This window comes from Xenopus laevis, chromosome 8S (assembly GCF_017654675.1).
Source record: "Xenopus laevis strain J_2021 chromosome 8S, Xenopus_laevis_v10.1, whole genome shotgun sequence".
NCBI classification, from domain to species: domain Eukaryota; kingdom Metazoa; phylum Chordata; class Amphibia; order Anura; family Pipidae; genus Xenopus; species Xenopus laevis.
In genome coordinates this window covers 35,700,551-35,982,659 of record NC_054386.1, presented here as the reverse complement: position 1 = coordinate 35,982,659, position 282,109 = coordinate 35,700,551, and the positions used below count along the sequence as shown (strand labels likewise).

Below are 282,109 nucleotides of genomic sequence, written 5' to 3'. Positions count from 1 at the left end.
AACTTAAACACAAATAATAAAAAATGAAAACCAATTGCAAATTGTCTTGTAATATCACTCGGAATCAGTGGCGTAACTAGATATTACTGGGCCCCACAGCAAATTATTTTTCAGGCCCCCAAAATGTTTAGAGGTTGACTTGTTTCTCCAATATTTATTGAAATTGTATATGAATTAGGGCCTCGTGGGGCCCCTATACCTCCTGGGCCCCCCTGCAGCCGCAGGGTCTGCTTCCTCTATATTTACGCCCCTGCTCGGAATATCACATCATACTAAAAGTTAACTTAAAGGAGACCAACCCCTTTAATCAATTCAGTGCATATACTGAAATAATAATGAGCTTTTTTCTGGTTCAAGCTCTTATCTTAAATTGGTTACATAACCAGCTGGAAAGGTCAGAGGTTCAAATTCTTGGAATGCATCAGTATAGCCTATAGACTTGGCATTTGCACATTTTCAATTACACTTCCATAAAGATTTCTTACATTTTAGAGTGCAGAATCAACCTCCTTATTTACATTGTGAAACCCTATTAATACCAGGGATTAACTAAAATACAGTCAGACTGTCTGGATGAAGTTGCAATGAATTGAAAGTTGTGCATGATGAGACCTAAAACAATGTATCCTCATTACACTTGTTAAGTATGTTTGGCACCCTCTTTGAGAGTTACTTATGAAGTAAGACAGCAGATGGAGCCACAGCATTATCTTCTCTACAACACAAAAGCTTGAACTTGTGATCTCATGAAAAGCCCAACAGGCAAATACACAGTGCACATAAAGCATGTGAGCTGTAACATTGGTAGGGAAAAATGGTTTAGCACTGCAGACCAGTGCTGGGCCAAGTTGGCCAGGCAGCGGGGCAGCCCAGCAGCCCTTCTGTAAGCCAAGCTGTCTGGGTCAAAACTGGCATCCCACTTGTACCCTCATCTTCTCGCTCTGTACTCTGTTCTCTTTAGGAGAAGAGAACTTTATGTCTCCAGTCTGACCTGCACACAACCCGCCTAGCTGGCACTAAACCCACAGGTCCCCATGGGTTTTTATGTCAACCCGCACATCACTAACAAGGTCAGGATCATATTTTTTTTTTCATTTAGGTCCGCTGGCAAGGCCCACTACTCAGAGGGACAACAAAAGTTGTGAGTCCCTCCAAAAATCAGTCAAGGGTAGTAAAAAATACAAAAAGTTTATTAGGACATAGTAAAACAACGGCCTAACGCGTTTCATGCCTATTGGGGCACTTACTCATAGGCTGTGATGAGCTTATGAGTAAATGCCCCAATAGGCATGAAACGCGTTAGGCCGTTGTTTTACTATGTTATAATAAATTTTTTTGTATTTTTTTCTACCCTTGACTGATTTTTGGAGGGACTAACAACTTTTCTTGTTTTTCTATGGATATACACCTGTGGACTTGGGTGAACTGTGATTACATCCTCCCCTTCTACTAAAGTTTTGATCTATTTTATAATCCTATTTACTTAGGTAGTGCCTATATTGGTTTTTGGCACCTGCTGTTTTTTTGTTTTTGTAAGGGCTCTTACACATGAGCGTTTTTACCTGCGCTCCCCTGCGTTCCGTTTTTCGGCGTTCAGCCGCAGGGGAGCGCAGGAATAGACGCATTTAATTATTTCAAATGGGGCTGTACTCACACAGGCGCATGTAGGCGCCGAACGCAGGTTGAGACTCAACATGCTGCATTTTTCCTGCGTTCGGCGCCTACATGCGCCTGTGTGAGTACAGCCCCATTTGAAATAATGAAATGCGTCTATTCCTGCGCTCCCCTGCGGCTGAACGCCGAAAAACGGAACGCAGGGGAGCGCAGGTAAAAACGCTCATGTGTAAGAGCCCTTACTTGCCACTACTCAGAGGGCCCAGGTGACCAGAACCATAAAAGAACCATAAAAGCAGTGTCAGACTGAACCACAGGGATACCAGGAAAACCCGGTGGGCCAAGGTGTCAGTGGGTCCTCCTGCTTCTAAACATTTGGCCTATTTCATGGCCATTCCCTATTTCTATTACAATAAAGAGGCTAAATAGATGGAATAATAGATTATAGTATGTAAAGAAAAGAGAATAGGAGAATAGAGGTTGAGTGAGGAGAGGAAGAAAATAATATTTTGAGTGGGCCCCTGGTTTAAAGGTTTTTGGTTGGGCCCCTGGTCTAAGGGTTTTTGGTGGGCCCCTGGTGTCCCAGTCTGACACTGCATAAAAGGGGTCCGAACTAACCGAGAGGCGAATTAATTTATTTCTGGGAACGGTCTGATTAGTGGCCTCATTTTACAACATGGGATGAAACAAGATGTGACAGGGCAGTGTGGCAAATAACATGTATGGCTGCCAAAAAAATAGTTTAATGTGGTCTTCTTCAATTTTGCTTGTGTATAAAGGGACGATCATAAATTATAACCGACTGTAGGTTTGTTATTCAATCACATCTGTAATGAAACAGTGTGGCTGAAAGAAGATCAGAAAACCTGTTTGTCATTTGTAAATAAAGTTAATCCATATCCAGCGAAGGCTTGTCCCCGCCTCCTCTCCTGTCCTATTGGTCTTGGTCTGGATGGGCGTGCCCTGCCACCGGCACAAGGCTACCCCGTTACAAGATGTGAGTGACGGTGACAGCGGCTTATAGAGTTCCTACAGGGAAGTGACAGCCGAAGCCCCCGGATACAGGACTTTTAAAGGGATATTGCGGGGCGGCAGGGGACGGGCAAGACAGGGTTCTAGCCGTTCCAGAATGGAAGCAACCTGTGTAGTCGTTTAACTCTACAGGTGCCTGTTGATTCTATCCCATCCCATTGCTCCCCCGGAAGTGTGACAGAGCTTCCTATACACGTGCTATAGGCATCAGTGTTGTATATAAATACATATATGTGCAGACTAGTGGTTATGGTGTATTTCATTCTCAAAGTATCTGAATCAAGGGCAAGTTAAGTCATTTCTCTGTAACTCCCCACTAGGCTACAGAGTATTAACAGCAAACAGGGCAGTTATACAGGATGTGTATTGTTATATATAAAGCTAATTGTCTAGTGTGATTCTGGTATTTGGGATAGGACAGGTTATTGTATAGATATAAATACACTTTGGTGACCAGACATATAGTGCCCAATCATGATTCAGGTTTGCCCGTCCCCTGTCACCCGCTCGGCTGTGTTAAAACGAGTGGCGGCGCTGGCCTTGGTGGCCTACGGGGCCCGGAGAATTTGCCCAGCACTGAGACGCCTTTGCCTTCAGCTACAAAACGACCCCAAGGCTAACGGGCTACCCAGAAGTGCTGAGGAATCGTTGTCATCTTCTCCGAATTCATACGAGAGAACTGGGGTAAACAGAGTCTTTTTCCGCAGGTTGGCCCGTCTCTTGCGTCTGCTGTTCCCTAAGCTGGCGAGTAAAGAGTTTGGGCTGTTATTGTTGCATTCAGCTGCCCTCATCTCTAGGACGTTTCTTTCAGTGTATGTGGCCCAACTAGACGGGCGGTTGACCAGGGCTATAGTTAATAAACGGCCAGCCAGTTTTGTGTGGCAGCTCCTCAAGTGGCTCCTTATTGCGCTTCCAGCAACCTTTGTCAACAGCGCCATCCGCTACCTTGAGGGCCAGCTGAGCTTGGCTTTCCGAACCCGATTGGTTGCCCATGCCTATCGATTATATTTTGGCCATCAAACCTATTACAGAGTCAGTAACATGGATGGACGACTGCGCAACCCTGACCAGTCACTGACTGAGGACGTAGTGGCCTTTGCCAACTCGGTGGCTCATTTGTACTCTAACTTGACCAAGCCTGTCCTGGATGTTGTGGTGACCACATACACGTTGATCAGTACGGCCAAGTCAAAGGGGGCTAACACAGCCTGGCCATCTACTATAGCTGGACTTGTGGTGGTCCTCACAGCGAAGGTGCTCAAAAGCTGTTCCCCGAAGTTCGGCAAACTGGTAGCTGAGGAGGCCCGTCGGAAAGGAGAGCTTCGATACATGCATTCAAGGGTTGTCGCCAATTCAGAAGAGATCGCTTTTTATGGGGGTCACAAGGTAAGAGGGACAACACCTAAATAATCAAACATGTCCACTAACCCTATGTCTTTAGGTTGATAGTGATCCAGTCAAGGTTCCTCATCACTTAATGTTAACATGAAATCATTATAGCCCTAATGGCCTGCTTAGTTGGCATCTAATTGGACTTGTATCGCAGACCGCAGCCTGGAGGGCCCATTGAGTGCCTAGGATTCCAAATGGAAAGCCTTTCTCTGGGTTATAAAAAATATCTGCCACCTTTATTAAGTAAAAGATCTCTGTTTACTTTGGTACACTTTCCATTTACAGCGATTATAGAAATGTCAGGCAGCAAGATCATATTCAGAAGTTGCTGGACTGGCAGGTATGCATCCAATTAGAGGCTATTGCCACTTGAAACATTGAATTAAAATGGTACTGGGTAGCTATAAAGAGTTTGTTAGGGTTCTACTAGTGTAGTCAGAGAGGACTATACTTCATTTAAAGGGAGGTACTGAGCAATGATGCACAGATAACATGACAATCATGCTGTTGGTTCTACATTAAAGGAGAAGGAAGGGCACTCTTTACTTTGGGGTGCTAAAAGTTAGGCACCCCTAATGATTGTGTATACTTACCTAACATCCCTGCACGGTGCTCCCATCAGCAGAAAACTGCACCGGCCCGGGAGTTCTGCCAGTGAGCACATGGAGCACACAGTGAGCACATGGAGTAATTGGCTTCTGGCTACTCTCTTCGGGGAAGGGGGGTGCGCATGCGCAGTTGTGCGAAAAGTCAAACTTTAAGAAGTCGCCTATTTTGTTCTACTGCTCATGTGTCTGCCCCGGGAAATTTGAAGAAAGAAGAAGGAAGCCGTTCGATCTATGGTTCTCGCTGGAATAACCCCATGTCCATATTAGAAACAAACAAATATTAGCCTCATATGGTCACTTTAATTCTCACAAATTTCCATTTACAACTAGATGCTGTTGAGTATAATATAAAGCAGCTACCCCAAGGTTATAAACTGCATTATCAATATCAGATTACAAAAGGAACGAGTTTATTATTCATTTGAGTTAGCAATTCTTTGTGTGCACTATTCTTTTGTCTAAGGTCATTTCTCAAATTCCGTTTACTGATGTGATATTGCTGTACGACTTTTGTTTCATTGTGCCTCCTTCCCTACTCATTTTTGGCACATTTTCCCCGTGTATTAATGCATCGCTGGCACCAATGGCGTAGAGCAATAATGTAGAATACATAGAGGGGCAATAGCAAAATAGGTAGGGTTTAGGAGGAGGTGGTGAACTGGACATCAGAGAGGGCCAGAAGAAATGGAGCAACATGAACAGGGAAATGTGAGAGAAAAGCAGAATAAACTGGGCATCTTGTGGCAGTGATAGACATCCACAGAGAGCATGGAGTGCCTTTGGCTACCAAAAAGGATAGTGTGGGTGCTGGGCATGCACAGAACTACCCACAGTAGTGCCAGAACAGCTGTGCTGAACTTGACCAAGTTGGTAGACCTTCCGTACTCCGCACTATAGAAATTCCACACTGATGCTGGTTGAAAGTCTAGACAGCTGAAAGGATGTGCCTGATTTTGTGTTGTGCACCGTAAAACACTTGATTACACCAGTGATCACAACAGCGCACAGTGCTGCTGAACTTGTTGCCTGTTATGAATTTGCCGCATAATTGCCCGCTCTCCATAACAATCCAGTTCTGCTTTTCCACGTATTTATTCATCGGCACACCAGGTTAAAACAACTTCACTCCACCAAGGGCAAATTCCACATTTCAAATACTTTGTTTTTTCTATCCTACTTGTTTATGAAAACAGCCGACATTCAATGCTTTGGATCTCCTTTTAGCTCCCTGGCATTTATGGTATTATGGGTGTAGGTTTGGGGAGACGGCTTCAGGATAAGCTAGAACTCTGAAATGGTCTCATATTTTGGAAGGGTTTCTGAGCGTGGAGAATTAGTGTAATGCTTGCAATCCAAACAGGGCATTAAATAGCACTTTTCATCACCCCCAGTTTGACATAGACATAACATACTGGGCATCTATGCCTGTGATGGTATTCCTCTGTATAAAGCACAGTTCTACAACAAAAACTGATGCTATAGTAGATACTGTCATGGGAAAAAATTTTTTTTTTCAAAATGCATCCGTTAATAGTGCTGCTCCAGCAGAATTCTGCACTGAAATCCATTTCTCAAAAGAGCAAACAGATTTTTTTATATTTGAAATCTGACATAGGGCTAGACATATTGTCAGTTTCCCAGCTTCCACCAGTCATGTGATTTATGCTCTGATAAACTTCAGTCACTCTTTACTGCTGTACTGCAAGTTGGAGTGATATAACCCCTCCCTTTCCCCCCCAGCAGGCTAACGGAGCAATGGGAAGGTAACCAGATAGCAGCTCCCTAACACATAACAGCTGCCTGGTAGATCTAAGAACAGCACCCAATAGTAAAACTATTACAGTTACATTGAGTAGGAGATTGTGGTATGTGAGGGGAGCAGCAGCTGGTCGATAATAGGAATCATAGGCCATGAGAGGGGGTTGAACAAGGGGGGGGGTTCCTCACTGGAACAACCTGTGCCTGCTCTCTTCCAGTTACACTTTTTTTTTTTTTTAACTTGTTTTTATTAAGATTTCTTAAGCATGTCTTACAAATATTGGATCATAAGCATCCAGTAGGTGATTATCATTGTGAATGAAAATGCATGCTATTTAATACAGTAAAGTTAAAGAGAAGGAAAAATAAACATAAATATAAACAAAGCTAGCATAACATTACAGTTCCGTTATTTTGCAACATATGACTATCAAGTTTCTGAGAATGAGCAGAAATATCCAGATCCAGTTACACCTTTAGTGGGTGAGTAGTAAACAAATGACTGAGGGTGGGTAATTGTGGTCCTCCTTTCCAACCATACTAATACAGGAGTATTTCAATAAACAACCCCCTTGTTACTAAAGTGAACCCCCAAAGGCACAGTAGCCATAGAGATCCAACAGGCATGATTTGGAAGGGGGGTAAAGATCTTGAGATGTTGTTACTGCTGTACCTGGTTGCTTATACAGCAGTTACATAATAATATACTGCCTTTTAAAAATGTGACTCGAGCTTGTCCTTAAGGGCTCTTACACATGAGCGTTCCGACCTGCGCCCCCCTGCGTTCCGTTTTTTGGCGTTCAGCCGCAGGGGAGCGCAGGAATAGACGCAAGTCATTATTTGAAATGGGGCTGTACTCACTCAGGCGCGTGTAGGCGCCGAACGCAGGTTCAGACGCAACATGCTGCATTTTTCCTGCGTTCGGCGCCTACACGCGCCTGAGTGAGTACAGCCCCATTTCAAATAATGACTTGCGTCTATTCCTGCGCTCCCCTGCGGCTGAACGCCAAAAAACGGAACGCAGGGGAGCGCAGGTCGGAACGCTCATGTGTAAGAGCCCTTAAAATGGTAACTCTGCCATCAGCAAGTGCCTTGGAAACCGAAGTGCTTGGGCTGTATCCAGAGGAGGTCTCGGTAACACAGCATTAATAACAAAATCTCTCTGTTGTCCGATGTATTTGATTCACAAACAGAGCAATGAGCAGCTTTGTTCTGTATTTTTAAGAAACTTAAAGGGAAATTTTATTTTACACAAGCTCACTAAATTGGGTTAGGTAGAAAAGGTGCATAAACACTACCTGAACTTGCAGAAATAATAATATCCTTTGTATAGATAGATATGCTTTTATATTTATTCCACAGATTAAAAGGAAGCCATGCTATATAAATAAATTATGATGATGATAGTAGCCTGTGTGCTCTCGCTAGGACCAGTTCCCCACCCCCTTAGGCTCACAGTGTCATCCAACCCTCCCCTCACTGTGTTCCATTGTTAATTAAGGATTCTGGTGCTTCAGAATTCCAGAAAATCTGCGCTACCCACAATGAAAAGCAGGGATTTCATGTCCCAGAATATATATATATATATATATATATTTTTCCATATATATATATATATATATATATATATATATATATATATATATATATATATATATATATATATATATATATATATATATATACAAATACGAGAGTCCTCTGCACTCAACCCATTATCAATATATCTAAGTCAGAGACATTTTGTGCATACTGCTACTAAAAAATGCCTTACCCTTTAAACAAAACAGGGATTGTTTGTCCATATATTGCAATATATTTAAGCTGGCCAACTACTTCAAAGTCATCCCATATCTGGCCAGTCCTATGCTTAATTTTCATCTGATTCATTAAGAATTTTATTACTTCATTATACATTTTACAAAGGGACTAGGTTTTACCTGCAACTTACTAGCTGCTTTCAAAGTAAAACTCCCAAACTTGGCTGCCCTTTTATTAGACACCAGTGGGATCACCTGGCAGCCAAGTATGGGAGTTTTACTTTGAAAGCAGCTAGTAAGTTGCAGGTTAAACCTAGTCCCATTGTAAAATGTATAATGAAGTAATAGAATCCTTAATAGATATATATATTTTTTTTATATAGACCCGCTGAGGGTCGAAACGTTGATACCAATAAAGCTTTTTTATTGCAAAAGTCCCTAGAGTGCAACAGAATTTCTTGGAATATATATATATATATATATATATATATATATATATATATATATATATATATATATATATATATATATATATGTATGTATGTATGTACACTATGAGGCTGATTTAGCAAAGGTCGAACGTTAGAGTTTTTTTTTACCTTGAATGACCTTGAAACTCAAATAGCATCTTATTTAAGAAAAAACTGGAACGTCAAAAAATCGATAGAATTTTACAGACGCGAAAACTTGAATCAAATTCGAATCGAATTAGACTAAAAACATGTCAGGAAGGCTATTAACATCTTCAAATGGGTCACTCAACCTCTGCCATTGACTTCTACATGAACTCGGCAGGTTTTAGGTGGTGAATAGTCGAATTTGAGTTGTTCCCAGGGTAAAAGTATGATTTATCTCAAATTCGAGTTTGGATTGTTCCCAACTTGAATTTGTAAGTTTTGGCCAAAAATCCAACTCGAAAATACGAACCTTTATAAATCTGCCCCTATGTGAGTGATTGTTGTGAGGACTAAATGGACGTGGGGCATCCATGCTCTGGCCACCTTTGTTCTGCAAGATGAGGCTGTGGCTTCTCTTCACTAAGGGGCACATTTACTTAGCTCGAGTGAAGGAATAGAAGAAAAAATGCTTCGAATTTCGAATGTTTTTTTGGCTACTTCGACTTCGAATCAAACGATTCGAACTAAAAATCGTTCGACTATTCGACCATTCGATAGTTGAAGTACTGTCTCTTTAAAAAAAACTTTTACCAAGTACTTCGCCACCTAAAACCTACCGAACATCAATGTTAGCCTATGGGGAAGGTCCCCATTGGTTTCCTAATAATTTTCTGATCGAAGGAAAATCTTTCGATCGATGGATTAAAATCGTTCGATCAGAGTAATTGCGGTAAATCCTTCGACTTCGATATTGAAGTCGAAGGATTTTACTTCGCCGGTCGAATATCGAGGGTTAATTAACCTAAGTTAATGTGCCCCTAAATGTACAACAGGAAAATCGGGGCTATCCGGCATTTAGAGGAATCCACAGGTCCAAAAAATCAGGTTAAAAACAAGTTTTTATTGATCAAAGTTAAAAATGTACATACATCTCCTAGGGCCTTATTTTTTTCGTACCTCTAGGGTACTTAATCATGGGCTTCACTTCCTCACTTACTAATAGGCCTAATCCCCATGCACATACCAAAAATCATATGAAATTTAACTTTATTATTACGTTTCTGGCCATCTGTACAATATAGCAAATGTCATTAGCAGGATGGCAGTTACTGCAGGCGCTGATCCAAGGCAAGCTTTGCCACTGCAGTTCTGCCAGATTTAAACACATTGAAAGGGTTGGGTAACACTTACATTGCCCCTTGTGGATTTATCAAGACCTGCTTCTATTGTACTCCAGAACACATTACAGATCCATTCATAGAGCTGTTGGGATATTAGTGTTAGGTTACTCTAAAATGTTGCGTGTCCAGAAGAACCAGTTCCAAAGCCCGATCATGCACATGATGTCGCCGTTTGCTCCCCATTGCAACTTAAAGTGGGTTATTCGTTTAGGAGAAAGCACAAACTATAGAGGACATTGACCCTGCAACTTCTTGGGGGTCAGGAAGTATAGTGCAAGTATGGGAACTATTATCTAGAAAACTCCAAATTAGGGGCCATCTCCCACAGACTCCATGTTAATCTAATAATTAAAACTGAAAATTATTACCTTTTTCTCTGTAATAATACAACAGTAGCTTGTACTAAGATATAAATAAACCATATTGGAGGGAGCTCCCGGTGCAAGCGGCCATGTAAGTCAGAGCACCATGAGTCATGAGCACTTGCTCATTATGCACATGCGTGTACCCCAACATGGCTCCCTCGCGGTGCAGGTGGACCAGCACTGGCAGGGGGCATAATATTTTTGCCCAACAGGTGCCCTTTTTCACAGCGTTACGATATGCAGATCCAAATTACAGTTACAATTTAACTTTTAAACCACTGGCATTTGCCAATGGCTGTATATTAGCAAGGGACTTAAGGTGGCCATACACAATAAAATCTGCTCTTTTGTTGAGGTCGAAAAACGAGCAGATCTTTTCCCGCAGGGTTAATCCGAATGTTCGGCCCTAGAGACTGTGCGCAGACGGAATGAGTACCGCATCAACTATTCAATGTGGTCCTCGATCACCAGAAAAATCAAACCTTGTGTTTTGATTACAGTTCAGCTTTATGAGTAAGTTTGGGAAAACGGTATGATGATCGCCCGGTTTCCCGTCTCTTCTATAGGTGGTGCTGTGGGGATGAAGTGAGACACTGGCTAAATATACAATAATTTGGTTAATAGTGAAGCTAAAAATAGCCTATCGTGTAGCAGTGCACATTGCAGTGTGAAAGCATCATTACTATATGAAGAACTGGCAGAAGACTGTGCCCTGGCATGTTTCCACCGGAGAATGTAGCATATTGCGTTGGGTGCCAAATGGTAGCGCACACCTTAGGGGAGCATTTGAAAGATATAAATGCAACAAATAGGCTTCAGCTCATCTCGGCCCCTGGTTTTGTATACATCTACTAAGTTTAATGATACAGGTATGGGATCCGTTATCCAGAAAGACCTGGATTAGGGGAAGGCCATCTCCCATTGACTTCATTATAAGAAAATAATTCAGTTTTTCCCTGTAATAATAAAACAGTACTTTCAACTTATATCCTTAAAGGGATACTGTCATGGGAAAAAAAATTTTTTCAAAATGAATCAGTTAATATACTGCAAATTGGAGTGATATCACCCCCCTCCCTTTTCCCCCCCCAGCAGCCAAACAAAAGAACAATGGGAAGGTAACAAGATAACAGCTGCCTGGTAGATCTAAGAACAGCACTCAATAGTAAAAACCCATGTCTCACTGAGACACATTCAGTTACATTGAGAAGGAAAAACAGCAGCCTGCCAGAAAGCATTTCTCTCCTAGAGTGCAGGCACAAGTCACATGACCAGGGGCAGCTGGGAAATTGACAAAATGTCTAGCCCCATGTCAGATTTCAAAATTGAATATAAAAAAATCTGTTTGCTGTTTTGAGAAATAAATTTCAGTGCAGAAGTCTGCTAGAGTAGCACTATTAACTAATGCGTTTTGAAAAAAACATGTTTTCCTTGCCTGTTTTGTCTCAAGACATGAATAACATTGTAGCTCAAACAGAGTGGTTTAACCCATGGTACTTATTGTTTCCCATTCCCCCAGTTAGCTCTACATGAGATGGTGAGACTTTAGAGTTAAAGGGGTTGTTCAACTTTAAATTAACTTTTAGTATGATGTAGAGAGGGATATTCTGAGTGTATTTGCAAGTGGTTTTCATTTTTTACTATTTGTGTTTTTTGTTATTTTGCTTTTATTCAGCAGCTCTACAGTTTGCAATTCCAGAAATCTAGTTGCTAGGGTCCACATTTCCTTGGCAACCATGAATTTATTTGTATAAGAGACTGGACTATGACTATGAGAAGCCTGTCCTGAATAGAAAGGCGTGTAATAAAAAGTAGCAAAAAAGTAGGACTATTGGAAGCTGTATGACCTGAATAATATTCTCTAACACAGTTATGGGACCTATTATCCAGAATGCTCGGGACCTGGGGCTTTCCAGATAACAGATCTTTCTGTAATTTGGATTTTCATATGTTAAATCTAATAGAAAATCATGAAAACATTAAATAAACTCAATAGGCTGGTTTTGTTTCCAATAAGGATTAATTATATCTTAGATGGGATCAAGTTTAAGCTAATGTTTAATTATTACAGAGAAAAAGGGAATCCTTTTAAAAAAATTTGGATTATTTGGATAAAATAGAGTCTATGGGAGACGTCCTTTCCGTAATTTGAAGCTATCTGGATAATGGATCCCATACCTGTATCAGTATTCTTTAAATGTATAATAGTGTGTACACGATTCCCTGTGAAATGCCCTGTATGTATCCTTATAAATGGTGCTTAGCTATGGACTAATCTAATGGACACTTGTGTATTATACGATTTAATGTACCAGCCCTTTGCAACACATAGGAATACATGTATGGGATCCCTTATCCAGAAACCCCTTAATCCAGAAACTTTGAATTATGGAAAGGACGTCTCCCATAGACTCCATTTTGTCCAAATAATCCAAATTTTTAAAAATGATTTCCTTTTTCCCTGTAATAATCTCTGTAATTCTCTGTAATAACAGTAGCTTGTACTTGATCCAAACTAAGATATAATTACTCCTTATTGGAAGCAAAACCTGCCTATTGAGTTTATTTAATGTTTACAGGATTTTCTAGTACACTTAAGGTACGAAGATCCAAATTACAGAAAGATCTGTTATCCGGAAAACCCCAGGTCCAGAGCATTCTGGATAACAGGTCCTATACCTGTACAAAAAGCTCACCTCATTGTGCCATGACCTGAATAAAAGCACTTTGCTTGTGGCGTCTCCCCTGGACTGTTAAACCCTAAAAAACATATTTTAAAAATAAGACCAACTGCAAATTGTATTAGACTGTCTGTCATACTTAAAAAAATACATTTTTAATGTAAGCTTTTTGTATGGTTTTATTAGAGGCAGATTTCTGATTCCCAGCTTTGCGGAGATTTTGTGAACTACAACTCCCAGCATTTACATCAAAACCATCAATATTTCCCTGCAGTGGAAGGCTGTCATTCCCCGTGGGAAAATGTTCATATTTTATTTTTTGCTTTCCACTGCTGTTAGTTTGTACGATTTCCCATGAGCCTCTGTGGACTCTCATGGCTCCCTTGTGCTATATGCTGGTTACATAAGGGGCTTAGATGTGTTGTATAAGGCAGCTGAATGCCAGGGAGTGTTGTGGCGCCTATGGGCCGAGGTTACTGCAGGGCATTGCTCTCTGCCGCTTCTGTTTCTCAGCACTTCTGCTTTGGTTACCAGGATGCTGCAAGCACATGCATGAGCGGACACATTTAACCCCTTTGGCCTCTGGCCAGATGCAGAAAAATACGCATGCACAGCACTCCAGTCCCAGATATTCTTTTCCTCCTGCTATGGATAAAGTGCAGCCATGGATTTTCTGGGGATTGGGGTTCAATCCCACACTGAGACATTTATTGTAATCTCCAAGACTGAGTTTCCTCATATCTCATATAGTGTCCCGATATTCTCTGTTAATTTTTTTTATTAAAGCTTGAGTCTGCTTCATCACCCATGTGCCCGTGTCACACAAAAGTGCACTCACAAGTGCAAGGCACTTAGTCTTAAAAAGACTAAGTCCCCATAAAAACTCTGAGTTCAGGCCAAAAGGCACAAAGAAAAGGAGTTTCTATGGAACCATCGTCGCCCGAAGGCTAAGGTGTAACCCTTTATCCCCGACCCCCCCCCCGGCCAAAAGGCACGGACTGAGGGGCAAGGGTCTTCTGGTACCATTTGACTTCGAAGAGGTCCCACATCTTTGCGCCCACTCGGGCTGGGTTTAGTGTGAGAAGGATATACAAAGTAATATGATATTGCTCAGCTCCAATGTATCAATTATAGATTACAAATTGTATAAAGCGCTAAAAATGTTCACTTAATAATTTTGGGTGGGCGGCAAAAGAGCTCTCTTCTTGAGAAGTATATACATTTTTTCATATATATATATATATATATATATATATATATATATATATATATATATATACAAATGCAAAGATGGACAGCACTCACAAATATTATGCAAAAGCTTGTATTAAAGTGAAAAAAGCATATACATCACCATGTACACATTATGTAGCGACGTTTCGAGCCAATATAGGCTCTTTCTCAAGCCATGTGAACAATGGTTTAAAATCCACCAAATCTATACAGGTTTTTAAAGTCCATCAGAGGAAGTGACATAACGATTCTTCCATTTGCCTTGTACAGGGCTGTCACCACACCTGCTGTATAGAATAATTAGATAGACGTTTGTAACATGTATAAAGTAACACATTGTATATTTCCCTAGTTACATAGTATACCGTCTATCTCTCATAAAAACAGATACAAGTTATAATCTTTATTCAATCCCTTAGGATGTAACGAATTTAATTTTTTTATCCACCATACTTCTCTTTGCTTAAGTTTCAGTTCACGATCACCCCCTCTTCTCAGTGGGGGCACTGTCTCTAATATTGTGAACCTAAGCTGTTCAGCTGTATGCCCTTTCTCCCTAAAATGCTTAGAAAGTGGTAATGCCATATTGCCTGTATTGATGGTAGATCTATGTTGAGAGATACGTGACTTCACTTTCTGTATCGTCTCTCCAACATAGATCTTCCCACAGGGGCATACTATAGCGTATATCGCATATTGCGAGTTACATGTGTAGTATCCCCTCATGTGATATACCTCCCCCGTTTCTGGGTGTTCAAATGACTTCCCCTTTATCACATAACGGCATTGCTTACAATTAAGGCATGGGTACATGCCACAATTTCTCACTCCGAGGCCCGTGCTCTTCAATCCTATTCCCTTAGGTACTTTTGTACTAGTTACTTGTGATCCAATGGTTCTACCTCTCCTGTAAGATGTAAGGAGGGGCAGCACAAACTCTTCCACCATGGGATATGCCCTGCGAAGCAGATACCAATGCTTCACTAGTATCTCATTTACTTTTCTACTAGAGTCACCATACTGGGTAACAAAAGTGATCCTCGAAACGTCGCTACATAATGTGTACATGGTGATGTATATGCTTTTTTCACTTTAATACAAGCTTTTGCATAATATTTGTGAGTGCTGTCCATCTTTGCATTTGTATATAACGAGGGAAGACCAGAAAACCTCAATGGGACGTGCACCACAGACAGTTAAAGAAGAGAATATAGTGTGATATATATATATATATATATATATATATATATATATATATATATATATATATATATATATATATATATATATATAGTGATGTGAAAAACTATTTGCCCCCTTCCTGATTTCTTATTCTTTTGCATGTTTGTCACACAAAATGTTTCTGATCATCAAACACATTTAACTATTAGTCAAAGATAACACAAGTAAACACAAAATGCAGTTTTTAAATGAGGGTTTTTATTATTTAGGGAGAAAAGAAATCCAAACCTGTGTGAAAAAGTAATTGCCCCCTGAACCTAATAACTGGTTGGGCCACCCTTAGCAGCAATAACTGCAATCAAGCGTTTGCGATAACTTGCAACGAGTCTTTTACAGCGCTCTGGAGGAATTTTGGCCCACTCCTCTTTGCAGAATTGTTGTAATTCAGCTTTATTTGAGGGTTTTCTAGCACGAACTGCCTTTTTAAGGTCATGCCACAACATCTCAATAGGATTCAGGTCAGGACTTTGACTAGGCCACTCCAAAGTCTTCATTTTGTTTTTCTTCAGCCATTCAGAGGTGGATTTGCTGGTGTGTTTTGGGTCATTGTCCTGCTGCAGCACCCAAGATCGGTTCAGCTTGAGTTGACGACCAGATGGCCGGACATTCTCCTTCAGGATTTTTTGGTAGACAGTAGAATTCATGGTTCCATCTATCACAGCAAGTCTTCCAGGTCCTGAAGCAGCAAAACAACCCAGACCATCACACTACCACCACCATATTTTACTGTTGGTATGATGTTCTTTTTCTGAAATGCTGTGTTACTTTTATGCCAGATGTAACGGGACGCGCACCTTCCAAAAAGCTCAACTTTTGTCTCGTCGGTCCACAAGGTATTTTCCCAAAAGTCTTGGCAATCATTGAGATGTTTTTTAGCAAAATTGAGACAAGCCTTAATGTTCTTTTTGCTTAAAAGTGGTTTGCGCCTTGGAAATCTGCCATGCAGGCCGTTTTTGCCCAGTCTCTTTCTTATGGTGGAGTCGTGAACACTGACCTTAATTGAGGCAAGTGAGGCCTGCAGTTCTTTAGATGTTGTCCTGGGGTCTTTTGTGGCCTCTCGGATGAGTTGTCTCTGCGCTCTTGGGGTAATTTTGGTCGGCCGGCCACTCCTGGGAAGGTTCACCACTGTTCCATGTTTTTGCCATTTGTGGATAATGGCTCTCACTGTGGTTCGCTGGAGTCCCAAAGCTTTAGAAATGGCTTTATAACCTTTGAAATTGAACTCAGGTGTGATAAACCACAGTTAAGTTATTTTTTTAACAAGGGGGGCAATCACTTTTTCACACAGGCCCATGTAGATTTGGAGTTTTTTTTCTCCCTTAATAACGTAAACCTTCATTTAAAAACTGCATTTTGTGTTCAATTATGTTATCTTTGACTAATAGTTAACGGTTTTTGATGAGCAGAAACATTTAAGTGTGACAAACATGCAAAAGAATAAGAAATCAGGAAGGGGGCAAATAGTTTTTCACACCACTGTATATACATATTATACACGCTCACCCTGTTTTTATGGTGAACTGGGTGTATATACCCCAGGTCTTGCGCCTCTGGCTAACCAAATGTTAACAATCACAGATCATATAAGGGAGATGCCGCAACGAGTGGTCCGGTTGCATCGGCCCGAACCCGTAGCTTAGGGGAAGACCTTGTAGTACAAAAAAAATCAGCAAGCACTCCGGACACTGCTTGTAAGGATAAAATGTTGAAGTTTATTTCAATATGTTAAAATCATCAGCATCCTGACGCGTTTCGTAGACAGATTATTAGTAATAAACCCAACATTTATCCATTATTTTAATTAAAAGAACTAATCAATGTAAAATCTCTGTACAATCCACGGGTTTATTAATATTCTAACTTCAACAGTATATGTGACATATGTATCGAGTAATCACTGTTACCATTTGTAGGCTGCATCTTCAATCTACAGACTATGTCACTAATACAGAAAAAGGAATGAAAAAAGAAGAAAAAGGAATGAAAAATGAGTAACAAAGTAACGCGTGGCAATTTGGTCTGTAGATACAAGATGAAAAAAGGCTATATGGCACAGGTTAAATAGTGGATAACAGATAACATTGTGTTCATTCATAACATTGTGTTCTACAGAGCTTATCTTCTATCTGCTGTGTAACCTGAGCCTTTTCTCCTTTAAATTTTAGCAGTATATATATATATATATATATATATATATATATATATATACTGTATATATATATATATATATACTGTATATATATAAACTATAGTTTCTGAAGCAAGCACAGCAGTTTTACCAATGCAGGGCAACACTGTATTATATTTTTATGACTTTAAAACACTTACATTTTTTGATGTTACTGTTCCTTTAAGCCAGAGGATCAAGTGCCTCTCCAGTGAAGGGCAACTTAGCTAGGACACCTCCCCCCACTGATAAGAACGGATACTACACTTGATCTTAGCCAAAAGGCAAAGGAGCATGGAGATTAAACTACAAACACAAAAAAACAGCACCACAGTGCAATGCCATGCTGCACTCACTGTGCCATTGCTGGGCCCCCAGCAGCCAAGTCCATGGGACATACAGGCTAATGGCATTCACAGACACACTGCCAGTCTATTGTTGTTTGTGCTTTATGCTAATACCTTGGAGAAGGAGAGAGAGAATAGAGTGATTTGCAGGTGCTGTTTATTGTCACAATGTGTTATCCCCATGTGAGCGACTATGTCATGGTTCTCTCATCTGTATTTGCAGATCTGACTCATAGCTCTGCTCCTTTGTATGGATACATTGTAGGGTATGGGAACCTTGCTGAATCCTTTGGATGGGATGTTCTCTTTCTCAGTGTTACTCAGTGTTCTCCTTCCTAGTGTAAAAAAAAAAGAATTTTGAAGCCATCAAAGAGTTTTGTGACCTGCAAAGGGCACTGTATATTTAATTTATCCCTTGCCTTTCCTTTGTGCTCTATTTACAGGTGGAGATGTCCCTCCTAAGAAAGTGCTATGAAGATCTATCCTCGCAGATTAACATTATCCTCCTGGAGAGGCTTTGGTATGTGATGTTGGAGCAGTTCCTAATGAAGTACGTGTGGAGCGCATCGGGTTTGGTTATGGTCGCTGTGCCCATAATTACGGCTACAGGCTATGCTGAAACTGGTAAGCGCATGAATGCTAGCGAGGAGCTGTTCTAAACCAAAGATGTATAACTCCAGTTGGAAAAAGTCAGTGCCAGGGTTGTTGTGAGCTACATCTCCTAGCAAGAGGCTGGAAATTGCAGTTCATCACAGCTGGCCATGAATTCTAAAGGAACAGTAACACTAAAAAATGAAAGTGTTTAATGAAAATATCATGTAATTACCCTGCCCTGGTGAAACTGATCTGTTTGCCTCAGAAACACTATATTAAACAAGCTGCTTGTGTAGCAATGGTGAAAATTGAAAAAAGGCTATATGGCACAGTTTAAATAGTGGATAACGGATAACACCATGATGTTCTACAGAGCTTATCTGCTGTGTAACCTGAGCATTTTCTCCTTTGAATGGCTGCCCCTATGGTTACACAGCAGCTTATTTATATAAACAAAAGTAGTGTTTCTGAAGCAAACACAGCAGTTTTACTAGTGCATTATATTTTTATTACTTTAAAACACTCAAATTTTGTTACTGTTCCTTTAACTTGTCTGTCTGCAGTTGCTGTATAGTGTTCTCCTGTTGGTAAAACCAGCACGACACTGTTACCTTTGCTTTAAGGGTCAGCAGCAAACCCACTTAGGACTGGCAATAATGCACAGAGGCTTTAAGTTTTTTTCTCTGAAATAGATTATTTCTCTTTTCAATTAAATGACCAGACTTCCATTATCACTCTCATTATACTTTTGTATACAGAACATAGAAAAAAGCTCGTTGGTGTCGGTGCCAAAGGCAGAAGTGCATCCAATACTGATGGACATTATCAGCAATTGGCACTTACCCTGGCTAAAGTCCAACATAAACAGTTCTCGTTGCACAGTTCATCCAGGGCTAGAAGATCGGAGACTTCAAATAATAAGGCACCCATTTGTTTTAGAACATGATATGTGAATAATATGCCAAGTGGGCTGAGCATTTCCAGGAATGGTCCCATGTTGGCTGTGACCACATATAATAACAATTTGGCAGTTAGCCTGGGCTACATGCAGTTTAAGTAGTAACCCTTTTTTCCAGAAAATATTAGAGCAATTTTACAAAAGTGTTGTCATGTTTTTGGCAGAGTAGTTACACAATTGTGGAGCTGCCATGTGTTTTTCTCTGTTAAGGCTCCAGTATGTTGTGGCCTGTATGTTCTATTTTGTTCCACAGATTCAGAGGAAGTGAAAAAAGCTGCAATGGAGATGAAAGAAGAGGAGCTGGTGAGCGAGAGAGCCGAAGCCTTTACCACAGCTAGAAACCTGCTGACGGCATCTGCTGATGCCATAGAGAGAGTCATGTCATCCTACAAAGAGGTAGGTTATGCAGTATCCTCCTGCCTGTTGATATATGGATTTAAGGTGGCCTTACATTATAAAGTCTACTCGGTTCACAAGGTCGTCAAACGATCGTCTGTTATGCCCACCAAAGGTGGGTGATATTGGACTAATTCGACCATTTAGCCCTAGGACCACGCAATTTTATTCAGACTGTCTGTCAGGCCAAGGACCTTATGAATGAGCCAATAAAGTCCTTGACTTAAAACTTTTTTGGTTTCGTAGGAGGGCCATATACACGTGCAGATTAAGATGCCAACTCGGTCTAAAGGAATCAAATCGGCAGCCTAAATATGTCCTTGTATGGCCACCTTTTAATTTCCTTAATAGCAGCATTCTTATCTGGACATATGTGTGGCTTGCGACAGGTGACGGAGCTGGCTGGCTACACGGCGAGGGTTCATGACATGTTTGAGGTATTTGAAGATGTGCAGAAAGGCATCTACAAACGGCCTGGAGAGCTGGAAGAAGCTGAGTCCAAGAACAGGGGCATTATTCAACATGGAATTCGTATGGAAGGGCCACTTGAGATAAAAGGTACCCCAGGAATGACATACACATCGCTCAGAACCCATCGAAAATAACTGATGGTTGTATGTAGGAGTCGGTTGAGTAACTTATCAAATAATAAAATCACAATGAATGATGGGTTTTGTCGGGCATGCCTACTCCAAATGAACCTAATTTTGACTCCTGTGCACTAGGTCAAATCAGGCTGATCCAGTTGTCTGGCCCCAGGCTGACATTCAAATCAACCTGTAAGGAGATCCATTGGGATGGACAAAGTCAAAGCACCAATGTGGTCCATATCCTACGGGATTTTCTAATCTGCCCAATAGTTATCTGGTAATTCTTGTCCAGGAATCAGTCAGGCAGACTGCTAGAAGGGCTCCATACCTGGGCCAATAAACTTGGCAGCTTTTATGAGCCCATGTATGGCTGTCTTAAGTCGACTGGGCCTGGTTAGCTAAAACTTATCAAGCAATCCCAACGTAAAAAATTTTATTCACATGTTCCTTTGTTATAGAACATTCATATATATGTTAGTACACTGCATTTGACTTCTTGTACTTCTACACTTCGAGTAAAGAATCACGTGAGAATTACATTGTTTCCCACTGCTGGAGCACTTGAAAGTCAATTCATATTTGTATTTGCTTAAGGGCTCTCCAAAGTATTTCTGTTTAAATTCTCTGCAATATTTATCTTTATCTGGAGGCAGTACAGGTGTGGCAATATTCAGGGCTTAGAATGGCTGAGCAGTGATCACATTTTCATCCAACGTTCTCTTTCTGAGGCACAGTGGCTGTTACACAAATAATAGAGTTCACATGGTATCTTACACTACATACCTTAAAATATCTGGGCACCCAACATCTCATTCCCAAGCCAATGGGAATAATATGAAGTTGCTTCTATATAAGAGCCTCTACTCTTCTGGGAAGGTTTTTCATAGTGAACATTGTTTGCTTACATTCAGCTATAAGCATTGATCTTGGGGATCAGGCCAGTCATGCGGCCCCTGTTCCAATTCGTCTCACAGGGGTGAGATCAGGGCTCTGAGCACCCCAGTCAAGTTCTCCCATCCCAGCAAAAAGCCCATTCTATACAGACCTCTCTCTGTGCACAGGCATTATTGTGCTTGAACAGGAAAGGGCCTTCCTCAAACTGTTGTTACAAAGTAAAAAACATTGAATTGCCAATAATGTTCTTGTAATGCTGTAGCCTTAAAGGAACAGCAACACCAAAAAAAGTGTTTTTAAAGGAAAGTGTGTTGCACTGGTATAACTGTTTGCTTCAGAAACATGTCTATAGTTTATATATACAAGCTGCTGTGTAGCCATGGGAGCAGCCATTCAAGCACAGGATACACAGTAGATAACCGATAAATTCTGAAGAATCAAATTGGGATGTAAAATTGAGGTCTCACTGTTTGTGTGCAATGGGATCCTTTATAAGGGGTTCAGTGGTTACCATAGGGTTAGGTTCAAGTCAAGTCAAAGTAAACTTTATTGTCATCTCAGCAGTATACGGATACACAGTGAGACGAGACGAGGTGGCTCCAGCTAGTACATATCAGAAAAAGGCACATAGTTTACACAATAAATATTTAAACATTTGAAATGTGCAATATATTGGCAGAAATTGGATATATACATGTGTAAACCTTTAGAATTATGCAAATAAATTAACAGTTCACAAAGTTAAGTTCACAGTTTAAGTGTGTGGAATGTAGCGGGAGGGCAGTTCATTAATGATTTATACAGCCCAGTGTATCCATTTGCACTTATAAAATAACTGCCAATCACAGGAGGGTGCATGATACCCAGTGTGGATGATAGCAAGTCCTCTAGTAGTGGGAAGAGTATAAATTGGGTTGGTGTGTGTGTGTGTCAAATGTGTTGCCAGAAGGACAAAGGCATTGCATAGCTGGACATGCAGGATGATGTATGGGTATACTGGCAGTGTAATGTAGCCCATACAGGCCAGTTTACAAGGAATACAAACATTCTGAATTATGAGTCTGCTGATTATTGTTGTTTGTGTTGTTCAACATGCAAAGTCAGCTGTGGCAATATAGTGCAAGTAGGAGTATGCATTGATGCACAGTCTGCACCATTGTTTAATAAAGAAGCATGTGAAAAGGCATGGTAAGGTGCAGGTATTGATAACTCTCTCCTCCAGGGAAAGTAGTGGACGTGGAGAATGGGATTGTATGTGAGAATATCCCAATTGTCACTCCTACAGGAGATGTGGTTGTGGAGCGCCTAAATATTCGGGTGAGTGGCTTAAAACACAACTGTTTCTATGCTGCTCCGTAAACCTGTCACGATTAATAAGGTATTGTACTGAGGAATCATACCTGCAAGGACCAAGTGAGCAGCTTAAAAGGGCAGTGGCGACTTGGAGGTCTGTCGCTAAGGGTGGTGACACACGGGGAGATTAGTCGCCCAGATTAGTCCTCGTGCGGCAACTTCGGCCAATTTAGGAAATCAGAAGCGATTCATATGCCACCCCCCTGGTGATTAGATTTGTCGCTGGGCGAATAATCTCCCCGTCTGCCACCCCCCTTAGTCACCCTATAATAGCCTCTGGAGGAAACTTTGGGCGATTTAGCACCAGTAATTATTTCAAACGCAGAGGCATTTTCAGTAGATTTGTCGCCTGCAATCGCTCATAAATAGTTGGGGGTGACAGATCTCCCCGTCTACCACTGCCCTAAGAACGACGCATGGGCAGCTTCAGTGAATCCTGTTATGTTTATATGCTCCTCAGTATATTTTCAACTGATAATTTTTCTTATCGCTTATGATCTGATAATCTTACCTTTCTCTTTGCACTGCAATCTTGATATGGATGCCAATCTGAATATTTGTCACAAGCGGGTCAAGGAGAGACTTTGTATTGTCAGAACATCCTGATAATTACCAGCCATGGTTATCAACAATTAAGCCTTGCTAATGAGGAGGCAAAGTCAAATGTCCAAGGCCTTGAGCATGCTGGAAGAGAATAGCTGTTCTACAGTGTATATCTCTCCTTATCGTTGCCCTGATACAAGTCATGACCTGAGGCAATGGAGTTACACTAGCTACCTCCTCCGCAATGTAAAAAGTAGAGATCATGTGTTATATCTTCTGAGCTGCCAGTGTACAGTTCAGAGCTGATGGTGCTGCATTAACCAGTAAAAGAAAGATCTAGATTGGCACGGTTTAGAACAATATATTTGCTTAACAGTTGGTGCAAACTTCTCAACCAAGCCTCCTTGTTAACGTGATCCCTAATATCACATGACCAGGTTGCACCCTGGTTACCAAATGTAGCACCCACCACCTGTAGAATTAGAAATGGGCAGGGCTTATTTTATGTTAAAGTGGGCCCGCAAGTCCCTCTCTATTGCAAACGGTACAGCCACTGCCCCTTGTGAGATGTCTCTAGTGTCGCCTACACAAGGCCATACATAGAGGCACAAGGCAAAGCAGTCCTCTACACTGGCTATGGAAGTACTAACTAACTCTAAATCAAAGGCGATCATACACTGATAAAAATTTTCCAAGCCAACAAATTCTAGGCCTGGGCCCTTCAAATGGCCTTCTTGACTGATATCTGGCATAATGGCCAGATACCTATGGGCCATGTTATAAAACCTGTCAGACAAGAATCCAATCAGCATATTGATGCAGTCCTCTCCTATGGCTCCATTTTGAAGCAATTGTTGGCTTGGTGGCCAAATGACCATATCCAAATTTGGGCCAATGGTGGGAACGTTTGGCTAGGTTAAGAGTTTGCTGTAGAGAAATGTGTTATAAATAATGCCCAACTCTTCCATGCGTATAGCTGTTTATTTCAGTAAAATGACTTATAATGTTGTATGTAATTCACCCCTGGCAGGTAGAGGAAGGAATGCATCTTCTGATCACTGGACCCAACGGCTGTGGGAAAAGCTCTCTGTTTAGGATTCTTGGTGGTCTCTGGCCTGCGTACAAAGGTGTCTTGTATAAACCCCCTCCACAACATATGTTCTACATCCCACAAAGGTAATAGGCATACTAGAAGCATTAACAGCTTTTCCTATGGCCTTGCACCTTCACTTAAAAGGCCCATAAACTGTATTTATGAAATCTTGCATTTGTGTAAGCTGAGAACCTGGGGAGACGGAAGTGTTTTAGCGCCATCTGCTGGTATAATTTTTGTACAACCATTTCAGCTTTTTCGCAAACCTACGATTACTTTGGCAAATTACTGATTTAAGGACTGTAATGCCTAATCTCCTCCAACCTGCCATACAGTTGCAGCGAGCAATATTGCTAGAGTGCAGCGCTTATTCATTACAAAGGATAAAAAAATTAATACCAGTTAATGTAGAATACTGGTCCAACATTCTGCAAGTCTGATACCAGAAGCTGGCTGTGGTTGGCTGATTCCTTAGAAACATGAATCCATCAGATCCTGGAGTACAACAGGTTGGCCAGTAGTGTCAGATTTTCCCTCTATTATAATTACACAGCTTTTGGGCTTTGTTCTTTAAACCTTTGTATCTAATGCTTATATCTTTGACCTTCCTAAAAAACATGGTTGTAATTATCTAAATGGGGCTTTCCCCTTATGGTTGACAGAGATAAGTCTAATAAAAAAATTTTTGATCGATGCCACTGGCTCTATCTGAACACATTGCTTGCTATACCCTTTATTCTACTGAATATAGTAAAACAATATGGCAGCTTTCTTCCCTATGTGCAGATAAAGAAAGAATGTTCTGTTGCGTTGTATTTCAGGCCGTATATGTCAGTGGGAACATTGCGGGATCAGGTTATTTACCCAGACACAGCCGAGGACATGAGGCAGAAAGGCTTCACTGACAAGACCCTGGAGGCCATTCTTAACATAGTGAATCTGATTTATTTGGTGCAAAGAGAAGGAGGTCAGTATTCCTCAGAATTCGCTTGAGCCCTGGAATAAAGCATACCAATACAAGGTTAAATACTAGTCTGCCTGAATGTCTGATCAGTGCTCGTACAAAGACCAGAGACTAGACTTGTTCATACAAAAAAAAAGACCTTGTTTAGCCAGGACACTAATCAGACAAATCTTTTAGCACCCAAGTTTGACTGACAAAATTGCATGACATATAGGGATAACACAAAATCACTGTCCCTCGCTATGGACATTTTTATGGTACAATATGGTCATTGGCCAACAATTTATTCTGGCCAGTTCAATCGTGGTCTGTACCATTCTCAGTCCAGTATCAGGAACAACAGTCTGCTCAGCATGTCGGCCAATCTGGTGGAGACTGTTCCTGGGCAGCCTGTGTATGGCCAGCTTTAGGCAAGGTTTTTCAGCCAGGGGCGTTTTGAATTACAGCAGTCAGCACTGTGCACTTTGCATAATTGTCCAGAACAAAAAGAAGATGACCGTACCACTTGTGGCCCCTTGTATGTTCTTGATCCATTCAGCCCATAGGCTTATCAGTTGGAGAGTGTACCTGGTTAACCAGTTTATGGCCACCTTTAGGACAGGTTTTCCATCCTGGGGCCTTTTGGTTTACAGTTCCCTGCAAATAATGAAAATCGTAGTTCAAGAACCACAGCAAGTCATTGGTTGGACATCTCTTCTCTAGGTGCTCTGAAGAAGACTTGCTTACCTGTGGTCATCAGTTTGTTGATGTGTGCATGTATCTGTTAGGGATGCACTGAATCCAGGATTCGTTCAGGATTTGGCCTTTTTCAGCAGGATTTGCCTGAATCCTTATACCTGGCAGAACCAAATCCTAATTTGCATATGTAAATTAAGGTCGGGATAGAAATCACGTGACTTTTTGTCACTAGACAAGTAAGTAAAAAACACTTTTTCCACGTTTTCCTTTCCTGAAGGATTTGCATATGCAAATTTGGTTCGGTATTTGGCTGAATCTTTCACTATGATTAGGTGCATCCCTAGAATCTGCATAAGTCTGATAATCTCGGTTGGTGTGTGTGTGAGTATTATTTTAGTGAAAAAATAGGTGTTTCCTATAAAGTGAACTTACTTGCTTATTTCAGAAATAACACGAGTCTCAAGTTTAATACAGTGATCAATGCCAGTACATGGCTTCATTGCTCCATGCTCTTCTACAGGTCTTTAAATCAGCTGGGGAAGGTCAGGGAGGGACAGAAGCCTAACAGAAGAGTAGGGGCTTATATTCTGAGACTAAAGATGGAAGGCAGAAAGAGAAGTGTCCCTGATTAGAGGCAATTTACCTGCAGTCACATAATAGGTACACGGGTGCACATTGCAGAAAGGAATGGTGACATATGGGATTACAAACTTTTCCAAGTGAAACGGTACTAATCCCAGGCCCCAGGCATCAGTTGCTTCTAATGTGTCACACTTGTTTATGCACGCTCCATTGAACACTCGCTTAGAAATGGATATTACTAATAACAATGCCTGTACCTGGCTTGATTGCTCTCTGTGTTCCTTCCCAGGCTGGGACTCCGTGAGCGACTGGAAGGATGTGCTCTCCGGCGGGGAGAAGCAGAGAGTCGGCATGGCTCGGATGTTTTACCACAAGTAAGATGTGCCTTCCTCCTTCTGAAGCCATTTTCTGTTTTACCACAGTCAGAGGAAGTTTGACTGTTAACCTTCAAACCAATTGCAGAAAAATTATTAGTTTGCCCTTTTTCTTGTAAATTTTATTTATTCAACCCATGCTTCAATACACATGACAAATAAAAAATTAAACTATTAACGCTGATTAAAGCTAGAGGGGTGCCATTTTGGAAGTTGTTTAAAGTTTGGTTGGCTAAACATTAGAGCTATTGGCCCTGCTATTTTGCAGCATGTGGAAATTGCACTCTGGATGTATTCTGACCATAAAATCAGCCTTACAAGTCCTACTCTTCATTTTTTTTTTTTTTAACAATTCAAATTTATTAAGTATATCAGAATAACAGCAGTGTGACACAGGTAGGTAATGCAAAGTCACATTACAAGGGAATACAGTACAAACAGTGTTAGCAGGCATAACATACAATTGGTAAGTACCAACTATTCTACCACCTTGCAGTGTCTACCCTGTGTATTAGGCAAGTGGGTATCAAGATGGATAAGGAGTTTGTATAAGCAACGGGTTGCCCGCCCCATTTGCCTCAAGGACTCATACTTAAATCTTAACTAAATTAACAGGGAGGGAGTTTGACACCTGCTTAATCCGGTTGAAGAACATGCGGGAATCAGTGACACTTTGTGTGGTTCCTTGCATCGCTGTACCATCTGAGGTGACCATGTAGTAAATCTCAGGGGAGAATGTCCAAGATTAGGAATAGCTATATCCCCATATACTCTGCACGTGATCTCACAACTAACCTTATACTGTGGGAGTTGGTTGAGCCTCTAGCCATTTGTCCCATGTCTTTGTAAACTTTTCAGGGCACCCTCTTCTAATATATATCAGCTTGTATAGAGGGATTGCTGAATTAACTTGCTTCTGCCACATGACAAGTGAGGGAGGGTCTTGGGCCTTCCACTTCATAGCTATACACTTTTTGGCCGTAGTATATAAAATTGCTAAGAGAGTTCTAATTGCCCTTGTTGGGGCCAAATCTTCCACGTGGTTAAGCAACATAATCAACGGGTCAAGTTGAATTGGGATGTCTATAACCTCGGATGTGTAATCCGTAACCGAGGTCCAGAATTGGTGTATTTTGCTACATGACCAAAACATATGCATAAAATTTGCCGGGGTCTGGTGGCATTTGGGGCATTCTTCCGAGTATTGCATTGAGATTTTATGTAGTCTGGAGGGAGTGAGATAGGTTCTGTGCAGAACCTTAAATTGCAGTAATTTGTCTCTAGCCGCAACCAAATACTCTTGGTGTGAGTCTAGAACCTCTAGCCAAATATCCTCAGTTATACACGGAATGTCTTGTGACCAGTGGCGAAGAGGAGTAAGGTCTGAAATTGAGTAAGACAAAAGTAGTTGGGCATAAAACATAGACAGTGGTTTAGTTAGCTGAGGGTTGTGTACCCCGTCTTCTATGCTTCTCGAGGATGTGTCAACGGAGTAGCCCGAGACTTGGGCGGATAAGGCATGCCTCAACTGGAAAAATCTAAATAACATATAGTTCGGAATATGGAACTTGTCTTTCAAATACTGGAAATCACAGATAACACCATTTACACAAACATCCTTAACATACTTAATATTGAAACTGGCCCACAGCTGAGGGTCTGGCACTGTTTGTACCTGTGTTAGGTTCGGGTTGCACCAAAGGGGGGCGTAGGGTGACATATGGTTGGGAGGTCTCGGGAATAACTGAAGAGCTGTACGCCAGGCCTGCACCACAGCTTTCATTGGTATTGTAATGTTGCGTGAATGAGTAATGCCTCTATATAACAAGTTTTTAAGTCCTTCATATGAACCTATCACCCGTGCCTCCAAAGTAGTAGACGGGTTGTCTTTTGTCGGAGAGGCCCACCACCATGCAGTCGTTAACCTAGCTGCTAGATAATAAAAGAACATGTTGGGTGCTGCCAGTCCTCCTTTGTCTGCGGGGAGTTGCAGTTTTGTTGCCTTTACCCTAGGTTGGGTAGCCCCCCAATATAGATGCGTCAGGAGCGACTTAAGTTTCTGGAAGAAGATTGAGGGAACACTGACAGGGGTTTGTCGGAAGATATATAAAAATTTTGGTAGCATAACCATTTTAAATAGATTAATGCGTCCCACTAAAGACAGAGGCAGCTTATCCCAGGCTTTGATTTTATTTTCCAGGGTAAGCAACAAAGGTTGGAGATTAAGATCCACAAATAGTTTAAAATCTTTATGGATAGTAATCCCAAGATATTTAAAGGACGGAGCCAGCTGTAGCCCTTTCAGATCAAACGATGTTGGAGAGTTAGGGGCATCGATAAAGAACAAATTCGATTTTGCCCAATTGATTTTTAAGCCGGAATAATTTGTGTGTTTGTTGATAATAGACAGGGCCGCCTCTAAGTCGGAGGTAGGATTTGCCAGGTATAGAAGTGCATCATCCGCAAACAAGGACAATTTTTCCGTTTGCGGGCCCAATTTAAGTCCAACAATTTCAGGGGACCCCCTGATTAGGCAAGCCAATGGTTCCATTGCAATGGCAAAAAGCAAGGGGGACAGCGGACAGCCCTGCCTCGTGCCCCGAGTGAGGGCAAATTTGGAGGAGACAATGTGATTAGTTTTGACACATGCTGTAGGGGCATGATATAAGGCTTTCGTCCATTTCAGGAAGTTAACAGGGAATCTGAGATATGACATGATAGACCATAGGTACGCCCACTCAACCGAGTCGAAAGCTTTCTCATTGTCTAATGAGGCAATGACTCTTTCGCCCGAGTTGTCGTGTTTGATTGCCAGATTAGTATAGAGCCTCCTGAGGTTGATATCCGCTGATCTACCCGGGATGAATCCGGACTGATCGGGGTGAATGATGGCAGGAAGGATAGGAGACAATCTCCGGGCCAGCACTTTAGCCAATATTTTTGCATCACTATTTATAAGCGATATAGGCCGATAAGATGCACATTGCGTGGGGTCTTTACCCGGTTTTAATATCAGGATAATCAAGGAACTGTTGGTAGAAATCGGGAGGGCACCATTATCACAAATGGCATTGAAAATTTTTGCTAGGCATGGCGCTAAAAGCGGACTGAACCTTCTATACCATTCCATGGGTAAGCCATCTAAACCGGGGGTTTTCCCAGGTGTAAAGGAGTTGATGGCCTCAGTTACTTCTTGGTCAGTTATGGGCGTATTCAAGATATTGCCGTCGGTGTGTGACAGGGGAGACATATCAATGTCATGGATATACGCTTGGATAACTGATTCCTGCATCGTTAATTTAGTCTTGTATAGGGATTGGTAATAGCTAAAGAAGGCCGCATTTATTTCCCCTGGGTGTGTGTGAACGATCCCCTGCTCATCTCTTGTGCCCGGTATTGTGATAGTATGAGTTGGGTCCCTCGCTAGTTGGGCTAATAATTTCCCCGACTTATCCCCATTTTCCAACAAATTTGCACTGTGGTATATATGCGACTTTTTGAACTCTTCCGTTTGAGCAATTAACAGCTTAGTTTGGGAGAGTTGCCAAGCTGTTCTGGTATTCTCATTGGGGGTTTGAATATAGGCCTTCTCCAGATCCACCACCGTTTGTATGAGATTGGTCAACTCTAGCCTATGTTGTATATTGAGGCGCTTGATGTGTACAATATATTCCCCCCTAATGAATGCTTTGAGAGCATCCCATACTACCGGGTATTCAGCTGTATTCTCATTTATGCGTAAAAATTCTACAATACTAGATCCAATGTGACCACATAGATCTGTATGAGTAACCCAGTATTGACTCAGTCTCCAGATACTATTGCTTGCCTCCCTCCCCATGTGTACGCTCACTAGGATGGGGGAGTGATCCGATATCCCTCTTGTGAGATGTTGAGTGTCCAACACCAACTGATTGACTTCAGGTGAGCCCAGGGCCATATCAATGCGTGATAGGGTAAAATGTGCTTGGTTATAACATGTGAATTGAGCAATCCCTGGGTTCCTATATCTCCACAAATCTTTAAGCCCAAATGCATCGAACCATCTATGAAAGGCATTATCTGTGCGGGAGGGTATAGGTAATCTGTCAATTTGTTCATCTAGTACTGCGTTAAAGTCTCCCATTAACAAAAGCGGGGCATCAGGTAGGTTAGCTATCTTAGACATAATAGTATATAGTATCGCATCCGAGAACGGTGGAGGGACATAGACATTGACCAGGGTAATTAAGGATCCCGTAATGCGGGCTTGAACTATCAGGAATCTGCCCTCTGGGTCAGATATTAGATGCAGCAGGGTAAAGGGACATGTTCTGTTCACCAGGATTGTAACTCCTCTCGAATAGGTTGAGTACGTGGCATGGTATGCTGCTGACACCCAACGTTTTTTAAGTGTCATAAGCTTACTGCCATCTAAGTGAGTTTCCTGGAGGAACACTATATGAGGGTTGTGTTTTTTAACAAATTGAAACACCAAGCTACGCTTTATAGCACTACCAAGACCCCTGACATTCCAAGACATAACATTCAATCTAGCCATGGTATACTGTAGAAGAAATAGAGGCCTAGTAAAGGCCACCAAAGCACAGTCTTACATAACGCAGTTTGTAAATACAAGTATCGATCCTACTCTTCATTTTTATTAGCCTAAACCACTCTTGTACATATTCCCCAAAAGAGAATTCCTTTATGTTGATAGATAAAGGGTCATTTGCAGATGACACGGACGGAAGTTCTAGAGCAGGCCTCTTGGGGCCCATGTGCTTCCGTTCGGGTCATTACTGAACTTTGCACTTGCATCTGATTAAAGTCTGGCACAAGGGGCAGAGAGCAACTCAGGCAGGTGGGATCCTTTGCACTGAGTGCCCACCAGAGCTTTCTAATTTGTTCATCTATATGACATGCAAGTTGGGGGGCTGGGGAGAGGATACCTACTGGCTTTCTTCTACTGAACCCAGGGCAGTTCTGTATTCATGGGAAAAGCACAGATCCTAGACTGTCTGCAATTTGTAAATGATCACTGATAGTGCCAAAAGTGCTTCCTTTAGTACCCAGCGCAGAACTGTGAACCCCCTGACCCTGGTACCATGTCAGTACAGTACTAATGCAGCAGGGCACTGAGGGTGTCACATAATCGCTCTGGGATAAGGGACCAGTGAAAGAGGGATGAAGCATTATGACTTGCAGTTGCTTACATAAGGAATCTTACTTAATATTACTCAGTATGACTAATGGGGGGCCCACAATGTTACCCTTCTATGTCACAGTGGCTTTTTGATGGTAGCCATGATCAGGGGAACACTTTTTTGCCTATGTACTGTACGTTTTTATTTCCTTCCTCTACTCTCACTTCAAATGGAACTGTCACAGATAAACTTTCTCCCAGACACTAGTGGGTGTTTAATAAGTGTCTATATATACACTTTATTTTATTTAGATTTGACCCCCCCTTAGTTTAACATCTTTTTACACCTAAGAGCTAAAGGTGCAGATCATCTGCTTCTCTCCACCTGCGTTTTTTATGCAGGCAGAAAGAACTGGATCTACTTCCATCTGCTCCTTACTGTAAATACACAATGACTGGCATAGTGTTGGATTTTGTGCAGCTATATGGAGCAGATATTGGTAAGAAAATGTACAGTTAGGCCCATAAATCTTTGGACAGAGACAACTTTTTTTTCTAATTTTGAGGGGGGATGCTTGTATGTGGAAGATTTTGCTGTGAATAGACAACATGCAGTTAAAGGAGCTCTCCATGCAGGTGAAATAAGCCATCCTTAAACTGCAAAAACAGAAAAAACCCATCCGAGAAATTGCTACAATATTAGGAGTGGCAAAATCGACAGTTCTTTCTGAGAAAGAAAGCACTGGTGAACTCAGCAACGCAAAAAGACCTGGACATCCATGGAAGACAACAGTGGTGGATGATTGTAAAATTATTCCCATGGTGAAGAGAAAACCCTTCACAACAGCCAAGCAAGTAAACAACACTCTCCAGGAGGTAGGTGTATCGATATCCAAGTCTAACATAAAGAGAAGACTGCATGAAAGTAAATACAGAGGGTGCACTGCAAGGTGCAAGCCACTCATAAGCATCAAGAATAGAAAGGCTAGATTGGACTTTGCTAAAAAAAAAATCTAAAAAATCCAGCACAGTTCTGGAAAATCATTATTTGGACAGATGAAACCAAGATCAAACTCCACCTGGCAAGACAAGTATGGAGAAGGTGTGGAACAGCTCACGATCCAAAGCATACCACATCATCTGTAAAACATGGCAGAGGCAGTGTGATGGCTTGGGTGTGCATGAATGCCAGTGGCACTGGGACACTAGTGATGATGTGACACAGGACAGAAGCAGCGAAATTAATTCTGAGGTGTTCAGTGACACTGTCTGCTCAAATCCAGCTAAATGCAGTCAAAATGATTGGGAGGAGGTTTCATAATGACCCAAAACATACAGCCAAAGCAACCCAAGAGTTTATTAAAGCAAAGAAGTGGAATATTCATGAATGGCCAAATCAGTCACCTGATCTGAGCAGCATTTCACTTCTTGAAGACTAAACTTCGGACAGAAAGGCCCACAAACAGCAACTGAAAGCCGCTGCAGTAAAGGCCTGGCAGAGCATCAAAAAGGAGATGTCCATGAGTTCAAGACTTCAGGCTGTCATTGCCAGCGAAGGGGTTTCAACCAAGTATTAGAAATTAACATTTTATTTTCAGTTTTTTGAATTTGTCAAATTACTTTGAGTTGTTTCATTTAAAATTCATTGTGGTAATATACAGAACCAAAATTAGAAAAAGTTGTCTCTGTCAAAAGATTTATGGGCCTAATTGTATACTTTGGTTTTTTCCTTACTGATATCTGCACACAACCCGACACATGCTGCACACTGTCTGCCCATAGGCTACTGCCACACCAGGCAGATTCTCGGCCGGCGTTTATTCACAGCCCCTATGCCCTGTCCCTATATTTCACTCCTATGTATGCTTCTGGTGTGGCAGTAGCCTCAACCAAAAACTCAATCAGGCAATTGGCCTTTCCAGACCGGGACTTGGCAGAGATTCCTCAGCTCCTGATATGCTTGTAAATCTATGTACATCTACCTGTGTATTGCCCGCAGGCCCAAATATGCCCTCCTGGATGAGTGCACAAGTGCGGTGAGCATAGACGTAGAAGGCAAGATCTTCCAGGCTGCAAAGGATGCTGGAATAGCTCTGCTGTCAATCACTCACAGGCCTTCCCTTTGGTAAGTACCCAAATTCTGTTTATATTTTTACACACACAAACATCAACCCATTATCAATATATTTGAGACATTTTGTGCATACAAAAAATGCCTTACCCTTTAAACAAAACAGGGATTGTTTGTCCATATATTGAAATATATTTAAGCTGGCCAACTACGTCAAAGTCATCCCATATCTGGCCAGTCCCACCCTTCCCAGCTATAGTCAGGGGATCCCACTGGTGGCTAATAAAAGGGCAAGTAAGCTGCAGGTAAAATGTATAATGAAGCAATATAATTCTTAATGAATCAAATGCAATTTGAGTGTAGGACTGGCCCGATATGGGATGACTTTGACATATATTGCAATATATGGACAAACAATCCCTGTTTTGTGTAAAGGATAAGGCATTTTTTAGTAGCTGTGTGCACAAAATGTCTCAATGTCTTAAATATATTAGTAATGGGTGTAATGGGCCCGAAGGCGCAGCAGTAATAGTAGTGGACCAAAGAGGAGACACAACCGGGTTCGAGGTACAAAAAGGGTTTATCCAGAAGAGTAGTCAAGGTACAGGCAAAAGATCAATTCAGGCGGCAGACAATGGAGATACGAAAAACAGGCAAAGGTCAATACACGAATAATCAGAATAGAAGTCACACCCAGGAACACTAGTCAAAGGAACCTATAATTGGGCAATGAAGACAGGGGAAATGGGGTTTAAATAGTCCAAGTCTTGGCGCCAAAATATTGACGCGCTGGCGTCAGACGCTGACGCGGTGGCGTCAGGCGCTGACGCCAGCGTCCCCACGCTGACGTCCTGACGCCGGCGCCCGATTCTGACGCCGGCGTCCGTTCCGTCGCCGGCGACCAATCCTAGATGGAGAAGGCGCTGATGTCACAGGAAAGCGCCCGGCAGGAGCCATGCGGTGGAGCAGACGGTTGCCATCTTGGACGCCATCTTGGGTGAGAGTTGAAGTTTCCATTACAGTACCCCCTTCCCTAGGGGGGGCCTCAGGACCACCGGGACCAGGACGAGAAGGAAACTGTTTGTGGAACCTGCGGACAAGGATGGGAGCATGAACGTCAGAGTTCTTTACCCAGGAGCACTCCTCAGGACCGAAACCCTTCCATTCAATGAGATATTGGAGAGTACCCCTGGAAATGCGGGAATCCAAGATTCGATTGACTTCGAACTCCAAAGAATCATTGACGACAACAGGAGCTGTGGAAGAAGAAGAGGGAGAGGAGACTGCAGGTTTAAGAAGAGACACATGAAACACTTTAGGGATCCTCATTTCGGGTGGAAGAAGAAGACGGACAGCCACAGGATTGATGACCTCGATGATGGGAAAGGGACCGATGAACTTGGGACCAAGTTTAGGAGAGGGAATCTTGAGACGAATATTACGAGTAGACAACAAAACCTTGTCACCAAGAGAGTATGTTGGAGAAGCAATCCTCTTTTTGTCGGCAAATTTCTTCTGGGAAGAAGCACTCTTTTCCAAATTAGCGGCAGTAGCCTGCCAGATGGCCATCATATGAGCTGCTTGATCATTGGCGGCAGGCACGTTGGTGAGTAGGAGGTCCTGAGGAAATGCCAAAGGGTTTAAACCAAAAACACAGAAAAAAGGAGACTTCTGGGAAGAAGAATGCAGGGAATTGTTGTGGGCAAATTCCGCCCATGGAAGAAGGTCTGACCAGTCATCCTGACACAGGGACACGTGACAACGTAGGAACTGTTCCAATGCTTGGTTGACACGTTCGGCGGCCCCATTGGATTGAGGATGGTAAGCGGAAGAAAATTGAAGAGAAATGTTCAAAGCTTTACACAGAGATCTCCAGAATTTAGACACAAACTGAGGACCACGATCAGACACAATTTCAGCAGGAAAACCATGGAGACGAAAAATATGTTTAATGAAGAGTTCAGAAAGTTCCGGGGCAGATGGCAGTTTGCGGAGGGGAGTGAAATGAGCCATCTTACTAAATCTGTCAATCACCACCCAGATGACAGTGTGGCCGGAAGAATTTGGAAGATCGACAATAAAGTCCATGGAAATATGAGTCCAAGGTCTAGAAGGAATGGGTAGAGGCAACAAAAAACCCTTAGGGGGGGAATGTCCAGACTTAGAAACGGCACAGGTGGAACATGATGAAACAAAGTCTTTAATGTCTTTCCTTAAAGATGGCCACCAGACCAAACGAGACAAAAGTTCGGTAGTCTTTTTAATCCCAGGATGACCAGCCTGTTTAGAATTGTGGGAGTGGGACAAGATGGCAGGACGAAACTCTGGAGGAACAAAAGCTAAACCCAGGGGAGTCTCTTCAGGAGCAGAAGCTTGAGCGGAGAGTAACTGAGAAGCGCAGGAAGGAAACAAAGCTGCGATGATCTTGGAGGAAGGAACAACAGGTTCAGGATCTTTGGAGCAAGAGTCTTCAGGAATAAAGCTTCTGGATAATGCGTCGGCCTTCCTGTTCCTGGACCCAGGGCGAAAAGTAATAACAAAATTAAAACGAGAAAAGAAAAGTGCCCACCTGGCTTGCCGGGGATTGAGGCGTTTGAGAGACTGGATAAATTCGAGATTTTTGTGGTCAGTAAAGATCGTTACCGGGACCGAAGAGCCCTCTAATAAGTGTCTCCACTCTTCCAGGGCCAGCTTAACAGCAAGAAGCTCCCGGTTGCCAACGTCATAGTTCTGTTCGGGGGAAGAAAATTTTTTGGAAAAGAAGGCACATGGATGAAGTTTACCGTCAGAAGAAGATCTCTGGGATAACACTGCACCAGCACCGACGTCCGAGGCATCCACTTCGATGAAAAAGGGTTGAAGAGGTTCGGGGTGTCTAAGGACTGGAGCGGAGGAGAATGCTTCTTTGAGAGATTTGAAGGCTTCCAAAGCTTGAGGGGGCCAGTGCTGAGGTTTGTTTCCACCACGGATCAGGGCAAGAATTGGAGAAAGTCTGGAAGAGAAGTTTTTAATGAACTGTCTATAGTAATTGGCAAAGCCAACAAACCTTTGAACAGCTTTAACACTGGTAGGAAGAGGCCAGTCCAGGATTGCAGAGACCTTGGCCGGATCCATCTTGAAGCCTAGGGAAGAAATAATGTACCCAAGAAAAGGAATAGAAGAGACTTCAAAGGTGCACTTTTCCAACTTGGCGTAAAGGTTGTTTTTCCTCAGTCTGGATAGTACTTCACGTACTTGGCTGCGATGTTCCTGGAGGTTTTTAGAAAAAATAAGAATATCATCCAAATAGACGACCACACACTGCCCCAATAAATCTCGAAAAATGTCATTAACGAATTCCTGGAAGACCGCAGGGGCATTGCAGAGACCAAAAGGCATGACTAGGTACTCATAATGACCATCACGAGTATTAAAAGCGGTCTTCCATTCGTCCCCCTCACGAATCCGAATGAGGTTATAGGCCCCACGAAGATCCAATTTAGTGAAGAGACTGGCACCCCTAAGTTGATCGAACAGTTCAGAAATGAGAGGAAGAGGGTACCTGTTTTTAATGGTGATCTTGTTAAGTCCTCTGTAATCAATGCAGGGCCGCAAACTACCATCTTTCTTTTCAACAAAGAAGAACCCCGCTCCTGCAGGGGAGATGGAAGGACGAATAAATCCTTTCTGCAGATTCTCCTGGATATAGGATTTCATTGCAGAAGTCTCCGAGGGAGAAAGTGGATAGGTGCGGCCGCGAGGAGGCATGGAGCCGGATAAAAGTTCAATTGGACAGTCGTATGGACGATGAGGTGGAAGGTTTTCGGCAGAATTTTTATTAAAGACATCGGCAAATGCTTGATATACGGAGGGAAGAGAAGAATTTGAAGACACAGAAGAAATTTTGACGACAGGAGCAGCAGGTAAACAGTTCCGTACACAAAATGGACTCCACCTGGAAACTTGAGTAGAGGACCAATCGATAACAGGATTGTGGAGACATAACCAAGGTAGACCTAAAACAACCGGAGTGGAGGGGCAATCAATAAGAAGAAAAGACAGTCTTTCCAGATGCAAAGAGCCCACCTTGAAAGAGAGTTCTTGAGTGGACTGTGAGATGGTCGCAGAAGATAAGGGCCGATCATCGATTGCCAGGACTCGAAGCGGAATCGCCAAGGATTGGAGAGGAATGGAGTGGGTTGCAGCGAACACACGGTCCATAAAATTTCCTGCGGCACCGGAATCAAGAAAGGCCTGAGAAGAGATCTCTTTGGAACCAAACTGGATCTGCACTGGGAGGAGGAAACGTTGAGCAGAAGAATGGGGAGAGCGACAAATCCCACCCAGGTAAGTCTCCCCAAACTTACCTAGGCTTTGGCGTTTCCCGGCTTCACTGGGCATTCCAGAGCAAAGTGAGCTTTGCCCCCGCAATAGAGACATAACCCCGCCGCCCTTCTCCGATTCTTCTCCTGTTCGGAAAGACGGGCCCGTCCGATCTGCATCGGTTCCTCTGCTGGTAATGAAGAGGAAGAAGCAGACGTCGCGGGGGTTGGAGAGGACGAGGTGTAAGCAGGGTCGTAGAGTAACGGTCTCTGGAAGCGGGGAGCCAGGATAGGCTGAAATCGGGAACTTCTTTTAGAGCGTTCACGGTCTAATTCGACCTGGAATTCTCGCTGGCGAGTATCCACTTTCACTGCCAAAGCGACCAGGTCCTCCCATCTGGGGGGAATTTCACGGGACACCAGATCATTCTTAATCCGCATGGCTAGACCATTGTAAAAGGCAGCATGGTAACCGTCGTTGTTCCAAGAAGTCTCCGCCACCAGGGTGCGAAATTCAATGGCATACTCGGAGACAGAGCGAACACCTTGCTGCAGTTGAAAAAGTCTAGCGGAGGATGCAGTGGCACGACCTGGAGCATCAAACACGGTGCGAAGCTCTTGGACAAACGCCCTGGCGTTGTCAATCAGCGGATCCTCCTTTTCCCAAAAGGGTGATGCCCACTCCAAAGCTTTTCCCTGCAGACGAGTGATTATATAACCCACCTTTGCACGTTCAGAAACGAACTGACCAGGAAGCAGGGCAAACTGAATCTCGCATTGGTTAATAAAGCCTCTGCACGCTTCAGGATCACCACTGAAGAGAGGTGGAGCAGGAATACGAGGCTCAGAAACCTGGAGCGGAATAGGTATGGCCGGAGCAGGCACAACCGGCGGAACCACGGGAGACAGAGCAGTCAACTTCTCCAGAATCGCCTCGAGGGCCTGGCCAAAATGGGATTGTTGAGCTTCATAAGTCTTCATACGAGAAGCCAACCCACGAATAGCCCCTCCGACATCAAGAGGTGCTTGGGCCTCCTCCGAAGGGTCCATGGCCCAATTATACTGTAATGGGCCCGAAGGCGCAGCAGTAATAGTAGTGGACCAAAGAGGAGACACAACCGGGTTCGAGGTACAAAAAGGGTTTATCCAGAAGAGTAGTCAAGGTACAGGCAAAAGATCAATTCAGGCGGCAGACAATGGAGATACGAAAAACAGGCAAAGGTCAATACACGAATAATCAGAATAGAAGTCACACCCAGGAACACTAGTCAAAGGAACCTATAATTGGGCAATGAAGACAGGGGAAATGGGGTTTAAATAGTCCAAGTCTTGGCGCCAAAATATTGACGCGGTGGCGTCAGACGCTGACGCCAGCGTCCCCACGCTGACGTCCTGACGCCGGCGCCCGATTCTGACGCCGGCGTCCGTTCCGTCGCCGGCGACCAATCCTAGATGGAGAAGGCGCTGATGTCACAGGAAAGCGCCCGGCAGGAGCCATGCGGTGGAGCAGACGGTTGCCATCTTGGACGCCATCTTGGGTGAGAGTTGAAGTTTCCATTACAATGGGTCAGTCAACTTGGAATAAACGATTCTTGGAGCAGTACTTCCCTTTGTGATATACAGTCATATGAAAAAGTTTGGGAACCCCTCTTAATTCTTTGGAGTTTTATTTATCATTGGCTGAGCTTTCAAAGTAGCAACTTCCTTTTAATATATAACATGCCTTATGGAAACAGTAGTATTTCAGCAGTGACATAAAAATTATTGGATTAACAGAAAATATGCAATATGCATCATAACAAAATTAGACAGGTGCATAAATGTGGGCACCCCAACAGAGATATTACATCAATACTTAGTTGAGTCTCCTTTTGCAAATGTAACAGCCTCTAGATGCCTCCTATAGCCTTTGATGAATGTCTGGATTTTAGATGGCGGTATTTTTGACCATTTGTCCGTACAAAATCTCTCTAGTTCAGTTAAATTTGATGGCTGCCGAGCATGGACAGCCTGCTTCAAATCATCCCATAGATTTTTGATGATATTCAAGCCGGGGGACTGTGACGGCCATTCCAGAATATTGTACTTCTCCCTCTGCACAAATGCCTTTGTGGATTTCCAAGTGGGTTTAGGGTCATTGTCTTGTTGGAATATCCAACCCCTGCTTAACTTTAACTTTGTGAATGGTGCTTGAACATCATCCTGAAGAATTATTTGATTTTGGGTTGAGTTCACCTGACCCTCGACTTTAACAAGGGCCCCCGGTCCCTGAACTAGCCACACAGCCCCAGTCTTGGCTGGAGGAAAGATGGCTGCTGCTGTGTTGTTGTACTGCAGAAGGGGTAGCAAATACATCTTTTAATAGCAATTCTATTTATAAATAATTTTCTGACCATTTCTTTAAGCAAAAAAAATAATTTGGGTTCCCCTTTAATGTAAAGAATGTATCAACAGAAGTAAGCAATAAGTAAGCAATAAGGTAGCTTCCACTCGCATGTATAAATAATCAGTGGACTGTTCTATGCACATGTCCTCGTAGTTTGCTGTTATTCAGGGAACTGTAAAAGGTGGAGAGGTGCTACGTTTAATGTTGTTTGTCCATGAAGGGGGTGATATCAGGGCTGACATGCCCTACTTACTTTTAAAAGCCCAGGAAATGTCCATTCACTTAAGCCTGCAATTACTACAGAATCCAGTTCTTGTTTACATTATTCTGACTACATTAAAGAGACCAAAGCTGTTAGCTGATTGGTTGGAGTTAATGCATTGCAGCTCATTTAAACCATGCCACTCCTGATACTGCCACCCTAGACAACAGCCCTCGAGTTCCTATATAGAAAATACGGGCCAGCAAGTAAGTTCTACTTACACCAGTTACTGTCATTAACATTTGGTGAGAAGTGTCTTACGAGGAAGTGGTTCCCAGGGTACGAAGATGAATGCGGCAGTGCCTGTTGCTAGGAGAGCCCCCCCCCATTGAGAATTCACTGTGAATTTAAGGCATTTGCGGGAGCCCCTCGCCATTGTCCCTGCTTTTGAAAGAGTTTGCGTGTCGCCTTTCATACATGGGTTTATGCCACGCCTGAGGCTCATCCTTAATGAAGTCAGTGTTCCAAGGCCTCATATTGTCCTTTATTTATTAGGTAGAAGGAAATGTCATTTTGTTAACCTGACCAGACCTGCCCTATAGATTCTTCTGACAGCAACAGGGTCAAGTGAGACAATTCCCTTAAACAAGAGAAAGGCTGCCAGCCTCAACTATGTGACCTCCGGCTAGCTTTTCTGCCCTGGACCCTGATCCCCCTTTCCTTGTCACAGATGGGGGAATTGGAAGGTTTCCAGTCCTAGGCCCCACGATGAGGCTTTGCACACAAAGGGCCCTTGTACTTCCCTCCTCTGCAGTCTGGCCACTGACATTCAGCACGCACACAAGGCCACAATAAGAAAGCGAGAGATAAGGAAATTTCAGCAGCGCCTTCTTCTTCAATCTTGTTCAGCCAGTAACTGCCATGCATTGTCCTAATTACCCTATTTGGGGCAGCTTTGACATCACTGTGTAAAAAGGGAGTTCAATTTGCAATTTAAAGGGAACTATATCCAAAAGAACATTTTGGATAGATTTATCCATTGCACTGTGCCAATGTCTAGTCTTTGCAGTGGGTTTTACAAGCTTATACTTGTCACCAGTGGCATAACTAGAAGTTATTGGGCCTCACAGCACAATCCTTTTAAAGCCCCCCAAGTTTTGTCAGTAACACAATTTTCAAAAATGTACATGAAACCTGCTTGTCATCTAGGAATTCAACGGGTCCCCCTATACCTCCTGGGGCCCCCAGCAGTTCTCCTTAGTTATTTCTCTGCCCTTCTCCTGCAGGAAGTACCACACTCATCTGCTGCAGTTCGACGGGGAAGGAGGCTGGAAGTTCGAGAAGCTGGACACGGCAGCCCGTCTTTCGCTCACAGAGGAGAAGCAGCGGCTGGAACAGCAGCTGGCGGGAGTTCCCAAAATGCAGCATCGACTGAGTGAACTCTGCCACCTTCTGGGGGAGGATTCTGAAGTAGCCGACAAAGAAGAGAATGTCGATTCCGAACAGGATGAGTAAGGACACTGCTCACTTACACAGTTAGTGGGTTACACCAACAATGCTTACGGTTGACCCATCTATTCAGTGGGTACATCCGATAAACCCATTACTGTAGTGAGGTCATACCTGCAAGAAGGAGCTCAGTGTATATTGCTGACTCCATAATAGTGCCACTGTGTTGCGGGCTCCTATAGAAGTAAATTCATGCACTTTTTGCCCAGTGTGACTTCTGGTGACTGAATATGTTTTCTGTTGCTGGGTCGGCTCTACGTAGGCAGCCGTTTCCCTGTGATTGTGGCGTGCCTTAGGTATTAACCCAGCTAATGTCAAAGGACAGCTCTTGCTATTCCCACAGGTCCCATACAGCCCCTTTACTGCAGGAAAAGGATATCAACCCTCTCACTATCAAGGCCAGCTTCCCTTCCATGAAGCTCTTTTTGTTTTGTTACCTGGCTATATCCATCTACGGCCACTGATTGAGCTTAGTTCAAATGATTTAATTTTTTATTCCCAAAGTCTACATGCATTTCAGGATCATGCAAGTATAGTGTAAGCTTCAGTTAAAGGAGAAGGAAAGGCTGTATTTACTTGGGGGTGCCAAAAGTTAGGCACCCTCAAATGATTGTATATACTTACCTCACATCTCAGGTCGGTGCTCCCATCAGAAAAAAAATGCGCCGGCCCGGGGTTCTTCAGTGAGTACAACGGAGCGACTGGTTTCTTCTTTCTTCATGCGGCTGCTCATGAGCAGTAGAGTGTAAAGCCAAACTTTAACAAAAAAAGCCATCTATTTTGCTCTACTGCGCATGCATCTGCCCTGGGAAATTTGAAGAAAGAAGCAGCAAGAAGAGGATTCTACAAGCTGCAGTTCAACAACAACTGGGAAGGCTGTAGGATGGGCATTTCTGATGTATTTATTGAACAACATTCGGCTTAGACTAAAGTCTCATGTAGGGATTTGGGGATATTCTCTCTCTGTGGGTATTTCCCAGCATTAAGTCATTAGCAATCAGCTCTGATCAGGAGCACAAAGTCTACTGAGAGCAACTCATATAAATGGGTATGCTTTGATGGTTTGAGTCTTTCCTAATACCAGAAAGATTCCCTGTATATGAAAGGTAGTGCTTCCTCGTCATCTTCACCATTTTACTGGCTGTGTGTTTACAGAATATGCTTTAATTGCTTTTTATATGAAAGAATTCATTCCCAGTCCAATTTGGCCCATCATGTCAGTAGCTAAAGTGCACAGAAATCTTACGGAATCCATTACCCCGAATGCTTAAAGGGGTAGTTCACCTTTACGTTAACTTTTAGTATGTTATAGAATGGACAAATCTAAGCAACTTTTCAATTGGTCTTCATTATTTATTTCTTACAGTTCTTGAATTGTATGCCTTCTTCTTCTGACTCTTTCCGGCTTTCAAATGGGGGTCACTGACCCCATCTAAAAAAACAAATGCTCTGTACAAATTTATTGTTATTGCTGCTTTTTTTTACTCATTTTTCTATTCAGGGCCTCTCCTTTTCACATTCTGCTCTCTTATTCAAATCAGTACATGGTTGCTAGGGTAATTTGGACCCTAGCAACCAGATTGCCAAAACTGCAAACAGGAGAGCTGCTGAATAAATAGCTAAATAACTCAAAAACCACAAATAATAACAAATGAAAACCAATTGCAAATTGTCTCAGACTATCCCTCTATACATTATACTAAACATTAACTCAAAGGTGAACAGCCCATTTAAGGCCTGGGATTCTCAGGTAAAGGGTCTGTCCATATTTTCAAAATGGAAGAAGGCAATACCCAGTATCTGGGCTTTACAGATAATGGGTCTCAGGATAAAAGATCCCATACCTGTATGAGCTCTCACTAAAAATAGAAAATACAATGGCATGACTTATTATCTGCAATGGATCTTCCTACCCTGCATGTTTGTATGGTGAAGTGGCAGCTTACATGCAAAGAGTATACTCTAGGACAGCGATCCCCAACCAGTAGCTCGTGAGCAACATGTTGCTCACCAACCCCTTGGATGTTGCTCCCAGTGGCCTCAAAGCAGGAGCTTATTTTTGAATTCCAGGCTTGGAAGCAAGTTTTGGTTGCATAAAAACCAGGTGTACTGCTAAACAGAGCCTCAATGTAGGTTGACAATCCACATAGGGGCTACTAAATGGCCAATCACAGCACTTATTTGGCACCTTAGGAACATTTTCATGCTAGTGTTGCTCCCCAACTCCTTTTACTTCTGAATGTTGCTCACGGGTTCACAAGGTTGGGGATCCCTGCTCTAGGAGTACTGTTGGAAGCAGCAATAGTATCTTTCCCTGGCTGAATGCTACCCCCCCCATAGTACAGTGAATTATTTACAGTTCTGCACATTCCTCTGGCTTTGTGAGGAAGGAGACTCCTTGTTTCCTTATATTAACCCCATAAAGCTTTTAACAATCCAGTTCCAGGTGCAACTCATAGTATAGCACCATTAACAAAATTAAGACAGCTTTTATTATCTTAAATTGATCTTATTCTTCCCTGGAGGTCTGTACCCACAGAATGGAGACCAATGGTTCTTTTGGGACATACCTGTAGCTGACAACTTGGCAGCAGGCAAAGGACTGTGTTGGCCACGGTATGATATGTAGCTGACAGCATGTCCGTGGTAGAGCATTAAACCTGATATGTTCCTTTTGTATCATTCCCAGAATCGGGTGTAGAATTATTTACCTTCGAGTCAACCTTTTGTGCTTGCAGGCTAATAAATAGGAAATTATTAAAAAAAAAAAAAAAAATAGGAAATTATTCCTGGCAGCTGGATTGGGGTTAAAGTGAAAGTACAGTAGTATTTCCTTGCCCTGAGGTAGCAGAACTGCATACTACACTGTGTGACAGCCAGGAAACTAGCAAGGTAGACACTGACAAGGCCCCCCCCCCCAGTGCTACTGCTTCCATGGCACCAGGATTGAACCCATTACAAAATAGACCCTGGCATTTCAGGTACACAGCAGCCAAAACAACCTTCCCACAGGCCCAATAAATACTTGCAGCAGCCCCTACAGATTCTATAAATCTGCCAGTTCAGCCTACCTATGGCACCCTTCCACTGCAGTATTTGGAAGCATTTATTTGTTTGGGCCACTAGTGTTCTGTATTGTGTGTGCCAGTTCCTCAGAGGGCAATTTTGTTACCTGGCTATATCCATTTTGGTGCCACAGATTCAGCTTATTCCCAATTATTAATTTATTTTTCCCAAAGTCTACATGCATTTAAGGAATTCTAAATAACACCCCCACCCCAGATGCTGTCAACACCAACTCCTAGAATTCTCAGCCAGCCTAAAATGTGCATAGACCTACCTAGACAATAGTCTGCAATTTAAACTATAATCACGTGTCCCTTACAGCTAACCTTTGCAATTCTCTCTGTGCACCAGTACCTTAAAAGATGAATATGAATGCAAGTACTTTAACTCTACAGCCATCTTTTTATATACCCCTCTAACCCATATAACATATAGAATTATATTTATGGCTAAATATTAGAAGATCCCCAGCCAGCCACTCATTTCTCAGGAAATCGCCCTGAGCTTTAGAAGGCAAGCAGGAACCTGTTTCCGTATGTAGAACGTTGTAAGTCTTGTCGTTGCAGGCAGAGAATTAATAAGTTCTTGTATAAATCATTTCTCTGCCAAAAAATGGGGGCAGTTTGCTTTACTTCCTACCATTAAAGGAACACAAAGGCTTTTCTGTACTGAATAACCAGCAGGATGGTGCCCAAATTTATTTTGGAAAATAATTTATTGTCATCAAAATAAAACATCTAAAATAGGAAATATTGGGGAAAACGACGCAAGGCAGCAGGTCAACAGCAAGCCCTTGTAATGTCTTTACTGATACCGCTTTAATTATATCAGGTAGTCAGTGATACCATTCAGTGGGGGGGGGGGCACTGGAGGCACTAAATGTGCAAAATGATCCTGTTAATAAAGTAGAATATGAGATACAAAGGGCTGAAGCAGAAAGTGTTATTAACATAAATCTAAAGTGTTCTAAAGGGTATTTCTAGTGTAAACGGAGCACTTACCAGTGTGTAGCGGTAATATCTTGTAATATCAGCACAGAATCTGGAATGAAAAGTAGATCATTGATTGGCATGGAAAGAATCAATTCTGTGTTAGGGCCAGTAACACACACACATCAAAATACTCTTTACACGTCTATAGAGCCATGCTGCCCAGGGCCGCTCCTGGCATGAAGGTGAGAACCTTGCCTCAGGCAGCAGTGAGCGGCCAGTTACGAGGAGCGGCAAAAAGTCGCCTTTTGTAACTTTAAAGCAATACGACACATTCCTATAATAATCATAGGAACGTGTCCATATCAAGCAGGTGTTGAACGTCAAATAGTTTACATTGAAAGCCGCCCCCCAGCCCTGCAAACCTTTGTGAAGCCGACCCTCTGACAATGCTAGCGGATCTTCTGTGTTACTTCACTGAAGCTGAGTGGGGGGTGGAACGATCCTTCCATAGGCTGAGTACCGTTTTCATTTGTAATTAGCCTATGGAAGGATCATGATGCCCCCAGCATCACTGAAACAACTGCACAAGATCATTTAACAGTGTCGGAGAAACAAAGGTTCTGGGGGGGGGCATTTAGAGGAAACTAGTCGGGTGCAGCACCTTCTTGATATGGACATGTTCCTATGATCTTTATTGGAACATGTTGGTATTGCTTTAAGAGCCAAATTTCCAGGTTCTTACCTGGAAATTTGTCTCTGCGAGTGCAGAGACCGCTATTGCACTTTGACCTCCGATTTTTAAGTGCGAACCTGGAGAGAGGGGGCGGCTGGCATCTCAGACGGCAGCAGCCCCAGAATTGCCCCACATGCATCTGCACATGTGTCGGGTCAGGGGACTGTTTTAAGCAGTCTCTGTATGTCCCGGACAAATGATGATGGGACATGTCTGACATGGTCTTCACAAGAGAACTTCGGGGAGACTTGTCACCTATGGTAGCACAGATTTAAAACAGGTGACGTCGGCCCGTGTGCCAGGATCTTTATTCAGTCCGCCAGAACAATCAGAAGGTGGTATAGATCCATTCAGCACACAGGCTGATTGGTCGATAGCAAAAACATCAGATAGTCACACTTTCCCACCGAATGTCAAAACGCCAAAACTAGCTGTGTGTCACCAACATTATGCTGCTAGAAAAAGATCTTGAAACTAAGTGACTAAGCATTGCACACTGGTTTCAGTTGGATATGACGATGATGATGATATTGTCCCCTGCAGTAGTCACAGGTATTCCAGTGCTATTAGACACTCAGAGGCTTAGATAAGGGACAGGTGACTGTGAGCAGGTTACAGAGGCAGGGAGTTGTTAGAATAGCTACAGATGGATTAACCTTAGGGTTAATTCCTTTGGCCAGCCATCCTTGCCTTATTAGGGCACAGTTTCACTGCTGACACCCAGGTAACACACACCACTCATTGTGTACGTTTCTCAGATTGCACCTAAAGGCCCCGTTCAGGTGTGGCTGAGGGCAGTAAGCTTATGTGTTTGTGTTAAAACATTCATAGATAACCAGAAACCATTCCTGCTTGGAATTCTAGAACACTTGTGTGTTTCCTACACTGATGTGCAGCACCATTAAACCATGGCACATGCTGAGACACTGCCCAGCATGCAATTTCTAGAGTAAGAACCAGCAATGCACAAGTGCATCTTTTATTTGTGGTTGTACTTCCATGTAACTTTAAAGGAAACCTTAACTTAGCTTACCCGACATTCTCATGTTTAGACTTGGGATACACTGTAGACTGAAATAGGAAAAGATAACTATACTGTGCATTCTTAAAGAGGTGGTTCACCTTTAACTATGTACTAGAATGGCTAATTCTAAGCAACATTTCAATTGGCGTTAATTGTTTCTAGTTTTTGAATTATTTGTCTTCTTCTTACTCTTTCCAGCTTCCAAACTGGGGTCACTGACCCCCCCAACAATGGTTGCTAGGGGAATTTGGACCCTAGCAACCTGAAATTGCAAACTGGAGAGCCGCTGAATAAAAAGCTACAAAAACCAAAAAATGATAAAAAACTAAAACCAATTGCAAATAGCAAAAAAAGTCTCAGAATATAACTATCTACATCATACTATAAGTTAATTTAAAGGTGAACAACCCTTTATGTGTAAGCCTATGGAGGGATGCCTAATATATTGGAACCCCCCCCCCCCCAGAGAATGAAGGTTTCATTGTCCTTTAAACCCATTATAAAAGTTTAATACCGGAAAGTTGCTCAGAATAAAAAGGTGTAAAAAAGAAATCATTTTGGGGTGGAAATCCTGTTTAAACTGTGAAAGTGGATCTGTAGGAATCTATGTCCAGCCAAAGTGAATAGCCATGCCGGTATATTGAGTGGGGATGATTGTGTTCTGGTGTCGGAATATGCTTTTCTTAACCCTGCCTTGTCTTCTTCATACATCCTTCTTACCCTGCAGGATCAACACCAGCTGACTCCATGCCAGTAACATTTTCCTGCTAAGACTCCATTGCATAATATCCTTTGTGTGCTGAAGCTTTACAGTTTGAAAGTGCTAATTAGTAGCTTAACAGCTGCCATTGAGCTATTTCCTAGTTGCTTTTATAGTAACCCCCGGATTGCATGATCGCCAAATCATCAGCGCATACAAGGAAAGATGCCAATCTGTTTAGTTGCCATTAGTTGGTAGTTCGGGTTAACCAGCTGAATAGTTAAAATGAAGTAAGCATTATCAGAAAGGTCTATATAAATACACCAGTAAACCCTCAAAGTAATGTTGCTCTGAGTCCTCTGTCTAAAGAAACACATCTTTTCTTGGACTTGGACACACATGGACTTCTGTATCCGACTTCCTGTTTTCAGCTTAAACCTCCAGGGCAAGGCCTTGAGCATGCTAAGTTTGCTCCTCTCCCCCTCCCCTCACTGCTGTAATCTGAGCCCAGAGCTATGAGCAAGCAGGAGGAGACTCAGGCAGGAAGTGATGTCACACCAACCCAATATGGCAGTTGCTATCCTAAACAAATAGAGAACACTTCAAGAGCTGTTTACTCAAGTATGGTAAAGCATTCTGCAGAATAAATATAGTGTTATAGCTTGCACTATTGTGGCTAATCTATTGCCAATAAACTGCTTCAGTAGCTTTCCTTCTCCTTTAATGCAGTACGTTATGCACTAGAGCACAACTCCAGACCTATCTATAAAGTTGGTCAGGCTCAGTTTAAAGGGTGCACAGTAATCAATGTCAGATTATGGCAGGTTGAAATTGCACTTGCATAGTTATGAAATGATTATCAGTAGGGCTTTGCCTTGCCACCTCCTTGTTATAACCACCCACAGAGTTCTGATCTCTTTATGATTACTTGCACCGTGTTCTGCTTGGATTAGAACTAAGGCTGAATAGATTGTGCTAAACTACTCCTTTCGTCCGCCAGTGTACAGAAGGGATTCTATGAGGGAGGGCCTGTAATGGTTGACCCCAAAAGCATGCCATTGTTGTCAGGCCAAAAAATGTATGGTACAAGTTCTAGGAACAAATTCAGTATATGTCTGGGTGGGTGGGAATTTCTGTGCCTTTCTCTGCAATAAAACGCAGGCTTTTGGGAAAGGGTTAAGACCAACAATTGATCACTTAGAAGCTTAACTCCTAAACAAAGGGCTTTTTTATCACTCAACTTGCATCCCACCCCAAATCAGATGGGCTACAGCTGTTTCATGCTTCTGTGGGACAAGAAAGGCATATATATATATAAAGAGAGATGGGATGTTCCATATTACGATGAGAGAGTTATGCCCATATCTGATACTGTCCATGAAACTGTAATTTAGCCACTGGATTTAGCCAATGACCTACGGCTAGATCTCCAGTGTTTCTTGCTTTGTTATAACCAACTATGCAATGTATTTGTTGTCTGTCCTGTAGCCAATCTTAAAATGTGCCTTAATTGTGGTATCAAAGACCAAATGTCTAATAGTTGAATCCAAATAAATATTTACATTTCAATAATGATTTGACTTTTGTTTCATTGGTCGTCTTCTGCTATGGGGGGGGGGGTGACAAACAGGGTATCTACAGCCATAAGAGGAAGCCACTTGTTCTCTGTCTGACACTGGTTTCTTTCCTGTTCTGTACCCCCAAATCAACACAGAGAAATACTGCATTTCTCTTGCCCTTATTTACTGTTTTTTTCCTGGAACAGCAGAATTCTGGGGAGGCTTCTTATAAATCTCAATGTTATGTGGTTACTTGTTTTGCAAGGTCATGTGGGCCACTATTAGATCTCATGGGTGTAAGCACCCCCATGGCCTTAATATCGTTAAAGGGACAGTAACACCCAAAAGTGTTTTGAAGTAATGATATTATAATGTGCTGTTATGCTGCACTTATTCAACTGGTGTGTTTGCTTCAGAAACCCTACTATAGTTTATAAATACAAGCTGCTCTGTAGCCATGGGGGCAGCCATTCAAAGCTGAAAAGGCACAGGATACACAGCAGATAACAGATAAAATCTAGTAATACAATGGGATTCTTCAGAATGTACCTGTTATCTAATGTGTATCCAGTGCCTGAATGGTTGCCCCATGGCTACACAGCAGCTTGTTTATATAAACTATAGTAGTACTTATCTGTTATCTAATGTGTATCCTGTGCTTGAATGGCTGCCCCATGGCTACATAGCAGCGCGTTTATATAAACTATAGTAGTAGTTATTTGTTATCTACTGTGTATCCTGTGCTTGAATGGCTGCCCCATGGCTACACAGCAGCGCGTTTATATAAACTATAGTAGTACATATCTGTTATCTACTGTGTATCCTGTGCTTGAATGGCTGACCCATGGCTACACAGCAGCGCGTTTATATAAACTATAGATTTGTTTATGAAGCAAACACACCAGTTTTAGCAGTTCAGGGTAACACTACATTACATTGTTGTTCCTTTAAAACACAATTTTTTTGGTGTTACTGTACCTTTAAGGCTGCTTGACAAATAGTGGAATTTCCACCTAGAAATACTGGGGCAAATTCACTAAGGCGCGAAGCGCCGAACGCTAGCGTTAATTCGCTAGCGTTTGGCATTTTCGCTACTGCGCAAATTCACTAACGAACGCTGGCGTAGTTTCGCCAGTGTTACTTCGCAACCTTACACCAGGCGAATCTTCGCTAGCGACGAAACTACGCAAATTCACTAACTTGCGCAGTGTACTGAACGCTACCTTTTACGCTAGACTTCCTTCGCCACCTGAGACCTGGCGAAGCGCAATAGAGTAGATAGGGATTGTTTCAAAAAAAGTCAATTTTTTTTCTAAGTCCCAAAAAACGCTGGCGTGTTTTCTACATGATGGCTGATAGGCTGAAAAAGATCAAAATTTTTTTGGGGCTCCCCTTCCTCCCCCCTACATTTCCTGACTCATGGCAACTTACCTAGACAGTGGGCACATGTGTAGGGCAAAATAAAATTTTTATTTGCAGATTTGAAGGTTTTCTAGGCATTTGTAGTGCAGATACGTGTTCCTCCATTGAAATTTGAATTTCGCGCCGTATGCAAATTAGCCTTCGCTAGCGCAACTTCGCTTTATATAGCGAATCAACGCTAGCGCAACTCCGCAACCTTACGCTACCCCTGTGCGCAACTTCGGATTTTAGTGAATTTGCGAAGCGCTGGCGAAACTACGCCTGGCGAAGTGCGGGGAAGTGCTGCGAAGTTGCGCCTGGCGCAACTTCGCATCTTAGTGAATTTGCCCCACTGTGTTTGTCCCTGCTCATTTATTTGTTCTTAGGCTGAAGGTTGAACACCTTATGTGTAAACCTGAGACACCAGTCATCCAAAGGGATTTTCCTGGGATATTGAGCACAGAGGCCAATATTTTACCTGGTGGGAGGAGGGAGGGGGTCCACGTTGGGTGGGGGGTACGGGTTTTTTTTCTACAAGGTTTCCTTCTCCTTTAAAGACGTAGTGAATCCAGCTAATGGCAATATAGTTAAATGGTCCGATTTCAAGAGTATGAACAACTTAAATCCGGGAGATTACTCTATATATTTGTATAGCAAGAGTGGTTAAATAGGAGTCCCAGATAAAGTCATTTGCTCTCCAGAAACACTGTTTAGCTGATGCAAGTCTTGAATTCATTGAAAATCCTAATCTACTGACAATAGATCATATTTTTTAAAAACTATGATCCCCAGGCTATAATCAAAACCACCCCCTTCAAAAAGTGGCGGATAAGTGGTCCAGATACTTGCAAACAGAAATCACTTCCACCTAACTTTCACGCTCCATTAGTAATTATAATGTGATTTTTATGTCAGAAAATTGGAGAGTTCAACATTTTAAACTGGTCCATTTAGGCTATGGGAAAATGCCAAAAGTTTATATGGTTCAATGGGGCAAATTTACTACAGGGCGAAATGACTAACGCTGGCAAAAATTCGCCAGTGTGCGTCATTTCGGTACTTTGCCAACTGACTAACTGACGCAATCGTAACTTTGCTAGCGAAAGAGACTGACGCTGCGCTCATTCGCACTCAATCGACAAGCGCAGTTGCGCTCAGGCGAAGGGACATAACTGCGCAAATTCACTAAGATGCGAATTTTACTGAACGTTACCTCTTGTTCCAGACTTGCCTTCGCCACCTCAGACCAGGCGAAGTGCAATAGAGTAGATAGGACTTACTAAAAATTTAGTCCCAAAAAACACTGGCGTATTTTCCTTTTTTAAAGGTGATAGGCTGCAAAAGAGTGTACATTTTTTTGGGGGTAAGCAGCTTCCCCCCTACATTTCCTAACATATGGAACATAAACTATACACTGGGATCATGTGTAGGGCATTATAACAAACTATATTTTATTTTATTAAGGTTCCCTGGGTTGTGTAATGTAATGTATTTGCTGCAATATAAATGTCCATTCAACTTTAACTTCCCTCCGTATGCAAATTAGCCAACGCTAGTGCAACTTCGCTCTGCTTGCCGAATTAACACTAGCGCAACTTCGCCATCATTCGACGCCCCAAACGCAACTTTGCATGCAAGTGAATTAACGTTGTCTGAGCGAATTTTTGCCTGGCGAACTGTTGCACTGCATGCGAAGGCATCGCTGGCAAATTTTCGCTGCTTAGTAAATTTGCCCCAATGTCTTTTTGTCCTAAATGTTTCCAATTAAACACTGACCTGTTTCATTACATATGGAGTTGCCCTGAAGTTCGTCTGGCTTGACTTGGAAAATGTCCTAAATCGTAAGCTGAAATATCAATTACTGTTCAGGCCCAGTGGCTGCTGTAAGCTTCACCACACCACTACTAACTGAGCACACTGTGAAGGGAGATAAAAGTGAAGGGGGTTAGCAGGTTTGGACTGAGAGTTAAAATAGCCCTTGGGATTCCAAGTACACAGAGGCCCAAATAGTCCCCCAACAGTCCACTAAATAGTGCCTATCTATGGCATCTCTGCACCTCTGCCTTTTGCCAAAACCTAAAGATTGTCATTTCTTCTGCCCTTGGCCATAAGCCATCCTAATAGTAACCCCCAGGCCTAGGGTTGCCATCTGGTCGGTACAAATGATGGTTGATTCCAATGTTATTAATAGGGAAAAAGTTAAATATATAGGAAGTATTTTTTCCAGAAAAGGTGGCAACCCTACCCAGGCCCCAACTGGCAATCTGTGGGTTCTGGTTAATAGTAACCCTTCCCTCTTATTTCCCTTGAGGTTTTTCTAGTTTCTTTTTCACATTCATGGCTTGTGAATTTTACAAAACTAGAAGCTGCAGACTCTATTACCAACTGCCTGACACCCTAGAAGCACTGCAGCAGCACACTTTGAACTATATAGTCCAGATCTCAAGCCCAGATCTACGTATTGAAGCAACACCAAGGAATAAAGGGACACATAATGAAAATACAGGGAATAGAAAAAAAAATTGGTAGCTGGGGTGCGTTTCTGATAGTTACCATTAGGGGGCAGTAGAGAGACAAGCAAAGATAATAGCCTTCTGCACACTAGTTGGTGGGCTGGACCTACAGGTTTCCCATGCTGAGGCGCAGCCTGTTGTTCTCAGACTTGAAGGGAAGTTGCTCTTTTTCCCATCGGTGGGACAGACGCTGATCTATGTATAGAGGGGCCACTGGAGCAGGTAAGACAAAAAGAAGGGAGCCTTGGAAACTATTTTACCGTAACCCACCTTATCACTTTTCTATACGTGCTCTCCTTGCCTCTAACTCACTACCTGTGTTCAGCCTCCCTCCCCCTCTTGCATTGTGGCTCTGTGTTACTACCCCTCCTATCTACCTTTTATTTCTGCAGAAATAGGTGGCCGATCAGATTGCATGGCTATTCAATCTTCTGATCATCCCCACCCCTACACCTATATCCCTGTGGGAATTCAGGCAAGTTAGGGATCTGCTTGTAGAAGTGTAAAAACACACGGCGATGCATTCTATGCAAGTGCAGAGTATGTCATTTGTCAGATCCAGCAACTTGATATATTACATATATGGATACTGCAACTGGGACAAAGCTTCTGGACATACAATTCAATCTGGGCGCAAAATACTCACCATTAATATAGATTGCTACCCCTCCTACTCCCTGCACTGCTCACCTGAGCCCATGCTAATCTTCTTAGGGCTGGGAGACACAAAGCACTACCTGGCCTTGTTTGTAGTGGAAGGGGTTTAGTGTCAGAGGTTAAACTACAGCTTCCAGGACTCTCTGTAAAGGGCTATTTGTGCCTAAGCACCTTCATTACAAATGTTTAGCTCGTTTAAAGTAATTAGTAAATGAATTTGCGATTAAAAACAGCATTTATCCCTTTCAGATGGCTGATTTGATTCAGTGTAGCAGGGATCAGCTCTCCTAATCAGTTGGCTTTTGCTGGATGGTTTTAGCAGTCAGAACCAGCAGTGCAGAGAATATAAACAGCTAGACAAATATGGCTTGCAACTACAATGATAAATAATTATACAACAATTGGATGCAGGGCCAATCATCCAGCAGAATTCAGCCTCTGGGCATACATTCACTAAGTTAGCCAGCCGCAAGATACTCTTCATTAATATAGATTGCTGCCTCTCCTCGCTGCAATGCTCACCTGAGTCTTTGCTAATCCCCTTGGGGCCGGGAGACACAAAGCACTACCCAGCCTCTTGTTTGTATTGGAAGGGTGTCAGAGGTAAAACTACAGCTCCCTGTACTCTCGGTAAATGGCTATTTGTGGCTAAGCGCCTTTATTACAAATTTTCAGTGAGTTTAAAGTTATTAGTAAATGAATTTGCGATTGAAAACATTGTTTATCCCTTTCAGATGACTAATTTGATACAGTGTAGCAGAGATCAACTCTCCTAATCAGTTGGCTTTTGCTGCATGGTTTTAGCAGTCAGAACCAGCAGTGCAGAGGATATTGACAGCTAGACAAATATTTGTGCCTAAGAACCTTCGTTACAAATGTTTAGCGCGTTTAAAGTAGTTAGTAAATTAATTTGCGATTGGAAACAGCGTTTATCCCTATAAGGTGGCTGATTTGATGCAGTGTAGCAGAAATCAGCTCTCCTAATCAGCTAGCTTCTGCTATATGGTTTTAGCAGAGAATATAAACAGCTAGACAAATACAGCTTGCAACTACAATGACAAATAATTATAAAAAAAATTGGATGCAGGGGAAATGCATCCAGCAGAGCTCAGCCTCTGGGCATACATTCACTAAGTTAGCCAGGCTCAAGATACTCTTCATTAATATAGATTGCTACCCCTCCTACTCCATGTACTGCTCACCTGAGCCCTTACTAATCCCCTTAGGGCTGGGAGACACAATGAACAATCTGGCCTCATGTTTGTATTGGAAGGAGGTTGAACTACAGCTCCCAGGACTCTCTGTAAAGGGTTATTTTTGCCTAAGCAATGTCCCATTATATACCTGGTTTGTTTTCCTGTATTCAGGTTCATATTGTGTGTGCAGAGAATCCCTTGTACAGGTATGGGACCTGTTATCAGAATGCTCAGGACGTGGGGTCTTCCATATAACTGATCTTTCCGTAATTTAGATCTTCATACCTTGTCTACTAGAAAATCATTAAAAAATTAAATTAGGCCGATGGGCTGGTTTTGCTTCCGATAAGGATTAATTATATCTCAGAGTTGGGATCAAGTACAGGCTACCAGTGCCGGGCCAAGTCAGTCGGGCGCCCAAGGCAACCCGACGGACTACATTGCCCCCTTCTGAAGTGCGCGCACGCACAGGCGCTCGCACGGGCAATCAAGCGCACAAGCCGATCGTGCGCACGAGCAGGCACAGAAGAGTGCGCGTCTAGGAAGGGTGCGCGTCTGTGCGCGCCTAGGAAGACATTGATTGCTGTTACAGGTGGGGAAAGAAGCGGCCGAACTAGGGGCAAGGCGCAGAAGAGGTACGGTGCCTGGCGGCCCTCCACGTTTGTGCCCTAGGCATGTGCCTCTTCTGCCTACCCCTAGTTCCGGCCCTGCAGGCTACTCTTTTATTACTGAGAAAAAAGGAATTTTTTTTTTAAAAATCTGGATTATTTGCTTATAATGGAGTCTATGGGAGAAGGCCTTTGCATAATTCTGGATAACGGATTTTTAGATGACTAATCCCATACCTGTATAAGTGTTATCACTGTTATGTATATATTGCACATGCTTTTGTGCACATACATTGGCAAATATTGGTTGTTTTTTCAAAATAATTTTTGGATGAGGACTCTATGGCCTCTTTTTCCATTTGTAACTGCCCACACTACACAGGACCCATTCCCGGACGATCCAAATATTTGCCCCACAAGTGAACATTTAATTATTTAGTCTTGTAAGGCAAGGTGTACACATGGCAGTGGGTTCCTCAGCCAACAACAGTTGCCAGAACACATGGGCACCAAAGCTAATCTGCTTGGTTTTTCTGTTTGGCAAAATTAGCTGACTTTTTTTATTTTAGGATCTTAACCGTTGGGCTTAGACCCAAAAATTGGCTTCTCCTGTTGTCTAGGATGGGTCTTCAGGTCTCCATTAATTAAGTGGAATGTCCTGTTACAATACAAGACTTTGACTTTGGGTCCCCTGGTTACTATGTTTGTCCTGCTTTTTGTCCAGCAGAATTTTAGGGGGAGGCATGCTGCCCAACCACACCCACACTGGTTCAGAAACACTGGGGATATGCAGGCGATACAATTGTTTTTAAAGTTTCCTGTGTGCCAATCCCTATTGCTCCGGTCCTGATGATGAATAATTGTGCGACTAAAGGGGAGGGGGTGGGGGCAAAAAACAGCAGCGGGCCTAGGGGCGCCCGCTATGTAAATCCGGCCCTGAATAAAACAGTATATTGTACTTGATCCCAATTAAGATATAATGAATCCTTATTGGAAGCAGAACCAGCCTATTGGGTTTATTTAATATTTACATGATTTTCTAGTAGACTAAGGGCAGAGACACATGCTCAGATTCATGGAGATTTAGTCACCTGGCAATAAACAGCCTTTTCTTCGTAGCGACTAATATCCCCAAACTGCCTCTGCCAGCTAGAATCTTAATTGCTCGGAGCTCTTCGTCTTCCGAAGTCGCCCGAAGTTTCCTCGTGAGGCAACTTTGGGAAAAGGAGCACACGATTGCCATCCCGACAGCGATTTACATTCTAGCTGGGGGGAGGCAGTTCGGGGAGATTAGTCGCCCCTGAAGAAGAGGAGATTTGTCGCTGGGTAATTGATCTTCCCGAGTCTGAGTGCATCTGCCGTAAAGGAATGAAGATTTGTTATCTGGAAACCTCCAGGTACTGAGCACTGTGGATAAAAGGTCCCATACCTGTATCTACTGTATGTTATCTCTACAAGAACTGAATTGCATTAGTGATTTTGGATTGTCACAGACAATCAGTCATTAGTTCTGTATTATACAAACTGCACAACGATCAGTTCATGGTTTTTGGATGTATTGAATTTGTTTGGGATTGACTCTAGAGCTGTAGGTGTATTTAATTGAAATGCCATTTTGATGTCTCATGACAAAGTGCTGAGTGCTGTATGTTGTTGATAGTTGATAGTGTCCGAAAAGCATTGGCCTTTGGCTGTGGTCGGTAATGTTTGTATGATTCACCCTGAGCAGTATTTATCTGTAATTCTGATGGAAATGGCTTTGTGGAAGGGAGTGTGGGGACAGAATAGATTTGAGATATTCCATGAAAATATCACTTTCGATGTAAGAAATTTAGCATTGCTAATGTATACACTCACATAACTGCAGATGTGCAAAATAAGTCATGCTGTTGTGGGTATTCCTTTTGGAGGAATAAGAGGAGTAATTATTATAGGGAATATACCCATGCTGGCAGATGATTGAATAATAACTGAGATGGATAGACAGCAACACAGCTACTGTAGGATTGATCTGATCATTTGTTGGTCTGGACTAGGGGATGAAACAGAAGTGACCGGAAAATCTACCTCCTAAGGGTTGTGTACAAGTGCGATATCAGGCTGATATTGACCCGTCCGGCTGAGTGTATTGGTGCATATAGCCAGCTGTGTGTAGTTTTGTTTCCCCTCTCCGCTGTCATCCTGTTGAGGAAATGTTCACTGTATGTGTTGTACTCATTGACAAAGGCTAAGGCAGGGGAGGGTGCAAGCACAGCAGGAATGAAAAGATACCCACTATCTGAAGGAAGGATTCAAGGCTGGCAGGAAAAGGGGAAATGGGACATGAAGGTTATGTAGCGGAATTGTTGCTTATCATTGTCACAGAGTTGTTGATGTCAGACATTTGTAACCATGTCTCTTCTTTGCTGGAGTTTGTTTCCAGGGAGTTCAATGGGAGGATAATTTGGTGAACTGCAGTCACGTGTTTGAGCAGTAGTTGCATGGTTACACTGAGTAGCAGCACAAAGGGTTCATTAAGCCTTAAGGTGGCCATTAACACACCAATAATATTGTACAAAACAATATTCGTTGCATGTATGGTGGGAGACAAGCCGTTGATCGGGCGGACAGGAAAATTTTGATCGGGCTCCTTTGAAGGCATCTAAACATCAGCCATTGTTAGTGCTGAATCGTCATTTACAGGTAGAATTTGATTGTTTCTACCTGTATATCTGACAATTCAGCTTTACGTGTGTATTGAAACAAACAATCTTTTCCAGAAATGGAAAATTGTAATGTCTATGGTCACCTTTAGTGGAAGAAACAGGCTAGGTTTTTTGGTGCCATACAGTAGGAGCAGTTATAGGTTAGGTGATAAGTTGCATTAATGAAGAGTTGTAGGAGCAGAGTTGTGATAGGGAGGGTTAGAAGGAACAGTAATGAACTGTAGGCGCATAAGTTGGATTCCGTTATGGATAGAGACGCTAAGTGAAAAAACTGCAAAATCTTCTTTTATTAAATCTTCATTCAAAGCACCAAAATCTGGATGAACAGAGCAGGGGAGTGCATGGCTCAAGGAACAGTAGCGAGACATAAAGAAGGGCCAACACTAGGAAATATTGGGTAGATTAAATGGGGCAATAATTAGGAGGAATTATAATTAACAGTTGTAGGGGAGCATATGAAGCAAAAAGGTTACTAATGGTGAAAGGTTATAGGGAAGGTTATATGAAGCAATAGGTGTAGTTCTAGACAGTGTAGGAAGAATTATAAGGAGGATTTATAATGAATTGTAGTAGTTATGGGGTCCTTTATTTTAGGAAATATATAATTGGGTTATCTGTAGATATAGGAATGCGGTTATAGGTAGGAGAGAGATGTTTGTAACAATATTCAGCCATACCTCCCAACTATCCCGTTTTCAGTGGGACAGTCCCACTTTTGACAGCTCAATCCGCAGTCCCGTGTTTGTACTGAAAAGTCCTGACTTTCTCTGCACTGAACAGCCAGAAAAAGAAACAGTTTCTAACTTAATTGGCTTTTGGCAAAGAGCCCAGGACAGCCACCAGGTGAAACTAATATACTTTGTAACAATTTTGAGATTAGTAAATAAGTAATTGTAACAATTTAGATAAGGAGGTCCCTTGGGAAAAGTTAGACTCCCCTTAAAGGACAATTCACCTTCATTAGCAAAACTGTATGAACTGAAAAAAGCCACAAAAATGTTGCATCAATAGAGGAAATGATATGAGTAGGAAAGTTTTTTAATAAAGAGCTGAGCAGTGCCCTTTAGGATGGTGACAACTGAAACCCAGTTATCGCATCTCCCTCTTTTATCCTGACACTGTTTATTTTCCCCCTGCGTTCACACACACGCACTGTGCCACCTGTCACATTCACCCTGGCTGTCACATCCAGCCTGTCACTTATCAAAATGAAGCTTGTCATATCCCAGACACATCCAGCATGTGAGGTCCTTTCATGTTAAGCCTGGCCGGGTCACAGCAAATCCTCTCTGCAGACTAGAGATTTGTGCCTCGCTGGCTGTGTGTTGGGGCTCTAGGCCTTGCTACTCCCTGCTTTGATCATCCTGCCCAATATATTTCTTCTGCTGAGTGGCCATCCCAAAATCTCTGCTCCCAGTTTCATGTCCATCTATACACATAACAGCATCTTAAAGGGACACTGCCACCACATAACTTCATGTTCTTCAATGCTTCATATTGATCAATTTTTTCAGGCTGCACCAGATTTCATATCTTTTTAAAGTTAATTGGTATTTTTGCACTGCCTCAGCTGTGATAGACAAACAAATGATAGACAAATTCTAGGATATGCTCTCTTTAAGGAGGCTGTTGGGATTTCTTTGCTATCCCTCCACCTCCCCCACACCTGCAGAACACGTCAGTTTGGGATTGGGAGGCTCTCATCTGTCTAATAGACATCTCCTGCTTTCTGCCACACTCCCTTTGGAACAGCCGCTGTGTGGTCTCGGTGGAATTCTAGAGAAGCAAGGCAATATTACATGGTGTCTCTGTAGACGCTGCACAACCAGGTTTAGATACATCTGATTATCCAACATGTTTGGGAAATGGGTAGGTGGATAGTCACATTGTTTGGGAAGATCAGAGGTGAGTAGTTAGGCCATGTGACTGACAGGTAGGTACAGGAATACAGAGCTGTGCAGGAGTACTGCTTACCTATTGCAGTCAATGGGAAGTGATGCAGCTTATTAGCCAATTTATGGCTCTTTCTTCATGACAGCATGGCTGGCTGGGTAGATTAGAAAATAGCTTTGCCCAAAGACCACCTCATTGCCTTGATGCATTCCCAACAGGTCTCCTTAAGCCCCATTATGATCTGATTATTGACCCAGAGGCCGTACTATCAGATCATCCCAGTCTGGGTAAAGATCTACTTGTTCGACGAACAAACCATATGAGTTGATCTTACTCAATTTAAGGCTGTGTGAAAGTCCCAAACTTGTCTGGAAATACTAGCAGCTCAAGCTAACCATGGGCTAGAGCAGTGATCCCCAAACCACTGGCTTACAAGCAACATGTTGCTAACCAACCCCTTGGATGTTGCCCCCAGTGGCCTCAAAGCAGGTGCTTATGTTTTAATTCCTGTCTTGGAGTCAAGTTTAGTTGCAGAAAAAACAGGTTTATTGCCAAGCAGAGCCTCCTGTAGGCTACCAGTCCACAAAGGGCTACAAAATAGCCAATCACAGCCCACAGACCCTTAGACACCTTTTTCATGTTTGTGTTGCTCCCCAACTCTTTTTACTTTTAATTGTGGCTCATGGGTCAAAAAAAAGGTTGTGGATCCCTGGGCTAGAGTCTACAGGCTGGCATCTCTTTTTTGTGTAAATGTCTCCATATTTTCATTTTAATTTCACATATACTAGGGTGCATTGCTAAAAAAAGTTCTTTGCAGTAGGTGGGTGGGCAGACTGGACAGTATTGGTCTGTCCATTATATATGTGTGGCTGATCAGCCTATTTGTGGTCAAATTAACATATTAAGATGCTGCTGGATTCCAGTGCTAGTTACTGGAGGCCAATGAGTATGATTTGTTAACAAAACGTGTAGGATGGGTTTTACAGCAATAATCCCTCTTTCCCCATATATAATGGCAATGTGGCAGTCTCTCTTCAAATGCACTTTATATGGACAGTAGAATTAAAACTGTCTTAGTCAAGTAAAGTGTATATATGTATAACTGTAAGGCACTGTTAAGCCCCAGCACCGTACAATGCATTAAATTACAATATAAATACAAGTACAATATATATAAGTACACACGGGGAGGTCAAGTCACACAATAAATATACAGAGAGCTCATATAAGGACACAGAGCTTAAGTAGTAAGAAACACAGTGCGTCCCTGCCCCATAGAGCTTACAGTCTAAGTGGGTGGGTGGCACAAATCGGAGGGGAAAAATGCACCGGGTGAAGTCATTGTCCAATAGGAACCAGAACCAGACTAATGTTCTAGTGCTCCAAAAGGTAGACTTGAAGAGGCTTACAGAGCACTCCTTATGGAGGAATTCAGGGATGGAATTCCATAGGTAAGGAGCAGCAAGATAGAAAGGTAAGAGACAAGAAGTCTACCTTCATTAATCTACAGTTTGGTCACTGGTTGACTCAGTGGCGTCACTAGATATTACTGGGCCCCACAGCAAATTCAATTTGGTGTATTAAATGGTGTACTGCTTACTTATTAGATATCCCTTAAGGCAATATAACCTACTTGCTGGGCTGACATTGGGATAAACACAAGTTGTGTTCTGAAGTCTGCCAGATTCCCAGAGAATGAAGAGGAAGCGCCTGCTTTCCGATAGGGTGTGTTATGCTCCTTTATAAAGGCATGTGTTGACTGATTAACATTTTATTGCACCAGGAGCACAAACTCTAAAAGTCATATTGTTGTTTAATTAAGGCACATATTGGGTGTGGACATTCTGGTGTCATTTTTAAAAAACTTGAGTTTAGAAAAGGATAGTTTTCCTTTGATTGCTGCTGATAAGGACCCTTCAGATGAAGTTGGAAGTTAATGACAATGTCTGGAACCTTGAGAAGCTTGCCCAACCAACATCTGGCCAGATATCTATCGGGCAGGTTTGAGAATCCAGTTGGATCAGTGGTTACTACAAGACTGCAGAGCTAAAGTTTCCCTTTAAAAGATGTACGGTTGGGAAACCAGTAGCTGAAGAGTAGGACAGAGATATGTTTTTCTGGGAAGCCATGTAAAAATAATCAGCATTGGCAGGATTAGCCTTCCCCTTGATTTCAGTCCCGTTTAAAATGTGTTTATAAGGATTAGCCAGCAAAAAAATTGTTTGTTTTACAGCATTATTTAGAATAGATTGTAATTCCTCACCCGGGGCAGATTCCTCCAGTGTGCTCCCTTCACCTTCCCTGTAAATATTGCAACCCCCACCTCTATCCAAGAGAGACTGCATTTTATAGATTTAGAAATCTAAATTATCAGGAAAATTAACACCATTTGTATGTATGTATATTTCCATTTTTTTGTTGTTGTTGTGAGTTTTAGGGCTCAGTTTGACAGAACTGTAAGGATTCAGCTACATTTTGTAAATAGAAAGAGGGACACTTTTTTGACCACGCCCATTTGTGTGGCCACAACCCCTAATTACCATGTTCATTTTACAAAATTTGGCAGGTTATGAAAGTTTAACAAATTTGTGTTTTTTACGTGTTATTACAGTTTTGCTAATGAAGGTGAATTGCCCTTTAAGCTGCAAGTCACAGTTTCCCCAAGAGACCTGCTTACAAAAGTATCTAAGTGCAGCTGCCATGTATTCTGGGCTCTTTGTCAAAAGCCAATTACGCTTTAGAAACTTTGTATCTTTTTCTGGCTGTTCAGTGCAGGAGATCAAAGAGAAAGTCAGACCATTTCAGTAACACTCTGGGACTGCTGGTTGAGCTGTCAAAATCTGAATTTCCCGCGAAAAATGGGAGGTATGCATTTGTATTTGTAAAGTGCTAGGATTCGGCTGAATCTCAAATTGGATTTTGAATTTGTTGTGAAAAGTCAGCAATAGTTTTCTGCACAATCCAGGAAATATATCACAATGCAAAGTCCTGTGACTCTGCAAAATTTAAGTTTTTTTTTTTTACTCAGGAAAGAATGATAAACACGGGGAAATGTCTGACCTTCAGGGGTGATCCTGGCCCCTCCGCCGCCTGAGGAAAATTACTGTAGCTGCCGCCCCTCCCTCATGTGCTAATTTTTTTTTTGTGCCAGAACGGGGTCGAGGGGGGTCCACGAAGAAGGTAGAAGGGTCCAAGGGTGCTAGGACGCTAGTGCAGAGTGACAAATTATGCTCTCTGTGCTAGCATCCTGGCACCATTGGACCCTCTACTTCTAGTAGACACAAATTTTGGCTCTTAAAGTTACTAGGAGCTGCATTTTTGCCATCCCTGGTAACTAGTGGGGCACTCAACCCGTCTCATTGGTGCAGTACCAGTGCTGACCCTGCAATTTGTTTCTGACCTTAGGACAAAATGCTGTGGTGCAGTCAGAAATATGGCATATATGCCTGGCGACTAATCGCATCTTCTTTCCCCTTCCTTGCTCCGGCTAAAATGAAAATCGCCTGGGGGCAGGCACTCGGAGCGCTTTGTTTCCAAAGTCGCCCGTAATTGCCTTTCTATAACATACTAAGCATTCTATAACATACTATAGAATTCACCATTCTATAACATACTAAGAGTTTACAGGTGAAGTACCCCAGGGGAATGCTTTTATGTGTGTATTTTATGTATGTTACGAGTGCCTCCTAAATGATTGCAAGCAGCAGTTTATCTGACTTTGTATCTGTTCCGGTTCCTCCAGGCATCTACTTAATACTGTGCATCCCTATATAAAGGAGTCTCTTTCCCTTATGCAAAAATCTGCATGAAAAGGAAATGTATCAGAACTAGTGGAATATGAAGAGAAACAGGGAAATTATAAAATTAGGAAGATCGGGGAAGGGTTGAGAGTAATGGTGTGTGAATGATGTTGGGATGAATGGGGAGGCCCCGGTGACTCACTCACTCGACATCTTTATTTTCATGCACAGAGGAAAGTGTCCTTTTTTTTGTTCCTTTTGAGAATTTATTGGAGCCCCTGGGACAAAGAGGGTCTTTCAGAGCTTGTACTGGCACTAAGGCATGATGGTGGGAGGGGGAGGTCAGGGTTTGTGCCAGGCATGATAATTCAACTCATTCAACGCACCCCACTCCAAATCGTTCTGCTGACCGTGAGTACATTACATCAGGGCCCCATCTTGTTTTACCTGAGGAATGTCAATATGAGATGCCATTTATTTCCCCTAAAACATTCTAGTTCTTTTATGCTAATAAATCCCCAGGCTGCAGGCCTTGCCTTTCTCGTGTGTTCGTTTTTGTCTCTCAAGGTCTTGGCACACTGCTCACCACTAGTGGCTGTGGGAAAGGTTTCTCTGTGACACAGTAAAGGTCACCTTGGCAAAGCAGAGGGTGCAGTGTTTACAGGAGCTGCCAGTCTCTGCCTCCTACCATTGTGAAAAGCTGGCATGGATGGGGTATGTCCAGTTAGGAGAGTCGCTGGAAGTTTAGGGCGGTTTTGCTCGGAAACTTCAGTGGCTGAATTCACAACTTTAGTTAAAAGTCCAGAAGGGAAGGGGATGAAGAAGTACTTTAGGGGTCAAAAATGCTCAAGTTAAGCAAGCCAGGAGGCATACTGTTCAGTAGAGGAAAAAGAACCAGGCTTACCGCTCAATAGGTATGGTATGGGTGCTTGCCACTCAGTAGGGTGAGTTAGGTAGGCTTGACAGGAGAATAAGGCAAGCTTGTCAGTTCTTAGGTGGCATGTTGCTTACCAGTCAGAATCCCTATATATAATGGTCAATGGGTATGCATGTGTCTAGTAATGGAACTATGATCTCCGGGGGCCTGGGTGCCGTCTAGGTGGTGCGATTGCCCCTGTATGTGTCCATGAACACACACATTTTTATTCCAGTGCACACAACAAATTGTGGTGCTCACCAAGAAATTCATTATAAATTGTTTTGTATTTATTCCAGCTCTCCCACTTAAATGCACACAATTTTAATAAACGTTATTTGCACATAAGCCCCAATAAATTAAAAGGAACACTGCTCGTGGGCCGTCCAGCAGTTCCATGGTCTACTACCTCTATCATTATGCCCCTGTTAGGGCTAGTCCACACGGGGAGATAGCCCTGCGTTTGCGGTCGCGGCGACAAAGCGCCGCGCCAGTCGCCGCGACCGGCGCAGGCGACAGTTTTGTATGGGCGCCTATGTAAAAACGCCTGTGCTAACCACACGAGGCGATGCGCTTTTCAACAGTCGCCTGAAAAAGCCTGGCGAGGCATTTTCAGGCGACTGTTGAAAAGCGCATCGCCTCGTGTGGTTAGCACAGGCGTTTTTACATAGGCGCCCATACAAAACTGTCGCCTGCGCCGGTCGCGGCGACTGGCGCGGCGCTTTGTCGCCGCGACCGCAAACGCAAGGCTATCTCCCCGTGTGGAATAGCCCTTAGGTGGGGTGGAGGGCATTCCACTTAGTATGGGAAGTGAGTTGGGCTTGGCACAGTTGACGGACTTTTTTTAATAAGAGCTTGATGCTCATTATAGGGAATGGGGTAGGTGTAAAATTATTGGGAACTGCTACTCGATAAGGGGAGTGTTCTTGCCATTTAGCAGGGTCCCCCCATGATCCCCTTTAGCTAATATGAAGTTTCCTACAATACAAAATCAAGGTGCATAATTTGGTCTGCACTGAGTGGGGTCTAAATTGCCAAATTAGGTTGGATCCCCTTAGAACAGTGATCCCCAACCAGTGGTTTGTGAGCAACATGTTGCTGTTGCTCTCAGTGGCCTCAAAGCAGGTGCTTATTTTTGAATCCCAGGTTTGATGGCACGTTTAAAAGGCTTCCAGTCCACATAGGGGTTACCAAATAGCCAATCACAGCCCTTATTTGTCATCCCCAGGAACATTTTTGCTCACCAACTCTTTTTACTTATGAATGTGACTCATAGGTAAAAAGGTTGGGGATCCCTGCCTTAGTATAATCTTACAAAACGGAGGTTTAGAGCTTTATTGGTACAGGAGAATTGTTGGATTAATAGTGCTAGCAGCTAAGCTAAGTATAGATATGGCTTTTGTTTGGGGACAGACAGAGAGCCATTGGCCAGTATGTTAGAGCTGCTCAGATGTCATACACAAGCGTGGCACTGTTTGTACATGAATATGTGCGTCTGAGCCATTGTCTGTGCTTGTTTGGGACAGTAGGGGCGTTGTTATGATATGGAATCGCAGTGTGTGTGGGGTTGACAGTGGAGTCATTTATAATAATATGTCATCATCTGGCACTCTCAAGCTGGCTCTTGTTTCTCTTTGCCCCACCCTCTTAATTCAGCACAGGGCTTCCCCTTAGGAAAGTTAGTGTCTATGGAAGGCGACAGTGGCAGAAGAGTTTTGCGCTGATGCCTATGGCAGATAATGGGTTAAGCATTTAGGCTTGGGTCTGTACGAGGGGATGTCACCATGCTCCCCATGTAGCAGATGCACTTGCAGTAGGGAGGTCAGAGCACACAAAGAGATGCCCAATCCTGAAGCTATTTGCTGTTTCCGCTCCATCCATTCATGTGCCAGATCCCCTTGGGGAAACCAAGGTCCCCACCACATAGGCACATCTGTCTATTGTTTCTCTGCTTAAGGGCTTCTCCCGGTGTTTGTTTCTCATCCACTAGAAGTGCCTGCTTGTGTGAGTACCTTTGCCTTTGTGTATGCCTTGTGTCTTGTGTAACACTGTAACCTGCTAAGTATGGAATTATATATACATATGTATCATTTTATAGGTCCTTTAAAAAAAATTTTTAAGTTGAAGAAGTGTTTGGTTATAATAACTTGTAACTCATAGTAGCTGTTTAATTGAACAAGGTTAACCCAGTGTTATAGAGGCTGTGCGTTTGTGGTTTCATAGAATCCTACATTACTCCCCGTTGTTAAACAGAGCGCTCCAGCTGTTAAAAGATACAATTCCTATAATGATAGAGGTGGATGGAAGTTTATAACAGCTGAGATTTATGTCAAGCTAATTTTAAAGCTATTTGTAGCCATGACAGCGACTCAACAATTTATACGTTATTGTAGCCAGTAGCTTCCCATTGTGGACAGCAGGTATCGGAAGGAGAACAGCACACATCCCAGCAGGTGCACTGTAGTTGTACGTTTCCAGTTATCCCTAATGTGAAGCGACTGTAGAAAATTAGCAGTTTGTCACTTTTCAATCAACAGCCTTTGACAGACTGAGGTTAAACTTAGGATCAGGATATCAGAAAATACAAGAAAGTGTTTTTAAAATGGAATTCCAACCACTGCTTATTCCTATTCTGAAATGTTGCTTCCCTATAAAGACTGGATTACTTTATCTATACAGGTATGAGACCTGTTATCCAGAATTCTTTGGACCTGAGGTTTTCAGGATAATGTATCTTTCTGTAATTTGGATCTTCATACCTTACGTCTACTAGAAAATCATGTAAACATTAAATAAACCCAAGGTTTTGCTTCCAATAAGGATTAATTATATCTTAGTTGGGATCTAGTACAAGCTACTGTTTTATTATTACAGAGAAAAAGTAAACGGTTTTAAAAAAAAAAATTGGATTATTTTATTATAATGGAGTCTATGGGAGAAGGTCTTTCTGTAATTTGGAGCTTTCTGGATAATGGGTTTCCAGTTAAAGGGTCTCATACCTGTAATAGAAATTTAAATATATAAAATGAAGAGCGTCCAGACAGCCACCGATTTCCCATTCGAAAAGAAGAAAGGTTTGTGTTCGTTCGTGACAGCGCATTGTATGGAGGTCTGTGGTTCCCTTTTGTAGACCTCCCTGGAAGCACTTAGTGTGATTACTGAAGGGGGGTGTCCACAAGGGACACTAATCGTTTTTATTTCATCAGTGTTTGGTGTGGCATTGCCAACATGAAAGGGACAGATGCATTATGAGGATGAGCAGTGCACGGGTTTATAAGGTGTGGGTTTTTATTGGTTACACTGGTCCTAGCTGGTTCTCACCACATACTGAAACAAACGTCAACTTAGCAAAGTATTGAATTCTAAATTTAAAACAAACATTTAGTACGATATAAGCTAAGCCACTCATAGCAGCTTTTCTATTGCTCTTCATTTTGTATTACTTCTATCCCCCCATCTGAATGTGTTGCAGCAACATTGCTTTTATAATGTTATTTGCTATTTTTATAGGTAGATTTTTTTTGCAAGCTAAGGTTACAACTTTTAAGTGTAAGAGCAAAATTGCACCCTGTATGGGGCATTACTTCAGGGGTTCCCAGTGCCAGGTTAATCCGAAGCAGCGCCCAAGGCAAATCCCCTGCTGGTGATCTGGGGGTGATGAGTGGGCAAGTGGGAATGGTGATGCTCAACGGTGAGTTTACATCGCAACCGTGCCTCACAGGCACAATTAGCCAAAGCCAAGGCTAAGCACATGCCCCTTCTGCTTACCCATAATTCTAGCACTGGGGGTCCCCTTGCATAAAAACTCAGGAGAAAGGCAGCCGTCCCCATGGCACTGCATCTGAATGATGGTCATACTTGCGGCATCCATGGCGAAGCCCACAGGACACCCTCGCTGACCTTTCATGAAAGCAAAAAAACCTGCAACACAGCGTGTGGAGCAGGATGCAAAGTGCACCAAACATTGTGATTTGTGTTCGCTTTTTGCCTCGTACTTGGTAAACGAGGCCCAATATGATTATATGCTTTCCTGCTTATTAACTGACCAACATTTTTATAAAAGACACCTTTAATACCACTGTATCACTACTAGAACATCATTCAGAGCATGAGTGGTTTTGTTATCTTTTTGTTATTCTCGCCTACATATAAATATGTATTCAGGGATGCAGCTAGTTGTTCTAAGCTTCCTATTAATATAACCTTGTGACAATCACATGTATCAGTTAGGCGTAGACTCATTCTTGAGGTTTCCACTTAACTTGCTTATTTATTTTTTTGTGACCGTCCTGAAGTCTGGCTTGTGTGTAAATGTATTATTGTGACAGAACCCACAAAATCCTTATGGTGTCAGATGGGCTTATTTCCAAGATCGACTGAGCTGTTATACTGCTGGCTCCTTCCTATATGAAATACAAATATTGTTGTAGCCCTGATGCCACAAATAAAGATTTTTTTTTTTTTCATTTTATCTGCCTAATTCACATAAAATATATTGAAGCTGATACAGAAGCAAAATCTATTTTGCAATCAAGTCATTGTGGGACATGGCACCCTGTGGTGCAATTCGCTGAAGTTAGTGTGCGGAAAGGGTTGGCTTCCTACTAGGGATGCACCAAATCCACTATTTTGGATTCAGCCGAATCCCTGAATTCTTGGTGAAAGATTCGGCCGAATACCGAACCGAATCCTAATTTGCATATGCAAATTTGGGGCAGGAAAGGAAAAAGTGGTAAAAAAGCTTCTTTTGTGACGGAAAGTCAAGTGATTCCGCAAATTTACATATGCAAATTAGGATTCAGATTTGGTTCGGCCTGGCACAAGGATCCGACCGAATCCGAATTCTGCTGAAAAAGGCCGAATCCCGGACCGAATCCTGGATTCGGTGCATCCCTACAGCGTTAGTAATTTGAAGGATTGGCAGGAGAAGGGCATAGCTGCACACACAAGTAATATTTGTAGATGGATTATGGCTAGGGTTCCGGAAGCCCCTTGACATATAGAGACAAGGGGGCAGCGCCAGTAGTGGCTAGGCTGGCAGGTGGCACAAAAATTTGTGTGATATTAAACATTTTGCTGTATGAAAGCTGTCATACTACTTACTCTTTTGCTGTATGAAAGCTGTCATACTTCTTACTCTGGCACATTCCACATAGGCAATAATACCCAAAACTGTGTTATATGGCTATCAGTGTAATGCGGCTAATAAAGGGGAGTGTATTGTATTTTAAGCAGGAGTTGATCACAGGCAAATATCTTCTGCCATACTGACAGGTCCCGAGCATTCTGAATAACAGGTCCCATACCTGTATAACCTTTTTTTTTACTTTTATAATCATTTGATTGGAAGACTTTTTCTTGGGGTTTCCATATTTTTGGTTTGCAACCGTGAATGCATGGCCATGATCACACCCCAGATCCTCCCCAGTCATGGCCATAATCCCCAAACCCTGCCTTTTCACAACAAAAGCCTGCCTACTTTGTAGCCCACAAACTGAACCTTTTTTTTTGTACAACCCACTGAGAAACAAATGTCAAAACACTGTTAGAGGGGATCTGTTGCAATTATAGATAATCCTCTAAACTGTGCTGAATACTTAATAACGCTTTTTCTTAAATGGCTAATTTATATTTTTGACTTTTTTATATTTATATATTTTTTAAAATTCTCATTGTTTGTTAGTGTGTTAATGGTCCACAGAAAATTTGAAATCCTATGCCAGATGCCGACTATGTAATAAGGAGATCTGTTCCCAAAACTCCAACCTGTTTTTGTGTTTTTAATATCAAACTGTGAATTCACGCAACTGGGATGTTGTCTTTACATGGGAAATTGCAGTTTCCTCCTACAGTCTTATCTGATTAAATCTAAAAAGATTAATTCCTGAGAAGGTTTGTTTGGGGGAGCCAAAAGCTCAGGTTAACTAAAGAAATTGCAAACATCTAACTCTGTAGAATGAAATGTAATTCTAAAGAACTTTCCAATATATAGTATGTAAAGATTTTATAGTTGTTTGTAAATGTAATTGCTATTGAAAGCAGTATTTTGTTTTTGGCTTCCTACTGTTTTCACTTCTTGTCATGAAATGGAAGGAAGGTGATTAAAGGGAAACTTCAAATAACAAACCTTTCAGAGAGAATAAAGAGAAAAAACATGTAATTTATAGGGCTGTCCAGGGCTGCTCCTGCCATGAGGCAAGGTAAGAACCTTGACTAAGGCGGCAGCAAATGGCCAGTTACAATGGACGTCAAAAAGCCGACTCTTGTAAGAGCCAAATTTCAGTGTTTTAAGTGGAAAATTCGGCTCTGCTAGTCTAGAGAGCGATGTTGCGCTCATTGCACTAGCGACATGGCCCACCTTGAACCCAATCCGACGCTGATGGTTTAAGCGGGAGAGGGGGGTCAGGATCACCCCTGGGGCTGTCCCTAGCTTGGAGATAGCACCAAGATATGCCAGTTAGATTTAGGTGGGTGTGCATAAATTTTATATATATATATATATATATATATATATATATATATATATATATATATATATATATATATATATATATATATATATTATTGTATATATACTGTTTATATCTTTATTTTTTTTCTCCCTGGCAGCTCATCGTTATGCTGGGCCTGGCTCCTCTTTTGCTTTCATTCCTCTGCAGCTGTCTTCTGGTTTTTTCTGCCCCCTCTTTCCTCAGGCCCAATGTCACTTTCAACCATATGGCACGTGATCCCACGTCAGGCTTCATCTACATTGGGGCAGTCAACTGGATTTTCCAGCTTTCCCCGGATCTACAACTTCTCTTTGAGGACTCCACGGGCCCAAGAGAAGACAGCCCAGAGTGCCTTCCATTTAAAGAACTTAAGGATTGTCCTCAAGCCTCTCTGACCCCCAACACTAATAAGCTGCTGACTGTTAATGATAATGGTAGCGAACTTATAACCTGTGGTCAAGTCTTTCAGGGCATCTGCGAGAAAAGGAGGTTAAGTAACATCACTGATATTATATTTCAGACAATCGATCCTGGGGACAATCAGTTTGTAGCTGCCAATGACCCCAAAGTCACAACCGTGGGAATAGTAGAAGGGTCATTGGACAACAATCCACTTCTGTTTGTCGGAAGGGGCCTGACAGCTAGATTGTCAAGTGGCATACCCCCAATAACAATAAGGCAACTAGGGAAGGCTCCTGTATTCTCCAACGATGGTCTTGGAAAACTGGTAGTGGGAGACTTTTCGGATTACAACAACACATTTGTGGGTATTTTCTCCAATAAAAATCATGTCTACTTTTTGTTTTTCCGACGAGGTTCAAAGTCCCAAATGGATTACAATACCTATCTAGGCAGTGTTTGCACTGGGGATATCCACCTTTACTCTTACGTTGAGGTGCCTCTCATCTGCCAAGGAGGCTATAACCTGGCACAAGCTGCCTATCTGGAGAAAAGGAATAGAGATCTCTTTGTAGTCTTTGCAACCAGTCATGGTCCAACTCCAAATCCCAGCAGTCAGACAGCTCTTTGCTCCTACAAAATGGTGGACATAGAGGAGAGGATAGAGAAGGCTCGAGAGCTGTGCTACACAAATGCCGGCATGGGAGACAATGACAAGGAAGAAGCTGTAATAGAGTATGGAGTCAATTCTAAGTGTGGAAAGCTTTCCAAGGTATGTGATTGATTCATGTGGGTAGCAGCATTTTCCCAAATTGGGTACATGCTGGAGAGGAGAGTGATGCATGAGTACATGGTGGAATACAATGCAGTGTGTGACTGCTTTGCAAACATCCTAATGCATTGAGATTGATTGGGATATCAACAGTGGTATAGTTTTCCTGGTGTTTTCTCCCTATCATCTACAGCCCATACCTACATCAGGCAGCATTAGAGATTTATATAGTTTCTTTCTGAATAAAATATTTTTACTAAAAGCTTCTTTAACTCTTGTATTGGTTATTGGTTGATTTTGTATGTTTTGTAGACACTTATTTATTGTACAGCGCTGCCGAATATTTTGGCGTTTTATAAACATATGTTAATAATAATCTGGCCAACAGCTAATAAGGTAACTCTGGGTCTCAAAAGTTTCTTGTATGACCTAAGCCAAAGTGGACCATGGCTGACGATAAAGGCAGCAAGCATAGTGGCTAATAGGGGGACCCAGAACTACAGAAAAGGGGGTCCCATGTTCTGTACAATTTCCATAAATAAGCACTATAGAACTCAGTTGTTTAAAGACCTCAGAACCTTTAAAAAAACATAGTCAATTATTATGTGCAGAAAAGCTGTATAGGCAAATCATACTTATTTACAAAGAGGGAACTCACCAGTTGGAGTTCGTGGTCCAAACATTCAGCTTGCGGGTATTACCCGACAAATCATTCAATATTTAGGGAGTTATTTATTTATTAAAGTCTGAATGAAAAAATCATGGAAAATTCAGGGTTTTTTCACTAGAAAGCACAGATTTTTAGAGGAAAAACAAAACTCAATTTTTTCGTGATTTATTATACCCCGAGGCTGCTAAAAGTCTGAATATACTCCCATCTCCAAGCTGTTGGGATCCTGTAGAAGTAAATAGCAAAGGACCCATTTTAAATTTGAAGATATCATGGTCTGTGCTGAGTTTCGGCCAAAAATCTGAAAAATTTGGGAATTTCAAGAAATTTCACGAAAAATTAGAGATTTTCTGGCATAAAACCCAAACATTTTTTGTTTCTTTCCGAAACGATTTTATTGTTTTTTTTTAAATGATAAATAGGTCAATAGGTCAAATCAAGGATTCTAGTTTGGTCTGACTTTTTTTTACTTATATAAAAAAATCTGAAAAAAAAAAATCTGATTTTGATAAATAACCCCCTTAATATCACACACACCAAGGCACAGGAACATGCTGTCACTTATAATATTATCTTATTGGATTCATTAAAAGATACCCATGATGCCATGTGGACGGAATTTACTTAACGTTAAATATAATATCAATGGGTCACGGATCATGTAAGGGTTATTTTAAAGGTCAATGTTTCAGTACCCAGAACCCCCAGTGCAGAAAATAGCAAGGGAAATTTACTTAACATTTCCTTTCCATAGGAATGAATTTAGACACAGTGAATTAGAGCTTAGTAAGCACAAGTGCTGCTGTACATGGGAACAAAATCAAAATTAAAAGCTATAGCCAAAAAAGTTGGTGGTTGTTCTTTTAACAGCAGTTCAAAGTTTTTATTTGTGGGAAAGGGGAAATTGTTTTGCAATAATCACTTTTTTTTCTTAATCAGGATACCCCTCAGTTGTTCCATTGTGGTGGGGAACACACCCCAAGCCCTATAGCCAGTCGCATTCCATTTGAAGCAACGCCACTGCTTGAGGATCAGCCTAGTCTCACTGCTGTGGCAGCTTTGGCAGAAGACACTTATACAGTCACCTTTTTGGGGGATGCCGCTGGAAATATTCACAAAGTGAGTTGGGGGGGGGGTTGTTTAAGGTACATTAGGCAAATTATTATATATTTATTATTAGATAATTGTGTTTGGACTTTCACCTTGTACTTGAAATGCAGCTCTTTGTTATCCAAAAAAATAGTACAGAGCATGGATTTTTACCCTGAATACAGTACAGGTATGAGATCCGTTATCTGGAAACTCGTTATCCAGAAAGCTCCCAATTACTGGAAAGGAAGTCTCCCATAGACTCCATTATAATCAATTGATCCAAATTTTAAAAAATGATTCCCTTTTTCTCTGTAATAATAAAACAGTACATTGTACTTCATCCAAGCTAAGATATAATGAATCCTTTTTGGAAACAAAACCAGCCTATTTGGGTTTATTTAATGTTTCCGTGAAATAAAATGGAAAGATCCATTGTTCAAAAAACCCCAGGTCCCGGGCATTCTGGATAACAGATCCCATACCTGTACTGTCTACATTTCTGCTGAATTCAGAGTAGGTTGCATGAGCGCCTCCCTTGGGCTAGTGCACAGATTTCAATGATCTATTAGTATACATAGAAAGTAGTGCTACACAATCATTCTCACCGCTCTTTGCAGTGTCGGGTGCCGACTGTGACTCTGTCTGCCCAGGTATTTTGGAGATCAGATTTCAATGATCTTTAACCTTATAATAAAAATGGGGCTTTTACTGCCTTTACGTCAATTATATGATTTGTCCCTTACGCTCCATAAGTGAATCTTGCAATGTCCTATACCACTGAATTATGTCAAGTGAAGGAAGTGGCTTTGCTGTTGCTTTAAATAATGTTATTGTGCTTAGAAGCAGAGACAAAGCTTGAAAAGCTACACAACATGCGTCTCTGTTGCAGGCATTTGTGTCCTCGAATACAGGAGCAGTGTACAGTACAGTGACCTCTTCACAAGGGTCTCCTGTCAACCCTGACCTCATTCTTGATGACAAGGCAAAGCAGCTCTATGTTATGACTGAATCAAAGGTAGGAAAGTGACTTGGTATTCTCTGTGCTAGAATGGAATATTTCATGTGTGTGCCTGTGTTGATTTCCTTTGGGTGCTGCAGTTTTCTCCTGTACCCAAAAACACATAAGGGCATCTTCATTGGCTCCTGATGAAATTGGCCTTAGTGTGTGATAGGGACCTTAGATTGTAAGCTCCACTGGGGCAGAGACTGATAAGAATGTTAAATAGCTTTTGAAGAGTGCAGTGTAACATTTTGCAGCTATATAAATGAAGGATAGTAATAATGGTAGTCATTAGCGTAATGAGATATTATTGGGCCCACTGCAGATTACTTTTCAGGCCCAAAATGAGGTTGACCTGTTTTACCAATATTTATTCAAATTGTATATATATTAGGGCCTCATGGGGCCCCTATAACTCGTGGGCCTCCCTGCAGCCACAGGGTCTGCTTTCTCTGATAGTAGCATGTCTATTGTGGGGCCCAGGGAGAAAGAGGACCTGGTGAGAACTGGCAGAGGGATGGTTTGTAAGTTGCGTTCACGCATAGGAAAGGACCTAAAATGTTATTCCTTGTGGGGGGGCCTAGGGTCATACAATTACACCACTGAATAATATTATATGATCTGTACACCTGATAAAAGCCATATAAAAGCCTACGTCTGGAGGTGGGTTTATATAGGCCATGGAAATATGATACGACTGCATAATATGCAGGGTGGTAGAGTACATCTTATCTTACATGGGCTGAAGGTTTGATGAACTCAAACCAAAAGTAGGAGTCTACGTGTAGAGTTGGGCCAGGCCTCGTGCTTTTATACTGGTCATAAGACTCAAAGGTCTGATTTCCAGCTTTTTACTGAAGTGTTCACAGAATACTGTCAGTAATAGTATAACAATGGCTGCTCTATAATTATTACTGTAAAACTTGCTTTTTATATTTTTTATTGCAAACCAAAGGTCGCTCCCACTTCAGTCAGAACCCCTAATTTTATGGTGGTATTTACAGTGTCCCACATGCTCATAGCCTTGACTTACCTAATTATCCTTATTTTTTGATTTATTGGTTCACATTCCAATTATGTGATACAATAGCTCCATTGTTTTCTGGCCACCAGTATTGCAGAGCTCAGGTTATTATACCAGTAGAACTTGATTAAGTATATCTGATGCTTGCTGTTCCCATTTAGAGTAGGGCTCTCATTCCACTTTTCTCTCCACCCAGGTAACCAAGATGCCTGTTGCTGAATGTTCCAGCTATTCATCCTGTGACTTCTGTCTTGCCGCTGGAGACCCTTTCTGTGGCTGGTGTGTCCTGCAAGGAAGGTAGGTTGTGCAGCCAGGGTTTCATGCAGTTGCCAAAGAAGGATCTCTTGTTGGCAAGCAAAGTCAGATAGTAAGTTTTAAATCCTTTGGGTCCTGCAAGGTAGATTCCTAGGAACACACAGGAGGAAATATAATGCAATATGAATTATTTTTGGCAACAGGAGGGTACAGAGCCCAAGGCTCATTCTTTCGTTGTGTGACTAATTATTCTCCTGCTGTTCAGGTGCACAGAGAAACAGAAGTGTGCGGATTACACCAAAGAGAAACACTATTTGTGGAGTTACGATAAAGAGGAAAAATGTTTAGTGATTGAAGACATTACGCCACCCAACCAGAGCCGAACACAGGAGACACAGGTAAGCTGAGTGTTGTAGTGGAATAGCTGAATATGTAATGTAATGGTAGTGGGAGTCATGTCTATATAATTGAAAAAGACTATATAATGTTGCTGTAAGGATGACTGTGGCTCTGGGGTCTTTCTCTGTGGATGGCGGTGGTTTTCCTTTGGATGATCATTGCTATGGGTGTTTATAGGTGGATGGTGTTACTGACTTACTGGTGGCTGAGTATACGTTTATGTGTCATTTAAATGCTTTGCCTATCCCCATATTTTATCTCAGGTCACGTTGACAGTACCTAGGTTGCCTTTTGTGGAACAACAGAGCAGTTGGAAATGCTTCTTTGATAACGTATCTAATGAAGCTCATATAATAGATGACCATGTCACCTGCAGGACACCTATGCCAGATGAGCTGCCCCCCAATGAGCCAGGGAAAGGTGAGTAGGACGCAGTAAGTCAGGTTACACAGTGGAGTAAAAAAAGTTAGGGCTAAATGGTCTCAAAGCCTTTCACACCGGAGAGATGGACAGCACAATACGAAAGCTTCCACATAAAGAAAAAGTTAATTTATAGAGTGAATGTTGGGGACTCTGGTGTAGTTAAGACTGGGTAGTAAACAGTGTACCACCTGGCCCTTGTGGTTAATATAAGAGCTGTTGGTGTCTATGCCATTGTGGTCATTAGTGTCTCCCAAATACATCAGTGGCCATTGCAATCAGTTGGCTATTCAATTGATAAAATAAAATATCAGTACGAGAGGGAATGATGATAGAATGGTAAGCAGTAAAGGAATTATAAGAAGAGATCTCTACATACCCCTCAATCTATTTTGATAGCTACCACATAGCAGTTTAAAATCTAGGTTGGACAGAAGCAAAATAGAAACTAATCTTGATATAAGGTTGATCACTATAATGTACTCTCAAAAAAGTTCTGATAATTGGCTTTGAAAGAGGAACGGATATGTTCTAAAAGCTTGATGCTTCTCATCTTAGCTAGCCAATAAAGGTATCACCTTTATACCACTTTGGTTATCTTTCAAATCAAACGTTTTGCCCGATAGAGGTCTTCAGAATAACTTTGATGTTGATTTGGTAACAAGCTCTTTGCCAGGAGATTAAGTTCCTAAATGTATTTCAGTCCCTTACAGAAGGGAAGTTGGTCATATGCTCCATATAATGTCATCTGAATCTGTATGTGTCAATGATTGTGCACAGCTTTGGGCATGACTCACACTCGCCAGGGTGATGTTTAACTCAACTGCTTCCCATTTCCTCTATTACTGAAATGTCCTAAAAACATACAGGGTAATGGAATAGAAAGTACAACCTTTGCAATCAGTCAGTGTTACCTTCTGGTTGCTATGGGTTACTGGACCACAAGCAGTCTATTATTTATTTTCCTCAATAGTCTCTGTGCCATTAAATATTATGCTGTATGATGTTTTGTGCAGTGCGAGAAAAGTAAAGTAGGTTGTAAAATGTTGGTGAAAAGATGTAGGATAAAATTACCTAACTTTTATAGATATTATAATCACTTGGGGCCAGATTGCAATGATTTGGCCAAAGTAAGAGAAGGAAAATAAGAGAAAGGTACATGTTATAAACATACAGCTACTTAAGCTTGCTAATTTTGCAACCTGCCACTAACCATTCAGATTAAATAAAGTAGTAAAAGAACGAATACGACAGTTATGTCTGACAGATAGTAGTGACAGTCACCCATTGACATCGTCAGGCAATACATGCAGAGAAATTAGCCATCAGAAATCTTTTAACCTGTCTGACTAAACAACTGATCACCATGGTACCTTAAATGTTGTGATGATCCCCACGTAAATCGCATGAACCGTCAATTCGTACAATGGTACATTCACTTCTATGACCAGCTACTGTATAATCCGACTAGTAGGGACCCCCAAGTGTAGACCATTTTTATAAATAGACTTAAATGTACAAATGCTTAAAGGGGCAGTTCACCTTTGAGGAAACTTATTGTATGTTATACTAGCAACTTTGCAGTAGGTTTTATTATTTATATTTTATAGTTTTTGAGTTATTTACCTTGTTCTTTTGCCTCCTTCCAGCTTTAAAATAGGGGTCAATGACCCCATCTAAAAACAAATGCTCTGTAAGGCTCCACATGTATTGTCAGTGTCGGACTGGCCCACCAGGATACCAGGAAAACTCCCGGTGGGCCCAGGTGTCAGTGGGCCCTCATGCTGCTAAAATTTTGGCTTATTTCATGGCCATTCCCTATTTATATGAGAACAAAGAGGCTAAATAGATGGAATATTTGATTATAGGATAAAGAGAGCAGACTAGGAGAATAGAGGTTGATTCAGGCGATGAAGAATATTCGTATTGAGAGTGGGCCCCTGGTCTAAGATTTTATGGCGGGCCCCTGGTTTAAGGTTTCTGGGTGGGCCCCTGGAGTCCCAGTCCGACACTGTGTATTGTCATTGTTACTTTTCATTACTCATCTTTCTATTCAGGCCTCTCCTATTCATATTCCAGTCCCGTATTCAAATCAGTGTGTGGTTGCTAGGGTAATCTGGACCTTAGCAACCAGATTGCTGAAATTGCAAACGGCGAGTTGCTGAGGAAAAAGCTAAATAACTCAAAATCCACAAATAGTAAAAAAATGAAAACCAATCTCTACATCATACTAACAGTTATTTTAAAGGTGAGTTAAAGGTGAGCAACCCCTTTAACCTGAGGCTGCAGAAGATTAGTATAAGTTTGGGAGGGAGAGGGTTTAGAATGGCTAAGCTTGCCTGGTCCCATCTTCCCACATATAAATTCAGGGGGTAAACATTCCCCCAGCCCCCGGTTCTGATACCTGTATGATATATTATTATTTTCTACTTCAGATCATGTGGTAATGCGGCTAGCTCTCACATTTGAGAATATCATCGTAGTGGAGATGAATTTTTCATTTTATGACTGCGAGGCTGTGATGAAGTTGGCCGTAACTGCCCCGTAAGTAATTTTTACTATGGAATTTATACCCTCTTATAAAAGTATGTAAGGGGAGTTAAGGGTTAACACCGAATTATGAAAGGGTAGGAAGGGGTTAACACTGTCACCATGGAAACCCAACTTGATCCAAAGATTAAAGTCCACACTCTTGATGATAAAACAAACTTGAACTGTTTATTTGGACACACTTTCTTTCATCAGATGACTCTTCCACACATCAGGGCATACAGATATACAATCCACGGCAATGATACACTTCTCCTTTTCTGGCTAAGCCGACACTCCAAACACACAAAGGTTTTTCCCCAAAACCTTCCGAAGGACATCCCTTTCCAGGGTTACTCACCACCTCCCTGCTTCAGCCGGGCTGACACCACGCCAGTGCACCACTGACCTTTCAGGGTAGGAATTTCCTTGTGACACCTTCCGGTCCTACCAGTCCGGCATACGACCTATGCCCCTCTGGCCTACTCCGGATAGGACTTTTCTTTTCCCCCTCCTTCAGGATGTCCTTTTTCCTATAACTTCCACTTGCACCCTCACTGGCTTAGCCTTGGCACATATGCCACTACCTCCTCGTTGGGGTCTTAACTACCCATGCTAAATAGTCCTGACTATCTGAAATACCTAGTATTTCACACTTGTGCCCTCTCTCTATCTAAATCCAAATGCATGTGAACAACCCTTTGGGTGTGTCTCCCCTTTAAATACCTTCTTCAATTAAACACTACCCTGACACTTACTGTGCATGTGCTGCTCTTAACTCTGTGCATGTGCTCTGCTATCCAGGATGGAACCTCCTGAACCATAGGTTTGACACCACTGCCACCTTGTGGTAGTTTCTAGTAATTACATTCAGATATTTACAACAATTTCCAAGCACTTCACACTTTGCACAATCCACAATCACATTTCCATTTAACATTCTGCCAATCACAAATTTTGCATAACATCCATTCAGATACATATTCAACACTTGATCACCCTCTTACAAGTAGTCTTTATATTACATGCATTTTCCCTAAAAGAGAACTCAATCTGAAAGTCTCCATACATATATATGTCCGTATCATTTCATTAGCTGTTTTCAGAAACCTACGTGAAGGCACGTTACTTCGTGCTACACCAGTACTGTTTTAAAGGCTTTCACATCCAGAGAAACCGAGGAAGTGAGGTGTGCAAGCACAACGGAACTTCCTGTCTTGCTGGGGGGGATACCAACAAATACGAGAGCTTGTTTCTGGAAATGGGTGAACAGTTGCAACTAAATCATATAAGGAAACCATGAAAGTGAAGAGTAGGGCAATTAAAGGAGAAGAAGAGGCATATTTAATTAGGGGTGCCAAAAGTTAGGTAAGTGATTATAGATACTTAACTCACACCTCGGTCGGTGCTCGTATCAGCAGAAAAATGCACCAGTCCGGGGGTTCTTCCAGTGAGCACCACGGAGTGATTGGCTTCTTCTTCTTTCTTCAAATTTCTTGGGGCAGATGCATGCACAGTAGAATTAAATACATCTGAGCTAAAGTTCATCTTTTCGCGCTACTACGCATGCGCACCCACAAGAATATAGAAGAAGAAGGAAGTCGACTGCTCCGTGGGGCTCCCTGGAAGAATCCGTGGACCAGTGCAGTTTTCTGCTGATAGGAGCACTGGGCTGGGGTGTCAGGTAAGTATATACAATCACTTGGGGGTCGCTAACTTTTGGCACCCCCAAGTAAAGAGCACCTTTCCTTCTCCTTTAATAGAAAATATTTTAATCCCCACTACATCAAAATGACTCATGCCGTTTGTCCCTGGCTAAAAATATGAGTCACTGATGTTAATTTGTTCCTTTCCTTTTGTCTGCCCTGGATTGAAAATGATTTGGGTGAGAAGCAAGATGTGCAATAAGTAAGAGCTTTCCTTACAGGGGTGCAGTCCACCATTTCATACTAATATTGCCGTTGCAGTGCTGTTGATCTTGCAGGACACAGATACAGTAGTAAATGCTAGAGATTAATGAAATGATTTGTGCCTGTAGGTGTGCCGGATGTGTAAGCAGCCAGTGGGATTGTCATTGGTGCGTGAATGATTATCAGTGCATTCATGATGCACAAAACTGCAGCCCATATCAAGAGATCATATACAATCAAAAAGTAAGAAGAAGCTGGGGCATTTAAACATACTATTGGGGTGTTTACTTTAGAAATAAATATATATATATATATATATATATATATATATATATATATATATGTATGTATGTATGTGTATATATATATATATATATGTATGTATGTATGTGTATATATATATATATATATATATATATATATATATATATATATATATATATATATATATATATATATATATATATATATATATATATATATATATATACACACACACACACACACACTTACACATCTGTTTGATGACAGCAGGGTGGTCCAGACGCTTGCCCAAGGATAGAGCGTGTTGTTGGGTCGTCATTGATCCCTGTTGGTATAGAGAGAGAACTGGATCTCATTGGACGTAATTTACAACTACTTAAGGTGCGAGAACAACTGATGGCTTTACTTTTACATAAATCCCACCTGGGCAAATGGTATTCTGTACAGGAATATAATATAAGTGGGAAATTACATGCTGATTGCTGTTATTAGATAAACTGAATGTCATGCATAAACTCCAATTATACAGAGACCCCAGTAACTAAATCAAAACTGAAATCTTAGAATGTTTGATCAGCTTTACAGCAGAACTAGTCCATGGAATTTACTCATAGTTTGTCATTCTCATGTCCCTTTAAAGGAGTGGGTCACCTTTAAGTTAACTTTTAGTATGTTATAGAATGGCTTACTCTAAGCATCTTTTCAATTGCCTTCATTTTTTTATTTTTCATAGTTTTTGAAGTAATGGTGTTCTTCTGACCCCATCTAAAAAAATGCTCTGCAAGGCTACAGATGTATTGATATTGCTACTTTTTATCGCTCATCTTTCTTTTCAACCCCAATCCTATTCATATTCCTGTCTCTTATTGAAATCAATGCATGGTTGCTAGGGTAATTTGGACCCTGGCAACCAGATTGCTGAAACTGCAAACTGAAGAGCTGCTAAATAAAAAGCTAAATAACTGAACTACAAATGATTAAAAATAAATATCGCAAATTTTCTCAGAATATCATGGTCTACATTATACTAAAAGTTCACTTAAAGAGGAACAAGCCCTTTAATAAATAATTGTATGAGGTGTGATTTGCCAGCTACAATTTAACTGGGCTACACAGCAGAATATTTTTAAGGCCCCTCAGGATAATGGTCTGTTTTATCAACACATATAATATATATATTTATACTTTTCTGGTCCCATAGCATTTAACTGGGTTCTGCTAGCATTTTGCATGCTTTTGTGGGCAGGGAGGAAAGGAGGAAGGACAGAGGGGGTAGGTGAGAGCTGCAGAGGGGAGCAAATCTGGACTAGGGGTAGGCAGAAGAATATTGAACAGGCACCTGCCCAGCGCCCCCACATTGTTGTGCCTAAGGCACCTGCCTCTTCTGCCTAGCCCTAGTTCCGGCCCTGACCTATGGATTTCAGTAAATCATCATACTATGTGACTTCATATTTTTCCACGCCACTCATTTTATTCTGTCTTTTCTGCAGGAGGATGTTCTGGGTTATAGTTGTGTAATTGATGCTCATGGCACCACAATCCCACTGCCTGCACAAATTGAGAATGTGACTGGAGAAAAAGATGTTTTTCAAGTGCACTGCCAGACGCACAAGGTGGGTAGGGAATTTGGCTAAATCTTGCATGCCTGGCTGGACCAAATCTGTACGGTTTTTACTGAGCAAGTGGCAGATTTATGTTAATTGCATAATCTGTATATTTCCTAATTATCTTATATCATGTCTACAGTTCGAGTATTCACTACATGTGCTGGAGCATCCAGTTACTGTTTATGTGATAGCGAGCAATGGCCATCGGGTGGATGATAAAGAAGACATTCTGGGTATGTCCAGCTGCTTTCCTCCTCCTATCCATAAAGGCTCTGTATGAATCCTCCTTTTCCATAAAGGTTCTGTATGAATCCTCCTTTCCATAACTGCTCTGTCCGACTCCTCTTTTTCCATAAAGGCTCTGTATGAATCCTCCTTTTCCATAATGGTGCTGTATGACTCCTTGTTTTCCATAATTGCCCGTATAACTCCTGCTTTTCGGTAATAGCCCTGTATGATGCCTCCTTTTCCATAATAGCCCTGTATGAATCCTTCTTTTTTATAATGGCCCTGTATAATGCCTGTTTTTCCTTAATGGCCCTATATGACACCTGCTTTTCTATATTGGCTCTGTAAGACTACTTCTTTCTTATGGTGGATCTGTAGAACTTCCTTTTTTGTTTTTAGTGGTTTTGTATAACTGCTCGGTTGGACAGTCAGACTGTAGTCGCTGCCAGGCCTTGCATAATCAATACAACTGTGTGTGGTGTGCCAAAATGGAAGGTGAAGCCTGTCTGCATCAGAGTCAGTGCCAGCAGAGTGCTCTTGATGTCTGTCCCACACCATCGATCAGTTCGGTAAATAAAAGTCTATGTTTGAAGAGGACAAGGTTAAGTTAATTGGGAAAATGTTGATGGGGAAATGTATGTTTTTGGGCTGTTTATTTGTTTCATTAATGAATGTCCATGTCTCTTTCTGGCAGTTTTCTCCATTGACCGGTATCATTCAGGGTGGGACTACACTCACTATCACCGGAGCCAACATGGGTCAGAAAGCAGAAAATGTGTCCGTGAAAGTAGCTGGCCACCCATGCACCCTGCTGCCGAATCTTTACATTACTTCTAATAGGTTGGTAATTAAAGGTTTTTGAGTATCCTGCGCTGTACTGTACAGGTTGCATAAATGGCAGCTTGTGGGGATGTTATAATAAAAATACGCCTGTTAGTAAAAAAAAGTTGTTGAAGGTTTGAAACAATTTAATTACAAAGCAATTATAAAAACTTTCATGTAGATAATAAAAACGCTAAGAATGTTTGGTTGGTTATAAAGCACAAGTAATTTGTTTGCAGTAAGACTGCAATTGAGCTGATATTCCAGTTTTTAGGGTTAATTTGAGGCGTAGAATCTAATAAAGTTGCAAGGTGTTCAATGTGCTGTTCCATATGCTTCTCGGCCACTTAGGGAAGCTATGCTTAGGGGTCAGCAGGGAAATCGTCAAGAAGAAATTGATGTACGGTGTTGCTTATTAAGTTCTGACACCGATATGTACTGGCTTCTGTCCTTGCCATGTAATGTGACTCTGAATGAATTACTTGTATGGTGAATTTTATATTGTATTTACACAGCCTATGACTTTGTTACACGAAACACGTAAGGCTATATATGTGACATAATGGCGGCTCTAAGAGGCACCGTGCCTGCTAAAGAGCAACAGTGCTCTCAGGCTGGTACACACTCACTCACAAAACATAAAGTGTAGCATTTCTAGCCTAATCCTTTGAAAAGCTTTAGTTCTCTTTTATAAGGGTTGTTTACCTTCAAATTAACTTTTAGCAAGATGTATGTATTGATATTCTGACACAATTTGCAGTTGGTTTTAATTTTTTTTATTATTTGTGGATTTTGAGTTACTTTGCTTTTTATTCAGCAGCTCTTCAGCTTGCAATTTCAGAATCTGGTTGCTAGGGTCTAAATTAATCTAGCAACCATGCATTGATTTGAAAAAGAGGCTGGAATATGAATAGGAGAGGCCTGAATAGAAAGATGAGTAATAAAAAGTAGCCATAATAATAAATGTGTAGCCCTACCAAGTGTTTGTTTTTAGATGGGGTCAGTGACCCCCATTTGAATGCTGTGAACCATTCTATAATTTACTAAAAGGTAACATAAATGTTAACCACCCCTTTAAATGCTGATGCTTGATTATTCTTGGAATACGTCTAACGAGTTCATAAAAGGTTCTTGCTTTTGTCATACCCAGAAAATTAGTTTAGTCTTGTTTTGCATGACCTACCTGCCACATACAAAATATTCAAACCTGATTCCCTTGTGGCAGTTGCATAGCTGGTTCTATCTGGCAAATATCCTTTACATGAGGCTGTTTTGAAAACATCATTATTTTTAAAACCTCCACATCATAGTCTACCCCCTGCTGGTTATCATTGTTAATGAAGACATATTCAAATAGAAGCTGATAGAAGCTGTGCCGTAACTAGATATCACTGGGCCCCAAAGCAAATTATTTTTTAGGCCCCCAAAATATTTAGAGGTTGACTTGTTTTACCAATGTTTATTGAAACTGTATATGAATTAGGGCCTCCTGGACCCCCCTGCAGCCGAAGGGTCTGCTTCCTCTGTAGTTACACCCCTGCTTCTGATGGTCACTTTATAAATGTCAAGCACTTAATATGGGCCTCAGCTCAAAACTCCCAAACGTAGTTACAGTCACCTACAAATGGGGCAGAACGCAGTGTGCAAAATGATTTTAAAAAATTGGCAATTGCATACTGGGATTTGTATAGTGAATGACCCCTAATGGCTCACATTCTCCAATATAACCAGTTTGTCCAAACAAAACAAATCGGACTGGCCAAATAAAATTAAGATAGAATGCATTTTATTAGGCCTACCAATAAAACCCTCTGCAACCATAAAACATACTTCCTGATCACTGCTAATAAATCTGTGAAATGTGGCCACTATGGCCACAGTACTGGTTTAACCAGCTGAACAAGTGCACTGCTATTGTCTTCGCTCTGTAGCAGTTCATAAAATAGAGGATTAAATATCAATTCTTTCTTGTAGAATTGTTTGCACCCTGTCTGCCAGCGATGCTGAAAAGTCTGGGCCTGTAGAGGTTTATGTGGACGATCAGCAACCGGGGGTTTCAGTCCAACATTTCACATACCAGGTGTGTTCAATAGCAAACTACTAGCTGTATGTCTAAAAACCTTGTGGCTTGCACTTGGCCCTTATTGGATAATAGGAATTGTACTTTTATACTTTTGCTTTGTTGATTAGCTAGAATAATCTTAGTTACAATGCCAACTCCCAACAGGATCCTGTGCTGCAGTCTCTGCATCCCCTGCAAGGCCCTGTGGCTGGTGGAACACTAATAACCATCATTGGTGTCAAGCTTTTAACAGGAGATCTGATCAATGTTACAGTGGGGGATATTCCCTGTAAAATGTAAGTAGGTGAATATCTTCGTCAGTGTGAAACAGTATTGTTAGATTCCCAAAAACTCTCTACTGCCATTCAGGTCAAAATAGGGACTTGACTCAGAGGGAAACATTAAAGCCCCACCTTCAGGTTTTGATGCCATTTGAGACCCATGTATTGGAATATGCTGGCTTCTGAGCCTGCAGTTCTAGCCTTGCCAAATCTGTCTCTCTAACCACAACTTTCTTTCTCACCAGCTAATATATTAAATTTCTATTACAAGAAGCCAAAATTGGACATATCCTGGTAACTAACAAACCTTTTAAAAGAAGCACCCTGAAACCTGAATGCACCCTGTTATACTCATCAGCCATTCTTAGATTTTGATGCTTGTAAAGTCTGCCGTTGATCATTAGAATTCTTCCATTTAAAGAAATTGAGTCTTCACAGCCAGGTCCTTCACTTGCAGAGACTGCTGTGACCAATTATTTTATAGTTAAAGGGGAACTATTGTGTAAGTAAAACTTTGATATAAGCTTCGTCATACTGAAATAAGAAACTTTCTAAATACATATTAATATTCTGTACTGTTACTGAAGTGTATGTTCACTGTTCCTCTCTCAGCATCTATTTCTTTTCATTCTGTCTTCTTTCAGGAGTTGGGTGTCAGATAATAATTGACAGTTAGATCCAATATATATTATAGGGGGCTCCTTTTGCCTAGAAGATGTATTAGAGCTCACTCTATTAAAATCACCAGACGTCATGCCTCTCTACATGCAGGATTTGTGCAAAAGGCAGTTATTTTGTTAGATTTTGTTTGCACTAGAATCAGGTATTTGAGTGAGCTCTAATACATCTGCTCCCCCCCCTATAAGATATATTAGATCTAACTGTCAATGACTATAAGACACCAAACTGATGCAAGAAGACAGAATGAAGAATAACAGATTCTGAGAGAGGGATAGTGAACATAAACTTGATTATTTCAGAAATTATGCAGAATATTTAATTGATTATATTTAGTTTCTTATTTCAGTATTTTCAGTATTTTGAAGCTTATATAAAATGTTTATTTTCGCAATAATTTTAAGGGGTTCTCCACCTTTCAAATACATTTTTTAGTTGTTTTCAGATTGCTAACCATAAATAATGGGGGATGTTAGCAACGACTTTATCAAATATAACTGCTGGCTTTAATGAAACTCAGGGATTCCCCCTCCCAGAGCTGTTTCAGAAAGACATGAGAAGGTGAATAATGAAGAAAAGACATCAATACTTTTAAAATGGTCACAAATAAAAAATTATCTGGAATCGGCAGTGGAAGATGAACAAACTCAAATCGTTTAATTTCATTATTTATTGTGTTCCTCATTATCACCGTCAGTTGTTGGTTGCAATGTTTTTTTTTATTTTTGTCTCACCTTCTAGACAAAATGGTGGAGTAACAGAAGGAGAGATACACTGTGTCACAGGTGCCAGTCCAGTCCAAGAGCATCTGCCAGTTAGTGTGTTTTATGGAAGTGCAAAACGGATGGTGGAGGACACACAATACAGCTATACAGAGAACCCAAGCATCTCATCAGCAAACCCCTCAAGATGCTTCTATGGGTAGGAAAACAGAAGATGATAGATTGCATGAATGGACCTCTTAACAATTCTCATATCTTCACTTCCCTTTCTTTTCTCTTAGAGGAGGACGTGTTATCTGGGTGGAAGGTACAAATTTGGATGTGGTAGAGACCCCAGTCATGACTGTCTTGGCCAAGCTATCTTCTGAAAAGCTTAGAGTGGACAATGGTAATAGTAGACGGAAGAAGAGAAAGAGGAGGAGAATACTAGAACATGAAGCTGTACAAGAGGTCGGTTACATTGTAAATTTGGTGCTGACTACATGTTAATAATTTTTTTTGCCGCATTTCGCAGCGGAATTGTCACCCTTAAACTTTAATGTGTTTTTGTGAATTTTCACAACGGGAAAAACATTTTGTCGGAGCAAAACGGGTTAAATTTGCCCATTTGTAGTTATTAATTCATGCTGTGGTGTAAATTAAATTGTTGACTTGTTGGAGATATTTTTTGGAGCTGTTATTTTTCCGTTCTCCTCTCACCTATACATCTGAGATGCTAAATCTACCCTAAAGCTGACCACAGACGCAAAGATCCGATCGTACGAATCAATGTTCGATAGGACTTTCCCATCTCCCGACCTGCCACTAACCATTCAGATCAAAGTCTTACAATTCCGACCAAATAAAGTAGTTAAAGAACAGATCAGCCGATGTTCTGCCCCTGACAGCAATCGTATGATAGACAAAGCTAGTTACAGTCTCCCACTGAAAATCGTACGATCGGCAATACACGCAGAGATATTACCCCTGTCCAATCGACCAAACGACCGATCTCCGCCGGACGAAAAATGTCTGGACTCTCCACACACGTTCTTAAAAACGTACGAATCCTTGCGTCTATGGCCAGCTTTAGGCTCACTGGTGATTATTACTTATTCCTGTCCCTTAGCATGTTGTGATGTTTACATGTATGGATGAAATGGTGTCCAGATGGAGCCAGATTCCGAGCCAACATGTTAAATCAACCATAGGTTATATAAACAAGTCATGATTGTGTATAATCCATCATAAACTTCTTGTTCTGTGCCTTTCAGTTTACTGAGCAATGCCAGCACAATTCCTCCACTCTTTTGAAGTGTTTCTCCCCAAACATCAGTGAAACTTTTGAACCTGTGGATGTATTGTTCATCCTGGACAACGTGCGGATCCCATTCAGCAGCCTCAGAGAGAGCTTCACTTATATCAAAAACCCAACATTTAAACCTCTGAACAGAGAAAATCCAAGCAAACCATACAATCTGAAACCTGGGAACGTTCTTGATATAGAGGTACAAATTCTTGCCTTCTTCTTTTTTTCAACAATTACAACTGGCAACTGCTTTGTTTTTCCCTTTTCTTACCTCTTTCTTTCTCTGGTTTCCATCAGATTAAACCATTTTACGTTTATTGTTAGGGAGAGGGACTAGATTCTGGGATTAGTAAACAAGAAGTTGTTGCAAAAATTGGACATGGCACCTGCACTGTGAAAACGCTGACGCATAATCATCTGTACTGCGAGCCTCCTCCTGAATCACCACAGCCACTTGACTTGAGCACATCTCTGCCTGAGTTTGTGGTGAGTTTTTGAATGAAAGGGTATGATTGTTTGCCACTTTGTCAGTGTCCAAATGATTCTCTATTCCTTTCCATCAGGTGCATATGGGGAAACTTCAATTCAATCTTGGACAAGTAAAATATGATGTAGATGGGCAAACTGCTTTTCCCAAGGAAGCTAAAATTGGACTGGCAGTTGTAGCCACTCTTCTTGTCCCTATTGTGCTAATAATCATTTATATGTACAGGTAAGTTGAGGGACAAATCTGGGGGAAACAAGATGGGGCAAAAAGAATCTTTTACTCCTTGGGCTGTGCATATGCATTATTATATAAGTCCTTAAAGGAGAAGGAAAGGTTAAAACTAAGTAAGCCTTATCAGAAAGGTCCATCTAAATATACCAGTAACCCCCCAAAGTAATGCTGCTCTGAGTCCCCTGTCAAAGGAGACACTGCATTTCTTTCCTTCTATTGTGTACTCATGGGCTTCTGTATCAGACTTCCTGCCTTCAGCTTAAACCTCATTGCCCTGGGCAAGAGCATGCTCAGTTTGCTCGTCTTCCCCCACCCCCTCCCTTCTCTACAGTAATCTGAGCCCAGAGCAGGGAGAGGCTCAGGCAGGAAGTGATGTCACACCACATTAATACTGCAGCTCCTATCCTAAACAAACAGAGAGTTTCTAGAGCTTTTTACTCAGGTATGGTAAAACATTCTACAGAATAAATATAGCATTCTAGCTTGCACTATTGCAGCTAATCTATTGGCAATAAAATGCCTCCGTAGCTTTCCTTCTCCTTTAAGTCACCAAGTGCATAGTACTGTTCACGATAAGAAAAAAAATGCATTGTGTAGTCACCTTTACTCTTTGGTAATGTTTCCAGAAGGCAAAGCAAGATGGCCATGAGAGACTATAAGAAAGTGCTTGTGCAACTGGAGAACCTGGAGACCCGTGTAGGAGATCAGTGTCGAAAGGAATTTACTGGTATGTTCCCACCTTACTTCCATTAGATTTGTTTGTTTTTCTTGTAAAGATATTTACTCCTTGTCTATCATGGTGTCACCCTTTCTTCTTTCAGATTTAATGACAGAAATGATGGATCTTAGCAGTGAACTTGAAGGCACTGGAATTCCCTTTCTGGATTCTAGGACATATGTTGAAAGAATCTTCTTCCCTGTAAACATTGACTCTCCACTCCCAAAGAGCTTAGATGTTCCAGCAGGAAGAAGGAGCACTGTGGAACAAGGCCTTACACAGCTGTCCAACCTCCTCAATAACAAGCTTTTTCTTACCAAGGTACAAGAGTTAAACTCTCTTAATGAAATTGTTACCCGTGCCATCTCTGTTTAACAATCATCCCCCACCTAGATACAATTTATACATCTAAATGTTACTGTAGGTTGCAATGCCTCCCCTTCATCAGTGCTCAAATCACTCTGATGACCTAATTTGCTAATGGCAGAGACATAACTAGTTTTAGGCAGATAATGCATGTGCTCAGATGCAATTGGGAGGGTGTGCTCCCTTCTTATGGTGAGCATAGGAGATGTGCAAGTGGCATGGGTGACATACAGAGCAGGGGGTGTTGGCGTGGTGTGGAACAAGCAGGCTTGCAATCAGAATGGGGTATTAATGTGCAGAGTTGCAGAGGAGAGCCATTCAGAGTGCCAGGCCAAGCAGTATCTCCTTGGGCACCAATACTACTTGGCTTGGCGTTGTGTTGTGTCTAAATGCAAGTTGCAGCGAAGAGTCCTCAACTTAACACTTGCAATAGAGCAGCCGTATAACACCTTATTCACGATCAATTGTCATGAAAATATACATAAATATTCTGCAAGCAAAATGCCAATTTTTGTAATGCTTTCATAACTGCATTGTGGACAGAATTATTTGCACTTTGCCTCTATTAGTTAATGAACGTGACTCCGGCATTATGTTTTTTTAGCTAATTGAAACCCTGGATGCTCAGTTCACACTTTCCCAGCGGGACCGATGCCATGCTGCTTCTCTGCTCACTGTGGCTTTGCACGGAAAATTGGAATATCTTACAGATGTCATGAAAACACTGCTGGCTAATCTGATAGACCAATGCGTGGCCAAGAATCCAAAGCTCCTGTTTCGCAGGTTAGTGTCTGGCTGTGCAGAATGTATCCAAACAAGAATATTCCATTTATAGCGTGTACGTTGCACAGGGGGTAAATTTGTGTAGTGATTGTGTAGATTCTCTTCCACCTTTTAATGTTTATTTTCCTGCAGGACAGAGACCATCGTTGAGAAACTTCTATCAAACTGGATGTCTATCTGTCTCCAGACAGACCTTCGGGTGAGTGCATATATCACCTTTACCCTTTCTCCACACAGATATGACTCTTAGCTTTTCCAACTGTATAGTTAGAAAAGGAACATGCTGTAACATTCAGAGATGCTCATGCATGTACAAAGTTGCCCCTGCGCATTAATTTTTTCCAAGTGAGACCTCTGTTCTCTTCTTGTTTGTGTCATTTCTGAAACAAAATGATCCAACAGCTGTGGTTTTGGAAATAGAAGATTGTTTACTGAAAAGACCTGGGCAGCCAAGTTGAATAAATGATTGTTGTAGGAGCTAAACATTTTTAAATATGTTATTCTTACAGGAAGCAGCTGCAGAGCCTCTGTACATGTTATACTGTGCCATTAAGTACCAAGTGGATAAAGGTCCAGTGGACGCAGTGACTGGCAAGGCAAAGCGTACCCTAAATGATTGTCACTTGCTACGGGAGGACATAGACTATCGTCTCATGACACTTACCGTGATAGTGAAAAGTGGGCGAGAGACACATCATGTTCCTGTGAGAGTGCTTGATACAGACACAATCACCCAGGTCAAACAAAAAATCCTGAACCAAGTTTACAAAGGAACCCCATTCTCGCAGAGACCAGAAGCTACCACTCTAGACCTAGGTATGGATATCTAGGTCTAGCTCCTCTTTTTTTAATTTTATATATATTTATTTAAAATGAACCTTGTGTTGGTACAGAAGTCAGGTTTCAGGAGGTCATATGTGACCCAGAATCTTAGGTATTACACATTGATTGTATTTTGATGTCATTTAAACATTTTCATTAGGGTAATTCTGAAGTTGTATATCACAAAAATATATTTAGCTCCATTCAAACTCTGTACTTGTGAACCCAAATCGCTACACAAAATAGTAATCTAATCCAAAACCATAGATTTGTTAAATTCAATAGCGATTGCTTCTTCAAAGGTATAAACCGTTCACCCAAGTCATTTTCTGACCTGGGTGTATAAACCCCAGTCCCACAATCCAGGGTTCTTTGAACCTTTAACACTGCATGTATCATGAAATTAAAATTGCACTCACCGCTTGGCCTGGGTGCACCGCCCCGAACCCATAGCTTGAGGTGAAGTATAAACAAAGAATTACTGGCAAGCGCTCCTTTTCGCCACTCAATAGATAAAAATTCTACTTTATTACAGCAGTTTAAAAACATGAACATCTAGACGCATTTCGTATAAGATAATATGTATGCATTCCGAAGTTGTGTTTAGGTGTGATGGTAACGTTTGAAAATGTTGAAAGGTGTTGGAGGACTCCATTTATAAGGGTCATGAAGCCTAAACATAAATGCAGACCCTATTTATAAAATTCAAAATCAGCTTCCTGTCTAGTTCAAAGCTAATTGCTAGAATGGGTGTCTTTTCTTTTCAAGATCTAGTACATTTTTGGTCCTAACTGCATACATTTTAGAAAAACCCATAGCACCCCCTGTTGTAAAATATGAGGACTCAACTCCTGAGTTCCATGATTTGTAAAACACCTCACACCCAGATGCCTTGTTAAAGTTGTTGGAACTTCCTATTGTGACTTCTAATATTCAAACATAAAAGAGAGAGAACCCCAAATCATTAAATAAGAATCTCACTTGTACAAATGCTGGGTTCGGGTGCCATGCCCCGAACCATCAGCTGAGTATGACGGAACACTGTAGAAAACATTATAGGACTTACACTCAGCAAAAACTCCAACATATAGGTCAAAAGTAAAGTAGAATAGCTATTTATTCAAATAGCATAACAAAATAAGTCTTGTGCGTTTTGTGCTTGGCCATAGGCTAATATTCTTATATTGACTTGCCTTATATTATAAGCTATATTATTCTCTATATATTATATTTTTTAAATAGTGAAGATAGAATGATTCTGTTTGCTTTCTTAGAAGACCGAAAAATGGAAGTGATTTAACTTTTGTTTTTTTGTTTTTTATAGAGTGGCGCTCTGGAAATGCAGGCCATTTGACGCTGTCTGATGAGGACCTGACGTCGCTAATACAGGATCAGTGGAAGAGGCTAAACACACTGCACCATTACAAAGTAAGAACATGGACAGACTTTATGTGACAGTAGGAGTGGTGCTTTTGCCTGAGCCTTACAAAGATTATTTCTTCCTTTCAGGTTCCTGATAATGCAACAGTGGCTCTTATCCCAAGGCTACACAATAATCAGTGTGAGACTCCAAGCAACAGTTTCATAGGTGGCGAAAGTGAGTATTTGTTTGTCTTGAGTTTCCTGACCATTGCCACCATGTTTTTTGTTGTTGCTGTTTTCCATTGGTTACTAGACTGCTTCCCATGACCAGCATAGCAGAGGCTCCAAACATTATCCTTCCTTACACCCTATGCCCTAAGCCTGTGATCCCCCAAACAGTGGCTCACGAGCAACATGTTGCTCACCAACCCCTTGGATGTTGCTCCCAGTGGCCTCAAAGCAGTTGCTTATTTTTTAATTCCTGGCTCGGAGTCAAGTTTTGGTTGTATAAAAAACAATTGTACTGCCAAGCACAGTCTCCTGCTGCTTGCCAGTACACATAGGGGCTACCAAATGGCCAATCAAAGCCCCTTTTTGGCACCCCTGAGACTTTTTTTAAATGCTTGTGTTGCTTCCCAACTGTTTTTACATCTGAATGTGGCTCACGGGTAAAAAAGGTTGGGGACCCCAATTGATACTATTCTGTCTGTGTATCCTACAGAGACGCCAATGTTGGAGGATGGAGAAGAGGGAGGAATTAGAACTTGGCACCTTGTGAAGTCTGCGGAGGAACCAGAGGTTTGCAAGAATCGGAGAAGCAGCCTGCGGGAGCGAGAACGTGCCAAAGCGATACCAGAAATCTTTTTGACCCGGTTACTGTCTATGAAGGTGAGGCATAAGAAATCATACCACTTCTCCTCTTAGTATTCTAGTCCCAAGAATAGACTGACTATGACTCTTATTATCATGGCACATCTTTGGCAATATGGCCATTGGTATTCTGATTACTAAACCCCTGTACCCATTGGCACCCACAGGGCACATTGCAGAAGTTTGTGGATGACACATTTCAGGTGATGTTGGGCGTCAACCGACCAGTGCCTATTGCTATCAAGTATTTCTTTGATTTCCTTGATGAGATGGCTGAGAAGCATGAGATTACCGATGCAGAAACTGTACACATCTGGAAGACAAACAGGTGAACAAGCTCTAGAAAGTATGTAGAGCAGATTTCACAGCATCCTCAGTCATTATCCAAGATGCTGACATGTGACTTTCCCATGATGTGGCGATACTGGTGTGTTAAGATTTAACTAGAATTCCAGTTTCATCTTTAAAATCAGAATATTTTAACTAGTTTCATATTAAATTTCGTCTTAGAATAGAATACTGGTTATGTAAGCGACACTGCAAGGTTGCCCCATGGTTACCAACCACCAGTTGTCTTTTACTGGTTTAGGGCACTTAGTATAATGAAATGGAATATTCCCAGGAGATCCTAGCCTGTTTCCCAGCCCATATAAAAGATAGGAGCATGTGGGGTCTACTTTTAGTGATGTTGTCCCATTATGATCTACATCCATAAAAGCATTGTTAGCATTCTGTTCCATGGAAAATCTGACTTAAATGTTAATTTATAGGAAAATATTTATTATTATATTTAACAAACAACTATTTCTTATGTAACCTTAATAATAATAATAAATATCTAAATGAAAAGCATGAAAAAGAAGGGTGACTTAGACAAGCTTTTTGTTGACAGTGTCTTGAGATCTACTGATCATCAGCTAAAGGTCTACTGGTAGATACCGATCTACCTTTTGGGCACCCCTGGGTTACAGGATATGGGTAATATTCTCACTCTCATACCTTCTTGATTTTTTTTTCCTTTTCCTTCCCTTCTACCAGCCTTATGTTACGGTTCTGGGTGCTAATTCTGAAAAACCCTCAGATGGTGTTCGACGTTGAGGTATCAGAGAATGTGGATTCCATCCTGGCCGTGATAGCTCAGACTTTCATTGACTCCTGCACCATCTCTGAGCACAAAGTTGGGAGGGTGAGTGTGGCTGTATTATATTTTGGTAGTGGGTGACATTATGATGTTAAGGAAATAAAGTACCATTGTTAACCTGCCCTTCCTTTGCAGGACTCTCCCGTCAACAAACTGCTATATGCAAGGGAAATCCCACGATATAAACAACTTGTTGAAAAGTAAGCATATTCTAATAAGTCTGTTTAGTGCTTTGTATCTTAATAAGTGGCTTTCACTTTGATCTTAACCCTGGATTTTAATGTTCTGATCAGCTATAGGTTAATTTTAGTTCTCAATAGGGATGCACTGAATCCACTATTTGGAATTCGGCCGAATACCAAACTGAATCCTAATTTGCATATGCAAATTAGAGGCAGGAAAGGAAAAAGTGTGACTTTTTTTTTACTTCCTTGTTTTGTAAAAAGTCACGTGATTTCCCTCCCCACTCTAATTTATATATGCATATTAGGATTCGGATTCAGTGTGGCCAGGCACAAGGATTCGGCCGAATCTGAATCCCAAACTGAATCTTGGATTTGGTGCATTCCTAGTTCTCAATACAATTATTACTACACACACATGGATTGCAATGATGCTTACACCAGAACACATCTAAGAAAATATTCATAGAAAGGCCTAACTTCATAAAATGAATGTGCAGCAGCAATGCACATCATCTGCCATTTAGAACAGTCAACGCTTGTTCAGTATTTGGAATCCAGACATATTTGAGAGGATTGTAATTTTCCTTTTGCACAATGTCTCTTTGTAGCTACTATGCTGACATCAAAAATACACCTGCTGCCAGCTACCAAGAAATGAATTCCTTCCTCACAGAGCAGTCTGGGGTAAGTGGGAGTGCTCAAAATGTATACATCATTCATGTCTAAGTGGAGCAGGTCCATATTCAAACATTCCAAGTGTCAAGTGTATCAGAAGCTGTACCCAGAGGAAACCCACTCAAACATGGAAAGAACATACAGACTTAGTGCCCTGGCTGGAGTCAAACCTGTGTATGCCAAATATAAATTATATAAATTGGCCAGTATACAGTTATGATAGAAGCAAAGGTGCCAATCCCTAGTTATTCTAGTTGGTTACCTTCTACCCCAAGCTGGTGCTCCCCTTTTTCAAAAAATACAATCAGTCCACTGACTTTTTCTGTGAGTATTATTTTGCTCCGTGTTCCAGACATCCTCTGAGAAAATGTAAAATTGGGGTTCTATGGTATCTCTAAATAGATAGTTAGGTCCTATTGACCTACATGGCTGAGGGTAAGCATTATGGAAACCACCATTTGTATGTATAAATGCAAATATGCAGAGAAGGAGTGTCTTACACATGCAATAATCTATGACCCCCTACCTTGATATTTATGGTCAAATAAAGGGACTATGCTTCATACTGAGATTGTTCATTTTGCTTAATAAAGTACAGAAAAGAGGCTTGCACGGAATAATATGGCCATTGGTGGTGATCTAATCCATGGATTGCATTTCAGGATAACGATGTTATGATTGTCAATGCAAGCTCGTTTATTAATGTTAATTGTCTGTATTTCTTCTTCTTCTATCTGGGCAGGCTCATTCGCCTGAACTGAACTCCTTGGTTGCACTGCAGGAGCTTTATAATTACATCAACAAGTACTATGATCAGGTAGGTGGCTTAATAGTGTAACCTGTGCAAAAAAAAACGAAAAGGGAGAAATGCATCAGGGTAACGAATCCTCTTCACTCATCAACAGATTAGCTCAGCCCTGGAGGAAGATCCAAACGGGCAGAAGATGCAACTGGCTTACCGCCTTCAGCAGATCTCTGCTCTCGTAGAAAACAAAGTAACTGATCTGTGATGATCTGCAAATACACTTGATGGTTTTGCTGGCATTTGCTCATGCTGACACTTGTGTAGGAGAACCAGGAGAGATCATGGACTATAAGCTCCATCACATTATGTGTTTTGGGGTTTTCCCTTCTTAAGCCATATCTAGAGACTGCTCACTGCAGCATATTGTGCTTGTGGGAGGTTTGGCACCTTTTGGAATTCAGGACGCAGCACTTAGTTCAATCAGTTTGCGTTACCTTTCCCCCCTAGAACAGTTTGCTCTTATTGGCTGATAGGCCTCTGGAATTTTATAAGTGCCTTAATGTAATGGACAAGCTGTTTTAACCTGAAGCCCTTTATCTGTACTGTTTTTGTCAGGGATGACTGTATTTCCACAGCCCCCTGAAACGTGATATTGTTCATGCTTCTGTCTTTATGTTGTACATTGCTTACCTGAGAAGTCCTTGCTGTGACTGGCTGTTGTAGTTGGGAAGGAGAAAATGCAGAGCTTAAGCTTTTAGTGGCAAGAGAGAATGAAATGGAGAGTGGCAGTGACCTGCTCAGGACGCAATGCGTGTGGCGTACGTGTTTATTGAGCCCATTTGCTGCTTGGACTGCAGACTCAGGTTTGCCCGCAAGGTGCCAAGACTATAAAGTACATCAACAAAAGGACCTACACTCTCATAAGAGGAACGATGCATCTGTCTATCCAGACAGACTTGTAAAGCTTTTCCTAAAGTATGCAAAAGCTGTAAATAAGTATATTTATTGCTCTTTTTACACGCAATGGTTTGCAAATAAAATGTGATCTTTTTTGAAAATAAAATGCATCTTTGTTGCAAAATATATATATATATATATATTAAAATAACAAATCTTCTTTATAATAGTAACTACCCAAACTTCTGTTTATTTCCACCTAGAACATAAAGGGGGTGCATGCTGCTTACGGTCTGTAAACAGATAGTCAACATATTCTACAGTCTAAGGGCCCTATCACATTCACACACTCCAGTGTCCATTTTATAAGGAGCCAATGAAACTGCCTCTATGGTTTTGGGTAGTGGGGCAGAAATTAGAGCAGGGGTGCCCGAAAGGTAGATTGGGATATACCAGTAGGTGGTTAGCTGGTGATCAGTAGATCTCAAGACACTATCACAAACAGCTTGTCTTAATCACCCTCCTGTTTCATGCTTTTCATTAAGATATTTATTATGTTAAGATCACATAAGAAACAGATGTTTGTAAAATTTAGCAATAAACATTCTCCCATTAATCAGTATTTAAGTAATATTTTTCATGGAACAGAATGCTAACAATGCTTTTATGGAGGTAGATCATAATGGGACAACATTACTAAAAGTAGACCTTTGCATTCGTAAAGTATGGGCATTCCTGAACTAGTAGAATTAAGCCAAAGGCAACTGGACATTTAGGGGGTTATTTTATATGGATTAGAGGAAACTTATCTGTATTTGGCAAAAAGGGACACTTTTAGTTACATGGTTTGTACAAAGTATGCATAACTTGATGTGCCCCGCCAAGGCAGTGTCCATGCATCAGTCCTACCTAAGTGAAAAAAGGGTATTTTCTTTGGGAGGAGAAAGACCATACCTGCTCTCTCTTTATTTGGCATGACCTCTTCCAAAGAAACATTCAGCATTATGGGCTTTTAAGTATTCTGTAGGACTGTGTTTAGAGGGGCGGGGGTTTGGAGAGCAAGTATTAAAGGGAAAGCCAGTTTTCTATATAGAATATACAAAAACAAAAAATGCAGCTCATCCATGTGTTGCAATTAAAATCAGTCTGGTGCATGGGTGTGTGGCTTATATCATATACTGAACTAAACAAATTATCCCAGCACTTATACAACTTTAAGGAACAATTGGATTAGAGGAAACTTATCTGTATTTGGCAAAAAGACACTTTTAGTTACATGGTTTGTACGAAGTATGCATAAGCTGATGCGTCCATGCATCAGTCCTACCTAAGTGAAAAAAGGGTATTTTCTTTGGGAGGAGATATATATATACATACATTTTTCTGATTTTTTTGAAGAAAAAAAAGTCAAACCAAACTAGAATCCACAATTTGACCTTATTTATTATTTAAAAAAGCATGATTTAATCTGTTAGGGTAAAAACTCGAAATCGAACGAAATCACAATTTTTTCTGCATTTATTCCTGAATTGTTCAATTTTTTCTGGCTCTGTCCCTGAAAAGCCAGAATTTTTCGAATTTTTGCACGAAAAAGTCGGATTTTTGGGTTAATTCCAGCACTGCCATTTACTTATACACAACCTCGGCAGGTCAGAGATGGCAGATTTTCGGATTCGAGCTTTTTGCTGCATCAGACTTTAATAAATTGAGTTTTACAAAAAATTCGAGTTTTGCCTCATAAAACTCGACCTGAGTTTAATAAATAAACCCCTAAGAGTTTTTCTTAAAAATGTTTCACCACTCGCCCGAATGTTCAAACCTTTGCGGGTAGTAAAGTCACAGACATCCAATCACAATGGTTCCATTGAACGTCATTAAAGGGGCACTGTCATGGGAAAAAAATTATTTTTCAAAATGAATCAGTTAATAGTGCTGCTCCAGCAGAATTCTGCACTGAAATCCATTTCTCAAAAGAGCAAACAGATTTTTTTATATTCAATTTTAAAATCTGACATGGGGCTAGACATTTTGTCAATTTCCCAGCTGCCCCTGGTCATGTGACTTGTGCCTGCACTTTAGGAGAGAAATGCTTTCTGGCAGGCTGCTGTTTTTCCTTCTCAATGTAACTGAATGTGTCTCAGTGGGACATGGGTTTTTACTATTGAGTGTTGTTCTTAGATCTACCAGGCAGCTGTTATCTTGTGTTAGGGAGCTGCTATCTGGTTACCTTCCCATTGTTCTTTTGTTTGGTTGCTGGGGGGGAAAAAGGGAGGGGGGTGATATCACTCTAACTTGCAGTACAGCAGTAAAGAGTGAAGTGAAGTTTATCAGAGCACAAGTCACATGACTTGGGGCAGCTGGGAAATTGACAATATGTCTAGCTCCATGTCAGATTTCAAAATTGAATAAAAAAAAAATCTGTTTGCTCTTTTGAGAAATGGATTTCAGTGCAGAATTCTGCTGGAGCAGCACTATTAATTGATGCATTTTGAGAAAAAAAAATTCCCATGACAGTATCCCTTTAAGGTGTTGGCTGAAACTCACAGGTGTGTGAAAGTGTGATCCAGTCACAATGGTACTATGATTTTCACTGATGCAGGTGTTAAAGGAACAGTTATACCAAAAAATTAAACTGTTTTAAAAGAATGGCAATATAATGTATTGTTCCCATGCACTGGTAAAACTGGAGTGTTTGCTTCAGAAACACAATTATATTTTATATAAACAAGCTGCTGTGTGTAGCCGTGGGGACAGCCATTCAAGCACAAGTCACACAGTAGATACCAGATAAGTTCTGAAGAATCCCATTGTAAACTGAAGAGCTTATCTGCTTTCTGTTGTCTTTTCTCCTCTTGCAGCTTTGAATGCCCCCCCCCCCATGGCTACACAGCAGCTTGTTTATATAAATTGTAATAGTCTTGCTGAAGCAAACACACCAGTTTTACCCGTGCAGCACAACAGTACATTATGTTTTCATTAGTTTAAAGATTTTCATTTTGTAGTGTTACTGTTCCTTTAAGCTTTCAATGTACATGACTGGAAGTGTGAATTGTTGTGAAGCCGCCAGGCTCAATGTGGCCACTCGGATGAGTGGTGAAACGTTTTCAATAAAAACTCTATTCTCACACGTTTGACCAACACACACTATTATATGAGGTATAGAAAATAAAACATTGGCTGGATTTAGTTCTTTCCCACCAGTGATTGCCTGGGCCACTGAAATACTGTGCCAGAGATTCATGCCATTTGCCATTAGCCTCCTTCTCAATGTGAAACACACTGTCCGTGAAAATTCCCATTGTTTTCCTCAACTCTCAAAACTGGTGAGTAGGAAAACGCAAAAAAATGGGTACTAGGTGAAAATGCCTACATGATATGACTCTCTTTAAGACATGATATGTCTTAAAGAATTATAGCTTGTCCTTACTCACTAGTGGTCATCTAGTGGCAACAGATATTAATGAGAAGGTTCATCTTTAAAGGAACAGTAACACCAAAAAAAATAAAGTAATGAAAATATCATGTACTGTTGTCATGCACTGGTAAAACTGATCTGTTTGCAGAAACATAATTACAGTTTATATAAACAAGCTGTTGTGTAGTAATGGAGGAAATTGGAAAAGGCTATATGGCACAGTTTAAATAGTGAATAACATAACACCATTTTGTTCTACAGAGCTTATCTGCTATCTGCTGTGCTGCCCCCATTGCTACACAGCATCTTATTTATATAAACAATAGTAGTGTTTCTGAAGCAAACACACCAGTTATACCAGTACAGGACAACATTACATGATATTTGTATTACTTTAAAACACTTAAATTTTTTTGATGTTACTGTTCCTTTAAAAGGCACCTGTTGGGCCAAAATATTATCCCCAACCAAAGGAGGGGGCTAATAAGAGTCCACACTCCAGCTGGGGGTAATGGTAGTTTTTTTGTACAAAAAATTGCTCCCAACCAGAGGTAGGACACTCACACAATTAGGAAAAAAACTTTGTTACCCCTAACTGGAGCGCGGGTTCTATTAGCCCGCTCCTCTGGTTGGGGATATTGTTTGTGCCCAACAGGTGCCCTTTAAGATAACTTTGAGTATGTAATAGGAAGGTTAACTCTTCAATTGCCCTTAATTTTTTCTTTTTTATAGTTTTTAAATTATTTGCCTTCTACCTCTTTTCAGTTTTCAAAGGGGGGGTCACTGACCCCATCTGAAAAACAAAAGCTCTGTAAGACTACATGTTTATTGTTATTGCTACTTTTATTACTCATCTTTCTAAATCATATTCCTGTCTCTTAATTAAATCAATGCATGGTTGCTAGGGTAATTTGAGCTGCTGAATGAAAAGCTAAATAACTGTACATCATGCTACAAGTTAATTTAAAGGTAAACAACCGCTTTAAATGGGTTGTTTACATTTAGGGGCAAATTTACTTACCTTCGTAGATCCGCCAGCGTTGTCTTCGCCGCACTTCACCAGGCGTAGATTCGTCAGGACATTGCAAATTCACGAAGATCCGAAGTTCCGCACAAGTTACCGATCGTTTCGGAAGTTGCACTAGCGAAGTTACGATGAGCGGTCCGAAGTTGCGCTAGCGAAGGCTAATTTGCACACGGCGCGAAATTTAAATTTCAATGGACGTGTATGCAGCAGTGCATACAGAACACTACACAAGCGCAGGGAAACGTAATAAAAGTTTATTTAGGTGTTCTAATGCCCTACACATGTGCCCACAGTATAGTTAAGGTGCCACAAATGTAGGTAGGAAGGTGGGCACCCTAAAAAAAAATTCGATCTTTTTCAGCCTAACACCCAAAAAACATCAGCGTTTTTTGGGACTTAGAAAAAATTTCAACTATTTTGGGACTTTTTGGGAACATTTTTCAACTTTTTTTTTCAAAACTCCTATCTACTCTATTGCACTTCGCCTGCTCTAACTAGGCGAAGTAAACTCTGGCGAAGGAGCTCACGTTCAGAAAAAGACCAATCTTAGTAAATTTGCGTATTTTCACCACCTTCGCCAGAGTGCAACTTCGCCAGTGTTAGGGTGCGAAGTTGCGCTAGGCTATCATCATCACTGGCGAATTTTCACCAGGGTGACTGATAGTAAATTTGCGAAGTTGTGAAATGACTTCACGCTGGCGTTAGTCACTTCGCCCTTTAGTAAATTTGCCCCTTAGTATGATGTAGAGAGTGATATTCCAAGACAATCTGCAATTGTTTTTTTCTTTTTTTTATAATTTGCTTTTTTATAGTTATTTAGCTTTTTATTGATATAGAGAGTGATAGTCTTTATCATTTGCTGTCTTTAATTTTTTTATTCAGCAGCTCTCCAGTTTTCAATGTTGGCGATATGGTTACTAGGGTCCAATATACCCTAGCAACCATGTATTGATTTGAATAAGAGACTGAAATATGAATAGGAGAGGGACTGAATAGAAAGACAAGTAATAAAAAGTAGCAATAACAATAAATTTGAAAGTCAGAAAAAGGCAAATAATTCAAAAACTATAAAAAAAATAGATAATGAAGACCAAATGAAAAGTTTATTTAGAATAAGCCATTCTAGAACATACTCAAAGGTAATTTAAAGGAGACATAGGATAAATGAAAAAAACCAACTTTGTAGGCAATTGTAAGTAATATATGGTGTTGCTTTTCCATGATGCTAAAAATTAATATTATCTTTAAAATTAGCCCCTTTATTCGCGCTCCCTATAGATGTGGCCCCTGTCTATGTTTCAAATAAGATGTGGGAGTGTCCTAACGGTCCCAGTCAGAAGCACAGTAGGAGGGGGACAGCCAATCACAGTCCTGCAGTCACACAAGCACAGACAGGATCTAGTTCCCTATCAGGTCCTGCTAGCTGCTGATTGGTTCCTGTCCTACAGTGCAGTTGCTGGCTCCCCTGCACAGCCTGGGAATTCAGTGGAAGAGAAGGGAGTGATTATTAGGGTTTTTGCAGAGATATTCAGTAAATCAGCCTGAAACACTACTTTTTTTGAGCAGAATTCTTCTATGTTTAAATGAGTATAATGCACTGGTACATTCTTATTTTTTTTTACACACTGTCTCCTTTAAAGGTGAACCACCCCTTTAAGACCCTGCAGAAAAGGTATTGGAGAAGCAGCTGTTTATTCACAGATATAATTGTTGATACAAAAAGACAAGAAATGTATCCAGATATTGTACAGTAAAACACAGCGCTACATATCACTTATCCCAGGAAACACAACATTAACAAAACACAACGACTTGGTGGAACTCACGGGGAACAAGGTAAAGCTGCTTAATCCCCTTTGCTCTACGACAGTACTGACTTCAACTCAGTCCAACAGCAGCTCCCGCACAGGCAACTTCCTTCCACCAATAAAATGGACGCGCACCTTCCAGAGGGTGACACTATAGTTCCTATCCCTGGAAAGGACCGTCCCTCTAGTGGATAGGAAATAGATGATTCATATGGCAGTGAGCTAGTTTCTATCCCTAGAAAGGACCTAATGACTCTAGTGGTGAGGTACTGATATGAAATGATATGAATTAGTCCAGTCTATAATGACCAAGCTAAATGCCTTCAAAGTAAGGTCCCAAATAAGGATAGACTCTAGTCTGTTCTAATAGAGCTAGCTATTTCTCATCCTTATAAAGGCCCTCACAATATATTAACCTTATGGTATGTTAAATAGATAGAAAACTATTTGCAACTCATTAAATGACATATTTCTGCCATTTTTATAGATAATAGTTATTCATATATAAGATGTGTGAAATCCATCATCTGTTTTAGACTGTTTTACTGCTATTTCATGAGGTCCAGTAAAGGGATAGAAACTTGTCAGTTCATACAAGCTAATTCTCATCCTGTCTATGGACCTTCTATAACAGTACAGGGACCATCTGTATGAGGCAAATACCTGACAGGTCCAGTAAAGGGATATAAACTAGTCAGTTCATATAATAACAAGCTAATTCCTATCCTGTCTAAGGACCTTCTCTAACAGTACAAGGACCATCTGTATTAGGCAATTACCTGACAGGCCCAGTAAAGGGATAGAAACTAGTCAAGTTCATATAAGAACAAGCTAATTCCTATCCTGTCTAAGGACCTTCTCTAACAGAGCCATTGACATACATCATAGGACTGCTCCTAGGTACCAGGACTTAGCAGTCTACTAAAAAGATCCAATTCCAGGTTCCCTCTGCCCAGTTATGAGCTAAGTTTATTGGTCCACACAAAATCCTTGAAATTCTAAGTCTGTCAAGGTTTGTTTAGAGCTGCCAATGGATGAATACTGTGATTCACATTTCTTTAAGTTGCTCCAAGACACCAACTATAGGGTCCAGAGGCAGCCCTTTGGGGTAACATAACATCCTGCCTATGACTGGTGTTTTTTATGCTGTTTCCATAAACGCTACTCTAAATGAGCAGACAGCTATGGTACGGGTTCACTTATATTGCTATCCCTGAATTTGCAAGTAGGTATGGCCTGTTCCCCTGTACCTTACCTGGCCAAAGGTGATCAGTGGAAGCTCTTTAGTACGAATGTACTAAAGAGTTGGATGGTATCTAAAATTGCAGGCAATTCTGTTTGGGGATGTTGAATCAATAATAAAATATCATCAGCGAAAGCTGTTATTTATTTGTTTTAAGTGTCCCAGAGGGATTCCTTGGAAGGATTTATTAAGAAGGAGATGTTGTATTAAAGGGTCTAACGCTATGTTAAATAATAGAGGGGAGAGGGGGCAACCCTGTCTGGTTCCTTGTTGAATTCTAATGAGTTATACCCATTAACTGTCAGGAAGGTTTGAGGTGAGTCATATAAGGCTCTGAAAAGATTAAACATGTGTATCCCAAAGTGTTGGAATTTCAGAAGTCATTGTATATGTGTGTGCGAGATCCTAGCGCTTTATCTGCATCCAAGTTGATTAATAAACCTTGTCTTCTTTTTTCCAGGTTACATTGATAGATTGTGGCTATAGCTTTCCTGATCGCTTGTACAGGGTGCCTGTTCTGGAGAAAACCCATCTGATTAGAGGCGCGTATAGAGGGGAGAATTCTTTGTTAAGTGGATATTTTTACATCCCAGGTGCATGACTTTACATTTATCAACATTGAATCTCATTTGCCACTCAGCTGCCGAGATTGCCAGTTTGTCAAGATCCTGTTGCAAGTGCCACATCCTGGATGGAATTAATTGGGCTGGATAGTTTTGTGCAAACATTGATACATTACTCACAATACCCTCCCCGAAGTCATTAATGAACAAGTTAAATTAAAGTGGACCCAATACTGAGCCCTGATGGACCCCACTAAAAACCTTACTTAAGTAAAGAATGTACCATTAACAACCAACCTCTGTACCCTATCCTGTAGCCAGTTTCCTATCCATGTGGAAACGACTTCATTAAGTCCAACAGACCTTAGTTTAGAAAGCAGTAGTTTGTGGGGCACAGTATCAAATGCTTTGGGATAATCCAAATAGTTGACATCTACTGCCCCCCACTGTCCCGCATCTTACTTACCTCATCATAAAAAGCAATTAAATTTGTCTTACATGACCTTTCCTTCATAAAGCCATGCTGATTGCCGCTAATAAAGCCATTCACTAGGAGATTTTGAAAATTATCCCTTACCAAGCCTTCAAATAACCGGCATCTTTTTACTATTAATATACTTAAAACACTTTTTGGGGTTAGTCTTAGCCTCAGCCGCAATGCTCTCTTCATTTCCTTTCTTTGCCTTCTGGATTGCTGTTTTATAACATTTATATTCTTTTTTTCCCAAAAGACTTGTAGTTTTTGACCTTGACAGCTGATTTGTCCTAAATGCAAACATCTACTGCCAAGCAGTTTTTAGACAATTTGTGTCATGTCTGGCCACAGGTGAGTGACCACCGGGCTGGAGCCTATTTGCAAAGTAATACCCCTGAATGGATGGACAATTAGTAGAAGCCATAGTAAGGCAAAAAGTAAACATTTAATAACAAAATGAGAAAATAATCAAACACACAGAAGTTGAAAAATACAAGCCTGGAATGAGGCTGGCAATGGAGAGAGGCAAGTCCAGAAACAGACAAAATGGTCAGGGCTGGCAGCAGGCAGGCGAAGTCCAAAAGGCAGGCTGAGGTCAAATGGCAGGCAGCAGACGAGCAAGGTTGAGAAACAGGCCGGAGGTCAGAACCAAGGGAATCCAGAGTAGTAGGAGTCGGGAACCAGGTGAGAACAGGAAGGCGAACACGGAGCAAGCCAGGGAACACAGGAACCAGGGATCAGCCAGGAATCAGCATAACACAGGTAGAATGGGCTCAGATGATCAAGCAACAGGAACTTTGATGGCACAGGCTTATAAAGGGCCTCGATTGGTTGACTGACAACACATGTTGTTAATGAGGCAAGATAATGTAAGCGTGTTGCAAGAATATAGTAAGTCTGTTCATGGCAGTGTCCAGTATAAGCACTAGGATTCCCCAGTGGCTCACCAGTATAATGCAGGATTGTCCAAATACAAAGACCAGTGTGTGATTCCTGACAATTGTGCTCTTTCACTTTAAGGGCCTTTCCTGTGGTGGTCTTTTAGTTTACCCAGGGGAACAATATATTGGGGGGGGGGGTTTTCAGGACAACCTGAGCTTTCAAAATATGCTAGAATTTTGGTTCAATTCCACTTCTGTAAAACGTGTGGTAGAGTGACTAGGAAAAGGTAGAAAAAGGTCACTCTAGCCTTTAATTTCTCCCCAGGTACTGAAATAGGCTCCAGGAAGGGAGTTATTAAACAGAGAATCAGCCGTCTGTTTAAAGACTTTAGTAGCTAGGGACTCCATTCCACAGATCCAGTCCAGAGATTGGAGTTCACCTTCCACAGGAACGCTATCCTGTGGAAAGACTATTTAAAGTTAATTAGAATGGGAGAGTGTGTCTCTCATTAGGGCACAGCAGGTAGGAGACCTGGCTGTGTTAGGAACTCCCAGAGGAGCTGGGAGTGCCGTCTGATACTGCATGAAGCAGAGGGAGCCCGTGGCTGTGACTAAGAGCCAGATTTTGTTGTCTGTGTGGGACACTGAGGAAAAGCCAGGAGGCTAAGAAGTTCACTCAAAGACTGTGAGTACAGGGGTGAGCCACAACAATTGTTTTGTTTGCTGGTAGTCCACAAGGGGCTCAGTCTAGTCAGGGACTGCTTCAAGGTGTGAAGGTAGTGCCCAGCGGGCTAGGTTTTATTTTATGATTTGTTTGTATGATACAATGGTCACCCCTGTGTCTGTGGAAGATAAACCTGTGTTTTCCTTGAAGAAGCTGTGTGTCCCTGTCTTTATGCTCCTTTGTCCGATGCTGCCTTCCTACCATTGACTAATTCCCCCAAAAGTTACATGTTCAAGCCAACAGCTTGACACATATGGTGTTTCGGATGCGGGCAAAACAAGGAGCAATTAAAAGACATACACCTGTTTAAAGGGCTGATGAGCCTAAGAGACTTTACCTATAAGCCAGTGATGAATATGGCAATTGGTGCTGCTAATCCCATTTCTTCAGCTGTTCAGCAGGAGGTTGTTTTAAAGCGACAGGAACAGCAAGATGGCGACTGGTGGATGCAGTTCCACAGTGACTGGGAGAGAGTCCACACAGCAAGTGTGGTAAAGACACCAGAAGTGAGAGAAACTTCACAGATGGTAAAGGAGACTGCTGCGGCTAGATGCAAGCCAGGTGAGCGTTCCAAAGTGCTGCAGGACCTGAGCGAGTGGCAGCAAAAGTTCAGTGTTATGTTTCCGCAACAGCTGCAAAAGTGGGCGAAAGTAAGGCCAGCAGCTGAGTCCGTGGCTGGTGGTGGTGAGTTGCCAGGAGCAAAGGAGGCTCCTACAAAGTCTTCAGTAAAAGAGACTAATGTTTTCTGTGTACCACAGAGAGAGCTGTACAGACAGGATGTCTTGATGTTACAGCAGAGTAAAGTGAGACAGATGAAGAGGGATGACCCAAGCCACATGGAGGAGCCATGCTGGAGATGCCAAAGAGTTGGTGAGTGTGTCCCGACCTGTCCAATGTTAAAGCGGCTAGACGTGAGAGAGGCTTCACAAGTGCCAAGAGAGTCCACTGCGTCTGGGTTCAAAGTCCAGTCTGGCATATTTGGCCAGAATTCATCCCCAGCGGTTCCACACAGGAGGCCCTACTACAGGAATGGTGAGACTATTCTTAAAGGGGTGGTGGAAAGGGAACAGCAGGCTGGTGGGTTGAAAGACTGGGACTCTTTATTTACAGGTAAGGTCCAAAAAGACATTGTTCAGGGAACAGACTTTCCCTTAGTTTGGGACTCATTATACAACAGTGAAGTATTGCATGTGTGGCAGTCAAACCAGTTGGGTAATGTTTATCCTATGCAAAATGTCATGTTTAATTTTGCTCAAAAATGTTCAGAGGTGAATTCTGAAAGTATTACTGTGGGGTGTGAATTAAAACCCATAGAGAAAAGTGTAGGGGTGACCCCCTAAATGTAATGTTCCCCTAGAGCTTGTGAAGGAGGTTATTCACAGTGGGAAATATGTAGAAGCAGAAAGTGAGTGTCTGCAGCACAATGATATGAGTGAAAATTGTGTTGGTAATTCAGCTGGAGGGTATCTCAAAGGTGAAGTAAACCTTAAGCCCTGTCCCATGTATAACATGCACGAGTGTGTGTGCAAGTTTGAGACTGTGTGCAAAACAGAGTGCACATATTGTTTTGGCCCAGGTCATGTAACTGATAATTGCCCCTTTAAAAAGTGTGACGCTGCAAGGGTGAAGCTAAGGGAGGCATTTGACCTATACTTTAAAAGTAAAGACTTGTGTGAGAAAAGTGATTCAGATGGGGATTCCCAGACCACCTACAGTGAACCCTTAGAGACAGAGGATTGTGTTAAACTCAGTGAGTGTATGTTGAGTGACAACCAAACTGTGTTGTGGAAAAAGATAACTAACATGGTAACCAATGGTGGTAAGCCACATGGTGTGAGTGTAGAAGAAAGTAAAGTTGATGTTAAACTTCCTCTTAAGGCTCCAGATTGTGAGATTCTGGATACCCCAGATCCTATGTGTGTCCCCACTCCTGTTCTACAGGCCGTAGAAGGAGTGTTGCAGACAGAAAGTATCTGTCTGTCAGTGGATGAGTCCAGTATGAATACTGATAATGCTGCCAAATGTGGGTTGCTTGCTAATACTGAGCATATAACTGATTGTGTGTCAGTGTGTGTGACACAAATCTGTCAAGAAGGACACCCTACAGTGGGTAAATGTAAAATGCAGAGTGTGCATGATAGTGATGCCAAAGCATGTGTGTCTGACTGGGTTGATACAAGTCCAGCCAAAGTATCTTCCCCAGTTAATAAAAAACAGGAGTTGTGTGTGACCACTCCCATAGCCATACATGTGTCGAATCCCTGTGATAGAGGTAATAAGGTTGCCTTAAAGGGTTCATCCAAGAGAGTTATGAGTGGGGGTATTCTAAGGAAAATTAAGCCTCCCTGTGCAGGTTTGGGCTTAGTGGCAGAAAGTGTAACTGCATGTGGTGAAAGTGACTCCCATGGTTCAGGCATGATAACCTGGGTGAGTAAATTGAAAAACAAAGGCAAACGCATGGTGATGCCTGAGAGAGGGTCAAGTATACAAAGCAGCCTATGTGTGTACATGGTGATTGAAACATATGAGTTGAATATGTTACAGGCTAAAAAGTGCCCAAGTATACACCCTTGTGGTCAGGGTGATGAAAGGCAGCTCCCTAGCTCTTTATCCACAGAAAGAGTGGGAAGTATAGAGATAGAAATCCCTTTAATAGAAAGAGACTTTCTATTAGGGTTTCAATGTGCTCACGCCTATGGGTTGAAGCAGAGAGGGGGGATATGTGGTAGAGTGACTAGGAAAAGGTGGAAAAAGGTCACTCTAGCCTTTAATTTCTCCCCAGGTACTGAGATAGGCTCCGGGAAGGGAGTTATTAACGGCTAGATTGACCTTTTTCCACCTTTTCCTAGTCACTCTACCACAAACGATATAGGCTTCTAAGTGTCTAATAAAATGAAAAATCATGTTTCACATAGTACAATCACATATATCAGAAACATACTTTATGTATGAGAACACAGCAGATTTGTAAAGTTCTGTGTCTCCTGAACGCGCAAATACCAAATAAGGAGATTTTGTGGACTCGACATTAAATCTTTTTCTTCAGTCGCTTGGGGGGACACAGGGAACAGTGGGGTATAGCTTGTATCACTAGGAGGCAGGACACGACCAAAAGAATAAGTAGCTCCTCCTCCACTGGCTATACCCCTCCAGTGGGTGGAGCCCTAATCAGTTTGTACCAACGAAAGTCGAAAAATGTGACCCACGTAAAAATTAATGAACAAACCTGTTGGCTAATGCCAAACCATGTCTAATGAAAACCGTGGGCCTCCAACCAGGGAGGGAAGTCCTGTGTTCCCCAAGCGACTGAAGAGAAAGAGATTTAACAGTGAGTCCACAAAATCTCCATTGTCTGTTTCAGTGACACAGGAAACAGTGGGGAATACCAAAGCTGTCCCCAATGTAGGGTGGGCAAGAGGTCCTATGTGGAAGAGATCATTGCGGCTTGTAAAACCTTCCTGCTAAAGCGTGTGTCAAGTGCCGAAAAGGTGTCTAAGTGGTAAAATTTTGCTTTGCGCAGTTATTCTGCCGAGGCTTGGTTACTGAACACCCACGATGTACAGAAATTCATAGATCCCCCCCCTCACCCCACAGAAATTAAGAGGCACAGTGACTCCCCCTTCACCCCACAGAAATTCAGAGGTACAATGATCCCCCATTACTGCTTTCCCATGTTTGAATTTGCCTCTCACTAATGGGTAATTAGCAGTGGAGTGGTTACATGGTAGGATCACATGACCGTGACGTCAGGTCCTTTCCGAGGATAGAAACTAGCCGCTACCGAATAAGAAGGCGATTAAGATGGTGGCCTATGACACACGGGGACCCTCACCCACTGTCAGACTACTGTGAGGAAGGATCCCCGAGTCCATAGCAGGACCTGGCCTCTTCCGTACATTATCTGCATCTGACAGCCCGGGACACTTTGAGGAGTGGTTTCCTCTTGCCCCCCCCCAAGCTGTCCCAGTGCTTCTCTCCACCGCCTTAGCCCCGTTCCGCCCAGCAGCATCATGGGGGTGCAGGGCTTCCAGAAGTTCCTGGAGAAGTGTTGCCCAGGGGCTGTGGTGCCAGTGGACTTGTTGAAGTTAGCCAGGACCGTAGCCAGACAACAGCACAGAGCCCAGGGGTTCCCTAGCACTGGATTTAGTGGGCGGGTGGTCCTGGTGCCTGGCCATGCAGTCCAAGCGCCGACATACCCCCCTCCGGTGCGAGTGCAAATGCGAGCCCCCTGGAGCACTGGGGAGCTGTGCTCCCTGGTAAACGGCTGGGTGCCATGCCGCCCCTAATATTCTGCTGCCCAAGGCCCGGGCCTTTGTGGCCTCACCACTCACACAGGGCCCCAAACCCCCCCTCACACAGGACGACAAACCTGCCCTCACATAGGGTCCCAAACCCACCCTCACACAGGATGCCAAACCTGCCCTCACACAGGGCTCCAAACCCACCCTCACACAGGGCCCTCACTCTAGTACTCACCACCAGTCTCCCCATAGGTCCCTTTACTGGTAACCATGACCCCTGGATGTTACCGGAGTATGATTCATTAGCCCTTCATTATAGAGGGAGGCCGTGCTGGGTAACATGTAGGTGCTCATAGGAAAGACTGATGCCAGACCCTGGCTGTCATATTGTATTGACAAATCTCATATGATCATCTGTAAGGAGCAAGCAACTTCTGCACAGTGGTGTCTTCCAAGGGGTGGTTCACCTTTAAATTAACTTTTAGTATATTCTAGAATGGCTAATTCTAAGCAACTTTTCATTTGGCTTTCATTTATTCTTTTATATAGTTTTTGATTTATTTGCCTCTATCTTATTTTAATTTTTCAATTTTGTTTGAAAAAAAAAATAACTTAAAAAAAACCCATAAATCATAAAAAATGAAAACCAAATGCAAATTGTCTCAGAATATCTCTGTCATACTAAAAATTAATTTAAAGGTGAACAACACCATTAAATGCTGGGGCCAGAAATGGGCTGCCACATCAATTCTGTGCACCGTTTAAAACCACGGCATGGCATACTGGGTGCTAGTAAGGCCTGCTTGTAATTGATCTGGCAACCTCTTATTCTGTTGTTGCTGTCCTCATGCTCTGCAGAGACTCAAAGTTGGGGCCTGTCAGCCTTGCTGCAACCCTCTTCAGTTTTGATTTGCAGTTCCATAAGAGTTGATTGGGGAAGGGTTAATCTGAGTGGCAATCATAATTTTTTTAAATTTATTTAACCTCTTAGTGACCAATACCTTAGGTCTAGAAGAAAATTATGTAAACATTAAACAAACTCAATAGACTGGCTTTGCTTCCAATAAGGATTAATTGTATCTTAGTTGAGATCAAGTACAAGCTACTATTTTATTATTACAGAAAAAAAAGGAACTCCCTTTTTAAAATGTGGATTATCTCTAGTTTGTGTAGGTTTAGGCCTGGTTTTTTGGGTTATACCTGGGTATTCGTGAGTTTTCAAATTGCATTGGGGGGGGGGCTTCTGCAGATATAATATCAAGTTACAGATAATCGTAAGATGTACGTGCTCCAGTGAATTGTAAGTTACTATAATTATGGCACAGTAATGGGATCCATTATCCGTAAACCCATTCTCCAGAAAGGTTCCAATTACGGAAAGGCCGTTTCCCATAGACTCCATTTTATACAAATAATCCAGATTTTTTTTTAATGGATTCCCTTTTCTCTGTAATAATAAAACCGTACCTTGTACTTGATCCAAACTAAGATATAATTAATCCTTATTGGAAGCAATACCAGCCTATTGGATTTACATGGTTTTCTAGTAGGTATTAAGATCCAAATGATGTACAGGTATGGGACCTGTTATCCAGTACAGGTATGGGACCTGTTATCCACCTGTGATCCAGTATGGGTATGGGACCTGTTATCCAGAATGCTTGGGACCTATTAACCAGAACAGGTATGGGAACTGTTATGCAAAATGCTCAGGACCTGGGGTTTTCTGGATAATACATCTTTCTGTAATTTGGATCTGCATATCTTAAGTCTACTAGAAAATCATGTAAACATTAAATAGTCAATAGGCTGGTTTTACTTCAAATAAGGATTAATTATATTAGTTTGGATCAAGTACAAGCTACTGTTTTATTACTACAGAGGAAAAGCAAATTATGTTTTAAAATTTGCATTATTTAAATAAAATTGAGTCTATGGGAGATGCCCATGCCGTAATTCAGAGATTTCTGGATAATGGGTTTCCTGATAATGGATCCCACACATTTCACTCTGCATAATGGAAATTTAAAATATATTGTAAGGTTTGCTTGAAGTCACTTTCTCTGCTGGTTTTTTTTTCGAGATTTTCTCTGATGCCAACTAATGGGCTAGCAAGGGGTTATTCTCGTTACTATATTTTTCAGTGTTTTTATTGGTTTTACAACATATTAATTAACAATCCTTTTGATTAAAGTGTGTTAACATAAGAATTGTTATCAGTTTAACATGTTGCAGTCAGTTCAGTGTTGGCTAAAATAAATGGTTGTAATCTAAACCAAATAAAATGTAAGAAAATGAGTAAATCAATATACCATAATAATGCTAACAGTAGGAAACTAGGTATGGGAACTGTTATCCAGAATGCTCGGGCCGGGGTTTTCTGGATAACTGATCTTTCTGTAATTTGGATCTTCAAACCTTAAGGCTACTAGAAAATCATGTAAACATTAAATATACCCAATAGGCTATCTTGTTTCCAATAAGGATTAAATATATCTTAGTTGGGGTCAAGTACAAGGTATTGTTTTATTATTATAGAGAAAAAGGAAATCATTTTAAAAAATTGGATTATTTTGATAAAATGGAGTCTATGGGAGATGGCCTTTCCGTTATTTGGAGCTTTCTAGATGATAGGTTTCCAGATAACGGATCCCATACCCGTAATAAAAAGTAGCAATAACAATACATTTGTAGCCTTACAGAGCATTTGATTTTAGATGGGGTCAGTGACCCATATTTGAAAGCTGTGAGAAGGCAAATAAGTTAAAAAAAAAACAAAAAAAAATGAAAACCTATTGACAAGTTGCTTAGAATTAGCCATTCTATAACACACCAAAAGTTAAGTTAAAGATGAACCACCTCTTTAAGGATATAAATAATTGGAGAAAATGCAAAGATGTGTAACTAAACTAGTGGAAGATTTAAATTATGAGGGCAGACTGTTATGGTGGCGGTTTCATCTGGGGGGGAAAGACACTTGCGAGGGGATATAATTCTTCTTTACAAGTACTCAAGTGCAATATAGACAGATACTGGGGGATCAGCAGCTGGGCTGACCTGGTAGGGGACTAAGGCCAGTCTTTGCTTGTGTGACTGCAGGGCTGTGATTGGCTAACTACTAATTGGATGTAAAAATACTGGGTATGGGGAAACAACCTATAGCAGAAACTTGTACAGGTATTGGATCCATTATCTGGGAACCCATTATTCTGAAAGTTCCAAACTTCGGAATGACTTTCTCCCATAGGCTCCATTTTATCCAAATAATCCACATTTTTAAATATAATTTCCTTTTTTTCTGTAATAATAAAAAGTACCTTGTACTTGAGCCAAACAAAGATAGATAGATATATATATATATATATATATATATATATATATATATAAATAATGAATCCTTATTTGAAGCAAAACCAGCCTATTGGGTTTATTCAATGTTTACATGATTTTCTAGTAGACTTAAGGTATGAAGCTCCAAATTACAGAAAGATCAATTATCAGGAAAACCCTAGGTCCCGGAGAGAAGAGACTGGAATATGCATAGGAGAGACCTGAATAGAAAGATGAGTAATAAAAAGTGGCACCAAATTTGAAAGCTGTAAAGGGTCAGAAGAAGGCAAATAATTCAAAAACTATAAAAAATAAAGGCAAGTTGAAAAGTTGCTTAGAATAAGCCATTCTATAATATACTAAAAGTTAACTTAAAGGTGAACAACCCCTTTAAGGCAAACAACCCCAAGTGGGATTCATTCAATCACTAGACTTACAAGACTTCAAAATAGAAGGGCATACTTTGTTGCACAAAACATTTCTCCATATCTGTGGTAGTTGTAGTTGGGTTTTATGGTGGGAACATTACAAGAAGAGTATGACACACAGCTCCAACACGCATAGGGCAGGCAGAGTATGGCACACAAAGGAGGCATAGAGCAGGCAGAGCATGGCACACACAGGGAGCATACGGAAGGCAGAGTATGGCACACACAAGGAGCATAGGGAAAGCGGAGAATTGCACATACCGGAGGCATAGGGCAGGCAGAGTATGGCACATACAGGGAGCATAGGGAAGGCAGACTACAGCTGGAGACAGGGAAACCTATCAGGACGACCCTAATATGAGCAGTTCACAGGCCTGGATTTGTGGAAAGGCCTGGGCCTAGGGCGGCAGAATTTTAGAGGGGCGGCATGCCGCCCAACCACGCCCGCATTGGTTTGGAAGCACTGGGAATTTGCAGGAGATACAATAGTTTTTAAAATGCCATGTGCACCAATCACCAGTACTCAAGGCCCGATGCTGAAAATTTCCTCGTACACAAAGGAGGGGGAGGGTATGGGGGTGATGAGCGGCAGTAGGCCCAGGGGCACCTGCATTATAAATCCAGCCCTGGCAGTTCATACTGTGCTACATACAGTGACACAATGCTGGTGCCCCTCCAGCAGTTTGCATTAGGTGTGAACAGTGTGGGCACTTTCAGTCTGAGATGTGAACAGTAAAGGGCTTTAGGGGTGTGAACAATATCATGTTTCTTGTGCTAGGGGTGATGTTACCAGTTCAGATACACAGCAGTCCTAATGCAGTAAAGGTCCATGTTGCCTTGTGAAGCTCCATATGTCTTATCTTGACCAGCCTTTTCCTTGGTGCCACCCGAGCTCCACATTCTCCACTTGTACAGGGCTGCTGGTGCTTTCTGGGAAACGTGTCAATCATGTGCATGAAGGCTTATGTCTTGAGTGGGGGAGAGGGTCAGAGACTACTTTCTAGTCTTAAAATATAACATGTATTGAATATGTTTACTGAAACTCCGTTTCTGCATTCCAGGTGTGTTTTCAGTGCTGTGAACATACACCAAACCACTCCAAATTGCCATCCCCACCCAATTCATTTCTGTAGAAATTGCTTGTGCCTGTAAATACATTATTGCATTAGTTAGCACTTGCAAGCTGTTCCCATAAGAATGAATTGACAAACATTTTGCTCAACAAAAGCCTTTGGTGTTCCATTACACTTATAGGAGGGAAAAGATATCATGTTATCTCACGTTCTCCACAAAATGCACACATACATTCACTTTATCCTTTCCCTTCAGTTTTCTTAGTCTATAATTTACCTTCATCTCCCTTGTGCGGCTAAGTTTTAACCATATCCTGTCCTGTGTAGTAACCCTTTCCACAATAACTTCTCCCCACTTATTGAAATACATTTTGCATATAAATGTAGCTGCAGCCTACAAGTGTTTACAAGCCCTGTAAATTCTCTATAGTAAAGACACTGGGATGACAAAACTTATCTTTAGGAACAGTAACACCAACATTTTTTAACATCCTCAAATAGCTATAGTACTAGGTCAGGTTTACTTTTTTTTTTTTTTTTTTTTAAATCTTGAGCTTGAATCTGACTTCCAAAGTGGTCCATAGCAGAAAGGTGACGGCAGCTTGAATTCCTCTGATATGCTGAACTTAAAGGAATTGTTCAGTATAAAAATAAAAACTGGGTAAATAGATAGGCTGTGCAAAAAAACATGTTTCTAATATGGTTAGTTAGCCAAAAATGTAATGTATAAAGACTGGAGTTCCACAGTAAAGAGACGGGTAATGAAAGATTGGAGGAGCTCACCCTTGCTGTAGCGTGTCGGCCGCAGCTCTCGCGATAGTCCGGCAACTCCAGGTCGGAATCTGCAAGTAGTCTCTGTGTATCGCCGTTTCTTGCCCTTCCTATTGGCACTTCATCAGAGTTCTGATGAAGTGTCAATAGGATGGGCACGAAACGCGTTAGTTTGTACCACTTACCCACTGCCTGTTATCACTTATGGAGCCTGAATAAAAGCCACTTTTCAAATAAATTGTGTAGCGATTCCTGTTGTGGAGAATGGGCCAGCGCTGAACGGCTATACACAGAGACTGCTATAAAGACTGTAGTGACTGCATGTTTAACAGAACACTACTTCCTGCTTAACTACTTCCTGCTTTGAAGCTCTCTTGGTTTCCACTGATTGGGTTTCTTATAAAACAAGAACACGAGTAGATTTAACTTTCATTCTTCTTTAACTTTTTAGTGTTTCTTATTTGTTCCATTCTCACCCCACCCACCCCATCTGTTACCCCTCCCAAATGTGACCAATACCCAACTTGATAAATCTGTCACAGTTTTATTGATAATAATTCAATAAACTGCTCTATTTGATCCAGAGGAAGGCAAAAAAAACTCTGGCAAGCTTGGGAGCTTACTAGAGGGAAAAATTCTTCCTGACCCCTTAACGGCGATCGGATTAGCTCCCAGGATCAATGCGCCAAATTAAATCAAGGGAAGCAGGGTGAGGGAAACAGAAGGGAATATGGCAGCATACACATTAGTGCCTTTAAGCTACAAGGTGAACACTACATTCCATTCTATTGGACCCCAGGCAGCCTGTAGACCCAGCTTCTGCAGTCTGAGGGATGGAGTGGACAGGAATGCAGGGTCTACCGAGTGGCTTAAAGGTGCTCCTGTCTATGGAACCATATTTAGGGGGAAAGAAGGGACACTGTGGTTGGAATTGCGATGGAGGGAATGGAAATAGAAGGTAATATGGCAGCATACACACGAGCACCTTAAAGCAGCCTGCAAAACCCAGCTTCAGCAGTCTTGAGGGATGGAATGGAAAGGAATGCAGGGTCTACTGAATGGCTTAAGGGTGCTCTTGTCTATGAAACCATATTTTAGGTGTAAGGGGGGCAGCGCTGGTGAAATTACATTGGAGGGAATTGAAACAGGGGAATATGGCTACATATACATGGGAGCGCTTTTAAGATGCTAGGTGAACACTGCATTCCTCTACATTCCATTGGACCCCAGGCAGCCTGCAGACCCGGCTTCTGCAGTCTGAGGGGATGGAGTGAAAAGGAATGCAGGGTCTACCGAGTTGCTTGAGGGTGCTCTTGTCTATGGAACCATATTTTAGGTGTAAGTGTGGCACCGCTGGTGGAATTACGGTAGAAATAATTGGGGAAATAAGGGACACTGTGGTTGGAATTGCGGTGGAAGGAACTAAAATAGAAGGGAATATGGCTGCATATACATGAGCACCATTAAGCTACAAAGTGAACCCTGCATTCCTCATCATTCCATTGGGCCCCAGGCAGTCTGCAGACACGGCTTCTGCAGCTGGAGGGATGGATTGAAAAGGAATTCAGGGTCTACCAAGTGGCCTAAGGGTGCTCCTGTCTATGGAACCATATTTTAGGTGTAAGGGGGGAGCACCACTGGTGGAATCATGGTGTATTGGAGTGGACACACCGCTGGTGGAATTGAGAATGGCTCACTCACCTCTGTGTCATGAAGATCACCTACACAGAGGTGCATCGATACGTGGTACAGTGTAAACTGCGATGGTGCTGGTGGCCTCTCTGCAAAACCAAACAAAATAACGTTAAACTTGTACCCAAGAGTTTTACCTTAGCAAGTGATATCTCTGTAGAAATTCTATAACATTTTGGGGGATTTTAATCAGAAATATGGCAGTTACACAAATTAACATTACTAAATGTGAATGTACCATTTCCCTCTGTGATTATGGGACAAGTTTCAAATCGCAGGTTTCTCTGCATTTTCAAGCCAATTGATCCCAATTCCTTGCCAAAATGATGAAGATACACTTACTATTAGTTTCTATAGCATCTCAATAGGTTTCAGCTGCGCAGGATTTATATGTTCTTTTTGTGGTTGTTTTTCACAAAATCACAGCATTGCAATGGCTTTCAATACATCAGCCCTATTTCAAAATAGTAATAATTGAACAAATAAATTCATTAGATACTGTACCTGGATATGTTTCCATGTACTTCCTAAAAATTGCCCAGTTTATCTCCTCTAGTTGTTTATAGAGGGATTTCAGTTGGGCTTTGGCCTTCATCTTGTCCTGCAGGACCTCAGCCATAAATCTGATTTTCCACCACCTCGTTAATTCCAGGCTGTCTCTAGCTATACAATAATCATAACTTGTCCATTTTATTTCGCCAATGATGTCCTTCCTCATGCTCTCCAAATCAATGATCTTACAGATCGTCTCCTCCTTCCTGTAGATCCACTGTGAGCCCTAGAGAAATGTAAGAAACAAGAAGACATTAAGGTTTCCAGCAGTTTATGTTTAATCCCCAGTAATAATGAAAGTGCTAATTTCTTCCCATAGGCACAATAAGCAAAACAATAACCACAATACCACTAGGGGAGCTGTTACATTGTTCGTTGTTGCAAAGCAAAAGCTTTTTGGTTCAATAGAAGTGTTGGTGTTGAGGTGGGTAAGAAAAGACATGCTTTTAAGGCTTTCAAGTTAGCTGGGACAGCCAAATCATTTATAAGGTACAAGGAGGCCAATAAATCATGCAAAGAAGCTATAAGGCAAGCTAAACTTGACATGGAAAAGGATATTTTTTAAAAATAATCCAAAATTATTTTTTAAATATGTTAATATTATAAAGGTTACTGGTTAAATAAAGGATTTTTGGCCTGGAACATAGTATTTGCACCTGGTTAGAGAACTGGCTAAAAGATTATGTAAGGAATCCTTACCCTGGTGGTCTAGTGGTGGTGCAGCGGGGACGCCCGCTGCGCCATCGACGGGGACGCCCACCGCACGTTCCTTCACTGCCGGCTTCCTAATGCGCGCTGCGTGTGGACTTCCGGTTTTTATAGGCGCATGCGCTGGCGTGATTGCGTCAGCGTGCAATGGCGTGAAATTCAAATAGGCTTTAAAGGGACATTTTCTTCTATGTCATTGCCCGTGATAGGATTTGTTCCTGGTGCTGTTAGCTATTGCTATTATATTTGAATCTGTTTCTGATTATCTGTTTTGACCCCTGCCTGGCTGTTTGACTACTCTGGAACCTGACCCTAGCCTGAAACCGACCTTGATTCTGCTTAACCCTTCTGTTCGACATTCTGGTTTGACCTCTGCCTGTTATTCGACTCCGATTCTGCCTCGTCCCATCTGATTGATTACCCGGTTTTGACCCTTGCCTGCCTGATGATTCTAGCTATCTGCCTGCCTCGACCCGGCCAGTCTGACCACGAATCTGTCTTACGTTCTTGCACCACGACCTTCGGCCTAACTGACAACTGTCGTGCCCCTTTGCTTGCCAGAACTCCTCGCCTTGCTCCTCTCGAAAAGTCCAGGTGGCATCTGAGTACGCTGAGGGCTCCTCCCGAAACCAAAGGCGGTCACACTACTGGTGAAGCCGAGCCGAGACCAGGGAGCTTGGCAATAGTTCTGGTTTAGGGTGCCGACCGTGACAGATTACTACAAAGAGTGGTGGTAAATGGAACATTTTCTAATTGGACCAGTGTTGTTAGTGGAGTACCGCAGGGCTCTGTACTAGGTCCCTTGCGTTACAACTTGTTTATTAATGACCTGGAGGTGGGCATTGAAAGTACTGTTTTATTTTTGATGATATTAAAGTAAAACTATAGCCCCAAAATGAATACTTAAGCAACAGTTTATATCAAATTGAATGACATATTAAAGAATCTTACCAAACTGGAATATATATTTACATAAATATTGCCCTTTTACATCTCTTGCCTTGAACCACCATTTCGTGACTCTATCTGTGCTGCCTCAGAGATCACCTGACCAGAAATACTACAACAATAACTGTAACAGGAAGACGTGAGGAAGCAAAAGTCAGAACTCTGTCTGTTAATTGGCTCATGTGACCTTACATGTGGTTTGTATGTGTGCACAATGAATCGTACGATCTTAGGGGGCGGCCCTTATTTTTTAAAATGGCAATTTTCTATTTATGATTACCCAATGGCACATATAACTAGAAAAGTATATTATTATGATAATGGTTCATTTACATGAAGCAGGGTTTTACACATGAGCTGTTTTACTCAGTATCTTTTAATAGAGACCTACATTGTTTGGGGGGTATAGTTTTTCTTTAAATTGTGCAGAACTATAGGTTCCATGCAGGATGCTGCCACTTTGCAGAGTGATTTGTCTAAGTTGTGAAAATGGGCAGCAAACTGGAAAATGAGTTTCAATGTTAATAATTGCAAGTTTATGCAAAATAATATAAATGCAAGTTATACACTAAATAGCAGTGTGTTGGGAGTTTCTATAAATGAGAAGGATCTAGGGTTTTTTGTAGATAACAAGTTGTCTAATTCTGGGCAGTGTCATTGTGTCTACTAAAGCAAATAAAGTTCTTTCTTGCATAAAAAAGGCCATTAACTCAAGGGATGAAAACATAATTATGCCTCTTTATAGGTCCCTGGTGAAGCCTCATCTGGAGTATGCAGTGCAGTTTTGGACTCCAGTCCTTAAGAGGGATATAAATGAGCTGGAGAGAGTGCAGAGACGCACAACTAAATCTGTTAGAGGGATGGAAGACTTAAATTATGAGGGTAGATTGTCAAGGTTGGGGTTGTTTTCTCTGGGAAAAAAAGGCACTTGCGAGGGGACATGATACACTTTACAAGTACATTAGAGGACATTATAGACAAATTGCAGGGGACCTTTTTACCCATAAAGTGGATCACCGTACCAGAGGCCACTCCTTTAGACTAGAAGAAAAGAACTTTCATTTGAAGCAACGTAGGTGGTTCTTCAGTCAGGACAGCGAGGTTGTGGAATGCACTGCTGGGTGATGTGATGGCTGATTCAGTTAATGCCTTTAAGAGTGGCTTGGATGATGTTTTGGACAGACATAATATCAAAGGCTATTGTGATACTAAAGTCTATAGTTAGTATAGATATGGGTATATATAATTTATGTGAAAGTATGGAGGACTGTGTGTATGGATGGGGGTACAAGGGGTTCTTCATTTAGTGTAGGAAGTGTAACTTTAGTACCAAATGTCACATATAAAAGAAAAAGTTTGATCCTGTTGTGGCACTTCCACATATTCCTGCACTAGCAGGGAGGATGCTGGTAGTTGTATGCTCCAGTATCTGAAATAACATTTTTTTTTTCTATCATATTCTTGCATACCATCTTAGTTATTTCCACATTTGACTTTACATGTCTAGCGGCAGGCTGTGCCCTTACATATGTTGTCAGGGTCGGGCTGTTGGTCCGGGGCCCACCGCGATTACTGTCTCAGGGCCCTGCCCCTGCCGTACCCCCCCCAGTGTTAGCAGCTGTCAGTGAGCTTTTGAGAGACACATGGGTACAGAGGTTTTTCTGCTCACAGTGAAAGATGCAGGGGTCTGTTCTGAAGCACTTAGTTACTCATGTCCAGAGAGAGTCGACTAAACTAGACTAAAGGTAGCCATACACTATTAGAGGTCACCAAACGAGCAAATCTTAACCCGATATGCCCACTAACGGCTGTCTGATATCAGGTTAATCCAAACATTCGGCCCTGGGGCCAAACTATCAGATTACAATGCTGTGAATAGGCGCCGACGGGTTACAGGACCACATCAACTAGCTGATGCGATCCTGGATCAAAGAAAAAAAATCAAACTTGCTCGATCTGTATCTGCCCGATTTTTGGCCTATCAATTGGGGGGACCCGTTGGGAGTCCCCACACACGGGCAGATAAACTGCCGAAACAGTCTAAAGGACCCATATCAGAAGCTTTAATCTGCCCATGTTTGGCCACCTTAACTCAGAGTTGGAGAGCTGAAAAGCAAGAAGTTGGGTTCTGTTCTATTCTGTTCGACATCCAATCACTCCAGCCTTTATATATTACATTTTTGGCTAACTATATTGAAAATATTTTTTTATTTTGCACAGACTATCTATTTACCCAGAGTTTTAATTTTACACTGAACTGTTCCTTTAATATATGCTCACAATATTACCCCCAAAGCTGTCTGAAGGAAAAGAAACAGGCATTTAAACTGCAGATGCTTAAAAAAAAAAAAAAATTAGGTGCTTTAGGTCATCCATGTGAAGCTGACTTCTGGTTCACCACACAGAGGAATTCAAGCTGCCGTCACCTTTTCACATTCTGTTATGAAGCACTTTGGAAGTCAGATTGAAGCTCAAGATTTAAAAAGAAAACCAAAGGGGAGAGTAAACCTGACTTATATAGAAGTTTGGGGGGAATTAAGTGTTAAGATAACTTGGTGTTACTGGTTCTTTAAAAGGTTTAGGGGCAATGATCCTCTCCTTAAATAGAAGTCCCTCTCATAACCGTTATCCCATGTTCTATTACTTGACTGGGCACTCCACATTTTCCGTCAGCTCAGCTCACACCAAGGCAACAGTTTCTATACAATTTATTGTTCCTAAGTTGTCCATTATATTATTCTCCATTAAGGGAGACTTTCAGTGCATGGCAGAAAAGCAAAGCTGTTTATGGTTAATGAATATAATATTATTATAGCTGTGTCAGTATGTCTTGCCTTTCATTTTTATCTTGCCATTGTTGCACCGTAATTGTGTTCCAACAACAATCTTGTAGCTGCATTTGGGTGTGTAAATATTGAATAGAGTCTATCTGACATTAATTCACTGGGATCCCCCCTCACCCCACAGAAATTCAGAGGCAGTGCCCCCTTCAATCCCTACAAACATCCAGCGACACGAACTGACCCAAAACCTGAGGTAGAGGTTACAACCTGTACTAAACCTACAATACAAGTTGGCAACCCTGGGAATTTAGTTGCAGGTCCTGTCAATAGTCCACAGCCGCCACTAGAACCCATTACCACTTTCCCATGTTTGAATTTGCAGCTCACGAATAGTTAAGCAGCAGTGGAGCGGTCACATGGTAGGATCACATGACCGTGACGTCAGATTCTTTTCTAGGTTAGGAACTAGACGCTACCGCTCCCGCACAGGCAACTTCCTTCCACCAATAAAATGGACGCGCACCTTCCAGAGGGTAACAATATTGCAGCCTCGCGTTGATTCGGCTCCGCCTTCAAGCGGAAAGAACACAGGCGCGTCACTAGTAGGCGCGCACGGCTGCCGATTGGATAGAGTTGGCGCTTTTTGGGCCCTGGGTTTCGTCGCTGCTTTAGGAGTAAAAGAAGAGGCGGCTGTCACCGGGCGAGCTGTCCTGGTTATCGGGGAAAGGGTGTGCAGCCGCCACCACCATGGGTTTCCTGAAACTCATCGAGATCGAGAATTTTAAGTCGTACAAGGGGCGACAGATTATCGGTCCTTTCCACAGGTTCACTGCTATCATCGGGCCAAATGGATCCGGTGAGTCCCCAGTAAGGGAGGAGAGAGAGGAAGAGGGGGGTGCTGGCGGTTCCCTTTACCTGCGTCTCACTTTACCTGCGTGTCTCTAGCAGCTAATCTGGAAACTCCGCTGGGGCTTTTGGGAGTTGTATGCCAAAAGTGACATATGGCAGCTGCTCGGGCTGTTGTGTGTGATACAAGGCTGGACTATTTCTACCTCTAGTCTGCCACGCATAAGGGATCATCGAAATGAGTTGCTCAGTAGGTGTTGCTACCCATCCCACCTACCATGCCTTCAGTAGTTGCTCTGGAACCTCTGACTCAACTGGATCTAGACTGAACAGCTCTTATTCAGTGCCTGATTGCCTCTTGTCCTCTAACTGGCCTTCAGCCTTAGCCCCCCATTGCCTCCCCAAATCTTACCCTAACTGGCCTTCAGCCTGAGCCCCCCCCCATTGCCTCCCCAAATCTTTCCCTCACTGGCCTTCAGCCTGAGCCCCCCCCCCAATCTTACCCTCACTGGCCTTCAGCCTGAGCCCCCATTGCCTCCCAAAATCTTACCCTAACTGGCCTTCAGCCTTAACCCATCCACACTACTCCAGGCCTGTCAGGGGGCCCAACAGTTTGGGGACCAACTGTACTATGCAGGTCTGGACTGGGATTCAAAATAGACCCTGACATGTCAAGTACTAGAGGCCCAAACAGCCCCCACCAGCCCACAAAGTAGCGATTGTCTATGGCATCTTACAGCAGCCCTGGTCTTTACCAGAAACCACAGATTGTCAGTCCAGGCCTGTTACTATGGCTATGTACCTTGTGCTGCCAGTCTCTCTGACATGCAGGAAGTAAACACTCGTGAAGCCACAGAGCAAACATTATTTTATTGCATATTCAATAATGAATGGCATAATATAGGGATTTTGGGCATGTTTAGATGATTGGCATAGGGCTGCTTTACTAGTGGACATGTACAGCAGCTCATTGGTACAATATGAACAAAGGCTGCTTGATATTCAATATCAGACCCAGGTTAACCTTCATGCAGGCCTAGACTTAAATTATGTGGATTCTGCCAGAGAAGCTGCTGTAAGATGCAACAGACAGTCGCCATGTATTAGACTGTTTCTTGTTTTAATTTGTACATGATGTTTAAGGGCCCCAGACAAGCGCTGCACATAAGGTTCATTATATTGTGATACTTAAAGGAACAGTAACACCAAAAAAAGTGTTTTACAAGAATGACACTATAATATACTGTTGCCCTGCACTGGTAAAACTGGTGTGTTTGCTTTGAATCACAACTATAGTTTATATAAACTAGCTGCTGTGTAGCCATAGATAACAGATAAGTACTACTATAGTTTATATCAGGGCTGTCCAACTGGCGGCCCCTCTTGTGTGGTCTTCCACGTGTCTGTTTAAGATGTGTCCACTTTAATCTGCATCGCTACAAAGATTAATTGGCCCCTGCATTGTTTAAAACTCAAATTCAGACTGTAATCCCCTGTATTGTTCACAAATGTATCCCCCCCTGCATTGTTCACACCTGTAATATTGATTAAGGATCTGCACACACGCTGTTTATATGCAGTATGTTCAAATTTATTTCAGTAACACCACTATCAAAAGATACAGTGGTGTTTTTTAAATAAATTTGAACATACTGCATATAAATAACGTTTGTGCGGATCCTTAATCGAGATTGCTTTTGCTGAGGTGCCTTGCCGGGTCGACCGATGACCAGCACCACCATTGCAGTGAGGTAAACTGCGGGAGTGCGGTGTATTAATCAAAACAACTCTATTCTTCACACCCTAAATCCCTGTACTGTTCACACCTGAGACCCAGACTGAAACTGCTCTCATTGTTCACCTGTTTATTCCAAATGCTAATGAGGCACCAGCACTGTGTCACTGTATATAGTACATCTTAGAGTGGCCCTCATGGGTTTCCCTGTCTCCTGCTCTGTTCTGCCTGCCCTATGCTCCCTGTGTGTGCCATACTCTGCCTCCCTATGCTCCCTGTGTGTGCCATACTCTGCCTCCCTATGCTCCCTGTGTGTGCCATACTATGCCTCCCTATGCTTACTGTGTGTGCCATACTCTGCCTCCCTATGTTCCCTGTGTGTGCCATACTCTGCCTCCCTATGCTCCCTGTGTGTGCCATACTCTGCCTCCCTATGCTCCCTGTGTGTGCCATACTCTGCCTCCCTATGCTCCCTGTGTGTGCCATACTATGCCTCCCTATGCTTACTGTGTGTGCCATACTCTGCCTCCCTATGCTCCCTGTGTGTGCCATACTCTGCCTCCCTATGCTCCCTGTGTGTGCCATACTCTGCCTCCCTATGCTCCCTGTGTGCCATACTCTGCCTCCCTACGCTCCCTGTGTGTGCGCGCCATACTCTGCCTGCTTTATGCTCCCTGTGCGTGCCATACTCTGTCTGCTCTATGCTCTGCGTGCGTGCGTGCTATGCTCTGCCTGCCCCATGCTCCCTGAAACTCTGCCTGCCCTATTGTCCTTGGGTGTGCCATACTCCTGCTCTGCCTGTGAAACATACAGTAAGTCTAGTATCTGTTCTGGGGGTTACTGTTAACCACAAGTGAGGAGCAGGCATATGCTATGTCTTAATATGACTTAACTTTTTTCACATACGGGTGATATCCCTGCAGTGAGCACCACCATTTGGTTTTTTGGTGTGCTATTAATGTGGACATGGTTTTGTGTTAACGTGGGTGTGGTTTAAAGTGGGTCTGCTCTAAAACAGGGAGTGGCTTACACTGGCTTTCATTACTGGACCTCCACCATGTAGACCAGAAAAATTCCGGCCCTCGGTAGCACTTAAGTTGGACAGCCTTTTCAGATAAACATGCTGTTGTGTAGCCATGGGGGCAGCCATTCAAGCACAGGATACACGGTAGATAACTGATAAGCTCTGTTGTATACAATGGGATACTTTAGAACTTATCTGTTATCTACTGTGTATCCTGTGTTTTCTCCTTTTCAGCCCCATCACTACACAGCAGCTTGTTTATAGAAAGTAGAGTAGTAGTAGAGCTTCTTAAGCAAACACTCCGTTTTACAATTATAGCTTCAAATTACATAATATATTTATTTTTTGGTGTTACTGTTCCTTTAATCGTGTCATTTGTCTATGTGTCGGTGTCTGAATATGTAGGAGCCACAACACATTTTTCAGTTTTAAAATCAATGTCCGGTCATTCAATGGGGTGCAGTTCTTTAAATTTAACAGTTTGATGTTGAACTTTTATTTATTTTTTTGTGGTTTTTTGAATTATTTTGCTGTCGATTCGGCAGCTCTCTAGTATGGAATATCTGCAACTATTTTGTTCCTAGGGTCCATTTTACAACGATTTAATTAGAGACTGGAAGATGATTAGGAGAGAGCCTGCACAGAAAGATAAAAGGAATAAAAAATAGCTAAAAAATTATAGCCCTGCAGGGTAATTGGTTCTAGGCATCTGGGATCAGTGACCCCCCTCCCCCATAATTTGAAGGCTGTGAAGAGGCAGTAGAGGAAGGCAAATATAAAATTATGAAAAATGAAGACCACCTGGAAAGTTGCTTGGAGTAGGCCATTCTGTAGCATATTAAACATGCACTAAAACGTGATATACCCCCTTTTAATTAGTACCTTTACTTAACAAACAAACCTGTGCATAAATATTCTTCATGAGGCAAAAGCTGCCAACATGAGTTATCACTATATTCTGTTTTCCACACACAGGAAAGTCAAATCTTATGGATGCCATCAGCTTTGTGCTGGGAGAAAAGACAAGCAACCTGAGAGTAAAGACCCTGCGCGACCTTATCCATGGGGCCCCCGTGGGCAAACCAGCAGCTAACCGGGCCTTTGTTAGTATGGTCTACTCTGAAGACAGTGGCGAAGAGAAGGTTTTCTCAAGAGTTATTGTAGGTAAGAGACCTGTTGGATTATATGACACATATTGGTTGCGGGGGGGGGGCAACCTCATTTATACACTGATCGAGCAACTCTTTAATTTCACAACTGCAACCTGTGCATCCTTTCATTAGGTGGGTCATCGGAGTATAAGATCAACAATAAGGTGGTTCAGCTATCAGAGTACAGCGATTCGTTAGAGAAGCTGGGAATTCTGATTAAGGCGCGGAACTTCTTGGTGTTCCAGGTAAATTAATTTGCATGATGACATGGCATTAAAGATGGGTTCTTCTTTCCTGAATTATAGCCTGACCTTGGATTTGACTACTTAGCGGTATCCTTTACCTGCTTATTTCCTGCTTATTTTTGGGAAGGTTTTGAAACATATAGTTTCTGTCTTTTGTAGGGGGCAGTGGAGTCCATAGCCATGAAGAACCCCAAAGAGCGTACAGCTCTGTTTGAAGAGATCAGTCGATCAGGAGAGCTGGCACAGGAGTATGATAAGCGCAAGAAAGAGATGGTGAAGGCTGAAGAAGACACACAGTTTAATTATCACCGCAAGAAAAATATTGCAGCTGAGAGGAAGGAGGCCAAGCAGGAAAAGGAAGAGGTTTGTTTGCCATGTTCCCTGGGTGCAGTTAGTTGCCAGTCACTACATGTGGGGTAGATGAAGAGGCTTGGTTATGACCATCCTCGCAGTTTGGTTTTGACTTGACAAACTGAGCTGTGAGCTTTCACGTTTTCTCTTGCCTAGATTGGGGGACACAGGCACCATGGGGATGAAGATCCTGTTGCTTGGAGAAAGGACACTAAAAGGTTAAAGTGGCTCCTCCTCCTCCTGCTCTGGGCTTCATCCCCGCCTACCTCCTCAATCCTCAGTTTTCTTTAGTGTCCTCAGAAGGAGGATGGACACTTCGTGGCTGGGAGCAATGGTACAGATTTATTCAGTATCATGCCACTACTAGGGGTCAGTGTTTCTCTTCCAGAACCCCTCCAGCCAAGGACTTCTGATCTGAAGATGCTCTATAGCCTTCCCGCTCTACGGAGGCTGCAGGCTGGGGAGCTCCCCCCCACACTACCCTGGGCACTGGTTCCCGCTCTCCGGAGGCTGCACCAGTAGCCACGACGGAGGGTATGTCTTTTATTGAGCATTCCTGGCTGGCACAAGGAGGTAAGTCAATTCCCTCCTCCCTCCCCCCATTACATGCTGCCTGTCAGCTCTGCAGAAAGGCATTTAGTTTCACTTTCACTGCTACTCTCTCACACAGATTTTCCTAGGCATTTAGTTTCACTTTCACTGCTATTCTCTCACAGACTGCTATTCTCTGACAAAGATTTCCCTAGGCCAGGGATGTCCAAAAGGTAGATGGGATCTACCAGTAGACCTTTAGCTGGTCATCAGAAGATATAAAGACACTGTCAACACACAGTTTGTCTAAATCACCCTCCTGTTTCATGCTTTTTATTTGATATTTATGTTAAGGTTACAATATACATTTTCTCATGAATCAATATTAAGTAATATTTTCCATGGAACAGAATTCTAACAATGCTTTTATATATGTAGATCATAATGGGACAACAGCACTAAAAGTAGTCCCCGCATTGGTAACTCAGTGCCATTCCCAGCGACCTTTCGCGCCACCATCTGGCGCTGCGTCTATTTCATTGTGCACGAGTCGCTGCACACGCGCCTCACGGGCGCCATCTTACTAAGGTACTATACCAAAGCCCGGGAAACCTCTCTGGCGGCCATTTTGGGTCCGCATCTCTCTCTCCAGTACTGAGCGTTTCCAGCCTCACTGTCTCTCACAGAGAAGAACAAGGCACCATTCCTTCCTACCTTGGTGAACAGGTAGTTACACTTCCCTTACTCTTTCTCTAGGGGATTAACACTTCCCTCTCTCTATGGGACCTACTGTGGGGTTTTTCACTACTTCCCTCTGTCTCCACAGATCGCACTCTAAGGGAGAAGTGGTTCACTCCTCTGGACTCTCCTAATATTCCCCAATATCTTACTTACTGGGTTGCACTACATAGTATAGCCATGCAGGCAGGGCAGATGACCAGTCCCTTCCCAAGCAGGCAACTGCATGTACCACCAATGCAATTTAGTATTTGGCATGGGCTACTTGCAGACCTAAATTTGCTAGTGTTTTGGCTGAGCCAATATGTGAAGCCTGTAAGACTGCAGCAGTCACTGCACAATTACAATCCCACACAGCCCTACCAGCCAGCTCTGCGACAGCTACGGCTAATCAAACGAGCTTGGATTCTGAATTGGTGTACGCTCTATCTCTAGCGGGTCTACAAAACCTAGCCAGAGTTCCAGAGACTCTAGATAAGGTCCTACAGCATCTATCTACAGAGCCTCACAGACCGGTCACTCGGCAGTCGGCCACAAAGCGACCTCCCCTTTCCCCACCAGTTTTGCCTGATGAACAGGAAGAGGCATTGGGAAGAGGGACAGATCCTATCCGCAGATGAATAGGATCAGGATACCCCTAGATCACAATGAGAGGTCGAGAGCCTGATTCAGGCACACCCCACCTTTAGCAGAGTGAACCACTAACATTTTTAAGAGGCAAAAGAAGTCTTCTTGTGTCTTTCCAGCCTATGAACAGCTGGGTGACATTGTTAAAGCACAATGGAAAACGCCAGACCATAGAGTCCAATTTTCCATCTCTTTACTCAAACTTATCCTTTTACTTTACAGACCTTGGTCTTCACCCCCAGCAGTGGACCCACCGGTCTCTAAATTGTCAAAGACCACCACCATTCCAGTAGTCGATGCGGCTTCCTTTAACGATCCTATCGACAAACGTCTTGAGGGTTTCTGCAAGTCGATTTTTACAGCAGCAGGCAGAACTCTACGACCTATTATTGCCACCCCATGGGTATCCAGGTCAATGGAAGTTTGGGTGGAACAGGTGGCCCAACTCATGGCTCAGAAGACCCCTCCACATACCTCTTTCTAGCTCCGATAGCGGACACAAATACATAAATTTGCGTAGCAGTCCTGGACGCGGCTAAGCTCGTCACAAGGGCTTCGGCATAATCCATTGCAGCCAGACGTTTCCTTTGGCTAAAAAACTGGTCAACAGATCTTACCTTGAAGTGGTCTCTGCTTGGTCTCCCATTCTCGGAAAAAAAACAAACAAAAAAAAAAACAAAAAACTTTTTGGTGCTGAACAGAGAAGGAAAATTCTCAAGCTACAGAGCCAGAGGTCCCAACATGAAAAGCAACAAGCTCCGACCCGCCCCAGATTCCAGTCAAGGCAGAGCACTTCTTGGTCCGGAAGCAGAGCAGCACCTAAGCCCGCACGGGACAAACAGCCTCCGCATGAGGAGGTGCCCACCCCTGAAAGCTAAACCCTTTGGCGGACGCTTAAGTCACTTTCGGGAGGTGTGACGGCATAGAGTAGTGGAACCCTGGGTCCTACAGATCATTTCTATCTCATAGAATTCGCTCAGCTACCTCCGAGGTGATTTTCCATCTCAAGGCTCCCTACCACAGAACCCAGGCACTCAGCTTTCCATGTGGTTCCACACACCCTGACTGCCTCCGCGGGAGTAATGGCTTTCCCTCAAGGGTAAAAGGGGCTTCGGTTTCTACTTAAACCTGTTTATAGTACCCAAAAATTATGGATCTTTTCACCTGGTGCTAGACCTAAAGGCACTAAACGACCATGTAAAGAAGCACCACTTCAAGATGGAATCCATCCAGTCAGTCCTAATGTCCCTGGACATAGAGGATTTCAGGGCGGTGATCGACATCAAAGATGCATACCTGCATGTCCCCATACATCCCAACCACCACTGGGTCCTTCACTTTTCAGTGGCAGGAGAACATTGGCAATCCCTGGCACTCCCCTTCAGACTATCCTCCGCGCAAAGGCTATTCACAAAGGTCATGGCTGCGGCTCTAGAGGACCTGCGACTGCAGGGAGTGAGTGTCATACCATACCTGGACGACCAACTTGTAAAGGCCAGTTCCATGGCACTGGCCACAACTCATCTCCAGACACTAATGCTGTTAGGTTGGCAGATAAACTTCCAAAAATCTCGATTCATACCTTCCCAGAGTACAGAATATTTAGGGCTTGATTCTTCATTGGGAAGAGCCTTCCTTCCCCAATCCAAGATCACCTCCATGCAGGGGCTCCTGTCATCTCTGCAGAAAATGGATCAGGTACCTTTAAGGTTGCCATGAGAGCGCTAGGGACTATAGTGTCATCCTGCGATTCCATATGCGCAGCTCCACACCAGAGCCATGCAGAGCCTTACTCCAACACCAGAGGAGGAACTGAGCGAACCTAAACTGCAGGATTCCCCTATCAGATCTAGTTTGAACCTCTATCAGTTGGTGGCATTGACCAACAACACTTCCGTCAGGAAAACCCTTCCCCAATCACCAGTGGACAGTCATCACAACAGTTGCCAGTCTACAAGGTTGGGGAGAAGTATTGGGAGACCTAACCGTACAGGGACGTTGGTCACAGAAAGAACTACTCCCCATCAACATCCTGGAATTAAGAGCAATCTACCTGTCATTGCTCCAATGGTCAGGCAGACTTCAAGATCTACCTGTAAGAATACAGTCAGGCAATGTGACAGCGTTGGCTTTCATCAACCACCAAGGAGGCACAAGGAGTCAAGCTGCCCTACCAGCTATCTCCGCAGTATCCCTGGAGTGGACAACTGGATAGCAGATTTTCTCAGCCGAGAGACCTTAGATCAGGGAGAGTGGAGCCTACACCCAGAGGTTTTTTCAACTGATTCTGGCAAGGTGGGGCACTCCGGAAGTAGACTTAATGGCATCCAGGTACAACAACAAGCTTACGAGGTTCTTCACAAGAAGCAATGACCCTCTGGCCCTAGCATGGACACACTGGTGGTTCCGTGGCAGTTTCACCTAGCTATGTCTTCCCACCACTGGCACTTCTGCCAAGGGTAATCAAGAAGGGTAGAAACAGTTGTAGTGGCACCCTACTGGCCACACCACACTTGGTTCGAAGAGCTCATAAGTTCATCAGTGGACGCACCATTCCACCTTCCAGACAGAATGGATCTGTTATCTCAGGGACTGATCCTCCACCTGAGTTCACCATGGCTGGATTTAACGGCATGACACTTACAGCCATAATCCTAGCCAGATCAGGAGTTCCAAAAAAGGCCATACCGACCTTACTAAGGGCCAGAAAGCCCGTCTTCGCACGCATCTACCACAGGGTATGGAGGACATTCATATCCTGGTGTAAATCTAAAGCCAAAGACCCACAGTCCTGGGACGAAAGTAGCCTATTGTTATTCCTTCAGGAGGGTTTAGAAATAAGGGCTGGCACTCAGCTCACTGAATGTTCAGGTATCGGCCTTCTCTATCCTTTTTCAGCAGCAGCAGCTTGCAATGCTGCCCAACATCAAGACCTTCCTACAGGGAGCATTGAGGATGATACCTCCATACCGTCATACAATCCCTCCCTGGGATCTCAATATATGGTACCTTCTGTATTGCAGGAGCAACCGTTCGAGCCATTGGCTCAATTCCATTAACTCTGCTGACTCTTCAGGTAGTTTTCTATTAGCCATCACTTTGGCTAGACTAGTTTCAAAACTAGCAGCTCTATCTTGTCGTCCACCATTTTTGATTTTTTACAAGGACAAGGCGGTGTTGAGACCTACCTTGGATTTCTTCCTAAGGAGTTCCATCTTAACCAGGACCTGCTGGTTCCTTCATTTTGTCCTGAACAAAAGACAAATTTGGAACAGTTACATACGTAGATGTGGTTCGTTCTCTCAGAACATACACCAGGGCTACCAAGAGTAGAAGGAAGCTAGACAACCTCTTTGTCTTACCAGAAGGACCACGGAAAAGCCTTAAGGCATCTAAGGCCTCCAATGCAAGATGGATTAGGTCAACAATCTTGAAGGCCTATGAGGTACGAGGTAAGGCCACACCCTTCCGGGTTCAGCTCATTCTACTTCTTCACTCAGCACTTCTTGGGTGGTTCCTCTCCAGGCTTCAGCAGAACAGGTCTGTAGGGCTGCAGTGTGGTCATCCACACACACCTTTTCCAAATTCTACAAGGTGCATACATTCGCCTCAGCCAAGCGAGCTTCGGCAGGAAAGTGTTGCAGGTGGTTATTCCCTGAACACTAGGGGTACAAAATCCCGCCCTCATGGGTAGCTTTTGGGACGTCCCCATGGTGCCTGTGTCCCCCAATCTAGGCAAGAGAAAAATAGATTTTTGTACTTACCGTTAAATCCTTTTCTCTTGTCCTACATTGGGGGACACAGGCCTTCCCTCCCTGTATTAGTTCATGTTAATATTGATCAGGTAATATCTTATATAATTTTTGTTGTTCAAATACCAACAATTTCAAACAGCAGGTGGTTCATACCGTGCTTAGCTTGCATTGGGGAGGTGCTCCTTCTCTTCACATGGGCAATTGGTAGGGCTCGTCATCTCTTCTTCGGTCAGAAAACTGAGGATTGAGGAGGTAGGCGGGGATGAAGCCCAGAGCAGGAGGAGGAGGAGCCACTTTAACCTTTTAGTGTCCTTTCTCCAAGCAACAGGATCTTCATCCCCATGGTGCCTGTGTCCCCCAATGTAGGACAAGAGAAAAGGATTTAACGGTAAGTACAAAAATCTATTTTTCCATGCAGGCAGAACGGTACCAGCGGTTGAAAGATGAGGTGGCTCGAGCACAAATCCAGCTGCAACTGTTCAAACTTTACCACAATGAATCTGAGATTGAAAAGCTTAATAAGGAGCTGAGCATCAAGAACAAGGGGATAGAGAAAGACAAGAAGCATATGGACAAGGTGGAGGAAGAGCTCAAGGACAAGAAGAAAGAGTTGGGGAAGATGATGAGAGAGCAGCAGGCCATTGAGAAAGAGATCAAGTGAGCACCAAATCTTTGTATATACTAACGAGGGATCTATTGTTATGGCAGCTGTACGGAGGGCATATATGGGATAAATCGGAGGTACAGATAGCAGTAGCTGCTTGGAAAGATGTATGTAATTAGAGGATCATACTGTGGATGTTAACAGGCATTTACTATGTGGGTATAACCTTTTATGATTACATTTTACCAGGATATAAATAATTACCTGTATATTTGAAAGCACAGTGTTTTTGGATTGATCTTCATGAGACTGATTTTGACCCCTCTAGTACCTGCTGTGCCCAGATTTAAGTCAAATATATAGCAGCAGTATATTGCTATGTATGGCTTTCAGTTTATTAGTGGATTATTTTAACATTTTGTTTGTGTTTGGTCATGCTAAGAGAGAAGGATGCAGAACTGAATCAGAAACGTCCTCAGTATATAAAGGCCAAGGAAAATACTTCCCACAAGATCAAAAAGTTGGAGGCAGCCAAGAAATCTCTTCAGAATGCCCAAAAGCAGTACAAGAAGCGCAAAGGAGATATGGACGAACTGGAGAAGGAAATGCTTTCTGTAGAGAAGGCACGGCAGGAGTTTGAAGAAAGGATGGAGGAGGAAAGCCAGAGCCAAGGGCGGGATCTTACTCTGGAAGAAAATCAGGTATGCTCTTATTGCATGCTGGTCATATAAACTCCATATTTAACTGAGCACTGATCATTGAAATATTATATGTATCATTATTTTGTCATAAAAGGTCAAGCAATACCATCGCCTGAAGGAAGAGGCCAGTAAAAGAGCAGCTACTTTAGCCCAAGAGCTGGAGAAGTTTAACAGGGACCAGAAGGCTGACCAAGATCGGCTCGATCTAGAGGAGAGGAAAAAAGTTGAGACTGAGGTTTGTGGCTTATGAAAATGGTGTAACAACTGAGAGTAAAATCTTTTATAGGTATTGGGTGTACAATAAAGTGACCAGATGGAATACATTCATTCCCTAGGCTAAAATCAAACAGAAATTGCGTGAAATAGAAGAGAACCAAAAGAGGATTGAGAAGCTTGAGGAGTACATTGCCACCAGCAAGTATGTGATAGGCGTTTAAGAACATATTGTGCTGTGGTATGTATGCTGCAAGTTCGATTTTGTCTAACCAATCATGTTTGCCATATTCTTTCTTACAGGCAATCGCTGGAAGAACAGAAGAACCTAGAGGAGACCTTAACTGAAGAGGTGGAGCAGGCCAAGCGAAGGATTGACGAGGTTAACAAGGAGCTGAATCAGGTGATGGAGCAATTGGGAGATGCTAGGATTGACAGGCAAGAGAGCAGCCGACAGCAGAGGAAAGCTGAGATTATGGAAAGCATAAAGAGACTGTATCCTGGATCTGTGGTGAGTTTGATCATTTAGAATTCTCTAAATACGACTGTCCCCTGTGCACATTTAAATGTTTATCCAGTTGACCTCAAACAGTGGAGGCTAATTCGATTGCTTTTCTTTGTGTCAGTATGGTCGACTGATTGACCTATGTCAGCCCACCCAAAAGAAGTACCAGATTGCAGTCACCAAGGTGCTTGGAAAGAATATGGATGCCATCATTGTTGATTCTGAGAAGACAGGTAGAGACTGTATCCAGTATATCAAAGAGCAACGCGGGGAACCCGAAACCTTCCTTCCCCTTGATTATTTGGAGGTAGCCATCTTATTATCTTGTTATTGCTTATTATCTGTTAATGTAAATGTGTTTGGGTACTTACACTGATAGCTGTTGCTGGTCTTTTACTTACTTCCAGGTGAAACCCACAGATGAGAGGTTAAGGGAGCTGAAAGGAGCAAAACTGGTGATTGACGTTATTCGTTATGAGCCTCCACATATTAAGAAAGCTCTGCAGTATGCCTGTGGTAATGCTTTGGTCTGTGACAATGTAGAAGATGCACGCAGGATTGCTTTTGGAGGACATCAGAGGCATAAGGTGAATATTCGACAACTGTGTACAGAATGAATTGTGGCGTTTAAGCAAGAACAGTTTCTTTAATGCCTGTGTGTTAGCTGAAGATCTTGTATGTTTGAATGATCTTAACAGACTCTGATAAATATAGTACCTTTTTAAGGCAGAATTAACCTTAAATCTTTTGCTCTGCAGACTGTGGCCCTGGACGGAACCTTATTCCAGAAATCTGGTGTGATCTCCGGAGGTGCTAGTGACTTGAAAGCCAAGGCCAGGAGGTGGGATGAGAAAGCGGTCGATAAGCTCAAGGAAAAAAAGGAGCGCTTAACAGAAGAGCTGAAGGTTAGACTCCATTAGAGTCGAGACAGACACTCATGAAGTATTCTAGAACTTGTTGATAATGTTTTTACATAAGGCACTGGTTTTGCATTAGTGTTGAACATGTCTCACAGACAAGGGCTTATCTTTTCCAGGAGCAAATGAAAGCTAAACGCAAAGAGGCTGAACTGAGACAGGTGCAATCCCAAGCCCATGGTCTACAGATGAGGTTGAAATACTCCCAGAGTGATCTGGAACAAACCAAAACCCGGCACCTGGCTATGAACCTGCAGGTAAGCCAGATTTGCAAATAAAGTTTATTACTGTCCGTCTATACATTTGTCAGCAGTTGTTTGTGTGCATAGTGATCTAGTTGAATGTTTCACTGTTTATGAGCAGTGTCAGTAACTGGTGTCTGCGAGTTATGAAATCTACCCAAAACCTTTAGGAATGTCCCAATTATACACTTGAATTAAAAAATGTTTTCTTTCCTCCACACACAGGAAAAATCCAAGTTGGAGAGTGAGCTGGCCAATTTCAGCCCCCGTATCAATGATATCAAGAGGATAATTCAGAGCAGAGAAAGGGAAATGAAAGACCTAAAGGAGAAAATGAATCAGGTGAGGAGCACTGAAAGAAACCTTTGATTAAGATCTGGTTTATTGTTTTTGTGCACCTGTTTGAGTGGTTGGGCACAGCAGAACGCCTTAAAAACTGCCGGCCCAGACATGAACTGAATATAGTGACTTCTGCAGATGCATATCCAACGCTCAGTTTCTCAGTTTCTCAGTATCTTGTGCCTGTGATCAGCTCCTATCAGCACAGCAACAACTTTTAGGTCCATTTGTTATAGAATATTATTAATACCATTTGGTAATTCAGTGTACAAAATTAACCGCACAAGAGACATAATAATCCAATCCCATAAATGCTGCTGTACATACTCCTCTCCTTAAAGACCAGTTGAAGGTGGCTACTTACACAACATGCCTGATGTGTCCAATTGTTATGTTGAAATAGAAAAGCAGTCTGTGCCTGACATAATATTATTGTCTTCTAGGTGGAAGATGAAGTTTTTGAAGAATTCTGCCAGGAAATCGGTGTCCGAAACATCAGAGAGTTCGAAGAGGAGAAGGTTAAGCGACAAAATGAGATTGCCAAGAAAAGGTGGGTGCCTTTTCGTTTTCTCACAAATAATTTCTTAAGTCCTCTGCATGAAAAAACAAAAATTATGCATAAGTAAAAAATTTAAGTATTCCTAAACGTCACATTGGATAAAGTATAGTTGTAGGGAAGGCAGTGTAGTTGCATTATTTCCGGCTTCCAGCTGCAATATTCAAAATGACACGTGCTACTTTTCAATGGACCATTGGTGTTGTATTTGCATGATTCACAATTGCACAGTTTCTTTTTATCCCTAAGACCTTGATTTCATTTTCCTTTTATTCTTTCACTACAGGTTGGAATTTGAAAATCAGAAGACCCGTCTGGGCATTCAGCTGGACTATGAGAAGAACCAGCTGAAAGAGGACCAGGGCAAAGTGCAGACGTGGGAGCAGTCTGTAAAGAAAGATGATACTGAAATAGAAAAACTCAAAAAGGTAATGAATGATGGCTGTGATATCAATTGAATATCAATTCATAGGCTTGTTCAGGACCCATGGATTTTTTTTTTTTTGACATTGAATTGCTGTCATACCTTGACACACAATCTGCCACCCAAAGTGCAGTGGAATACAGGGTATATGACTGATTTCAGATTTATAATACTTGGGCAACTTTTCTGTGTACTTAGGAAGAGCAGAGACACATGAAGATAATCGATGAGACAATGGCACAGTTGCAGGATCTAAAGAACCAACACTTGGCTAAAAAGTCAGAGGTGAACGACAAGAACCATCTAATGGAAGATATCCGTAAAAAACTGGGCAGTGCCAACAAGTTAGTTCTTCCTTGTCTCTTTGCTTTATGAAGTCTGTAACCAGGGTTGGACTGGGCTGCTGTCCCAGGGCCCCCACACACACACACACTGCCCCAAAGCCTTTTCTGGGACCCAGCCCCTGCCACCAGTCGCCGCAAGTTTCTGTGACTGGGGCAGGAGAGTGGTGACAGGAGAGTGCAGGCATTGTGTCTGGGCCGTCAGGTTTTTTTCCCGGTGTCCCGCTAGCCCAGTTCAACCCTGTCTGTAACTAAGCAAAAGCCTGTGAATATAAATTAACAGAATGTATGATTTTTCTTAGGGAGTGTACCCACCTTCAAAAGGAAGTCACTGCCATTGAAACAAAGCTAGAACAGAAGCGCAGTGACCGCCATAACCTCCTCCAGGCTTGCAAGATGCAGGATATCAAATTGCCACTGTCCAAAGGCACCATGGATGATATCAGTCAAGAAGAGGTTGGGACATTCTTCATCCTTTCGTTTATTTTTTCTTTCCTTTTAAAGCAAACCTTAATTTTTTTTACGTGAAAATCTGTATGAAATGTCCCTGTACTAAAGCAGCACTCTCTCTCTCTCTCTCTCTCTCTCTCTCTCTCTCTCTCTCTCTCTCTCTCTCTCTCTCTCTCTCTCTCTCTCTCTCTCTCTCTCTCTCTCTCTCTCTCTCTCTCTTTTTTCTCTCTCTCTCTCTCTCTCTCTCTCTCTCTCTCTTTTTTCTCTCTCTCTCTCTCTCTCTCTCTCTCTCTCTCTCTCTTTTTTCTCTCTCTCTCTCTCTCTCTCTCTCTTTTTTTCTCTCTCTCTCTCTCTCTCTCTCTCTCTTTTTTTCTCTCTCTCTCTCTCTCTCTCTCTCTTTTTTTCTCTCTCTCTCTTCTCTCTCTCTCTCTTCTTTTTTTTCTCTCTCTCTCTCTCTCTCTCTCTTCAGAATGGTTCCCAAGGAGAGGAGTCTGTCAGCAATTCCCAGAGATCCTCCACTGTTTACGCAAAAGAAGCATTAATTGAAATAGATTACAGTGACCTCTCTGAGGATTTGAAGGTGAGTTATGAGAACAAACTGAGGGGGGACCTTGTACAATTTCTTAAAGGAGAACTAAAGCCAAACTAAAGAAGTCGGCCAGAAATGTTGTACGTTATGTTTTGGCCTTCTATACCAGCCCAAGTCAACCGCAGCCCTTTAGCAGTAAAGATCTGTGTCTCCAAAGATGCCCCAGTAGCTCCCCATATTCATGCTGATTCACTGCACATGCTCTGTGCTGCTGTCACTTACTGAGCTTAGGGACCCACTCACAATATACAGTACACATAGAATATAAATGTCATAATATAATGATTAGCACCGGAATTTAATCAGCCCTGTAGCATCAGCTCATATTACCTGCCAACCTCATTTTCTGCTTGATAATATATGACGACCCCCTCAGCTCAGCTTCTCAATAGCGGCACAGAGCCCACTGAGCATGTGAGTGTCACAGACACTTTCCAAGATGGTGACCCCCTGTGACAAGCTTGAAGTCCTGGATCATTGCTGCTATTGACAAGCTGAAACTTGCTGGTGCAATAAGTTCAGTATATAAAATTTGGCATTTTTAGCCACATTCATTTTCAGGTTTAGTTCTCCTTTAAGCTGGCAATGTGCAGCATTATGTGTGTTGCAATGCTGCAAAGTCATTGCTATACCTTTCTCCATGCATGCTGAGTAGTGTGCTGTAGGCTTTGTTATAAATCTTTTTTTCATAAGCTGGAATTAAATTTTTAGGATGCAGTGGCCGATGATGACATCAAGCAGGAGATGAGCGCGTTGCATCAGAAGCTAAATGAACAGCACAGTGTTTTACAGAGGATTTCTGCTCCCAATATGAAGGCCATGGAGAAGCTTGAGAGTGTCCGAGATAAGTTCCAGGAGACATCCGATGGTGAGTAATGCATATGTCATGAATGACCGCGTAGGCAGGGTTTCCTAAATGTTAAATTTCTGTATTATTCAACTTCTAGTATATAATGCACTGGTAAACCTGGTTTGTGTGCTTCAGAAACACAACTGCACTTTATGTAAACAAGTTGCTGTGTAGCCATTGGGGCAGCCATTCAAGCACAAGATACACAGTAGATAACAGGTAAGTTCTGAAGAATCCCATTGTATACTACAGAGCTTATCTGTTATCTGCTGTGTATCCTGTGCTTTTACTCCTTTTTCAGCTTTGAATGGCTGCCCCATGGCTACACAGCAGCTTGTTTATATCAACTATAGTAGAGTTTCTGAAGCAAACACACCAGTTTTACCTCTTCAGCACACTACATTATATTTTCATTTCTCTGAAACCCTTTTATTTTTTGGTGGTACTGTTCCTTTAACTAAAATGTTATAGAGTTGACAAAAGTAAGTAGTTAAACCTAATATTTGGTAACCAAGTGTGTTAATATATAGTAACCAAATCAAGCCTCACTTTGGAACACCCTGGTGGACTATGGGTAATTGGGCAGGACTCTATGTATCCCTATGCTTTAAAAATGTTTGTAGCACAAATGTTTGTATCCTGACGAAGGGAGGGTTAATCCCCCCCGAAACGTTGATGCACAGGTGGTCACTTTAAATAAAAGGGTTAAGCTCCCCACCTGCAACATACATGGTGTTGTGCAATTCTCTTAAATCTTCTACAATATAGTTGACATAATCCTTTGGCAGGCTGCAAGCTGTTAAAATCCCTTGTAGGGTCATACCAAGCCTCCTCTTTTTGTGGCAACTAACAATCCGTTTACCAGTGGAGCTGCTTTGCATTGTTATGCTATTGGTGCATCTAAATGCCTGGCCTTCTCAAATGACAGAAGTTTGCGGCTTTGTTTCCTATTATTCAGAATTCCTTTCCTTCCTGTGAATGTAGGGTTAATATACTTTACAATCATTCCTATGCCATGTCAGATGCCTGTTATCCATGTAACAGTGATGCTTGAGTTGATCAAACTATTAATACTGAAAAAGGGCAGTGTCAGCAAATTTATCCGGCCTGCCAGATACATAAGCTCATCTACAAAAACCATACTAATGAAAATAAGAAACAGAATGAACCTTATTATGATTTTTCCATCCACTTTACAGAGTTTGAAGCTGCTCGGAAACGAGCCAAGAAAGCTAAGCAGGCCTTCGAGCAGACCAAGAAGGAGAGATTTGACCGGTTTAATGCCTGCTTTGAGTCTGTTGCCACAAACATTGATGAAATCTACAAGGCCCTCTCTAGAAACAGCAGTGCCCAGGTAACATACGTAGACTGACCACTGTGTGTTTCTTTTTGGCTACTGTGCTCTGCCTCCTGACACTGTTCCTTCGTACAGGCTTTTCTGGGACCAGAGAACCCAGAGGAGCCTTACTTAGATGGGATCAATTACAACTGCGTGGCGCCTGGTAAGCGCTTCCGGCCCATGGACAACTTATCTGGAGGAGAAAAAACTGTGGCGGCGCTTGCTCTGCTGTTTGCTATTCACAGGTATTTAGCATATATTGGGCAGAATGTATTGTAGAATCAAAAATAATTAAGGTACCCCATTAAGATGATAGATATAACTAGTGATGAGCGAATCTGTTCAGTTTTTCTTCGCTGCAGAATTCGCAAAACTGTGAAAAGTTTGAGAAACTCGTTTTTACCCACGACAATATGCGTTTTCTCCTTGGTCTGCTTGGGGGACACAGGGACAATGGGGTATAGCTAACACCACTAGGAGGCAGGACACAACAAAAAAAGAACTAATCCCTCCTGCTATACCCCAGCTCCCAGGCGGAGCCAGCTCAGTTTTAGTTGTGTCCTCAGGAGGTTAGGACATAGGCTCCTTCAGGAGTTAGTTTTTATTTTTTATTTTCCATTTTTATTTATTTCTTAGTTTTTATTAGTCTTATTACTATCTGGGGACGGAATGGGCTTCCACACTGCGTGTTTTGCCTTCATTACCTCCTCCATCTGGATGTCTCCGGGGTCTATTGTGCCCTGGCACTGACTACCCAGACCTTGGTTTTTATTCCCCCTTCCACTAATGTGGGGATGAACCGTCTGGCCGGCAGACTACACAGAACTGGGCAGGTAAGCATCATTTTGTTTTACCTTGCCCTGTTTTCTTCCATGGTTGGATGTAACTCTGCTGGGATAGGTGACTCTGCTGTTTGTTTATGCACCTGAGTACTACCTTCTATTATAGGCAAGCATTTGGGGTCTGCCTTCCGTGCAATCTTCCCCTCTGCTCACAGCGCTGCTCAAACCCTCTGCCAGACTCACAGCCCTCACCTCGGTAAGGACATTGTATCTAGGCGCGCACCGCGCCTTCAGTTTGTTCGCGCCGCATGGCGCTTCCTCCACTTCCCCCCAGCAGTTACTCAACCCGGAAGTGCGCGTGCATAGCGCTTCACACTGGGAAGGCGGTCCCTGCTGTTCGCGCCCTTACTGGAGTGGGACATACTGCGCAGCTCTTGCCTCACGGAGCAGTTCCCTGGCACCTCTCCCTTAGGGCACACGGGTTTACCTGCCACACGGTCCTCCCCCCTAGCCTGTCTGCTGGGCTATTTACCTTTTACCTCTGCACTGCCTTACCTCCCTCACGGTCTGGTTTCAGGGGTGACCTGTATTCATTAGGGGGTTAGTGTTAGGGTCCTCCACCCTAGTCCTGGGACTTCTAGCTAGTGGGATTAACCCCTGCTCCCTTGCAGACTCAGTATTTTTCAGGAACAGTTTTTTCCTTGACTAAACTTCTGAATTCTTTATTCTAGCACCATGTCTGAGAGTTCCAGTGACAACCTTTTTCCACGGACGGCAGTAACTGCTAAAGTGACCTTTTTGGCCTGTGCCAAATGCCGCAAACGTTTACCAATTGGTAACAAGGAACCTCTCTGCTCCGCATGCAAGCCACCTGAGCCTGCTCCGGTAAATCCAGTACTCCGACCTCAGGTAAGCTTAGAAAACCAAGGGGCTCCAGCGGTTCCTGCCACGGACCCCCCACCTCAGGGCTCCCCTCCACCGCCCCGGTGGGCCTCCCAGTTAGCCTCTGGCATTCCCAAGCTGGCCGATTCCCTGGACAGGCTCCTTGCCCGCTTGGATAATCCCAAGCCACCTAAGCGCAGGGCACCTTCCCCATCTGCAGTGGACAGCGATGAGGAGTCCTTCTCCCCTCCACATAGCCTCTGGAGACGATCAGTCCCTCTCCGATGGCGAACTTTCCCAGACTTCGGATCACGAAGAGGAGGATTCCCCAAAGCTATCCTCTGAGGCTATTGATTCTCTCGTTTCCTCTGTTTTGGAAACTTTACACTTACAGGAACCTGGAACCAGTTCCGGTTCGTCCTCGGGCCTCTTCAAGCGGAAGAACCGCCCTTCTCCTTCCTTTCCTTCCCATGATCAGCTCGATCAGATCATTCAACAGGAGTGGGACAAGCCTGAGAAGCGTTTTCAACCCAACAGACGCTTCCTTAAACTTTATCCCTTTCCTTCAGATCTCACTGAGAAGTGGGCTTCTCCACCTTCGGTGGATGCTCCCGTGTCACGTCTTTCCAAGAATACAGCCCTGCCGGTTCCTGACGCAGCGTCCTTCAAGAATCCCATGGACAAAAAGATCGAAGGTCTCCTGCATTCCCTTTTCACCGCTACCGGCACCTCCTTGCGTCCGGTTTTCGCTTCGGCATGGGTGGCTAGGGCCATGCAGTCCTGGTCGGAGGCCTTATGCCGAGCTATTTCCGCCGGGGTTCCTCGAGAGGAACTTGCTTCTCAGATCAGGGAGGCCAGCGACTACCTTTGCGAAGCATCCCTCGATGCAGCTCAGGTGATAGGCCGTTCTTCCGCTCTTGCGGTAGCCGCCCGTCGATCTCTTTGGATGAAGCTTTGGTCCGCAGATTTTTCATCCAAGAAGTCCCTGACTTCCATTCCATTCAAGGGCAAGCTCCTTTTTGGTCCCGACCTTGACAAGATCATCAGCCAGGCTACGGGAGGCAAAAGCACTCTTTTGCCCCAGCCCAAGGCTCGCCTTCCCTTTCGCAAGGGAAGGAATTTTCGTGGCTCCCAGAACAAGTCTTCTAGGTCTTCTCCCCCTAGACAATCTTCCAACTTCAGAGGGCGCTTTGGGAATAAGGCCAAATCGTCATGGCAGTTCCGTAAACCCTCCTCTAAGTCAGCCAACAAAACCTCTTCTGCATGACTGCCAACCCTTCGGGCCTCTGCCCGTCGGGGGACAACTGCAGCATTTTGCCTCCGTATGGACCACCCTGACTTCGGACTCCTGGGTACACGAGGTGGTGACTCGGGGTTATCACTTAGAATTTTCTTCCCCTCCACCTTACCGCTTTTTCATGTCCATGCTTCCCCTAGATCTGCCCAAAGCTCAGGCGCTCAGGGGGGCCATCGACAACCTCCTTCGTTCGGACGTCATCATTCCGGTTCCGCCAGGAGAAAAATTCAAGGGCTACTATTCCAACCTTTTTGTGGTTCCCAAAAAGGACGGTTCTTCACGCCCGATCCTGGATCTCAAGGAACTCTGCGTTCATCCGGCCGAGGAAGTTCAAGATGGAGTCTCTCCGCTCCGTCATTGCTGCGATGTCTCCGGGCCAGTTCCTTGCTTCTCTCGACATCAAGGACGCGTCCCTGCACGTCCCCATTTTCCCTCCCCATCAGAGGTTCTTGTGATTTGCTGTCCAAAACCAGCACTTCCAATTTTCAGCCCTCCCGTTTGGGCTCACTTCAGCCCTGCTAGTCTTCACCAAGATCATGTCGGTGGCCACGGCCCTGATCCGGACTTCGGGGGTGTCCATCACTCCATACCTCGACGATCTTCTCATCAAGGCTCCGACCTTCTTAGCAGCCCAACAGGCAATCCAACTGACCTTAGACCGGCTGCAGGAGCTGGGCTGGTACATCAACCGCGACAAGTCTTCCCTATTGCCAAGTCAGTCGATGGTTTTTCTGGGGATGCTCTTCGATACACAGACACAGATGGTGTCTCTCCCGCTAGACAAGGTCCTTCATCTTTGCTCCTTGGTGCTGTTGCTTCTCTCGAAACCGAGGCACACGGTGAAGTTCTGCATGAAGGTCCTGGGAGTCATGGTGTCGACCATAGAAGCAGTCCCCTTCGCGCAATTCCATCTCCGGGAACTTCAATGGAACATCCTCTCGGCCTGGAAACGCAGATCCCTTCTTCAGGAGATTCGCCTATCGCACAGGACCAGGGTTTCTCTCCACTGGTGGACTCTCTCCAGCCACTTGACCAAGGGCAGACCTCTCGGGGACCTGCGGTGGCGCCTCCTCACCACGGATGCCAGTCTCTCCGGCTGGGGAGCGGTCCTGGAGGGACGGTCAGCACAGGGTCTCTGGTCCTCCGCGGAGCGACGTCTCCACATCAATCTTCTAGAGATTCGGGCCATCCGCCTGGCCCTGTTCCACTGGCAGCCTCTACTAGCCGGTCAGGCGATCAGAATCCAGTCCGACAACGCCACAGCCGTGGCCTACGTGAATCATCAAGGCGGCACCAGAAGCAGGAGCGCTCTCAACGAGATCGGCCTCATCTTTCGCTGGGCGGAGACGCACCAGGCACATCTTTCCGCGATTTACATCCCGGGACTTCTCAATTGGGAGGCGGACTTTCTCAGCCGCCAATCCCTGGACCCGGGCGAGTGGTCCCTAAACGACGACGTTTTTCTGCAACTCACCCAGAGGTGGGGCACTCCACAGGTCGACCTCATGGCCTCTCGTCACAACCGCAAAGTGCCCCTTTTCTTCGCACGATGCAAGGATCCACTGGCCCTAGCGGCGGATGCCCTGACGGCTCCTTGGGACTTTCGTCTCGCCTACGTCTTCCCCCCCTCTGCCTCTTCTTCCCCGAACCATCAAGAAGTTGCAGAGGGAGCACACTACTCTCATTCTCATCGCCCCCAATTGGCCTCGGCGCACTTGGTTCTCGGATCTAGTAAACCTATCCGTCGACGAGCCGTGGCCCCTTCCCGCCATCCCAGACCTTCTTCATCAGGGACCCATTCTTCACCCGGGCCCCGTCAACCTCCAATTGACGGCGTGGCTCTTGAGACCGCAATCCTAAAGAGAAAGGGATTTTCCGACGATGTTATACTGACCATGAGAGCGGCTCGCAAGCCCGTCTCCGCCAGGACTTACCACCGGGTCTGGTCCACTTATCAACGGTGGTGCCTGGCTCAGGGAGCGGATCTCCTTCGCTTCTCCGTTGCCAGCGTGTTGGCCTTCCTACAGGAGGGGCTTTCCATGGGGCTCTCCTTGGGCTCTCTGAAATCCCAGGTCTCGGCCTTGTCTATCCTGTTTCAGAGGCGCCTTGCCTTCCATGCCGACGTCAAGACCTTCCTGCAGGGAGTGGCGCATGTTCGCCTCCCGTTCGGTCCCCCGTTCCGCCCTGGGACCTTTCTCTGGTTCTCCGTTCTCTCCAACGGCCTCCGTTCGAGCCCCTGTCTTCCATTTCCCTTTAATGGCTCACGTGGAAGACTGTTTTTCTCATGGCCATCGCATCGGCTCGTCGAGTATCTGAGCTGTCTGCCCTTTCATGCAGATCTCCCTTCCTCATTTTTCACGAGGACAGGGTGGTTCTCCGTACCATTCCTTCCTTTCTTCCTAAGGTGGTTTCTTCCTTTCATCTCAACCAGGAGATCACCATTCCCACCTTTTGCCCTTCTCCGTCCAACCCTAAGGAAGTGGCCCTCCATTCGCTGGATCCGGTCCGGGCCCTCAAATTCTATCTTCATCGAGTCAAGGACGTCCGCAAGTCCGACTCTTTGTTTCTCATTCCCTCTGGGCTGCGACAGGGTCTTCCTGCCTCCAAGGCGACCATTTCCCGCTGGATTACGCAGGCCATACAGAGGGCCTACACGGCTCGGGGACTACGCCCCCCAGCTAGGATCGGGCTCATTCCACCAGAGGTGTGAGTACGTCCTGGGCTTTCCGGAACCAGGCTTCAGCTGAACAATTGTGCAAGGCTGCCACATGGACCTCTATCCATACCTTTGGCAAATTCTACCACTTTGATACCTTTGCGGCATCTGACACCCGCTTCGGTAGGAAGGTACTGCAAGCCGTGGTGGCTGGTTCCACGTCGGCCTCTACCTCCCACCCGTGATTCTTGGGACAGCTTTGGTATGTCCCCATTGTCCCTGTGTCCCCCAAGCAGACCAAGGAGAAAAGGAGATTTTGTGTACTCACCGTTAAATCTCTTTCTCTCCAGTCGCTTGGGGGACACAGGGCTTCCCTCCCTGGTGAGGCCTTCACGTGTTCTTTCAGGCATGGTCTCTAGTACAACCTTTTTATGTATATAGTTACAGGTTTCACGTTTTTTGGTAACCTCCTGTTCCGTACTTTGGTACAAACTGAGCTGGCTCCGCCTGGGAGCTGGGGTATAGCAGGAGGAGGAGGGATTAGTTATTTTTTTGTTGTGTCCTGCCTCCTAGTGGTGTTAGCTATACCCCATTGTCCCTGTGTCCCCCAAGCGACTGGAGAGAAAGAGATTTAACGGTGAGTACACAAAATCTCCTTTTTTCTTATGGTGACTTTTTTTGTCCAAATGCATTAAAGTCCATGGGCATTTTCTTATGGGCGTTTTTTTTTTTCTCTGCAAATTTTCCCGCAGCAAATTTTTTTGCCGCAGTTTCGAGAAAAGCTGGCGAATAAATTCGCTCATTACTAATCACAACTACTCTTGGCTGTATCTCAAATCTTTTGGAGTTGGAGCAACTTTGCACCATAAACTAATATACTGACCATATTGCTTATGAGTCTTTGCTGGTGGATAAAAAGCTCATCAAATAAACTTATGAAGGTAATGTAGTTAATAACTAGATCACTTTTATCTGGGAAACCGTTCCTTATCTATTTCTATCATCCTTAGCTACAAACCATCCCCTTTCTTTGTACTGGATGAAATTGACGCTGCCTTAGATAACACCAACATAGGAAAGGTAAGTGCTTTTGTCATAATACCAGCCATTGTAATAATTATGAACAGGTTCTGGTACTAGTGTCAATCTGAAAGTTCCTACTGTGTTGGAGCAAGGTTGGTTTGGGAGTAGTTCACTTAACTGAAGATTTTTGCTTTCTCTCCACAGGTGGCAAATTACATTAAGGAGCAGTCAATGTCTAACTTCCAAGCCATTGTCATTTCTCTAAAAGAGGAGTTTTACACGAAGGCTGAGAGTTTAATCGGTGTCTACCCTGAGGTACTATATACTATGAAAAAACATTCTAAGTTGATGAAATCAAATATTATATGTGTGCATTAAAGGGGAACTAAATTCTAAAATAGAATAATGTTAGAAATGCTGTATTTTGTGTACTAAACATAAACATGAACTTACTGCACCAGAAGCCTAATTTAACTAATGATTTATGTTTTCAAAGTTGGCTGCAGGGGGCTGTCATCTTGTAACTTTGTTAAACATCTTTGCAAGACCAAGACTGTGCACATGCTCAGTGTCTGGGCTGCTTAGTGATCGTCATAAATTATCAAAATAGCACAAGTCAAATAATATCTGCCACAAGCCGATACAGCAAGCCTGATTAACAATCCAAATATACAGACTGCACTGGGTCTGCGGGTACAAATCTCTACAGAGTCGCTGGCTGCTTTACAGGGAAACAAACAAAGCTGCTCCAGTTCTGGCAAGTAAGGTGGAGGGGCTACCCCTGCCATTTGAAAGTTTGATTGTTTCCCTGCAGTGCAGTTAGGGACCGTCTGAAGTTTCCTATCTGCAGCTGTCAGAGCAAATAAAACGAAGGGGGAATTTAAGGTCCTACATTCAGTTTTATTATAAAAGTTGTACACATTTTTTATTAAAGTTATATTGGGGATAGATTTCTTTTTTTGCCTTTGCAAAGAGGCTGTAAAGAGGTTGTTCACCTTCCAAACACTTTCAGTTCAGTTGATTTTAGATTGAAAAAAAGTATTTCTGGTGAACAATTACTTTCTATTTTTTGTTTTTTACAGCTTTTCCAAAATCCAAGTTTAATGTCCGTGTCTCTGGTGTTTCAGTCTGGCAGCTCTGTAATTTGGCTTCTGATTCTGAGCTGCTACAATTTTGCAACATTTAGTTGATACATTTCTCAGCAGCCTCTCTGGAGTATTCGCAACTATTCTATCAATTCTAACCGCTGCCTTTAATAAAACTAGGTATTCTGCTCAGCAGTGACAAAGATAAGAAATGTATCAATTAAATGTATCAATTTAGAACAATTTACAGGGTTGGTGCCCCCCCCTCCCAGAGCTGCTTTAGAAAGGTGAAAATTAGCTTACACCAATATTAGAAAAACAGTCTTACATAAAAAATAGAAAGTAACTGGAAAAAGTCACACATTGGAGGGGCAGTAATTAGTTAGTAGTGACCATGTGGGGTCATAAAGGAGTGAGTGACAGACTGGGGAGGAGATATGCCCCAGTGGGGTGGGTTATGAAAATTCAGAGATGATAGGGGCTGGTATGGCTGGGCATCAATAAATAGATAACAGTATGGCCTTGTGCTGTTGTGTAAGGAAGCGTGTCCATATTGTAGCATAACTGTCCTAAATACTCCTGTCTGTGTACTATATCTCCTTTAATTTTATCTTAGTAGAAGATGCAGTGTGACAGCTTTCACAAATATGCAGAAAAATATACAATATATGACATAACGTTTTTTTGTTTGTTTTTTTACCATTGTTTTTCAGCAAGGGGATTGTGTAATCAGCAAAGTTCTGACGTTTGACCTGACCAAGTACCCAGATGCAAACCCTAACCCAAATGATTAGTAGTGGACACCATGGCTTAGATGGCTGTTGCTTCTGTAACATTTCACGCAAGGAAGATCTATATATATATTTTTTTTAAACTTTGACTGCCGCCTGGAACACTGTTTTCTGCCTGGCAGATCCACACATGCAGGATTATTTCGTCATGGCTGTTACATGGGTAGGCAAACGTTGATGGACTTGTGCTGGTGTCAGCTAATGGCTAAAATATGGATTACGCCTTTTCCACTCCTGTTACCCTCGTTTTTTGTTATTTCTAATTATGATATAATTATATGATGTCTTACCCTTTCTTTCAGAATCGTGGCATTACTGTGTTAAAAGCTGTATTTTTACCCCCCCTTTAGAAGCAGAAACTTTTAATGCTGTTCCTACTCATGTTCCTGTACGGGCTTGAAATGGTTTTATCTGTTGCTTTGATTACTGAGACGGTGTATTGTTTTCCAATAAAGATCATATAAAATATATTCTACATTGTTATTTTATTACATGGTTTGGTACAAATTGCATATTTTAATTTTTAAGTGAATACATTTTTAATCACAGGAAATATTTATCTTAAAATGCATTCATACCTATGATAATAGCTAGTAAAAAAACAGAAATCTAGGGGCAGATTTATTAAGGGTCGAATTGTAAATTCAAATTAATTTTTTTATTTATTTATTTTTTTTGGTCAAAACTGTCAAATTCGAATCGGGAATAATCCAAGCTCTATTGGAATTTTAATTCGAAAATAGAGATTTATCAAACCTTAACCCTGGGAATAGTTTCAATTTGACTATTTGCCACCTAAAACCTGACGAGTTCATGTATAAGTCAATGTGAGAGGTCCAGTGACCAATTTGAAGATGTTAATAGCCCTCCTGATATTTGAGTCGAATCGAGTTTAGTCTAATTCGATTCGGTAATATTCGTTTGAGTTTTGGATATTCAAAAAATTCACATGAATTCGAAATTGACCTTTGATAAATAGGCCTCCCAATGTAGAGAAGTACAGTCTTGTCACTAGGGATGCACCGAATTTTGGATTCGGCCGCACCCGCTAATCTTTAGTGAAAGATTCGGCCAAACCGAATCCTAGTTTGCATATGCAAATTAGGGGTGGGAAGGGGAAAACATTTTTTACTTCCTTGTTTTGTGACAAAAAGTCATGCAATTTCCCTTCCCACCCCTAATTTGCATATGCAAATTCGGATCCGGGCAGAAGGATTCGGCCAAATCCTGCTCAAAAAGCCTGAATCCTGGATTCGGTACATCCCTACTTGTTACTCAATTAAAACCAATAACACAGTGGACCTTTTCTCACCTGGTTATTAAATGGGCAGTGATGGAGTCTCTTAGGGTAAGGTCTCACTGGGCGTTTCGGGGAGATTTAGTCACCTGGCGACTAATCGCCTCGTCTTTGCGGCGACCAATCTCTCCCCGAACGCCTTCCCTCACTCTGCGCTAGCTAAAATAAAAAATCGGGCGACTTCAGAAAATGAATCGCTGCGTGTGATTGGCGCTGGGGATTTTTCATTTTCAGGTGACTTCGGAAAGCGAATCGTTGCGTGTAATTAACGCCGACGATTTTTCATTTTAGGCAGCGCATAGTGAGGGAAGTCGTTCAGGGAGATTGGTCGCCGCAAAGACGAGGCGATTATTCGACCAGCGACTTAAACTCCCCGAAATGCTCAGTGTGACCTTACCCTTAAAGGAACAGTTCAGTGTGAAAATAAAAACTGGGTAAATAAATAGGCTGTGCAAAATAAAAAATGTTTCTAATATAGTTAGCTAAAAATGTAATATATAAAGGCTGGAGTGAACAGATGTCTAATAAAACAGCCAGAATCCAACTTCCTGCTTTTCAGCTCTATAACTTGAAGGGGGGCCACATGGTACATTTCTGTTCAGTGAGTTTGTAATTGACCCTCAGCATTCAGCTCAGATTCAAAAGCAACAGATATGACCCATGTGGCCCCCCCTCAAGTCTCTGATTGGTTACTGCCTGGTAGAAAGGGTAACCAGTCAATGTAAACCAAGAGAGCTGAAAAGCAGGAAGTAGTGTTCTGACTGACTTGTTATACATCAAATCACTGCAGCCTTTATACATTACATTTTTGGCTAACTAACTATATTAGAAACATTTTTTATTTTGCACAGCCTATCTATTTACCCAGTTTTTATTTTTACACTGAACAATTCCTTTAAAAGTCTCCTGCGCTAAAGCACACGTGGTGCTGCGTTTTCAGAAGTTGCCTCACAAGGAAACTTCGGGCGACTTTTGAAAACGCAGCACCGTGTGTTCTTTAGCGCAGGCGACTTTTCATTATAGCGAATGGGAAGACACACGGAGGCAATTCGGGGAGATTGTCGCCCAGAAGAAGAGGCGTTAAGTCGTCAAGTGACAAAATCTCCCTGAATGTCCTCGTGTGAACTAACCCTTGGCCTTTTTGCTATAGGTACTGCAGGAATGCATTTCCATCATTCACATCCAATTCTTGCTTACTATGCTTTAGAGATACCGGTAATGCAAAACATTATCTCTGCACTCTCTGCTGCGTAATGGTCTTAGCTTAATTCCTGTGCTGACATGTTGCAGTTCTGTACAAACCACTTTATCTCCCTAAATGATATAATCAGTCATAAATAACTGTTTATTATTGTTATCTCTACAAAAACACATGTATCTTTCCCTTGCTATCTGGTTAGTCATCGCTAGAGGTCAGTATATCATTATTTTGACCTCACTGGAGATATAATGAATTTGCAGGTTGTAATATATGAGCCTTCCTATACAATCCCCAAATCCAAACATTTTTAAGGTATTATCCCTCCCTAACAAAATAATGCAGCTTCTAAAAACATAAACTACACTGTCTCCTTCAGATAAAATGACAAGACATGAATATCTCAGTTTGGCTAAACGCTAGAGATGTGAAAAAAGCAAAATATTGATAAACGTGCCTGAATTTTGAACCAAATTCTGGATTTAGTGCATTACTGATTATTTGTATGGCCTGGAAAGTTTGTAGCAAGTTAAGACACCCTAATAATCAGCGCAGGGACTTGTCAGCTAACCCCGTCCCCCGCGTGCGTGCACCATAACATAGGTGCAACGAAGGGGAAGCGGAGGGAGCGAGAGACAGAGGGGATAGATGAGACCTGCATAGGGGAGTGAATCTGGACTAGGGGTAGGCAGAAGAATCTTGAACAGACACCTGCCCAGTGCCCCCACAGTGTTGCGCCCTAGGCAGGTGCCTCTTCTGCCTACCCCTAGTTCAGGCCCTGTTATAATTTTTGCATTTTTGCTTTTTTGTAGAATGATAGGCAGAATTGGGACAACAGCTACATGGGTGAAAAGTTATTTACAATAATACAAGCAAAACCAAACAACTTGCAAATAAAGGGGGGAGGTTACAAATAAATTGGTTAAATATGGCCGTATGTGGTGATATTTGCTTTTTCAACCTACATACTGCACTAAATCAAGCGGATCCGAACACAGGTTAAGGAACCAACAATTGGATCATACAGAACGGCCTAGGGAGACCCATTCAGGGGCGTTTCTGCCATGAGGCAAGGTGAGTATCTTGCCTCAGACAGCAGCTCCCCAGAGGTTACCAGGGGCAGCAAAAACCCAGAAATTTGGCTTTTCTAGTGCAGAGAGCGTAATTTGGCTCTCTACGCTGGAGATGTGTCCCCCGGACCCCCGTCTATGAGCTTAAGGTAAGTGCGACAGGCAGGGTGGGCGGCATTGCAAACACCTGGACCCATTCGCAATGCTTGCATCAATGTGGTCCTAGACCAGGGGCATTTTCAGATCTGCCCAATAGATATCAGTCAGGCAATGCTTCCTGAGGTCCCCATAAAAATATAAACCTTGGCTCCTTGACATTAAAGAGTGATTCTTGGCTCAAAGATTTGTATCAAAACAACGTTATTGCATGCTACAGAATAATTTAAAGTCAATTTTAATTGGAGTGGATGGATGAGTTTGTCCCTATATAACCAACATGGAAATAAAAACATTGACTGATAACAAACCAGTTATCTCGACCTGAATCCCTTGTTACTGCAGGCGGAAGCAGCACCCTACTTTTCACAAAGGTGTAATTTCAAGATGATCAGAGAAGGAGGGATGAAAAAAACATTTATGAAGAAATCTGGAAGGCCGCAATGTGCAAAAATCTGCCAATTTTCTTCAGACAGGTTTTTTTCCATGGAAATCTGGTTTTCTTGCAGTGCTCTTTAGATTTTAATTTTGCCTCCGTAACTCATCGTTATCTTGCTCCCAAGAAGAGCTCGATAATTAGGGCAACTTACTCCAGCGTGTGTTATATGATATTGTGCCACTGCCTGTGTCATACATTACCCTCACAAACTGTAAAAACATCTTCACTTGACATTTGCTAAGAACAATTTTTAAAAATCCATTATAATTATTATTATTAAAGGATTTAAAGCACAAGTATCAGTGCTTGCAAATTGCTTGGCATTACACAGTTACATCCACTTCAAGTCGTGAAGGTCTTTGCCAAGTTTGGCCCCCGGGCCAAAGATCAAATCTTAATGAAAGTCTACGGAGACAATATTTTTAAATCTGCCAAAAAGATATATGGCTCAAGAAAAATATTAGCCAGGAAGGTTATTGGAAAGGCCCCATACACAGATCAGTAAGCTGATGGGCCAAGTTGCCAGTTTTTATTGGCCCATGTATGGGCATATTAAAGTGCTGTACTTCATTGCCCAAAAACATATTTTTAAAGCATCCAAAATGCCATCTTACCTTAAACTAGGCACAGATGCTTTTTTCTGACAAGAGTCGGTTAATAATTATCATAATCTTTAAAATTACTTTTTTATTTGAGATCCCCATAGATCTGGTTCCTGTCTGTGCTTCAAATGAGTAGTGGGTGCATAGCCAATCACAGACTTGCATTTACACAGGCAAAGATAGGTTGCAGCTCTCTATCAGGTTCACCTAGCTGCTGACTGGCTGCTCTTCTACAGGCCAGTCCTCTAGCGCAGCCTGGGAAATCAGCCAGCAGGGAGTGGTGCTAGTTTGTTTTTTTCAATTAAGCAGCACAAATCACAACTATTCTAAGCCCATTCCTTCTATGTAGGAGGGGGCGGGACACTTAATATCAGAAGAGGCCTAGTTGGTCAATGAGAACAGGGAAAAAGCAGAGATTCCGAACTGAGGAACCAGCTAATGAAGGTTGCATGAGTGCTCCTTACAAGTACCAGTAGCTTGTGAGTAACATGTTGCTCTCCAATCCCTTGGATGTTGCTCCCAGTGGCCTCAAAGCAGGTGCTTATTTTTCAATTCCAGGCTTGGAGGCAAGTTTTGTTGTATAAAACTAGGTGCACTGCCTAACAGAGCCTCAATGTAGGTAGACAATCCACATGGGGGCTACCAAATGGCCAATCACAGCACTTATTTGGCACCCCAAGAGCATTTTTCATGTTAGCGTTGCTCCCTAACTCCTTTTGGTTCTGAATGTTGCTCATGGGTTCAAAAGGTTGGGGATCCCTGGGCTAGAGTAATACTAAAACCTACAATTAGTACAGATAGTGGTATATATATTTTATGCGATTGTATAAATAGGTTTTATAAGTATGGTATGTGTCATTTGGAGGGGTTGAACTTGACTTTGGTTTTTTTTTCATACGAAGTTAGCTATGTAACTATTTAGAGGTGCAATGCCACTATATGTTCCTTTTAATTAACACAATATTTCCCTTTAAAATAAAGCACAATGGATTTACCACTGTAAGTACAGATGAGTCACACTTCACCTTGCAATCACTCTTAGATACAGTATCTTAGAGAAGGGCAAAGGTGCGCAGGGTATATAGTCAAAAACATCACAAGTCCCATCTTTGTAATACAGAGGGCCAGAAACTAAAAACTTGACAATTTCTCCAAGGAGAGAATTTTGTCTTAATAGTTTGGTACCCCCTTAGTCAACTGATTGTAGCAGAGGTTCGAACTGTAAGGGGTTCAAGCACTAAACCCCCTGCCATCTGACAACATCTGGATTAAAGACAAGGCATAAAACATCTAGAAAGAGCTTCCATTGCTACATTCGTTAAATACCCATCTCTAATCTTTTTCATAGGGTGGTTGAATAGTTAAAGATATCCAGATCAGATAGTCAGTCCTCTTTTTTTGCTACAAAGAAAAAAAAATATCCTTGTTGTAGGAGGTGGTGCCAGTATGACGACCATTCTGAACTGGCAGGAAAACAAAGAGGGTGATTTGTAGTCTGAACAGTGGTTAGATTAGTGATAACGGTTTCCCCTCCACACTGGGGAGTGCAATGAGCCTCTCCTAAGATTTGCCTCTATATGTATATTAAGCATGTTAGCTTTTCTTTTTTTTTCTTTTGAGGGAAGGATTTTTGCTCTGGGGCTAAGTTTTAAGCCAATTTTACTGCTTGGATGATTACTGAAGCTACTATCATTTTGGAGCTTATTTGACAGCACCTGTCCCACCCAGTGAGCTATTCTGCCTTTCCAGCTTTCTCTCCTGTTCTCAGAAGGAGGTGTGTGATGGAATAAAAACTAGAAAATATCTTGGCAAGAGACAGCGACTTGTTTAACCCACCTTCTCTCCCCCACCCCACATCGATCACCCGCCTACAAGCATTTAAGGTAAAATTTGGACAGAAAAGAAGCTGGTGGAAGCTACTTCACACTTGCAAGTTATGGAGACGGGGCCCACCTGTGACAGAAAGACTTCCCATGATTCTTTAAGAACGCCTGCCACATATCTGATGCTCACAACTTTAATGACCTGAGCTTTGCCAACTGAGTCCAGAGGAAGCTACTACAGGCACCAAGAGAACAGGACACATATCAGAGCTTCCTTGTCCTATACCTGTAGGTAATAACCAGGTAGCTTCCTTTCTCTTTCTAAAGGGGTGTTTGGAAACTGATGTAACTGGGGCGAGAGGGGTGGTAGTAAAGAAACTCCTCGGAGATTGCCAAAGCTATTCAAGGATCCATTGGGAGGGAAGTTGCAGGGCATACCACTTGTATTGTTTTGAGCTGTGCTTCTGGAAGAAGCAGCGACAGCCCGGCTGAGCATTACATATCTCCCCGAGCAGCTCCTTTACACATCAACCTTCTTTTTGCAGGTGGAAATGTGCGTGATCATCCGCTCGAGGGGTGCCCAGGGGAAGCCTTCTACTGCTGACTGATAACTGGGAGTGAAGCACAAAAAAAAAACAAAGTATGAGGCTGAAGCTGAGTGTACTGGAGGTCTGCCACACTGTACTCTGCATTGGGTTAATGCTCTGCGGAGAGGGGTAAGCAAAGCCAGCATCATCTGCCAGCCAAAGGCTGCTGTCTCACACTTGCTGATGATCTCGCTCGCTTTAAACTAATTGCTTGGATAAGCCTGAAGTCCCAAGAAAGGGTTGAACTAAAAGAGTAATGTTGGGTAGATAATTGTATTAGGGCTCTAAATTGTATTCCAGGGGTATTCATTATTGGGACTGTCAAATGTGCAAAATTTATGTTTATAGGTAAATCACTTTTTTGGGGAAATGAAATGGGGTAAGGGTAAGGAAGAAGACACACAATGCCCTTAAAACCATGTCCGTCTGTAAAAGAAAATCTAAGCATTTACACCTAGAAATGGTTTATATAGGACAAAAATGTATTCATTATAATGCTATGTATTAAATAGCTACACAGTAGCAACAAAATCTAGGTGAAATACAACAGGGGCCTAGTATGCACCAGACAGTCATATATGTGCTTTGTCTGGGTGTTAGAAAGGAGTCCCACAGCATGCTGAGGTCTGTATATGCCTGCAGTGAGTACTCTCGCTCCAGGTGACAAAATACCTGCTGTCACCTCCCCCCTGAGCTTCCAAACAAACACACCTGTTTCTACAGCAACAGTGGAACGGCCCAGTAAACGCCATATTTTTCATTCCTGCTGGCGTTGTGTGTGTGTGTGTGTACGGCCAGTGCAGATTGTTCTCAAAGAATGCAATAGTCTGGCAGCTGTTGTGTTCTCCTCCTGGCACTGCTGGTCCCCCCACCCATGCCTGGCCGTCATTCCACCCACTCCTTCAGGTTCCTTTGCTTAATGCAGGGGAAGCCCTCAGACCGTCGCCACTATGTAATCTAGCTGTACAGTCACTATATCTACTTACCCATACTGGAACTAAACAGTACTAGTTGTTGGAAACAGGGGTCCCATATTAAAAATGCTGTGCTCTATGTCAAAAAAAGTATGACATATTTGTATAATTATACTAGTACTACTTAAATCCACAAAGTTAAAGGGACAGTATACACCCCTTTCCAACATGAGTTGAGTTTGTGCTAAACATACTTTTTGCCGATTGTTTTTATTAAGAAATAACTATGGCTATTGTTAATTCTGGCATTAAACAAGGCTAGTACTTCCTGTCAATTCTAGCATTAGCTTTCTTCTTTGTCTGTTCAGGTATTAGGATCTGTTATCTGGAAACCCGTTATCCAGAAAGCTCCAAATTACAGAAAGGCTGTCTCCCATAGACTCCATTTTATCCAAATAATCCAAATGTTTAAAAATTATTTCCCTTTTCTTTGTAATAATGAAACAGTCCCTTGTACTTGATCCAAACTAAGATATAATTAATTCTTTATGGAAGCAAAACCAGCCTATAGGGTTTATTTAATGTTTACATGATTTTTTAGCAGACTTAAGGTATGAAGATCCAAAGATCTGTTATCCGGAAAACCCCAGGTCCCAAGTAATCTGTATAACTGGTCCCATACCTGTACCTGTATTATTTTGCTAATTGTAAGCAAGAGTTCTTTTTCTTCGATGTATGCTGCTCTTTTAAGTTTTATTCAGCAGTGACGCATAGTAATGACCATTTTTCAATCATATAACAGGATCAACCCTGACAAAGATCCCATAATAGAATGGAAACTTTGGGCACTATTATGAGTCTTTGCTATTACAGGTATGGGATCCGTTATCCAAAAACCCATTTTCCAGAAAGCTCTGAATTATGGAATGGCCGTCTCCCATAGACTCCATTATAATGAAATAATCCACATTTAAAAATGATTTGCTTATTCTCTGTAATAATAAAACAGCAGCTTGTACTTGATCCAAACTAAGATATAATTAATCCGTATTGGAAGCAAAACCAGCTTTTTGGGTTTATTTAATGTTTATATGATTTTCTAGTAGACTTAGGGTCCAAATTTCAGAAAGGTCCATTATCTGGAAAACCCCAGTTCCCGAGCATTCTGGATAACAGGTCCCAGACCTGTATAACTAAAAATCTTGATGAAAAATTAATACATGCAGTGCACTGGGACCACAGAAGCAAACATTTGTGGGTAAATGCTCTATGAAAGCAAAACACAATGATTGCAGCAACCCGCTGTAACCAATTAGAATTTTATTTTCCCAATCAAACTGAAGTTCTATGTATATGCATGAAAGCAAATTGTGATTGGTAGCTACACATTACCAACTGGAGCAAAACAGTCCCTGATTTGTACATTCCTCCCAGTTGTTTTTAATTTAAAAAGCATTTGGGCAAATATATTTGTATAAAACCACTGGGCTTGCTCCCATAGAGGGGTGGCTGGAAGTGTGTGCCTGAAGACTAGTTTCAATTTAGGTGGAATGTCTATTTATTATCCTATATACTGGTATGGGACCTGTTCTTCAGAATGTTCTGGACCTGTGGTTTTCCGGATAATGGATCTTTCTGTAATTTGAGTTAAAATCATCTAAACATTAAATAAACCCAATAGGTTGGTTTTGCCTCCAATAAGGTTTAATTATATCTATATCTTGGGATCAAGTACAAGCTGCTGTTTTATTATTACAGAGAAAAATGAAATCACTTTTAAAAATGTGCATTATTTAGATAAAATGGATTCTATGGGGGGTGGCCTTTCTGTAATTCGAAGCTTTCTGAATAACGGGTTTCCAGATAATGGATCCCATACCTGTACTTCAATAGTGTTGAAACTATGGCTGAACTGCCAAAACACCAAAAAAAGTTTTCATATATGTGAAGACTTGTTATGAGCTTAGTGGACCCCGACCAAATGTGGGAACTCAAATGAGGCCCTGAACCGAAGATTAGATGCTTTGCTTCCTAAATGAGGCTATGATGTGCTACCATATAGAATAGAAAGAAAAATGGCTCCCTACAGCTTTATAAAGCATCCAGTGTCGGACTGGCCCACCGGGATACCAGGAAAACTCCCGGTGGGCTTCTATGTGCCCAATTTCATGGTCATTCCTTATTTCTTTATTGGAAAAATGCTTAATAATGGAATAATAGACTAAGTAAATATAAAAGACTAGGAGAATAAGAGATTGAGTGAGAAGAGGAGGAATAGTAGTTTGGTAAAGTTGGCCCACGGTCTAATGTTTTCTGGTGGGCCCCTGGCATCCCAGTCAGACACTGAAAGCATCCAATGCTTCTGAAAATGAAATGGAATATACAGCAATTAGGCCAACGGTCAGGGCCGCTCCGGCCATGAGGCAAGGTGAGAATCTTGCCTCAGGCGGCACGGATCGGCCAGTTACCAAGGGCCGGCAAAAAGCCGCCTCTGGTAACTTTAAGAGACAAATTTCCGTTAAAATGGAAATTCGGCTCTTCTAGTGCAGCCAATGGAACACTAAGTGGATTGTCTGCTTTCCTTGCAGGTGTATTTTACAGAGATGAACATGAGCCCCCTCTCCCGCTCCATGCTTAAAACATCAGCAATGGAGCGGATCAAAAGGAGGCCGCATCACTAGTGCAATGAACGCAATAGTGCTCTGTGCACTACCGGAGCTGAATTTCTGGGTTAAAACTCAAAAAAAATTTGGTTCTTAAAGTTACAAGAGGTGGCTTTTTACCGCCCCTTGTAACAGGCTGCTTGCTTGCACCTGAGGCAAGGTTCTCACCTTGTCTCATGGCAGGTGCGTCCCTGGAGACGGAAGAAAGTGGATCTGCTCTTATCATATCCATTCCATGTAGCTCCACACAGGCCAAAGGCATGTCAATGGAGCTATGGTGGTGTGCACATAAAAGTGGGTCATCTTTACTCCTCCTCTAAAAAAACACCTACGGAAGAAAATGGACAATCTACTTAGCGTGCCCTTCGCCATACAGGTACAGGTCTGTAATCCTAATTACTGTGTGCTGAGATCATGCTTGATACTGGGTATCAAATAGCCCTAAATGCTGCCATTACAGGACATGCGGCAGACAAGTTTTATCCCACCAGACAGATAGCCAATCAGTCTGTATGACATAAGGGAATGTGGGGGAAGTAGGTGAAGGGAATTTGTTTCATTCCTGTCAGGAATTTTTTCATTCAGGGAGAGACTGAGATGACTATTTGAATAAGGTGCTAAAACAAGCTGATGTATTGTGTGGTATAATATATTCTGTTGCAATAGCACAGGAATGAAGAACACAAGAATGTGCCAAATATGACAATGAGTCAATTTACTTGGCCGATGAGAAGCTCAAGGTGTTAACTTTTGTTGCCTTCTCAGTTTGTCTAAACTGTTGGTGCTTAAAGGGGCAGTTAACCTTCACATAATGTATCATGAAAAGAATTAAACCACGAATAAGAGCAATGTAACACAATGATCTGTGACAGACTTTCGAAAATCAAAGGGACAGCGGCAGAACTACTGGGGGAGCAGGGGGTGAGATTGCGCCAGGGCATGCACCCCTCGGTTTGAGTGCCCGTGTATCCACCAAGAAGTTCGCTTCCGGAGGGGGGTGGACTGCACGACCTGCACCAGGGCCCAACGCCGTTTAGTTACGTTACTGCTCAGGGAGCATGCTCAGTAAGGCTTGCATGAATTAACTAAGACATTACTATTGCTGGTACTTACTAATTACTAATACATCTGAGTGCTCCTGGGAAACTAAGGAAAGCAAAACCAAAGTTATTGGAAATATCACTCATACTACACAACAAATAAATTGAAATCCAGCGTGCTGTCATGTCTGTGTTACCACTGGGAGGAGAACAGCAAAAGTGGAATGGAGCCAGATTATTGGGGACACAGAGTTTAGTTGTGCAGGGCTGTTACACATGGGAAAGCACAGAGTTCACAAAACGACTCTAGTACGGGAAATAATACAATAAATCTGTTTGTCCTGGCATGTTTACCTCCAAGTTGGGATGATTGCCCCGTACTGTTCCCCACACACCAATCAATCTCATTAGCATCAGTCCCTAAGAACTGTTCAGTTATCACAGATGCTTCAAATATCTGACACTCAAGCCTTGTCACTTATATTTAGATCTTATACATGTGCAAGCTCTCCTGCCATCACATGAACCATTCTTACTGTAAACTAAAGATGGTCATACAAAGGCAGATTAAAGCTGCCGATATTGGTCCTTTATACCGATTTGGCAACTTATCTGCTCGTGTGTGGGGGTGTCCGACGGGTCTCCCCGGTCGATATCTGGCCAAAAATCGACCTGATAATGATCGGGCAGGTTTTCCTTTGAACGAGGATCACATTGGATATTTGATGCAGTCCTACAATTCGTCTGCACTCATTTCCTGTGTTATAGAATGTCCAGTTCTAAGCAATTTCAATTGGTTTTCATTATTTATTTTTTATAGTTTTATAGTTATTTGCCTTTTTCTTCTGACTCTTTGCAGCTTTCAAATGGGAGTCGCTGACCTAATCTAAAAAGTAAATGCTCTAAGGCTGCAAATTTATTGTTATTGCTACTTTTTATTGCTCGCCTTTCTATTCAGGCCTCTCCTATTCATATTCATATTCCAGTCTCTAATTGAAATCAATGCATGGTTGCTAGGGGAATTTGGACCCTAGTTACCAGATTGCTTAAAATGCAAATTGAATCAATAGTAAATTTGTCATAATGGCCCTGAGCTTAGCTGTTGTTGTTGTTTTACTAGTTACTAGGCTGGTCGAGTGAAATTGATACTGACATTAAATAACTACTATTAAAAATATTATTATTGTACATTGAAAGTTACTTATAGGTAATTTTTAAAAAAATATATAAATATATATATAAATATATTTATATATAATATAAATGTCTTTGGAGCGTTTACCACGATCAAATTCTCACTGAAAACAGCGCTGTACAACTTTTCTATTTTTTATAATATCAATAAAAAGAGCAGGGGCGTTTTCAGGCCTCCTTACCATCCTGAGGTGGCCTTTTTGATGCTGCCCCCCTCACATACCATTTCCAGTGCAGGAGTGGGTGTAGGGGGCCTCATTGCTAGTGCACAGAGTGCAATTACCTCTCTAGAGTTACCAGGAGTGGCAAAAAAGCCCTGAACAAGAGGCGCCTCATGCCTGGTCACATGTAGACGCGCACCCACTAGCTGTGAGCATGAAAAATGATGCGTTAGCTGCATAATAGCCCAGAAATGGGCAGTGCAGCTCTAGCATTACTAGTGGTGTTAGTGTCCTCTTATGTGGATCTGTCTTTGCCTGGGTGGCAATTTAAACTATTATCCAGAATGGCCAATGTGAGATTAGGCAAGATATCAGTGATTTGTTGTTCCAAATTGAATAAATATTTGGGGCTGTTTAATCTCTCTATATAAATCAGATAATGTGACCCAAGAGTTCCCACCCTATGGTTGCTTGCTAGGCATCATGGGAAACCAATGTTTATGTTGACCATACAAACACTTTAAAGGACAAGAATGGGTTTATTCACTTAGTCTCTGGGGCCAAGGCACCACTCAGTAGTTTAACAAAAATTTAATTGTGCCCCAAGTGCAAAAACAGGAGGGAACCCAACTAGTTTTGCACTTTGCATAGTGCGCGAGGTATTCTGCAAATACCCGCAGGCTTCTGCTATCCAAATCATAGATCCAGAGTTGGACTGGGCCAGCGGGCACCGGGAAAAACCGACTGGTGGAACCCAGCCTTCATGGGCCCCACTGAACCAGGTCTGCCCCCTGCCAGAACCAGTGACTGCAAGTTTTTAGGAGGAGAAGGAGGCAGTACAAGCTATGGAGGGGCTGGAGGGAGCGGGTGGGTGGTGAATTGAGAGCTTGTGGGCAGACATTGCACCAGGGGTTGGAGAAGTGGGTCTTTAAGGTTGGTGTCCGGTGGGGCCTGGACCCCCAAGTCCAACCTGGCATAGAGTAGAGACCTCCGGTTCCCGTCACACTGCATCAGTCAGCAGGTCCAGATTTGCGGCAAGGCCTCAAAGGCCCAGGCCTAGGGGCCATAAGAGGCGGCATGCCTATCAGCTGCATGGGTGATTTGTTTAATTACAGGTAGGCGCAAGTGCTCTGGTACAAGAAAGCATGTGCAGGATCCATTGGCTGAGAATGCCAGCGCCCATGCGCCCTCACAGCGAATCTGGCCCTGTCAGTCAGCTGAGAGGTGGGCAAGGAAAAGTACGGTATGTAGGCCTCCCATGCCCTACCTTCATTCGTAGGGCAGGAGGCAAAGCCTCTCACATTGAAGGGCAAGCAGTAAGGACAGAGCTGAGCTGTGCCTTCTCACGCTGCTCTTTGCAGTGATCTTTAATCAGCAACCCCAGGGGCGCAAATACTATATAATCAACCATTAAAGTGCATGCTCTTGTGTTATTTATAAATAACCCCTTTCATCCTTACTGGAAAACAAAGCAAGCTTTTTTTTAAAAAAAATATGTTTGTAATTTGCAGTGCTTTTGGGTCAAAATGATACAAATATAATATCAAATATTCTATTCCTACCAACTATCTAGAGCCTGAGTATTAGTGTCACACTCTAGCCATCATTTTGGAATTTTTGGCTACAGATAAATACAAACCCACAGCTGGCACCTAATTTGCATATTCAGATTTGTACACAAAGGATTTCACGTATTCCTGCAGAAAGCCCTTAGAATCAAAGAAATCCCCTTATCGAATCCTAGATTAATCGTTGAGCAGGTGGTTTATAAAACAGATAAAGGTACTGAGCATGAGAAAACCAGATATTTGTTTAAAAGTACAGGATAGAAATAACTGACAGATTATAACTTCATCAGTTTTTGTTGGTGCCACTCATCCTTTAAAATAACGGGCAAGCCTTTGTGTATTTCCCCTACAGAGGGATATCTGTAAACTAATCAAAGTGGTTATCTGTAGCAACTCCAGCTCTGCACCCGCTGCTTTGATGCCCAGCCTCGCAAACGTGGGACTTCAGAGTCGAGTCCAGATTGAGAGAGAGAACACAGGCAGGGGATGTAGCACACAGAGCTTGCTGAGTTCACAGTGTTCTGCTCTTTCAATTGACCGTTCAGCTACGTCCATTCCTCAGAGCGTCCCATTTATTTCGGCGCAAATAAATACATTATTTTTTAAAAGGAGGGGAATGTTAGTGTTAAGTGACAGAGCTCTTGATCAGTTAGCAGAACACACAGGCGTTTTGTTCTGGGAGCCGAGCAGAGAATGGTCCCTTGTGTGGCATGAAGCAGTTCAGTTACAGGCTGTGGATGGATCGGTAGGATTTCATGACCTGTTATCTGTTACTGTTCCACCACCCCTCTATCTCTGCCCGGCTTGGCACCAATTCGGTTCAGGCTTCTGGTTTTAACCCAAAGGGGCCCGATTGCTTGTAAATAGAAGTGACAATATAGCATGCTGTTGTGCTTGCAGATGGTCAGTTTAGTTTATGAAGCATTTACTTTACTATTCATTTGGCGCAGACATGCTCGCTAATTAGATGGAATTCAGCTAAGGCTACATCTGTGCCTGCATGTCTTTCATGCATTAAAGGGATTGATGAATGCATAGTCCTTTTATCTTCATATTTATTTGGGAGCTGCCATGTTGTTTATGAGCTATAAAAGAGCAAGAAATATTTATGACCACTATGGATGCTACCTTTTATATTTGTATTACTCTTATCTAAGCGGTAGTGTGTGGAGGTAATATCATTTGGGGGCCCTTGTTTTATAAAAAAATATTGCCTTTTAGTGTCCTACCATTGACTGCCCACCCTACAGTTTTCCTTGAAATCAACCTATTTGGCTAGGATGACACATTTTCTGATCTGTTACTGATTTGGCAACCTAACTCTTTATAGAGCCACTGACTATGGACCCGACCATCTATTGATGTGCTCAGCTCGTAGCATTTTTCTTCCACCCAGATCAATATGTGAATAAGTCCCCACTCCCCAACAAGATTGGGAATGTGATTGCTTTGTACCCATATATGTTCTAAGAGAGTGCTGACATGGTCAACAGAGAACTGTGTATGGAGTGGGCCACACCAAGCATGATACTCCCTGAGACGCAAAGAATATCAAAGTGTAGATACCTATAATTGTCTTGAGCAATTGTCTTCCCCAGTGGTAAAAGCAGCTGATGCCTATTTTGTATCTCTTTCAAATTGCACACATTTACACCACTTATGAGATTCACCTGCATTTTGTCTTACGGATGGAGCCTTTAACATGCCTCACAGTTTGTTGGTTTATCCCACATCTACAGTATATTGTCGCACACTCAGGTAGTCTTCTTCTTCCCTGGTTTCCCCAATGCTGCCGTCTTTATCCGAACAGTTATATTTTTTCAAGGTCCTTTCAACTTACACTCAAGGCCAATATATTTGGCAGAGGGAACAATCCCAAATTCTCTTACTGTATACCAACAATAAGGATGGCAGGATGGAGAAGGATACTGAGAGTTCCTATTAACAACAGATGGGGGACCATCTATTCTCACTCTTTTCTGATCATCCAGTTCTTATTCTTTTCTTTTTAGAGGGGTTTCCTCAGTTCTTGCGCTGGGAGCTAGCATTATCTGTAGGAAGATGCCAGGCCTGTCACCCCGTCAGAGGACCATCTGCGAGGCGCGCCCTGATGCCATGATTGCTGTAGGTACAGGAGCACGCTTGGGCACTGAAGAGTGTCAATATCAGTTCCAGCACAGTCGGTGGAACTGCACCTCCCTGGGGGAACAAAGTGTCTTTGGACAGGAGCTAAAAGTAGGTATGTGTGAAGGCACAAGCCAAGGGCAGTTATCCCATACAATTAAATGCTTAGTAATGGATCTGATTTGTATTGCAAGGCACTGTATATCCTAACCAAAAATGTACATTGGGATCATTGGGATCCCATGACATGTTATCGTCTCCTCTTCTACCCATTCTGCTATTTTGTTTGCTTCTTGTTTTTCCACATTTCTCTGTTGCTACATATCACTTTCCCTCTATTTTGCTAACTTTTTCCCTTTATATCTTCTTCTCTATTATTTTTTACTCATTCTAGTTTTCTTTCTGATTTCCCTTTTAGTCACTTTTTCTGTATCCATTTTCTTTAACCTCCACGTTATGTTCAGAACATGTTATCTTCTGTTTACATTCTCCATGCTCTACCTATCTACTCTTGATCTTTATTTTCCCCTGATCTCTTTCTCTTGATCTTTACGTTCCCCCTTTTACTTTCAGATCTTTCTTTTTGTCCTCTTGCTTAATCTGCTATCATTTTCCTTTTTTCCTCTCTTTTTTCTCTTTTTTTCTGCCATTCATTTTAATTTATGCTCTCCATATTTTCAAGTCCCAATTTCCATTTTTTACCCTTCAGCGCATTCAGATATTTGTATCCGTTCTTTATCCACTTTTCTTCTGTTTTTTTTCTTTTATGTTGTTTTGTATTCTCTCTCTTCCTTCCCCCCCTCTGTGTTTCTTTTGCTCCTATTCCTCCTATACTTTTTCTTATTACACCCCTACCCATTCTTTGTTGCCCCTTAACATTAGAAGGCAGACAAACTTCATGAGATACTTCTTAAAGATCTATGTAGCTCCTTTGTGCAAACAAAGTGTGTTTTATATTTGCATAACAAACCTTTAATAGCAAGTACCGTCTTTTGTCTGTAGGTCGTCTTATTGACTGTCCTAATCAATACAATATAATATCAATACAATATCTTACATTTCTCTTACTTTCTAAGTATGCACTGGATCCAAGATTCATTTTTGCAGGATTTGGATTTGGCTAAATTATAATTGTCCAGACAACCAAATCAAAACCCTGAAAGTCACAAGGACAACTGACTGAAGCAATTTTCGTTTCACAGTTGTTTTAATTTTTGTTGAGTATTCAGTATTCGTCTGAATCCAGAAATTCTGTATTCAGTGCATCTACCTCTTTCTAATATTAAAAGACTAGGGATTTCTGGGAATTTTATACTGGTGTCAGGGTAACAAGAAACAGAGGAGGACCATAATACGGAGTGTAACTTCCATAGTCTTGTTAGCCTGGAATCAGAATCATCACTGCAGTGTAGCGATGAGCACTCAATTCTTCTTCCACACTCCAAAAACATTCAGGAGGTGACAATCTAAAGTGTTATACATATAATTATATACATGATGTACAATCTAAAGTGTTGTTCAATATATATAATTATAACAGCAGCTCTGCGCCTATAGGATTGTGCTTAACTGTTATTATTTTTCAGGTAGCCGGGAAACTGCATTTTACTATGCTATCCTGTCAGCTGGTATTGCCCATTCCATCACCAACGCGTGCAGCCAAGGAAATCTGACTTACTGCGGTTGTGACAGGGAGAAGAATGGCTACCGAGATCCAGAGAAAGGGTGGAGGTGGGGTGGATGCTCGGCTGATGTAAAACATGGCATACGCTTTTCCAGAGAGTTTTTGGATGCCAGGGAAGTGAAGCGCAATGCTCGCACTCTAATGAACCTACATAACAATATGGTGGGGAGGAAGGTAATACTATAATTATTATGTTTCATGTTAGTTCACAAAGCCAAAGCTTGCTTGTTTTTGTCACATTGATGTGCACACCTCGGGTGGGTTCCAGTTTAGCTTTGAGAATGTACCAGATCACTGAATGGTAAGCCCTGTAGAAAACAAAGGCCTATGGCTGGCACTAGAAAGAGGCTTGAAGCCAGACATTTAATTAGCAATTAGTTCAGGCAGCGGGCTAAATACTTATTTTGATTAAAGTGGACCTGTCACCCAGACATAAAGAGCTGTATAATAAAAGTCCTTTTCAAACTAAACATGATAACCAAATTCGTTTTTTTATCAAACAATTCATAGCTGTTGTAAAATCTCAGCTGTCAATCAAATATTGCCTGCCTTAGGCATAGAGGTGGGGCAGGCAATTGCTGTCACTTTCCATTCAGCACTTCCTAGATGTCACTGTATTCCTCACAGTCCTCCTCTCTCTTCACAGTTTAATTGTGTAGCAAGTGCATGGGGATGGACATCAGGTCCCCCATTCTGGTGCAAAAACTAGATTTTGAGCTGATGCAAGACTTGCTTTAATAACAGTGTCCAAAAAATGGCTCCTGCCCGCTTCCTATAGTTATGAATTCCCAGACTGAATATAGTGTAATTAAAGTTTATTTTGCTTGACTAACATGATAAAAAAAAGATTTGTAACAATGTCTTTCAGATGACAGGTCCCCTTTAATTATATGAAACATATATGTTGCTGGTGTAAGGCAACATTCACAAAACACTACTACTATATATTTTTCTTTCTTCAGCTGTTGGAGAAGAATATCCGATTGGAGTGCAAATGCCATGGAGTTTCGGGGTCCTGTACGCTGAAGACATGCTGGGTGACACTGCCTCACTTCAGAGAGGTTGGCTTTGCCCTTAAGGACAAGTACGAGAAGGCAGTTATGGTTGAGGCTGTGAGAGGTCGGCGCCAGCTTGTGCCCACTTTCCTCAAACTTAAGATCCCTCAAAATAATACCAAGCCAGCAGAAACAGATCTGGTGTATGTAGACCGCTCGCCCAACTTCTGTGAGAAGGACAATACCACGGGCAGCATTGGCACCTATGGACGGTTCTGTAACCATACGTCAACTCAAACTGACAGCTGTGAACTCTTGTGCTGTGGCCGTGGATACAAGACTTTCCAGTATACTCGTACATGGCAGTGCCACTGCAAATTCCACTGGTGCTGCCATGTGACTTGCAGCACTTGCAGTGAAAGGACGCAGGCCTACACGTGTAATTAAACAGGTGCAATGTCATGGCCATGCAATACTGTAAAAGCTCAGGTGGTGTAGCAAGCACTGAAGGACAATGGTTAGCCACTGAAAGGAAAGAACCAACGAGCGACCAAAGAAAAGAGAATCAAACGAAAGCATATGATCTGCTTTATCCCCGTGTGTGCACACTGATAATGATGCTGCAACCATAGAATTAATTTTCTATTTTCATACCCTGTTGGTGAGTGGCAGCTCCTCAGAGGCAGGGCAGAGGTCTAACTACTTGAGTATGGAATCATAAAGTCACCTACATACCTTGCTCATACATAGAAAAACATTGCACAGGCAGTTTCAGCAAGCTGCAGGAATCTATTTTTCATGCACTGCTCACTTCCAAGCCTGTGGGTACGACAGTAATTCCCTCTTCCAACTTCCTGTAACATCTCACATGCAATATATCTTTATGTACACCAAGGTTATTTGACTTTAATTAATATATACAGTATATTAATATATACAGTGGTTTGCTCTTCCAGCTGCTTGAATTTTTGGTAAATGTTTCTGCACTGAAAATACATACAGGGTAGAGAGATATTATTATTTCTGCCCCATGTCCGTTTTGTACTCAGTTACCCTCTCCAGCCTCTTCTTTTGTTAGCTTTGAGTCACATTGGCCAGTGGCGTAACTAGATGTTACTGGGCCCCAAAATATCCAGACGTTGTCCTGTTTTACCAATATATATTGAAATTGCTCATTAATTAGGGCCTCATGGGGGGCCCCTTTACCTCCTGGGCCCCCTGCAGCTGCAGGGTCTGATTCCTCTGTAGTTATGCCCCTGACAATGGCCGTATGTTAAGTTAATTTATCACACATTTATTTGTGGTAGAAAATACAATATATACATATATATATATATATATATATATATATATATATATATATATATATATATATATATATATATATATATAAATAACAAAAAGTAAAAAGATGCACACCAGGATTTGTATACAAAAAGTTAAAATTCCATATTTATTAATTTACATTAAAAATTCGGCCAACGTTTCGGTCTGCTCCTAAGACCTTTATCAAGACCATGGTCTTGATAAAGTTCTTAGGAGCAGACCGAAACGTTGGCTGAATTTTTAATGTAAATTAATAAATATGGAATTTTAACTTTTTGTATACAAATCCTGGTGTGCATCTTTTTCCTTTTTGTTATTTGGATAATTTTGCCAGTAAAGATAGCACCCAGGTATTGACCAAGATTAATGTATTACGGTGTGCGTCAAGAATTTCTGGACTGTATATATATATATATATATATATATATATATATATATATATATATATTTTTTATTTTTTTTTTTTTTTTTTTTTACTACAATTTAACCTTATTTTATCATTAGCTGTAAAACACCTCTGTAAGTCTCATCAACTATATAGAGTAGATAAAATCATGGAGTTCAATGGAGCTTCATTGGGGAACTTCACTGTATCTTCACTGTTATTGAGCTGCTGTAACTAGGATTGGGACCTCTAATATAAGGTGTTATTTATTTGGGCTTTACTTGAAGCATCAATGAATGGCAGCTTTAAGATGCCCAGTGTTAGGTTGGGGCACCAAGGGCCCACCAACTGGAGCCTTCAAATATCTTCTTGCTGAGAAATACCCTGGTATCCCCATATCTGAGAGATTTGTTGATCAAGTGTAACTAGGGTTGCCACCCGGTCTGTATTTTACCTGCCTAGCCAGGAAAACACCTGCCAAGGCCGGGCCCAGAATTACAAATTTACCGGCAAAGTAGTTGCCGGTAAATTTGTAATACCCTTAACAAAAAACCTTGGTCCGTACCCAATCCGGTGGAAATTTAACTTTTTCTCCTCCTTCTGGCCATCACTGTGACGTGGCTCCGCCCACTTTGCAGCACATCCTGCCCCTTTTTTATCCCGCCCCTCAGCACCAGCTGGTACAAATTTTATGAAAAGGTGACAACCCTAAATGTAACTGATTAATACATTAATGTTTTGTTTTTTTTCAAAACAAATTTGCCCACTAGCTGTCAGTTCACTGAAGTTTATGGGACAAAAAAGTGCTTGTATTTGAGTGAATGTGTTGGTACTATTGTTCAACTACTGAAATACATACAGGGGAGATAGATTTTAGTACATCTGCCCCATGTCTCTCTTTTATTCATTTACCCTCTTCATCCTCTTCCTTTGTTAGCGTTGGATCTCATAGGCCACATAAGTATGTTAAGGTAAATTAACACATATGTATTTGCTTCCAAAAAGACACTTTTAACACTAATTCTATGTGGGCATCCTCTGTGTGTTTGCTAGTATGAGCTGTGCAAGAGCACAAAACAAAGCAGTGGTACAGACAGACAGCAGGGGATAGCACAGAAAGATAGACACTGTGCTGGCTGAACTGTGCTATCCCCATGCTGTTTACAGCTCAGATTATATGGTTGTTTTTGAGAATTAATTAACGTTTGTGCAAATTGTTCCTGAGGATCTACCCCTGCCAGTTCTATATAATTAACAGCCTCCCTGGATTTTCCTGCTTATTTCTGGCAATAAATTTGACTTCTGCCTTTTCCCTGATCTCATCACAGGCTCCTAAACCCTTCCCTATGTTTTTTACTGCTCAAAGAGAGCTGGGGCAGGTAGAAAAGACGTAATGCTCTGTGTTCCAGAAAGGGCAAATGCCCCACAGGGAAAACATCCAGGTTTACCAGCAGGCCAGCTTGAAACTGGTTAATTCCCTCTGGCAGGGATAAAATGCTGCAAATGTTAGTAGACTAGTTGGCTTAAAAGGCTAATGTGAAAGTAAACTGCAGTTTTTACTCACACCATATAAAATTTGTAGTCCAAAACAAATACTCTGTAACCACAGCCTAATTTGTGCCCACTGTCAGTTATATCACGTGCAACCCCTGAGCTGCATTTTGGCACCAGAGCTGGTGCTTAAAACTCCCTGTTTGTGTCTGGTAGAACAGTTACTTAAACTGAGCAGACTAAAACAAAAACTAGAGATGCTGCAAGGCACCTCAAAAAGACTGAACTCCATTTATATGTGTTTTCATCTTAACTACTATTCAACTATTCCATAGAGGCGCTTACCCAGAGTTGCTGTACATCGGATATTGTAGAAGTTTATGTCAGGGATCAAAGTTGGGGTTTTATTTGCCTTTTAAGCCTGGAGTGGATCTGTAAGAGTATGGAGTGGAGGGTGGGGGTCATCTTGGAATTATAAGCTCCACGAAGTGCAGTGGAATACGCTGGTGGAATGCAAATAAAAGATAACAATAATAATTAATTAACCTTTGTTGGCTATTGAACATTCTTAGTAAAGATGTTCATAAGTCTACCGCTTGGTGCCTTTCAATGTTCAATGTTCAAACAGGCATATAGCAATTAAACAACAAATCTCCATTACTGTATAGGAGGAGAGACCCCCTGTCTGTTGGCATTTAACTATTGACAAATGGGTCATACATATTACATTGAACAACCAATGCATGGCTCCATATGGGGCCCCAGATCATGGTGTCCAGATTGAAACGCTTTGAAATGGTTAATGTTATCAACAGGTAAAAATACAAAAAGGGGGGGTTGCGGGTGCACTCCAAGGCAAAGTTAAAATGTGTTTAAATACAATGGAAGTGCTACTGATTTGGCCAATTAATCAATGCACATTTCCTGGTCCACTGTCTTATAAGTAATTCACTATATATGCAAGTGCATGTGTTTACAAAAACAGTTTTTAGGTTACAGAGTTATGATCATAACCCCGTACGGTGGTCCCTAATTTTTTTTTACCTCCATAGTATAAAAAGACTTGTACCTCTCTGCATTGTAGCATTACTTGGAAGAAGTGTCTCCTGAACCTTGGTTTCAGTCTGTGTGCTAGATCCTCCCCCGCCACTAACTTTTGCTGCTTTTAATAGGGATGCACCGAATCCAGGATTCAGTTCGGGATTCGGCCAGGATTCTGCCTTTTTCAGCAGGATTCGGATTCGGCTGAATCCTTCTGCCCAGCCGAACCGAATCTGAATCCTAATTTGCATATTCTAATTAAGGACGGGGAGGGAAGTAAAAAATGTTTCCCCTTCCCATTCCTAATTTGCATATGCAAATTAGGATTCAGATTTGGTTCGTTATTTGGCCAAATCTTTTGCGAAATATTCGTGGGTTCGGTCGAATCCAAAATAGTGGATTTGTTGCATTCCTACTTTTAAGAGAGAGAGACTGCCCAAACCAAGGCCCATTTTTTTAAAAGCATAGGGCCACCATTTGTTTAAAGGGGTGGGTATGGGGGTGCTACAAACCACATGAAGCTTAGCCTGCATCTCAGGGCTATATGTAGGAAGTGCAGAATGCTGGAAGTGCTACTGATTTGGCCAATTAATCAATACACATTCCCTGGTCCCCTGTAATTAAGTATATTTGCAAGTGCATGTGTTTACAAAAACAGGGGGTTTTTAGTTACAAAGTTATGATCATAAAGTTGATAAGCCACCATACCACGTCAAGGTAAACCCAGCAAAGAGGTGTTCTGATCGCTCCAGGTCCAGTAACAAATGTAATCAGAGGGTGTTTATCCAATAGCAAGCCAGTAAATCAATTGATATGGGCTACTGGAGCAGGAACACCTCCTATCATTGCAATCTGTGCATAAAATCCGGCAAGTGGAACAAAGCACAGCTTTCCCCGGCACACAAGTGTTTCTAAAGTGACCACTAAGAGGCACAATACTGCACCCCCAACAGGGCCGGATTTTTGGAAAGGCCACCAAGGCCCGGGCCTAGGGTGGCAGGATTTTAGGGGGCGGCATGCTGCCCAACCACACCCACATTGTTTCAAAAACACTAGGTATTGGCAGGAGATACAAAAAAAATTACATTTCCAATGCGCCAAGCCCCATTGCTCTGGTCCCAATGATGAAAATTTGCATGAATAAATGGGAGGGGACAGGGGCGACGAATGGCAGAGGGCCTAGGGATGCCAGCTATGTAAATCCAGTCCTGACCCCCAAACGCTTTATCACATTCATGCCAGAAACAGAAAATGATCCCTTAGAACTGTAGCACGCTTTGGATATGTTATCACATTACCCCCAGTATGGACCTAGAAGCTCTACACAAATATTTTGCCATCAGCTAGCTTGGTTCACAGATTGAAGAAGTCCTCTAAAGAATCCTGTAATAATGAATAGCATAATGTGAAATTGATCCCTATTTTAACCCTTTGATAAATACATCTTTTAAGATGTTAGTGATAGTTCAGGCCCCACAAGAAAATCACAAGCGAATTAGCCTTGCAGTATATCCAGGGTGTTCTACCTACTGTAGTTAGTGCAATAACTGCCCCAGTCTGCTGGCCACACTCCCAGTCATGGTATATCATTAGTACCACCAGTATGACATGACTGCCAACCCACTAACATTATTGCTTCTTGTAATGGAATTGTAAGCACAACAGCAACCATACGGGAGGTGATAAGAAGCTTGTGGCCAGAGAAACAATGGCTGCTTAGGCAAAGGAATTCATCTCTTAATATAGGTATGGGATCTCTTATCCAGAAAGCTCATTATTACGGAAAGTCCATCTCCCATAGACTTAATTTTAATCAAATAATTACATTTTTTAAAAAGTATTTCCTTTTTCCCTGCAATAGTAACACAGTACCCTGTACCCGGCCCTAACTATGCTATAATTACTGTACATAAGCCTATTGGGTTAATTCATGTTTGTATGATTTTATTTAATAGATATAAGGTATGTAGATTCAAATTGCAGGAAGATCCCTTATCCAGGTCCAAAGCATTCTGCATAGCAGGTCCCATAACTATATTTCTATTATGCATCTTAAACAAGAACAATTCAACTCCTTCATTTTTTGCTGAGCTTCCGATCAACCTGTTGGCTCTAAATTCAAAGCATGTCCTTTAGGAACAAAACTGTACATGTGGATACATTTCCTAATGAGCAGTTTTCAAGCCTGATCTTAGTCAAAGACCATGCTAGCAAGGCAAGATTCTGAATAACCTATGCTGAATGTGCAAGCACCTAACATCTACCTGGGAAAAATGGACCCAGTCACTTCTTGGCCCTCAAACTCCCCAAAATCTTGTGAGGAGTGTGAATCAGGGTGATGCCTGCTGAGTGTTATCCCTGCAGGGGAAAACTCTGCACACCTGGGCGATGATGTCAGCACCTGCCTCTTTCCATAAACAGCGAGATGTAGGGATAAGCATGAAACAGCAGAGAGCTGGCTGCCTTTTACTAATAACAAGTCCCAACAGACTGCATTCTCTATGGAGCCAAGGAGCTGGAATAAGAAGGGGTGTCTGCTTCCTTCTGCACCCTTAGGAAAGGAAAACAGACACACGACTGGCAGCACACAGGCCTGTCTATAAGAATATCCATCTATAGACCTGCTCGCTGTGCCTTCTGACTGGCTCAGAGGCTGTCACATGGCACATCCAAAAATGCTTTGCTCCCATTTTCTCTCATAAGGATGTGTCAAACTCTTCACTTACAGCGACTGCATATATTAGTCTCACGCCCCTGGACTAACAATTATATTAATAATTAATCATTTAGAATGTGATATTGAAGCTTTGGCACTTAAAGGGGTTGTTCCCCTTTAAATTAACTTTTTAGTATGATATAGACATTGATATTCTGAGTCCAATTTGCAATTGGTTCTCATTTTTTGTTGTGGTTTTTCAGTTCAGTGTTCTGTTCTGCAGCTCTCCTGTTTGAAATTTGCAAGGGGTCTTGTTTACCCAAGCAACCAGGCAGTGGTTTGAATGAGAGACTGTTATATAAACAGGAGAGGGACTGAATAGAAATAGCCCCACTGCGAAGGCAGAGGTCCTCATTCAGACTTGAGCCTTGAGAACATTATTGGTCATCCTCTTAACGTTTCACGCACAAGCAAAGAAGTGAATTGTCCTGCACTGGAGGGCCCACAACCGACCAACCCTAGTCTTTTAGCAACAACAAGTTAATCAGTTAATCCCTCTATACAAATTAATTTATATCAGACCAAATATAATTTATAAGCCATAAAACTGTATCAATAACACAAACTAGCATGACACAAAATTCCCTCTGACTCTGTAACCAATACCTGGTTAATTTCCCTTACCTTCTTCCCTCCCTGCCTTTATTGTTTGGTTAAAGTGGACCTGTCACCCAGACATAAAAAAAAAAGCTGTATAATAAAAGTCCTTTTCAAATTAAACATGAAATCCAAAATTTTTTTTTATTAAAGCGTTCATAGCTGTTGTAAACTCATTTAAAAATCTCAGCTGTCAATCATATATTGCCTGCCCCTCCCCTATGCCTTAGGCATAGAGGCAGGGCAGGCAATTACTTTCACTTTCCATTCAGCACTTCCTAGATGTCACTGCTCTCCACACATTCCCCCAGTTCTCTTCACCATTTATTTGTGTAGCCAGGGCATGGGGATGGACATCAGGTCCCCCATTCTGGTGCACAAACAAGATTCTATGATGGAAGGCTTAATAACAGTGTCCACAAAATGGCTCCTGCCTACTTGTTATAATTATGAGTTCCCAAAATCATGGAAACAAGATTCAAATAATTTATACAATGTAATTAAAGTTTATTTTGCTTGACTAACATGATAAAATAGGATTTGGAATAATTTAAAAGTTAAAAAAACAAATGTATTATTAATGCAAACTGTGGGAGGTTCATGCAGTTTATCTTATAAAGAAGCGTTGTGAGGGTAACACAGCTGTTTTCATATCTCCGTGTGTGATTTTTAGATGTATGTATGGTTCCCTGTTGCAATGCTGTATCTGTTACTGTATATCAACCTACTGAATGTATTGCCTCCATATCTAACCTGTTTAATAAAATTGTAATTGGTAAAAAAAGAAAGACAAGGAATAAGATTTTTTATCAAGGCTCTAGAGATTTTACACCATGTAGGTATAGGTTATGGTAAAACACAGTTTAAAAAGACAAAGGTACAAAATTAGGAACTTTGCACAGCATGTGCATAAAGTAAGATTACCCCCCCTAAATGTTTTAATTATAAGAATAGTAAAAAATGTAGGTACTGGGAAGGGAGTGTGACTATGTGATAGCAGGTATAGTAGGGAGAGATGGTGTCTATAGTAACAGTGGGATAATAGTCTCTGGGAAGGGAGTGTGACTGTAGGATAGCAGGTATAGTAGGGAGAGATGGTGCCTATAGTAACAGTGTAGTACAGTAGCAGTGAGTATATCATCTTTGGGAAGGGCCATATATTTAGCTCTCCTCTACCCTCTATTTTTCCCGGAGCCATGCCATCCCTACTGCCAACCACAATATTTCTACCATCCTGCCAACTCTTCCTGTGCTGTTTTGCTGGAGATGCCAAAGCCTCCTTTTAATAAAACATCATGACTTTATACTGTCAGATTTCCTCAGGGTCTGTGCTTGTGTGAGGTACTGCTCAATACATTCCTGGAATATCTGTGGGACAGACAGAATTGTTCAACGGGCAGGCGAGTTTTTACATGTAACTGCTGAGATTTTTATCACACATTTATGATATATGCATTTATATACAGAAATGTATAATATATATCCATTCACAAATACCTTGCAGGCCCTTTGCGGTCACACCTCCCTGGATCATGCAGCCAGATTATTTTTTACAAAAGCACCAATTTTATAGATTTTCAAGGTACACGTGGCAAGCAACCAATCAGGGTGGCTAGAGGCACTGGTGGCTAATTAACCGGATACTGAGTAATCATCCCTGTAACACACAATTCCTCTTTTTACATAAATGACACCAAGTTTAAGTTGAATCAAAACATACATGTTTTAAAATGTTTAGTTTCAATTCAGAACTCCAAATTTAAGAGCACATTTAGTTGACAGTAGCTGTAGAAGGGATGGTTCAACTTTGAGTTAACATTTAGTACGTTACAGAATGGTTAATTCTAAGCAACTTTTCAATTGGTCTTCGTTGTTTATTTTTATTTTTTTACAGTTTTTTTAATTATTCACCTTTTTCTTCTGAGTCTTTCCAGCTTTCAAATGGGGTCACTGACCCCATCTAAAAGGCTACAAATAAATTGTTATTGCTACTATTTATTACTCATCTTTCTATTCTGGTCCTCTCCAATTCATATTCCAGTCTCTTATTCAAATCAATGAAAGGTTGCTAGGGTCATTTGGACTCTAACAACCAGACTGCTGAAACTGGAGCAGTTCATGCATTGTCAAGCTTAGGTTTGTCAAGCTAGCTAATAAAGTGGCAGTGCATTTGAAAGTGGTGTGTATGGGTGTTTTTAAGGATAATAACATGGCATATGGTATTGTTTTTAGCTTGGTTTCTATTTTGTCTTTTTTCCAGTGTGGTATTTCAATTGCTATCATGTTGCCAAGATCACTGCCAGATGTTTGACTATCCTTTCAATACACATGATCTATGAAACCACTATACTAACAACGCTGGTCACTGTTAGAAGGTCATGGGTAGAAAGAGCAACGCCCGTTCCATCCTGGCGCCTTCTGAACAAGATATCAGATTGTTTTGAGAGAGAGAAGCTCTAATGGAAATGCAGCACTTTATACTGGCCTGCATGGGGACCTGTGATCACTTCTGGGCGATAGGCTCGTTTCTGAGGGCTGCTATTCTTCATTGATTTATTCTCTGTAACACTGGCAGCCGTTGTTAGAGACTTGTCCCACAAGAGCTAGGTATCTGTAACTGTAGCCCAGTTCGGTTTGCTGCCAGACTCAATGTTATCGGTGCTGGAGGTTTGATAATTGGGCTTAAACAGTAGAGGCATTAAGACAAATTCAATTCTGCCTGTGAATCACTGGCCCGAACGTCCTGGATGTTGTCTGAATGACACACTTGAGTAGGAAAAGGAGAGATAATGTATAAACTATACAAATACAGCTATCAACATACTCTATGGCTCCTAGAGGCTTTGATTTTGACAGTCCCTGGCACAAGAAAAAAATACATCTAAACAGGGGAACTATGGTGCGGCCTTTACCATTCCAATGGGAAGCAGCTGATGGCAGGATAGCTCTTTAAGAAGATACCAATGAATGTCCTAGCCCATAGGTCTGAGGTTGTTAAAACAGAAACTTTTATTGAAATAAATTGATTGGAATAAAGTCTTCTCTTTTGGATGAATATATTGAAAGTGGTGGACCGTGGCAAATGGAGGAAGAAAGGCGTTAAGGAGCCAGAGGGGCTACTGCAGGCAGATATGAAGAGAAGTAGAAGAAATAAAGGCATTGCAACTTGTGTCGCGTTTACATATGAATGATGATTAGGAATTTGATGTGCAAGGAAATGTGATACTAGGAACAGGAACCGCCTACAGAACTTATGTCAGCCTGGTGTGTTCCAAATGTAGCAACAAATTCCAAGAAAATACTGAGATGCAGTCCAGCGGCTACATGGCCTAAATGTACTCAAGTACTACAGCTCTCACAGCACTACAATTCTCAGTACAGGTATGGGATCAGTTATCTAGAAACCAGATATCTGGACAACCCCAGGTCACAAGCATTCTGGATAACAGGTCCCATACCTGTATTACTGGGGTATAGGGTTGCCATCTGCCTGGTATTTTACCGGCCTGACCGGTAAAAATTATGCTTAATGCCAATGTTATTAATAGGAAGAAACAGCAAGAATATAGGAAGGCTGGTATTTTTGTCCAGAAAAGGTGGCAACCCTACTGGGGTATCCACAAGTAGGCAATTCTTTTAGGTAATATAAGACACAACAGAGGATGGGAAATAATACAGGACACTAGATGGCATTTACAAAGTGCAAGACCCTAAGTGCAAAAGTGGCCACAAAACACCATTAATTTTGCATGCTTGCACCCTGGCACCCTTCTGAATTGCCGAAGGTCTCTTTGCTCCAAAATGAGATGCAGAGACCTATGTGCCCAATAAGTACTGTGCTGCTGCAACAGAGGCCTGTATTTGCAGCCTGCCTAGTGATCTGTGGAGGTTGAAATTCCTTCCCTCACCTGATCCTAACCTACCCTAACCCAACTGGAGCCTGGCCTGAACTGCCAAACAATTGCTGCTAGGCCGTCAATCAGTCAAAAGTTGAACTGGGGCAGGGTGGGGAGAGTCACGGAGCTGCTAAGCTGGCAGTGAATAAAACCTGCCCACAATTGCAGGGGGCAACTGGTGAGCCTGTGTGTTTTGGGTCAACCCACATATTTAATCTGCTATATGGCAGGTAGGAAGAACAGGGCTGCCTTGCACCCATCAGTGCTGCACATTGCACCTACAGCTTGATTTCTTATTTTGGCCCTCAGTGCATAGCATAGCACAGCCAGACCCCAGACACAAACACGGCACTACTTAATTTAAGTAATGAAGCACAAAGTCTTTGGGGCTCGTTAGTGATGAAAGAGTGAAACTCTGTATTAAAAACGTTCCCACAAAGTGCCACAAATTTCTTGGCATGCCATACAGTTTACTTGGCATAAAAGGACTGGAAATAAATAGTGTGCTCTATTTAAAGGGAATGTCCCACCGAATGTTTGCATAATAAAACAAGCAAATATACATTTAAATGTATCTGTTTATCAGTGGGCTTCTATACATTATTTCATGAGTCATAACCAGCAAGCAGTGCAGAATATTTAAAAAGCTAGAGGTGCTAGACCTTTTGAACCCGTGAGCAACATTCAGAAGTAAAAGGTGTTGGGGATCAACACAAGCATGAAAAATTGGCTGCCCAATAAGTGCTGTGATTGGCCATTTGGTAGCCCCTATGTGGATTGTCAACATACATTTGGCTTGTACATCTGTTTTTTATGCAACCAAAACTTGCCTCCAAGAATGGAATTCAAAAATAAACACCTGCCACTGGGAGCAACATCCAAGGGGTTGGAGTGCAACATGTTGCTCACTAGCTACTGTTTGGGAAACTCTGTGCTAGACGCTTAAGGTACGTACATTAGTGGCTCAAAATCTTTTGAACAACAGTGACCTCTTGTGGTGAAACTTTGTGAAATTACCAAATGGCTTTATAGGCTGGAACTCTGTACAAGATCACGTACACACTCAGGCCCTTTCTCGAATGGTTCCACTCAGTGCACAGCTCCTAAGGGAGACCGCCCTCCCAATTTCACCTGACCAAGGGGGAACGCCCTCGAAACGTTGTGACGCAATAAACGTACCAGGGGTTGTACCCCGGTTTGAATCGCTGTGTGTGCCAGCCTGTATTGCTTTTTATAGGCTGGAACCATACATACTACAAAAAGCAGAAGCAGGCCCTTAAAAGTTTTAGATTTAACTGCACGTACAGACAAGTGTTGCAGTGCATTTAAATAACTGCCCAGAGAAGCTCTTATAGTTGGAATGGTTATTGCAAGGTTGCTGTATCAGGAAAAAAGAGCTTCAAGATGTGTCTATGAAATGTTTTTTTGTGCAACCAGCATAGGTTGTGATAATGCAGAGACCCATCGTAGGCCAAAACATTCTACACCAGGAAACATGTATTCTTTGAAATGCAGTTTAATAAATCAACGTTAAAATTACAGTTATATACCAGAAGATGGCTGGTCGTGGCAGAAAGGCCAATTTTTCTCTGACAGTCAAATCTCTGTTTTCATTGTTAGGACTTTTGTAGATCATGGCTTTGGCTGCCGTTCAGGTTCAGTAACTTTCCCAATGATATCATGGGCTAACAATGAACTCCATTTGCTTTACCTGCACTCCAGGGAATAAAGAACTTGAGGTGATCACTGTTATTAATTACAGGGGTATTACATCCTGGTTTTGCAGCCGGTATGAATCTATAGCCATCTGGTCCCATTGAATCAAATAGTCCTTTCCATTAAGGCTGCATGCGTAGGGCCCCATCAAGTCGAATAATTTCTCCATTTAACATTGGGTTCTCCGCAATGGCCTGCACAAGGTGCGCATACTCCCCCGGGTCACCCAGTCTGCTTGGGAAGGGGACTTGCTTGGCCAGAAACGTTCTCACCTTCTCAGGAAGCCCAACAAGCAGAGGAGTTGCAAATAATCCTGAAGAGGCAAATAATCATTCAATACATTATTTAACAATTGTTTTTGTCAGATTCCTTCATAAAATTAGATTTTTTAAAAAGACATTAAATAGCAATCTATTCTCTTTTAACAAGGAAGACATGTCATGTATTTCTGCGTAAACAGGTATTGTACTCTGGAATTCAGGTTGCCTCTAAGGCAGGGAGAAAAAACACATTTGTAGAAAAGATTATGTAAGTTACCTGGAGCAATAGTTACAACTCTGATTCCCATAGGTGCCAGGTCTCGAGCAATGGGCAGCGTCATACCCACAATTCCACCTTTGGAGGCAGAGTAGGCCGCTTGCCCCACCTATCAGATCGAACAGGTAAATATATGAACAGTTATGCCAGAAATAAATTAAGTTCTGAGAGATACAACAAACAATACCTAACATCAATACAAATACTAAGTTGGCCACAGCAATGATTCCAAAGCTTTGGGAACATGAAAAGTTGTTGTAGGAGCACAAGGGGAGACATGTGGGAAGGCTGGACAACTGCCTTGTTTACTGTTAACAAGTCCCCCACAAGTCTTACCTGTCCATCGAAAGCTGCAACACTTGCTGTATTAATAATCACCCCTCTGTGTCCATCCTGATCAGGCTCATTCTTCCCAATCTCACCAGCAGCCAGTCGGATAACATTAAAAGTGCCTGCGATATTAACCTATGAGGTAAAGTACAGATGGCCTAGATTAACAGGTGGGCTTCAAGAGCACTGTGCACAACCCTAATGCAATAATGTACATCTCATACACTCATGTGAATGAGGACCCTGAACTCATCCAAATAATTATTTGTGAATAAAACCACAAGTGTAATACTAACAGAGCTTAAACACAGTACAGACAATACTTTTCGCCTTACATTGATTACTTTCTGGAAGTCCTCTAAACTGTGAGGCAACTGTTTGTTTAGGTTGTATGTTTTTGCAGCAACAGCTATTCCTGCGCAGTTCACCACAATGTCCACACGGCCAAACTTTGAACGTGCCAGTTCCAAAGCATTTTTCACATCTGCCTCACAGGTCACCTGAGTTAAAAAAAAAGTAAAGTCAAAGAAGATACATGAAACCCCAATATTCATTCAAGCCTTACCCCAATGGCCCTCAGATTCCCTTTTCATTCACTGCATTAGAGCAGGGGACCCAACCACCGGGCCACGGCCCAATCCTGAACTGGGCTGCCGAAAAATGAACGCGGTGCGTCGAATTTGACGCCGGTGCACCCAATGTGGACGCCGACCCATGGAAAAAAATTGCCTCTTTTTTGGTCCCCGGCCCAAAAAAGGTTGGGGACCCCTGCATTAGAGCAATAAGGCAGGGAAGTCCCAGCCTATCAAAAATATTACTAGGACAACCATATGCAATTTACCTCAATGTAGCTGCGGTAACTTAGCAATATTATTATTATTATTATAAGCCTATGGTTAAAACCCCTATTTGTGAAAATGCACTCATATAAAGAATTACTTTACAATATGTTGCCAAGAAATGTGCACTAATCTGCATGGTACTGATCTGTGCATACTTGTGTTGGACGGATAGGCAGAATAATAACTGACTGTGTCAATGGGAGGGACATGCTTTATTCTACCATTAGCAGAGCCCCTCGTCTATAACTCTAGCTTCCCTGGTACCTACATCAGTGGGAGAAAAAGCACACTTGTCACCCAAGGACTCGGCCACAGTCTTCCCTTCCGATTTGGGCAAATCCAAGATGACAGCACTTGCTCCTTGACGCACAAACCGTTCTACAGTAGCACGGCCGAGGCCTGAGGCTCCTCCAGTAATGATGCCAACCAAACCCTGAAGAATAAATAAGAATAGTTTAAAATAATATAATAAGCAAAATGCACCATGGAAAACACATAGCTGGATAATATAAAAGGTTTCTGCCTAGGGAACATTTGTGGAAAGATGGCCACACAACTGTGACTTCTGTAGACAGACACTGCCTCTTTATGTCTCATTTTAGAACAGAACGATATTGCAATAGATGCAAAACCGCAGATAGCATGTTATTTTACCCACAATGCCCCATTATTCCAGCAACAGTTTGCATGCAAGTAGCAAACACAGCAGAGTATGTTGCATTCTCACAAAATAAGTCCCTCGTCTCCTACCCGTTCCTCCCTACCATGTAGGAAAATAATTTATTATATAAATATAGGACAGCTGTCACCTTTCCCCTATCTCTCGCTCACCTTCAGGTTCCTCACATGCGCCATGTCTCCTTCAGACCAGTGACAGGACGGCCAGCCAATCAAATCGCCAATTAGGGCAAAGCATTCCCTCCACAGTAACCAATCGACATAAAGCAAGCTGTAAGCCTCTCAGCAAATCATATGCGCGAACTGAAAATCCCATTGTCCAATGACAGAGCCGCATTGAGAAAAAAGACGCGTGTGCTCCCCTGAGAGCGCCTCTGATTGGGCAAAGCCAACGGGGGCGCGCTGGTCTTCCTCTCTCCAGGGTCCTGAACTCCGCCAGATCAGCTTGGATTTGCAGAATGTGTTGGTTGGTGTCTTATAGGAAAAGGGAGAGAAGGATTTTTATTTCCCCCTCTTCCCAGACGTGGGCTCTGGAGGGTTGGCAGCACAAGGGGGCACTCTTGTTCCCTAATCATACTAACATATATATATATATATATATATATATATATATATATATATATACCAGTTAAAGTCGTGTCTGATCTCACTAGGCCTGGACTGAGTTTTAAAATAGGCCCTGGAATATCAATTACAAGTCACAGAGGCCCAAACAGCCACCCTACAGAGGTGCAAAAACTGCTAAAGGGTTTTCTTGTGAATATATGCTACACAACCAGGTTTGCATCTGATTGCTCATTGTGACAAATAAGTGTTTGCCTCAGTCAACTTTTTTCTCAGCATTTCCTGTGCAGGGCTTCCTTCTTGTCAGCTTCACTCCCAGCACTTCCTGTGCAGGCCTTCCTTCCTGTCAGCTTCTCTCCCATCACTTCCGGTGCATGCCTTCCTTCCTGTCAGCTTCTCTCCCAGCACTTCCTGTGCATGCCTTCCTTCCTGTTTGCTGACAGCTGACTCCTCCCCCTTCTTGTACAGAGGACAGAGAAGTATATATACCTCCCCCCCCCCCCACACACACACACATATATATATATATATATATATATATATATATATATATATATATATATATATATATAGCATTTATTAATAGGCAGCCAATATCCAGGGGAACAATAATAGGTGGATACTGTTGGTGGACTCTGAGAGGTACATGTATTTAACAGTTCATCTTATTGAGGGTTTTAGGATGGGAAGCAGATGATACCATCCTTTTAAAAGGGAGATTTATTTATGACTTAGGGGCAGATTCACTAAGGGTCGAATTTCGAAGTTAAAAATACTTCGAAATTCGACCCTCGAATTGAAATCCTTCGACTTCGAATATCGAAGTCGAAGGATTTAGCGCTAAACGTTCGTTCGATCGATCGAAGGATTTTTCGTTCGATCGAACGATTAAATCCTTCGAATCGAACGATTCGAAGGATTTTAATCCAACGATCGAAGGAAAATCCTTCGATCAAAAAAAGGTTAGCAAACCTATGGGGACCTTCCCCATAGGCTAACATTGACTTCGGTAGGTTTTATCTGCCGAAGTAGGGGGTCGAAGTTTTTTTTAAAGGGAAAGTACTTCGACTATCGAATGGTCGAATAGTCGAACGATTTTTCGTTCGAAACGTTCGAATCGAAGTCGAAGGTCGTAGTCGAAGGTCGAAGTAGCCCATTCGATGGTCGAAGTACCCAAAAAATACTTCGAAATTCGAAGTATTTTTCATTCGAATCCTTCACTCGAGCTTAGTGAATCGGCCCCTTAGACTATGGCTGTTAAACTAGAGCATAATGTCACCACCTTTGATTTGTGTTATGTTACAGAGGTTGAAACTGTATCCAGGGCCAGACTGGATCGATTGACACCAGGAAAAACTCAGTGGGCCCTGACCCTCATGAACTCAGTTGACCCAGACCCGCTCCTGTTACCTGCCCAGTTAATATTCTGGCACTGACCTCTTGTCCATCGTGGGGGGGACGTCTGAGGTAGCAGCCCCAGTGGGCCCCAGGCCAGATGCTGATGGTATCTCTCCCCTTTAAAACTATGCACTGGACAGAAGTTAAGGAAAATTACTTACGTTGTGCCTACTGTCAAACTATGAGATGCCAATGAAACATATATGGCCCTAAAATTGTTTAGCCCTCAGCAACCCCAAAATCTCCAGTCCCAAGACTTCTGCTTAAGATGTCTCCCAGCTTGTGCCTGCTATGATGCAAATGGTGGTTCTGAATTCCCAGGTGAGTGGTAAATGCTGCTTTCTCATTGGATGAAATCACTTACCAAATCTGATGTAAACTGTGTGCCTTTTTATGACAAATTCCATGTATATGATTTTTTTTTTATTATTTGTTGTTTTTATTTTCTTTTTTAAAGTCTCCACATTAACTCTCCTAAATCTCATTTGTATTGCAAGCACCTCAGAGATTGGCATGCCACAAGGGAGCCATTTACAGGGTAAGGATGTCCATGTATTGCTTATTTTAATCTCTACACTCCCAATGACTGCTAAGTAGTCTAACTTAATTATAACATGTTTATCTTCCATATAAATGTAATAAAATAGACATATAACAGGGTTTAGCCTAGTGTGTGCCTTAAGCATAAATATTCCTATTATAGTGAGAAGTGCCATTTTATTTCTCTATAGAGATCAATTTAACAGCACCAAAAGTACAGGACCTGTTATCCAGAATGCTTGCGACCTGGGGTAAATATTAAATAAACCCAATACACTGGTTTTGCTACCAAAAGGGATTAATTATTTCCTGTTCACTTCACTCATGGCAGTGGGTCACTTGTATGTATCCCTGCCCTGCAGGATTGGACAGATACTAATTAGCATAGCAATTAAAAACACCTCCTCCCCCGCAACGTGATGACGTCATACGCATTGGACATTTGATCTCCGCAACAGTGTAGCGCTCCTGTTGTAATCTGTGTCCATCCTGACTGTAGCAATTACATGGTGCTTTCCTGGTAAGCAATTTTGTTGCACAAGGAACCATTCTTTTTAGCCTGCACTATATTGAAGTTCTATACTTTTCACAGCATCTGTGTCAAGAATGCATATCTCTTGCTTCTGGAAATATGAATATCAATTGGAAGAATTTATGAATAAGATGTCGCAATCTGTATCCCAATCTATTGAAGTAGCTTTATCTAGGCCCTACAAATAAGCTACTAAAAAAAAAATAGAATTCAAGAGGAAGTTGGTTCTTCATCGGATGAGTCTGATTTAGATCACATTGTACAAATTTCAGAAGGAGAAATGGATTCTGAAGAAGAAAATGAGACTTCTGATCAATCAAATTTTGATTTAGAGTTAGTTTCACCTTTAATAGAAGCTATGCTGAAGGCTTTTGAGTTGGATGATCCATAGGAGGGTCCCTCTAGGAGGGATAAATTGGCTAGTCACTCCTACAGAAAGCAACCATATTTTCCTATGCATGAGATATTCAAAGCAGAGTTGGAAAATAAATGGACTCCAGAGAAAAAGTTTTTTTTTTTCAAAGAGATTTAATAAAATGTACCCCTTTCAGGATGATGTTGTTTATAAGTGGGTTACACCTCCTAACGTTGATGCCCCCATTACAAGAATTGCTTGCAAGACTACATTACCTATAGATGATGGAGTATCTTTCCGTGACGTGATGGAGAAACGAGAAGAAAGTGCGCTAAGGAAAGCTTATCTGGTGGCTGGTGCGGCTTGCAGACCTGCCATTGCTAATATTTGCCTTGCAAAGGCTTCCAAAATTTGGTTAAAGTATATTGAGGATGCTTTATCTATAAATGTAAGCAGATCAAGGATTAAAGTTGCAATGAGTGAAATTAAACTGGCTTCAGATTTCATCATAGAAGCAGCAACTGAAAGTCTTAAGTTAGCAGCAAAATCTATGGCATTATACGTGTCAACCAGAAGAGCTCTATGGCTACGACAATGGCAGGCTGGTGCGGCTTCAAAACACAATTTATGTGCTTTACCATTTGAAGAGTTACTCTTTGGTTCCAGTTTAGAGAAAATCATCTCTAAGGTTACAGCAGGAACAAGACAAAAGAGGTAGAAGAAATCAATTTCAGAATATAAGAGCTGATAGATGTACTTACAAGGAAGCAAAATACTACAGACCAGGTAGAACCTATCCAAACTATCAATCCTGGAGCTCTGGACAATCAAATCTTTTTCGTGGCTCCAGAAGACAGTCTAAAGTTGGCAGAGGAAAGTACACATGACGCCAGATGTTTAGCCCAAGATCCTGTGGGAGGAAGACTTGGGAGATTTTGTATGGAATGGAAGAAGACTATTCAAGACAAATGGGTAATTCAAGTAATTTCGTCAGGTTACAAGCTAGAATTCAGACCAAGGCATTTGAAGACTTTATTTTTGCAATCCAAAACTCCTGTAGATCCCAGAGCAAGATTAGCTCTTTCAGAGATTTTAAAGGATCTACGAAAAAACAAGAAGTGCCAAAACATCAGAGAGGGCTAGGAGTTTATTCTCCTTTATTCCTAATAAAGAAGACAACAGGAGAATACAGGGCTATCCTGGATTTAAGAATTTTAAACAAAAGTCTACATGTAAGAAAATTCAAAATGGAAGCTTTAAGAAGCGTGCTTCAAGAGATAGATCAAAAAGATTGGCTAGTTGCCATCGACATAAAGGACGCCTATTTACATATTCCTGTGGCCAGCTCTCATCAGAAGTTCCTTCGGTTCTTGATTCTAGGGAAACCTTTTCAATATCAGGCTCTGCCGTTCGGGCTAGCTACCTCACCAAGAACATTCACAAAGGTTCTGATTACACTGATTGCAAGACTAAAAGAAAAGGGTATACAAGTCTATGCCTATTAAGACGATATCCTCATCAAGGCCAAGGATCCTCATCTATTGTTCATCAGAGAAATTATGTGCTAAAATTTCTCCAACACCATGGTTGGAAAATAATTTTCGACAAGTCTCATTTAACTCCAGTTCAGATTCTTCAGTATTTCGGAGTGATAATAGATTACACTCAGATGAAGGTTTTTCTAACAGAGAAAAGGATACAAGATATCAAAAATTCAATGCGAGTGCTCAGGAGGAAAGTATTTTGCTCTGCGAAGGAGTGCCTCAGCATAATAGGCAAAATGATTGCAGCAGCCAATGCAGTGGAGTGGGTGCATTTTCATTGTCGTCAATTACGGTGGGATTTCAGAGATCCATACAACCTCAAGCAAAATATGTTTCTGAATGCCACTGAGTCTCAGATGGTGGTGTCTGTCATCCAACCTTCCAAAGGGAAATACATTCTGTCACCTCAGTGGCAGACCCTAATTACAGATGCCAGCAATCTGGGCTAGGTGCAGTGATCAACAATCATGCAGTACAGGAGTTAAAAGGGTTGTCTGTCAATGTACATTCAGACAATACAACAGTTGTGAGTTATCTAAGAAGAAAGGGGGGTACCAGATCGGCATTTCTGATGAAGTTGACAGGGAAGATTTTTCATTGGGCAGAGAACAACCTGTGTCATTTGACTGCAATTTATATTCTAGGACAGTTGAACATCAGATCAGATTATCTCAGCAGATCCAAGATTCACCCGGGGGAGTGGTCATTGGATCCACACATATTTGCTCAGATAGAGAAAAGATGGGGTCCAGTGGAGATAGATTTGATGGCTTCCAGATACAACCAGAAGAAGCACATATATTTTTCCAGGACTTGGGATCACCAGGCAGAAGGGAGAGATGCTTTCTCAATAACCTATCTTAACTATTTCCTCCAATTCCATTAATCCCAAATACTTTGAAGAAGGTGAGACATGACCGGTCTCGAGTTATCTTGATAGCACCATGGTGGCCCAGGAGGCCATGGTTTGCCCAACTCCAGAACATGGCAATAGATCACCCTTGGCAACTGCCATTAACCCCTCAAGTGTTATCTCAAGGTCCAATTTGTCAGCTGAATCCTCGCGCGATTGATGGCATGTCTATTGAGAGGAGGAATGTAGAAGAATCTGGATTGTCTGAAGCAGTAGTAGATATTTTACTGCAATCTAGAAAAACATCGACTTCAAGAAAATATTATAGAATTTGGAATATATACAAAGAATGGGGTAATCGAAGGGATGTTAATCCTTATGTGTATTCTGCGGTTAATGTAGAAGAATTTCTTCAAGCCGGTCTGGAAAAAGGATTGGCCACAAATACGCTGAAATCTCAAATTTCTGCGTTATCGGCTCTTTGGAATAAACCGTTGGTGACAGATCACATAATAATAAGATTCATTCACGCAGCCAACCATATAAATCCTCCAATAAAATCCAGAGTACCTCCATGGAATCTGTCTTCTGTCCTACAGGCTTTGATGGATGAACCATTGGAACCACTACAATTGGTATCTATCAAGAATTTATCAAGTAGCTTTACTAGTCACCATAACATCGGCGAGTAGAGTAAGCAAATTGCAAAGGAATGTCTGATCTTTCATCAAGACAAAGTAGTCTTGAAAACTAATGCACAATTTGTGCCCAAGGTATCCTCTTCGTTCCGTTGCAATCAAGATATTGTTCTACCAGTGTTTTACAAATATCCTTCCTTTGTCAATCTATTTTCAGAGAGTTAAAGAGTTTAGGAAATCAGAATCCTTATTCCTGATCCCAGAAGGCCCCAAAAGAGGTGCTTCTGCCTCCAAATCCACTTTGGCCAGATACATTACCTCCTGTATCAAAGAAGTTTATAAGTCTTTAAATTTGCCAGAACCAACATTGGTTAAAGCTCACTCTACTAGAGCAATCGCAACTTCCTGGGCGTTTCGATCTTCAGTTAGTTCAGAAGATGTAACAAAGTAAGTAAGGTTGAAAAAATCCACACGTCCAAGTTCAACCTTTTTAGGTTTTCTGCCTAACTGCTAGTTGATCCAGAGGAAGGCAAAAAACCCACCTGAAACCTCTCCAATTTGCCTCAGAGGGGGAAAAAATCCTTCTTGATTCCAAAATGGCAATCGGACTAGTCCCTGGATCAACTTGTACTATGAGCTATCTCCCATAACCCTGTATTCCCTCACTTGCTAAAAAGCAATCCAACCCCTTCTTAAAGCTATCTAATGTATCAGCCTGTACCACTGATTCAGGGAGAGAATTCCACGTCTTCACAGCTCTCACTGTAAAAAACCCCTTCAGAATATTTAGGCGGGACCTCTTTTCAGAATGGGTGACCTTGTGTCAGCTGGAAAGACCTACTGGTAAAAAAAGCATTAGAGAGATTATTATAAGATCTCCTTATATATTTATACATAGTTATCATATAACCCTTTAAGCGCCTCTTCTCCAGCGTGAACATCCCCAATTTGACCAGTCTTTCCTCATTACTAAGATTTTCCATACCTTCCATATGTGTGTCGAGCAGCTGTGTGGTCTTCAATGCACACGTTCATTAAACATTACCAGTTGGATGTAATGTCAGCTACAGAGGCTAAATTTGGTCATTCTGTATTGCAAGCTGTATCTCAATAAATGTGTTATTGCATTATTACCCTCCCTTTATTACTATGGTACATCATACAAGTGACCCACTGCCATGAGTGAAGTGAACAGGAAAAGGGTCAATTGTATTACTTACCGTAATTTTCTTTTCCTGGAACAAACTCATGGCAGTGGGTCACTATCCCGCCCTTTGTTAATTTTGGGAAACCCTAGAACTGAGGGTGATGGGGGGAGGAGGTGCTTTTAATTGCTATGCTAATTAGTATCTGTCCAATCCTGCGGGAGCAGGGATACATACAAGTGACCCACTGCCATGAGTTTGTTCCAGGAAAAGAAAATTACGGTAAGTAATAAAATTTACCCTTATCTTAGTTTGGATCAAGTATAAGGAACTGTTTTATTATTACAGAGAAAAGGTAAATCATTTGGATAAAATGGAGTCTATGGGAGACGGCCTTTTCCATAATTTCGGAGCTTTCTGGATACCAGGTTTCCAGATAACTAATCCTATACCTGTAGTAATAAATAAATAAAACAATGCTTTGTTATTTCCGTCACTGGGAAGAAACCATTGCTCAGTATTTAAATGGAAACTTTTTGTGTTTTTGCATGTCTCTAGAGCTCACCCAGCTCCACCATTTAGAGACATTCACTTCATGCAACCACAGATCCACCAGAGATGGCTCCTTTGCAAAACAACTGCAGTTCCATGAGCAGCTTCTACTCTTCCACCAGCAGTGTTTGTAAGTCACATTTGCCCCCATCTCACTTCCTTTTCCAGTAATACGCTTACTTCTATATACCGCAAACGGCAGTTCTGCACTTGTTGCACCCAGTAAGTGAATGCTGGGAGCTGTAGTACAACAAGTGGGAGATCTCTTCAAGACAGGGTACTTCATTTATTGAAAATATATTTCACAAAATTGCAATTAAAGGGAAAACATCACAAAGTGTTACTGTTAATAAAAATTCACTAGGCTGTTGTTATGTTGTGCAGAAATCTTTAGATGATGGTGCTATGAGAGATTCTGTGCATAGGCTCTTATTTAACAAAGACAAACTACTAATGAGAATTTGGGCAGATAAATAACTGCTTTTGTTAAGCTGAGTATGAAAGCAAGGTCACTTCAGTGTTCCTTGGAAAAACAATGCACACATAGGCCCTGTATTTTCTCTCTTCCATAGACAAAGGTACTGTATTTAGAAACAATTTGCAAAAAGATATTTATAATTTTAAAGGGATACTGTCATGGGAAAACATTTTCAAAATGCATCAGTTAATAGTGCTGCTCCAGTAGAATTCTGCACTGAAATCCTTTTCTCAAAAGTTGGAGTGATATCACCCATCAGCCTAACAACAGAATAATGGGAAGGTAACCAGATAACAGCTCCCTAGCACAAGATAACAGCTGCCTGGTAGATCTAAGAACAGCACAGCAAAAATCCAGGTCCCACTGCAACAAATTCAGTTACATTAAGTAGGAGAAAAAACAGCCTGCCGGAAAGCAGTTCCATCCTAAAGTGCTGGCTCTTTCTGAAAGCACATGACCAGGCAAAATGACCTGAGATGACTGCCTACACACCAATATTATAAATGAACCATAAAAATCGTGACAGAATCCCCTCTAAGTTTAGCATAAACGAGCAGCGGTCACAATATTGGCCATGCATGGCCATCTTTAGGCAGAACTGAACACTAGCACAGAATTACTCCATTTATGACCATTTTGTTGGATAACCTGGAACTTGGAGACATTGTTCTCTTTTGCCTGTATAGGGGGTGCAGCACTTAAGTGGGTCTTGGCTAAATGGTAGGGATTTACCAAATCCTCCTTTTTCTGGTTGGCCACCCACCCTATAATATTGTTTATAATAAAGTAAAATAAGCCTGAATTATAAATGGTAAATATTTCCCCTTTTTAGTGTTGACTTATGTTACTTAATAACCACCCATACACGTCTGTTCCAGTCTGTCTTTATTTCCAATCAGCAATACAACACGCAACTTCAGCGTCACAAACACAATACATAGCACGAGGGGTGTACCAGGCATGGGAGCAATAGGCGCAGAGATAATGGGCAAGAGAAGCTGGCTTCAATGGCATTTAGGGAAATTCGGTACCTAGCAGTGCAGGGAGAAGGAGACACCCTCTTGATATTTCTCATTAGTAAGGTTCTCCAACAGGAAAGCTAATGAGTTTTTAATACATCCCTCCCCCAAAAAAAGTCCTGACCTAGAACAACATAAATTTAGTTTGCAGAAAGGGAGGTTACAAATTATTGTGCAGTGCAGACATTATTGGTCACTAAAGGAAATACAGAACTAACAAGGGAAAGCTGAAGATCTATGCTCAGTGGGACCTGATAACCCCTAAAATCCTTTACCTGCCAGACACACTGATCATCCATTTAACCGATTAATCACATTACAATACTGCATTCACTAATGTGGGGGAAGGAGTTGACCAAGCTAATGCTCTGCAGCATCCTCTCTGGCAGGGAAGAGGGGTAAAATGACAATGCTCTGTAGGGATCCCGGGAGGAAAAAGGGGGTTACACAGCGAAAATAGCAATGCTCTGCGGGTCTGACAATGAAGGAAATACACAGCAATGCTCTGCAGGAAGACAGTCTCTGGTAGATGAGATGGGATTTTCCTGTGTTTTGGTACAGATATGTATCATTAAATATATATATTATATTATATATTATATAAACATCACGGACACAACATTCTCCCATGGATATTCACTCGGGCAGCCGGGCTGCAGCACTGCACGTCAGAAAGTTACACCCTGTTCCAGGATCTCACGGATCGGCAGTGACGATGTCTGCAGGAAACACAATGGGAAAAAGTAAGCAAGCAAGTCAAGAATTACCGTAATTAGAGAATTAAAGAGGCAGAGGAATGGAGGAATACTAAGGGCAATGGCACATGGGCAAATTTGAGGTATTTTGATTATTTTGGATGAAATGACAATAAACTCACTCTTGACAAGTGATAGTAGTGAATCATCCATTCACCTTTACATCAATCACCTTCCCACACATAATCAGACCCATGTGTCCATGCTTTTTAGTTCAGCGGGAGTATCCCATACCCCTAACCCCCAGTCCAGTTCCATGATACCCCCCTTCACGCACTTCCCTTACCCAGTTCATGAGGATACTTACCAGCTCACATTTGATTTGAGAAAGAGGTAGGGGCCCCTTGTTGGCTGTACCCCTGCTGATTGTAGTCTGCCTGTTGGCCATAATAATCTGGCTGGTAGCCACCTTGTTGTCCGTAGGAGTCTTGCTGTGTGTATCCCTGGCCTCCTTGGCTGTAGGCGTCAGGGGCTGGCTGTTTCTCTTGTGCTGGAGGGGGGGGCTTCATGAAGGGAGCTGTCCATCCTGTTTCTTTGAAGACAAACCACAAGTTTCCAAGCCAAAGGATGCAGTTCAAAAATCCAAAGGCCTAAGAAAATGGAAAAGAATGAAGATAGTTTTTGCCTTATCACCAACAAAGGCCCAGTTTGGCTGGCATTGACATTAGTGCTTGACCATCTGTGTAGATATGATAAGGGGACAATATGGACGGACCTTGCTATCAGTGTGGTCTAAAGGAGAACACCTAACAACTCTACATCCATCCTTTTGACGTTTGATAACAGTGTACTATTGGCAAGCATCAATCTGATGACTGATATAGTGTTAGTAGTGTTAGTAGGGGGTGAGTAAATTGTGGCTCACTAGCGGTGCAAAAGAATCCACTTTAGGGGACGTTTACATCCCCTTATTATTATAATAATAAAGCAGAAATGCAGACCTGTTTATGTTGAACAAAGGCTTATGTTACCCCTTTAAAGGAATTGTTCACATTTGAGTTAACCTTTAGTATGATGTAGAGAGTAATATTCTGAGACAGTTTGCAATTGGTTTTCATTTTTTGTTATTTGTGGGTTTTGAGTTATTTAGCTTTTTATTCGGCAGCTTTCCAGTTTGCAATTTCAGCAATCTGGTTGCTAGGGCTTAAATTACCCTAGCAACCATGCATTGATTTGAATAAGAAACTGGAATATGAATAGAAGAGGCCTGAATAGAATGATTATAAATAGGAAGCAATAACAATAAATGTGTAGCCTTTAGATGAGATCAGTGAACCCCATTTGAAAATAATTTAAAAATTATAAAAAAAATAAACAATGAAAACCAACTGAAAAGTTGCCTAGAATTGGCCATTTTGTAACATACTAAAAGCTAACTTAAAGGTGAACCACCCCTAATGTGCCATTGAGATAACTATATACAGGGTAAATCTTGTGTTATCTGGTGAGAGAGCAGAGCTGATACTCCGTGTATATCTAGAACAGGGGTTCCCAACCTTTTATACCTGTGAGCAACAAAGGATAATACGGTAATAATAAAGGATAAGATACTGGACTTCATAGCAAATCATAATACTATGAGTTTGTGCCAGCATGGTTTTATGCGTAATAGATCTTGCCAGACTAACTTAATTTCTTTTTATGAGAAGGTAAGTAGAGACCTCGATTCTGGGATGGCAGTGGATGTGATTTACTTAGACTTTGCTAAAGTGTTTGATACAGTGCCACACAAAAGGTTACTGGTTAAATTAAGGAATGTTGGCCTGGAACATAGTATTTGTACCTGGATAGAGAACTGGCTAAAAGATAGACTACAAAGAGTGGTGGTAAATGGAACATTTTCTAATTGGACCAGTGTTGTTAGTGGAGTACCGCAGGGCTCTGTACTAGGTCCCTTGCTTTTTAGCTTGTTTATTAATGACCTGGAGGTGGGCATTGAAAGTACTGTTTCTATTTTTGCAGATGATACTAAATTGTGCAGAACTATAGGTTCCATGCAGGATGCTGCCACTTTGCAGAGTGATTTGTCTAAATTGGAAAACTGGGCAGCAAACTAGAAAATGAGGTTCAATGTTGATAAATGCAAGGTTATGCACTTTGGCAAAAATAATATAAATGCAAGTTATACACTAAATGGCAGTGTGTTGGGAGTTTCCTTAAATGAGAAGGATCTAGGGGTCTTTGTAGATAACACGTTGTCTAATTCTGGGCAGTGTCATTCTGTGGCTACTAAAGCAAATAAAGTTCTGTCTTGCATAAAAAAGGGCATTAACTCAAGAGATGAAAACATAATTATGCCTCTTTATAGGTCCCTGGTAAGGCCTCATCTGGAGTATGCAGTGCAGTTTTGGACTCCAGTCCTTAAGAGGGATATAAATGAACTGGAGAGAATGCAGAGACGTGCAACTAAATTGGTTAGAGGGATGGAAGACTTAAATTATGTGGGTAGACTGTCAAGGTTGGGGATGTTTTCTCTGGAAACAAGGCGCTTGCGAGGGGACATAATTACACTTTACAAGTACATTAGAGGACATTATAGACAAATAGCAGGGGACCTTTTTACCCATAAAGTGGATCACCGTACCAGAGGCCACCTCTTTAGACTAGAAGAAAAGAACTTTCATTTGAAGCAACGTAGGGGGTTCTTCATAGTCAGGACAGTGAGGTTATGGAATGCACTGCCGGGTGATGTTGTGATGGCTGATTCAGTTAATGCCTTTAAGAATGGCTTGGATGATTTTTTGGACAGACATAATATCAAAGGCTATTGTGATACTAAGCTCTATAGTTAGTATAGGTATGGGTATATAGAATTTAATTAAAAGTAGGGAGGAGTATGTGTATGGATGCTGGGTTTTCATTTGGAGGGGTTGAACTTGATGGACTTTGTCTTTTTTCAACCCATTTTAACTATGTAACTATGTAACTATGTAACATTCAAATGTAAAATGAGTTGCGGAGCAACACAAGCATGAAAAATGTTCCTGGGGTAGCCAAATAAGGGCTGTGATTAGCTCTTGGTAGCCACTATGTGGACTGGAATTCTACAAGAGGCTGTTTGGCAAGAGGCTCTGTTGTGGATTGTATGCAACCAAAACTTGCCTCCAAGCCAGTAATTAAAAAAATAAGCACCTGCTTCGAGAGCATTGGGAGCAGCATAAAAGGAGCTGATGAGCAAAATGTTGCTCATGAGCCACTAGTTGGAGACTAGTAATCTAAAATATCTGCAATAAAGTAAACAAAATAAGCCACATGAGTTCCCAAACCACTGGATCCCCCTACACAATCATCAATAATATAAACTAGTTATCCCTTTATGCACCATAGTCCTTTTCATCTCCACACCCACAAGTTGTAATATGCTCAGCTGACCACAGGAGGGCAGATTCCTTGCATCAACAGTGATGTGTAGACTACACGACTGAGCATTGAGTACCATGGATACTCACCACAGAGGTATTAAGCCCAGACATAACAGGATCTCTCAGTTCGGAACACGTCATATCATATTCTGACTTCCGGCATTCTGGGATCTGAGTCTCAATCACCAGCTCTGGGTCAGTTGCCAGCTTTATATCAGACAATCCTTTAGCCCAAGCACTTGAACTGACCAGCCAAATGAAAGTAAAAATGGCTGTTGCTATGCAGTCCTGAAATATAAGCAAATAGTCTGAATGGATACTGGGATTATAGACTATGGAAAATCAGGACCTGTTGAGTATGAGCTTGCAAGACTAGGTGAGAAATGACCACACAAATGGGTATGGGATACAATTATCATAAGCTTAAGGGAGTCAAAAAGTGTAAAACTTCCGAGTATAAAGAAAAACAAAATGTCTTCTGCCTACTAACCTAAACTCAGCAAGGCTGTACACAAATACTTACGATCATTGGTCCTTTGTTGTTCTCACGGTATTTGTTCTGCATGAAGATGTAAACGACCATGGCCGCCAGTGAGTATAAAAAGGCAAATACAGCAATTGTGACAAAGAACTCTGCGGAGGAAGAGTAATCTCCAACTAAAAAGACCTTTCTAGTAGCACCACGGCATGTAGGGGCATCAAAATATTCCTGGTGCAGCCTGTAGGACAGAAAGGGGAGATCAGTAAAATAGAAGAATTAGGTCTTTGAATGTATGACATGTCATGTCAAGAGTAATCAGGGACTGCAGCTTTCTGAATGAGCTTGAAATCCATTGACAGGCCAGAGCTTCACAAAGGTCAAAAGCCAACCACCCACTTAGCACTCACCTAAAAGGATATTCAAAGTCCACTTTAATGTTGGGCTTGCTCTCATTTTTGTTCTTACAGTCAATGCTGAGACTGAACTGTCCAGAGTAACCTCCACATGTTGCAAAGGCAAAGATAGAGAAGAGCTGTAAAAGAGAGAGACGGGGCATCCAGAAAAAGCCAGGGTGGCCCCCAAGAAAGTGCATGGGAGAAATAAGGCAAATAAGAGAGATTTGATTTTTGCAGGAAGAGAGCAGGATCTGTAGAGAGATGGGTATATATATAGAGAGAGAGAGAGAGAGAGAGAGAGAAATAGGCCAAACCAGAGGGAAAGGGGTAGAGAGATAACAAGTAAGGGCAGGAGGGCAAAAGAAAAATCAGAGAGAAGAGGATGTGAACCAACAAGACAGTGAGTGAAAGGCCAAGAAATCTAGAAAATGACACAAACAGATCTAGTAATGCACTTCTAATAAAGGTATCCAGAGATGATTGAGGTTGTGATTAAAGCGATCTTAGATGAAGCAGCGCAGTGTGCATCTAGAAAATACACTGCAACAGGAAAATAGAGGCTCCTGGAAAGATATACAGTAGAAGGAAGGGGGTGATCCAGATTATCAAGGAATTTGGGAATTATGAAAAATAGGAGACCTTAGAGAAATCTAAGAATTCAAGGTGTTATATTTATTTTACATATATTGGGCATTTAACACCATCTCTTCAACAGGGGAACTACCGCAAAAATGAAAATTTTATTTTAGCTTCAGCATACTGAAATAAGAAACTTTATAACTACAGTCAATTAAATATTCTGCATCGTTTCTGAAATAATCAAGTTTATGTTCACTATCCCTCTCATCTGTTTCTCTTCATTCTGTTTTCATGCAGCAGTTGGGTATGAGATATTAATTCACAGTTAGATCCAATATATCTTATAGGGGGCTACTTTTGCTCTAGAAGACTTGATGTCTCTCTACTGAGAAATGATCTCTGTCTATCTATATAATCAGTTTACTTGCCGTCTAGTTATCTGTCCAGAAATCAGTTTTCTAGAGCCAGTCATTCTTCTATGTTTAACATATCTATACTTATCTATGTGTCTAATTATCTAATTTATCTTATGATCTTTATATCTTCTTTGTATGTTCTATGTATCTGTGTATCCATCTATATCTATACAATAATAATTGACTATAACCAGCTTATTATGCAGCTTATTAAAGCAATCTTTATATCCACTAGTCCATCTATTTATAAATTCACTTTCCATCTATTTCTCTACCAGGCATTCAGGCTACTTCCCTCTGTTTGTCCAGAGAATACAATAAAGAAGTATATGAACATAGGTAACTATTTGCCATTGCATTATTATGTCACATGGAAAATGAATTGATCAAATGAGTAAGTGGCCAATTGAGGTACTGCAGGAACAGTATTCTTAGGGATCCTAGCCTTAAACAGTTGTAGTTGGGCTTCCAGTATCTGCAACAACACTTCTTATTTTCCTAGAAAACCTTCCTGAAAACAATGTAACCATAGAACCAAAGCAGTATTCTGGATGTTCAAGTTCCCCCTTTGATTTGTGGCAACACATCCACTGCATAACAGTTATGTGATTCTAGGTCTGTCTCACCTAAACAGATATTGCTTTCAGTAGCAAACGCATTTACATATATTGTTAAAAGAAATGTAAACCTTCAGAGAAATAAATGCGGAATTGCTCAAAGCACATTTGCATTTAACATACAGTTAAATGTAGTAGTGTAAAAGGGTATCAGTATATGGCTAAAACAATAAATATGAAAAAACACTGCCATCTACTGGCAATTTTGGCAGACGCAGTCATCAGAAATTGACGTCATAGGTTGACAGCTAAGCAGAGCAACATCACAAGACTTCATTATCTGTCAACTGTGGCCAGCCAGCTGAAATGAACAGCAGGTGGTGCTCTTGTATCAAATTTGTTATGTTAGCAGAGGAAAAATAAAGATTGAAAACTAGAAAAAAAAAAAAAGAATTAGCATTGCTAATTATTTGATTTTAGGGTTTACATTTACATTAAATGATTCATTTTTGTTGGAAGAAAACTGTTTTCCCCCAACTCTTTGTGTAGCATTCCCCTAGAAAACACAGAGAAATTAGTGTCTAATTTTGCTGTTGTGATCAGGGCCGGGGGGAGGTCAGCGGGCAGATCCCAAGGAGAGGGTCTGGGCCCACTGGGTTTTTTTTACGATGGCCGGCTGGCCCAGTCGGACCCTGCCATTTTATGGGGTGGGAAAATGTTTACCAGTTAATTATATTTTAATAGGTTTAAATTAGGGATGCACAGAAGCCAGGATTCCGTTCGGGATTTGGCCAGGATTCTGCCTTTTTTAGCAGGATACGGCCGAATCCTTCTGCCCGGCTGAACTGAATCCAAATCCTAATTTGCATATGCAAATTAGGGTGGGGAGGGAAATCGCATGACTTTTTGTCACAAAACAAGGAAGTAAAAATGTTTTCCCCTTCCCACCGCTAATTTGCATATGCAAATTAGGATCCGGTTAGGTTTTCGGCCAAATCTTTCACGAAAGGATTCAGGGGTTCGGCCGAATCCAAAATAGTGGATTCGGCGCATCCCTAGTTTAAATGATCTTTTTGTGCACCTGGCAGTGATGATGATATCACATCCATGTTTTTATTATGTGGCCCTCCTCTTCCTCTTAAACTTGAGCAGAGCATATACTGACAGGTACCAGGAGGGTGCATCTATATATCACAGGCACAACGGTGACACTGGGATACAGTGAGTTAAATTATTTCAAGTAAAGTGGCTGTAGCTTTCCCCTTACTCCTGCTAATAATTGCCTATAAGCGTGCCACTGGGATGGACAGTACCCTGCTGTGCAGCCTCATTCTGAGCTTTCATGAGCACATGGGGGTAGGTGGAAAGCACTGCCCTCCCTCTGTGAGTTTACAGCAAGCAGACTGGGGTGGGCTTATCCTGGTGTTAATCCATAGCGGGATTGTGACCTTGTCAATCTCCACAGAGACTGACAGGTATTTTTAGAGATTCAGCATTGCCACAAAGTAAAGAGGATTACTGTGCAACTATGAGTGTGACAGAATACACAAATCATGATAGCAGCAATGAAACACATGGATGGACGGTAGAGAGAGGGTTCGATAAAGAGACAGAGATAGACAGATGGTAAAATAGATAGATAGACAGACAGACAGACAGATATTAAATGGGATATAGATAATAATGGAGATATAATAATGGGAGAGAGATGAAAATGGATTATAGATAAAAAAAAAAACAGGCAGACAAACAGAAGGATAGATATGGAATGTGTGATAGATAGAGAGATGATAGATAGATAGATAGATAGATAGATAGATAGATAGATAGATAGATAGATAGATAGATAGATAGATAGATATTAAATGGGATATATATTGATAATAAATGGGAGAGAGATGAAAATGGGTTAAAGATAAACAAACAGGCAGGCAGACAAACAGAAGGATAGATATGAAATGTGTGATAGACAGATAGGTAGATCATAGATAGATAGATAGATAGATAGATAGATAGATAGATAGATAGATAGATAGATAGATTAAATTGGTGCTAGACAGAATGATTGATAGGTAGATAATAATGGGTAAGAGATGAAAATGGGTTACAGGTAACAAACAGGTAGGCAGACAAACAGAAGGATATATATGAAATGAGGGATAGATATCATGGATAGATAGATAGATAGATAGATAGATAGATAGATAGATAGATACTGTAGATAGATAGATGATAGATAGATAGATAGATAGATAGATAGATAGATAGATAGATAGATAGATAGATATTAAATGGATGATAGATAGATAGAACATGGAAGGTAGATAATACATGGGTGAGAGATTAAAATGGGTCATAGACAAACAGGCAGGAATACAGACAGACAGAAGGGTAGAAATGAAACAGGTGATAGATAGATAGACAGACAGACAGACAGATAGACACAATACTCTGCCCACACTCCCAGTGCCCCTGTGCAATATAAAACCTGTAGTAAAACCTGTAGTAGATTGTACTGATTGTACTACACAAAGCCCAGGAAGCACGCAAGCCCAAGTCACATTAGGTCAAGTGTGCATATCCAGGTCATTTTGTAATGCACGGTAAAGTAGATTGTGTAAGGGGAGAGAGGAAATGACAGGAGAAATGATAATGGGAATGCAGAGAAATGCTGTGAGTACTACCATGAATGTGGATATAGTGGTTTACAGTAACAAAAGGGGTGGAAAGTAAAAACAGGAGGATTTGGTGAGGAGAGAAAGAGAGACAGATTGTGGGGGGGGGGGGGTTAAGAGTAGGTATGACTCACCCATTCCAGAACTTTTATAAATCCCAGGGGCTCCTTTATAACTCTAAACTGACCCCCTGCCACCAGCTGTAGGAGATACAGAGTAATAGTCAATGATGGGAATGGAGTGGAGATTGGTCCCCCCACATGTAGATGAACTGACCCACTTCTATTCCAAGAACATTATCACTACCAATAACAATAGTATGGTTTATTTGTATAGCTCCATTCCATTATATACTGTAGCTTCTCATTATTCCCATCTGCTCCTAAGCACCTTAAATCTAGGAGACTATTTTGCCAGCGCTGAATTAGGCCTCCGATGTATCCAGGCATAAGAAACTACAGCTCACCGAGTTCCAGGAATGCTGGTACAACAACAGCTAGTGACATCACGAAGCACCATTTATAAGTATAGAATTTACATGATATTCATGGCTCACTTATCTTGAACATTTATTACTTAATTTATTGTGGGTAGCACCTGGGTCATTTATCGCTTTTTGGAGTGCAGAAAAAACACAAGGATTATATATATATATATATATATATATATATATATATATATATATATATATATATATATATATATATATATATATTATTAGCCCCTTTCTGTATATATATGTAAACATCCTGTAAATTATATCCTTATAAATGGTGCTTAGTGATGTCATTATTTAAACTCCGTGTTTAGTGATCTTGTGTATTATGATAAATAATGTACACCCTGTTGTAAATTATAAGGCTATTAGAAGTCACCTTGGAGTCAGGCCTTTGTCCTCGTGCTTTTATTTGGTCATGCAACTCCTAGTAGTTTAATAGTATACCTATATAGCCTCTCACAACAGGGTGTACATTATTCACTATATGACTTCCTCTCTGCCTAAACATATACTGGTGTTGTTTCCTATGCTGCTATCCATGGTTCTGAAATCCATCTCGGCTCTAACAGTGCAACACGTCTACAGCAGGGATGGATGGATGGATGTGACCCCCAAACAATTGTTTATGGCCACCTTAGCTCCACTGACCTCTTTGAAAGACACCGTGATTTTGTTCTAATCTGGCCCCCAAATGTAGTGCAGTGAATGAATAACTGCCCGGTAACAGTTGGACAGCATTGTTCAGCAGGATTAACAAACCATATCAGAAATATATCTATCTATCTATCTATCTATATACACATATATATATATATATATATATATATATATATATATATATATATATATATATATATATAGAATTGCTGCAGCAAAATACTCATGCCTCCAACAACAGCAGCCCTCCCCCCATGTACAGCCATGACAAACAAGCATATCGGTACTATACGTTGAATACATTGCACAGCAGGTTACACAGTGATATCACAACAGCTACTGGAACATAAGAACATTTACAACACACACAACCCATCTATAGCAGATGTATAATTTCAAAATAGATGTAATATAGAGAAACAATGCAGCCTCTGCCTGGGGTCACTTAAATCCAGGCTTTAAATTCTCTATATGTATATTCTCTAAATATATTTACAAATATATATACAATATTCCTTAATATTGAGCAAATTATATTATTTATGCATTTCTCTATGTATAAAAAAACAGCCATAGCATAAATATATATATATATATATTTATCCTTTCTGCCCTCTCTCTCCTTCACCTCCCTCCTCTCATCACAGCCCTCCCCCCTCCTCCATGAGATTTTTCTCCTCTCCCTGTACCCTCCCAATCCTCCATCTGTTCTTTATTCCCATCACCTTTCAATCGCATCTTCCTCACTCTGTGCTCCTAGGGTGCTCTCCTGCTCTACCCCAACCTATATCTCACCCCCATTTTCTCCCAAGTAGCCCCTTTTCCCCCACCTGGTTGACCACTTCCATGACTGCAGGATGCTGGTGAATAGCGGCAGAGCAGAGGGAGTAGTGCGCTTTATCTGCAGCAGCCTGGAAGAGGTGGTAAAATGTGGGGGATGGAGAGGAGAGTGTCTAGAACAGCTGGTAGAAGATAACCAATGGGAGATGGGAGACAGAGGATGCTCCTCTTCACCTACGTGAGTGATGACGTGAACATTCTCCATCTTCAATGAGGGCAGTCATGCCATAAATAGGGCTGGGAAGAGCCAGATCATTCACAAGGGGGCCTAGGGTCTGCCTGGTGCTAGGGGCCCAGAACCTGGCAATTGCCTAGTGAGTAATCCTTGTGAGTAATCTGGCCTGTCTCATAGTCGGCAGCTATACTGTGCTGTGTGGATTACATGATCAGCTTTTTGTTACTGCTGCTTATGTTATCAGTATTTTGGAGCACAAAAAGAAAATATCTTTGAGGGCACAACGCTTGATCAGTCATGCTGAAGGAGCTGTTTGGCCAGGTTTTTCTCATTTCCTTCATGCAGACAAAAAGCATTACAGGGGAAGGTAACTGAACAAGTGCTGGAGCCTACTGTAAGGCATATTGAGGTTTGTAGTCCAAGGAGTGAAATAAAGATCATTACTGTATCAAAGGGAAATATTTTCTACTTTTAACAGGACTCATTTGACCTTTCTTTTATTCTCTAGGAATATAGGCGGCACTTGTTGTTCTGCACAGCCGTATTTAATTGCATATACGATGAGGGCAGTACTGCCGCACTGTCCTTTGCTCTGGAAAAATAGAGCATATGTACAAGTATCACTCACAGGGGCAGATTTATCAAAACTTCTAAATTCGACCATAGAATAGGTGTAGTACGATAGTCAAAGTCGAAGGTTTTTTTCCGCTAAATTAAAATCCTTCGAATCGTTCGATTCGTACGATTTTACAAAAAAAACATAGACTTCTCAAAACTTAGCCAATGGCTTGTACAGGTTATAGGAGGTTCCCCCATAGGCTAAACAACAATTTGGCAGGTTTAAGGTGGCGAAGTGTAGAAGTCGAAGTTTTATAAAGAGACAGTCCTTAGATTTTCGAATGGTTTAATTTGTGAAGTATTTTCAATTCAAATCTAATTTTGGCCTATTCGATGGTCGAAGTACCCAAAAATTACTTCGAAATTCGAAGTTTTTGAATTCGAAAATTCACTTCGACCCTTAGTAAATGGGCCCCTTATTGTTATGAAAATGTATGCGTTCTATGCATGTCAATATTTAAGCTCAGGTTGGACCAGGCTTCCAAAAACATAAGAGCTTTCACTTACCAGACGCAGTGTGCAAAGTACAATTTTCCAAAGAAATTTGTCATATGTTTCCCAGTATTCCAGCATAATTGTGGCCTGCACACGACCCTTCAGAATGAATGCAAATCAGTGGCAAATTGTGGCTAAGATTAGCACTGCGTTAAAAGATCTTTAGCATGTGAATCTTTTGTACCTTAATACTGTACCTCTGGGACAGAGGCAAACCTATATAGAGATATCGTTATACATGGCAGTGATGCGCCTCACACCCAACCCAATCTGCCAAGCCATCATTATTTATATAGCTGACCCACTGACATTCTGATGTTCCGCCTCTAACCAGTTAAAGATGTGCTTTGCCAGCCCAAAGCAAATATAAAGATTAATTCTGCATTCCAAAGTTCAGAATTCATTTTTATCTTTTTCTAGTGCATTATAACAGCACTCCAGTGTTCACCCAGTCCATGCTAAACTTATATATACAAGTAATCAGTGTGTTCTAGATGAACTGCTTCTCCCCCTAGTGATACTAACGAGTTACATAGAATATATGCTATATACAAACTCAAACAATACAATGTGTCATTTACCAGGTTAGCGCTCCTTTACTTCAAACATTTATAATAAAGGTAATTTCCCAGGTTTATTTAAATATTCACAAGCTATTTTCAGGTAAACAGTTAACAGTGCTAATCAGACATTGCTATGAAATCCACTATACAAGCTGATTATGGGACAGCATTTTTCAGGAAAGGAAAAAAAAACTGTTTCACAATCCCAGCTTTTACAATGTGGATTTCCTGCTATAGAACTTAGTGGCATAAAACACTTTTTATTCAGTATCTACATAGCTTCACTTACTCCAAGTTTCCATTCTAAATTCTTTCCTTTGCAGTTTAAAACTAAGAACCCCCACCACCACCACATCTAACCTTCCAGCGGGACTTGGGCAGAGCAAACTTTATTATAATACTTTATTATAAATGTGTTGTGTTCTGATATAAAGTAGTGCTAACCTGGTAAATGGCATAGCACTTACTATCCCTCGGTAATTTATATTGTCTTGTGGGCCCAGTAATTCATATTGTCTTGACCTGCAGGTATACGCATGGTTGCTAGGGTCCAAGTTAGCCTAACAACCAGGAAGTGGTTTGGATTAGAAGAGTCAGGAGACTGGAAGATGAAGCAGAGAGGGCCTCAATAGAAAGGTAACTATCAATAAAATTGTATTGTCACAGAGCAAAACCCAAATTTAAAAGTTAGAAAGAGACAAATCATTTTAAAAAACTATAAAAAAAAGACCAAATCATTTAAAAAAAAAAGACCAATTGAAAAGCTACAAAGAATAGGACATTATATAATGTGCTAAAAGTTAAGGTAGAGGTCCCACGAGGTTTATTCTCCTACTGGCTCAGGAGGTCCAGCTTCTGTCACTGTTGACCTGTGGAAGGGATGTTCCCCAGTAGGACCAGTTGCCCTAAATAGGGTGGGGCGGGTGTTGGTATTTAAGAGGTTGCAGTTGTCAGGTTCAATGGGGACCAGCGCCGACTGTTTTTACTGGTGCCTTGACAGGCCAGTCTGACTCAATGCCCCCACTTCTACTTATTCCACTTACAGCAACTGCAGAGTGTGCCCCACTGGGCAGCTCTCACCCACTGTACTATATTCACTAAACCCTCACTGATAAAGGAGAAAGAGGCAGCAGCATTCAATGCCTCCCTTAGGCCAAGCTAATCTCTCTGAAAGCTCACACCCCAGGCCTACAACTCGTTTGCTCAAATTACTTCGCTTTCACCCGACATGCATTACTGCCAGATGTGACTTGGGTGGGAATCAACCCCTGGCCCCACCTTTGTTTGTGTTTGAATTGAAGTGTGGGATTTGTTAGCACACAAAAGATTGTTTTTAGTGATGGGGAGGCCCAGTCTGGAGGGAGATCGTCATCAAAATATATCCCTATGGTCACCAAGTGACATATAGGGATACATGTCACTGAATTTTAAATTTTAAAAGGAGAATGAACCCTCTCTGGTGCGTGTTTAACTGACACCCCCACCACAACAGAGGCCCTTTGGAACCTCACCAACTCCATTGGTGCCTTCCCTCAAAAATCCATTGTACCAGCTAGGTGACTGCAGAATACAACAGCTGGGTTGATGGCCATTAGCTGGTAATGGGGACATTTGGGTGCAGGCACCCAGGCAACTGTAGGCAGGAGGCCTGAACAAAAGATGGATGCCTGTGATGTTTACAGTGGGTCATCATAAACATAGCAACATATTCTACTACAATAGATAATACTATCTGAACCATCCATTGTTTATGCAACCAAATTTTGGTTTGCAAAGCTGATTCCAAGGCATCATTTGGGTCCCCTAAGAAGGTCACATCTTAGATAACTAATAGCTGTGTCATGATTTAAAACCAGTGAGACCTTCCCCCACTCCAAGCTCGTTCAAAAATACTCTTGGCTCTGTCTTCCTCCTCCTCTGTAGAGGTCATTACACTTCCCCTTTGACAAAATCAGCTGGAATCGGAAATCTAAAACCCTTACTGGGAGCAGAGAAAAAGCATCGCTTAAGATAATACCAGGGAAAGAAATCCTGGCATAACAAACATTTGGCTCAATGTGTAACTTTCTGACCGAGCAAGATTAGATAAATAGTAGACTGCCACTGTGTTTAATACATAGATATTATGATTCAATGTTATCTAAATTCTGATCATGAGGCATACTCAATGCTAACTAGTGTTTGGCACCCAATACAATACTGCTGGTACCCTGTCTGAACACCTCTACTTGTTTGTTCACACCCTTCTTTACTTGCTAGACTACTACCCCAGCTTCTTGGTTTATGCACCAATCCCTGCTGCTTGGGCTGCATGGCTATTGCTCATGCCCCACTAGTCTCTGCTTGCTTGATCCCAATTCAACTGTGGCCCCCCAGTTGCAACAAAGAAACATGCTTCTTCTGCCTACCGCTAGTTCCAGCCTTGGATATTCCTGAGTTATATTAAAAAGTTATAAGAAAAAAATCAAAACATGGTTTGGTGCAATACCTGCAGTAATAGGAGATGGAACGGTGTTTGTTCTGCATTTGCCAGTGGAAGGGATATTTCCTGTATTTAGGAAACCAATATTTCCTATACAAATATTAGGTTTCAAAATCCATTGTGAAATATACTTTACTACATGGCAATAGTGTCCAACCTAAAGGTTTATTGGGGGTAGCTGGAAGTTATATTCAATAGCAGGGGATTTGCTCCATCTGGGATTGCTTTTAAAATCAAGCCATTCATTTTTGCAGAGGGCTATCCCTTCTGAGTCATCATTCTATCAGTAAGATATTTGCAGGTTCTTACAGGCATGGACCCAAAAAATCCATCTTGTAAAATCGTCTATTGCAGTACAGTGAAGTCCAAGGGGTAGGAAATCTTAGTTATATTGTTTATTTGGTCACTTTAAGTCAGGGGTGCCCAAAAGCTAGATCTTTAGCTGATGATTAGTAGATCTCAAGATACTGTCAACAAACAGCTTGTCTAAATCACCCTTCTGTTTCATGCTTTTAATTCAGTTAATTATTACATTAAGGTTGCATAACAAATGTATGTTTAAATATAACAATATACATTTTCTCATAAATAAATATATAAGTAATGTTTTCTGTGGAACAGAATGCTAACAGTGCTTTTGTGGATGTAGATCATAATGGGACAGCATCACTAAAAGTAGAATCAATGGCACTCCTGCTTTAAGTTATATTGGCCAATGTGTGACAACATCATGTTGACCTATGATTGAAAGGGTTTCTGGAATGCACAAATGGTCTCAGAATGAGATGACTATTTTGAAACATTTAGGGAACATATGGTAATCTATGGATCACTCCCAAGGGCCATAGATGAGATTGATCTCAATATAAGGTGATCAACGCAAGCATTCATTGACACATGAGGCATATTGGATTCTTGAAACAATTCTGGAAACAACTGACCCTAAACCGTTATTGGGAATTGAATTATTTCATTAATGAAGTGGCTTGCTATGTCACCAGTAGCCATGGGCATGGGGAAATAACACTGTCTTGTTTACATGAATGAGGTGGTATTACCTATGTCTGCTGTGGTATTACCTATGCTGCTGTTCATGGAAATGAAACAGTTTTTTGGGTACCATTGCCGTTTAGGATATGTAATTTAAGAATTCTGGCAAGGGAATCAGGGATGTTTAGGGTGATTTTCAGCAGACTGCCATACACCAATTACTGGCCAGGACTGAGACTAAAAAATAGGTTTTGCCATTTTCAGTACACAGAGGATGGCATACAAATCACTTCGGATTTCTGAAGTTGCCCAAAGTTGCCTCACAAGGAATGTTTATTGGTTGCCCAAGTTGCCCAAAGTTGCCTCACAAGGAATGTTTATTGGTTCTCAGTATTACATAGTTTCCTATATGTCCAGCTTGAAAGTTGATTATCAGTTTATTGTCCTTTCTATTCTCGGAAGCAGGACTAACACAGCAGTGATTTGTTGTTTCAGTTTCCTTGTTAGGAACCAATGAGAAACATAACCAACCTGACCATTTCCTGCTCTATAACTCCTCTTTGCTTTCCTCTTTGATTTGTACTCTTCCCCTGGGTATGTAAAGATAAATGGCACACGTGGTCTGTACAGAGAATAACAGCATTTTACTCTCCTGTTAAATTCCTGCATGTGACGTTTGCTCTTGCTATGGTTACCGATCCTTGTAAAAGTACTGTTCTCACAGTCTGGTCACAGGTACCACATTTTTCAGTGTTTCTTCATTGCTGATACATTCTCACCCCCCTCTATGTATGTTATCCCTGCCAAATGCCTAGCCCTGGACACCCTTTCTAACCAAGGGCTCAATTTTGAATTTAGATATGAACAGGGGTGATCATTTGGGAGTGAGCATTTGGTTGGCCATATACTGAACTGGAAATCATTTGGGGGACAAAACATCCCTAATCCCCCTCTGTGCGATTACTGTAAAGCTGTATGTTACTGGCAGGGTGTAAAAGGGGCAGAAGACGCTGCTTCCCATAAGAGGCCCAGATGAGTAATGGGCTCACAGGGGCTTCTCATTACCAGCCGTGCTCTGATCAATGCCCCTGCACCCACAACGCAAGGCACCCTGATTCTAGGCATGTAACTATTGTTCTGATTTGTGCTACTTGTCTTTCTTCTCAGGCCCTCCCATACCCATCATCCATTGTAATGCTGAAGCCACTAGGATGAGTGATGAGTGGAACAGTTGGCAAATGGCAGTTGGAAAAATGGCAGTTGACATCTACAGCTAAAGAGCAGCAGAGGAAATGGTCTAACACTTCAAAAGCATCAACAAGTAAACAAGAAATACCAAACACACTATATACTATAACTACAAGTCAGCCATAGGGGATGCTGGGAATTGTAGTTCAGGCACAGCTAGATAAGCACAGGTTTAGAGTCCGTGGGACAGCAAATATACTTTTTCTGTTGCCCTTTTGTTCTGCAGATCTGCACACTTGCCACCTACATTATTTGTAGTGCATTGCAACATATTTGCAGTTTTGGACTGCTAATAATAAGAGGGAAGGGGTTACTATTAACCAGAACCCACAGATTGCTAGTTGGGGCCTGGGGGTTACTATTTGGACAGCTTATGGCCAAGGACAGTTGGAATGCCAATCTTTAGGTTTTGGCAAAAGGCAGAAGTGCTGCTGTAAGATGCCATAGATAGGCACTATTTAGTGGACTGTTTGGAGGCTTTTTTGGCCTCTGTGTACTTGGAATACCAGGGCATATTTTAACTCTCAGTCCAAACCTGCTAACCCCCCTCCCTTCACAGTATGATCAGTTTAGTAGTGCTGATGCTTTACGGCAGCCACTGGGCTTGAACATAGGGACAGTTTTAGTAGAAAGGGGAACCCAGACAACCTTCTTGCTTTTGAATAAAGTTCTTATGCTGCTGCCGCTTAATCGGCCTATTGACTAAATGATCAGATATTCCTAAACTGGGTGGTATGTAGATTAATAAGGATCCCCCAAACAGGATCTCCATCAGTAACCATTTTGGCTCCATGTTAATAAGCTAGAATGGCTGCTCCCCATTATAAGCCCATTATAAGCTTGTCAACTGAGCGGTAGATCCTGGCAACAAGAAGAATTGGGCCCTTGAACATTTGAGTCTCTGGGGGCTCCTCAATGGTGTATCTCCTGTATCCTGATGAGCAGGGGTCCTTAAGCAGACGGAACCTAACTCCATAGGGTAATGACACAGGGGTAGATATTTTTTAGACGTATAATACATTTATAGTTAGTGGAATGAGGGCTCCTTTTCTAAGGGGGCTGGGCAGGTACAAATTGCCATGCTGTATTCCCACAATGTGCCTTGCCTTCCATTGTACCACCTAGCACGGTCAAGAGGATCTCAGGTATGCATACCTCGCAATGGTCCTGGTTTTCTGCTGCATAATCCTGCATTGTTGGCCTGAAAACTAATGGAGTTTGGTCAGGTTGTGGGGGTGTCTGGGCATAACTGGACGTGATTTGTCCTTTAGTTGATAGTCCTTTAGTTGATTCAATATTGAGAGGTAGCAGTATGAAGTGGAAAGTGTGTGTGACAGTTTATTGTGTGCTGGCATGTGCAACTTGAACCTGCTTTATAAAAGGGTGGTTGTCATGCATGCCCCCTAAATTGCATAAGAAATGTCCGTCCGCAGGCATATCTGAACCCCTTTTTCAAGCATAGCTAAATTGCCTTATTGATGAATCAGTAGATTGATTAAAGCCATTGGATTCCAGAGGGAGGGATCAGATCCAAGCCTGGCTCACAAAGAATGATACATTTTATTTATGGAATTTAAGTGTACCTTTGGAAAACACTGGCACATCATTTATTTTTCCATTACTGCTTTATTCTGCCATTTGTGGAGAAATTATAAAACAGTGTAAGGATGATATCACTGCAAATACATGAAAAAAAAACAGACGTAATTTAAAAACCTAGTTGTATATGGGGAACTGTGTATGGAACATGCATGGCTTGCAGCATGTATTCTGTAGCCTGGTTTCTATGAAGGTTTTATACTTACAACTTTTTGATACCGATGATTTCAATGGGCTTTTTGTCGCCCACATTGGTATAAACACAGCCTTCTATAAACAGGTCTTTTACATATGAGCAAAGGGAGACTTGACATTATATATGGTACAGTTTTTTAAAGATGCAATTAGTTTTATGATAATGTTTTTGCATAATTTCATATATATTTAAATGATCATGGTTATTTAATAGTTCAACAAATTAAACTTCTCATTTTAATGAGAAACACCTTAAACCCATGGTGCAAGAGCTTAATATCTAAATGCTCTGACAAGCATTTTTTTGAAAGGTTCTTGAAATGGCAGGTTCTGGTGTCTCTTATTCATGTAAAAGGAAGCTGCAGGAGGTGGGTTGTTTTAGAGTCCTGAATTGAGTCAGGTGCACACAGATTATGCATGACGTAAGCTCCCCCCTCCTGTCCCCTAACTTCACATGAACCCTTTTTGACTCTTCATGTGTCATGAACTGACAGTAGATATGTGCCTTCTTATGAAACAATATGCTCAGTTTGTTTCCTTCCATTGCAGGACAGGGTAGCACCATTTGTGCTGGGGGCCAAAGGATTGTGTTAAACTGGCAGTTGGAGTGCTGAAATAAAGATTGAGGAACTGGGGACTCCTCCGGTGGCCTAATATCAGAGCGGTTAGTAGCTTTCCTTGGTTCCTGCCTCTGATTTGTTCCTAATATGCTGAATATTGGCCCTTTCTGTTTTTACAGTACTGTAATGACCAGATAAAAGTTGTAGATAATACATAGTGTAATTGTGGAAGCTGCCCTCCTGTGGTTATTTAAGTGTATTATGTAACCTAAAAGTGACCCTATATTTGTATTTGATCAGGATATGTAGAATATAATATGTATCCATTATATGGAGAGCTGTATGACATCCAGTTCTTAGTGCTGCCTGTGAGACCCTGTTATTGATCATCTTAGAGTCCGATCTCCAGCTGATGTTTACTCCCATCAACTGGCAGGTGGTGCTGTAGTCCAACAACTCCTGGAGACTGCATGTTGAACACCTCTGATAGATTTTTATATAAATGATGCCCAGCATCAGACTGGGCCAGCTGGACACTAGGAATGCCCCAAGTTACATGGTGCGGCTTGGAGGAATGTGTGTGAACAGTATAGGTAAATGTTGGGAAGGGGGGTACAGTGCACAGGTACATGTTGGGGAGAGGGGTGTGGCTGGGAGATTCTTGACTCCGGGGCCTCCATGGCTGGGGTGGTGGGTCTCAAGGTGACCCCCTAGTCTGACACTGGTGATGCCATTTTGCCTTATTATACTTACTGTCCCACTGTTCTATTATCTTGCCTTATTATGTACATTTCACAACCTCTTTCCCTGACACCATTTTGCCTTACTGTACACACTGTTACAGGCTCATCAGCTGCTACAACTTTGCCTTACTCTATACACACAATTTACAGGTACGGCCCTTTATTTGCGACACCATCTTGGATTACTATACACACTTACAGTTGCATCCCATTCCCAGATAATTTTGTTGTCCACCTTTGTCCAGACAAAGTTGGTAGCATACAGGTCCCTTCTGAGAGCCAGACCCTCTGACATCTGGCTGATAGTCAGCCACATAGCTACTTGAGCCATTTAGTTTGTATATTCAGTTTCTTTTCTATGTTCTTAATATGCAGCATGTTGCTGAGGGTTTATAGATGCTGCCATACTGCTTTCTTGTGCTGAGGAATTACAGTATTTAGGCCAAATGTAAGTGGTGCATTGGCTCTGCTGCTCCCAGCCTGCATATTTTTTTTCAGGCTGAGAGAAGCTGATCCACTCCATGCATCATTTCCATTTATTTGAACTGCTTCCAATTTCGTGCAGTCACACGCAAAAGACTGGTGTCTGAAAATATTTGCTTTCATGTATTTGGGGCAACCTCTTCTCCACTGCATATCACTGCACGCAAGCAGATCTTATTCAAGTCAATTGAGATGGTGCACAGAGCAGATCTGCTTTTCTCAACCTGTGAAAACTGACTGCAGCAGAGCCAACTCTCCATCTGCCCTTGGCCTTAGATGTGTTTTCCCACCAGCGATTCACACTACTACTAGGAAACTAGGGACATGTGCATTTGCCCTAATTGGTGTGGAAATTGGTTTCCCTGCTCCCTGTACTAAGTGTGGGCAGTGCTGAGCATGGTTGAAGTAGTGGGAAGGTAAATGAGGTTCTGGCTTCTTGTACTGAATTGAACCCTGGCCCCCAGGAACAACTGGGGTATTAGGATGGAGCCTTTCCTCCCAAATAATATCACTTATTGTTATATATATAGTATAGGGTGACACTTCCTTTAATTTACACACTGTATTTAAAGGAGAATTAAGCTCATCAAAGAATGATGCTACAAACGCAAATGTGTTGGTTTTCTGTACCAGTCCAATTGCCCTAGCACCTTTTAGTACTAAAGATCTGTGTCTCCCAAATAACTATTTTGTAGCCATACAAAATAGATAACACCTCTAGGTGTACTGTGACATTAGGCCCAGACTGGCAGTCTGTGGCTGGGGCTGCTGTACAGGAAATGGCACACCAGGAGATTAAAAGCCAGCGATAAATCTCTACTTTTGCAGGTGACTAATCTCCTGTAAAACTTTCCCACCAGCAGTATCGCTGGTGGTAAAACCGATGTGTTGCTTCAGTCTTCCAAAATGACTTGAAGTTTCCTCTTAAGGCAACTTCAACCGATTTTGGGTTTTACCACTAGTGATTCACATTATTGCCGGTGGGATTATTATTCGCCCGCAGAAGCAGAGATTTATCGCTGCCAACCATCTGGTATGCCGTTGCCCTAAAATGCCATAGATTGTCTCTATGTATTGTATATTTTACATCCAAGTCCAGACCTGTTAGTTCTCTTTTCATTTCCACATAAAGACAGTATTTAATTAGGCCACTAGAGCTGTGCCTGTTTCGAAACATGCTGTACCTAGTGCATGACTACACAGGTTTCAGCTTAGCACCGTATACTCTACTCTTTATGGGCAACACCCCCTATTCAAGCAAGTTGGTAACCCTACCCACTCTAGTGGGTGTGTAGTTGAGCCTGAAGGGAGTGTCTAGTTCCTTTCTCCAGGTGGGTTGTGTCCTCTCTCTGGGGAGGCTCTGTTCCATTGGGTGGAGGTGGAGTTTGGTTTCAGGTGAACGGAACTGAGGACAAGAAGAGACATAAGGGAGAGAGCGGGCGGCATCCCCTGTCAGGATGTTCCGTAATTCCAGGAGGAGAAGATCTCAGGTGAGTGGCAGGACAGATTCTACCGGTATCTAAGTGGCATCTAAACCACTATCATTTCTTTCCACTTGGCTTTGACCCTCTCACAGGATAAAACATGCAGGAAGGGTGTCTCTACCAGCCTCTGTCTCTTTTAAGTAAGTGCAATGATTAATCATTTGTAGTAGAAGTAGATACATTTGTGGTTCTTACAGCAAAACAGGTTAAAGGGGGCACCTTTCATGGCTGACTGAAACGAAATACATTGCAGGATTACTACACATTTTTTGGACAACATGCATTTTAGCAGCATGTATATATAGACACACATTGGTGCCCCAGGCAGTCATGCGCGGGAATGTTTGAACCACACAAGACATGGCCTTGTTGATAGTGGATTGTTAATTATTAGCTAACTGTTTGTATTCTTTCTTTCAATGTGTTAAGGCTAATAAGGCCAGATGGGGCCAAAATCAGCCTGCTCAAATCCATAACCTTATTTCAGTCCCCATCCGCTAGCAGACTCCTCATCTGTGTTTGAGTCCAGAAGTTTGTGTCAGCTTTGGTGCAAACACACTTGGCAGTGGAATAATAGTCTCTGGGAAGGAAGTGTGGCTGTGGGATAGCAGGTATAGTAGGGAGAGATGGTGGGATAATAATCTCTGGGAAGGGATTGTAGCTGTGGCATAGCAGGTATAGTAGGGAGAGATGGTGCCTATAGTAGCAGTGGAATAATTGTCTCTGGGAAGGGTCTGTGGCTGTGGGATAGCAGGTGTAGTAGGGAGAGATGGTGCCTATAGTAGCAGTGAAATAATAGTCTCTGGGAAGGAAGTGTGACTGTGGGATAGCAGGTATAGTAGGGAGAGATAGTGCCCATAGTAGCAGTGGGACAATAGTCTCTGGGAAGGGATTGTAGCTGTGGGATAGCAGGTATGGTAGGGAGAGATGGTGCCTATATTAGCAGTGGGGATAATAGTCTCTGGGAATGAACTGTGACTGTGGGATAGCAGGTATAGTAGGGAGAGATGGTGTCTATAGTAGCAGTGGGATAATAGTCTGGGAAGGGAGAGTGGCTGTGGGATAGCAATTATAGTAGGGAGAGATAGTGTCTATTGTAACAGTGGATAATACATACCTCCCAACATTTTGGAAGTAAAAAGAGGGACAAAAAATTATTTCCCGCATGTAGTGCAGCAATTTTTTTGACCACACCCCTTTCTGTGGCCACACCCCCTAATTACCATGTTTGTTTTACAAAATTTGGCAGGTTATGAAAGTTTGAAAATATTTCTCCTTATCTAAACTGTGTTTTTGTGTCTCAAAATGTTACAAAGTATCTTATTTGCACCTGTTACCTGTTCTGGGCTCTCTGCTAAAAGCCAATTAAGTGAGAAACTTTGTTTCTTTTTCTGGCTGTTCAGTGCAGAGAAAAGAGGGACTTTCCAGTACAAATGAGGGACTGCGGGTTGAGCTGTCAAAAGAGGGACTGTCCCTCCGAAAAAGGGAGAGTTGGGAGGTATGGATAATAGTCTCTGGGAAGGGAGTGTGAATGTGGGATGGCAGGTATAGTAGGGAGAGGTGGTGCCTATAGTACCACAGGCTGACCAGATATTTGTTCATTATGCCATAGGTGGCAGTTTCCTGATTGGCAGGCAGCAGTGGCAGGTAACTGCTGAAACTATTTGGCACCGGTTGCTATAGAGCAGTCAGTCAAACACAGGAAGTGCAAGAAGTTCACAGGAAGCTATTGCTCAGATTAACACCGGGGGCTTTTCCTGTAGCAGTGACAGTACACATGTCCTGGATTCTGACTTCCTTTATGCATTATGCTGGGGATCTACATTTTTTTGTTTATTATTAGGCTGGGTGTGGTTCCCCTTTGTGTGACTGTGCAGAAGGAAAAGTTCCTTCCAAGAAAACCTCTTCTTCAGTATTGGCTACTATAGAGTGGGATGCTGGGAGTTGTAGTCCACAATACATGCTATCAGGTGTTACATTCCTGTGTCAGCGTACGGTTGTCTCGCTTCAAAGACACTCTGCATGTTCTCACATTACAGTTTATGGCTCCTCAATGAGTTTCTCCCTTTTCCCTCTGGGCTCGAATTCCCAGCCGGGCTTTGTATTGTGCAGCCTGTGATCCATATTGACCTTTAGCACTTGTGCCCTTCATTGTATGTCACTAAACAAGTCCCTTCTTTCCTGAAATTCCTGCCTCTCCTTAGCCTCCAGGGCTTTTATTTTCTGCACGGGGCTAAGGTCCCACCTTCTTCAGGGAGCCTATGATCTGACACCTCCTGACATCATTCAGAACAAAGGCCCATTCATTGCACAGCGAGGAACTGCACTATCATAAATACATTCTACTCTCTTTCTTATCCATTTATTTTGCATTTGCCATCACTTCTGGCACTGCTTTTAGCTAAATAGATCTGATTGTAAGCTCCATTTAGTGTCGAACTGGGGGTGTCAAGAGACCATTGGGCTGCAACTGGGGCAAGCTCCAGTAATTTGCCATGGGGAACAGGGTTTTTCATTGTCCTGCCAGCCCAGTCTGACCCTGGCTCTATTGAGTAGGTTCATCTTTACCTCCTGTATCAATCAGTATATTTCAGCACTGTGGTATATATTATGAAGCACAGATAAATTATGTGACATACTATTTTTTTTTCTTTTATAGGGTTCAGAGGTCAACCTGACAGGTCAAGGTCAACCATGCCATTCCTGTGGAGAGCGCTGCCCTGGGTTCCTTGCACACAAATGGAGGTAAGGTCACACATACACAGTGATCTTACACTTGTTCTGCCTGTCTTCCCCTGAAGCCCCTGCACATAAACCATGATACAATGGTCTCAGCCATGGCAGATAAAGAGCACTATGGACCCTGGACCTTTGGTGGGTTTGGAACCCTAGTGCCATGCCCTGACTGATGTTTTACCCTGGCACACCCTGGCATTCAAGTACAGTAAGGCCCAAATTGCTGAATTATGAGATACTACAGTACCCCTCTGTCATTTGTAAGAATAACCCCAAACCCAGTCCAGGCCTGCCAAGTTATACTATGCTGGCCCTAGAGGCACAGTCCATATAAGCCACTTGCTTGGTCACTTGTGTCATATGACAAATTCGTTTTTCTTGATATAAATATATATATAAATATAATATAAATGTAGGAAAGAAGAGACAAATGGAAATCCGAAGGCTCCAAAGCTGCAGTAAGTTAGTTGTCTCAACTTTTTGTTGATATCTAGCAATGCTAATTTTGGGGAGATTTTGATGCTAATTTGAAATATTTTTTGTAACTAGAGTTAACTTTTGTCATATTCAAAACCCTGATATCTACAACTTTTACTCCACATACATGATATTTTAGAACAGTGCTATAGATAATGGAAGATTATGGAATTAACTATCATACCAGTGGTGACCAGGGCTGATTTATTAACATAAATCCATAACAACCCAAAACAACCACACCGATCTTTGCTTTTACATTTCTGATTGGTTGCTACTAGATCATTTAGCACCCAATGTGAGTGTCTGAAAAGAGTGAGGGATTGAGTTGCATGCTGCTGACTGGCTAATTTGCCAGGTTTACTATATGGATAAGAAAGAATAGTCCTGGAATAACTGAATAAGACAAGTCAGTAGTGAGCTGTAGATCTGTCTGTCAGGGAGCCGGGAGCCCCCTCTGGGGAGTAGTCCGGATCTAGGAGGAAGCCCCTCAGGAGGGATCAGGATCGTGGTATCCAGGGATAAAGCAGAAAGGGTAATCGGGATCAGGCTACAGGTCACAAGGCAGGCAGTATATAAATAAAGTCCAAAGTCTAGGCAGGGGGTCAATAGCAGGCAGAGTATCAGCGAAGTCCAGGTCCAGGCAAAGGGTCACAACCAGGAATCAGGCAGATATAAGTAGGGAAAACAGCAAGGGAACCCAGGAAACTCTCAGGGAACAGAATCCTATTTTCGGGCGCCATCTTGGCGTCTCAGGCGTCCTTTTATGTTTGAATTTGGCGCCCTTGCGTCAGCGTCAGCGCACCTGCGACCGTCGCGCCGCGCTGACGTCACGGCGCCGGCGTCGGAACCCACGTGGGTTGACTGGGCGCCGCCATCTTGAATTCTTCGCCGCCGGGAGCGGACGCGACTCCTCGCGCTCCCGGCGGTCTTGACAGTACCCCCCCCCTCACGGGGGGCCTCAGGACCACCGGGACTTGGTTTCTGGGGAAACTTGGAGTGGAAATCTCTTACCAAACGAGGAGCATGCACATCACGATGTCCCTCCCAAGAGCATTCTTCGGGGCCAAAGCCCTTCCAATGGATGAGGTACTGAAGGGACCCTCTGGAGATTCTGGAATCAAGGATTCTCTCCACCTCGAATTCTTGTTGACCCTCCACAGAGACAGCAGGAGGAGGAGATTGGACACCAGAGAAACGGTTGGAGACGGTGGGCTTCACCAGGGAGACGTGGAACACGTTGGGGATTCTCATCTCTGGTGGGAGTTGAAGTCTGATGGCTACGGGGTTAATTATCTCTAAGATGGGGAACGGACCCAGGAACTTCGGACCCAACTTGGGAGATGGCACTTTCAAGCGAATATTCCTGGAAGAGAGCCAGACATTATCACCCACCTTGTAGGGAGGAGAGGGCCTTCTACGGCGATCCGCGAAAGTCTTGTGGACTAGAGCACACTTCTCCAGATTAGACTTGGTTGCAGCCCAAATAGCAAGCATATGGGCTGTCAGATCATCTGCAGCCGGGACGTCCGACAACACGAAGTCCTGAGGAAAGGCTTGAGGGTGCTGTCCATACACCACCATAAATGGAGACCTTCCTGTGGAGGAATGACATGCATTATTATGAGCAAACTCTGCCCACGGGAGGAGGTCAGACCAATCGTCCTGGCAAAGAGACACGTGGTTCCTCAGGAACTGTTCTAAGGCTTGGTTCACACGTTCAGCTGCCCCATTCGTCTGCGGGTGGTAGGCAGATGAAAATTTAAGTGTTATTCCTAAATCTTTACATAGAGAACGCCAGAACTTGGCGGTAAACTGGGTGCCTCTGTCGGAGACGATCTCCACCGGGAAACCATGCAGGCGGAAGATGTACTTAATAAAGAGTTGGGATAATTCCACCGCAGAGGGTAACTTCTTCAAAGGGATGAAATGGGCCATTTTGCTGAAGCGGTCAATGACAACCCAGATCACAGTATTCCCACCGGAGGGAGGAAGTTCGACAATAAAGTCCATAGAGAGGTGCGTCCACGGACGAGAAGGAACCGGCAAAGGCTGTAACAACCCGCTGGGGCGGGAATGGCTAGGCTTAGAAGTGGCACAGACATTACAAGCAGCCACAAAGTCCTTTACATCCTTGCGGATATCAGGCCACCAGACTAGGCGCCTCAAGAGTTCAAGGGTCTTGGCCGGACCAGGATGTCCAGCTTGTCTGGAGCAGTGGGTTTGTTGCAGGATGGCCAGGCGAAGTTCTGGAGGGACGAAGGCCATGCCAATCGGAGTATCTTGAGGAGCCGAGGACTGCCCAGCCAGAATCTGGTCGGCAAATTGGGGATACAAAGAGGCAATGATCTTGACTGGTGGAATGATTGGCTCCTGCCTCTCAGGGTCACGATCCACCGGAGTGAAGCTACGAGACAAGGCATCGGCTTTCAGATTCTTGGAACCTGGGCGATAAGTCAAAACAAAGTTAAAACGGGAAAAGAAAAGGGCCCACCTGGCTTGTCTGGGATTTAGCCTCTTGAGGGACTGTATAAACTCCAGATTCTTGTGATCAGTGAAAATCTGGACAGGAATTTCAGAGCCCTCCAGGAGGTGACGCCATTCTTCAAGGGCAAGCTTGACTGCTAAGAGTTCTCGATTTCCGATATCATAGTTCTGCTCTGCGGATGAGAACTTCTTGGAGAAAAACGCACAGGGGTGCAATTTTCCATCAGTGGAGTGTCTCTGAGACAGGATAGCTCCGGCTCCGACTTCAGAAGCATCGACTTCGATGCAGAAGGGTAGTGCAGGATTGGGATGTCGGAGAACAGGAGCGGACGTGAAGGCCTCTTTCAAGGACTGAAAGGCTTCTATGGTGGATTGAGGCCACAGGCTGGGTTTACCCCCTTTCCGGATGAGGGCCAGGATAGGTGAAATGCGGGAAGAGAACCCCCGGATGAACTGTCGATAATAATTAGCAAATCCGATGAACCTCTGGATTGCCTTGGTACTCAGTGGGAGAGGCCACTCCTGGATGGCCGACACCTTCACGGGGTCCATCTCAAATCCCTCTGGAGAGATAATGTATCCTAGGAAGGGGATCTTGGATACCTCGAAGACACACTTCTCCAACTTGGCGAAGAGAGAGTTCTTCCTCAGACGAGAGAGTACCTCCTTCACCTGGGAGCGATGACTTTCAAGGTCCTTGGAAAAGATCAGGATGTCGTCCAAGTATACGACTACGAACCTTCCTAGGAGATCTCGGAACACATCATTAACAAACTCCTGGAAGACGGCAGGGGCATTGCATAGGCCGAAGGGCATAACGAGATATTCATAGTGCCCATCCCGAGTGTTGAATGCCGTCTTCCATTCGTCACCCTCCCGGATGCGAATGAGGTTGTAGGCCCCCCGGAGATCCAACTTGGAGAAAATCTTTGCCCCTTTCAGCTGGTCAAAGAGCTCGGCAATCAGGGGCAGGGGGTACCTGTTCTTCACGGTGATCTTATTCAGACCCCGATAGTCTATACAAGGCCGAAGGCCTCCGTCCTTCTTCTCCACAAAGAAGAACCCAGCCCCTGCAGGAGAGGTAGAAGGGCGGATAAACCCCCGCTGGAGATTTTCTTGGATGTACTCCTTCATAGCGGTAGTCTCTGCAGGAGAGAGAGGGTAGGTGCGCCCTCTGGGGGGCATAGCTCCTGGCAGGAGTTCAACCGGACAATCGTAGGAGCGATGTGGGGGAAGGAACTCTGCCGACTTTTTACAAAACACATCGGAAAATCCCTTGTAAGGGGAGGGCAAAGTCTTTAATTCCGCAGAGGAGACATTCACCTTCTCGAGGGGTTTTGACGGAAGGCAATGTTGCAGGCAAAATAAACTCCAACGAGAGATCTGCCCAGTGGACCAGTCTATGGTGGGGTTATGCAGACGTAACCACGGAAGACCCAATATTACTGGAGTAGAAGGACAGGGGATGATGAAGAATGAAAGTTTTTCTTGATGCAGCGCCCCAACTTGTACAGATAGTTCCGCCGTGAACTTTGTGACGAATTCAAACTCCAGGGGTTTGTCATCTATGGCGGTAATTCGCAGGGGTGAAGATAATGGAAGCAGGGGAATCTTCATGCGTTCGGCAAAAAAGGCATCCATGAAATTGCCATCCGCTCCGGAGTCGAGGAAGGCCCTTTCGAAGATAGACTTACTTGCCAGGTGAATCTGCAAAGGAAGAAGAAGTCTGTGTGAACTTTCTTGATACTTCTCCAGAGGACCTTGAGTGATGCCCCCTACATGAGAAACCTGAGACATACCTCGGGGTACAAAACTCTTGGCTTTGGCAGGACAGGCGTTGGCAAAATGGGAATGCCCACCACAGTATAAACAGAGACCTGCCATACGTCTTCGGAGTCTTTCCTGCTCGGAGAGGCGAGTCTTTCCTACTTGCATTCGGTTCCTCCAAGGGGGACGTCGACACATGAGTCACAGGAACAGCGGGTGTTTGCAGAATCGGCCTTTGAAAGCGAGGGGCCAACAAGGGAGAAAATCGTCTGCTGCGCTCTCTCTCCACCTGGTGCTCTCTGAGACGAGTGTCCACTTTAATGGATAGAGCGATCAGCCCTTCCAGGGTGTCAGGAGTCTCTCTGGAGACGAGATCATCTTTGATGCGGATGGATAGGCCTTGGTAGTATACAGCCTTGTAAGCGTCATCACACCAGGAAGTCTCCGCCATCAGTGTTCGGAAGTCTATAGCATAGTCATTGACACTGCGGCTTCCCTGCCGGAGCTGCAAGAGACGGGCAGGGGCGTTCGTAACCCGACCTGGAGCATCAAAGATTAAACGAAAAGCTTGGAGAAAGTCTTTAACATCAAAAGTCAGCGGGGAATTCTTCTCCCAAAGAGACGTTGCCCACTCCAGTGGCTTGCCTTCCAATCGAGACATCACATACCCCACCTTGGAACGCTCACTTGGAAACTGTGTGGGCTGGAACTCAAATTGAATTTGGCATTGCGTGGCAAACCCCCTGCAGGCTTGTGGGTCCCCACTGAAGCGAGGGGGAGGTGGAATGCGAGGCTCACCTGTCGGGTAGCTTGCGTTCGTAGGGGCTGCCGCCATGGGGGGATCTCCAGTAGGTGGAGCAGTGGAAGGCTCAGAAGGCACTTGAGCTAGCAGGACATCGAGTGCTTGCCCAATGCGAACCTGCTGGTTTTCGTAGTCCTCCATGCGGGATGCCAGTCCGCGGAGCGCTCGTCCGACATGAGGTGTGGCTTCCTCAGAAGGATCCATGGCCCGAAAATAATGTCAGGGAGCCGGGAGCCCCCTCTGGGGAGTAGTCCGGATCTAGGAGGAAGCCCCTCAGGAGGGATCAGGATCGTGGTATCCAGGGATAAAGCAGAAAGGGTAATCGGGATCAGGCTACAGGTCACAAGGCAGGCAGAATATAATCAAAGTCCAAAGTCTAGGCAGGGGGTCAATAGCAGGCAGAGTATCAGCGAAGTCCAGGTCCAGGCAAAGGGTCACAACAAGGAATCAGGCAGATATAAGTAGGGAAAACAGCAAGGGAACCCAGGAAACTCTCAGGGAACAGAATCCTATTTTCGGGCGCCATCTTGGCGTCTCAGGCGTCCTTTTATGTTTGAATTTGGCGCCCTTGCGTCAGCGCGCCTGCGACCGTCGCGCCGCGCTGACGTCACGGCGCCGGCGTCGGAACCCACGTGGGTTGACTGGGCGCCGCCATCTTGAATTCTTCGCCGCCGGGAGCGGACGCGACTCCTCGCGCTCCCGGCGGTCTTGACACTGTCATTTCAGGGCCCCCCTACCCCAGTCTCCAGCTCCCCTAATGTTAGACAGGACAGCACAACCCCTTTGCGTGCAAGGCTAGCTTCCAATCGGTGGGGAGGGGGAGCTCGCTGTGGAGCAGACGCACAGTTCTACAGTAGTGTGTCCTGCTTGTTGGGGCCCACTGGGTTTTTCCCAGTGTCATACCAGCCCAGTCCAACACTGATCCACTCTTAAGCTATTAGCTGTAGGTAATGCTGCATATTATATTATAAGTATTATATTGACCTTTGATGGGAATAAGGAAGGTCCAATCAGAATATCTTTGGCTGGGGCTTATTTTGGTCTGGAGCCACTGGGTGAGCCTCTGGTAAGCAGCAAGTATTCAAGTTGTTCACATACATTGGCACTATCTCCAAGGACTTTTGTAGTGTTCTCCCAATCCAACGTACAGGTGGGCTTTTTTTCAGCTCTCCTATTCATATTTGTTTAATGAGTGACAAATCTGACCATATCCCAAATACTCAAGGATTTTGTTCCTCTATCAGTTATCTGTCAGCCCACCCATCAGACTTGGACCAATATCTTGCACATTGCGCATGCACCAGAGGAACCCCTGAAAGTAACGTAGTGTGGGTGGGAGGGCACAAGCCATAGTAGCAGTTTCAGTGACACAAAAATCACTAGAAAAGGCATTGGACACTTACATAATTTAAAATGAAAACAATTAAAGTCTCCCCTTGCATAAATCAATTTTTGTTAATCCAATTGCTGCTGCTAACACTAAAACACAAATTTGTCAATTTGGCGGTTTTCTCTAGTTCACTTTTATCGTATTCAAAACCCTGATATCTACAACTTTTACTCCACATACATGATATTTTAGAACAGTGCTATAAATAATGGAAGATTATGGAATGGAAGATTATTTTTTACTTTTTGATCTATGAACTTTTGACAACCTCCTCCTTACTTTCCAAGATTAACTATCATACCAGTGGTGACCAGGACTGATTTATTAACATAAGTCCATAACAACCCAAAACAACCACACCGATCTTTGCTTTCACATTTCTGATTGGTTGCTACTAGGTCATTTAGCACCCAATGTGAGTATCTGACAGTGGGCCTGGGAGTATTTTATTCAATTCAAGTGAAGGGAGCTGGTCCCTACTGAGAGTAATCACATTTATATTCAGCTGCAAGGGTAAAATTCTGTTGGTGCTTGTTTTGCAGGAAGATCTGCCAACATTGCCAGTGTCCATGGGAGGAACATGGCCATACGGCATCCAATCAGGATTTGGAACGTTCCTTATGTCGCCTGGTGTCAGGTTCTCAGAGGGACTCTTTGTGTGACAGCAGTTCTGACAGCTCCGTAGAAAAATACGCATGGGTCCCCTCTGGACTGAACCCTGTGCAGGTATAACCATCTGTGTCCTCATGCTGAGGCTCACTCAACATGGGTTGACAAAGTTCTGATGACTCTAAAATGTTTCTTTCCATTGATTTTCATCACTTGCCCTATTCTTTTCTCTTATGGAGGGGCTGGACTTCTTTTTGAAGTCTTGTGATAGTTTCCTATTGTCTTAGATTCCTATTGTAAATTTATGTTGGCATGCAGTTATTTTAATGGTGTTAATTTTGTCTTCTGCTACTTTATGTTGACTTATGGAGGGTATGGTGTTGGTCACCTTCCTGCAAATTTACATTGGCTCACTAGTGGTACGTTTGGTTCCATGATAAATGTTCTCTGTAACTTTCTGTTAATTTGTGTTAATGGTGGCCAGGGGCGTTTCTGCCATGAGGCAAGATGAGCACATTGCATTAGGTGGCAGCTTCCCAGAAGTTACCATGGGTGGCAAAAGAGACAAATTTCCGGTTTTCTAGCGCAAAGAGCACAATTTCGCTCTTTGCACTAGTGATGCCCCCCAGACCCCCTTAGCCGATCATAAGGTAAGTGCGCAATTAAGGGGGGGCACTTCGAACAGCCTAAAACGTGCCTGATGGTGGCTTCCATATTTCTGCAGGTTCACCACTTCTTCAAGTGTTTCCCAGAGAAGAAGATCCCCTACATCAACAGTCCTGGAGAGAAGTATAGGTTGAAGCAACTTCTCCATCAGCTGCCCCCACATGATAGCGAAGTAAGTGGTTTGGAGAAAGGACATTCTAAATTCTTTTTGATTCGGGCTTGTCCCATCGATGCTAAAGCCTGTAGCATTTCTGCATGTCAAGTCAAGACTGTCTGATTATTTCTTCCTCCATTAGTTATAGTTCTATTTTTAATTGCTCACTAGTTCTCTTTCTGTATGATTACATTTCTTTTTAGCCATTACTTTCCCTATCTCATTCATCTATACTACTTTGCTATGTGCATGGTTCTGTGGCAGACGTGCTGCTGCTGTTTGTTCTGTGCCAGGCCCAGTACTGCTGTTAGTTGTAAGCCGGTCCTGTCCCAGGCCCGGTACTGCTGCTCTTTGCAGGGGGAGGAAGAGGAAGAGCTGCTGCTACTCTTCAGTCAAAAACGAAGACTTGAGAACCTGGGTCGTGGGTGTGTGCGGCCGATCTCCGGAACCATGAGTGGTACAGTTTGTCAGCAGGTGAGACAACCCAGACACATCTGTCTATAGAAATAACATTATTTTTTGGAGTTTAGTCAATTTAGAGAGATGTATATGTGTATATATTACACTGTTTACTGTGTTCATGGTAAGAAGACAAGAGATGGTGTAGGTGGTGGGTCCTCATAGGCCCCGCCAACCCAGAACTGCTGCCTTCCTCCCTCCCTCCCTCCCTGAAGGCCAGGGTCTGTGGTCCCCCAAGCCCCTACTGTGGGCACCTTTGTTGGGCGAGATCTGCTGCTGGGTGAGAGAGAGTTGGTACAAGTTGGAGCACTCGGACGGTTCACGTCGGGGGTGCCCTTAAGGTCACGGCCCACGACACGCAATCTAAAACTGGTAGGTGCAGTAATAGGGATGTATATGATGGGATCTGTGGATTCATGTCCACGTTCATTGTAACATGGTTTGAAAAGACCTCTTGGCAATCAAGTTCAACCTTTTATGTCTAAATGATACCTGCCTAACTGTAAGTTGATTCAGGGGAAGGTAAAAAGCTCCACATGAAAATTTCTTCCTGGCACCAAGATGGCGATTAGACCAGCCCCTGGATCAACTTTGTACTAAGAGCTAATTTCACTAACCCTGTATTTCTCATGCAAAAAAAAAACAACATCCAACCGCTTCTTGAAGTAATATGCTTTATCTGCCAGAACAACTGATTCAGGGAGAGAATCCCAACTCTAATAAACCATTTTTCCACTTTAAGACGGATCTTCCTTTCTTCTAATCTCAGTGGATCCCTTGTGTGTGCTGGAAGAATCTGCTGGTAAAGCAGCAGACCGTTTATTGTATATATTTATATAAATTTATCATATCTCCCCTTAAGCGCCTCTTCTCTAGTGTATATATAACCCCATCTTTTTTTTATCATAACTGTGACTTTTCATACCTTTTTCCAGCTTAGTTGCCTTACTTTGGACTCTCTCCAGTTCAGTAATAAACTGTTTGAGCACTGTTAACAAAAAACTGAATAGCCATACCAGTGCTTTATAAAAGGAAAGAATATAAGTTGCTTTAGAAAGGCCTTATAACTGGAATTTCTAACTAGAAAGCCACACATCTCCCGGTCTAGCACATATTTCCCAGGATTCTCTTTTAGCCAGAAGGATTCTACGAATGGGGTTAAGCACAGTTACTGGTGAGGTACTGAAAGGATTGATGACAATGAGTGTAGGCTGAGATGTTTTACCTTGGGCAATGAGCTTGCTGTAATAGTAGCCAGCTACACTCACTCCTACCAGCAGTTCTATATGTTGAAATCGTCTGCTGTTGAGATAGAAAGGTGGTTTGGCAGCAACATCCACACAGATCATCACCCAGACAAAGATAATATTTTACTCATCACTATATGATAGAACCATAGTGGAAGATCAGCCTTTTAGGAGCTATCGGTTTACTTTAGACTTCCCATAGGCCCCCATAATTGGTTGGATGCTGTGTGCACGAATGCAATGTAATCTTGCCTAAATCAGGTCTTCCCAAGCTAAGGAGTAGTTTAACATGGGTCACACTGGACTCACTAGCCCAGATGGGCCCTTGCTAATTGGTAGAGGAAGGGAAGGGGTTTGTGCAACTACACCTCTTTACTGCTGTGTAGAAATAAAACTATAGGACATCGGAGACAATCCACAGGGTTATACTCAAAGATGAATTAAGTATTGTTGTAGATGATGTCAGATACAGTCATAGGTAGTACAAGGTTCTGTAACACCACTGTGGTCCCTGAGGTGGCAGCCCCTGCGGGCCCCAGACCTCTCAATCCTATGTTGATAGTCTGGATCCCTCTTCAGTACTGTGGTCCCTCCACTTTAGGCTTCTTTTTCATGACTATCTTATACTCCTAGAACATATTATTGCAAAAGCTAGTCCTGTAACTGGCTTTACCTCATTCAGGGGGACCCTGTTCCTAAACTTTCACTAGAAGGTTGTCCCTCTAGGGTGGAACTCTTTACTGGGCCTTCTGGATAATGGATCCCATACCTGCCAATATAGCAGGAACAAATGAAAATGCCAGGAATAGACAAAAAGACAACATAGCCTGGGTATGAAATACGTTTATTTAGGCAATCAACTCTCTATCTATTAGGGATGCACCGAATCTAGAATTCGGTTCGGGATTCGGCATTTTTCGGTCTACCACCATAGGCCATTGACTCATCTTTTGTCTGGTTCTGCAGTGTGGGCATCAAATAAACGTGGGTGAAGTGGCAGTGTTTGCGTCCCGGGCAGGGCTGGGCTTCTGCTGGCACCCGCAGTGCTTCACCTGTGCCCAATGCTTGGAGCTTCTATGTGACCTCATCTACTTCTACCAAGATGGCAAAGTGTATTGTGGGCGCCACCATGCTGAGCTTAAGCGACCCAGATGCTTGGCATGTGATGAGGTGAGTCTTATCACAGATGCTTATCGTCCCCATATACCTGATTTTATTTGTAGTTTTACATTTAATATAAATGGGGCATTCTGTGCAGGGGTCCCCTCCCCCCATTAAGATGTATGGGTGATTATATATTGCATACACAGAGCATCCTTCTCGGAATGTCAGCATTAATGCATGGGAGATGCCATATCTCATCAACTTCACCCTAACAGCAACATATCTACATCCTCTTGTAAAAAGACCAAGAATATATGGCTAAGTAGATCTGTAATGTTATATCTTATTCCTAGGTGATATTTTCTTTGGAATGCACTCAGGCAGAGGGTTTCCACTGGCATACAAGACATTTCTGCTGCTTTGAGTGTGAGTGCCCGCTTGGAGGACAACGTTATATAATGAAGGACCAACGCCCATTCTGCTGTTCTTGCTACGAGAGACTCTATGCCCAGTACTGTGACAGCTGTGGGGAATGCATTGGTAAGTTTGGGGTACTGGTTACTTGTACATCATAAAGGAAGCTATAAGGTTTTTTAAACTTCCGATATATGTAAAGATCTGCACATTTGGTGAGGCCGCCTAACAAACGGATCTTTTACAGTTAGGCCCATTTTGAGGCCTGATAAAGCTATTTAGATAATTTGGCTCTTGGGCCATCTATTGGATTATAATTGCTGCTTGGCAGGCATTTGGGACAAGGGCTGCATGAATGCACAGATATACTCCTTGAGCCGACTGCAAAATCAAATCTACCTGATTGATATTTATTGGGCAGGCCCGATGGCTGTCTTTGCATTTGGCTCTGTAGGCTCTTTGTGTACTTGAAATGCAAGGGCGTATTTTGAATCTCAGTTCAGACATGAATGTAGTTCATAGACAGTTGATAGACAGAGGGAAACATTTAACTATGGAATATTAGGGATGCACTGAATCCAGGATTCAGCTTTTTTCAGCAGGATTCGGCCAAATCCTTCTACCCGGCCGAACCGAATCCGAATCCTAATTTGCATATTCAAATTAGGGTTGGGGAGGGAAATTGCGTGACTTTTTGTCAGAAAACAAGGAAGTAAAAAATGTTTTCCCCTTCCCGCCCCTAATTTGCATGTGCAAATTAGGGTTCGGATTCGGTATTCGTCCGAATCTTTCACGAAGGATTCTGGGGTTCGGCCGAATCCAAAAAAGTGGATTTGGTGCATACCTATGGCTGAAACACTTGAATATCCCTTGAAATGTTCTAGTGCTATCTGGGTGAAACACCTTTCCATTATTCAGATGGCCTCTATCTTTCAGGTATAGATGAAGGACAACTGACCTATGGAGGACAACACTGGCATGCTTCTGAGAGTTGCTTCTGCTGCGGTAGGTGTGGAGAATGCCTGCTGGGTAGACCTTTCCTACCTCGCCATGGACAAATTTACTGCTCCCGGAGCTGCAGCATGTTGCACACCAAGTCTGAACGTCCATTCAGCCCCTCACAGATGGACTTATCCTTCCAGAAAGAGACCAAAGATGTGGGAACTTCCACTAACCATGAACTAGAAGGTGATAGTATTACCAACTGCACGTTAGCCGGCAGCAGAACATCTTTGTCTGTAATCGACCAGACACCGACTCAAGCAGCCCCAGCACGCTCTCTGCACTCCAGCTTAAGGGGTGCACCCAAAGGATTTTCCCGGGAATGTCCAAACAGACGATCGCTACCTGACCTAAGCAGTCACACGAGGACACCTACCAGAGTCACCTTTCAGCTTCCAAGTCATTCAGAGATCAAGGAGTCCATATCCTTCTCTCGTCCATCTTTTACTTCTTCATCATCTTCTGATGAAGAGGAAGGTTATTTTTTAGGTGAACCTATCCCTTTGCCACCTTTCCTTAGATCCCCCGGATACACTGCACCCCCTACTCATGTTCCCACCTCCACTCGAAAGCAAAAGAAGAAGAAAGACAAAAGTTGCTTTCTTTCATAAACCAAATCCTGGAGTGGATAAAAAGTGACCATATGGATCCTGATGCAAATGAGAAATTGAAACAAGAACGTCAAGACTAAAATTTGCATCGCAGTTCAGGCAAACCCTTCTACAGAATAAAGGTGCTACAATTAATAAATGGAAGTCAAAGCTAAAATATATGTGTGAATGTTAACATATAATTCCTGGGTCAACTATCTTGTATCTATCTACTGGTAAGTACAAACTCCGGTCATTTATTTTCTCTTATAGAGACACCAAGATCTGTTTGCTAGGGCACCATTACTAAAGCCAAAACAAGCTAATATTTCCTCGATATGCCCACCAAAAGGCAGGTATGATAATCAGTTTTTTAGCCCTACAGTGAAATGATGGGATTACAATGATGAGAAAATCAAACCTGTCTGATCAAGATCTTGTCAATTTTTGGCCAAATATCGGTTGGGGAGGCCTGCTGTAGGGTCCCATACACTGGCAGATAAGCTGCTAAATTGATCTAAAGGACCAGAATCGACAGCTTAAATCTGCCTGCGTGTGGCCACCTTAAATCAAGAGGATTTCTGGCCAGTCAGTGCTGGTCAGTTCAACAGTAATACAGTTTGTGTGATTAACCATGTATCTGGGAACCACTCACACACATGGCAATAATCAGTTTGGTCATGTCAACAACCCCGTTTTGTAGCTGGTTTTATACAGATTCAGGCAGGGTTGTAAAAGCACACCTATAACAAAACAAGTATATATTATATTATATATATTATATATATTAGTAAGAATGGATAGTCTTTGCAGAGCAACAGCTGTAAGCAGAGAGTGCCAAGAATCTTAAGTGTATCGAAAACAGGCTACTATATGGTAGTAATGGATTGTTATATTGCAAAATACATAACAGTGACACTTTGGGGGTTATTTATTAAAGTCTGCATGTCAAAAAATCGAAACATTTGAGGTTTTTTTACTATACAATCCGAATTTCTAGTGGAGATTTTTCGAGATTTGTTATACAGCGAGGATAGAAAAAGTCCAAATCCAAAAATCCGGCATCTCAGACCGGGCAATGTTGTATATTAGTGAATGGGAGAGGTCCCTACCCTATTTCAAAGTTTATGTGGTCTGCGCTGGAATTAGCCTGAAAATCTGACTATTTCGGACTTTTTGGGCAAAAATCCTAAAAATTAAGGCTTTTTGGGAAAAAGTCAGAAAAAATTGTACAATTTGGATTTTTGCTTGATTTTATCTTGATTGTTCCCAATCCGAAAAAAAAACCTGTTTTTTAAATAATAAGGAGACATCATGGATTCTAGTTTGGTTGGACTTTTTTAGTTAAAAAAAAATCCGATAAATTTGGATTTTGATAAATAACACCCTTTATGTCATGGCTTCCTCAACATCAGCTATTGCTGACAAATAAATCTCCCAAACTGCAAACAGCAGGAGAAGGATTCTGGAAACTGTAGTTTAATAACTGGGGAGCCTTAGGTTGTGTTAAATATAATGGGCTCCTGTCACCACTGGGGGCACCAGTGCAAACCATGATAATATTATGGGGCATAGTTAAGCTGCACTACATTATGGATTGGTGTGCATGCTATTCTAGAGTGATTTGCTGCATGGTGTTAATCATACTTTCAGAATGCAAAAAACCCCAAAAAACTTAATGTTCGTGCTAATTGATTTCCTCCGGCCCCACAGGTCTGTACTCAGGAGAGTAGACACCTGCTGAATGCTCCACCTTGGGGGCAAATTCACTAAAGGGTGAATTTCGCCAGTGAACGCTCCACCACACTTCGCCATGCGTAAATTACGCTAATTCACTAAAATGCAAAGTTGGGCTTCAGCAGCCGAACGCTGGCGAACTTTCACTAGTGTTAATTTGTCATTGCGACCATTTCTTAGCGATCTTTCACTAGCATACATTTCTGCCTAGCGAAACTTCGTTAGTACTCACAATTAGAATTGTCAATTTGAATTGGGCCGGTACATATAGGTCATACTGTATAAACGTCTTTATTAGAGATGTTGATGCAAATGCTTTAAGTGACTACTTATTATAACAAATGTCCAAGGAAGCAAAATAAAGACAAAACAGATCCTCTATTATCCTAGACATGAGTCCACCCTAAAACAAAAGTGGCATGCCCCTCGAGTGATTGGGAAAAAAGGCAATCCCGCTTTAAAATATGAAAAAAAATGTATACAACTTTTATGACTTTCTGGCATACAGGATATGATGTCACTGACATTGAGTAGGATGTAGCTTCATCTTATCAGTTCGCCAGGTCTACGGTGGAGTAGGAAACTCTGGCAAAAGAGGTAACGTTCTGTAAAATTCGCACTGAATTTGTGGAGTAAAGATTGTTTGCCGGAGTCGATGCCTGTAAATTGGTGATGTCCCTGTGGATGATATTTCTGGCAAATTTTCGCTAGCGATGAACACTTCACCCTTTAGTAAATCTGCCCCCATGGTCTCTGCTACCTGGGTCACAGGGCAAAATAAAATCAATTTATCTCACCAAACCTCAATAGCACTGTGGGTATGTACTCTAAGGGGCAAAATCACTAAGCGCCGAAGCGCCTAACGCTAGCGTCAATTCGCTAGCTTTGGTCATTTTCCTTACTTCGCAAATTCACTAACGAACGCTGGCGTAAATTCGCTAGTGTTACTTCGCACCCTTACGCCTGGCGAATTTTCGCAACGGACGTAACTACGCAAATTCACTAATGCGCGCATTGTACTCAACGCTACCTTTTACGCTAGACTTCCTTCGCCACCTCAGACCAGGCAAAGCGCAATAGAGTAGATAGATTCAATTGCTTCAAAAAAAGTTCAAATTTTTTCTAAGTCCCAAAAAACGCTGTCGTTTTTTCTATATTATGGGTGATAGGCTGAAAAAGATCGAAAAAACTTTTGGGGCTCCCCTCCTTCCCCCCTAAATTTCCTAACTTATGGCAACTTAACTATACAGTGGGCACATGTGTAGACCAAACATTTTTTATTATTTGATGTTTTGAAGGTTTCCCAGGCATTTGTAGTGATTGTACGTATTCCTCCATTGAAATTTGAATTTGGCGCCGTATGCAAATTAACCATCGCTAGCGTAACTTCGCTTCGCTTAGCGAATCAACGCTAGCGCAACTTCGCAATCTTACGCTACCCCTGAGCGCAACTTCGGATTTTAGTGAATTGCGGAGCGCTGGCGAAACTACGCCTGGTGAAGTGTGCCGAAGTGCGGTGAAGTTACGCCTGGCGCAACTACGAATCTTAGTGAATTTGCCCCTTTAGGTAGATTACCAAATCAGGTTGAACAGCAGTGCTAACAGTGTGAAAGAAGCCAATTTTCATTGGAGTAAAGGAATTTTTATGTGTGACTGTTACCAAGCAGAGACGGACACAGTGTATTTATTCTAGCTGAGGCTTCTGTTTAAACAGCTGGAGTGCAGTGTAGGCAGAATCCTATGCCAGCTCCTGTTAAGGGCATTGTGTTGTCGGTGGCTGTGTTTGCCTGTGTCTTGGCTTTCCCCACACTGAAAACACAGTCAGTTATTCACACGTTTTATTGTTTGTGATACATGTAATATAAAATATAAAAGCTCAAGTAAATGTCTAGCTAACGGTGACAAAGTAGTTTAGTGATATTTTATTAAGCCGCAAAACCTTTCATTGACGCTCCCTCCCGGTTACCTCTTGCACCCTGTCATATATATACATGCTCCCTTCTGCTTTAACACCCAAACACGTACAATAGGAAATTCCTGCCTGTGTGGAACTGCAACTCCTAGTTATGGGATTCTGGGAGTTGTAGTGTGTCAACAGCTTGCAGGCTGGTCGACACACGTGTGCTGTAACAATCTCTGCAGAAAGGCACTGCTGTTTCATCACCGGCGGCTGCGTGGGAGGGCTAAGGCATAATTATGTGAGTGGCAAGGGGAAGTCTTCTGCCTGTAGCACCGGGGGTTAAACACCTTCCTGGTTTTCTGAAAACAAAAGAAATATGAGTATGAATGAATGGTATGAATACAGCATGGTCTAGAGCAGGGCTGTCCAACTGGCGCCCCCCCCCCCCTTATGTGGCCCTCCACAACAAAGTCTGCCTGCTGTGTCTGTTTACCATTTGTAAGATTTAAAAGGTATCACTACAAAGATTAACTGGCCCCTGCATTGTTTTAAACCTCAAATTCAGACTGTTATCCCCTGTGTTGTTCACACTTGTGACACTTCTATTGTTTATATCCTAAAGGCCTGTACTGGGAGCAGGGTGCAACACAAGGGAGGGATTCTAGCACCAAAGGGGTTGACTTCTCCTTTAATTTTTTTCACATATGAGTGGCATCCCTGCCAGGCCAAGGTAGTTTGGCAACCTAGGCAAGAGCTTTAATCAGCGCCCCCCTATCCTGCATTACCATTTCCCTCCTTACCATGATGGTTTTTAAATAAAGAAAGCAAGAAAATGTACAACACTTTTTCATTACTGCCCCCTGTACCAGCAAGCCCAGCAGTCATCCATAATACTGCCCCCCATACCTGTGCCAGTAGCCATCCATTATACTGCCCCCCATACCTATACCAGCAAGCTCAGCAGCCATCCATCATACAGCCCTCCAGCAGCCATCATATTGCCCCAATATTTACCTGTGCCAGCAGCAGCCAAAAATAAATCTGATCACATCATATCACCCACAAGTATTTATGTGCCTGTGCCATTGCCCAGCCCAGCAGCAACAGCAAACATATGGCCCCCAAATCTGTACCTGACTGTGCCAGCAGGAAGCTTCACACTTTCACAGTAATAGAAAGAATGTCTTCAGTTCAGTGCAACTGTGCAAGGCTGAGAGCAGCAAGTGCGAGTCACACTAAGCAGACCCCATTAAAAGTGCGCCCCTCAATGATGGCGTCCTAGACAGCCGCCTACTCTGCCTACCCCTAGTTCCGGCCCTGATCCCTGCAATGAGCACCAACCATCTGGTTTTTGGTGTGCTATTAATGTGGACATGGTCTTGCGGTAACATGGGTGTGGTTTAAAGTGGGTGTGGTCTAGAAACAGGGAGTGGCTAACACTGGCTTCCATTATCGGCCCTCCACCATGTAGATTAGCCAAATTCCATCCCTCTGTACCATATAAGTTTGACAGCACTGGTCTAGAGCAGTGTTCCCCAACCAGTCGATCACTAGCAAGCGGTTTCTCACTAACCAATTGGATGTTGCGCCCAGTGGCCTCAAATCAGGTGCTTAGTTTTGAATTCCAGGCAAATTTTGGTTGCTTAAACAAATCCGAAACAGAGCCTCCTGTAGGCTGCCAGTCCATATAGGGGCTACCAAATAGCCAATCACAGCCCTGATTTGGTACCTCCAAGAACATTTCTCAAGGTTGTGGACCCCCTGTTTAGAGCTTCTACCCACCCTAGACAGTGAAAGTTAAATTACAGAATGTGATGTGGCAGATCACTCACACCCACTGAATATTCCGATAGTGTTTCTGATTGCAATGCCAAAGGGGCTGCCATATACAGCCAATATACAGGTATAGTACCTATTATCCAGAATGCTTGGGACCTGAAGCTTTCGAGATAAGGGTTTTTTCGGAAATTTGGGTGACTATATATATTATAAGTAATTTGAACATTAGTTAAACCCAATTTTTGCCTCCAATAAGGATTAATTATATCTTCATTGGGATCAAGTGCAAGCTACTGTTTTATTATTTCAGAGAAAAAAAATAATTTTATAATACAGGTATGGGATCTGTTATCCAGAATGATCAGGACCTGGGGGTTTTCCCAGATAATGGATCTTACAGTAATTTGGATCTTCATACCTTAAAGGGGTTGTTCACCTTCCAAACACTTTTTTCAGTTCAATTGTTTTCAGACTGTACACCAGAAATAAAGACGTTTTTCAATCACCTTCCATTTTTTATCGTTTTTTCAAAATATAAGTTTAAAGTTTAATGTTCGTGTCGCTGGTGTTTGAGTCTGGCAGCTCAGTAATTCAGGTGAAAATTCACCTGAATTTATCAAATAAATGTTTCAATTTAGAACAGTTTACAGGGCCCGCATCACAGAATTCTGAGCTTTTGTATACTGTTTCTGGGTATATTTTTAATTCATATATTAAGAGCTTACAATCCTAGAAGCAATTTGCATGAGCAATAAAACAGCATCTCTAGCTACTACAAATAGATAGAGTTCTGGCAATATGTTTGGGTCCTTACCCTGGCCAATAAAAAGGAGAATTCATTAATTTGGTACCCAATGTGTATGGGCATCTCAAATCTCTCTCCCTTCTACCCATGTCCCTTCTAGACTTATAGTGGTACTTGACAGAAGTTCAATCACTGATTAACATGAATTACTATAAGACAAGTACTAATCCACTTGTGCATCAGTGCTGATCCCGATGTTTCCATAACTGTTATGAGAGTCTCTATCACTTGTGGGTGTCAGGTAAGGAGCCCTCTTAGCTAATAACAAAGATACAGATAAATGAAAACATTGCTGTATCTGCCATTCAGCCACAGGTCCAGCAGAGCAGCAAATACCCCAAGTCCCACTCTGTTTAATCATTTTCATTCCAAGTCTTCCAGGAAGGTGAGCCCAGTGACTTTAAGCCTCACATTCTTGGTGCTTATGTTTTCTTTGATTCGGCCAAGTCCTGTTGCTACACAGCATTGCCAGAATACAGCCCTATCTTCCAGCCAAGCGTTCACTGCCTGTTCTTATCACTTCTCCAGCACTGTTTGGCCTTCCACTCCCCATATCCCTTTCAGCTTGTTACTAATATCACTGCCAAGGTGAGTCACCCCACCGTCTGCTGCCAGCGACCCCTCCACTTCACTCACATTTCTGTTCTGAATCAAAAACATTACTCCTCATCTTTAAAGCCTTTCCCAGCATGGCTCTTCCAATCCCAAAATAATTGCCTTCTTTCCAATTATAATATTCACTCCTCCCTCATTAACATCTTTATCACCCACAAACCTTCACAGGAACCACACCCAAACCCAACAACTCTTTTCTTGGCTATATATGCCTTGCCCACCCACTGCCTGCTTTCTAGTACTGCCCATGTAATAAAAGTGTATTCCTAATCTCCCTTTGATAACACTCCTTATCTCACCTAACATTCCAGCTACTCCACCCACTTCTCAATCACTCTTTATATACTGTATGTGGCACACTTACTTCTGGAATCGATATCCGCATCTAAATTCTCTTTTTAATAAAACTGCACATTTTTGAAGTACAAATCCAAACACGATTTTTTGATGAGTAGAATTAATCAGATCTCTAAACAAGGCAATTTTTTACCTGTTGGAACTGATGTGTGGGCTTTTCTCAGGAGCGGTATAGTGGTGTATCCATCGTAACCAAATAGGATTCCAGCTAAAAGTCCGAAAACCTGCCAAGAACAAGATCAGTCCCAATGAATGATGAGGGATTTGTGAATAAAAACCTCCCTGGGCTGAATACAACATGCAACATAGAATATTGCTACTTCCTTCATGCTTGACTTTGATTGGTTGCTTGAAAAGACTGTACTGACCAATTAGTGATTTTAAAAAAAAACATACAATCTGTGTGGTTTCCTTTCTGATCAAAGCAATGCCACTCTAATCTTCCGCTGACCATACAGGCCGAAATCTCTTGGCAAGGTTGCCAATAAGTGAATATTTGCTTGGTTATAGTCACCCGAATGGTGTCCCAAACTGGGCCTACAGGCTAACAGTTGGATTACATAGGGACTGTGAAGACAGAAGTTAAAATCACAGGCATTAAATGGGTTGTTCACCTTGGAGTTAACTTTTAGTATGATGTAGAGAGTGATATTCTGAGATAATTTACAGTTGGTTTTCATTTTTTATTATTTGTGTTTTTTGAGTTATTTGTAGGTTATGTAGGTTACAGGTAGGTTATGCATTCTGAATAACAGGTCCCATACCGGTAGCAGCTGGTTCATTTTTGCTGCCCTAAGGCTATAGCCAGACGGGGCCAAAATCAACCTTCTGAAATTCATAAGGCTGATTTCATTGCCTGACCGCTAGTAGTGTCCTCTTGTTTCGTGTCCCTTGTGTTGGCTCGGTGTGAACTTACTCAACAGATTTCGGAGCAAAATGTGTTTCTTGTCCGATATTCGCTGAGTGTGTACCTGAGGGGCACCCAGAGCCGACAAGGCTTCCAGATGAGAAACAAAAAGAGGCCACTGCTAGTGGTCGGGGGCTGAAATCGGCCTGCAGATTTCAGAAGGCTGATTTAGCAATAGCCTAAGTCTCTCCACCACCACTATTTTTGGAATTATGCATTGACCCTTGCTGCCAATTCAACTGCACGATTGCTAGTCTTGTAAACAAGATAACATAGTTATCACATAATAAAGTTTGTGCTGAAATACATTTATCGCATTTTAGCCCCAGACAATGTGTTTTGTGGCTATTAGTTAAAGTGCAGCAATGCTGCACATGGGAGGGACTGTGAATATTATATCCTGAAAACCAGTAACAGTGCAGTTGGCTCACTGCTGCTCACTCACCTACAGGCTTAATTTGCTGCAATTCAAAAAAAAAAGACCCAGGCCTAGGGCGGCAGTATTTTAGGGATGGCATTCTGCCCAGCTGCATTGCAAGGGGTTCGAAAGCACTGGGAACATGTGTGATATTTGGCAGCTCTTTAAATCTCCTGCACCCCTATCACTGTGCTCTGGACCCTATTGCACTATACTGCTGGTTTGTCTGGGTCATGTATAAAGGCATAAAACGCATGCATCCTTTTGTACTGTATATTTGCCTCTGTGCTGATTCCCAGCCTCTGCACGAGTGGCCTCAAAATCAACTGGGGTATTATTAATACTAATAATATTAATGGTTTAGCCAGTACTAAAAATGTATGAAGCCCATCTCTTCCAATGCATCACTGCCATGAAGCAAGATGGGAATCTTGTCTCAGACGGCAGCACCTTGCGGGTTACCAGAGGCAGCAAAAAGCTGTTCCTGGTCAATTTAAGAGCCGAAATTCTGATTTTGAAATTGGAATTTCAGCTCCTCTAGTGCAGAGATGGCCACTGTGCACTCTGTACTTAGTAATGCGACCTGGAAAATCTGCTTCAGGGCAGCCAGGGTGCAGAATAGTTACTTACCGCTCCTGCTATGCCAGCTCCATCGCTACGACTGAGCAACGTGATAAGGGACGTGATGAGGAAGAGTAGACATGCAACGGCACAACGCAGGAAATCCTGAACACAGGCACAGAGAGAAGAGTTACAGTCATATTTGTGCTAAATATCAAGCACACAATAATTTGCAACGCAGTTGCAGTTTGCCGCACAAATAAAAGCAGTTGTTGACTGAACTGACGATAATGATGCTTGTGTCCAAAGTTGCTACTTCTGTAAAGTTGCATTGGATGGTGATTGCACTTAATTGTATGGATGCAGTAGAACCCTGAAATTACCTTCCCCCTCAAGCTGGCAGTAGCTCCAGAGTTCCAAGGATCAGGTGAACACACCATTAGATGCCAAGCACCAAAAATTACGGGATTCCAACCACTGCATCCAATTTACCACTCCCCCTTGTGGCTGCAATTACTCTAGAATTTTTTGGTGAAATGATGCCTTCTGGTTACCCTTCCTTATTCTTTCTGCCCTAGAGATACGACCTCTCCCACCCAGATAATGGTATAAGCAGTACTCACACTCCATCCCCAGTGAATGAAGGTCAGCTGTTTATCATATTTGCCTGCAAAGACAACAAAATATATGATGCAGAATATGAGTTCAATGACAGCAACTGCGAGGTACCCGGCAACATTAGAGGCTCCATAACACACCACGATAACAAAGCACAGCACCTGAAATCAGAAGAACACTCAGTCAGGCAATTGGGATAAAGATATTTTAGACAATGCCCTGCACAATTGGCTCTCAAGCACAAGTAAGTCTGCTCTTGGCCTGATTTGGCCACCCAGGTGATGGAATAAGTCAGGCTGATCCAATCCAGTCAAACATCACATTTGGATTAGACCAGTTTGTTTGTTGGCCACCTACATTTGGTGGTAGGGTTCATGCATGAAGGGGATACTCTTATTGTAGGGCTATGGCAGTAAAGAGTTACCCGGTGATTGGCTGTAGGTTAGAGGCATGACATCATTAAATATGAGTACAGAATTCAAGCAGGAAGGGGTTACATAGTGATTGGCTGTAGGGTTTAGAGAGGACAGTTACATACAGAGTTCAAGGAGGAAGGGGTTAAATAGTGATTGGCTGTAGGATTTAGAGAGGACAGAGTTACATAAAGAGTTCAAGCAGGAAGGGGTTACATCGTGACTGGCTGTGTGGTTTAGAGAGGACAGAGTTACATACAGTGTATAAAGTTTAAAGGGGAACTAAAGTCTAAAATAGAATAAGGCTAGAAATGCTGTATTTTGTATACTAAACATAAACTTGAAAGTATGATTGTTTCCCTGCAGAGAAGCTAGGGACCGTTTCCTATCTGCAGAAGTCAGAGCAAGTAAAACAAAGTGGGAATTTCACTGCGTACAGTCAGGTTTATTATATAAACGGTACACATTTTAATTAAAGTATATTAGAGATAGGTTTCTTTTTCATTAACGAAAGTAAAAAGGGGATTTTATTTTTTTGACTTTACATCCTCTTTAAGAAAAGGGATTACACAGTATATGACCGTGGGGCTCAGGCAGGAAGGGGTTAGCTGCTGTACTGATGTGAGTGACAGGTAAGGTACGAGAGGGGAAGGAAAAGTGAGAGCTGTGTGTTGTGCCACTGTGACAGTCTGATTAAACATACAGACCAGATGTGCCCATAAATGTGCAGCACGGAGGTGCTCAGGCTAAAATGTACAGAACCCATGTGTCCAGGGTGTGTCAGGAAGGGACTGAGAGCTGCTGCTGGATTACTCATTCCTTCCTGCAGCTCTGTATATATATGCGTGTGTATATATGTGTGTATATATATGTGTGTGTATATGTGTGTGTGTATATGTGTGTGTATATGTGTGTGTGTATATGTGTGTGTGTATATATGTGTGTGTATATGTGTGTGTATATATGTGTGTGTGTATATGTGTGTGTATGTGTGTGTGTATGTGTGTGTGTATGTGTGTGTGTATATGTGTGTGTATATGTGTGTGTATATGTGTGTGTATATGTGTGTGTATATATGTGTGTGTATATGTGTGTGTATATGTGTGTGTATATGTGTGTATATGTGTGTGTATATGTGTGTATATGTGTGTGTATATATGTGTGTGTATATGTGTGTATATATGTGTGTGTATATATGTGTGTGTGTGTGAGTGTACAGGGGTACAGTAAGGTCACTGTGTGTGGGGGGGGGCTGCAGGAATTCGGTTAGGCCTCAAGTTTGACTACATAAAAATAATGATCAGTAACATTTACTCTTGCTTCTGATGACATTGAGAGAACCCTAAAATTACTGGCACAGCAGCTGTTAAGACAATCACAACTCCCAGCAGGCTGCCATGGATACTGAAAGCTCAGTAACAACTGGAAACTCACTGGTTGGCGGGGGCTGCAGATCTGCAGCCTAAATTATAGTAATTGGGGTCCTGAAAGTTAATTTATTCATCACCCTGTCACCACTAAGACAAGCCTGTTTCCGACAGCTGCAGGGTTGCCGGGAGTTCTGTTTAAGGGCTGATTTTACAGCACAACTATAGATAATGAGAATAACAGTATCATAAATGTTGCTGCACCTTCTCTTGATCTAATTCCACAACCATTTTACAAAGGTCTGGCATTTTCTGCCTGCAGACCTCCAGCTGTAGCTGAACTACAACTCACCGCTACACAGGAAATCACTGCTGCTTACATTGGGGATCAGATAGGATCTGTGCAGCCACTGGGACAGAATGCTCTGTTATACAGATAGCCAGAATCTCAGCTGCCATAAAGCAGGACAGGACTGCTGCTGACAATGGGGATCTGTTCAGCCACTGGGACAGAATGTTCTCTCTGTTATACAGATATAGCTAGAATCTCAGCCATAAAGCAGGGCAGGACTGCTGCTGACAATTGGGATCTGTGCAGCCACTAGGAAGGAATGCTCTGTTATATAGATAGCTAGAATCTCAGCTGCCATAAAGCAGGGCAGAACTGCTGCTGACAATGGGGATCAGATAGAAACTGGCTGAAATCAAAAAACCCATGTGCCCAGCAACAGAGCAACTTTCGGTATCCCCCTTGTCAAAAGAACCCATTGATAAAGTTTACCAAGTAGAGTTCTACTCTGTAGCCCCTTCAGCTACTGCAGAACCTCTTGCAAAGAGCAGCCACTATTCTGACAGTTGTGCGTTGCCAAAGCAACACGTTCACTCGCCCAAGAGGTTCTGCAGCAGCTGCGACTCAGGCTCCACCAGCTGTCCTTGCTTAGGTATTCTTCGTTGCTTTGTTTCAAATTTCACTGTGGGAAAGCGGGGAGCAGCGACAAGCAAGGGCCACACAGGGAAGCAAAAAGCGCCAGTAGCGGTTACAGGTGAGGGGAGTAGTGGGTGCAGGGGGGGCGCTGCCCGGCCGGCTCTTACCGTCTCCGCGGCGAGGATGATCCCTTTCCTGGTGCGCAGGTAGGAGCGGAACAGGCTCATGCAGCTCTCGCCGCCCTGGGGTCCGGGGTCGGACATGCTGGCACCCTGTATGGAGAGCGATGCGAGTCAGTGTGGGGAGCGGCTGCAACGAGCTGTTGTGGGCTGGATACAGGGTGTGTCTGCTTCCCTCCAGCTGCCATTCCGTGTATGGAGAAGGGGGTTGGGGCATGAGTGCCACGGCTGCTGTGCCAGCCCCTTTATAGAAAGAGAGAGAGAGGCACAGGCTCTGGGCACTTTCCTACAAAAGTTTCTTAGTGGAGACAGGGAGGGAGTCACTGTAGAGGAAGGAGAGACCCTGCCATTGCTGGGGGGCTGGGCAGAAGATATAATGGGCCAAGGGGGCCCATTATATCTTCTGTTACCTTTCAGAATCAAATTAATGACACTGACTTTCAAAGCACTTCACAACTCTGCTCCACCCTACATCTCTGAACTCATCTCTATATACTCACCCACTCGCTTACTACGCTCCTCTACTGACCTGCTACTCAACTCTTCTCTCATTACCTCCTCACATGCTCGCATTCAAGACTTTGGAAGGGCTGCACCCCTCCTCTGGAACGCTCTCCCACGATCTGTCCGACTTTCTCCCAACCTTTCTGCTTTCAAAAAATCTCTGAAAACGCACTTCTTTCGAGAAGCCTACCCTCACTCTGCTTAACTACCAAACGCAACACCACATACAACACCACATTTCTCACCCACTTACTTCGATCTTGCCCACTCCCACACCTTGTGTATTACTCCCTTCCCTTTAGACTATATGCCTATGCATAGGGCCTTCCTCACCTCTTTGTACCTGTATTGATTGTGATGTTTGTTACTCCATATATTCTATGTATGTAATTCATGTGATGTAGTTGTATAATCACAGTTACTTTACAGTGCTACGCAATATGTTGGTGCTATATAAATACATGTTAATAAAAATAATAATAAAAAGGGGGCACTGACATATAAGCAGCTCAATTATTCTAACTTATTGCCAAAGGGGGCCCTAACATGATTTTGCTCGGAGGCCCCTGTGATGGGGGGTTTGGGTAACAGTAGAGGAAGAAGCCCCTGTACTGCTGGCATTGGGTAGGACTTATGGGGGACACTGAGGCATTAACTAATAAACATTCCAATTCTTATAATTGCCTTACTTTCAAAATATAGAGGGGCATAAAATGATTTTGATTTGGGTCAGGCCTGATCATTCTGATTGATAAACAGTTGAATTACAATTGTTTTATTCCCAACATTTAGTAGTGTGGGGGGGGGGGGGGCTCTTGTGATTATACATCCCTCACATCCAGACTTCTAAACAGCAGCTGCCATGGTTCTCCTGCACGTGTCTGACCACCATGGGGGGGGGACAGTTGTTGTGGGCCCTGTGGATTTTTGTGGCTTAGGTGGGCCATGCCGCACTTACTTGTTCAGCCAGGCCCCCCTGTTTTCAGAGAGCTGCAGACTTCGGAAGGGAGGGTGGGAGCTTACATGCCGGCATAATTTTGAGCTAGCAACTTTTCTTTACTGCAATTGGTCACTGAAGTCTAAGTCTAAGAAAGCTGCACTGGGATTGGATAGGCTAGAGGGTAGTTTAAACTTGACCCATCTATTCCCTGTGCAGCTGTACCGGGACGTAAGGTGGTCATAACCACTCCGCTTGTTTGGCGATGTCACCAAACAAGCAGATCTCTCCCCGATATGTCCACATTGAAGTGGGCGATATCGGGCTGATCCGATCGTTGGGCCTTAGAGCCCAACAATCGGATCAGAACGGAGGCCAAACAAGTGGTCGGATCACGGGACCACATCAACGAAAAGATGCGGCCGCGATCCGGGGGGATTTTTTACTTTTGCCCAGATATTGATAGAGAAAGCACGTCGGGGGGCTCTATACACGGGCCGACTTCTTCTGTCGGCAACTTTTATCGGCCCGTGTATGTGGGCCTTTAGACTTCAATGACCAATCAGCAGTACAGAAAGAGTCACCTAAACTCTCACCTTCCCTTCTGAAGTCTGATGGCAATCACATATAAAATGCAAATGTACATAGAATTAGAGGTGATTTGGGGCTGAAATTTGCTAATCCATGTAAGATGTGGGTCAGACTGGGCTGGGTTCCTGTGCTCAATAATACCCTCCCTGGTGAACTTGCAGCATCCCTCCACCCATTCTGGCATTATCAGAGACGGGCACTGGTCATCACAGTTCCCTTCTCAGCCTCTCAACACACTAGTCATTTTAAAGCTTACACACCACAACCCTTTTTCCAACGAAAGCATGTGTGGCCAGGTAAGAGTTAAACAGCAAACAAGAGAGGAGGGTTGCTCCCAAGATATGGGTCTCCCCAGTGCCCCCACCCTTTGCTGAGTTTGGATGCCAGAGGTAGCAGCTTATTGTGGAAAGGTCGGATGTCACTTCCCACTTGGCCCAGGAATGTGCTGTCTCCCTACAGCAGTAGTAGGATAAAATACACTGCGCTCCTTTCTGCTGTACAAATATTCAGCCTCCCTCACCATAAGTGAATAAAGCAATGTCACTCTTAGGGTGGTGGCACACAGGGAGATTAAGTCGTCTGCAATAAATCTGCGCTTCTGTGGGAGACATATCTCCCTGACATGCCTTCCCACTTGCAAGAATGTGAATGGCCAACGGAATGGCATATGTATTGCTTTGGTTTTCCAAAGTTTTCTAGTGAGTAGCGATGAGTGAAATTTTTCACTGCAAAAACAGACTCCAATTGGTGAAAATAAGTCACGAGACATAAAAAAAAATTGACGTGCCATATCGCATGACAAAAAACATTTTCCGCCCATACACTGGAAAGGCATTTCAGGGAGATTAGTAGCAAAGATTTATCGCAGGCAACTAAATCTCCCTGTGTGCCTCTGTGGACCTGAAATGCCAGGACCTATTTTAATTCTCAGTCCGGACCTGACTGCTTTCTATGGAACATTCCTGGCATGGTCAATTTTCATGCAGTTCCAAAAGAGAGCAGACACAGACTAATGGGCAGGGGGGTGGGTTGGTGCTCTGTTTTAGGCCTGCTATAGGGTTACAGTACATGAGACTGACCCTGCTGCAACTGCTGGGGGGGTCACATTTACGTCAACTTTTAGTATGTTATAGAATGACTAATTTGAAGTAACTTTAAATTTTTTAATTATTTGCCTTATTCAACTGACTCTTTCCAGCATTCAAATGGGGGTCATCTATGTAAAACACGTGCTCTGTAAGGCTACAATTTTTATTGTTATAGCTGCTTTAACAACAATTTATATCCAGATCCTCTCCTTTTCATATTCCAGTCTCTTATTTAAATCAATGCATTGTTGCTAAGGTAATTTAGACCCTAGCATAGCTGAAACTGCAAACCAGAGAGCTACTGAATAAAAAGCTAAATATCTCAAAAATCTGAAATGATAAAAAATGAAAACCAATTGCAAATTGTCTCAGAATTTCACTCTCTAAAAGTTTATTTACAGGTGAACAACTCCTTTAAGTAGCCACGTAGGATTTGGATTTATAATATGTCCAACGTGGCTAAAAAAGCCCAAAATTGCTCCATGTGCCATAGGCATACAGGGATATGCTTCAGTAGTATCCCAATGCTACACAATACTAATGTGTAAGCACAAAGGAGGGCAAATGCATGAAATACAATTGCACAAGAACACTGGCAGCACAGATGCTTGTTGGCTGATTATTTATGGGCAACATCCTGCCTTTATTTGTATGGTGCTGCTGTTTCACAATGTTTACTTCTCCTTGCTTGGGAAACTCCACATATAGTAGAAAGGTGCACATTTATTTAGGGGGGAGGGATATGTAATTACATTTTGTCCACTGACCCACACAATGGTGATCTCTGTGTATGCAGCTCCCAAGTTATACAGGTATGGGATCAGTGGCAGAACTAGTGGGGGTGTGGGGGCCCTCGGGGCCCACCAGCCGCTTGTGCAGACATGAATCCAGCATAGAAATTGTGCCCAAAGGAAGGGAGAGAGGCCCAGCTAAATATCCTGCACCCTGGCCCCAGGATGACATTACTGTATGGGATCCATTATCCATATACCTGTAAACCAGAAAGCCCTGAATTACGGAAATTAAGCCTTCCATAGACTCCATATTAATAAAAAAAATTCAGATGTTTAAAATGAATTTCCTTTTTCTCCATAACAATAAAACAGTAGCTTGTACGTAATTCCAACTAAGATATAATTAATCCTTATTAGAGGCAAAACAATCCTATTGGGTTTATTTAATGTTTAAAATAATTTTGATTAGACAATGTATGGAAATCCTTATTACGGAAAGATTCTTTATCCAGAAAACCCCAGGTCCCGAGCATTCCATACATGTAGTCACTTTTGTGCGTGCTTTGGGAAGCAGTGATTCTGTCCTGCTTCATGGCTGAAGATTCTCAAGGGATTTCAATTCTACTTTCCCATTTAAAAGCCATTTCTTTTTCTTATTTTTACATTACTAATTTAGCAGTAGCTGTCTAACAAGAGTATATCAGAACTGGCTACTATTGATGTTGGTGTTTGGCCAAGACCCTTTCTGCAGAGCAGACCCTGTATTTCAGTGACGTCACAATCGCTATATATTGTTTTCATGGGTTCAATTCCACTAACCCTGTGTCACAAATAATATAATGAGCCACGTGGCATTTCACCGGTGCTTAATTAAACAACAGGACAGGCTGTACATCCATGATGGATGCAGAATGACAAAAAATCCAAAATCTCTTCTCAAACATGCAAACCTGTTGCCAGTGACATCAACTATTGACTACAGACCAACCCCTAAGGGTGAAGTTTTCTCTGGACATGAGCATCATCTCACTACCACCCGTCACATATTTGATTAACCTAGGGGCATAACTACAGAGGAAGCAGACCCTGCAGCTGCAGGGGGACCCAAGTCATATAGGGGCCGCATAAGGCCCAAATATTGAGCAATTTCAATATGTTTTAGTTAAATAGGACAACATCTGGATATGTTGGGGGCCATAAAATGAATTTGCTGTTAGACCCAGTAATGCCACTGGATTAACCCTTCATTTTTTATGGAGCAGGGATGCAGAACTGTGCCAAACCTGAGTCCCTCCCTGTTTTTAAGCTATGCCTTTGTATATCCCTGGAGACGTATGTAATTACAATTAAGCCATACATAATAACTATAAAAAAAACAGTCGCAGAGTTTGTTACCAAGGGAATTAATTTAAACACCAATCACCATCTCGAACCAGAGTCTGACAAGAAACAGCTTGTGCTGAAACATCATGGGAAATTATTAGCAAGCGTCTGCCTTTCCCTCCCACCTACTGTGCCTTCAGGCAAGCACTTCTCCTTCACAGATGCAAATTCACATCTATGTATTTATAGGTACACACAGGGGATTCAGGGGCATGCAGCAGCAGACCGGTAGCAAGTCGAGAGTGTCACTGTGCCTACTCTCTTTGCTTCTAATTACAAGGAAGGAACATCCCCCAAGTTAGGTGTCTAAAGGGGGCAAAAACAAACTGCACCAGCTGAACATTCCATAGTGAGAGCAAACTGCTCCCTCCATTCAAAACACAGGCAGGAACAAAACATAACAAGGAGAGCTCTATCAAGGGTGCAACAAGATATTGCTGGGCCCTGCAGAAAATGTATTATATGGCCCCCAAAGTAGTGATGTGTGGGCCAACCTGAGTCGGGCAGGTTCGGGTCAAGCTTGCTGTTTTTTATGCGGGTGGGTTGAGCTCAAATTGGTTGTTAGATAGGCCCCCACTGGGCCCTCTACATACATGGGCCCCCCTGCGGGTCTGCTTTTTACTATAGTTGTGTCCAATCCAATCATTCCAGTCACTGGAATTCAAATAAATATTGTTTTTTTCATTTCTACTCTCCTTAAGTTTTAGGGGGTTATTTATCAAAGTATTTATCTCAATATCTCAATATTTTCTGCTACAAACTCCGATCAAATCTGCTCTGGTTTTTTATGCTTATTTATTATTACATTTTCCTGAAAATTTGCTTTGGAGGAAAAAAATCAGGTTTTCACTATTTTTTTTTTGTTTTTTTCATCAGATTTTCATGAATTTCATGATTTTTTCTTAATTTTCACTTGAAAACTCTCGGGAAAAATTTCGGGGTATTGCACGAAACCCAGCGCACATCAAAAAATCATTGGGATTTCTCCCATTGACTTATATTCTATCTCAACAGGTCTGAGATGCGGATTTTCAGATTCAGACTTTTCCATCCTCAGAGTTTAATAAATCCCAAAACATTTGTGATTTTTTTAAAGTCTGATTTCATTACAAAAAATTGGGAATTTTTCGTGATTTTTGCATTCAGAGTTTAGTAAATAAGCCCCCTTAATGTTTTATTATTGGGGAGTCTTTGATGATCCATGGATTGACTTGAAGAATATTTCTCTAACTAAAAAAAAAAAAAAAGAAACAAGCAAACAAGTATTACCACAATCTTGTGTTATGAAACTTATGTAAACATACCCTGTTTACAATTATGAGAGAGTAATGCCCTTTTATTTTACCATAAACAAACAGTACAGTATGAGGGTATAGCTTATTGTATGCCCAGAGCATTCCTTCTCTGTGTATTTGTATTTATACATATGGACTTGAGCTACCATGTTGCTATCCATAGACAGGTAAGGTATAGTTTACTATGTGCTCCATTCCTCCCCTATATACTGTAATTGTATTTATACATATGGATTTGATCTGCCATGTTGTTTCTGTTTGACAGTACAGTATGTGAGTATGTGGGTATAGCTTGTTGTGTGCCCAGAGCATTCCTTCTCTGTATATTTGTATTTTTACATATGGGAGGAGGTGCCATATTGTTTCTCTTAGACAGTACAGTATGAGGATATACTGTGTGCCCAGAACATTCCTTCTCTGTTTATTTGTATTTATACATAATTTGGCTAGCAGAAACATGCCCAATACCGCCACCCCCGTCCAACCCATGCCGTCTGTCATTGACATGAATGGAATTGTTCCTGACATGCTGTTTCCATTCATGTTAATGACAGGAGTGTTGCATTTTTTTTAAAGAATCATAAAAATTTTCATAACAGAGCCACTTTTCATAACAGGAGTGAAGGAATTTCAAAGATGTTTACGTTGCCCCCCCCCCTTCCCGGATCTGAAGCCTATGATAGCATACTCAGGAAAAATAACTACTGTCCCTGGAGAAAATAATGTGTACATTCTAGAGAATTTACTAAATAATTGTGAAGATTTTGTGACTGTTTGCACCCAAATTAGTGTACTTTTCACCCCATCTTTGAATGGAAAAGGTAGTTTAGGAATGACTCAATTTTCCATTACAGAACAGAGGATTTTTTGTATTATTTTGGGACATGACACTCAGCCAAAAACACTGGAATGATGACTTAAAGGAAGGGACACGCACACATAAGACAAAAACTTCACTCACTGACACAGGAACACATAGAAATGTCACTTTATGACAGAATCACACATGGACCCACACATACACTCTAACATAGGCACACGTGGACCCACACATACACTCTAACATAGGCACACATGGACCCACACATACACTCTAACATAGGCACACGTGGACCCACACATACACTCTAACATAGGCACACATGGACCCACACATACACTCTAACATAGGCACACGTGGTCCCACACATACACTCTAACATAGGCACACGTGGACCCACACATATATGCTGACACATGCACATATAAATGCACACATTATAACACAGGCAGACATGGACACACATATACACTCTGACGCAGGCACACATAGATACATACATTATAACACAGGCACACATGGGCACACACACATATACTCTGATACAGGCACACATAGGGGCAAATTCACTTAGTTCCTTAAGTTGCGCTAGCGTTGTCTTCGCCGCACTTCGCCAGGCATAGGTTCGCCAGGGCTGTGCAAATTCACGAAGATCCAAAGTTGCACACAAGTTACTGATTGTTTGTGAAGATGCGCTAGCGATGTTACGATCAGCGATTCGAAGTTTCACTAGCAAAGGCTAATTTGCATACTACGCAAAATAGAAGTTTGAATGGACGTGTATGCTGCAGCAAATAAATAACACTACACAAGCCCAGGGAAACTTAATAAAATTATATAGAGGTGTTCTAATGCCCTACACATGTGCCCACAGTATAGTTTAAGTGCTATATGTTAACAAAAGTAGAAGGGGAAGGAGGGTACCCTAAAAAAAAATTCGATCTTTTTCAGCTTATCACCCTATAAAATGTAAAAGACTCCACCAGCATTTTTTGGGACTTAGAAAAATGTTCAACTTTTTTTTTTTACAAACTCCTATCTACTCTATTGCACTCTGGCGAAAGAGGTAATGTTCATAAAAAAAAAAACATAGTCAATTTGCGGAGTTTCGCCGCTTTGCCAGAGTGCAACTTCGCCTGGCATTAGGCTGCGAAGTTGCGCTAGTCTATCTACTTCGCTAGCAAATTTTCGCCAGGGACACTTTTAGTAAATTGGAGAAGTGGCAAAATGACGTAACACTGGCGAATTTTCGATAGCGTTAGTCACTTCGCCCTTTAGTAAATTTGTCCCATGGGCTCTGACACATATGGACACACACACAGGCACCCACACATACACTCTAACAGTAGGCCAAGTGGTAACCTGAGGAGGCCAGTGACGCCAGCTCACTTCGTGTTTCCTGAAAAGGCAAGAGTAGAGTTAACCACAGAAAATCCCCATTTTGATAGATCTGCCCATAAGTAGGGATGTCGCGGACTGTTCGCCCGCGAACTAATTCGCGCGAACATCGACCGTTCGCGTCCGCCGAATGTTCGCGAACGTCGCGCGACGTTCGCCAATTTGGGTTCGCCTTAGCTGGCGCTTATTTTTGCCCTCTCACCCCAGAGCAGCAGATACATGGCAGCCAATCAGGAAGCTCTCCCTCCTGGACCACCCCCACACCCCCTGGACCACTCCCCTTCCATATATAAACTGAAGCCCTGCAGCGTTTTTTCATTCTGCCTGTGTGTGCTTGGAAGAGCTAGTGTAGGGAGAGAGCTGTTTAGTGATTTGAGGGACAGTTGATAGTAACTTTGCTGGCTAGTAATCTACTTGATACTGCTCTGTATTGTAGGGACAGAACTCTGCAGGGATTTGAGGGACAGTGAGTTTAGGTTAGTTAGCTTTGCTGACTAGTAATCTACCTTCTACTGCAGTGCTCTGTATGTAGCTGCTGTGGGCACTGCTTCTGATCTCATCTGCTGACTGCTGTAATAACCCAATAGTCCTTGTAAGGACTGCTTTTATTTTCTTTTTTCTTTTTTACTTTGCTACTATAAGAGCCCAGTGCTATTAGTCTAGCTGTGTTGGGGAGTGGGACTGGTGTGCTGCTCCTAGTAGTTCAGCACCAACCAGAGTAATTTTTTTTTTTTAATATACATATATATATTTTTTTTTATTTTACTTATCTTACTGTTCTTTAACGTGTCCAGTGCTGTTTGCTGTTCTTCATAGTAGTGCACCAATAGTAGTGCACTTGCAGGCATTGTTTGCCCAGTGTGTTCTTCAAACAACTGCCACCTAGCTGTGTGAGCTTGTTCACATTCTGTCTAAATATCAATAATAATACCGTCTCCAGAAACACCACCTGAGTGACGTTTTCCAAGCAGCAATAATATATTCCGTATCCACTGCTGTAGTGTATATGTTGACCTTGCAGGCATTGTTTGCCCAGTGTGTTCTTCAAACAACTGCCACCTAGCTGTGTGAGCTTTTTCACATTCTGTCTAAATATCAATAATAATACCGTCTCCAGAAACACCACCTGAGTGACGTTTTCCAAGCAGCAATAATCTATTCCGTATCCACTGCTGTAGTGTATACGTTGACCTTGCAGGCATTGTTTGCCCAGTGTGTTCTTCAAACAACTGCCACCTAGCTGTGTGAGCTTTTTCACATTCTGTCTAAATATCAATAATAATACCGTCTCCAGAAACACCACCTGAGTGACGTTTTCCAAGCAGCAATAATATATTCCGTATCCACTGCTGTAGTGTATACGTTGACCTTGCAGGCATTGTTTGCCCAGTGTGTTCTTCAAACAACTGCCACCTAGCTGTGTGAGCTTGTTCACATTCTGTCTAAATATCAATAATAATACCGTCTCCAGAAACACCACCTGAGTGACGTTTTCCAGGCAGCAATAATATATTCCGTATCCACTGCTGTAGTGTATACGTTGACCTTGCAGGCATTGTTTGCCCAGTGTGTTCTTCAAACAACTGCCACCTAGCTGTGTGAGCTTTTTCACATTCTGTCTAAATATCAATAATAATACCGTCTCCAGAAACACCACCTGAGTGACGTTTTCCAAGCAGCAATAATATATTCCGTATCCACTGCTGTAGTGTATACGTTGACCTTGCAGGCATTGTTTGCCCAGTGTGTTCTTCAAACAACTGCCACCTAGCTGTGTGAGCTTTTTCACATTCTGTCTAAATATCAATAATAATACCGTCTCCAGAAACACCACCTGAGTGACGTTTTCCAAGCAGCAATAATATATTCCGTATCCACTGCTGTAGTGTATACGTTGACCTTGCAGGCATTGTTTGCCCAGTGTGTTCTTCAAACAACTGCCACCTAGCTGTGTGAGCTTTTTCACATTCTGTCTAAATATCAATAATAATACCGTCTCCAGAAACACCACCTGAGTGACGTTTTCCAAGCAGCAATAATATATTCCGTATCCACTGCTGTAGTGTATACGTTGACCTTGCAGGCATTGTTTGCCCAGTGTGTTCTTCAAACAACTGCCACCTAGCTGTGTGAGCTTTTTCACATTCTGTCTAAATATCAATAATAATACCGTCTCCAGAAACACCACCTGAGTTGTTGTTGTTGTTTTAAAAAAAATGCCAGGCAAAGGCAGGCCGCCACGCAGAGGCACTAGGGGCCGTGCTGCTATGCTATCCTGTGGCCCTAGGAAATTGCCCAGTTTTACAAAGGCAATTACCCTGAACTCCCAAAATGCTGAAGAGGTAGTTGACTGGCTTACACAGCACACCCCATCCTCTACCGTTTCTAACTTTTCCACAACATCCTCATCCTCCTCTGCTATGGGCACCCCACGTAACACTTCCTCCACCACCGGCGCCCCTTCTTCACTGTGGTCAGAGGAGTTATTTACACATGAGTTTCTTGAACTGAGTGATGCGCAACCATTATTGGCAGAAGAAGATGAAGGAGATGAGGACGTTACACCAGATATAATTCTGGCAGACAACACAACAGAGATGGACATAATGAGTGATGAGGAGGTCCCCGCTGCTGCTTCCTTCTGTGAGCTGTTAGAAGAAATTGATGCATCTGAGGAGAATGATGATGAGGAGATTGATGTTTTGTGGGTGCCCAGTAGAAGAGAGCAAGAGGAGGATAGTTCAGATGGAGAGACGGAGAGTCAGAGAGGCAGGAGGAGAATAAGACTTAGAAGAAGCAGGGAGGACAGCTCGCAGGGAACAGTAGGGCAACAACATGTATCGGCACCTGTGGTCAGCCGGCCAACGCACCCGCCATTGCCGCCAACTTCTACTGTTACCGCCAGATTGCCAGCTTCAAAAAGCTCAGCAGTGTGGGATTTTTTTAATGTGTGTGCCTCTGACAAAAGCGTTGTAATTTGCAATGAGTGCAGTCAGAAACTGAGTCTTGGGAAGCCCAATACCCACATAGGTACAACTTCTATGCGAAGGCACATGAACGGCAAGCACAAAGCACTATGGGAGCAACACCTCAAAGGCAGCAGACAAACTAAAAGCCACCCTCCTTCTGGTCCAGCATCTTACTGCTCTACCTCTGCTGTCCTTGACCCGTCTGAACCACCCTCCACTCCGCCTTCCACCTTGACCACCAGTTCCCAGTCATCTGCCCCCAGCCAAATTTCTGTGAGGGCCATGTTTGAGCGTAAGAAGCTAATGTCTGCGAGTCACCCCCTTGCCCGGCGTCTGACAGCTGGCTTGTCTGCACTCTTAGCCCGCCAGCTTTTACCATACCAGCTGGTGGACTCTGAGGCCTTTCCGCAAATTTGTAGCAATTGGGACACCGCAGTGGAAGGTACCCAATTGCTACAAATTTGCGGAATACCACACCTGTACCACCATGTGCAGAGCCAAGTCACCGCATCTCTGTCACTTAGTGTTGGGGCAAAGGTCCATATGACTACTGACGCATGGTCCTCCAAGCATGGTCAGGGCAGGTATGTCACCTACACTGCCCACTGGGTGAACTTGCTTATGGCTGGGAAGCAGGGAATGCGTGGCTCAACAACAACAGTGGAGTTGGTGTCACCGCCACGGATTGCACGCGGTTCTGCCACCACCTCTACTCCTCCTTCGCTCTCTACCTCGTCTTCTTCCTCTGCTTCCTCCTCCTCTGCTGCTGGGTCCTCCTCCTCCACACCTGTGCACCCCCAGCTCCCCCTAGGCTATTCGACGTGCCAGGTACGCCGTTGTCATGCTGTCTTGGGGATGACGTGCCTGGAAAGCAGAAACCATACCGGATCTGTACTCCTGTCATCTCTGCAGTCACAGGCCGATCGGTGGCTGACCCCACACCAACTGAAGATCGGAAAAGTGGTGTGTGACAACGGAAGCAATCTGTTGGCAGCACTGAGACTGGGCAATTTAACACATGTGCCCTGCATGGCACATGTTCTGAATTTAATAGTCCAACGTTTTGTCTCGAAGTACCCAGGATTCCAGGACATTCTCAGGCAGTCCAGGAAGGTGTCGGCCCATTTCAGACGTTCCTACACAGCCATGGCACGCCTTGCTGACATTCAGCAGCGGTACAACATGCCAGTCAGGCGTTTAATTTGCGACAGCCAGACTCGCTGGAATTCAACGCTCCTCATGTTTGAACGTCTGCTGCAACAACAAAGAGCCGTCAATGAATACCTGTTTGAACTGGGTGGTAGGACTGGATCTGCAGAGCTGGGGATTTTTTCCCCCCGTTACTGGGTGCTTATGCGCGATGCCTGCAGGCTCATGCGCCCTTTTGAAGAGGTTACAAACATGGTCAGTCGCACCGAAGGCACCATCAGCGACCTAATACCCTTTGCTTTCTTCCTGGAGCGTGCCGTGCGACGAGTGACAGATGAGGCTGTAGACCAGCGTGACGAGGAGCAGGAAGCGCACGATTTCTGGTCGGAATCACCAGAACGAGCCCAGGCACCTGCTGCAACGCAGGGAGAGGTGTCAGAAGTGGAGTCAGAGGAGGAAGGTGGCTTTGTGGAGGAGGAGGACCAACAGGAGCAGGCTTCCCAGGGGGCTTGTGGTGATCTTTTGGGGACCCCTGGTCTTGTACGTGGCTTGGGGGAGGAGACCGTGGATGATATAGTCCTTGATAACGAGGAAGCGGAGATGGATACCTCTGCATCCAACCTTGTGAGAATGGGGTCTTTCATGCTGTCATGCCTGTTGAAGGACCCCCGTATCAAGAGGCTTAAGGAGAAGGACCTGTACTGGGTCGCAACGCTACTAGACCCTCGGTACAAGCATAAAGTGGCAGAAATGTTACCAACGTACCACAAGTCCGAAAGGATGCTGCATTTACAAACCAGCCTGCAAAACATGTTGTACAATGCTTTTAAGGGTGATGTCACTTCAGGAACTCATCAACATTCCAGGGGCAGAGGTGCCAGTAATCCTGCCACGAGCGCACCTGCAAGGACAATGCACTTTGGCCACTCTGTAACGTCAGACATGCAAAGGTTTTTCAGTCCAAGGCAGCGCCAGAACCCTTCTGGATCCACCCTCAAAGAACGCCTCGACCAGCAGGTAGCGGACTACCTGGCATTAACTGCAGATATCGACACTCTAAGGAGCGATGAACCCCTGGACTACTGGGTGCGCAGGCTTGATCTGTGGCCAGAGCTGTCACAATTTGCCATGAACAAAAAAAAATTAATATTTTCAGCATTTATATGGCATATTTTTTCTGGCCTCTGTGCTTCAGTGGCTGCGACAAAAAAAACATAATTTTTCAGGAAAGTACACATGCCTAATTTTTCAGGGTTCTGCAACAGTGGCAAAATCGCATCTTTTATGGTCACCGCAGGTGATCAATAAAGTAGACCAAAACTGGGCCCACACTGCAGAATCAGTGTTTTTTGGTTCACTTCACTGTACATTGAATTACCTCTGCCTGACCGTGCACGTGCGCACAAGCACGGTGACTGCTAAACACACCACTACAGAAATATTGCCACCAACAGGACGAACATCCTGGAGGTGACAAGCAACTAGTAATTAAAAACTATTATTTGCTCACTTGACGGTATCATTCATTAAAGCTCTTTGCGTTTTTTTGCGTTGCAGTAAGCGCCACGTTTTGTCTTTGCGTGTGAACAGGCTGTAACCTTTACACGACTTGATTGGCATGTAGACGCCAGACGTTTTAAAGCAGTTTATTACACAAGTTTAGAAATGTAGTGTGATTTCTGCCCTTTACAGAACTCTGCAAGGATTTGATGGACATTTTAGGTTAGGTAGCTTTGCTGGCTAGTAATCTACCTTCTACTGCAGTGCTCTGTATGTAGCTGCTGTGGGCAGCTGTCCTGCTGCTGATCTCTCATCTGCTGACTGCTGCCTGTAACTCAATAGTCCTTGTAAGGACTGCTTTTATTTTCTTTTTTGTTTTTTTTACTTTGCTACTGTAAGAGCCCAGTGCTATTAGTCTAGCTGTGTTGGGGAGTGGGACTGGTGTGCTGCTCCTCCTAGTAGTTCACCACTACAAGCACCAACCAGAGTCAAAATTGTTACAAAGTATCTTATTTGCACCTGTTAGCTGTTCTGAGCTCTCTGCCAAAAGCTAATTAAGTTAGAAACTGTTTTTTTTCTGGCTGTTCAGTTCAGAGAAAAGAGGGACTGGTGTGCTGCTCCTCCTAGTAGTTCACCACTACCAGCACCAACCAGAGTCAAAATTGTTACAAAGTATCTTATTTGCACCTGTTAGCTGTTCTGAGCTCTCTGCCAAAAGCTAATTAAGTTAGAAACTGTTTTTTTTCTGGCTGTTCAGTTCAGAGAAAAGAGGGACTGGTGTGCTGCTCCTCCTAGTAGTTCACCACTACCAGCACCAACCAGAGTCAAAATTGTTACAAAGTATCTTATTTGCACCTGTTAGCTGTTCTGAGCTCTCTGCCAAAAGCTAATTAAGTTAGAAACTGTTTTTTTTCTGGCTGTTCAGTTCAGAGAAAAGAGGGACTTTCCAGTACAAAAGAGGGACAGGGGGTTGAGTGGTCAAAAGAGGGACAGTTGGGAGGTATGCAAGTGCCACCTAGCTGTGTGAGCTTTTTCACATTCTGTCTAAATAACAATAATAATTCCGTGTCCGTAAACATCACCTGAGTGATGTTTTTACAGCAGCAATAATATATTCCGTACCCACTACTGTATACGTTGCCCTTGCAGGCATTGTTTGCCCAGTCTTTAACCAAGTGCCACCTAGCTGTGTGAGCTTTTTCACATTCCGTGTCCAGAAACATCACCTGAGTGACGTAGTGTGATTTCTGCCCTTTACAGCACAAAACGCAGCGCTGTGTCAACAATGTATTTTTCAGATACATTTTTGCCCTTGATCCCCCTCTGGCATGCCACTGTCCAGGTCGTTGCACCCTTTAAACAACTTTAAAATCATTTTTCTGGCCAGAAATGTCTTTTCTAGCTTTTAAAATTCGCCTTCCAATTGAAGTCTATGGGGTTCGCGACGTTCGCGAACCATTCGCATTTTTGACGCAAGTTCGCGAATATGTTCGCGAACATTTTTTCCGCCGTTCGCTACATCCCTACCCATAAGTACGGCCATACACTGAACAACTTGTACAGAACCAGAGCAATTGGTTGAAGACTGACTGGACAGATACATGGCCATACATATGTCCACTTATTATATTTTTCTGTTGTTCTGCTGATTCCTTTTGGCCCCATGCCCTCATAGTATGAATCTGCCAAATGTCTCAACCAAATCTGGGTCTGTATTGCCAGCATGGGGCCAGTAGCACACACACTGGGCACATTTTCTGTTGCCTCTGCAGCCTGATATTTAATTAAATGTAATCCTCCTATGACAAGCAGTGCCAGGCAAAAAAATGTCCATTTTACTAAATGACAGGCTGCATAGGCAAATTTGGGCACCCGCGTGTATTATAAAGAGCAGCACTGTCTGCATTATCAAATGCCCCTCACAAGTGTTGCAGCAGGAGAAGAGGTTAGCGCCAGTGTGTGTGTGTGTCTTGTAGCGACACGTGAACACAGGCCCGGATTTGTGGTGAGGCCACAAAGGCTTGTGCCTAGGGCAGCTAAATTTTAGGGGCGACACGCCACCCAGCCACATCCTAAGGAGCACTGGGATGATCTGGGCTTGCCCAGCAATACTTGCCTTCTGGTCTTGAGTAATGGACTCCTTAGTGATTACCCTAGTGTAAGGACTCACCCTGGTGGTCTAGTGGCTGGCGGGGACACCCACCGCGCCTCCGGCGGGGATCCCGCCTTGTGCTTCCTTTCTCCTTCAGTGCCAGTTCTCTTATGGCGCACACGACCGTGCACTTCTGGGTTTATGTGCCGGTTGATGAAATCACAGCACACTGGTGCGAAATTCAAAGTATTTAAAGGGACTTTGAATGAAATCTCATTGAGCTGGTTCCTGGCCTGTGTATTCGTAGTGAATTCTGATTATCCTGGTTTGACCATTGCTTGCCTGTTTACTGACTATTCTGAACTCTCTAATCTGACCCTTGCTCGCCTCCTGACTATTCTATGCTCACCAATCCTGAACCTGGCCTGTCTGACCATTCCTTGTACTCTGCCTGCATCAACCCGACCTGTCTGACTATTCTTGTACTCTACGTGCTGCCTGATCACGCTTGTCTGTCTGGCCTGTCTTCCATCCAGTATCCTTGGTAAAACGATTTGCTCGTCCAGAACCTTTTGCTTTGCTCCTCTCTTATTAAAACCTGACTGCATCCAATTAGCGGAGGGCTATTTTAGGCAGAAGCAAGAGCTGAGACAGGGAGCCGAGCACTGGTTCTGGATTTAGGGTGCTGAATGTGACAGTACAATGGTCCAATGTGATGGAAGAAAATGGAAGAAGCACCTGCTATTCTGCAAACCGCTGAGCTGCTTAACTCTACCCTCCTGCAGCGACTGGAGGAACAAGAGGGAAAACAGGACTACATTATCCAAGGTCTGCGTTCCCTCTCTGACAGGCTGGATGCAGTTCAGCAATCCTCTACTGCAATTTCTGAGTTGTCTCCCCATCATCTACTCTGGGTAATAGATGTTCTTCCCATGACCCCAAAATCCAATTTCCTGATTTTTTTTCAAGGTGTATGTAAGTTATACCTCAGTTTTTTCCATCACAATTTCTCTACTGGTAAAGATGAAGTAAGGTTTGTTATGACCTTACTACAAGGTGACCCACAAGTCTGGGCACTAAGATTTCCCCCCTCTGACTCGTCTTTCCATAGAAGCATTTTTTGCTACCATGGCCATGTTATACGATGACCCGGATCGTGCTAACTCGATTCTGCGATTTGTAAACTCCGTCAAAGGGAAAAGAGTAATACCTAGATTTTACACAAGTACTCTCCCCTACCGTGTGTCTCTTGGGAGTGGTGAACCACTTAGTACCCAAAGCCCATGCAAGGTTGAGCTTTTGTGCTTTAATGTTTTATTTAAAAAAATTTATAATAATGCGTTGGATGGGGGCCCACCCCTCGCCCACCCCTCCCCAACTTTATAATACCTAATATTAAACTCCAAATGAAGCTAGATATAATGCCAGCAAATGTGACAAAGTATGGAGTCCCTGGTGGGAGTCAGGTCAAGGAGTGGCCCCTAGTGACAATGATGATATTGATTGATGTGTCTTTCTTACTCCTGTATCACCTAACACACCCTGTTAAACTAGAAACTCTGCTTCTAATAGTGAAATAGATTTAAACAAAACCAGAGACAAATGTTAACTTAACCCTTTAAGTGCCACAGAACGTAGAATCTACGTTCTGTGGATCAAAGGACCAAAGTGCCACAGATCGTAGATTCTACGTTCTGCAGCACTTCCGGGTTTGCGAGCGGAGGAGCGGCTGTTAGAGCCGCTCGCTCCGCTCCTTCACGATCCCCTGCCCCTAGACAACGAGCAGAGCAGGGGATCGAGTGGCTCCTGGGGCGCGATCGCCCAGGGGCCCCAAAGCAGCAGCAGGGACGCGTTTCCTATGCGTCCTGCTGCTGCCTGCACTGCACTTCCGCCCAGCTCCGCCCCCCCATGCCTGATGACCGTTGGAGCTGGAGATCTGTTGCGTGGGGCCCTTTCTCATGGATCTGATGCATCTACCCCAGGTAAGTGTAACATTTACACACACAAAAACACACAAACACACCAACACACACTTATTACAGTAATATACACTTACATTCACACTTACACACACTCACACATAGATTTTTGGGGATTGGGGGGGTCACACACACTCACAGCACCCATGTACACTTGCACACACGCACACGCGCAAATAACCTGCAATTTACCCGTTGTGCACACGCATATGTACATATATGGCTTTGTGGCTTTTTTTTTTTTTTCTTATCGCATCGTCTCTTTTTTGGCTAAAAAAAATGTTTTATTGCCGTTCCGAATAGCGTATTCGCTAACCGTACTGTGCAATAGCTTTTGTATGTTATTTTGGTGGTTATATTGCAATTTTGAGTATTTTGGTGCATTTTTAGCCATTTTATTGAATTTTTAGCCATTTTATTGCATTTTCATTTCTGCATTTGTGTTGTTCACTTGTTTCTGTCCGTATAATCGATTTGGCCCAGCTAAAATATTCAAACGGTAATTCTGGTGGCCGATTACACTAGTGTGAAAAAAAAAGCATTGATTTTTGTGGTTTTATTAGTTTTTGGTGATTTATTTGCATTTCACACTGTTCTGTGTTATTTTGTTTTGCCTATGTAAATTTTATCTACTATATATCCATTTGTGGGTCTCTGTGTGCCACATAGTCTGGTAAATCTATGCATATTGGGCATCAAAGTGTTCAGTAGACCCCTGTCGTTCATATTTAGGATGTTTTATGCTGATACGTTACGAAATGTGGGGCACATAATGGGGTAAAATAAAGCTTAGTGACGATTTTCAGAAATTTGATAAAAACCGCTACGTTCAGCATAGCTTTGCAGTTTGGTAGTTTGCAGTAGAAAGATGTAATTACCTGTTTTAGATTCGTCAGAATGTGTACTTTCTAAAAAATATATGGTTTTCTAGGGTCTCCATACTGTTAGGGGGTCTTATGGTGCAAATACACATACTGGGTGCTTATATTGCAGCAGCCAGAGCGTCAGCCATGAAAATTTATATACACTACTGTTATTTGGGCGCCTCTGTACACCACATAGTTTGGTAAATCTATGCATATTGGGCATAAAAGTGTTCAGTAGACCCCTGTCGTTCATATTTAGGATGTTTTATGCTGATAAGTTACGAAATGTGGGGCATATAATGGGGTAAAATTCAAGCTTTGTGACGATTTTCAGAAATTTGATAAAAACCGTTATGTTCAGCATTGCTTTGCAGTTTGGCAGTTTGCAGTAGAAACACTTATTTACCCATATTGGATTCGTCAGAATGTGTACTTTCTGAAAATATATGGTTTTCTGGGGTCTCTGTACTGTTAGGGGGTCTAATGTCGCATAATACACACACCAGGTGCTTATATTGCAGCAGCCAGCGCGTCAGCCGTGAAAATGTATATACACTATTGTCATTTGGGGGTCTCTGTGCGCCACATAGTGTGGTATATCTATGCATATTGGGCATCAAAGTGTTCAGTAGACCCCTGGCGTTCATATTTAGGATGTTTTATGCTGATAAGTTACGAAATGTGGGGCATATAATGGGGTAAAATTCAAGCTTCGTGACGATTTTCAGAAATTTGATAAAAACCGTTATGTTCAGCATTGCTTTGCAGTTTGGCAGTTTGCAGTAGGAACACATATTTACCCATATTGGATTCGTCAGAATGTGTACTTTCTGAAAATATACGGTTTTCTGGGGTCTCTGTACTGTTAGGGGGGTCTTATGTCGCATATTACACACACCGGGTGCTTATATTGCAGCAGCCAGCGCGCGTTAGCCGTGAAAATGTATATACACTATTGTCATTTGGGGGCCTCTGTGCGCCACATAGTTTGGTATATCTATGCATATTGGGCATCAAAGTGTTTAGTAGACCCCTGTCGTTCATATTTAGGATGTTTTATGCTGATAAGTTACAAAATGTGGGGCATATAATGGGGTAAAATTCAAGCTTTGTGACGATTTTCAGAAATTTGATAAAAACCGTTATGTTCAGCATTGCTTTGCAGTTTGGCAGTTTGCAGTAGAAACACTTATTTACCCATATTGGATTCGTCAGAATGTGTACTTACTGAAAATATATGGTTTTCTGGGGTCTCTGTACTGTTAGGTGGTCTAATGTCGCATAATACACACACCGGGTGGTTATATTGCAGCAGCCAGCGCGTCAGCCGTGAAAATGTCTATACATATTGTCATTTGGGGGTCTCTGTGCGCCACATAGTTTGGTATATCTATGCATATTGGGCATCAAAGTGTTCAGTAGACCCCTGGCGCTCATATTTAGGATGTTTTATGCTGATAAGTTACGAAATGTGGGGCATATAATGGGGTAAAATTCAAGCTTTGTGACGATTTTCAGAAATTTGATAAAAACCGTTACGTTCAGCATTGCTTTGCAGTTTGGCAGTTTGCAGTAGGAACACATATTTACCCATATTGGATTCGTCAGAATGTGTACTTTCTGAAAATATATGGTTTTCTGGGGTCTCTGTTCTGTTAGGTGGTCTAATGTCGCATAATACACACACCGGGTGGTTATATTGCAGCAGCCAGCGTGTCAGCCGTGAAAATGTCTATACATATTGTCATTTGGGGGTCTCTGTGCGCCACATAGTTTGGTTTATCTATGCACATTGGGCATCAAACTGTTTAGTAGACCCCTATGTTTATATTTAGGATGATTTATGCTGGTAATGATCCATGGACAATACGATGCTGGAAAGTTGAAGCTTTGAGGCAATTTTCAGATATTTCACCAAAACCGCCAAAATTGGCAAAGCCTTGCGACTCAGTAGTTTGGGGCAGAAAGGCATGGGTACCCATTTTAGATTCTGTATAATGTGTACTTTCCAAAAATATATGGGTTTGGGGGGTAAACATATATTTCTGTGTTTTTACCCCACAAAAAATGCAGTCAATGTGTTGATTTTTCATTAGCTGAAGTTACCCACAGGACAATTTGTATGTGCTAACTTCATTTTGGGGCCTCTAAATGCCATATACTTTGGTAAACCTATGCACAGTGGGCACCAAACTGTTTTTGAGGACCCCTGGCAATCACAATTTGGGTGCTTTTTTGTGATACGTAATGATACATGGGCGATATGATGCTGGAAAGTTGAAGCATTGAGGCAATTTTTAGATATTTCACAAAAACCGTCAAATTTGGGAAAGCCTTGCGACTCAGTAGTTTGGAGCAATAAGGCATGGGTACCCATTTTAGATTCAGTAGAATGTGTACTTTCCAAAAATGTATGGGTTTGGGGGGTAAACATATATTTCTGTGTTTTTACCCCACAAAAATGCAGTCAATGTGTTGATCTTTCATTAGCTGAAGTTACCAACAGGACTATTTGTATGCGCTAACTTCATTTTGGGGCCTCTAAATGCCAGATACTTTGGTACACCTATGAACAATGGCCACCAAACTGTTCGGAGGAACCCTGGCAATCATATTTAGGGTGCTTTTTCTTGGTGCGTAACAATACATGGGTGATATGGTGCTGAGAAGTTGAAGCTTTGAGGCAATTTTCAGATATTTCACCAAAACCGACAATTGTGGGAAAGCCTTGCGACTCAGTAGTTTGGAGCAGAAAGGCATGGGTACCCATTTTAGATTCTGTAGAATGTGTACTTTCCAAAAATATATGGGTTTGGGGGGTAAACATATATTTCTGTGTTTTTTACCCCACAAAAATGCAGTCAATGTGTTGATTTTTCATTAGCTGAAGTTACCCACAGGACAATTTGTATGTGCTAACTTCATTTTGGGGCCTCTAAATGCCAGATACTTTGGTAAACCTATGAACAATGGCCGCCAAACTGTTCAGAGGAACCCTGGCAATCATATTTAGGGTGCTTTTTCTTGGTGCGTAACGATGCATGGGTGATATGGTGCTGAGAAGTTGAAGCTTTGAGGCAATTTTCAGATATTTCACCAAAACCGACAATTGTGGGAAAGCCTTGCGACTCAGTAGTTTGGAGCAGAAAGGCATAGGTACCCATTTTAGATTCTGTAGAATGTGTACTTTCCAAAAATATATGGGTTTTGGGGGGTAAACATATATTTCTGTGTTTTTACCCCACATAAATGCAGTCAATGTGTTGATTTTTCATTAGATGAAGTTACCCACAGGACTATTTGTATGCGCTAACTTCATTTTGAGGCCTCTAAATGCCAGATACTTTGGTAAACCTATGAACAATGGCCACCAAACTGTTTGGAGGAACCCTGGCAATCATATTTAGGGTGCTTTTTCTTGGTGCGTAACGATACATGGGTGATATGGTGCTGAGAAGTTGAAGCTTTGAGGCAATTTTCAGATATTTCACCAAAACCGACAATTTTGGGAAAGCCTTGTGACTCAGTAGTTTGGAACAGAAAGGCATGGGTACTCATTTTAGATCCGGTAGAATGTGTACTTTCCAAAAATATATGGGTTTGGGGGGTAAACATATATTTCTGTGTTTTTACCCCACAAAAATGCAGTCAATGTGTTGATTTCTCATTAGATGAAGTTACCCACAGGACTATTTGTATGCGCTAACTTCATTTTGAGGCCTCTAACTGCCAGATACTTTGGTAAACCTATGAACAATGGCCACCAAACTGTTTGGAGGAACCCTGGCAATCATATTTAGGGTGTTTTTTCTTGGTGCGTAACGATACATGGGTGATATGGTGCTGAGAAGTTGAAGCTTTGAGGCAATTTTCAGATATTTCACCAAAACCGACAATTGTGGGAAAGCCTTGCTACTCAGTAGTTTGGAGCAGAAAGGCATGGGTACCCATTTTAGATTCTGTAGAATGTGTACTTTCCAAAAATATATGGGTTTGTGGGGTAAACATATATTTCTGTGTTTTTACCCCACAAAAAATGCAGTCAATGTGTTGATTTCTCAGTAACTGAAGTAAAGTCCTGAACAATTTGGATGTGCTAACTACATATTGGTGTCTCTAAATGCCAGATACTTTGGTAAACCTATGCATAATGGGTATCAAACTGTTCAGTGGACCCCTGGCAATCATATTTCAGGTGCTTTTTCTTGGTACCTAATATAGTTTTGGATATGCGGAGCAGCAAAATAAAACCTTTGAAATGATTTTTCAGAATTTTGAATTTTATTTTGAAAAACCGCTATCTTCAGACAAGCTTTCATGTTTGGTAGTTGGGAGTAGAGAGACATAGTTACCCATTTTGTAATCGGCAAAATGTGCACTTTTCAAAAATGTATGGTTTTCTGGGGTAAACCTATGGTTTCAGGATTTTTTGCCTTGGAATCTAAAGCATGCCGTTTTCTGCCTTAGTGCTTTCAAAATTCAGTAATATACTGCCGGGAGTTTTTGCTGTACAGAAGTCCTAAATCTCCCTAAAACTATACATATCTGGTATTGGCACGTTCGAGAGACATAAGGCTTTCCAAATCAGTTGGATTTTCATCTGTAAAATGAAATATTTTTCTGGTATAAATTGATATACGATGAAAAATGGTAATTTTTCATTTTTTTTTGGTATTTAGTACTATAAATTTTTTTGCACAGGTGGAAATACATGAAAACTCAGGCAGATTTAGAAAGCTCAGTTTCTACCGAAAAAAACAATGTATAGTTTTCCTAGGTAAACTATAGGTTTCCCCCCAGAAAATGCCCCTAAAGTGAGAGAGCACAAAATGCTTAAAAACGGCTGGCATTTCGCGTAACCAAAATGTGAAATTCTGCTGGCACTTAACCCTTTAAGTGCCACAGAACGTAGAATCTACGTTCTGTGGAAAAGTAACTTGAAATGCCACAGAACGTAGATTCTACGTTCTGCAGCACTTCCGGGTTGTGGAGCGGAGGAGCGGCTGTTAGAGCCGCTCGCTCCGTTCCGCTTCGATCCCCTGCCCCTAGGCAACGAGCAGAGCAGGGGATAGAGTGGCCCCTGGGGCGCGATCGCCCAGGGGCCCAAAAGCAGCAGCAGGCACGTGTTACTTACGTGTCCTGCTGCTGCAGCCTGCACTGCGCCGTTGATCTCCGCCCCCACAGCACAGGAACACGAGGATCGTCGCAGATGTCTTCCTGGGACCCCTCCACATCGTGTGCAACAGTCTTCAGCGACTTTTTCAGGTTAGTGCAACAATTACACACACAAACACACCAACACACACTTATTACAGTAATACACACTTAGATTCACACTTACACACACTTACACATACATTTTTGGGGATTGGGGGGGTCACTTACACTCACTGCACTTACACACACGTGCACACGCACACACGCGCACATAACATGTAATTTACCATTTGTACACACGCACACGCACATACATGGAATTGTGGCTTTTTTTTTTCTTATCGCATCGTCTCTTTTTTTGGCTGAAAAAAATGTTTTATTGCCATTACGAATAGCGTATTCGCTAACCGTACTGTGCAATATCTTTTGTATGTTATTTCGGTGATTATATTGCAATTTTGGGTATTTTGGTGCATTTTTAGCCATTTTATTGAATTTTTAGCCATTTTATTGCATTTTCAGCTCTGCATATGTTGTGTTCACTTGTTTCTAGCCGTATAACCTGTTTGGCCCAGCTAAAATATTCAAACTGTGATTCTGACGGCCGATAACACTATTCTGGAAAAAAAACATTGATTTTTGTGGTTTTATTGGATTTTTTTTCATTTCACTCTTTACTGCCTTATTTTGTTTTCCCTTGTAAATTTTATCTACTATATATCCATTTGGGGGTCTCTGTGCGCCACATAGTTTGGTATATCTATGCATATTGGGCATCAAAGTGTTCCGTAGACCCCTGGCGTTCATATTTAGGATGTTTTATGCTGATACGTTACGAAATGTGGGGCATATAATGGGGTAAAATTCAAGCTTTGTGACGATTTTCAGAAATTTGATAAAAACCGTTATGTTCAGCATTGCTTTGCAGTTTGGCAGTTTGTAGTAGAAACACTTATTTACCCATATTGGATTCGTCAGAATGTGTACTTTCTGAAAATATATGGTTTTCTGGGGTCTCTGTACTGTTAGGGGGGTCTAATGTCGCATAATACACACACCAGGTGCTTATATTGCAGCAGCCAGAGCGTCAGCTGTGAAAATGTATATACACTATTGTCATTTGGTGGTCTCTGTGCGCCACATAGTTTGGTATATCTATGCATATTGAGCATCAAAGTGTTCAGTAGACCCCTGGCGTTCATATTTAGGATGTTTTATGCTGATACGTTACGAAATGTGGGGCATATAATGGGGTAAAATTCAAGCTTTCTGACGATTTTCAGAAATTTGATAAAAAACCGTTATGTTCAGCATTGCTTTGCAGTTTGGCAGTTTGTAGTAGAAACACTTATATACCCATATTGGATTCGTCAGAATGTGTACTTTCTGAAAATATATGGTTTTCTGGGGTCTCTGTACTGTTAGGGGGGTCTAATATCGCATAATACACACACCAGGTGCTTATATTGCAGCAGCCAGTGCGTCAGCCGTGAAAATGTATATACACTATTGTCATTTGGGGGTCTCTGTGCGCCACATAGTTTGGTATATCTATGCATATTGGGCATCAAAGTGTTCAGTAGACCCCTGGCGTTCATATTTAGGATGTTTTATGCTGATACGTTACGAAACGTGGAGCATATAATGGGGTAAAATTCAAGCTTTGTGACGATTTTCAGAAATTTGATAAAAACCGTTATGTTCAGCATTGCTTTGCAGTTTAGCAGTTTGTAGTAGAAACACTTATTTACCCATATTGGATTCGTCAGAATGTGTACTTTCTGAAAATATATGGTTTTCTGGGGTCTCTGTACTGTTAGGGGGGTCTAATGTCGCATAATACACACACCAGGTGCTTATATTGCAGCAGCCAAGCGCATCAGCCGTGAAAATGTATATACACTATTGTCATTTGGGGTCTCTGTGCGCCACATAGTTTGGTATATCTATGCATATTGGGCATCAAAGTGTTCAGTAGACCCCTGGCGTTTATATTTAGGATGTTTTATGCTGATACGTTACGAAACGTGGAGCATATAATGGGGTAAAATTCAAGCTTTGTGACGATTTTCAGAAATTTGATAAAAACCGTTATGTTCAGCATTGCTTTGCAGTTTGGCAGTTTGTAGTAGAAACACTTATTTACCCATATTGGATTCGTTAGAATGTGTACTTTCTGAAAATATCTGGTTTTCTGGGGTCTCTGTACTGTTAGGGGGGTCTAATGTCGCATAATACACACACCAGGTGCTTATATTGCAGCAGCCAGCGCGTCAGCCGTGAAAATGTATATACACTATTGTCATTTGGGGGTCTCTGTGCGCCACATAGTTTGGTATATCTATGCATATTGGGCATCAAAGTGTTCAGTAGACCCCTGGCGTTCATATTTAGGATGTTTTATGCTGATACGTTATGAAACGTGGAGCATATAATGGGGTAAAATTCAAGCTTTGTGACGATTTTCAGAAATTTGATAAAAACCGTTATGTTCAGCATTGCTTTGCAGTTTGGCAGTTTGTAGTAGAAACACTTATTTACCCATATTGGATTCGTCAGAATGTGTACTTTCTGAAAATATATGGTTTTCTGGGGTCTCTGTACTGTTAGGGGGGTCTAATGTCGCATAATACACACACCAGGTGCTTATATTGCAGCAGCCAGCGCGTCAGCCGTGAAAATGTATATACAGTATTGTCATTTGGGGGTCTCTGTGCGCCACATAGTTTGGTATATCTATGCATATTGGGCATCAAAGTGTTCAGTAGACCCCTGGCGTTCATATTTAGGATGTTTTATGCTGATACGTTACGAAACGTGGAGCATATAATGGGGTAAAATTCAAGCTTTGTGACGATTTTCAGAAATTTGATAAAAAACGTTATGTTCAGCATTGCTTTGCAGTTTGGCAGTTTGTAGTAGAAACACTTATTTACCCATATTGGATTCGTCAGAATGTGTACTTTCTGAAAATATATGGTTTTCTGGGGTCTCTGTACTGTTAGGTGGTCTAATGTCGCATAATACACACACCGGGTGGTTGTGTTGCAGCAGCCAGCGCGTCAGCCGTGAAAATGTCTATACATATTGTCATTTGGGGGTCTCTGTGCGCCACATAGTTTGGTATATCTATGCACATTGGGCATCAAACTATTTAGTAGACCCCTATGTTTATATTTAGGATGCTTTATGCTGGTAATGATACATGGACAATACGTTGCTGGAAAGTTGAAGCTTTGAGGCAATTTTCAGATATTTCACCAAAACCGCCAAATTTGGCAAAGCCTTGCGACTCAGTAGTTTGGAGCAGAAAGGCATGCGTACCCATTTTAGATTCTGTAGAATGTGTACTTTCCAAAAATGTATGGGTTTGGGGGGTTAACATATATTTCTGTGTTTTTACCCCACAAAAATGCAGACAATGTGCTGATTTTTCATTAGCTGAAGTTACCCACAGGACAATTTGTATGTGCTAACTTCATTTTGGGGCCTCTAAATGCCATATACTTTGGTAAACCTATGCACAGTGGGCACCAAACTGTTTGGAGGACCCCTGGCAATCACAATTTGGGTGCTTTTTTGTGATACGTAATGATACATGGGTGATATGATGCTGGATAGTTGAAGCATTGAGGCAATTTTCAGATATTTCACCAAAACCGACAACTTTGGGAAAGCCTTGCGACTCAGTAGTTTGGAGCAATAAGGCATGGGTACCCATTTTAGATTCTGTAGAATGTGTACTTTCCAAAAATTTATGGGTTTGGGGGGTAAACATATATTTCTGTGTTTTTACCCCACAAAAAATGCAGTTAATGTGTTGATCTTTCATTAGCTGAAGTTACCCACAGGACTATTTGTATTCACTAACTTCATTTTGAGGCCTCTAAATGCCAGATACTTTGGTAAACCTATGAACAATGGCCACCAAACTGTTCGGAGGAACCCTGGCAATCATATTTAGGGTGCTTTTTCTTGGTGCATAACGATACATGGGTGATATGGTGCTGAGAAGTTGAAGCTTTGAGGCAATTTTCAGATATTTCACCAAAACCGACAATTGTGGGAAAGCCTTGCGACTCAGTAGTTTGGAGCAGAAAGGCATGGGTACCCATTTTAGATTCGGTAGAATGTGTACTTTCCAAAACTATATGGGTTTTGCGGGGCAAACATATATTTCTGTGTTTTTACCCCACAAAAATGCAGTCAATGTGTTGATTTTTCATTAGCTGAAGTTACCCACGGAACTGTTTGTATGCGCTAACTTCATTTTGGGGCCTCTAAATGCCAGATACTTTGGTAAACTTATGAACAATGGCCACCAAAATGTTCAGAGGAACCCTGGCAATCATATTTAGGGTGCTTTTTCTTAGTACGTAATGATACATGGGTGATATGGTGCTGGGAAGTTGAAGCTTTGAGGCAATTTTCAGATATTTCACCAAAACCGACAACTTTGGGAAAGCCTTGCGACTCAGTAGTTTGGAGCAGAAAGGCATGGGTACCCATTTTAGATTCGGTAGAATGTGTACTTTCCAAAAAATATATGGGTTTTGGGGGTAAACATATATTTCTGTGTTTTTACCCCACAAAAATGCAGTCAATGTGTTGATTTTTCATTAGCTGAAGTTACCCACAGGACTATTTGTATTCACTAACTTCATTTTGAGGCCTCTAAATGCCAGATACTTTGGTAAACCTATGAACAATGGCCACCAAACTGTTCGGAGGAACCCTGGCAATCATATTTAGGGTGCTTTTTCTTGGTGCATAAAGATACATGGGTGATATGGTGCTGAGAAGTTGAAGCTTTGAGGCAATTTTCAGATATTTCACCAAAACCGACAATTGTGGGAAAGCCTTGCGACTCAGTAGTTTGGAGCAGAAAGGCATGGGTACCCATTTTAGATTCGGTAGAATGTGTACTTTCCAAAACTATATGGGTTTTGCGGGGCAAACATATATTTCTGTGTTTTTACCCCACAAAAATGCAGTCAATGTGTTGATTTTTCATTAGCTGAAGTTACCCACGGAACTGTTTGTATGCGCTAACTTCATTTTGGGGCCTCTAAATGCCAGATACTTTGGTAAACTTATGAACAATGGCCACCAAAATGTTCAGAGGAACCCTGGCAATCATATTTAGGGTGCTTTTTCTTAGTACGTAATGATACATGGGTGATATGGTGCTGGGAAGTTGAAGCTTTGAGGCAATTTTCAGATATTTCACCAAAACCGACAACTTTGGGAAAGCCTTGCGACTCAGTAGTTTGGAGCAGAAAGGCATGGGTACCCATTTTAGATTCGGTAGAATGTGTACTTTCCAAAAAATATATGGGTTTTGGGGGTAAACATATATTTCTGTGTTTTACCCCACAAAAATGCAGTCAATGTGTTGATTTTTCATTAGCTGAAGTTACCCACGGGACTGTTTGTATGCGCTAACTTCATTTTGGGGGCCTCTAAATGCCAGATACTTTGGTAAACCTATGAACAATGGCCACCAAACTGTTTGGAGGAACCCTGGCAATCATATTTAGGGTGCTTTTTCTTGGTGCGTAACGATACATGGGTGATATGGTGCTGAGAAGTTGAAGCTTTGAGGCAATTTTCAGATATTTCACCAAAACCGACAATTGTGGGAAAGCCTTGCGACTCAGTAGTTTGGAGCAGAAAGGCATGGGTACCCATTTTAGATTCGGTAGAATGTGTACTTTCCAAAAATATATGGGTTTTGGGGGTAAACATATATTTCTGTGTTTTTACCCCACAAAAATGCAGTCTGAAGTTACCCACGGGACTCTTTGTATGCGCTAACTTCATTTTGGGGCCTCTAAATGCCAGATACTTTGGTAAACCTATGAACAATGGCCACCAAACTGTTTGGAGGAACCCTGGCAATCATATTTAGGGTGCTTTTTCTTGGTGCGTAACGATACATGGGTGATATGGTGCTGAGAAGTTGAAGGTTTGAGGCAATTTTCACATATTTCACCAAAACTGACAATTGTGGGAAAGCCTTGCGACTCAGTAGTTTGGAGCAGAAAGGCATGGGTACCCATTTTAGATTCAGTAGAATGTGTACTTTCCAAAAATATATGGGTTTTGGGGGTAAACATATATTTCTGTGTTTTTACCCCACAAAAATGCAGTCAATGTGTTTGATTTTTCATTAGCTGAAGTTACCCACGGGACTGTTTGTATGCGCTAACTTCATTTTGGGGCCTCTAAATGCCAGATACTTTGGTAAACCTATGAACAATGGCCACCAAAATGTTCAGAGGAACCCTGGCAATCATATTTAGGGTGCTTTTTCTTAGTACATAATGAAACATGGGTGATATGGTGCTGGGAAGTTGAAGGTTTGAGGCAATTTTCACATATTTCACCAAAACCGACAATTTTGGGAAAGCCTTGCGACTCAGTAGTTTGGAGCAGAAAGGCATGGGTACCCATTTTAGATTCTGTAGAATGTGTACTTTCCAAAAATATATGGGTTTGGGGGGTAAACATATATTTCTGTGTTTTTACCCCACAAAAAATGCAGTCAATGTGTTGATTTCTCAGTAGCTGAAGTAAAGTCCTGATCAATTTGGATGTGCTAACTTCATATTGGTGCCTCTAAATGCCAGATACTTTGGTAAACCTATGCATAATGGGTATCAAACTGTTCAGTGGACCCCTGGCAATCATATTTCAGGTGCTTTTTCTTGGTACCTAATATAGTTTGGGATATGCGGAGCAGCAAAATAAAACCTTTGCAATGATTTTTCAGAATTTTGACTTTTTTTTTGAAAAACCGCTATGTTCAGACAAGCTTTTATGTTTGGTAGTTGGGAGTAGAGAGACATAGTTACCCATTTTGTAATCGGCAGAATGTGTACTTTTCAAAAATGTATGGTTTTCTGGGGTAAACCTACGGTT

The 282,109-nt window shown here is 42.3% G+C and overlaps 8 protein-coding genes and 1 long non-coding RNA gene across 14 annotated transcripts; 6 read left to right on the top strand and 3 right to left on the bottom strand.

Moving 5' to 3' along the window:
- Positions 1 to 2,542: 2,542 nt before the first annotated feature.
- Positions 2,543 to 43,366, top strand: abcd1.S (ATP binding cassette subfamily D member 1 S homeolog). Its single transcript, XM_018232774.1, has 10 exons — positions 2,543 to 4,032; positions 18,441 to 18,621; positions 19,803 to 19,945; positions 20,335 to 20,503; positions 22,652 to 22,746; positions 24,356 to 24,501; positions 25,240 to 25,385; positions 26,932 to 27,016; positions 34,141 to 34,266; positions 42,388 to 43,366. Exons 1-10 carry the CDS (start codon positions 3,121 to 3,123, stop codon positions 42,614 to 42,616), a joined length of 2,232 nt encoding a protein of 743 aa, XP_018088263.1. The 5' UTR covers positions 2,543 to 3,120; the 3' UTR covers positions 42,617 to 43,366.
- Positions 43,367 to 54,602: 11,236 nt separating this feature from the next.
- Positions 54,603 to 100,609, top strand: plxnb3.S (plexin B3 S homeolog). Of its 3 annotated transcripts, none has more exons than XM_018232772.2 (35): positions 54,603 to 54,760; positions 72,863 to 73,915; positions 75,525 to 75,704; positions 76,567 to 76,692; positions 77,898 to 77,998; positions 78,222 to 78,354; positions 78,619 to 78,775; positions 81,211 to 81,319; positions 83,343 to 83,457; positions 83,749 to 83,859; positions 84,969 to 85,091; positions 85,225 to 85,318; positions 85,713 to 85,882; positions 86,008 to 86,153; positions 88,110 to 88,215; positions 88,363 to 88,493; positions 89,898 to 90,077; positions 90,160 to 90,328; positions 91,132 to 91,365; positions 91,491 to 91,652; positions 91,730 to 91,878; positions 92,511 to 92,611; positions 92,706 to 92,923; positions 93,573 to 93,751; positions 93,884 to 93,950; positions 94,261 to 94,567; positions 95,898 to 96,001; positions 96,083 to 96,170; positions 96,657 to 96,823; positions 96,973 to 97,133; positions 97,844 to 97,991; positions 98,082 to 98,146; positions 98,740 to 98,815; positions 99,549 to 99,623; positions 99,712 to 100,609. In XM_018232772.2, exons 2-35 carry the CDS (start codon positions 72,872 to 72,874, stop codon positions 99,814 to 99,816), a joined length of 5,601 nt encoding a protein of 1,866 aa, XP_018088261.1. In that variant the 5' UTR covers positions 54,603 to 54,760; positions 72,863 to 72,871; the 3' UTR covers positions 99,817 to 100,609. The 3 variants fall into 3 exon arrangements, with proteins under 3 accessions (XP_018088261.1, XP_018088260.1, XP_041430440.1); XM_018232771.2 differs by having other exon boundaries at positions 83,746 to 83,859; XM_041574506.1 differs by lacking the exon at positions 54,603 to 54,760 and adding an exon at positions 67,992 to 68,257 and having other exon boundaries at positions 83,746 to 83,859.
- A 27,008-nt stretch (positions 100,610 to 127,617) lies between these two features.
- On the top strand, positions 127,618 to 155,169 carry smc1a.S (structural maintenance of chromosomes 1A S homeolog). The gene is made up of 25 exons (XM_018232770.2): positions 127,618 to 127,966; positions 131,691 to 131,879; positions 131,999 to 132,111; positions 132,271 to 132,474; positions 138,532 to 138,770; positions 139,160 to 139,418; positions 139,513 to 139,653; positions 139,754 to 139,836; positions 139,935 to 140,142; positions 140,258 to 140,443; positions 140,544 to 140,723; positions 140,895 to 141,041; positions 141,173 to 141,310; positions 141,521 to 141,637; positions 142,078 to 142,184; positions 142,477 to 142,618; positions 142,813 to 142,958; positions 143,258 to 143,411; positions 143,875 to 143,985; positions 144,706 to 144,862; positions 146,044 to 146,198; positions 146,277 to 146,428; positions 152,811 to 152,880; positions 153,028 to 153,138; positions 154,622 to 155,169. Exons 1-25 carry the CDS (start codon positions 127,858 to 127,860, stop codon positions 154,700 to 154,702), a joined length of 3,699 nt encoding a protein of 1,232 aa, XP_018088259.1. The 5' UTR covers positions 127,618 to 127,857; the 3' UTR covers positions 154,703 to 155,169.
- Positions 155,170 to 161,196: 6,027 nt separating this feature from the next.
- wnt7c.S (wingless-type MMTV integration site family, member 7c S homeolog) lies at positions 161,197 to 175,234 on the top strand. Of its 2 annotated transcripts, none has more exons than XM_041574950.1 (5): positions 161,197 to 161,576; positions 161,830 to 162,000; positions 171,424 to 171,650; positions 173,122 to 173,393; positions 174,182 to 175,234. In XM_041574950.1, the coding sequence occupies exons 2-5, from the start codon at positions 161,927 to 161,929 to the stop codon at positions 174,659 to 174,661; spliced, it is 1,053 nt and encodes a 350-aa protein (XP_041430884.1). In that variant the 5' UTR covers positions 161,197 to 161,576; positions 161,830 to 161,926; the 3' UTR covers positions 174,662 to 175,234. The 2 variants fall into 2 exon arrangements, with proteins under 2 accessions (XP_041430884.1, XP_041430883.1); XM_041574949.1 differs by having other exon boundaries at positions 161,197 to 161,587.
- An 11,932-nt stretch (positions 175,235 to 187,166) lies between these two features.
- Positions 187,167 to 190,075, bottom strand: hsd17b10.S (hydroxysteroid (17-beta) dehydrogenase 10 S homeolog). Its single transcript, XM_018232769.2, has 6 exons — positions 189,923 to 190,075; positions 189,360 to 189,524; positions 188,585 to 188,749; positions 188,256 to 188,384; positions 187,920 to 188,028; positions 187,167 to 187,695 (listed from the first exon to the last, which is right to left on the bottom strand). The coding sequence occupies exons 1-6, from the start codon at positions 189,944 to 189,946 to the stop codon at positions 187,505 to 187,507; spliced, it is 783 nt and encodes a 260-aa protein (XP_018088258.1). The 5' UTR covers positions 189,947 to 190,075; the 3' UTR covers positions 187,167 to 187,504.
- A 9,161-nt stretch (positions 190,076 to 199,236) lies between these two features.
- Positions 199,237 to 210,683, bottom strand: syp.S (synaptophysin S homeolog). Its single transcript, NM_001087473.1, has 7 exons — positions 210,594 to 210,683; positions 208,742 to 208,807; positions 204,393 to 204,517; positions 204,028 to 204,223; positions 203,592 to 203,792; positions 200,450 to 200,732; positions 199,237 to 200,106 (listed from the first exon to the last, which is right to left on the bottom strand). The coding sequence occupies exons 1-6, from the start codon at positions 210,609 to 210,611 to the stop codon at positions 200,454 to 200,456; spliced, it is 885 nt and encodes a 294-aa protein (NP_001080942.1). The 5' UTR covers positions 210,612 to 210,683; the 3' UTR covers positions 199,237 to 200,106; positions 200,450 to 200,453.
- A 12-nt stretch (positions 210,684 to 210,695) lies between these two features.
- LOC121397681 lies at positions 210,696 to 217,218 on the top strand. The gene is made up of 3 exons (XR_005963828.1): positions 210,696 to 210,781; positions 212,983 to 213,090; positions 217,094 to 217,218. It is a non-coding gene; the product is annotated as an uncharacterized LOC121397681 (long non-coding RNA).
- Positions 217,219 to 222,100: 4,882 nt separating this feature from the next.
- On the top strand, positions 222,101 to 238,302 carry LOC108699981 (prickle planar cell polarity protein 3-B-like). Of its 3 annotated transcripts, none has more exons than XM_018232763.2 (8): positions 222,101 to 222,244; positions 224,898 to 224,983; positions 232,440 to 232,623; positions 233,231 to 233,344; positions 233,591 to 233,800; positions 235,999 to 236,202; positions 236,490 to 236,676; positions 237,487 to 238,302. In XM_018232763.2, the coding sequence occupies exons 1-8, from the start codon at positions 222,212 to 222,214 to the stop codon at positions 238,161 to 238,163; spliced, it is 1,695 nt and encodes a 564-aa protein (XP_018088252.1). In that variant the 5' UTR covers positions 222,101 to 222,211; the 3' UTR covers positions 238,164 to 238,302. The 3 variants fall into 3 exon arrangements, with proteins under 3 accessions (XP_018088252.1, XP_018088254.1, XP_018088257.1); XM_018232765.2 differs by having other exon boundaries at positions 222,102 to 222,244; positions 233,660 to 233,800; XM_018232768.2 differs by lacking the exons at positions 222,101 to 222,244; positions 224,898 to 224,983; positions 232,440 to 232,623 and having other exon boundaries at positions 233,201 to 233,344; positions 233,530 to 233,800.
- Positions 238,303 to 241,703: 3,401 nt separating this feature from the next.
- Positions 241,704 to 250,873, bottom strand: plp2.S (proteolipid protein 2 S homeolog). The gene is made up of 5 exons (NM_001096859.1): positions 250,712 to 250,873; positions 247,845 to 248,000; positions 247,291 to 247,386; positions 245,469 to 245,559; positions 241,704 to 242,138 (listed from the first exon to the last, which is right to left on the bottom strand). The coding sequence occupies exons 1-5, from the start codon at positions 250,805 to 250,807 to the stop codon at positions 242,119 to 242,121; spliced, it is 459 nt and encodes a 152-aa protein (NP_001090328.1). The 5' UTR covers positions 250,808 to 250,873; the 3' UTR covers positions 241,704 to 242,118.
- Between the last annotated feature and the right edge of the window lie 31,236 nt (positions 250,874 to 282,109).

What these genes read in the sequence shown, in the direction of transcription:
- abcd1.S (XM_018232774.1), top strand. Translation starts at nt 3,121, where the DNA reads ATGATTCAGGTTTGCCCGTCCCCTGTCACCCGCTCGGCTGTGTTAAAA. An exon ending in CTTTTTATGGGGGTCACAAG is followed by an intron (nt 4,033 to 18,440) that starts GTAAGAGGGACA and finishes CTCTATTTACAG; the next exon opens with GTGGAGATGTCCCTCCTAAG. An exon ending in TTTGGTGCAAAGAGAAGGAG is followed by an intron (nt 25,386 to 26,931) that starts GTCAGTATTCCT and finishes GTTCCTTCCCAG; the next exon opens with GCTGGGACTCCGTGAGCGAC.
- plxnb3.S (XM_018232771.2), top strand. Translation starts at nt 72,872, where the DNA reads ATGCTGGGCCTGGCTCCTCTTTTGCTTTCATTCCTCTGCAGCTGTCTT. An exon ending in CCACACCATCGATCAGTTCG is followed by an intron (nt 85,883 to 86,007) that starts GTAAATAAAAGT and finishes TCTTTCTGGCAG; the next exon opens with TTTTCTCCATTGACCGGTAT. An exon ending in CCCTCAAGATGCTTCTATGG is followed by an intron (nt 90,078 to 90,159) that starts GTAGGAAAACAG and finishes CTTTTCTCTTAG; the next exon opens with AGGAGGACGTGTTATCTGGG.
- smc1a.S (XM_018232770.2), top strand. Translation starts at nt 127,858, where the DNA reads ATGGGTTTCCTGAAACTCATCGAGATCGAGAATTTTAAGTCGTACAAG. An exon ending in AATGAGATTGCCAAGAAAAG is followed by an intron (nt 142,185 to 142,476) that starts GTGGGTGCCTTT and finishes CTTTCACTACAG; the next exon opens with GTTGGAATTTGAAAATCAGA. An exon ending in ACCTCTCTGAGGATTTGAAG is followed by an intron (nt 143,986 to 144,705) that starts GTGAGTTATGAG and finishes TTAAATTTTTAG; the next exon opens with GATGCAGTGGCCGATGATGA.
- wnt7c.S (XM_041574950.1), top strand. Translation starts at nt 161,927, where the DNA reads ATGAGGCTGAAGCTGAGTGTACTGGAGGTCTGCCACACTGTACTCTGC. An exon ending in TTAATGCTCTGCGGAGAGGG is followed by an intron (nt 162,001 to 171,423) that starts GTAAGCAAAGCC and finishes TTTTCTTTTTAG; the next exon opens with AGGGGTTTCCTCAGTTCTTG. An exon ending in TGGACAGGAGCTAAAAGTAG is followed by an intron (nt 171,651 to 173,121) that starts GTATGTGTGAAG and finishes ATTATTTTTCAG; the next exon opens with GTAGCCGGGAAACTGCATTT.
- hsd17b10.S (XM_018232769.2), bottom strand. Translation starts at nt 189,946, where the DNA reads ATGGCGCATGTGAGGAACCTGAAG. An exon ending in CGCATGTGAGGAACCTGAAG is followed by an intron (nt 189,525 to 189,922) that starts GTGAGCGAGAGA and finishes TTTATTCTTCAG; the next exon opens with GGTTTGGTTGGCATCATTAC. An exon ending in ACTTCCAGAAAGTAATCAAT is followed by an intron (nt 188,385 to 188,584) that starts GTAAGGCGAAAA and finishes TTTACCTCATAG; the next exon opens with GTTAATATCGCAGGCACTTT.
- syp.S (NM_001087473.1), bottom strand. An exon ending in GACTTTGAATATCCTTTTAG is followed by an intron (nt 204,224 to 204,392) that starts GTGAGTGCTAAG and finishes TCTGTCCTACAG; the next exon opens with GCTGCACCAGGAATATTTTG. An exon ending in ACAACAAAGGACCAATGATC is followed by an intron (nt 203,793 to 204,027) that starts GTAAGTATTTGT and finishes CTTATATTTCAG; the next exon opens with GACTGCATAGCAACAGCCAT.
- LOC108699981 (XM_018232763.2), top strand. Translation starts at nt 222,212, where the DNA reads ATGTTCCGTAATTCCAGGAGGAGAAGATCTCAG. An exon ending in TTCCTTGCACACAAATGGAG is followed by an intron (nt 224,984 to 232,439) that starts GTAAGGTCACAC and finishes CTTGTTTTGCAG; the next exon opens with GAAGATCTGCCAACATTGCC. An exon ending in CTGGACTGAACCCTGTGCAG is followed by an intron (nt 232,624 to 233,230) that starts GTATAACCATCT and finishes ATATTTCTGCAG; the next exon opens with GTTCACCACTTCTTCAAGTG.
- plp2.S (NM_001096859.1), bottom strand. Translation starts at nt 250,807, where the DNA reads ATGTCCGACCCCGGACCCCAGGGCGGCGAGAGCTGCATGAGCCTGTTC. An exon ending in TCATCCTCGCCGCGGAGACG is followed by an intron (nt 248,001 to 250,711) that starts GTAAGAGCCGGC and finishes TTCTGATTTCAG; the next exon opens with GTGCTGTGCTTTGTTATCGT. An exon ending in GAGCTGGCATAGCAGGAGCG is followed by an intron (nt 245,560 to 247,290) that starts GTAAGTAACTAT and finishes TGTTCTTGGCAG; the next exon opens with GTTTTCGGACTTTTAGCTGG.